The following is a 288358-nucleotide window of genomic DNA, read 5'->3' as shown; positions in this document are numbered from 1 at the left end:
ACCGCCTGGCTGCGAGTTGAGGGGTAGTGACTGGCAAGGGACATCAGAGAACACTTCAGGATATAAGAAATCCTCTATTTTCATCATAGTGGTGATTATGGGAGTGTATATATTTATCAAAAGTAATTGAAGTTTAGGGGCACCTGGTTTCAGTTCAGGACATGATCTCATGGTTCGTGGGTTCAAGCCCCACATCCAGCTCTGTGCTGACAGCTCAGAGACTGAAACCTGCTTCAGATTCTGTGTCTTCCTCCCTCTTTCTCCCTCTCTCTCTCTGCCCCTCCCCTGCTCATGCTCTGTCTCTCTCTCTCAAAAATAAATAAACATTAAAAAAATATTTTTAAATAACTGAAGTTTATACTTGCAGTGAGTGTGTTGTATTGTATGAAAATTCTTCCCCACTAAATCTGATCTTAAAAAATGTAACAAGTGCATTCAACATCCACTGAAGATGCTGTGTTACTTATTAAGGATGGAAATATAGGGGCACCTGGGTGGCTCAGTCGGTTAGCTGTTTGACTCTTGATTTCAGCTCAGGTCATGATCTCATGGTTCATGAGATCAAGCCCCTATGTCAGGCTCTGTGCTGACAGTGTGGAGCCTGCTTGGAGTTCTCTCTCTCTCTCTCTCTCTCTCTCTCTCTCCATCTCTCTGCCCCTCCCCCCTACGTGCGCACACACCCTCTCTTTTTCTCTCTCAAAATAAATGAACTTTAAAAAATTATGGAAATATAAATTAATGATGGTGATTCTGATTATGGCAGCTACTGTGATGCAGTTAAACACCTACTACGTTCCAAACACTGACCTAAGCCAGTTTGCATTTAATGCAGGACACAATAATCACAAAAAAACCTAATCATCCCCATTTTTACAAAGTAAGACCTAAAAGTTTAATTAAGTGACCCACGGTCATACAGATACTAAGGGAAGGAGCAGAAAAAGATAGATCCATGTGCACTGACTGCCAAGAAGCAGTGTGGTGGGGACACAGGTATGTCCCTGTCAGCCATCATTTGTGGATGAACACAAACAAGATTTTCTCCCTAAAAATGTGTGTTTCCGTTTGATTAACTTAGCAGTCTTCCCTCCTCCTGTTCTGATTTACTGTCTTTCATTTGACTCCTTCCCAGTGAATGTGCAAATCCGGTCCGCTTCCTTTGTAATGCTTTGTGCATTTAGTGCTTCCTGCAATATGTCCCCCTCTTCCATTTTCACCACTCACCATCGACGCTAATTTGTTGGAGCATTTTGTGTTCTCTGCCTGGCGTGAATCTCTCAGAGCATGCACGTGGGACAGTATTCTGTACAATGGAGCTTCCCTTTCTTCCCCTTTTAGACTCTGCCTTTCCCGTTGCGGCAGGTAGAATGCCACGGGCAACGGGCCAGGCTGCGCACACAATCTGTTTAAGGGATGGAAACAGAGGCGCAACTCAGAGACACGCTCTCAGCTTCTAAGCATTTTACAACATATGTGCTGGCAAAGTGTCCCACTGGCTGCATTATTCCAGAGCCTAGATGTCTAGGGCAAAACGAGACAATGCCGCAGCGAGGGCACGAGCATCATGTGTGTCGGGCTGGTAAGCAGCAGCAATAATGCTTTCCTGTCTGCAGTAAAGGTTCTCTTTAAGTTGACTAATGAGTCATAGGAGACGTGTCTATGCTTGCTGGGTTTTATCCCTCTCTTCCTTCAGAAAGAATGGATTTCACACCTGCAAGACCATTTTTCCCGAATGCAGTGGTTTAAAACCTGCACACCCACTTTAAAATTAAAGGCCATAATATGCATTTGAGACCTAGCTCTGCCACTCAGAGGCTGAGAGATTGTGGGTAATTCACTTATCGTTTTCTTCAGTGGCAAATGGAGGAAAAAAAAAAAAACCAGCATTGCAGACTGGGAATGAAAATTCAATGAGATAATGCATTCAAAAACCTTTTATATAAGCTGTAAAGAACTGGAACATAATATATAATTATTGCTCTTGGTAAACATCTCATTGTGCAGACCCTTCCCCTTAATAAATATCCCTGCTTTCTATTCAAGAGAAAATCTCTTGCAGATCACATCATAAAATCATAGAAGAATGTGCTAGAAAGGAATTTAGAATCCAAAACTTGCAATTTTCACAGGGGAAACTGAAGTCCCAGGAAGGGAAATGTTTTGCCTGTAATTCTGAACTTGGTTACTCTTACCTGCTCTGAAGTTTTGACATCTGTTTGGATTTGAGAACCTTATGTGATCAATTAATATTATTATTGCCAAGACATGTCTATATATTTCGCAATTCTTTGTGTTTCCTATGCCATTATCTGGAAGTTCCACCAAGACATGCTTCTTTCCAGACAAAACATCTTGTACATGGATATCAATACATTGTACCCAATATCAATATTTTACAGGTTTCAGATCATCCAATTCCAGTACTGAAACCTAAGCCTGCAATGTTAGAGTTGGAAGTGACTTTGAAAATAACGGAATCATTATATCTGTACTATATGTTTCTTTGTTTGCTGGACCCCCAGAACTCTGCAATTTCTGGAACATACTTCCTGAGACCCATGCCAAGTGACGTTCAAGGGACGGCTGTTCGTGGCCAGGGCCCACATCTTTTGTGCAAAGCTGCTTACTGTTTGTGGGGATGAAACAAGAAACAGGGTGGTTCTCAGGAGCTAATTCTCCCCAGGCTACCACCTTCCAGAGCAAAAATCCAAGATGCTAAGTGTTCCAAATCCAAACCTGGCCTTCCAGATTGTTATGACATTGTATTTGTCAAGGTAGGAAGATAGATTTAAAAGTTCATTAACTTGGTTTGTAACATTTAAATATTTAGACACCTGGTATGTGGGCCTCTATTTGTACTCTTGTCCTGGGCCCTGTAAATGTTACGGGCAGGCATGCTGAAAGCCATACTTGAGGACTGTTTGCTTGAAATGAATACCAATGTTTTCCAAAGCATAGCCTACATAAAACTAGTCTAAGAGCTGTTAATAGGTTCTCCTATTAACAGCTGACAAGACTTGTGATAAGTGAATGAAGAATGAACTGCTGCTTATTCTATAGTTATCTCTCTCTTGTTGGCTATAATTATCACTATTAACATTTTAGCAGTAGCAGTAATAGCATTCTTTTCCAGCCTTTATAGCATATATTACTATTTTAGATTATTGTGTTTATTTTTTTAATTATCTGTCACTCCAGTAAAATAGAAGTTCTGTGAGAGGACAGGCCTTGTCTGGCTTACTCACTGGTTTCCGCAGAGCCTAGAACAATATTTACCATGTAAGAGGCATTTAATAACTCTTTTTAAAAATTCATCAGATGGCTGGTTTTAGTATACACTCACAGCTCACAGACCCTCAACACTGACAAACATCCAATCGCCTTTACCCACGACTGGGCAGGATACAGCTACAGGCCCGCTACGTCAATCACTGCCGACTTCCCTTCCTCAGGCACAGCTAGCAGGAAAATGTAAGCCAATTTTTAAAAAATCCCAAAAAACAAGGTCATTTCCCACGGCGGTGTCTTGCAGGCTATCTGTAGGATGTTATCGGTATTCTCAGAAAAAAGGATGCAGGGCACCCGGGTGGCTCAGTCGGTTAAGCGTCCGACTTCAGCTCAGGTCATGATCTCACGGCTGCTGAGTTCAAGCCCCGCGTCGGGCTCTGTGCTGACAGCTCAGAGCCTGGAGCCTGCTTCGGATTCTGTGTCTCCCCTCTCTCTGCCCCTCCCCTGCTCATGCTCGGTCTCTCTCTGTCTCAGAAACAAATAAAAACATTAAAAAGGAAAAAAGGACACAATGCTCAAGTAAGATTGGGACGTGCTTTATCATCTCACTTAACCCGCAGCGGGAGGGCTGACTGATATTTATTCCAAGACTTGAACAAGTTTGAGAATGCTTGGCTTAGTAACATCTAGGAAAGCTTACTAGTAATTGAAAATTTCCCCCAAACTCACTTATAGGTTTCCCCGAGCAATGCCTTAATATCAGGTGTTTTGCAGTAATCATTAGCCTCTGAGGTCCTTCAGGAAACATCTGTGTCAAATTTCATCTCCGGGTTCCTAACAGAGTGGCTGGCACATTCACAATGAATGAAGGAATAAATAAATGGAAGGATGAGAGACTGAAGAAAAGCATGGAAACCGGGTTTGGGCCCTAGCTCTGTATCTTATTAACTGGAATAATCTTGAATAAACTTCTTAACCACTTTGAGCTTCTGTTTTTTCCAACGGAGATAACGTCTACTTTCTTTTCAGGCCACGTGTAAAGAACAAATAAAACAGTAATGGCAAACACTTAAGTAGCATTTATTATGTAGCAGGCATGCTCTAAACACGCCTTATATGCATTATCTTATTTAATCCTTACAAAAGTCCTAACAGGAAGGTAGTAGCAGCATTTATCATTCCCAGGAAAATTACCCAACAGGGAAGTGACTTGCTCAATTTCACTCGGCTTATAATTGGGGAAGAGCTGCATTTGAACCCAGTGGTTTGGCCGTAGACTCCCTGCTCATTCCCCTCTCTCCACGTGTGTGGAAAACATTTTGTTAACTGTAAAGTACTATTCAAATAAAGAACTTACTGTTATGCCCTCTCTCAGAACAGACACGCTTCCCCTGCTCTGGATATCTAATTCCTGCCCCAATTCTCTTCTCTTGAAGTCACTAAGTAGAATTTTGGTTTGGGGACGTAGCAGACATTCCCCACTTTACTAGGCTTGCTTGTCAGCCCCTTAGCCGACTGAGCAAGGCTTTGTTTTCCTTTTTTTCCTCCCTCCAGCCCAGGCTTGGTAGCATAAATCTAAGTTTTCATGAACAAAAGAACTCTGGGCTTATTACTTATATTGCTTATTACTGGATCGGATCTGCATCCTAATCCGGCTCTCCCGCCACTACCACCGTAGCCCCAGGAGCGGCGTGTTAGAGCTCATTGATTGAAACCAGCCAGATGTTTGGAAATTGAGATGCTTGCCCATGCTGCCGCAAAGGAGCCTCCACGATGTGAATTCCTGATGGCAGGCAGGGAGGGGGAGGGGAGGGGAGGGCCCCATAAAATGAGCAAACAATAAAGAGATGATTATAGGTGTCTCACTTCAGCGCCTGGTTCGTAGCTGAGCATACCTGAATTGGGTTTTAAGCGTTAGTAATGAATTTAATTCTCCCATTTGGAAAGTGGTGGTATCAGCTTTCAGCAGAGTGGAGATGGTATTACTTTCAAACGAAAATTTGGGAATTGGAGAAACGGAGGTGTTTGACCCCGAGAATGGGGCTTTTTGTGATCACGACTTTCGGGGGAAGCTGAACGCTGTGGTGGAAAGAGGCTTGGAATCGGGGCTCAGATCCTGGGTCAGTCACTGGCCACCCATGTGACCTTGAGAAGATCCTATTTTAAGTGCCATTTTCTCCTCTGTAACACAGAAATTATGACTCTACCTTAAATGGCCATATATAACATTCTTATTCCTGTGGTTATATTTGAAAGCCAATATGAAGAATATGAAGGGATAAAGGATAATAATATACAAGGTGGAATTTACTCAAGTTAGCAGTTACTAATCAGTCATTTTACAAATATCTGGCTGTTTGGCTGGATGTGTCTCAATGGCATTAGGCCTCTCCCTGTATGTTCATAGACATTTTCTGTATATTTTTCAGAACGTCCAGGTTCCAAATCTTGTTGTTTCCTTAGCATGTCCAACCCAAGCACTCAAATTAACCCACATTCAAATTTCAACTGTATTATTTGTGAATTTGTGACTGTAGGCAGTTTTCTTAACCATCCTAAGGCTCAATTATCTCATCTGTAAAGTGGGAATAACAGTTAAGACTTATCTCATAGAGTTGTTGTAAAGATTAAAGTGTTCATTTCAACAGCACATAGCAAATATTCAAAAGATGCTCGCTATTATGGAATGTGTATCATTACTATCATTTCAAATACATACATCTGCTTTATGAGTAATATAACATATTAGTATACCATTTGGTCGTTGGCTTAACATGTAGTTCTGGGGGCAATAACCCCATAAGCAGCAGAACATTGTGGCCCTTGGGTAGCCTGTGCCTCAGAGTTTAAGTGACCCATGCAACACTGATCAGCAAGTCAGGGGCAGCCTAAGAACGTGAATACTGGAAACACTTCCTACATGAGCAAATAAGCAGAAGGGACTCATGTGACTTGAAAAATTTGGCAACCAGGGCACCTGGGTGGTTCAGTTGGTTGAGCGAGTGACTCTTGGTTTTGGCTCAGGTAATGATCTCATGGTGCGTGGGTTCAAGCTCCACATCGGGCTCTGCACTGACCGTGAAGAGCCTGCTTGGGATTCTCTATCCTTCTCTCTGCACCTCTCGTGCTCATTCATGCATGCTTTCTCTCTCTCTCTCTCCCTCTCAAAATAAATAAATAAACATCTTTTTAAATGTTGGCAACCAAAGGCTGATCCTGGCCCCCATTCTCTGTCTCTTCTTCTCTTATGCCCTCAGCACACATCCTGAGCTCTAGCGTATAAAATAGAGATCCCTCAACACACTATGCTAACCCATCCCTCCAAACTGTGCATACACTGTGACCTCTGCCCGGACGCCTCTTCACAGGCATTTGGGCCCCAGCCCACCTACCCTCTTCCTACTTATGCCTCTACTGTAGGTTAATCATCCCTCTTCACTCATAACTATGATCTTACATGGGTAATGACAATAAAAAAAAGCATATATTTTGACTACTTACTATGAGCCACATGCATTATATTACTTAAGCTCCTATAAGGCAGGTAATTATTATCATCTGCATTCCACATATGAGGAAATAGAAGCTTACAGAGGTGAGAACATCTGCTCAAGGTCACTGAGTTGGTCTATAGCCCATTTGTTTACACAAGCTGGCCTCCAAAAAGAGGAAAAACCCGGTGAGTGTCATCTCCAAGGCTTTTGATGATGAACACAATGGAAGCATGACATTCAGTATAGGCTGAATGCAAACACTCAGGCTGTTGGTGATGTTTTCCCATCTGTCTGCCTAGACCTCCCCCCACCAGATTGCTCTGCCCCCAGCATCCTCTATTCCACACACTCAACAAAGTGTTTTCTAAGGAGTAGTTACATCTACCCTTCACCAACACAACCAGGTAAAAAGAAAAATCTTTCCTAATATACAGTGTCCACTGAGATATGGATGAGCATCATGTTTGAAAGGTAAATCTAGGTTATTGTCCAAGCCCTGACCTTGACCACCAAACTCTGAATTCTTTTTTTTTTCTGTTTATTTATTTTTGAGAGAGAGCATGGGGGAGGGGCAGAGAGAGGGAGACAGAGGATCCGAAGCGGGCTCTGCGCTGTCAGCAGCAAGGCTGATGTGGGGCTCGAACTCATGAACCAAGAGATCGTGACCTGAGCTGAAGTCAGAAGCTCAACTAACTGAGCCACCCAGGCACCCCCCAAATTCTGAATTTGAATCTGAATTTGAAACTTAATATACACCATCATCTCTCATCTTCAGGTTTTATTCCTGAGGATCAAAGAGATTCAGTGACCTGCTAAAGACCAGCTGGTAGATAGGCAGAGCTGGAATTCAAACCCAGGTCTGTGAGTCTAAAGCCTGCATTTTAACCACCATGCTATACTGCCTCTGGGCAACATGAAAGCTCCAAGTACAAATCACCCTTCTTAAGTTTTGCAAAAGAATGAATTCCAGGAAATCAGTCGTTATCTGTAATGGACGCTAGACCAATTTGGCAGGAAAATTAGAGCTCAAAATACCGGTCAACTTCACTCAGCAGATGTGGGAATCAAGGTTCAGAAAGAAGATGTGATTTGCCCAACATCAAGCAGGGTTTTAGCTGTACATGTAACAGGAGAACCCAGATGCACTTGACTTCTTAAAATCTGTTTGCTTTTAAGTCTCGTACTGTCAAATAAATATTGTAAAGTCGTTGGATGAGGCAGCCAAAGAATATCCAAGGAGTGGCCAAGTTTATCCAACAATGCAAATTTATTATGTTCCATTGGTAGTTCCAACATGTTAGACATTGGAAACTAAGTAAATGCAAAGCATAGTCCTTACCCTCAAGGGGCTTCTTCTTTGTTGGGAAAGAGAAGATCTCGACATGACATATCATAAACACCACAATTCTAACAGGACATGTTATGGTAGACGGAAATGGCTGTCTCAGATACTGTTCTACAAAGTCCTGTCTGTATGCAGACAAAATTCAGCAGACATGAAAATGGGACTATGGTAATCAACGAAGGCCTCATGGAGGAAAGAAAGCATCCCACACTGGAAGAATGGGAGATGATTTTAGTTAAGATGTTGCTAGGTGTGTTACCTCAAGAAAAGGATTTATTGTTGGGGTAAATACATATGTAATGAATAAAACAATAATAATAGCTCTGAGATCAAGCTATTATTATGTTCCACGAATTACGCTAAGCACTTTATCCACAATCCCACAGGAATGGGGCTACTTTCCTTTCCAGTTCCACTTTACCTGTGGGAAAAGCAAGGCCCAGAGAGGTTAAATAACTACCCAACGTTACACAGCTAGAATTTCAATTCAGGTAGCACAATACTTCAGAGCCTTTACTCCTAAACTCTGAGCACTAAGCAGACTCGAATTGGGTCCTAAAATAATTCTGTGTGTGTGTGTGCGTGTGTGTGTATGCAAACATGTATGTGTCCCAAAGTTCACATAAAAGCCCAGTCATAGCATCTCTCCTGGCTTCTACCTACCTGTTCTGTTAGATCTTCACTACCAGCCAGCTCTGCCATGACTACAGCTTATCTGGGAATCACACTGTCTATACAATCCTGAATTGACCTCACAGTCTTTGGGTTCAGCTTCCAAGCGAGTCAGTCCTGCTCTCATTTTCCTAATCCTGGACTTCCAACTAGCACCACGTCATGCAGGATCTAGGTCACCGGCCTCCCAATCTATGGACCACTTTTCAGTCAGCTACTCACCCTGTTGTCCAATTGGCTGTGACTTGAATATAATATAGGAAAGAAGTCACACAGGCCACTGCCCATCTAGCTGAGGCTGCGGACACAGCAGTGGCCTGCTAAAGTATGAGGTCAACAGTGTAGGCAGTGACCTCAAGCAAAGCATGTGTTTTCAAAACCCAAAAGAGGGTCTTTCTTTTCTTTCCCCCAAAAAGATTTTGAGATAGAAGGGAACTCCGATCCATTCCCATTTTACATACGAGCATATCAGGGCTCAGGAAAGCTGAAATGTAGCCCTAAGATCACAGCATAATCTGAAGGAAAGCTGAGGGGAGCCTGGGTGGCTCGGTCGGTTAAGCGTCCGACTACCGCTCAGGTCATGATCTAGTGATTCTTGCGTTCGAGCTCCGTGTCGGGCTCTGTGCTGGCAGCTCAGAGCCTGCAGCCTGCTTCAGGTTCTGTGTCTCCTCCTCTCTCTCTGCCCCCCCCCTACTCATTTTCTGTCTCTCACTGTCTCTCAAAAATAAATAAGTGTTTAAAAAAGTTTTTTTAAGAAGAACAAAAGGAAAAGCTGAGACCAGAATCCTAGCTGCTCGGCCCTGCAAACCCAGTTCCCTTTCCCCATGGCACGTTGGAATCTGAAATGAACATTCATGTGCAAACACACTTGCTAGTCATGGCTCCGCTTTCTCTTGTAGCATCACGTGAGTTTCAAAGTGCTGGGGTCAAAAGAACTGTTTGCTTCTAATTGTCTCAATAAATTTTAAAGATGTTATTGCATTGTAGTGATTAAGAACTGGTAAGAGTAGATGCAATGTGATAAGAGCAAGGCCATGAAGCTAATAGTCCTTAGCTGATTGTCACCCTCTTACTTTTTTCTTTTTCTTTTTTTAAGAAGGAACAATTCTACCCAGGGCTCTAAAGCACCCGGATCCAACAGCACTTTATACTTCCTGCCATAAAATTTCTGGACTGGAGCGGCTGCCAGTTGAAGTGAGGAGCGCATAAATAAACACCAGAGTTCGGATCCCCATGGCAGGCCAGCCTGGCCCGGGAGCCCCAGAGACAGGCAGAAGGGATTCCTGTGCAAAGAAACGTGACCTTTCACACACTTTCAAATACCCTCTGTTCTTTTTGTCGTCCAATTCTTTCCTCCCCTTTCTTCTTTCCTTCCCGGCTTCCTTCCTCCATCTTCCTTCCTTGTCTTGTTTGGAGCAGAGTTAGGAGAAAATAAGTACGTTAGACAGCAGAATCACCTTCTGTAGTGGGCAATGGAATGTTGTGGGCCTAGCACTCCACTAGATGAGCAAAGCATATTTCTAACAGGGCCACACATTTAATGCTTTCTACATACAAGAACCCGACTTAGTGCTTTACAGAGGTCATCTCATTTTATTCCACCTTGCAAGGCAGTTATTACTATTCTTCGGATATAGAGGAGGAAAACAGAGTCTTGGAAGATTTCTTAGATTATTTCCATTGTATCATGTTGGTTACAGAATGGTAAGATCCACTTAATGGTTCACCGATTGATTTTCAAAGCCCTAAGTACCTACAAAAGTAAAGCTCAACGTTGGCAAGAAACTACTCAAGTTCAAAGAAGTTCCAGGAAGATCCATGATCTACTCAGATTTCCTCAAGGGCCACGTGTAATGTGAAATGACAAATCTCTCTTCATTAATGTTAAGCGGAATAAAATGTTTAGTATGTTCCCCAGAAATCCTATTTTCCTCTCTGAAACCCACCAGGAGTCAACATTTGCCAATTTGCCATTCTTGTAAATTCAGTGCATTTTGCTGAAAGCGCTATTGCTGTATCTGTCAGCGCCATGGCAATGCAAGCGGTAGCGGAAGGGGGAAGAAGTTTCTGACATCATCATCTCTGGCCCAGGTCTCCTTTCCTATTCCAAAGATTGTCCACACAAGGACACTATGCTTGATGAAGCAACCCATCTAAACGGTACACATCAGCGGAACTGTTTTGCGTCAAGAGAATACGGGAAATGCCAGTTGTATTCTGAAACGTTATCAAGCAGTAAGCAGTGACAACAAGTAATAACCAAAGGGATCATCTATTATGCAAATGCATGGCCGCTGGATGTCATTCTAAGTTATCATTGCTTAGAGGAGAGAAATCAGAGATAGATGTGGAGGCTGTCCGAGTCCTCTGCTCTCACTGATATCAGACCATGTGTCTGGCAGCACCAAGTGTCTGTAAGTTTAAGAATCTTATTCGGATGAAGTATAAAAAGACAAAGCTGAATACTGAGAGTGAAAGAAAGACTGAAGCCACATGCAGAGCCAAGTGATAGACCCCAACATGAGCAAAGGGGAGACCGCTTACGAGAGCCTGAGGCATAAATCCAAGACTCCAACTTGCTGGGGTGGGTTGGATACAGTCAAGAGAGAAAAGAAGCTTACCTGTGCGGCCCTGAACACATTCTAGGCCAGCAAGTCTCCATTTGAAACCTCTGGGCTTCCCTTTACCAACATGCATGATTTTCTGCTTTGTTTTCTGCCTCCCCTTAAAATGTGTACTCCTGTAAGACAAGGTTCTGAGTATTCGGCCAACACCCATAGAGTTCATGGAGCTTTGTAGCTGCTGGAAAATACTGGTAAAGGAATACAGGACTTTGGGCTCCCTTCCACATACCTGCCCTCTGCTCTACCATACTCTAGAATGCCTGGGATCCAGAAAGACGCACTCCCTGCGTCTCTCAAGTAGTTAATCTAAATGGGACTATTTAATGCAATGTCTATCCCAGACAGGATCATATCCTTGAGCAACTTTTCCCCCCGAATATGATACCTTCCCATTCCAACAATTTGGCTCTCCTCAAATATAAGGTCCCATGTCTTGTGCAAGACATTGTCTTTGAGAAAAAGAGGCAATATTGGCAGATTGTGTTGTGTTCCCAAATTAGCAGTCTAGTACCCCCACCAGGGCCTTGGGAGGCCTCTTCAGATAGAAGGTCTCGGGGAAAAAACATGTGGCTGAAATAAAAGTGTCTAGAAAACTTGCTGCGGTTGCACCAAGGAAATATATTTCATATTCTTCTCTTGATTAGCATTCTAATGGCTTCTGACTCAGGTCTAACAGCTTGGAGAGAATATTACAGGCAATTGTGTAAATAATACAGGTTTTTTTTCCAGTGTGTCCAAATGTATAATTAAATGGATAATGTTACAGCTCCCCAAACCCGCTAAGGCCTGCTGCCTAAATGGAGAGCTTTTGAAATTTCATCCCAATACATGGTTACATGATACATTGCTTTTATGGCCCGCTGGGCAAATGACTAGTGGTTTGGAAAAGGTCTGAATGCATATTTATAGTAGAGAGCACAATGATGTTCGGAGGGCCAGTAAAATCGTTCTAGTAAATAACATGAATTATACAAAAGCATCTCTTTATGTATCTGAACTTTTCTGATGCAGGATGCGTGTCCACACAAACACACTCATCTCCTTAATGTCTGCAGGTAACTCTTGTTCCAATTCTATGCAATCGGATGTCAGGGTTAACCAAATTTGAAGGAGAAATTCTACTGTGAAATCCCTCTGCAGTGCTCAGTGTCTTCTTGGATTCTCAGAGGATATAGTATCTGTTATCGGTAAAAGAGACCCAGTCTTAACCCCAAGCTTTTGTGTCCATGTCCACACTTCACCTCACACATCGAACAGACACCTTCGATAATGAGGACAAATCAGGGAGGCTTTTGTTGGAGACTTTGAAGGTCGTGAATGAGAATGGGGCTGGTGGGGAGGCCGTGTGTGCGTGAGCCGTGCTGTGGTTAGAATCCAAGCCTCAAGGTCTTCCCTCCACCGGCTAGGTTTGCAACCTCAGAAAAGCCTCCTCGCCTCTCTGAACCTCGTTTTTCTCAGTCTGTAAGCAGCAAATAATCACACCATCCCTCTCTGCCTCACAGTTTTGTAATAATGATTGAAGGAGGTAGTTTAGTTGGAAGCAGAAGGCTCACAGTGAGCAGTTATAAAGTAACGAAGTACTGTTCATGACTTCACTCCCTCAACAAATACTATGGACAGGATACAAGGTGAAGGCGTTTTGTAGTAGTAGAAGTAGAGATAAACTAATACAAGAGATAGGTCCCTGGACTCTTGGAGGAGTCTATAGTCTAGTGGAAAAGAAAAACAATTAAATGCAGAGCAGTGCCTGTTACAATGGGGGAAAGCAAACGCTGTCATGGGTAGAGATAAAGCATCTATTGAGGCCCCGCATATGGGTGGGTACGGGGGTTGAGTTTGGCGTTGGGAGGCTGGTATGGAAAGTTTTAGGGGAAGATAAGCAGATCGGTATGAATCAGGCTTTTGACGTGAGAAGGAAAGGAACAGAGAAAGGAGGGTTCTTGAGCTGAGACAGAACACTTGAGTAAAGGGGGCCTGCGGGCTGGTTGCAGGAGAGGAGCTGGTGGGACGAGGCTGGAAGGCAGGGATGGCAGACTGCTGAAGTCTCGTGAGTCTCGCGGAAGGGGACATCGCCGGAAGTTGCTCTTGGCCCCTCCAGCCCCTCCCCCTACCGCCCATGGACCTTTCTCGGAGGGAGCTGTGGGTCCCCTTATCTCCTCCCTCCTTTTAGCCTGGGAGCCTGCAGGCTGCCTCTCGTCAGGCCCGGGCAACATGACCCTTCCTAGGTAATGCCCCCTCCATAGGTTTTCTGGAGGTTAGAGAAGGTTCCATTTCAAATTCACTTGAAGTGTAATATAAGAAGTACGCCACCTGGGAAAAGGAGAGCCGCAAACACCACGCATTTCCTAGCTTAATCCCTGGGCCTTTTTCAAACTGAGAGCCACTGCCCATTAGTGGGTCTGGAAATCAAAGTAGTGGGCTTTGATCAGCAGTACTTTAGAGAATAGAATAGAATAGAATAGAATAGAATAGAATAGAATAGAATAGAATAGAATAGAATAGAATAGAATAGAATAGAACAGAACAGAATAGTGCCTGGCTTTACAAGAGAGTATTCTAACACCAAATATTTTATTTCAATTACATACATTTGTAGGTGTGTGTTGCACCAGCTGCAAGGCAAAATGAATTTCTTGCTGTGAGTCTCTGTAAAAAAAGTTTGAAAAACACTGCTCGAGCTGTAACAGGATATGAGGTTTGGCCAATTAGTTTCTGTGGAACGCCCCGTGAATAGATGTTTTGCAAAAATAAAATTGATGCTAGAAAATTGTTCTTACAATATAACTTAATTACATTGTTGAGAACACAAACATATAAATGCATGTACACAATTGAAAGTGACATTATACCATAAGAAATGAGGTATTTTTGCAGAGAATGTATAGAAATTGCCCGAGATCGCTGGCTGTGTGACACGAGGATTGCCGGAGGCACTAACCAGTACATTAATATGCACCGTACAGACGACGACCACAGGTTAGGTGATGTATCTTTTCAACCGTTTGGACATGTCTCAGTGTTTATCACTCATCAAACATTTATACCCTCAAGAATGACTGTTGGTTCCATCAGTACCTTATCATTTTTAAAATCTTCTGTGAGCAGGTGAGTTTGGGAAATTCTCTCATCCTTGTTTTAGACCAGGAAGTACTGAAGTGCCTCGTTTTTAGGGGAGACGATTGGGAATCTGCGCAGTGATGTGTCTTGCTGAAAACTGACGAGAACAGCGGGCCTGTGTTGAGAACCCACCACACGTCTGTTACTTAACTGAGCGCTTTATGCACATGACCCAATTTAATTCTCACAAGAACCCCACAAGACAGGTAATATTTTCTGTAGGTCACAGAGGTGGAAAAATTAGACCTGGGGAGGTAAGTGATCAAATAAAATATTGTTCCACGTTGCACAATTAATAAATGGTGGACCAGGGACTCAAGCCAATGACGGGGGGGGGGGGGGGGGACAGGGCTCTCACCCCCTCCTTTTCCCATCGTCACAAAAGAGAACACTTCTTGTCTGCCTCACCCTAGTCTTTCCCTCTGGCTAACACTCTTTATTCGCTACAGGAAAAGGAGCAGCGGATTTACATAAGGAATGTCTAAAATCCACGGAACTATATGTCTTTTTTAAACAGAAGGTAGGGCCACTTGACCATGTGGTCCTTCCTCTGTACACTTCATTCTACCAGACTGTGAGTAGGAGCCACACAACGGGTCCCTCATGAGGCTGGCTGGGTAACAGACAAACTCTACTTTGCAGATACAAGTGTCTTCAAGCCAGATTCTCAAAGGAAAAAATAGGAAACTCCGTTCTGGGCTTGGTTGTCATTCCTGAGCTTTACTGAGAGGACTTGAACATTCAGAGTGATAAAGCCACTTTCATCAAGCAGATTGTTTCTTTCCATTTTGGCTTTGTGGAACCGTGTGTGTCCTAGCAATTAGAAGCCAGAAATAGAGAAGTGAAGTAAGGGCACCCTAAATATCCAACAAACACAACCTGGTGATTCACGACCTGTTGGTGTTCAGAACACTCCACGGTCACACCCTCCTCTTGGTGAATTAGAGTAAAACTAATACTCTGAGTCACTGTCTTTGGAGACCTACAGCATCCTATAGGTAATAGACCGATCCCTTAAAAGAGAACAAAACTAAATCTATCTTAAATCGCATTGCTTTTCTTAATATATCTTTAAAAAAAAATAAAACTGCAGATTAGTTAACATATAGTGTAATAAAGGTTTTCACTAAATTCAGCCCTATAACACCCAGTGCTCATCTCAACAAGTGCCCTCCTTAAAAAAAAAAAAAAAATCTGAAGGTAAGAACTGGGTAGAAACTGACAGAGCACAACACAATTTGCTTATGTTATAGATGAAGAGCTGGGACCCCAAATGAGGTGTGACTGCATAAGGTGTCTCCGGGTTTTAACATTTCAGTTCCTAGGTCTCCCTGATTCCATCACTATGGTGTGTGGCTTTGCTGTGGACGAATTTGAATTCAATTTATTTCTTGCAAAGTCCAGCTCCTGCCTCACAGAAACAGGGTAGGTGATTGGGTTAAAGCGAGATGCCAACCTTCAGCACAGCAAGTTACAGCCTTCAGAGACTTCCTGAAGACAGAGAAAACCTGTAAAATGAGTTAATGTATTCCCTAGGAGGAGGGAGGAGAGGAATTTTCTTAAAGAGTTTTTACATCCTTAGTGTGCTTTGAAGGGAGCTCCAAACAAGAATAAAACAGAGACCACGAGGAGGCTGAGGACAGGATGAAGGTAGAAAATACTATTTGAATGAACAGGCTTTTAGCCTTGATTCTAATTAAATCCCCACAGGATGGCCCAAGCCAACTTCTTCAGGAGTAAAATACAGCTTCTGTTTAGCAGATTCCTCCAGGGAGGCTGGGGGCGTTATTTATGGCCCCTTTATGCTTTGATAGTACTGAGAAGGAGGGAGGAAAAGGAGATGGAGAGGAGAAAATCAGCACTGGTATCTCTCCTAAACTTCTTGAGAGCCCAAATCACCATCTTACTCTGCAAGAGAAGGGAAGAAGTAGGAGACAAACTCTCTAAATATAACAGACATGTTAAAATCCACAATTCTGTCTGTAATACCATGTAATTTTCCAACAAATAGCACTTAAAATAAAACACATGTGCAGTGTCTTAGGGAGAGTCCTCCCAATATTGTATTAAGGATCTGCTGCCCAGCATGGCTTTTCTCAGGCTATATTCCAGAACCTGTGTATACACCCCATGACGGCCTCTTCCTGAAATACCAAAAAGCCCTGGGAACCCATCTGCTCCAGCCTCTCCATTTTACTGATTAGCAAACTGAGCCACAGAAAGGGGAAGGGCCTGGCCCAGAGACACACAGCCAGAACTGGGCTGGAAAAAGACAAAAGATCCTGCAATGCTGTGTCCTCTGGAACTTACTATTCAACTAGTTGCTCAACTCATCTTCTGACATGGAGTTAAGACTTGGGCTCTATGGGCACCTGGGTGACTCAGCTGGTTTTAAGCGGCAACTTCGACTCAGGTCATGATTCTTGTGGTTGTGGGTTTGAGCCCCCAAGTCGGGCTCTGTGTGACAGCTCAGAGCCTGGAGCCTGCTTTGGATCTGTGTCTCCGTCTCTCTCTGCCCCTCCCCCCACCATGTTCTGTCTCTCTCTCTCTCCCTCTCTTCTCTTCTCTCTCTCTCTAAAAAAAAAAAAAAAAAAAAACAAGGCTCTAAACGTATCCTTTATTCTCGTGCTTCCTGGTGTTTAAACAGCCAACAGCACTGGGAAAGAAATAGGAATACAAATTCTAAATGTGGTTGCTATGGTTCTTACGGAGAACAAACAGATTTAGAGGAGGAATGTTCAACTAGAAGAGGCCTCTGAATGATGGAAATAACTGGCCATCCATTTACATTGAGGAAAATGATTTATCTGGTGTGTGCTTGACTAAGAGAGACATGTTTTTGTTGGATAAAAGTTGAAGTGACAGGACAAACTGATCACGGGAAGAAAGTTACCGGGAGAAATGACAACAGTTACTTGTGTCCCCAAAAAAGAGCACATTCTCTTACTTCTCATTCATCTTCTTTTTCCTCTTCTCCTCCCCTTCCTCTTCTCCCCCTCCCCTTTTCCTCTTCTTCTTTTCAAGAATTCACTTAAATTCAAGTTAGGTTGGGCCTTAGCTACAAGATGGTCCTGATTCTGAAGACAGACAACATCTGAAAAGTGAGTGAATATTTTTACAACGTTGGTAGGTGATTCATTTTATCTTTCTGATTGGAATTGCTGGATGGACTGGTTCAGTCTGCCTGAGTATGTTTTTTCTCTGCAGGCCTTGATGCAACTAAAGAAAACAACAATAACAGTGAGAATTCTATGCTCCCAGAATTAAGTACCGTGGCTTCACCATCCATCTTCCATTAAAAGTCTCACAACTACTTTTATGCAATTGTGCAGGTGTCTTGTAGGCCAAAATACCCTAATATTTCAAAAGTATTCAAGAATGGGACACAGAGCTAGAATAAACACAAGAAAGGCCCCACCCACCCCGTCCTTCTCTGTGGCTAAAGAAGTCTGTTAACAGGAGGCTCCGTCTGGCTGTGGGAGATGGTTGCTTCCCAACAGGTGCAAGATCACGTGCACACGCGCACACACATAGTCACAGAAGCTCTGAATATTCATCTGGCTTGGGTCCCCCCACCCCTCTCGTTTCTGTTAATGATCAGATATCCCCTTTGACTACACAGTGAGAAGTTACTTGAGGGAAGCCAACAAACCCATCAGTCTCAGCTTTTTTGTCGCAAGTGCTTTCCATTCTACACATGCAAGAGGCCTCACTGAACTTACCATCAAAGGACATTGTCTTATTACCATCAGAAGGTGCACTAAGACTTGGTTGTTGAACTAGATAATATCAAGTCAATTTTTTAGGTTATCTGGTTTTGGGGGTGAATATCTTATTAGTAGAGTTTTAATTTTTTCAAAAGAATCATAAATTCTGGAGGTAAGATACAGGTGCTCATCACGAGCTGCCACAAAATAATGAAGGGAAAACATTAAGTAAGAATTGGTGACCAACTGCAAATAAACACATTCGCAACCTCCAACCATGAGACAAATATGACTTTCAACATAAATAATTAGAGCACCTTAGTCAAATGACAGAAGTCACTGAACTGGAAATAGAGCAGTCAGTTATAGTTACCTTGTTAAAGATGCTATTTCTCTTCCATATTCTTTAAATCTATGATCCCCCGTTCCTCCTACTCCAAACAAACAAATATAATCTTGCTATTTTGACCTTTGCAAAATAAGCCAGTTTAGATAGTCAGGTCTTACACTAATTTTTTACAATATAGCTTTCAATTTCAAACTGTTTTGTCCTTTAATGGACATAGTATTTCAAAAATAAAATAATTTTTTAGAAGTCCCTTCTTGATACACAAAAGCAATTAAGGCAATTTAATTTGTCTGCATGATAACTCGTTTTGGCTGGTGAACAAACTGGTTCTCAAATATTGGCTTACTTTTGAAATGAAGGAAGACTGTATGTGATATGCAGATAGTCCAGGCATAGTATCTATAATCTTTGCATTAATGCTCGTAGACACCTAATCATTATTCTCATTTTCTGCTGAATAAAAGCTCCGAGAGAGAGATCGTGCAAGATTGCAAAGTTCATGGGTGATAGAGCCAGAATCTGGCTGTTAAGGTTGGTGCTTCTGACCACAGTATGAGGAAAGGGAAGAGGGTGAGAGGAAGCAGGATCAGAGGCTTTGGGGGGGCTGCCCACTGGGCCACCATTGCCAAGGCCCACGGCTGGGGTAGCTTCAAGATCAGAACGTAGCGGTGCCTCTGAAATGCTTGTCCTCGGACACACGATATGAGTTCTTTTTCTTTCACCCTCCCTTTTTTCTGGAATGTGGCAAAAAGCCTATTTAGCTTCCTGGTCTCCTAGGTACTTGTACATTTGCTCAAAATTAAGTCAAAAGCAGACTTGTCTCCTACATCTGCTCCGTGCGAAACTTAAACTACAATTTCTTCACTGCAGCACCATAGGCCTCGAGCAGCTGGATACCACTCAGAACCCACCAACCTGATCATTTCACTTGTCAAATGCGCTCACAGAAAGTAGAGAATGAGCACCAGTCACTTTAGAAATAGTTTACCTGGGTGATATGAAAAAGGACTGTTCAAAAACTATGATTTTATGACTTAAGTAAATCTACTGCGAAGAGCCAGTCAATATTGTTATGTAATGTTGATTTGAAGTGTCATCCAACAAAACATACTGTGCAATAATTATCATATAGAATTATGCCTAAAAGTCTTCACCCCTTCTCCCAACTCCAGATAGAAAACTAGAATAAAGACGACATAAACGTTTAAAATCAGATTGTGGTTCTGGCTGGCACAATCCCTGTGAATATCCTAAAATAACACTGAATCATACTTTCAACAAGAGACCTGTTGTTATCAAATAAAGGTGTTATCCAATAAAGGTGTTATCAGAAAACTTGATCTGAAAACTCCCTTTCCTACTGTAAATTCACAACACAGAATTCATTGAACTTTGGGAAAAGGGACACCAAGGCTGAGCCATGCTAGAGAAAACACGAGGATTCTTTTTTTTTTTCTCCCAAAGAAAAGAGAAGAAGAAAGAACATGGGAGGGAAAAATGACAGAGGAGAGCTAAGGGTAAGCAGAGCAACTTGGCGAGTGGTAACAAGAATTTAAAGATTTGCCCACTCCCCCACATCCCAACATTGACCATCCCTTTGCCATTATCTATGGAAGGACCACAGAGCTCCCCATTTCACTGACGAGTTCCCCTCTCAACTACATCCCACACTGCTTGTAGAATTTATGAAATTAATTGAATTTTTTAAATCTAAGAAACTATCTTAAGAAATTAATTTCATGTAATGCTACCCATAGCATCAGCACTCTTTACCCACCACTTCTAAGAGATCCTCAAGATTAACTCCTCTCTCTTTATATCTCATTGTTCTCTGCTCCCACAAGACATCCAAAATCCCAGGCTTCCCTCATCACCTGCTACTTATCCCCAAATTAAACATTTCATTTCATTTGAGGCTATCTATGTTGCTGATGTGAACATCCCAGGCTCTTCCAACCTCCAGTAAAGGAAATGCTTTGGATGAGTTCTGCTATTTTTTTCTTCTTAGTTTTATTTCTGAAAATCACAGACAGAGGTTAATTTTCTACAGCTATTGGTCAAGGGGAAAAGAGACAGCACCTTCATAAAAGCAGAATTCATAAAATAAACAACAAGGATTCCAAGTCAGGAATGACTTCCCGGAGAACTTATGTTCCTGAGGAATCCACGCAGTGCTGTAAAGTGGCATTATGTAATCGTATCTGCAATGAGAGACTCAGGGTGGCTCCGCTGATTTCTGAGTTACAAGGCCTCATCACGATTATTTCAAAAGCCTTATAAACAGGCACCACTCGAGCTATGGACTCCACACTGGAGTCTTCAGTTAAGTTGCTATGTTTTAAGACCTGCTTCCCAGCGAGCCTCAGAAGCAAAGCTGTGAGCCGTGCCTCCCAGACAACACGTAAATCATGTCAGGCGCGCTCCCTCTGATATTTGCTCTCTCTCCAGGTCAGAATGGCCATGTCAAATACTGAAATGGGCAAAGTTTCAGGAAGAAAACTGAAGGGAGTAGAGGAGGAAGGCAGGGGAGAAATAAGAAATATTAATTCTGAGAAGATGAAATTATTAGATATTAGAAATGCTCTAACCTACAAGTAAGACACCTTAGGAAGAGTGACTTTAATTAGAGGGTGTTTTTTCCTCACTTAACAAGCTCTTGGGAAGCTGCCATTTGCAAGGTGGTTTCTGCTGGTCCGAGTATCAGATCTTCCATCCGGACAGACAGAAGCAGGGTGAGATGACGACAGAGCCAGTGTGCTATTTATTAGGAGACCAGAAGCTTGCCCGGGCACCGTCCAGCCGACTCATGCCAGACGACTTCACGTGGCATCTCCAAGTGTGAGGGGCACTAGGAAGACGGGAACAAGATTCTCCAGACCGGCTCACCCCAAGACCAACTATGAGCCATTGCACGAACTGGGACCATCGCAGCTTCCCCTCAAACCACAGTTCTGTTAGCAAGAAAGGAGACCACAGGACTGAGTAGGCCACTAGCAGTGTCAGCCACAGGGGGCGTGGTGGCATCGCAGAGAATATTTTGAGGCCAGACAAAGGATAAATACTTCTAATCTCAGGCTACTGCTGGGAAAGGATTTCAAAGCAATCTCTCCTTGGGTCTTCTCCTTTGGGACCTGGGGACATACATAATCCCATAGACAGCCATCACTCAGTACTTGGTACTCTTCCTTCCTCTTTCTTCCCTTTGGTTCCACATCTAGGTCCTTTTCTGTCATTCTGTTACTTCCTTCAAAATGCCTTTTAGCCTCATGAGCAAATGTTGGGAGGACTATCTCTCCCTCAAATTCTCCACGAACCCTCCCTGGCCTGCCCAGTGGAAAGCAGCTCGCTCCCAGCATGTGCCCCCCTTAGCCCTGAGAATGTTGTCCAAAAGCCTCATGTTGCATTAGGACGCACACTAGTTCTTGTGCACAGTCTCATGCACTATCCAGAGGTTCTGTGCAAGGCAGAGAGTTCCATGTCATCGAATATTTCCAAGAAGAGGTCAGGCAGCCATTTAATGGGAATGATGCAAAGGAGATTCAAGCACGAGGCAGAGATCGAGAAGAGATGAACTTTGAGGTCATTTCCAGCAGTGACTGAGCAAGCACTTTCTGACAGGTCATAGGCCACACGTTTCCCTACACACCTGTAGGTAACCCTCACACAATCCACAATCGTGAGAACGACATCATTGCCCAAGGTCACAGATAAATACATGGTGGAGCTGGAAGTCCAACCTAGATGTCTGATTCCAGGCTTGTTTCCATATTAAGTAAGAGAAGCACAAAAGAAAAGAAATAGGATGAATGGTTTCCACTCCAGCACTCCTGTCCTTACAGCAAGAAAAAGGTAACAAACTAAAGATCACTGACTTTCCTTAGACCCATTGGAGAACTGATGTCACAGGACAAACTGCCACCCCCCAAATCTGGAGAGACAGGTGAATCTAGAGTCACAGACAAGCTTATAGGCAGCAGAAGCCCCTACAACTATCATCTGGTAGGACCATTCAAATTGTAGTTCTCATGAACTGCAGGAGGCAGACTGTGGACTATTTACACAGTGAGAAACTCCTAGGGACCAGTCTTGGAGGGGCCCACATTTTATATACTTTAATCTCTATCAACAGCACCAGAATCTCAGGGTGAAGAGTCAAGGAAGATTTCCCGGTGGCTCTGGCAGAGTGAAGAGTAAACCTTGTGGAGTAGGCTTGGAACCTTCTCTCTAACACAAGCCTGCTCTCTGTGGGAAAGGACTGTACCAGAGCCTTTACCCTCCTGGGGATTTCTCTGTCCCCAGCCTCTTCTGGACTTCCTGTGCCACCTAAGCGACACAGAGAGGGAAGCGAAGGCATAGCCTGGGATCCAGGCCCACCACAAGACTGATATTTAATCATGACCCTACACGCTCTCCTGACCCGCACCCTACTACCACACCACAAGGTGCCGGTATAATGCTGAAAGAGCAGCAGGACACAGATTCTATCAGAGGAGCAGTTCTTAGGGAAGAGCAAAGGCAATAGAGGGGACAAGGCAAGGGCGCCAGAGGAACTGGAAATGTCCGGCCCCTACGGCTACAACAAACACGAAGCGCAGCTCAGCTCCTGGCCACATTACCACACAACCTCACATTAAAGGCCTGTTGCCCAACATATCATGTCCAACTTACAAGAAAAAAATTACAAGGTGTACTAAAAGACAAGCAAAGAAACAGCTGACAGTCTGTGACGCCTTTAATAGAGATACACCTGGCTTGAACTGTTCATTTCGAAACTCAAAAACAATTTCATAAGGTGCTTATCAGACCATCTATTCAAGTCAGCAGCCTCCCCAATTTTTCATTGTTCTCCCCAACCAAAAAGAAAAAGAAAAAAGAAAAAAAATTAAAAAGCACACCTCTCGAAAGATGCAGTTATAAATTATACATGTGTACTGCTTTTCTAATAGGTTGTATTACCATAAATCACATAAAAATTAAAATTAAAATTGATGACATAACAATTGTAACGGAGGACCTAACATTTGTCCCCACACCTGAAGGTTCATACACAACTTGAACATACACCTTGTTTTGGAATCCACAGGTATGGCAGGCAGAGCTCTAAGATCCTCATCCCCTGGTACCAACACTTGTATCCAATTTCCCCCTTTGAATGATGGCAGAATCTATGGTTTGCTTCTAACCAATAGGATGTAGTAAAAGAAATGGAATTTTGCAGCTGAAACTGAGTCTCTCATCAGCTGACTGGGTCAATCAGAAGGAGATTATCTTGGGTGGGCCTACCACGGTATCAGGTGAGCTCTTTAAAAGAGGAATCAGGTCTTTCTGGAAGAACAAACTCAAACAGGAGAGATTTCCTGCTGGCTTTGAGAAAACAAACAGCCATGCTGTGAACTGCCTATTAGGAGGGCTTGTGTCTGGGAGTTGAGGATCTCACTCCCATAACCACAAGGAACTGGATTCCATTAATAATGTGAATAGCTTGGAAGAGGACCCCCAAATCCAGATGTGAATGGAGCCCAGGCAACACCTAGATTGCACCCTTGTGAAATGCCACACAGAGGTCTCGTGCCTGGACCACTGACCCACACCAACTGTGGAAAATAAATGGGTGTTGTTTTAAGCCTACAGATTTGCAATGATTTGTTACACAGCATAGAAAAGTCATACGACTGGTCTTAGTAAATTGGTTGACTCTGAGAGTTCACAATTTTCAGTGAAGAGAGGCCTCTTGGGATGGGAGGGGCCATCCCTGCATCCTTTTGAGTGCATATCAAATGAGACCCAGCCTGTGGAATGTTCCCCTTTTTTCAGAATTTCTATGGCCAGCTTTCCCAAGTCTTACATCTCAGTCGTGGGGATCAAAACATGACATCATGTTTACCTCATTTTACCTCCTAGAAGCCCTAGAAGTTCACTAAAATTCCTCAGACTTAAAGGTTCTCAGTTACAGCTCCTGAGATGAGTGGTCCTTAAGGTTTTTAGAACAGGTGGTGGTGTGGGGGTGGGCAAGGCACAGGGTCTTGGAGTTCCTACAACAGGAACAAGAGTCCTGTCACTTATGGGAACACACATCTCTCTCCTCCTGCCCCTGGTCTTCCCATCTCAACCTCATGCCTGCAAAATATACACACATACACACACACGCACCACAAACGCACACACACACACAATCACATCCCCCCTCCAACATCACCCTCAACACACACACATACACATGAATGAACACACACACACCTCCAACATCATGCTCAACACACACATGCATACATGCATGAATACACACACATCCCTCCAACAACACCCTCAACACACGAGTGTGCATGCAAGCACACACACACACACACCCCTCCAACATCATCCTCAGTACACAAGTGTGCATGCATGAACACACACAACCTCCAACATCATCCTGACCACACACGTTTGTTTATGAACACACACACACACACACACACAACCCTCCAACATCGTCCTCAACACACATGAGGATGCATGCATGAATACACACACACACACCACTTTCCTCTTCCCCCCCTACAACACACACTCTGCTGCTGCAGAAGTTCAGATGAGAATCGAGTGAGGAGAATAGTTTTAAATGGGGTTTTGTATTCCAAACTTGAGTATTCATCATAAGACGAATCGTCAGGAAATGTTTGGATGTGATAGTACTGTGTTAGCAATATTTGTCTCTGGGATGCTCTGTGTTCTCAGGTTTACCTGGACAGGTGTGAGCTCGGGACTTCTGCTGGAGCCCACGTTCTCCGTCATTGGGGGGATCTTGATGTAAGTCCTCTAAAAGTCAGAAGGACGGAGGTCGCATCTTCATTTGTCTCTTACTACCCACATGAATTTTAAAAAGCAATTCATTTCCCTAACACTCTAAAAAACAAAGCTACTCACACCCACCTCATGGGACTGCTATGAAGACCAAGTGAAGTAAGGTGAAGTACCTGCCATAACACGGGACAGAGTCTAAAACTGTGGGCGTGCTTGTTCCATCAGCTGACCTGTTTCTACACGTACATTTGAGGATTAGGACTTTGCATTTCGTATGCTACCCTATCCTCTGTTTTCATCAGAATGGTTATCTGCTTCAGTCTGGCTCCTTATCAGTGTATTTATTTACCCTAACTAATGAGGCCCATTTTAAAGCACCAAATCACTCCTAACTAAATTCCTAACATTTTAAGGAAATATTTTGCAGTTTTAGCCCACTAAAAAGAAAAGAGACGTGTGAAGAAAATAAGAATGAAAATAACGAATCAAGGCATGGGTAGATCTCAGTACCAGGATCATTAAAAAAATTTTTTTTAATATTTATTTATTTTTGAGAGACAGCACGAGCAGGGGATAGGCAAGAGAGGGGGACCACACAATCGGAAGCAGGCTCCAGGCTCTGAGCTGTCAGCACAGAGCCCGATTGCAGGGCTCGAACTCACGAACTGTGAGATCATGACCTGAACCAAAGTCACTTAACCGACTGAGCCACCGGTGTCCCAACAAGGATATTTTTAAAAAGAAGAAGTGGAGGGTGAGGAGGGTGAAGAGGGTAGGATAAGAAACAAGAAGGAGAGGAGACTAGGCAGGATGAGGAGGAGGACTGGAGGCGGTATGATTCTGAGATGAGTATGAACGGAGTACGGCGGAGCAGGCGCCCTCGCGCCGCAGCATCCGCCGCATCCTCCTCCTCCTCCTCCGCACGCCTCCTCCTAAATAATATATAATAATTAGGGGCCAAGGATGCAGACTAGAAAGAACAGTAGTCAAAAATGTGGGCTCCACTAACACCTCTGCTGAGCACTTTCTGTGTGACCTTGAACGAATTAATTTCCTGTACTCAAGTTTCCTCATACATAAAAAAGTGTCAACAATAGCAACTGATGTGATTTGCCAACTGCAAATGTTTGTGGAAATACAAGGTAAAAGAGACAGGAAGGTCACTGGGTCGTATTATGAAGGAGTCAAGCTGCTCCCTCAAGCCTGCTTCAACAGAAGGGAAGTGCCCTGCCCAAAGTTATGGGCCCTTTGGGAAAGCTTGGGTCCAATGGCTGATCTAACTCCAGCGTATGAAAGCCTGACCCGTTGCCCCAAGCGAGGACAACTCTAAGTGGCCACTCCATTTTCAGAGCTCCCCACAAGGTCACCTTGAGCCTCCGCTACACAGCGTCACATCTCTTCTGCCGTCTACCCAGTCTATGATTCTCTACCCAAGAGAACACCTAATAAACCTCTGCCCACTAATCTACACCAGACAGTTTGCTTCCGGGGGAACTCAACCTGTGGCAGGCCCTATCCCAAGGTATCCACACATACATCTCTCATATAATGTCCCAACCTCCAGATTTACGTTTTTGTCCCTTTCAAACAGCAAATGTCACCTGTCTGTCCCATGCCAAATTCCATGGTGCTCACTCTAAGATAATTATCCATCTCAGAGTTTCTCAATCTCAACACTACTGACATTTTGGATTGGATAATTCTTTGTTATACAGGACTGTCCTCTGCATCGCAGGATGTATAATGGCCTTTACCCACTAACCGCCAGTAGTAACCCCTCCCCAAGCTATAATATTAAAAAACTGTCTCCAGACATTGCCAATGTACCCTGAGTGTCAAAATCATCCCTATTAAGAAATATTGATCTACTTTATTTAACATAAACTTGTGTTAGGTGTCACTGGCTGATGTTGACTTATGTCCGATCTCCAGAGATACTTGCTTGGCAGTGAGGATTCGTTGGAGACACAATGCCTTAGCATGAAGGGACACATTTCTAATGGGCAGGATTCTTTGGAACTCTTCCAAAGATATCACAGTCATGTTCCTGATTCCCTGAAAATAAAACTCAGTACCTATATATGAAAACCAGGCTTTGAGAAACATGGGCTTATGGGGTTACAATACATTATAAAGAAAGGGAGTTATTCAGATTAGCTATTAAAGCTATAATACAAGTCCTACATTCACATATATCAAAGAATCATCGTAAGAGATCTGTTCTGCATATCTACCCAGAGAACTTGGAGACATGAGGTCAAGTTATCAAATTTAAGATGAATGATACAAAGTCTCCAGCATTGGACCATTTTTAACCATTACAAAAATAGTAATTTCACAGGATTCAACCTATTCTTTGGCCAGGAAGCCATTCTAATTAAGGCTATACAGAACACAGAGTGAATAGTTTCATGCAACCTCTGACTGATTACGGTTGCCAGGAAAGACCTCTTTGACCAATTAGTACTGTCTACACAATGCCAACAGAAAGGGCACATCTCACGTCTCATATTTCCATCCTTTTTGAAGCTAGGAATGTTGGAAAATGTCCTACTGAATCTCTGGGGTAGAAGGAAAACGCAGAGGAGAATGGATTTGTGAGACGGACAGAGACAGAGTATCAAGGTACAGCCTCCTCTCTTGGCCCTCTGGAGTCACTGCTTCCTACATGGCATGCAGAAACAGGTCAGAAGTGACACAGGATGATCCAGCCAAAAGTCCTCTGGACTGAATAAAACCCATGCTGGGATTCCTCTAACGCCACAAAATCTCCTGGATTGTAGCTGCTTTTCAAAAGGGTGCTCTTGATCCAAAAGAAGCCTTTACGATGGCACATAGAAAACAAGCTAATAATTTAGATTCAAGCAAAAGGAAGAGATGCCCGCTTCTGAATCTACTCAGTTTATCATAAATTTATCTAAGTCAGACTGCAGCTACCCCCTGCTTTCCAGGTCCAGCATTAGCAGCCAGAGAGCCTTTCACAGGCGACTCCCATGAAAACGTCCCATTCACCGATGTGTTGGTTCTCTCTTTACAACTGAACAAAAAAAAAAAAAACCTTTTTTTAACTCATTTCTCAGTACCGAACACTGTACTTATACTGAGATTGGTTACAAATTTGGATATGACATAGCACCTGGCTTCTAAGGCTTGTTGCAAAAATGAATAATCCAGAACAATGAACAATAGCTTTGAGCTGATGCCAGGGAAGAAAGCTGTATTGGGTACCATGAGAACTCAAGGAAATCCTCCGTGTTGGGGTTAGGAAAGGAGGCAACAGTTCATAATGCCTTACTAGGGGACAGGTGATCTGAGCTGACTTAAGAGGAATGGTAAGAAGTTGGCCATGTTGATGATAAGGGTAGGACATTTCATTTGAGAATGGGACTGAATTTCAGCGAGGGGGAACTAAACAAGTAGAGAATGGAGACATGAGCCAGCTAGACATGCCGTAGAATTCAGAGGAAGCTGAGACAAAAGCCAAGAGTGTGACGGGGTAGTTGGTGCTGGAAGCTACATCTCTGTCACTGCCAGCTGTGCATTCTATTGTCTTATCTCAGAAGTGGCAAGCTGATGAGTCCTTGAACCTATGTCCTAATTGCTCACTGCTTCTAGTTTTACTAACCCACCAATCACTTTCAAATACTCCCTGTTAGCTGCAAGATAAAATATAAAACAAGTTCTTTAAAATGGCAAATGGGGCCCTTCATGACCTGGTGCCTGAACTTGCCTGGCTACATCTCCTGCCATCTCATCACTCATTCAATCATCCAATCAACAAAGATTTAATCAGTAGCATCTATATTCAGGCATAGTATAAAGGGGCTATGCCACAAAAGAGGCATGGTTCCTGCCTTCATAACAATTACTTGCTAACACACACACACACACACACACACACACACACACACACACACACTCTACATGTGATATAGCCACAATACACCCCATGCAGTTCACCAAGGTGCCATGAGACCCTACATACAGCCCTTGTACATCCTGTGGTCATTTCTCAGAATGTCCTCCCCTCACTGACAGGCTGATGAATCCCTTTCCATCCTCCGTATCCCACTCTGCTTCATTTTCTCTGGAAATCGTCTCAGATTTGGGCATCCTGCTCTCAGAACACACCGTCCTTACCTCTTTGGTAGTTCTTGCTATTTAGCCGGCCTATCTGCAGGAGGAAAATTGAAAAGACTTAATAGCTCGAGTGGTAGGAACTCTAACTAGTCCTTACTGATATTGGTTGTAAGCAACCAACATAGTCATACCAATGTGCCAAATGAATTTCAACTCTCCTCCCCACCAGACTGTGGCCACTGGGCTTTTGCCTGGTTCATATGTGCATCCCCAGGGCCTAGCACATGGTAAGCCCTCAACAACCTTCCTGAATAAATGGAGAACTGTTTTTTCTGGACACAAATTCTTCACTCCGCCTCCTTCACCAGGCTGTTATTGGGTTAGTTATCTGTGAAAAGTGATTGAAAGTATCTAGTGGGGCTGTTGAGGTGATTTCTGAATTAGTCCTCAGTGCTGCGTGTCAAAGGAAGCCAGATCAGGCATCTTGGCTGGTGGTAAAAACATCCACAAGCAGTGTGCCTCTCCCCGGTCACTGTGGTCTGGGGCCTGAACCACCATGGAAGTCATCATCCTGGCAAAGCTGAGGTGAAGAGAATCAGGGCCATTTCCCCATGATAAGCACCTCCTTATTTTTCTTGCAATTCACAGGGAGCCAGAGCTATAAGAAATCTTGGATAGGATCATCTCAGGAGCTATCTCTGATCCATTGGTAGTAGCTTCCTGGGAGGATTCCCAGTGAAACAGGACCAATGTCAATGAAAGATGTCTGCCAAGGACAGGAAGAGGAGAGTGAAGGCATGTGTGCTACAGATTTGTCCGTCCTCATCCAGTCCTGCTCCTCAAACTAATGGATGACTGATCTGAGGTACGGAGAGAAGTGCTCAGTTCAGGATCATGTGGACAGTCACCAGCATTCACTCTCTTGACTTCTGGGCCAGGTGTCTTCCCGTAATACCCATTTTCAGCATGCAAAGTGGATAAGCCTGGTATCCAGTGTGCAATCTCTGATAATGTTTCCATTCTCCCCCGATGACAATTTTTGACAAAGGTTGGGAATAACGTCGAAGATGCTTATTTTTGTTCTTCCTCCTGCCTATCTCTGAAACCCAAGTCACATGGTAAAAACCACTGCAGGTACCCACTCATGGGTGCACATCTTGAGCCTGTAGTCCCCATTGGAACCCTCCTTCCACATCATTGCTAACTCCTCAGCTCTATGTCCCACCAGCTCCATCCACAGCTCTGCCTCTCCCTCAAATCTCTTTTAATTAAAGGTTTTTCTCACCAAGATGTTGCCACATGAACAGTAGCTTCACTTAGCAAACAAGTGCCTGGTCATGAGAACAGAGTGATGAGAAAGATCGCTTTTCCTGAACTCAAAGACCTGCCACTATACCAGGGAAGACTGGACAATGAACAGAGGACGACAATATGACGAGATGCATGTTCACAAGAAGCAAAAGCACAAGAATCTAGAGACACAGGGAGGAGAGGGACCAAATCCAGCCTGAGCATGGGACATCAGTGTGCACTGGTATAGGGACAGGAAGGGGGCATGAGGGAAGGCTTCTTCCAAGGTATGACTGCAGGTCAAAAAAAAAAAAAAAGGGGGGGGGGGAAGGAAAAGGGAGGAATAACCATGCAAGAGCAAATAACACCATCGCATATACGGAAAACTAAATCATTTAATGGGGCTAGAGTGGAATGCACGTTTGTGTGCATGTGACCACACACAGGCACAAGTGCTTGGAAGAAACAAGGTTTGATAAAGGAGGAGAAGAAGGCCTGGGAACATGAGCAGAGCCTAACACCCTAACCTGACACAGAAGATTTACCCCAACCAGGACCTCAGCAGCGTAAACCACTGCTTGAGAGCCTATTAGCGGCCAGCCATGTACCAAATGGCTCCTGTGCATCAGATCAGTTAATCTTCCAAACAAACTTATGAAGTAGGTAGGTTTAACTCCATTTTACAGAGGAAAGACTCAAGGTCAAAAGGAGTAAGTCATCTGCTCCAAGTCACACAGCTGGGACTAGCAGCCCAAACTGGAAATTGAGCCTTCACCTTGCCACTCCTTTTGCGACGCATTTTCCACGAGCCCTTGCAGAAATCATGCCTTTGGTTTAGGCCCTCACAGAAATCATGCACAATGAGTCTTTGGACTCTTCCTTCAATAGGCAATGGGGAAAGATTAAGCTTGGCACATTTCCTCCACAAAGAACAAACTGTCCAGGAAATGACAGTGACTGTCAGTTCTTCATGCATTCATTCATTTAAAAAAGCATTTTTGCAACAGACGTTGGTGAGGATGTGGAGAAAGGGGAACACTTTTGCACCATTTATGGGAATGCAAACTGGTGCAGCCACTCTAGAAAACAGTATGGAGGTTCTCAAAAAAATTTAAAATAGAACTTTCCTACAATCCAGAAATTGCACTACTAGGTATTTATCCAAAGGATACAAAAATACAGATTCAAAGGGGCATGTGCATCCCAATGTTTACAGCAGCACTATCAACATTAACCAAATTATGGAAAGAGCCCCAATGTCCATCGACTAAGGAATGAATAAAGATGTGGTACATATATACAATGGAATATGACTCAGCCATCAAGAAGAATGAAATCTTGCCATTGCAACAACAGGGATGGAACTAGAGTGTATTATGCTAAGCAAAATCAGTCAGTCAGAGAAAGGACAAATATCATATGATTTCACTCCTATGTGGAATTTAAGAAACACAACAGATGAACACAGGGGAAGCGAAGGAAGCATAAGATAAAAACGGAGATGGAGGCAAACCATAAGAGACTCTTAATTACAGAGAACAAACTAAGGGTTTCTGGAGGGAAGGCGGGGCGGGGGGGTCTGAATGGGTGAAGGCATTAAGGAGGGCACTTGTTGGGACAGCACTGAGCGTTGTATGTGACAGATGAACCACCTGGCTCTACTCCCGAAACAATTGCTCCACTGTATGCTAACTTAAATTTAAACAAATAAATTAATAAAAAGCATGTTTTGTAGATCCACTGGATGCCAACCATTTTCCTAGGTGTTCAGGTTGCAAGCATGCCTGTGAGACAGTCCCTGATCTGATCCAAAGTCCCTTAGAACGGGAGTGTGGAGGCGCAGGAAAGCATGGTCCCTTTCAGGTGCCACAAACCTCCCAAGAGTTTTAAGAAGTGATGAGGTGAGTCTACAGAGCCAAGAAGGATATGATCAAAGCTGCGTTCTCTGTCTTACATGTTTGAGCTTCAGCTGGAGATAATGGGCTTCCGAAGGGTGTAAGAAACAGCCCTCTGGCAGCAGTGTGGACCCAGGGAGAGACTGGAGCCAGCCAGACAGCTGCCCATTGTACTAGTCTAGGTGAGGCGGACCGACCCCCTGTCTTCAGCAGTGGTGGGGGTGAGAGGCAGGTACAAAATGAAAGAGATATTTATTAGTAGGGAAAATTGTTTGTCTAATCCTTTCATTTTGTGGGTGAGCAAAAATGTCCAAAGAACTCAACATTCCTACAGCTTGGTCCCAGTTTTCTGGGTCCATTCCATTCCATGTTTAGATCATTTCTTACACCACATGGAGATTCGGACAGAACTAAGTGCCTATTGGATCTCAAGCCCAGCAGGAATTAGACCATAAGAAACTTCAAACAAAGACCTCATCATTTGTTTATCCTTCTTGCGTGCTCCTTTCCCCTGCCTCGGTCCCAGCCCATGGCTCAGGGTGAGGCCCCCACAGTAAGTGCTCAATTCTCAGCAGTACAAATGCAACTGGACTTGGGGTGGTGAAGTGGGGGGGGGGGGGGGGTCCTGTCAGTCTTTGTTCCTGGAGTTGAGGACCTAGAAGGAAATGGCCCCCAACCACAATGTTCGCTTATAACACCTGGGAAAGTATGTGGGGGACCAAGTTGCCACAGAGCAGAACACCTGTCACTAGATGCTGTTTGAAGTGGAATGCCATTCAGCATTCTCTTGACAAAGTCCCTTGGAGAGGCCTTCTGTCTGTGTCATTTCTATTGAGGCTGCCAAGAGTCTTCCTTGATGTTCTTGCAAGTAACCTCTTTAAAGCTGAAACCATCTCATTTTACTAGCCCTTTACACTCTTGAAAGGGTTTTTGCTTCCCATGTCTTGTCTGTTACATGAAGGTGATAGAACACTAACAGCCATTAGGGCAGGGGTAGTCTTTTCCGTTTTCTGGGACAATAGGAGAGCTGAAGCTCGCATGGAGTAAGAATTTATTGCAAAATGGGGCTAAGTGTTGAAATATCTACAACTACTGCCAAGGACAGTTTGGTTCCATCCAACTCTTAAGAATGCACACTCCCTATAAGCCAAGGGCTATATCCCTTGAAAGACTCTCATGTATATAAGGTACAAGAATGTGTCTTGCATTTTTTGATAGTAAAAAGGTGGAAACAATGCAACTGCCCATCCAGCAGGGGAATAAATTAAAAAGTGTGCTATATTAACATAATGGAACACTACGTAGTCATTAAAAGGACTAAAGCAGATACATATGTCAACGAGCAAAGAATTCAAGAAATACAGGGCTGAAAATTAAGGCAAGTTTAAGAATGATTATAGGATATGATACCCAATATTCTGTATCAGGGGCTGGCAAACTTTTCCTGTAAAAGACATACCGTAAATATTTTGGACTTTGTGGGTCACATATGATATGTTACACGTTGTTCTTTTTTGTTGCTATTTTTTTACAGCTCTTTAAAATGTATTTAAAATGTAAAATGTACAGCTCTTTAAAACTATCTTAGCTTGTAGTCTTTAGAGAAACTGGAGATGGGCTGGACTTCCCCCATGGGCTCTAGTTTGTTAACTCCTGCTAATATCAGTTGATGCATATGTTTGTGCATGAAAGAATAAGATAAAATGCATTCACAGAAGAGTCATAATAGTACCTACTTCTGACAAGAGACGGAGCAGGACAGGAATGGAATATAAGACAAAGGGTCATATTTGTCTGAAACGTTTGATTTCTTTCATTAAAAAATCTGAAGCAAGCATGAAAAAAATGCCACCAATCATTCTGTTTGGGCTAATGGGTGCATCATACTTTGTTCTCTTATTCTTCATAATTTTCTACGTTTAAAAAATATTCTCCAAATAGAAGAATATGCTAGAACAAAGCAGTCATCCAAAAGCCATTCATTCCACACCAGATCTGCTACTTTGCTCAGACTGAAAATGTTACTCATGAAACTCATTTATTCTTTGCTGCGTGAAGCACATTTTTGCTGAGCACCTGCTCTGGGTCAAGTGCTCTGGCTAGTTCTGTGGAAAGTACCAGATTCCATCCAACATGCAGATGTGGACCTACTCCTCAAGAGGCCTAAAGCTGGGCAAGAGTTCACACAGACGTAGCACCGCACATAACAAGGAATAATATTCGCCAAAGGAGATACTCAGGCCATGTGCCATAGGAGCTCACTGCTGGTTCGTGAGAAGTCTGGCATGCCATACCCAGGATGCTCAGCCTGGCACCCAGACACAAGAGAAAGCCACTGAAGGTGTTTGAGCAAGGACGTGGTATGACCAAGAAGACTGCTTACAAAATTGTTTTCAAGCAGTATGTCTGTGCATAAGAGAAAAGGGAAAGGAGAAGCCAGCCACGAAGGGGTTTAGAAAAGGTGGCGCACTGGCTGTCTTCGGGAGGCCATAGGATTCTCTGACCACCCATCTGCCAAAGTCAATGACAACTGCTATAGCTGAGCTGGAGGCCCAAACTAGCGTCAATACCACCAGGAAAGGAAGAAACAGTGAAGTGAGGCTAGCAGTCGCTAGTGGGGGCCCTGGCTTGGTACATGACAGGTACGTACAGCAGGTATCTGTGCACAGCCCCGGGAGCCAAGGCCCACCCCACCAGAGTCACCATCAAGGCCAGTCTTGAGCTGCTGAATAACAATTTATCTTTCTTTTGAGGAACAGGTCTGAGCGAGCATTTCCAGGGGCCTAGAAAACACAACAACATGCCAGTGGCTTATGAGGCAATCCCGTTTCTGTATCCAAAGCCACGCCTGAGTGACCCCTTGGTGAAAGTTCTGGCTCCACATGCTCTGGCCAAGAAGCCTTCTCTCTGAGGCTGATGCAGTATGCAGGGCCCTGCCACGGGCCTCAGCTTTCGTCCTTCTGTAAATTAGACTTTTGTTGTTGTCAATGATCTTGCTTCTATGTTTCTGTTGCTTTTCCTCAATCTCCTCATCTAGAGACACTAGGTGGCCGCTGTCATTGCTGATTTTCCCAGCCAAGTCATGAAAGCACAGGTGTAAGAGGAAATCTAGAGAGATTGCCCAAATGAGGTATTGCCTCCACTGTAACCTCCACCTCATGGGTCTGTTAGGAGAGGATGAGAAAATGAGCATGAAAACACATTATTACCGGCAAAGGAATACCCCCGGAGGTACCATTCTAATTATTAAACGGCGTAAGGTAAAAAGTAAGCCACCCCTCAACTCTGAGATATAGCTAAATTCAATCAACAAGTCACAAATGAGATCAGAGATCTTTAGAGGCGTCCATTCAATGGATTCATTTCTCATGGCAAAGACAGTAGGGAGAAGATCTTGGTAATCTAATCAGATGTCCTCTTCACTGTAAGGAATGTAGAGAAGTCAAGATCCGGATGTATACGAGGCCAGACTGCTTACATAAAATAATAAGTCTGGTCTGAAAGGAAGTTTGGGAGAGGAACGGCAGTGAATATCTGCCTCTTCTGTGCACATCTAACCAGAAGGAATCAAGGGCTGCACTACTTATTTGGGCCATTTGGGGGCTGAGGTCAAGGCCAGAAAGATTGGCTGACATTGTATGTCAGAGACATAGTCCTAGAGAGAACGAAGAGAAGAGTGGAGAAAATTCAAGCAGAGACCAATAGCAATACAGTATTAATGAACCAAACTGGAAGTGAAAAGCCAGGGTCTGAAGACAAGTAGGATTGATACGGAGTGAGATTATGACAGAAATTCAAGAAATTCAGGACTGCCTAACCCTGACTTGCTTGCCACTGTCTACCCAGTGTAAATACAGAGTCACAAAGGACCAACATCAATAACTGAGACTTTCCAGTACTGTCCAAAGGAAGGGCCTTTGATCAAAAGGTTAAACACAACACCCCTTAACAGGTTTCTCTCTATTTTAAAGAGGGGTATATCCATTGATACCCAGAACCATAAGATACCCTAGTTGTAGTAAGGAAACTCCAAAATGTATTTGTCTTGCTGTTTCAGCAAGAAACATGTTCACCAGAAGACTCAGGATCACTTGCTGTCATGCCAAATTCTTTTTCATTTTAACTAATAATGGGTACCCAGGATTTGCATTAGTGTCTTCTAACTTGTTCAGCCTGGGTGCACATCATGAATAAACCAAATTTCCAGAAGTGAAAACTCAAGGACCAGCTAGCTCCCAGGACCAGGAGACAAGCCACACAGTGGTGCGGCCACCCTAGAAGCCAGGATCCTCAGACAACAATTCAATCAACATGTCACAGTACATCTACAAGGACAACATTTGCCTTTGTGGGGGATGTTGAGCCAGTGATTACTGAGCTTCATGGAAAATATACAAACGAAAAAACAAAGCATCACTGGGCTTTAACCTACTCAAGGTATCAATGTTTCATTCCAGAATCAGAAGCACTACCAGAGAGGGAACAAACCAAGACATTGCGAGTTCAGATGGAAGCATAACCAAGTCCCTCTCAGAAGTTGAAGAAGAACCAATGTGGAAACCACTAACTTCTGTTGAGACGTTCTCTGATATTGTTTGGGTAGCCACAGAAACTTTGGATTACAAGCAAATAAATGCAGGAACACCCACATCTATCATAACACAGTGAGAGTGAAAAGAACAGCAGAACTACTATCCATTCTTGGACTTTTCAGGAGTTGAGGAGAAGTGGAGGTCTAGAAATGAAGGACTTAAAAAGCCAAGCATAACTTCCACCAACCGCACGGTCCATGGGAACGATAGTGGGCTACTTTCTTGGCCTCTTGTGCTTAACTCTCTTCAAATGCAAGACAAACTAAAAATGCTTACATTTCTTTACTGAGTGGTCAGTAAAGTCTTGAAATTGTAGGTGTTAAAAAAAAGCTCTAGTTTTCTCTGACTAAATTAAAAAGATCACCTATTAATTGATGCCCAATCTGCCATAGATTGGTCAGGTCTCAGAAATTCACTGACTGCTGGCCGGCCATGGCTCATAACTGGCATGTCCATTAAATATTTAATGAAATATTTATGCAAATTTTGACATAATATAATGTGGCAAAACTCTTCTTTCCATTCCATGACATTAACCATATATCTTAGGGTGATTACAATACCCAATCTGCTAACTAATTAGGGACTAATTAGTCAACTTGCCGTATTTATGAATGCTTCCAGTTTCTTAATTGCAGGCTTGTAGAGTACAGGGAAATATTTGTGCCTGTCAACAGGCTGAAAAATACCAGAACACTGGATTACAAAGCAGTAATATTAAGACTGGATAATAATAATCCTTCATGTCCTTAATAGCATGTCAAAACATACATATAGCCTTTCTATCTATATTAACTTATTTGATTTTCATAACATCTCCTGGGATTAAGCATACTGGGACGTTTTTTAGCCTGGCAATAGTGCTTGGCATGTGGTATGCCCTCAATAAGTGCTGACTGAATGAATCGAATGAATGAATATTAAGTGCTCAATAAATGTTGGAATGATGGATGGATAGATGGATGGATGGATGGATGGATGGATGGATATAATTTATTCAATAGAAAAAGGCTATACAGCTTGATCTTCTAGGACCATTCCAGCTACCCAACCTTGATGGCTACCCTCTTTGCAAGGAAGGATACATTGAATTTTATAGCCAGTATACATGCCACAATGCTGTTGGTCTCAATAAATTGGGTAGAACTAATGTTAGCACATTTCTATACTCATTTCCCAAAGTAATAATATTCACAGAAAATTTTAAGTTGGAATGCTTTGCTCACCTCGTTCCCAATATTCTAGAAATATGGAACATGCACAGCATGAGCTTTATCCAAAATCACATAATTTTTAACACAAAAATTTTTAACCCAAAAAAATGGTGGCTGATGTATGAAACTGGAAAACCTACTTTTCTCCTCTGTGCTACCAATTTCCTGTGAGGATATCCTAGTTGTACTATAATGATTGAACATATAGAAAATCTCTTCTTTTGATCTTTCTTGATGCCATAGGGCTCCTTAATGCTCAGATTGAGATGGAGTTCTGAGGGACCTGCTTCCCACTTACCTGAAATCCATCACCTTCTTGACTATATTCCAGCTGCCTCAGCTGAATGCAGGCTATCTTTTTATGGCAAAACTCCTTAGGAACAGGGATTTTCTTCGCCTTTCTTCAGTGGTGGTGGCAGCCTTCTATTTTTTCCTTTTCCCTGGAAATTTCCTGTTCTACTCCTTTTCTGTTGAGTAGATGGTCTCTCTCAGTGACCACTTTTATTCCTGGATGGTCCAGACTCCTCTACCTCGAAAGCAATGGTCTTCACTCCTGGCTGCACTTTACCAACAGGTGCTGAAGAACACCTTAATATGCCAGTGCGTGGAACCTACACCCAGGGGCTCTAATTCAATTGATCCCGAATGGATCACCAAACACACAGACTTTCCTCTGGTGATTCTAATGGGTAGCCACGGTTAAGCACCATTACTATAAAAGAGAGCACCCCACAGTGCACAGTCCCAAGTATTCTAAGAACTGTATAACAACAAATGAGTGTTCTTGCTTAACTGAGCAAAAGAAAAGTCATAGGTACAACCTACTGCATCAGTCAGCAGCGTATAAGCCATGCAACAGGAACAAATAAGTCCCAAAAGGGTCTCAGTGGCTTACAACAATAAAGGTTTATTTATCACCCAGATTGCATGCCCTTCACAGGTGAACTATGGTCTGATCCTTGTCTTCTTCATTCCAGGACAAAAGGCTGAGGCATTCCTCCACCAAGGACTTGACGTCTAGGGGCAGAGAGAATAGGATGTAGCAGAATCTCAGGCTGGTCTATGTGCCCTATCACGTTTCATTGACCAAAGTAAGGCTAAAGTCTAGCCTTGGAGTAAGGAGGGGCAGTACTCTCAACAGAAAACTTCCGACACCAAAGCCATAATAGCAACTTGGCAAAGTGAAAGGGCTGAATGAAGCTTTGGTTTTTCGAGAGAAAAGGAATCTCTGCACTTCTGAAGGCAAAATCAGAGGGGGAGGGGGAGGGAGTAACCTCTCTGCATCCATCATAGGCTTATGAAGATTAGTCACGCAAGTCATATTTCATGATGGATCTTGAAGATGTCAGCACTGTGGCTCTGGCAAGAGGTGAGTAAGTTGAAGCCCAGACAAAAGTGGAAATTTATTCTCTCCCTTCCTCTCAGCCTTTGAAGAGCTTGAAGGCCCGCACGGTTACAGGCAGATTCTAATGTGTTCATTCTTCATGGAGACTGCTTAAATGGGGGAGGGGTGGCTCCAGAGTTCTTGTAGCAGGTGACATATACAACAGAACTAAAGACCATGAACAAGAAGATGAAAAACTTGGGAAAGTTGATCCTACAAAAGGAGAGGAGCAAACGTTTGCTGCTAATCCACCGTATCCCCTCTGAAGGGGGACTCCCACAGGGTTCACACAACACAGTGCAGCGAACAGGGTACGGGCACCCAGCTGACCACCTGCTCTCATGCAGCCCGGGGCAGGCCATATCATAGCTTTAAGCCTCAGTTTCCCCATTTGGAAAACAAGACTTTGCCCACTTTGCTGGATTGAGAAAACAATCATAATAAGCGACAAAATATGCGTAAGTCTTCTCAGTGACAGCAATTTATTATTGCTATTTTTGTTGCCCCTCCTAGCCTGTAAGGCAGGCAGCGTGGACATTATGTGCATTTTACAAAGAAAGACACTGACGCTTTAAGGGGGAGAGCAATTCACCCAAGGTCACAGGTCTTGGCACTCTGCAAAAGGAGTAAGATGACCCTTATTCATCGTCTGTTGACGAAGTAACTATGTTTCTTTTAAATTTTTTATTTCTGCAAGGACAAATGCTCATGATAGAATATTAAGTGGAACAAAGCAAAAAAAAAGCAAAAATTGTAATTTTAACATGTATGCGTGTCATATATCCATATCTTTAATTATATCTATCTACTGAGTACAATAATCCATTTAAAACACTTAGTATAGTTCCTAGTCCATTACAAGCACTAAATAAACCAGCCAGTATCCTTATCATTTTTATTATAACCATATATGCATAGAAAAAGACAGAAAAAAATACTCATGGCAACAAGCTAATAATGATTATTTCTCAATAGAGATTGGTGGTGATTATGTTTCCTGCTTTTCAGCATCTTCCAAATTTTAATAATGTGTATTTCTTTTATAATAAAAATACATGCATATCTGTTTTATCACTATATAAATTACCAAATCATTCTAAAACACATGGAAGGAGCACAGATAAGATGAAGGATACATATTTCATTTCAGGGTAAGAAATGACTTTCTGTTGGAGAAGTCCGGATGAGAAAAGGAACTGCTGAGAAGGCAGGAGTACCCGGCCTTGGTAATGAGCCAACATCAGCTGCCTGGCTACTGGCAGGGAATTTATAAAAGCAGCTTGAGGGGCACCTGTGTGGCTCAGTCGGTTGAGCATCTGGCTCTTGCTCTCAGGTCATGATCTCACGGTTCGTGGGATCGAGCCCCGTGTCAAGCTTGACACTGACAGCACGGAGCCTGCTGGGGATTTTCTCTCTCTCTCTCTCTCTCTCTCTCTCTCTCTGCCCCGCCCATGCTTGTGCTTGCTCTCTCTCTCTCTCAAAATAAATATATAAACTTTAAAATGAATGAATGAATGAATGAATGGATAAAAATAAATAAATAAATAAAAAAAGTTTGAGCTGATAACTCTGAGACTGTATGGCATTACGAAGCATATTTAGACATCAGGGTATTTATACTTCAGGGAAGGTAGCAGTTTCATAATTTGCAGGGTCTAGGGTAAATTAAAAATGTGGTCCCTTCTCCAAAAAACATTAGGAATTTCAAGACAGGGAGAGCAGAGCGTTAAACCATGTGCAGGACCCTTCTGGGAACAGAGCAGTGAATGACTACACAGGCCACATGTCCATGAAGCTGGCCAGGCTGCAGAGTCCGCAGTGTGAAAGTCTTGTTTACTCAAGATGATTTGGACACGCCAGTTGTCTCCTCAAAGCTGATTAAGGGGAAAAACTCAGCATTTCAGGAGGACTTAAAGAATCTAAAGCATATCCTAACCATCAGAAATCCTTTTTTATGATCTCCTTTACACTACAAAGTAAATCAAAGAAGTTACTTTCCTGAGGGAGGTTTCTGGTGAAAAATGGTGAACAGACCGCAGACATTTATCACTTATATTCTACAAAAACCCAGCCAGGATGAAAGCAAAGGAATGACAAGCAAACAAGACAAATCGATCAAAAGAGGCAACAACAGCATATCAGCAATTTCGGCTCCATTCTGGAAAAGTGGAAGTAGGTACAGAGCTAGTATCTGACTCAGCAGATTAGAGAAAGTTACAACCTAAATGTCTATAGATGAAAACACCACCAGGAAGTGACCTGGTTTGGCCTGCAGAATTCCTGAGTCTCAGCATTTAGAAGTACCAGGAATGACGGAAGGCTGGAGTAGCTGGATGCTGGCAGGAAGACAGAAAAGAGAGAGGCAGGACCTATGGAACCCCTTTCTCATGCCCAGGAAGACCAGAGGTTTATAACTGAACCACAAATGATCACTCTGGATTCAGGGTCATCAGAGGTAGCCAGGGTTGGTTAAGATGATTTTAAGTCAAAAATGAAAGTCTAAATACTGACCTGTGAGACTTTAATAGAATATCTAGAGAGAAAGCACAGAATATACACTGGCTCCTCAAAACAAGAACAGCCTGCCACTGAAAAGGAACACTCAGAAAATAGTGAAGGACTCTTAGAAATTAAAAACATCACTGTCAAATAAATAATTCAGCAGAAGAGCTGTAAAATAAAACCAAATGAATTCACAGGACAAAAGGACAAAGAATAGGGAATGGAAAGATTTTTTTTTTTTAAATAGAGGCTCTGTGAGAAAGCTCAACGCTCCATGCAAATGAGTTCTAGAGAGAAAGAAGAGAAAACTGCACAGGAAATTCTTGGAAACACAAGAAAACTCCCTGAAACTGAAAAATACGAGAATCCCATGGAAAAAGGCAACTCACAGAAGATCAGGAGTCAGAACACCACTGAATTTCCCTATAGCTATACTATAAAACAGAACATAGTAGATGAAGGATAAATAGTCTGTTTAACATCTAGAATGCAGACATTCAAACTCTAGTCAACTATGAGAGAAGAGTAAAGACATTGTCACATATGCAAGGTCTCAAGAAATGTACTCTCCATACATCTATTTCCAGACAGTTATTTGAGGATGCACTCTAGTTAAACTACACATGACTGCAAGAGAAGAAAGAAACAGGAGATCCCACATGGGAGAAGAATAAAGAAAAACCTAAGGAAGGTGGCTGTGTAGCCTAAAAAGAAATCATAATTCTACTGCAAAGGCAGAAGGCTCTGGGGGAGAAGTCTTGAGAAAATTTTTAAGAAACTGATTGTTTGAGGGGTGCCTGGGTGGCTCAGTCAGTTGAGCATCTGATTCTCGATTTCAGCTCAGGTCATGATCCTGGGGTTGTGAGACCCAGTCCAATGTTGGGTTCCATGCTGAGCATAGAGCCTGTTTAGGATTCTCTCTCTCTCTCTCTCTCTCTCTCTCTCTCTCTCTCTCCTCTCTCTCTCTGTCTCTCTCCCTCTCCTGCCCCTCCCCTGCTCACTCTCTTTCAAAAAAAAATTTTTTTTATTTAAATTAAAAAAAAATCTGATGAGCTCAATAGTAGGCCTGTAGCAGAGATGTTCTGGCCTTCTGAAAAAAATATACACCTCAAGATATACATATCTTAGTAAGACCATAGGAAAACCAAGGCAACGTGGGGAAACACCACAGATCCAAAGAGTTATGGACTAGGGAAATAGTACAAAGTCATATAAAGAAGGAGACAAGGTTATTCTGCAGTACCTGGCTTAGCAGTGAACAATATTTGCATAGTGATCACTGGAGAAAACATATGTTACGTAGGAAAAGGGAGGTTGTGGAAAAGAGTAGCAGTGTTCATTCCTCAACCACCAGAAAGTATTATGGAGCAGAAGGTAATTGCTCAAATTATTAATATTTGATCTCTAGTATGTATATGCATTACTAGGATGAAAATTAAAATTGAGACATTAAAATATAAACAATTAAAAACAAATGTCATTCTAATACTCAAGGTATGCTAATTTCCATAACATACAACCCCCAGGTTTTGGTGACTTTATCACAAATGAAGGTCTCTGTCTCATCCAAGCCACAACCCCATGGTATGTGGCCAGTGCTCTGTACCTTCCAGAGACCCAGGAACCCAAGACTCTCCCTTCTCTTGGCTCGTCAGTCTTTAAATATGTCTGCTGCTGAAGGGAAAGAGACCGAAATGGAATCACTCAGGGGGCTAGTGACCAGGCCGGAAGCAGTGGACACCACTTATTCTCAGGATTGGTTACACGATCCTAATCCACTTCAGTGAGGCTGGGATGTGAAATCTTCCTCTGTGCTCAGGTTTGGCGAGCACTCAGTACTTTGCTTGGGCATTTCAACACAAATAAACTAAACTGCTGTTTAGGAATGCTCAGAGGCACTGGTTCTCAACCGAGAGGAGACTTCACTCTCCAGGGGACATTTGGCCCTGTCTGGAGACATTCTGGTTGTCACGAAGTGGGGGGTTAGTACCGGCACCTACTGGGTAAAGGACAGGACTTCTGCTGAACCTACCCCCCACACACTGCAACAAAGAACTACTTGGGCCAAAATGTCCAAAGCGCTGAGGTTGAAAATTCTTGCTGTAGACCCCATGGTTTCTGGGATTTTTGATAAGTAGAGATTAACACCAGGGAGCAAAGAGTCCTTGTCTAAGAGTCAGAAGCTCCCGCTTCGCCCTTCCGTAACTCTGTGTGGCCTTGCCCAAGTCATCAACACTCTCCTCACTCACTTTCCTCTCTGGTCACATAGAGATAGTAAAATTTGTCCAGTCGTTGTCATGCTTCTTTGAAGGGTCAGTTGTAGATGTATGGAGGCTATAAAAAAGGCAAGAATTCATTCATGCTGTAGTTTCAGGGGCCATAACTAGAAAGAAACATATGTCATTAAGGAAAAGTTTATCAATACTGATTATTCCATGGTGTTACTAAATGACAGAGTCACTGAAATCAAATGCTCACCAGTAAGTAAACAGGAGAGGAAATCGGATCCAGCTAATCGATAGGATTACCACAACCACAGTTCCCAGACTTCCTGGGGCAGTGTCATGACAAATGGCAATGCTTCATGTCATTCACATGTTCTGAAAAGCACATTAATTCCGTTTACAAGCTAAAATCCCAAATGGCCTCTTGTACTCGACACAGCCTAGAAGTCTTTTGTCAAACCTGGGTCTCTATTTTTAGTTCAAGGCAGCATCAGTCATAGATAGGGGAGAAATATGCTCACCTTGTTTTTTATTCTACTCCTGGTTTCAGAGTTGATGTTTAATAATTATTTGTTGATTGCACAGCTGAATGAATATAAAAAGAAACACACACATACGCTACAACTTAATTCAGCCATGCTGTGAGGTCTCCGGGAAGAACCCTACTTCTGTTTCTTTGCATATTTGCAATGACTCACACATAAATGACACTCAAAAATGCTGAATTAACTAATTATAATTACTAAAATTAATTTCTTGAGCGAAATTTCTGCTAGACATAATTTATGATAAATGTAGGGAGGTATTTATGAGATCATTTTATGAGAAGCATAGGAGAAAGAAAGTACAGACTTCTCCAGGCTAGAAAACGCATCAGGCAATATTTAAACACTGGAAGCACGAAAGAGGACAACGCACAGGCAAACATACAATTTATCATAGTCATATCATTGGTCAAGTAGGCGCAATGCGGCTTTCGTAAAGGGATGTGATAAAAGCAGTCTGTGGTCATCCAGAAAGTTGCCTGGAAGTGGCAGGGCGTAGGCTAGGGCTCCTAAGATTTGAAGAGACTATGGACAGGTGGGGGACTTCAGGGAGCCAAGCCCGAAGTTAGGGGTATGAAGGGAGCAAGCACATTAAAGGATCAGTGCGTTATTAGAAGTCCACAATTCTCAAACAGACCGAGGAAGCTGCATTCTATTTTTTAATACAATATTTCAGACAGAAAAAGCATAATGAAAACACTTGCAGTCTTATAGCCCAGACATAGTATATATGGACATTTTCCTGTATTTGCTTCAGAATTATCATATAAAGAACAAAAACATGGCACACACAGTTGAAATCCATGTGTCTCCCAACTCCAAGCTGATGAGCCTTCCTCTTTCCAGGTTAATACCTTGTAAGGTTAGTGTCTATCTTCAAGTCTGTATTTGTATACCGTTACGACATTTGTACATATTCGGAAAAAAATATGTACAACTTTTTCCAGTTAAAAGTAATTAATGGCATCATACTGATCACCCTCTTCTGCAACTTGTTTCTTTGATCAACATTTTACTCCCAGGTTTTCCATGTTGACATATGTCATTCTGGTTCATCTATTTTTAGAGCTCTCTGGGATTCATTCCATAAATGTGCTACAAATGCTTTATTCATTCTCCTGACAATGAATATTAAGGTTGTTTCCAAGTTTGGTCAGTGTGTTTGCTTTTGCTCTAACAAATGATGTCACCAGGAACATTCTTGTATATGTGTGACATTTATGAGTAGTGAGTCCTTAAAAGTATAATTGCTGAATTATAAAATACATGTATCTTCAAGCTTACAAGAGACTGAGAAATTGCAATCCAAAATGGCAATGCTCATAAACATTCTCACCAGCAAGTCTGAGTTTATGTTTGTTTCACATGTTTGTCAGTACTAATACTATTACATATTTAACTTTACCTACGGAATGGGTTTGAAATCTCATTTTTCCCTAATGAGATTAATTTTTTCATGTCTGTATTGGCTACTCCAGTTTCCTCTTCTGCAAATCAATGGACCATATTCTCCACTGCTCTTTTATTGGTCTTCTCTTTCATATAGTTCTTTATTATTGGACATAAATCTTTTCTTATTTGTAGGGTAAACAACTTGACAGAATTTGTTGCCTGCCTTTTTACTTTTTTAAAGTACATTTTATTTACTTAAGAATTTTTGGGGGGCACCAGGGTGGCTCAGTTGGTCAAGCATCTGACTTTGGCTCAGGTCATGATCTCACAGTTTGTGACTTCAAGCCCCACGTTGGGTTCTGTGCTGACAGCTCAGAGCCTGGATCCTGCTTCAGATTCTGTGTCTCCCTCTCTCTCTGCCCCTCCCCCATTTGTGCACACACACTCTCTCTCTCTCTCTCAAAAATAAGTAAACCTTTAAAAAAAAGTAAAAATAAGTAAACAAATAAAATAATAAAAAATAACAATAAATGAAAACAAAAAGAATTTTTTTTTTTTACTTTCTATTATTTCACAGTAATTTTCCCAGGCAAAACAAATCTAGTTGTCAGAAACAGTTGCTGGGAGAAAGGGACAGAACAAAGGAGGAACTAATGACCTTTGCGGCAGAGACTTATAAGCTATCTCAGTCAGTTTCCCTAGGAAAGGGTGAGATGAATATCTTTAAGGTGCTAACGAATTGGGGGAGTTCTCTGAGGACATACAGAGGGAAAAGTCAGGCAAAGATGTGAGCTACGGCCTCTGCCTGATCCCACGGTGTAGTCTGAAGTATGAATGACGTCACAGACTTCTCCCATCTTGAAGCAAGAAGTGTTTTGGACACGCAAATCAGTTCATCTCCAAACCCAGCAAGACAGAATAGCACCCCAGACATTTCCAGACAAGGCAGTTCCCGTCAGCAGAGCAGAAAGGGACGCAGGTAGGAAGCACCGGCAGCCCCAAGTCACAAGCGGCCCACCCCATACAGCGGAGCTCTGCGGGACACCAGATGGGATCCACCGCCCGTGAGTTAGATCCTTGCGTCTCACTACCACCATGCAGCACAGGAAACGTCTTCTGCAATTTGGGTCACAGTGAAAGGAGCCTGAGATGTGCCGGCAGGCTTGCTCAAGGACCACACTAATACTCAAAGAAACCCCAAATTCAGACTTTCTTGTTGCTGACTCCAGAATTTGTGCCCTATAGAATTTTCCACGGCAGCCCCTCTCTGAAAGTCGTACATACTTTATTTTAACCTTCATCGGTTAGTAACAGACTGCACCAGGGAAGCTTTCCTTCTGCCTGACGGTGGTTGCGGTTGCCTTCCTTTGGCACCAGGAGAGGAACTGCAGGGTGAACAGATTGCCCGAGTCAGGTGGGGGGAGGAGGACATGCCCCCAGGCTCACCTTCTCTGAGCACCCTATTCGCACCACATCCTGATGCCCTTCCCTGGAAAAAATGGCAAAAGGTCTCACCTCCCTGAAAACAGTTAGGTACCTGAAGGAATCCAGGCTCACTTTAAGGAAACCCATTGCGAAGAAATTTAGTTTCATGACTCGATGTTGAGGAAATCCTCTGATTTCATACGTGACTCTCTTTGTAGTGTCATAAAGACACGGCTAGGGGAAAATGGCACCTGGACCCCTTATAAATTAAAGGTCAATAGAGCTGAGGTTTTAACCCTGTCACCTCGCTACAAATCGAAATTGCCACGGAACTTTGAACACGTATTGTTACAGGGAAGGTCTGCACGGTTCAGCGAGACACTGTTCATCTTTGTGCTTAATATTTATTGAGATTCAAAGACGCCTCACCGTGCACGCCGCGACAAACGCCACTCCCCGCTGCACACCAGCCACACACGTGTTGTCTCACTTAACGCAGCAGACGATCTGGGAGCGTGCAGTGTTTGTTGTCGGCTGCTTTCCCTCGTGACAATTTACTCCTGAGCCACCCTGCCATTTGTAAAAGCAACAGACAAAAGATTTGCCAGATGGTTTGGGGATCCGAGGGTAGGCAATGTTTCTACACAATATGTTCTGCTGGGTTACAGACGACACAGGCACTGAGGCAAGGTGACTGTGATGGGAGTTCCCGCAGCATGGCAAAGAATTCCATTTGTTCACTGCAAACAGTGTCCCCCACACCACCATGAGGACCGCGAGAATCTGAATTACCCTTCCTTCTCTAAACGACACTGTTCCCCGTACACCAGAAGAGATGCCACTGAGGCCGTGTGCTGTTTATAAAGGGGGACGTTCCACTGTACCCACATGCTGCAGTGATCAGTATTCAGCACTCCAATTAAATACCGCAACGTTAAGTGGTAGTAAAATTAAAATGGAGTCGCAGAATGGAAGGGAATCTCAAACCAGGTGCAATTACACTCATTTTTATACCAGGCTCTTAAATTTTAATGTTTTTTATGGGCCCCTGAATACATGAATTATACAAGATTCATATCTTTTCAAATGAATTTCAGCTTCCCCCAAAATTCCCTAGTGTCACAGAGATAGTACAGTGGACAACATAATTAAAGAATGGAGTTGATGGGGCGCCTGGGTGGCTCAGTCAGTTTACTGTCTGACTTCGGCTCACGTCATGATCTCAAGGTTCATGGGTTCGAGCCCCGCACTGGGCTCTGTGCTGAACTCTTGCTCAGAGCCGGGAGCCTGCTTCAGATTCTGTGTCTCCTTCTCTCTCTGTCCCTCCTCCACTTGCACTCTGTCTCACTCTGTCTTTCAAAATAAATAAATGTAAAAAAAATCAAAAATAAAGAATGAGTTAAAAAACCGACCGGTAGGTATTACACTGAAGAAACCTCTACGTAAAAATCGTTGCATGGGGCGCCTGGGTGGCTCGGTCGGTTAAGCATCCGACTTCGACTCAGGTCACGATCTCACGGTCTGTGAGTTCGAGCTCCGCGTCGGGCTCTGTGCTGACAGCTCAGAGCCCGGAGCCTGCTTCAGATTCTGTGTCTCCCTCTCTCTCTGACCCTCCGCTGCTCATGCTCTGTCTCTCTGTCTCTCAAAAATAAATAACCGTTAAAAAAAAAATTTAAAAAAAATGTTGCATGTAGAGCAAATCCATAAAAACCCAGGCTGATGAGAAAGATGTTGAATGAAATTTGACACGTCAGTTTTGTTTGTTTTCTTCTGATACCTTCAGGACCACCTCTGCCTACAGGACTTCCTATCACTGGGTCCCCTTGCTATCCTCTGAGGACCGTTTTATATTAAGTATTTATAACTCTGTTGCTCCGGCTGATCAAGGTCCCTTCAGATTCTCAATCAATTTATACCTGGCCTCATAGGGGAAATAAATTCTTTATGTCTTCATTCATTTATTCCTTTGTTCCTTCATTCTACCCTGGGCTGAGGGTGTGGACACTGCCACATACTAGCATCAAGTACTTAACCTCTCTGTGCCTCAGTTTCTTCATCTGTAAAAGGCAGTAATGAATAAATTAATTAGTATGCATCCTTTACTTACAAGATGATTGTGAAGGTTAAATATGAATTGTTATAAATCTATGAGGACAATGTCTGCTATATAATGACTATACAAGGTAGACATCATTATTATTCATTCAACAAATATTTTCTGAGCATCTACGTGTGTCAGGCACTGACACATCTGTGATCAGAAGCCCCATCTCTGACCTCAGAGGGCTCCCCTGATCCCAGCTCTCTTTCTTGCCCCTACCCTCAGAGATCCTAGATAACAGAAAAGGGGCTAATATTTTATGAACAAGTTTCACCTAGAGTAAGTTAACAGGGCAGAGTATATGCATATGTTACTATGCTTAACAGTAGCCACGATAATTATAATACTCTCCCCTTAACAAGCACTTACAGAAAAGTCTGTGACATTATTTACTTTTTATTTTAATTATATCAGTGCTTCTTTCATGATAGTTATTGTTTTCTATCTTCATATTTTTACCCTTTCTCTCCTCAAATTAAGTATCCCAGTCTGTCTATTCCATATTTATTTCTATACATCTGGCAAAGAGTTGTTTGAGGCAGCTTACCATAAAGGCACTCAGGCTGAAAATTTTCAAATAAGGCCACACACACACACAGAGACAGAGAGAGAGAGAGAGAGAGAGATGCAGAGGGAGAGGGAGAGGGAGAGGGAGAGGGAGAGACAGAGAGCAAAGAAACAACTGTATCCAGAGAGTTCGTTAAGGAACATACAATAGCTATGTGCAATACTTAGTTCTGATATCCCTAGCAGCCAGGGAAAACAAAGAAAAAAATGATGAATCAAAGGACTCAAATGATTCATTGGGGGAAACAGTCTCTCTTCTGTGGTTACTTTATGGCCCTCAACTCTGAGATTAACCTACCAGAGGAAGGTGGTCTTCATAGAAGAGGTTTGGGTAACAAAGCAAATGATGTCCTCTACAGCACCCCACCCACTCCCCAAGTGTCCACATGGTATCTCCCCCACTGCTCTGTCAAATCAACCCCCAGGAATCTGAAGGACATGAAGCAGGTGACCTGGATTTTATTTTTTAAAGGTGGCTTGGGTTTTTAAAAAGACAATTGCCTAGAAAACCTTGAGAAAAGAAGTGTGAATCAATCCCTCAAATTAGCTCCTCCAATGTCAACATCTTAGCTGTACTTAGCTGTATTTATAACAGGAGCAGGTGGTGGCCAAATCAAGACTGTAATGCAAGGGAGAATTTAAAGTGCTTCTCTTCAATGCAGTCCTTGTAAGAACAATCATCTAATCTCCATAGGCCAAGTGCACAGAGGGCAAGGTGAAAGTGCAAATGAGTGATAGTTATTTCCAACCCTGGGCTAAGAATGCTGTATATATCATCTTTCATTCAATCATCCCTACAGGGTTTGTTTTTTTTTTCTTTTTTTTTTTTTTTTTTTGGTCTTTCCTGTTGATATAATTATTATCAATCCACTGCAAGTGAGGAATACAGAGCAAAGGAAACTTAAGCAACATTCCCAATGCCATAGAGCTCTTACATGGCACAGGTGGGGTTTAAATCCTGCACTTGGATTCCAAAACTGATACTTCTTCCTATTCTTAAGCTTTCCCCAGGATTTTATGGTGAACATTAAAGAAATAAACAAGTTTGTAATTACAGCCTTAGTGCGACTGCATCAGTACAGAGATGAGTAGGGGCTCAGAGGACCTGACTTCAAGCTACGAGATCTTGAGTTTCTTGGTTATCCTCTCCGAACATCATTTTATTCATCCATAAGGTGGAAAATATAATGACTCATCTTCAATGATGTTATGAAGGTCAGAATAATGTGTAAAGAGCCTGGAATACAGTAGATATCCAACAAATGGGAGCAACTACAGTTATGATTTAAGATCACTCCTGGTCCACATTGTAGAAGGAGACATTACTGTTCTCAGAAAGTAGCAATGGATCTACTTAACGACGCAAAGACATGTGAAAAGGTGTGTAAAACATCCTGGATGAAGGGAAAAGAAAGAGTAGGATGGGAAGGAAGTAGACGTTTACTTAACATCAAATATGAGCTAAAAGATTTACTTATACATCCCATTTAGCCATTCCAACAACTCAATACACAAGATATCATGCTTTTTTTTTTCCTGCCAGAAAAGTAAATTAAAGCTTAGAGAAGTTAATCAATTTGTTCAAACTCACCATATGGTAAATGGCAGAACTGAGATTTAAGTTCAGGTCCCTCGATCCCACACCCATTGCCCCGAACTATCCTATGTGGCATCTCAATTAATCAGGAAAAAAGCTCCCGTGCGCATCAATGTGTTTTTCCATCTCTCTTTAATATCACTGGAGATCCTGGAGAACTAGATTTTCCTCTCATCTCTGCCACTAACTAGAGATGCAGCCACAGCCTTCGCTCAGTCTCCATTCCCCCATTTCTAAAATGAAGCAGTGAGTCTACAGCATTTCTGAGGCCCTTTTCAGCCTTAACATTTTATGATGATTCTTTCCCCCATCCAAAGAACTCTGCTGGCAATACAGAGTGAAGACACAGCACATATGTACAAAAGTTACTCCGTTTATATTAAATTCCACATTCCTGCAGGGATATGTAATGTCTGTTGCCCTTCGGTCGACTCTATACTTCAGTGTTTGTTTACAATCATTGGAGCATGAACAGCTATTTTTAAACCTGGCTTTTCATGTAAGAGGGTTAAAACTCAAACTGAATTTGATTTGTTGGAGAATTCAAATCCTCAGGATTATGGCAGAGAAAAAGAGAAATGTAAGTCACTTTAATTACCCTTTGACTGTCCTCCCTGCACACCCACCCCCATAATTCCACTAACAAAGATGCCATTGGTTGAGCTGACTGTATCCAGGGCAGAGAAGTCTTCACATTGGTGACTGATGACCAAAGGTCTTGGGGTTGTTTACTTTATATTTTTGTTCAAAACAACAGGAAGTAATGTTTAGGAGGCAGCTGGCTTGGGAGTCAGCAGCAAATCCGGAGATTTGCACAGCTGGGCAAAGAGAAACATATAGCTTTCAGTTTTTCAGCTGAATTTTTATCTATCATGCTCTCCTTTACAGAATACAGGCTTTGAAGTCACACGGATGCCTGTTCAGCACTTACTGGGAGAACGACCCGGTGGAGAGCATGGCACGTAGTAGGAATGTAACACACATGCCTTCCTTCTCCCTTCTGTTACTAACATGGGTTTTGTTCTGCTTTGTTTTTGTTTTTGTTTTTACTGTTTATTTATTTTTTTGAGAGAGAGAGAGTGAATGGAGGAGGGGCAGAGAGAGAGGAGGAGACACAGAATTCGAAGCAGGTTCCAGGCTCTAAGCTGTCAGCACAGAGCCTAATGCGGGGTTCGAACTCACGAGCAATGAGATCATGACCTGAGCTGAAGTCGGACACTCAACCGACTGAGCCACCCAGGCGCCCCAGTTCTGCTTTGTTTTTAATTTGGGCCCATCTGCAGACCTCAGTACAGAACATAAGGTCCCTGAGAGCTGGGATTGCTTGCTTGTCTCTCTTGACTGTCTCCCTATCACTACAGCCTGGAAGAGCATCTCACTCATAGTGGTTTCAATAAATATTGAATAACTTACTGATGGTTTACATTCCTGAAGCACTTCATAGAAGAATTAGATAAGTATGTTACCAAGCTGTTGCACAGGATAGGGAGTGACTGCTAATAGCGTGGGGGTTCTTTTGGGGGTGGAAAACATCCTAAAAATTGATTGTGTTGATGGCTGTGCAACTCTGTGAATGTACTAAAAATCACTGAGTTATATACTTTAAATATGTGAATTATATGGTATGTGAATTATATCTCTATCAAGCTATTCTTTAAGAGACTTTTTAAACCCCTCCAAACTGCACACGTTCATGAACATCCATATTTAGACTGGAAGTTGACACCAGTGATCTGAATAAGCTGTGGAGCAGCCGGTAGCCAAACGAACTGGGAGAAATGGATTAAGAAAGAGGAGAAGAAATATAGCATCCCATTCAGGAAAGAGATGCCCCTACAGTTCTGTCCTAATGAAAACATGCTCTTTCCCTCCCTATACTTAGACTCTTCTTAAGATGAGCCTGATAAAGATAATGGACACAGGTGGAAGGGCCAGGCGTCAGAATTTCAAGCCTTTTTCTTATACACTAACTCATTCCAAACAGTAACATGACAAGCTGTCAGATGAAAATCTCTTGGCTTCCAACATGGCTTCCGAACTCATGAGTTTTCAGCATTGCCAGGAAATCTTGAGTCCCGATTATCTGATCAACTCTTTCTTATCAGAAATCACATACTTTACATACGGCACACACTCTAGAGGCATATTTTTAAACGCTTCATTCATATTCATCTACCGTTTAGTATTCACCAGACATTGGGCTAAGTGCTGGAGACTGAACGATAAAACTCAGGACTGAGAGTTAATACTTACGGAGCATGCCACATACTTCATAAGGATTGACCCAGTCCATTATCCTAGTAAGTGTTTAAGGCAAAGACTAATATCATCATGAACCCCACTGAAGAGATGAGAAACCCGAGAAAGTTGAGAAACTTGCTTAAGGTCACACCACAAGGAAGTGAAGGATCTGACATTATGTCAAAGCAGGCTGTCTCCAAAGCCTGAGCTGCAAACCTCTACTCCAACTGCCTCCCATGTTGAAGCTGGGACACGGCCAATCTGGGAGCAAACACCTAGGTGTGATACAACATGCTGAGTGCCATGTCTTACTGATGAACAGGTGCAGTCAGAGGGAACACGGTGCTCACATATTAATTAAATCTCAGAATTTTAGAGCTGAATGCAACACAGAGATCATTTTCTCTAATTCTTTTGTCTTTCAGATGGAAAATGAGGTCTGGACAGAAGCAATGACTCGCTCAGTGTCTCAGAGCTTATATTAGTCATTGAACTTGATCTCATGTCTCTTAAGTTCCAATACTTGTTCACTAATTTATTCAAAAATATTTGTGCCAGGTACTGTGCTCTTTTCCCTACACCCTACTGCATATACCAATTATAAAGATGAGAAATTATTTTAAGCAACATTAAAAACAGACATAATTTCGTATTTAATCATGCAAAGATCATACTGTCCAATGACAACTTTGCAAATTCATCAAATCACTGTTATGAGGCATAAGAGCAGGGAAAAGAGTGACAAAGAGAGAGAAGGGGGCGGATTATTGCCTCGTTGACTACATGTTGGGCTGATCTATCCCCACTATTTCAAGTAGCCTTCTAGATAATCCTATTGTATATTAGTAATTTGCCATTTTTTTAATGATGAAACAGGTTCCAAAAAAAAAATCTAAACATTTTGCACAAAGTTACAAGACTAATAAGCAGGCAGGGAAATATACATTTGAGCCCTGCTTTTACTAACTGCAAAGCCCAAATTCTTTTCTTTCCCATGCTGATTTCCCAGCTCAATAACTAGGTAAGTCTGCTATCTCTGAATAGTATGGATTCTTTGCATTAATCATTACATAAATTATAGTTAAGTTCAGAGTCCCATAAAGGCGGCAAGGTGGATAAAATGACCTTTTTTCCTTCCAGCCCTACTTGTCCACAAACATAAAATGTCATCTTCAAACTCTCTATTTTACTCCCCGCCTCACCCGCTCTTTTTCTTAGACATGCAACTTTAAAATGTCTTCTTTAGCACAGCCAGCTGCCATGGAGACTTGAAAGCAGGTGACCTGGCCAAGAGATCTTATCAACTGATTTTTAATGAAGGTTTCTTTCCTGAATGCCAAGTATAGGAGATGAGTTGAAAATGGGCATTTCCAAATGTTAAAGAAAGCCAAAGACATCCTAAGGCACTTAGATTTCTCAATCAGCCCTTTCTTTATCCATGCCAAAGGTCACCCTGAGAAGGTGCCTGATGGCAGACATTATTCTGCAGTGGCTCAAGGACTTCTAAGGTCACATATGTTTCTTTTCACCTTTCCAAAGAGTTTCGTTAACTCAAGGGTCAATATACCTCCTTAATCATATACAAAGGTGGTGAACTTATACTCTGTCCATAATTTTTGAACAATAATGTTCCAATTAAAATCTGCAGTGGGTTATCTTTGGTTTACTATTGTTATCATTTAGCTCAGTGGTTCTCTGGCTTGTCTACACATTGGAATCACTGAAGAGCGTCCGGAAGTATCACCACCTGGGTCTCACTCCCATAGATTGTGATTGAAATGATCCAGGAGTGACCTGGGCTTTAGAACTTTTTAAAGACTGCCAGATGATTCTAATGTGCAGACAAGTCTGGGAACCCCATTAAACACTGGAGTCATCACTAATTAACCAAGTCTAGGGGGGAGGATAATCTAGCCTTCTCTTCCCAAACCAGACTTGCTCCTTTCCTAGCTCCCTAAAGCTTTAAGGCAGGAAAGGAGGGTGAGCCGATAAACCATTACTGAGCTGACCACCAATGGGTGTGAAGCCCAAACCATGGATCTTCTGGGACTGTGCTAAGAGAGGCTATATGAACAAGTACATCCCAGCACAGTGAGTGGCTGGAGAAAGAACTTATCCTCCAGAGCTCTGTGTTCCATAGAATCTCAGGTTCAAAAAGGAACCCAGAGGCAGGAGGCAAGAGGAATGCAGGTTGGACACAAGGTGAGGCCCTGTTGGGTTGTGTCCTGTGATGCCAGTAGGTACCCGCACAGAACTGGTGGCCACAAGTGTGGCTTGGTTACATTAGTGACCAAATATCCTGAAACCGGAAAAGCTGAGAAGATCTCAAGTGGTCCAGTTAGAGGGATCTAGCACTAGCAAGAGAGTGTGGCTAACCTAACCAGTGAACATCAGAGCCACTAACTGGTGAGCAGTTGTAGTTATGTGGTATGACCACTGACATGACAAGGACTCAGGGGCCACGTTTCTTTCAGGCTTCCCATCTCAGATCTCAGACACAGCCAGCCACTCGTGGTTGGTTAGTTTTTCTTTTGTCTCTCTCCCATTCATTCCATCTGTTCAGATAGGTATTTGAACTCAGGGATCTTCTTGGGGCCTAGACTCTTCCCTTTGGACACAAAGGAATGTTCTAGGTTCCATATGTGAACTTAGTGTGTGAGGGGAGGTAGGCAGGGAAGAGCAGGACCAAGAGGTGCCACACCGGCCTCAATTCTAGGCCTCCTACTTCATTCCAGCTTTGGCCAGAGGACCTCTACTGAGGGCAACAGAGCACTTATCCAGCTACCTGCAGTAAGACTTCAATTTCTGTTTGTTCCTTAGGGAGAATTCTGTGGGTGAAATGGTGATTGGTTGGCATGATTTGGAAACAGTTGGGTCACTGACCATAATAGGATTGGCATCTCGCCCTTAAATTGTACTGCAAACATGTGATTGCATCTACTATGTTTCCAGGTTCTGTGCTGGATGCCAGTGGTTTAATAAGAACCAGGCAGAGCTCTTGCCTTTAATGAAATTAGAAGGTGATGGAGAAGACAGACATGTAGATGGATAATCAAAATATGAAGCCCACTTGTTCTGTCTGAAGAGAACCTGAGGTTTTGTGAAAGTACACAAAGGATCTTTATATTCCTGGGAGAGTCACAGATAGTATGAGAGATCCAACATTTGAACTGAATCATGAGAGATATGTTCTAATAAGAGCTATATTTGTAGAACATTCTAAAAAATAAAGAATATAGGATATAAAAGCAAGGATCTGTCTGTCTTATTCACCACTGTATTCCCAAAGTATCCTGGAAACACTGAATCGATTATCAGTTTTGATTCTCATATCCTCCCATTATGGGAGAAGGAAGAAGGAACATATTCCAGAGAGAGAAAATGAATGTACAGAGACAGCAAATTCATAGTCCATGACCTCATGGAATCCTGACCTATAGACGTTCCAAGGAAAGAATCTCAGTAAACTTTGCCAATGGCTATGTTGGACACACTGAGGGAAAAGGCAACAGTCTACCCTACATAATACCTCACAGTGTTGCACTCAGGATCTTAGCAAATTCACCATGGCTCAGAGTCTGGTCCACATCTTTGTAGGTTTATTTATTTTTTTTAAAGGCTCCATCACTCAGAGCTGTGCGTTAACCTTGCTTGTGAGAATTCTAGAATGACAACTGATTAATTTGGAATGAGAAATTGCCATTGTGGAAACCATAATAATCACCTTTTCATGACCAGCCTGTCCTACCTTTGCCAATTTAGTAAATTACAGTTACAAATAATTGTCATGGTGACCAGAACACTCGTGTCATAAGACTATTTTCTCCCTGTATAAGAACAGAAATTATAGTCAGCAGACAGCTTGCCATGGAATCACATGTAGAAGAGTTAGGGTATTGAAAGCTTAATCGAACTCAGTTAAAATACCCTGATACATTGCCCTTTCCATTGGGACAGTTGTACCAGTGGAAACAAACTACCCAACATCATATGCCACTTTCCCAATGGCCCCATAATAAGGAACCAGAACAATCAGAGACCATTAGCAAAAGCATCCTCTTAGGCTATGTTTCCCTTTGTCTTCAACTGTTATTCAAACATGTTGCAATCAACTCCTGCAAGGCTGAAGGTCACTCTATTTTTTCTGGGGTGACAGTAACAACATTCTTTGAGAGCCTAACTGGGCTAAACGCCTGCATTATTATCTCATTTAATCTTCACAGTTAAGTGAGATCTTTTTTTGCAGAGGTGTAGACTAGGTCTTAGGTTAAATGACCTGCTCTGGCGAATTCAGCATTTGATGGCAAAGCGAGGATTCTGAGTCATTTTAAGTCCATTTAATACGATGACCACTGGAAGTCCACTTCCAACACCATCCATTTGGGGAGAAAACATGCATGCCTGACCAGATCACTAAAAAACCTTAGAAAGCTGTGATTGAATGAATGGGTCAGACAGTACAGGACTTCCGAGCAGAATGACATCACGGTGGGCCAAGGCGGCCAAAAGATTGGGAGGGGGTGATTTTGAGTTGGGAAACATTTCCTGTTCTCAAGTGTTAGACGATAAAAGGCAAACCATCAGAGTATATAAGCCACACTTCCCTCTTCCACAACCACAGCAGAACTGTTTTGCATTGATCCCAGATACGACCTCAGTATCTTTCAAAACAGCAATCCACAGCATAACACAGCCATTAGCATTCGGTTGCATTTGGCATACAAGATAGAAGGTGGATTAGCCATCTCTGGTTTGGGGGGCTGAATCTACAAGGCACTGAAGAGGCTCAATGATTTCGTCTCTCTGGTGGAAAAATACATGACAAATTATGTTTGTAAGTGTGTGTGCATAAACTGTCCAGAGATAGTCAAATAATCAATTAGCCAAAATCATTATGTAATGATCTTCGAATAGAAGGAGAAGGAATTTCTTCGGACTCATCAACCCATGGTTAATGCTCCATTCTCGAATAAAGTTGTTAGAGGATCAACAGTTTTAGACAGTATTGTTAGTAAATAGATCTGCAAAAACCCACTTATGGTCCTTTAAAAAAAAAATCAGTGCTTGATTCAGTCTCCAGAAGAACAAGCAGATCCTGAACAAAATGTAAAGGAGACATTCTTGCTAAATCATGTCTCTACTGTACCATCAATCCCGAAAGGAGAAAGGAAGTCTAACAGAGGAACTAAGCCAGCTCATTTGAACCAGTGGATGCCTCAACTCTGAACCCAGGGAAGGAGAAGTAAGATCTTAGCCTCATCTGGTCCTTCCGTTTTGGGGTTTGAGAAACCCTGTGGAGTCATGAATCTTACTTGTTCATTCATTCAATATCCCAACAAATATACATGATTTTATCTGTGCATATATTCACTTACACATTTAGAAATTTAGTTACTTATTAGCAAGCATTTGCCAAGAGCCTACACTTTTCCAAGCATTCTGTTAGCAACCAGGGAGTTGGAGAGAAAGGAAACAGAATTCCCACCCCCAGGGAGCTCACTGTACTGTTGAGCAGATGATGACTGAACAAATGATTTCAATATGGTGTGCGACCCAGTATGCACAATGGGTAGCAGGTGGCACAAATGAAAGAGCCCTCGGTTCTATGACTGGCCAAAGCGCTTTGAGTTTCCCAACTCAAAATCAGCCCCCTCCCAATCTTTTGGCCCCCTTGGCCCACAGTGATGTCATTCTGCTCAGAAGTCCTGTACTGTTTGACCCATTCAATCACAGCTTTCTTTTTTAGTGATCTGGTCAGGCATGCATGTTTTGTCTCCCCAAATGGATGGTGCTGGAAGTGGCAGAAATCCCATGTCCTCCAGTTTTACAAGGATCCTCACTCTTACATTACATCTGTCTCTGTAGTTAAGTCCCTTTGGTGCTACCTGACCCCACTGCTGCTAGGTCTGCTCTGCCCCGATACCACTCAACAGGACTGACTTGGGAAAGGAGGAAATTAAAAGCTGAAACTAGGGGTGTCTGGGTGGCTCGGTCACTCAAGTGTCTGACTCAGATCATGATCTCGCAGTTCATGAGATTGCCCCACATCGGGCTCTACAGACAGCATGGAGCCTGCTTGGGATCTCTCTCTCCCTCTCTCTCATTGCCCCTTCCCTATTCACATCCTCTCTCTGTCTCTATCAAATAAATAAGCCTTAAAATTTTTTAAATAAAGGCTCAAATTAAAAGGGGCAAGATAAGCATTATTTATATGTATTATGACTATGTATCCGGAAAACTGAACTAGTATTAGAGTCAGTAGGAAAATACAGTATGCTCACCAAAAGCTTTCTATGCACAAACAACTGCCAGTGAAAAAATATAGCGTGAGAGAATCTCACTTAGAATATGGTAAAAATGTCGGCAAGGAGAATATGGTAAAAATGTCGGCAAGGATGTGGAGAAAGAGGATCTCTTTTGCACTGCTGACGGGAATGCAAGTTGGTGCAGCCACTCTGGAAAACAGTATGGAGGTTCCTCAAAAAATTAAAACCAGGACTACCCTATGACCCAGCAATTGCACTACTGGGTATTTATCCAAGGGATACAGGTATGCTGTTTTGAAGGGACACATGCACCCCAATGTTTATAGCAGCACTATCAACAATAGCCAAAGTATGGAAAGAGCCCAAATGTCCACTGATGGATGAATGGATAAAGAAGATGTGGTGTATATATACAATGGAGTATTACTCGGCAATCAAAAGAATGAAATCTTGCCATTTGCAACTACATGGATGGAACTGCAGGGTATTATGCTAAGTGAAATTAGTCAGTCAGAGAAAGACAAAAATCATATGACTTCACTTATATGAGGACTTTAAGAGACAAAACAGATGAACATAAGGGAAGGGAAGCAAAACTAATATAAAAACAGGGAGGGGGCAAAACATAAGAGACTCTTAAATATGGAGAACAAACAGAGGGTTACTGGAGGGGTTGTGGGAGGAGGGATGGGCTAAATGGGTAAGGGGCAGTAAGGAATCTATCCTGAAATCATTGTTGCACTATATGCTAACTAATTTGGATATAAATTCAAAAAATAAAATTTTAAAAATTAAAAAATTAATTAACAAAATTATCAAGATTTATATGACAAAACTTTTGATGGGCCAAAGTTTAAAGTGGTGCCTCACAGACACTCTTAGTGAGAGGAAGGGGTTTCTAAGAATCTTAAGAACACTGACCCATAAACAAAATAGGAGGGGCCTATCTCAAACATATATGGGTATGATTCCTAAACAATAAAATAAAATACCTTTATAAAGAGTTGCCCCTCCTGGGACTGAATGGGACAGAAATCATTCAAGAAGAAAACAGGCTTGGGGCACCTGGGTGGCTCAGTCGGTTAGGCATCCGACTTCAGCTCAGGTCATGATCTCATGGTTCATGGGTTCAAGCCCTGCATCAGGCTCTGTGCTGGCAGCTCAGAGCCTGGAGACTGTTTCAGATTCTGTATCTCCCTCTCTCTCTGCCTGTCCCCTGTTCACGGTCTGTCTCTGTCTCAAAAATAAATAAACATTAAAAAAATTATTTAAAAAAAAAAGAAGAAGAAAACAGGCTTCCAGAACTATGCCACAGCATACACAGGACATTTCTTATGGAAAAGGAGGGATTTTGTTATGCAATAATAAATGTCCAAAACAGTGCTATTAAATATCATTTGAGGATGCTGACTGCATTATTGTTAGTAGTAAGAAAAGACTAAAAACAATCTATTTTTTTTCTTTTTCTTTAAATGTTTATTATTTTGAGACAGAAAAAGCTCTAGAGCATGAGGGGGGAAGGGCAGAGAGAGGAAAAGAGAATCCCAAGCAGGCTCCGTGCTGATAGCATGGGGCTCAATCCCACAAACTGTGAGATCATGACCTTAGCTGAAATCAAGTCAGATGCTTAAGTGACTGAGCCACCCAGGCACCCCATGACCCATTTTTTTCATTAGTCATTAAATAAATTACAATACATAGATAGAGTGGAATCCTATGTGGTTTTACATAGCATGGTTTTTATAGACATGTCCTAATATAGAAAGATCTCTGTGGTCACAGAAGTATTATTTTATATTTTATTTTCAACTTTGTACCTGGTGCAGGCTGTATGCTCTCAGAGGTAGGCTCTATGATGATAGGGTACTGTCTTGTCTTTTTTTTCACTGCTCTGTTCCCAGCACTCAGAACAATGCCTGGGACATAGCAGATGCATGGTAAGTATATCTTCAATGAATGAATTCATTTAAAATGTACAATAATCACCTGGCCTGTAGTAAGTTTTTAACAAATATTAGCCAAGATTGTCATTTCTCGGAGAAATTCAGTCTTATAAAACTGACAAAAGAGATACGACCCTACGAGCTGTCACAACCAGCCAGAGAAAGTTATTTTCACAACCTGCTGCTGACATGTTTTCGGGCATAGGCTCGGTGAACTTCCTTACTCTAAAAGCTCTTTCCTGGAATATAGTTCTATTAAAAGACTACCAAGTCAGCACCACAGCGGACACCCCATTTCCTCCCTCTGTCCCATTCTTGATGCCTTTTTTAGATGTCAGGCCTCACTGACTTCTTGTTTCCCATTGATTTGTCACCATCCCGATGTTCTTCCCCCATTACAAGGAGTGACCAGGACAGTTACACCACTGGCCTCCTGCCCTTCCTGCCAGTTCTGCAACAGAGAGAGATTACGGTGTCTTCCTATCTGGGACCCTGTTAGGAACTGGCTGGGCCCAAAGAAATTGCCCAGGCATTTCTTTGGGGTGGGTGGGGTGAGTGAGTGCTTACTAAATTGTAGTCTTACCATGAACCTGACGCTGTGAACATCACACGTTACTGCATTTATTCCACACTACAATTCATCAAGTAGACACTGGGTTACTAGTTTCTCTTTCCAGATGCAAAACTGGAGGCCCAGAGAGTTCCAGGTCAGGGCGGGCAGGGCTTGAATCCCAGCCCCCACCACTCCAAGGTTCATGCTTTAAACCAGCACAGGATTTATTCTATCATCTCAACTTCACTCCAAACCCTTCCCCAAAACTGATTATAATACCTAGCATTTCCTTCCTGGAGAGGGCTGGAAATGTGGGACAGCAAAAGTGGCAGTTTCCTACATCGCTGGTAGAAATTCAAGCCAGTACAAACTCTGGAATGCGATTGTGTGAATATGTTAAGACCCTATATTGTCCACACCTATCAACACAACGATTCTAATCACCATAGAAAACACTTCAAAAAATGAAAAAAAGCTTCCATTATCCATTCACTCAACAAATGTCAGTTCAGAATCTTTTATTGAGGCAGATGGATTCTAGAGCACTAGGGAAGCAAAGTACACAAGGAAGCCCAGAACCCTGTGCGCATGGAAGTTCATTTCTAGCAAGAAAAGACAAGAAATGCATAGTTAATTTTTTGTTAACATTTATTTATTTTGAGACAGACACAGAGCGTGAAAATGGGAGGGGCAGAGGAGACACAGAATCTGAAACAGGCTCCAGGCTCTGAGCTCTCAGCACAGAGCATGACGTGGGGCTTGATCTCACGGACAGTGAGATCATGAACTGGACCGAAGTCGGATGCTTAAGCGACTGAGCCACCCAGGCGCCCCAAGAAATGCATAGTTAAATATATAATACCACCAACTATTGATAAGTGCTGGAAAGAAAATGAGCCAGAGCAAAAAGGTAAACAATGAAGGGGGAGCCCAGGGCAGGCCTTTCAATGGAGGTGGTACAAACAGCATACCCACATAACGGGGGAGACAGGTTTAGTGTAAAGAACATGAAGTGCAAAGCCCCTGAGGCAGGAGCCAAGCTTGATGCGTTTCAGGGGCAACAGGAAGACACTGTGGAATTGGAGGGGTGATCAAGGCGGAGATGAGCCCACCTCACAAAAATATTGAGTCACGCGTCAGTGTATAACTGCAAAGTAATAACTGTCTAATCATCAAGGCCTAGATTACTACACTGCTATCTATCTACTTTGCAAACAGACAAAAAGGAGCCCTAGAGTTAGCTCGACAAAGGTCTGACTCCTGATTCTGCCATGTGTTACCTGGGTGACCTTGGAAATTTACGTAGCTTTTCCATTCCAGTTGATAAATAAAGACAATCATGGGCCCTCACCAGATAGATAAAAGTAAATGAGACAATGCAAGGAAAGCATTCCTCCCAGTTCCTAGCAAACTCTGACAGGATAAAAATGTGGTAGTGGTGATGATGATCATATTTCAATACCCAGAGGAAAATTCTAACCTGTGACTTTATGAAGCCAGAAAGGTTGTATCATGCATGAACACATTCTCTCTGAAATGAGAAATATGTGCCATTTACTAGCTTTTCATCTAAACATACCTGTAAATGACATACTCCAGGCCATATGTGAGACAAACTGATATTGTGAGACAAACTGATATTATTTGACTAACAGAGAACTGGCATGAACATTAATTAGGTCAGAAAAAAGATCTATCTTCATCCAAAGTTGAGCCAAATTTTTCTTCTCTTATTTTCTGCTGATCAATCTCTGGGTATTAGATTGGATGTATTCCAATGGAGTTTAGGGTGGCTTATCACTATTTTGCATCAAGATCCTTATCTTCAATTTCTACCAGATATCAACCAAATTAAAGTCCTCGCCAACTGATTCTTATGGAAGTTTGTATTTCTCCAATGTGCTTGGGAAATTTTACAAATAAATTGCCTACCAATTAGCACCATTTTTGGTGCAGAAAATGCGATGTCTCTTTTTTAACTCTTCGGTGCTCATGATAAAGTAGATTATACAAGTTAAATCCCTCCCTTGTGCACAGGTTATTTCATGTAATACAGTAAAACAATGTCATATTTAGAATCAGATTTTAGCTCTAGTTTTGATTGTGCCCCTTACTAACCAACCTCCTTCAATTGAGCACTAGGTATCTTAGAGAGAAGGGAGACATACCTATGTTGAGCACAGAAATGTGCTCTAATAGAAAAAGCACCGGGGCCCCTGGGTGGCTCAGTTGGTTAAGCATCTGACTTCGGCTCAGGTCATGACCTCACGGCTCGTGGGTTCGAACCCCACCTCAGACTCTGTACTGACAGCTCAGAGCCTGCTTTGGATTCTGTGTCTTCCTCTCTCTCTCTCTCCCCATCCTTTGCTCATGCTCTATCTCTGTCTCTCAGAAATAGATAAATGTTAACACAAAATTTAAAAAAAAGTAAAAGCACAAACTTGAGAATCAAGAATGATCTCTTCCCTAATCTGGCCCCTTACGCAAACTGCGCCTTGGGCGATTCCCTTTGGCCTCCGTTTTGCCACCTACAGCATGAAAAGAATGGTATCCTACCACAGTGTTACTGAAAGGGTTTAAGGTAGGGCATGAAAGGTGTCTGAAACAAAGTATTAGTAGAGAGCGTAACTTTCTTAGCAGATAATTAAATCTTCTCAGTATTCCTTTCAATGAGTTACCACTACTTCAGCATTATTTACGTAAAATGAAAATGAAGAATAATACACGATGGCACCAGGTAGCATTAAGATATATCATGCATATTCAAAATTTATTAAAGTAATTTCTTGCTGTGTAATATAGTCCATTTTCAGTGATAACTCTTCATTTTGTTCAAAGCACACATCATGCCCACTGACATGGATTTGTCCCACCTCAGATTCAGGGCCTCACACGAAAACCCACAAAGTCACAGTATATTTGCCAGCTATTCATACAATAATGCTGAATAACAAACAGCTCCAAAACACAGAAGAAAGCACAACATCCAGGCTTATTGAGAGACAATTCAATATGGGTCTTTTGTCTTTCTGCTTTTCCTGCAAGCAAAGGTAGTGACTGCCTTTTTTCCAGAATTTCTTTTCAAGTTAGAATACACTTGGATATAGAGACAGTGTCTCCCTCAGGAGTAAAGGGTGGACATGCTTACTGTCTAGCAAAACATAGATAATATCTGCCTTCAGAGCACATAGTTAGAATTGGGTTCTAATATAAAAAATTTGAGTCCCTTGCCCTCAAGGTTCCCGTCCTATAGCACAATCCACTATATATGTAGGCATTACCTGGCCCTCCGTGCATCACTCTGTGGGAAACGGGGTATATGGAACTGACACAGAAAAATGCTGATACTCTGATTATTGCTATTGCTATGAGTAATTAAATCTTCTGTCTCTGACCCAGGAGCCTCAGGTTTTCTGTCAGAATCCCTGAAACTGCAGGAGGTTAACTTGTTAGTTCGCAATTATGTTAACATCTCCGCTTTCTCACATTTCTTGACGGGCTTGATTTCTCACTCATGGATCTGTATGTGGACTCATCCAGGTAGATGTAGATGGGATTGGTTGGGCCAATCCAGGCTCTGGGTTTGGTTCATGTGAGTCTTCCATGTGTTTCCTCATTCTCCTTGAACTGGAAGCATGTTGTCTCACAGCTCAGGTAGAAGAGTTCAGGACAAACCACACCAATGTATCTGAAGCCTCGCACTCACCCACGTTCCACTGACCGAAGCAAATTCATGGCTGAGACTAGTCGATTGCCTGGGAATGCATATTCCACCTGCTCTACCAGGAAACCCTGTACACACATGGGGCAGAAAGGTGTGGACAACTGGAAAATGAAGGGCTGTCAGATGCCAAAAATTCTACCAGGCTTATGGAACGGTTCAGTGGCAACACATACCACCTTCGTGGAAATGGCAGGAGGGCGCCACAGGGACAATGGGGAGCCCAGAGGGCAAAGCCACAAGCCACGGAGGAGTATCCCTAGGCCTTGAACCCACGGGGTTTGCCGGGCTGAAGTGTGCAATTGCTTGGGAGTGGTGCTTTCCTTGTTTCTCCCTTTCAGAAGGGGGATGTCTGCAACCATTATCCTATCCTGTCCCATCATTGTCTTTCAAGAGCAAATAGCTTGGTTTTGTTTCCTACGTACAAAGAGGAATTCTGCCCCAGGATGGAGCAAAAGAGACTTTGCCAATGTGATGAAGTGAAGGAATTTGGGAGGGGGAGAGCCTCCTGAATTAGCCGGGTGAACCTTAGAAGAGTAATCACAGGGGTGGAAGAGGGAGGCGGTCGCATCAGAGAAGGGAAGACATGCGACAGAAGCACAGGTCATTTGGAGACGCTCTACTGCTGCCTTTGGATCACACATCAAAGGGCCACGAAGCACAGCACGCAGGCGGCCTCTGGAGGCTGGAAAGACAAGGAAACAGGTTCTCCCCCAGAGCCTCCAGGGGGAACACAATTTTGTCAACACCTCGCTTTTTGCCCAGTGAAATCTGTTTCAGACCTCTGACCTCCAGAAGCGTAAGATAATAAATCCGTGTGGTTCCAAGCTACTAATTTTGTGTGACTGTCACAGCAGCAATCGTGTACAAGTGCAGTTCCAGAGCCACACGTCCATCTCTAGGCACCTTCACACTAGGGTCTCAGTACTCATCTCACCTCACACCAGAGCCTCATGAATGACATCAGCAGTGTGTACACTGACCGGCAGGTACTCACCCCTACCGGCCCTCAGAGCAAACGTACTGACCCTAGAACAAGTGTCCTGGGTATCAGCCACATTTGTAGGATGAGACACATCCTTCTGGGATAGGGGGAGGTGCAGAAACAGTAACTGAGAAGGAACGCAGAGGAAGCCCTTAGGTTTTCAAATGTAATGAGGGGCACCTGGGTGGCTCGGTAGGTTGAGCGTCCAGCTTTGGCCCAGGTCACGATCTCACAGTTCGTGAGTTCGAGCCCCACATTGGGCTTGCTGCTATCAGCATGGAGCCCGCTTCGGATCTTCTGTCCCTCTCTTCTCTGCACCTCCCTGCTCATGCTCTCCTCCTCAAAAATAAATAAACATTAAAAAAAATGAACTGTAATGTAATAAGAAAGGGTCTTCTCTTATTTTTCAGAGATATGACAACATGGTCCATTAATGAAAGACCAATTAATGACACAAGATCACAGAAGGGAGAAACTTACTAAGAGACACGCAGATGGGAAGAAAGGAGTCCATCAAGGGCCTAAAAACACTGACCTACCCTTTGGAAATTAGAATGTAACTGCCCTTGAAAACTAAAATTTGTTTATAATTCTATTTCCTGTAAGTTATTCCTGAGGAAAAACATTCCACACTCTATGGGGGAGATTCATATTAATATGACCAACAAAGTATTAATAGCCTCACTATATAAAAAACAGGTAGAAATCAATAAGAAAATACTAGAGCCTCAATAGTGAAATAGACACAAATAAAAGGTCGTAATATTTTATATAAAGTAACTGCAGCTGGCCAATATAATAAAAGTTTTTTTTAATTCTTTTGTAATCAGAGAAATACAAGTTAAAATAGGAGTGAAACAAATCTTTTTTGCCTATTAAAGTAGCTAGAAGGAGGTATCACAGACCTATATTGCTATTCAGAGTAAGGTATTAATAAAATAGCTAGCACTTTTTGAGTACTAACTAGATCTTAGGAGGTGCCCAAGTGCTTTGCATATACCATCTCATTTTAGTCTCACATCAGTGCCATGATATAGCTACTATTTTAAACCTCACTCTAAGATAAAGAAAAAAATACCTAAGGGAAAAATATTTAATAATCGACTTAGGGTCACACAGATATAAGATGTTCACAACTATAATGGGCAATTTGAAAATATGTAGCCGAAGCTTGAAAATGTGCCATTTGACCAATTAATTCTAATTCTAGTAATTATTTTGTACAGACATAATATAAACTGTAAGAAAGACTACTTGTGCAAACATGTTTATTAAGGAGTAATTGATAGTGGTAAATGTCTGAAAATAAAGTGCTTAAGACAGTTAAGTAAATTGTGTAATATTTATTCAATAAGTTTGATTCCATATTTAAAATGCTACTAATGAAGAGTTTTTAATAACATGAGAAAATACCTCTACTATAGATGTAGGGGGAAATTTTGATACAAATTATATTTACATTATACTGAACATGTACACCAGCCACTGTGTGATTTATATAAAATTTAAAATATTTAATTATGTGTTTGTATTATAGATATATAATTTTCAATTCATTTTGTGAGAAAGAGATAAAGGAATGAAAACTCTGAGAACATGAAGAAGTTTTCAATGCAAAACTATTAGTGTGAGCTTGACCCTAAGTCTGTCTGATTCCACAGCCAAACTCTTCACTACGGAAATGTTTTAAATCTATGACTAAAACAAACAGAGTGGATAACCATTGACCCAAACTTAGTAATGGTGTCATTCAGTCCTGAATTATGGGCAGGATGGCTTTACCTTGTGTACTCATTAAGGTGGGAAATGTTATAAATGGCACCATGGATCCATCTCTTGATTTTTATCATTTAATATTATGCTATATTTGTTCTTTATATTTGGAAGTAAATTTAAATTTTAGGTGGATCTTGATAACTTTTTCCCACTCAATATTAGATTTCTGATACTTATCCATGTTGATGGACAGACCTCTATTTCATGTAACTGCTGCACAGTGATCCATTTTTATCACAATTTACGTACTCATTTTTCCATTCATGCACATTAAGTTTTCTTCTCTTTTATCTCATTCAAATTCCTTTTGCAAATATCTAAGGTTTGCCCTTGGATGTACATACAGAAATGGAATTGTTGGGTTGTAAGGTATAAATTTACTTGATGGTACATTTTTCTTCTATCTGTACTAGTGAGAAAACACCGCAGCAACGAACAACCTCAGAATGACAGTGACTTAACACAATATGCTTCTCCTTCTCCTGCTTACTGTCTTTTTCTCAAAGAAGAAGATAACCTTATGTAAAGCAGCCAGCAGGAACTGACTGGCATCTTGACTCCCAAGAGAGTGCCAGCTTCCAAGGGAGAACGGCAGGCCATCCCAAGTCAAGCATCTACACCAATCCAGTCATCTTGGGCTGCAAGAGCAGGTTTGCAGTACATAACGAGTTACCATAGACCACCCTTTTACAGTGGGATGGGGAACGGGCAGTTCTCAGAGCAAGGAAGTCAACTCTCAAAGAGCATATATAGACATCCTCTCTGTCCGCATCTCTACTGAAGATTACTCTGGCTTTCCCTTTTGTGTGTTTTCCAGAGCTATAAATATAGAAGTTCTCCATTTAGAGATTCTGCTTCTTGGTTATTATATAGTAAGTATTTTTCAGACTTTCTTGGGATCACGAATTGTGACAAAGATCATTGAGTTTCAGATCGCAAGAAGAGAAAAAATAAAATAAAGTTCAAGTGGAATAAGAGTAATACATCTGACCTAAAAACCTCTTTCCCAAGCCTAAGCAATTTTAGACAGATGGCCTTTCCAGGGTGATATATAACTTGAAAGACTTTATCTTGGAATGGAGAGAAAAATAGGAAGCCGTTGACATGTGGCCTTTTCTAAGCCTAGTGCCCTATGTTCTAGTTTCAACAGGGGCATGTAACCATTATGGTACTTGTCATTTGCACTGCCAACCAGTCATGAACAGAAACCTCATTTGCTGAGTATACCTCAAATCTAACTTTCCCACTGAATTTTCATACATACGTATAGTTGAAAATAATATAGTAATTCAAAAACCTCAGTGTCTAGCCACATACCAGGTGTGTGACCTGAGGCAAGCTAATTTTTAGTTTCTCTCTCTGTAAAATGAGAGAAATTATTACATTATTTCTAAAGTCTCATGAAGCTTAAACATAATATGGATATATATGCTTGTGAATATACACTGCAATCCAATAATGACAGTGACCGTATCTAATGAGACAGAGGAGGAGGAAGAGGCAGAGGAGGAGGAAGAGGGTCAAGACAATGGGCCACATATGTCGAGGGCTCACTTCATGCCAGGTGTTATTATAATCTCTTCATGTTCTTTATCTCATTTGCTCAACCAACCACCATACGAGGAGTGTGCAGTATTGCGTCATTGAGCGAATCAAGAATTTGAGGCACAGGGAGTTGATAGTGATGGATGAAAGATCTGAAGTCTGTGGTAAGCCAGTTCGTCATTCTACGGGGGTGTAGGAGTACACAACTATTCCTCACACACGTCACTCTCTCACAGAAGCCAAATAAAGGACTTCTGATACAGATACGACTAAACTGCCTTTCATAAGCTGAGTAAAATGAGGTTTTTAGTGGTTTAAATAACTTTCCCACAGGTAGAAGTAATGAAGTCAGACTCAGAATCAGGTAGACTGTCTATCTATCATCGGGGAAAGATATTGGGGAAAAAAAAGAGTAGAGCAGGAGAGAAGAATGTCTTCCTCGTTATAATATTATGTGTAGCAGGTATCGTGGAGAGAGAAAACAGCCCAGGACTGTCCAGATGGAAGAATTCTGGGGATAAAACCCTAGTTCTGTGACCTTAAAAATACAAAATTAAAATAATAAAAATTAAAAAAATAAAAAGTTGTTTGCACATGGGTAGGTTATTTCATTTTGCTGAGCAGACTCAAAGAGGTGCTCAATAAGTGGTAATTATCTTGTCCTTTATGAATAATCTCACAGCTTTACTTTATTACAAACATTTTGGCTATTGATGATCATTAATAATATGGACTCCATCAAACAACCAAACAAAGCAAAAAACAGACCCGAAATTACTGAGAAACAAACTGGTGGCTGTCAGAGGGAGGAATGTGGGGGATGGGTAAAATGGGTTAAGGGGAGAAGGGGGTCAGGCTTCCATTTATGGAATGAGTAAATCAAAGGGATGCAAACGTATAGGGTAGAGAGTATAGTCAACGGTATTATGATAGTGCTGCATGGGGACAGGTGCCGGCTACACTTGTGAGCACAGCGTAACTTAATAGAGTTGTCCAATTACTATGTTGTACACCTGAAACTAATGTAACACTGTGTGGTCAACTATACCTCAATTAAAAAATAATAATATGGACTCCAAGGTCTTGTCTTGCTAGTTCATTTTAAAGTGTTTTAGTTTATTCTATCTAAGTAGCTTAATTTTTTTTTTATGAAAACCAAACAAAAAGAAAAACATGTTCCAGACTGGCAGACTTATTTTTCTCTGGGGTTTGTCTGTTTTTGATTTGATAACCTCACTGACATACCTAACACATAGCTTACTACTGGCAGAGGCTGTAGTCACAATGTTTCCCGACAACAGCCATATAGGGAAGGCCACAAGGTTTAAGCACCTCACGTATCTCACACTTGATGGTACCACTGGCCAAAGCAAATCATGGCTTTGTACTTGATGAGAGGTTTGATGAGAAGATCTCTGTTTCTTTTTTGGTTAATTTTTTTTTTTTTTACTTACCAATTTACTGTCCTTTTCAATTCATACAATTGTTTCCAGTGTGCAGAGATAACCATAATAATGGACAGAGGAGATACTGGAGTGGAAAGGAAACTAAGAGATGTTCTTCTCAAACCTCTCACCCAATGCAGAAGTCACCTTGACAGATCCATCATATAATCAAGCAAAGGCTTTACTGCCTAGATAAGGTAAGTTAGTACCTCATTGTACTCCAATTGTTCATTAATTCAGCACTCAAACAAACATTATTGAGCACTTACTGCACATTAGGACTATCAAAGGCATTATGGGTAAGAAATACATAAAAACAAAGTTCCTACCCTCATAGAGCTTATATTCATGGGTGGAAAGACAAAAAACCAAGCCAACAGTTATATAATAAAAAGAAAAAAAAGTATTTTAAGAGAAGGGAGTACAACAAGGGAGCTTCAACAGCAGTCAAGGAAAGTCTCTCTGAGGAGGTGACACTGAGCAAAATATCATTTAAAGTAAAGGAGTGAGTCAGTCACAGCTTTGGAGGGAAGAACATTCATACAGATTGGAAGGAAGAGAGAAAGAACATAAATGCGAAGAACCCAGAAAGTGCAAACTTGCACAGTCCAGTAACAGAAAGAAAACCAACATGGCTAGAACAGAGTGGGAGAAATTTACTAAGTAATACTGTTCAGTTGAATCAAAGGCAAACTTCCCATACTTCTATCTAATGAATTTATGACCTGCTGATTCTCACTTGGTTTAAGAAGTAATTGAACAAACAAACAGATGCATGGATTCATTATCCCAAGGCAGGTAAGCTGAAAGGATTTTAACACCAGAAGGTGAAATACCACCAACCGGAAGAAAGACAACATGACCCCCACATTCACACAGCCCTAGATATTGAGACTAAGGGAGTTTCTCAAGCCTGGTAAGCATAACGTCCATCCATTATGCCTAATGGCCCACCCTCCACAAATAAGCCATCAGAAATAACTCTGTCTTGCCTTTCATACTAGGTTTCATAATGTAAAAGTTCCAAGTCAAATAATACCTTAGAATCCAATCCTGGCCACTATTTCCAGGCCCAGCCTCTTATAATGTACACTCCTTCTCACATCATCCACTCCAATTTCTTTCCTGAACACAACCTGACTCTCCCCAAAGGACAAACTTCCTTTACAGTTCTTACAACAGCCGTTGGCTTCAACACAGTCATGAAGCAGTATACTACTGGTCTATCCCCCTTAGGGCTACCTGTCACTTTTCTAAAAACCCTGTTCTTTGAAGGCCCAAGATATCTGTTTGACCACTATTCTCTACTAGCTTTTGTCTTCTACTGTACCCCCAGTTATTCCATCTTATTTACTAAAAACTTGGCAATCTGACCCACAGTGTTTCCCTAAAAAACTCAATTCCTGCCTTGTCATTTCTGACGTCAGTGACCATCCGATGAGTTATCCAATAACCCTGGCTTCTCAACAACTTGAACTTCATCTCAGGGTACCTTGTGCCATACTGACCTCTGCTACTAACTCCCAGGTTCTCACCACTTGACAATGTTCTATGTCTGAGGTTACTGACTCCACCACTCTTAACTCATTTTCCTCCAGCTGCCTCATCACCTCTTCAAATTACTCTTATTTTCCAACATTGAAACTGACTATAAACTGACCTCACTGCCCAAAAGCAGGAGCAGTTAGTTCCCTTCCTTCCCTAAGTAGTTCATATGACCTATCATATTTCAATAACTTCTGGACAAAAGTATTTCAAATTCCCTCTCTCTTCATCTGTCCCTTTTTCATACTTCACTACAAAAACCCGATGCTTGAACTTTTTTGTGTCTACGCACGGGCAGCACTGGTGGAGAGAAAGAGATATCAGGATATTTCAGTCAAAGTGCCAGCAAGAAACATAGAGCAAACTCAAACTGGATAATTCAGGAAAATTTTAATAAGAGCACTGCAGGATCTTGCAGGACCAGGACGAGCAACGGGCAGGGTGAAGTGATCACTCCAAGACCTGACAGGGGATAAAGAAGGAGCAACTGACCAAACCCAGAGACAAGCCTACTCAGCAGCATCTATGGCCTTCGGTGGAGAGACACATCTAGACTCTGGCAACCTCTATAAAAAAGGAGCGGAATAAGCATCACAACCTTCCTCTCCTCCTTTCCTCTAGTCTCCTGCTAGTCCTTTCCCCGGACAAAACATCCTGAAGGACACAAGAGGTGGTGGATATGGCCATACAGGTCATCCTCCAGGGGGGTAGGGGTGGTTTTGAGGGGCAGGTGTAAATTGCCAAACGTAGAGAATATATTGAAATAATCCACAATTATAAATTCATGATCATCACCCCAACTGGACCTTGGAAGTATTGACAGGTTTCTCTTGTTCACACTTGTTTTGACTTTTCACAATTATTTCAAAACTTCCATTTTCTTTAGAACTCCACACTCTACCCTTTGTCCCATTTCACTATCAGCAAATGACCCGGTATCCAGTTTTTCAGAAAACAAAAGCTACCGGAACACTCTCAACTTCCCTGCTACAAATCTATAAAACCCATCTTCGCCATCTCTCTTGCTGCTATCACAGATGAGTAATTTCACTTATGCAAGCCACTACCCCCTCTTATACTTTGGAGCCCCATCCCCTCCCTCCTTCTCAGAAGAAATTTTCTATGTAAAATTTCATTCTGCCGGAGCCTTTCCCATCAGCATTTGAATACACTTGATCCAGCCCATGTTTAAGAAACCTATCCCAGCCCTACATGCCCTTCTAGTAAGGAGCCATCATCGCTCTTCCCTTTCACAGCCAAGCTCCCCCCCCTCCGCCACCGCCAAAGTTGTATATATTTGTATATACACTGGTGATAGGTACCTAGTCATGGCCCTTGAGATGGACTATTCTGGGCAGGAGCAGAGGGTGAGCTAGATAACCCAATCCATTCATTTTATGGATGAAGACCAAAAATGAGCAATGACTTGCTCAAAGTCCTACAGCAAGTTCTAGGACTGAGATTCAATCTGATGACTCTAGGCTCACCAGCCAGTGCTTCTTCCCTGCACCAAGCAACCTCCTCCATTTGACTTACCCCAATAGTTGTAAAAGTGTTCACATTTAGAATGCATTTCTCACTCTCATAAATTACATTTAATAGCTTGTATAAAATGGAAAAAAAGTAGTCAGGAAAATGACCCAGGTACCATAAATCTGGCCACATCTCAACAGCTGAGGGCGGAGGAGGCAGGAGGGACCAGGAGGGACCAGAGAGCATAGACATCATTAAAGTTCAATTTTTAAAGGGCAGTGCTTGACTTCAAAAGCTTTAGGTTCCTCTCTTAATGCCTTGAGATCTGCCATCATTTAAAACATTCGTGTCTAAGAATCTTCAATCTTATTAAAATATTTGGCTATATTAAAGTCACATGACATCAGCTCATGATAAATATTTCTACTCCCCAACCCTGATTTATGAGAACCAGCTAGTAAATAGTCTCTGATTCAAACAGTGATTAACCATTATTCACGAAGCAAAATGAGCTTGCCCCGGCATGTCATAAATTTAATGTAATCTCATCTTGCTTCACATTTTATCCATGGGTTTATTCTAATTTCAATCTTCTCCCATCTTGCCACAGACTCCAAGAAATGTGCACAAAGGAACTTAAGAAGAGCCATCTTCGGCCAAACCATACCCTTGGGAGACAGTGAGGATGACTCAGGGAAACATAGCACCTGACTGTTGTTAATAGAACACGATCGGAAGTGGTCCTCAGGGGAAGGCATGAGATTTGCCATGAATCCCCTGTCTTGAATCAATTCAAGACTAGCCATTAAAAGGCAAACCCCAGCAATCCTGGAAAAGAAGGAATCTGACTATTGAGGATGTAATATGGGCAGTATGTGTTTGGTAGATCAATGGTAATTTGTCAGGCTTTCTAACCGTAGTGATGGATAATCCAGGAAGTGAAACATTCCTCAGAGTGATGGCTGTTAATAGAGCCATACAGTGAATTCCTCTCTCTCCCATGGATTTCCAGTCACTAAAGTCATCAAGTTGCCCTAAAGACCCCTCAAAATAATGTCTTGCTATTGTAAAGGGCCTCCTGTGACTCACTACATACCACATCTGGTCCATGTATTCAGACTCCTTTTCCACCATTCCCTGTTCACCTTACGTTCAAAGTTGCTGCCACGCCAGTTTGTTTCAGCACAGCTCTGTATGTCTGGGTCCTAAGCATCTTTCAAAATTCATCTCAAATGTCATCTTTATGGGAAAATGTCCCTAAGTATATCCCTCCCCATGTCCTTTATAGCAACTCTTCTCAAACTTGAATGTGCAAAAACATTACCTGGGGATCTTGTTAATATGCACATTCTCATTCAGGGGGTCTAAGGTAGGGGTTCTGCATTTCCAGCAAAGTCCTAGATGATGCTGATGCTGCTGATCTATGGACAATACTTTGGGCAACCAGACTGTAGCTGTAAGAGCACCTCTGCTGAGCTCTGATGACACCCTGTGCACTAAACTCTTTCCTAGAACTCTTTTGCGATGGTTCAATTACAGTGTTTATCAGTCAACAGAAACTATGAATCTTTAAGTTGCAAGTGACAAGAATCAAACCAAATATAGAATGAGGGGAAAGGCAAGGGTTGTTTTGGCTCAGGTTGAAAAAAATTCTAGAAATACCCAGGTTCAGACACAGTTCGATCCACATGTTCAAATGATACTGTCGGTACACACTTCTTTCCCTCTCTTGGCTCTGTTATATTCTCCTTGGCTCTTTTTTACTAGGAAGCAAAAGTGGTGAGCTTAGCAACCCCCTTCCCAGGTGACCACAGACCAACGAAAAAGACAGGCTAAACAATTACTAATCAAAGATACACGCTACTAACAGAGATGTTCAGGGTACAATGAGACCTGAGGTGATAAGGGACCTACTCAACCTGGAGAACTGATGGTTAGGGCTGGGAGAGGCCTTCCAGAAGAGGTGATGTCAAATCTAGGTCTTGCAGTATGACAACTAGGTTCCTAGGGAAGAGCATCCAGGCATGAGTCACCCTAAATGCTCCCCTTAGCAACTTCATTAACAATGTATACAAAATCAGGAAAGCCAGTCTGATATCCAGATAGCTATGATATTCAATGCCATGTATCAGGGTTTTTGGAAATGCCCAAAAGATCTGAGTAGGATCATGAAATCTAAATGCTGGTAAGTTAACCGCCATGCAATCTTCCTTATTTTACAGTAGAGAAAATAATTTGAGACCCTGAAATTTGAAATGACCAGATGTTTATTGACTCTTTCGAAGACATTAACAATTCCACTTCTATATTCCCAAATACCCAGGTGCATGGAGTAATACTAATACAACCATAATTTCAGAGATCAGTAAAAAATGACTGTTCGAAGGGAGAGAAATATCCTTCTAATCAAGCTTTTTACAAGCAAAGATAGTTTCTAAGAAATATATCCATGTACATGTTGAAAAGACTGCAAAAATGATAGCAGAAAAACGTGTCATAAATTCATCTAGCAAGTATTTCGTGTATACATAGTATGGGCAGGCACAGAGAGAGGAAACCTGAAAGGGTTACAAACACCAATGGTCACCTCTGCCCTACGATGGAAACCGTTATTGAGAAATTAGCTTCAGGGATATTAAAAATCCCAGGGCTAGGGTTTGGGATTACAAAGATTAATAGGATTGAGGTAAAGTTACATTATCAGTACATTAAATTTGTTCAATTCAAACATACCAGAGAACACTCAAACACACATGTGTACATGTGCAGGTACATCATATGAAGCAGCCGAGCTCATATGGTTACACAATATAATCCTGAATCCAGATTTTCTGGATGCAAATCCCACCTCCATTGAGTGTTCATTGTATGACATGTGACAAATCATCTTCCGCCTTAATTCTCGCATCTAAAACATTAAGATGATTAAGTACATCTATTTTTACAACTGGTATAAAGATTAAAAGAGATCATGCACGCAATGTGTTTGTAACAGACCCTCGAACACAGTAAGTGCCTCTAAATATTTGCTGTCATAATGGTAGATGGCTCTCCCTCCATTTCTAAGAATATATTCCCACCAGTAAGGATGAGGTGGGCTATGGAAATCTGCATAAGCCTTTCTCAGCTCCAGCTCACCTCATTGTGTGAGGAGATCAAACCTTTCAGAGTCTGTTCCTGTGGTCCAGGAATACATCACACCCTTAAAGGCAAACCACAGGGACAGGGACCCAAGTCTTTTTGAGTATACACAATTTCTCCAATGAGGGCTCACTTTAAAACCTTACTAGCGACAAGGTATATTCTAATGTCCAGAGTTACACCTTAAAAGTAGCGGGATTACTGGCAAAGTCAAGGACCAGGAGTCAGAGACTTATATTCTTGTTCCAACTCAGCCACGGCCACCTTCTGTGATCTGGGTGCATCACTCAACTCTGTCTCATTTTTTATCCAATGAAATGAAGATAATATCAACCACTATTGTTCTCTCCTGGGGCTGTTGCCAAGATCAAATTAGTGGGAATGTGCTTTGAAAATAAAAGAAGGAAATCAGAAAAGAAGAAAGGAAAGAAGAAAGAGAAGAGGAAGGGAGGGAAGGAACGAAAGCAATTGTTGTCCAGGGCAGGGTGACAAATGTTGATGGGTTGCTGGTGGCCTGAGTTCTCACTGCCTTTGAAATAAACTCCAAACACGACTATTGTGATGTAAAGAAAAGAGCAATAATGTTGAAAGAACATTGTTAAGGGAAACTGCAAACCCTCTCTTCTGGGGTTTCCTGCCCTTGGAAGGAGCATCCACTGGTGGGATACTCCCGGCCTCCCTCCACTCTCTCACTAACTCTCCCCTCTTCCCACCATCCCCCACCCAAGAAGAATGGTAGGTTTGGAAGGAGAAATAGGGCCTACATAGCCTAGCCTCTCCCACTCCTCATCATGAAAACCTTGCTTTTCTCTGCTTCAAACACCTGTGGGGAGACACCTCTCCTGGTCCACAGTTCAAGGACCATGTGAGTACGTAGGCCTCAGTGTAAGGAAGCCCAATGGGCCGCACAGAGGCCACATCCTTAGCTACTCACTTTTTCTTTTGGGGTAAAATGCCCCAGCTTTTCTGCTGTGCTCCCCCTGGAGCCAGAAACACCATCCTATAGAGGCTGCACACTTGGGAATGGGTAAGCCAGCCTCTGCTTCCTCTCTTGCCTCGTTAATAATTAATATTAGTCAACACTATTGATTATATTATTATTCCTGGTCTTGGACAATAGGTAACGGTAAGAATTGCCATTATATTATATAGCTTCTATACCATTAATAATAGCAAAAATATCACTTTACAGTTATAAAATGTTTCCCATCTATTAACATACTCAGATCTCAAGTAGCCCTATTAGGTGGTCAGACAAGTTATTATGATGCTCATTTTAGATGAGGAAACTGAAGTTCAGAGAAATGATCTTGAGAGCTAGAAGCAGTGCTAGAAGCTGGACCTTCAGATTCTTTTGTTAAATGTTCTTTTTCAAATGACAAATCACTCCATTATCCCCCCCTGGACTGAACACACCCCACCTCACCGTATGAGGTACAGGAATACCCACAAAAGCACTCTTAGACTATACAGTCCTAATTCACTGGACTTTTATAAGGATTACGGGGTATTTTTTCCATGTATAAATATACAGGATGTTTATAAACTGAAAAGTGCTGGACAAATGTCAGACATTATTGTCCCATTGTTCTCATTTCAGATGGCTCATGTTCCTAAGACACATCGCAAGTCTTTACTATGCTGGTGGAGTTTGGGTTAACTGATCCGTTGTTTGTCTGTGGATTTCACATTTGTCAAGTATGAGAGAAACCAGATTTCATGAAGCAATTAAGCGATCGTAAGCCAGGTCAGAGAAGATGTTTTGCTAGAAGCGATGGGAGCCAGACACATCCCGCTCTGTGTAAATTATACATGTATCTGCTTCAGAGATTGTATCACCGCTCTTTGTTCCGCTTGTCCCTAACCCCATGGATTCCACTCCGCCTTCGGCCAACAGCCCTCACTTGTATCTTCCACAGTTTTGGCCAATATGGCAATTCCTCCTGCCTGTTAAAGGAGTCTGGTCAACTTGACCTGGGCCAAGCAATTTATTGAATTTTATTTAAAGGTAGATCATTTGTTTTCCTCAATATGCAAGTCTAATTCATGGAAAACCTTCAACAAGAAAAGGATTATACTCTACTAACTTTGGAAAACTAAGACAACAAGCACTACCTTTAAGTTTACTGTGGAAAGGGCATGGTTTTTGAATCAGGGAGACCAAGGTTCCATTCTCGATTCTGCATTATAAATTTTGAGATCCAAGTATGTTGTGTAAGAGCTACTTTTTACGGAAGGTTTACTGTGTTCTAGGATCTACCCAGATTGCTCTTTTCCCTAATTTCACAATGTCCTCACTTAACTGTGCATTCATTCAGTAAGTATTTACTGAACAACTACTATGTGGTAGGCGCTGGACCAATAGCACTGAGCCTAGGACTTACAATCCATTTGGGGAGACACACACTGAACAAGAAATTCTAAGTGTCAGGAGGACCAAGAGGGAGTAGTTCAGAGTCCTGAGTGATCATATAATAGAGGTACCCGAACCAGCTGGACAGTCAGGAAAGATTCAGGGATGAGTAGAAAGTTAGCCAGGTGACAGAGCATTCCAGGTGAAGAGAAAAGAAAGTGTGAAAAATTATGTGATAGGAAAGAGTATGTGACCCATGTGAGGTACTGAAACGAAGCCTAGGACTGCTGAAGCACAGAAAAGAGGAAACATGGTAGGAGATGGGGCGAGAGAGTAAGATACAAAGCTTTGTTGAGCATATAAAATTTTTTTATTTTATCTTTAGAGCCATAGAAGCCACAAAAAGATAAACAGGGGAGTTATAGGATTAGATTCGAGGTGTAAAAACTCCCTCTGGCTGCAAGCAGAGAATGGTTCTGAAGTAGGATGATTCAGGGAGAAGATTCAGGGAGACCAGAAGTGCAAAGATGGACCATGGATTGATATGATAGGGATGGAGAGAGGTGGACAGATTTGAAAAGTATTTGGTGCAGCAGGAATTGCTTGAGGTGCGGAGAATGAGGGAGCTCTAGAGAAGAGACAAAAATAATACTCAGGGATCAGACTTGATCAATCTTGTGACTGGTGGTTCCATTTACTGAGATAAGACACACTAGACAAGCAGCAGGTTGTTTATGGAGGCAGCAGGGGTGGGGTGGAGGGGACTATGGACATGAGGAAAGAAATCTGAAGCTAAGTTGAGAGTAAACTACCTCGGGTCAGGTAGCTGGGGAGTGGCAGAACTGACATTTAATCAGATAGTAGAATTGCAAAGCCCTATGGAGCACCTGAGTGGCTCAGTTGGTTAACTGTCCAACTTCCACTCACGTCATGATCTCGCGGTTCGTGGGTTTGAGCCCTGCATCGGGCTCTGTGCTGACAGCTCAGAGCCTGAAGCCTGCTTCAGATTCTGTGTCTCCCTCTCTCTCTGTCCCTTCCCACCCCACCCCGCTCATGCTCTGCCTCTTTCTGTATCAAAAATAAATAAACATTAAAACAAAGTTTTAAAAAAGAAGAAGAAAAAGAAGTTCAAAGCCCTAGAGTTTTGCCATGATGCCCTGTTTCTGCTAAGCTCTCTGGGCTTCAGTTTCCTCATCTATAACACAGATGTAATAATACCAGCCTCCTGGGTGACTATTAATGTTATGTACTTAAATTATATTGTTTTTCTAGGATCGGCTTTCTAACTACCTGGGGCTGCTTTAATAACTTCCCAACTTAGTGACTCTCAACCACTAAACAGAGAAACATATCCAAGAACATTTTAAAAATGCAATTTTTGGGGCGCCTGGGTGGCTCAGTCGGTTGGGCGTCCGACTTCAGCTCAGGTCACGATCTTGCGGTCCGTGAGTTCGAGCCCCGCGTCGGGCTCTGGGCTGATGGCTCAGAGTCTGGAGCCTGCTTCCGATTCTGTCTCCCTCTCTCTCTGCCCCTCCCCCGTTCATGCTCTGTCTCTGTCTCAAAAATAAATAAAATGTTAAAAAAAATTTTTTTAATGCAATTTTTGTGGAAACAGGGCAACCACATTTATTGTATACTTTCTGCCCCTCCGTACAGTAACCTTTTAATATTTGTAACATTTTCTCTGTATATTTTCTGTAACTTGCCTCTGCAGTGAGACATGGGGAGGGACCACAGTTTGCTTTGCATCTGTAAATGTACATGATCACTGGAGAAAAAGCCAAGCCACCATCAGCCCAGGAGACCAACTTCCATAATGACATGGGTTGTTTGTGGACACTTAGGGGTAAAAACGTTTGAGTAAAACTGACCTTGGATATTATACCCCATGAATAGTTTATGCCATGTGAACATTAGAAGTTCAATTGATTTAACCAACTGAGATCATCCTAGGTGACACAGCCTAGAATCATCCATCAGAACGTTAGATAACTTGTCAATAGGAAGTTTCCTCTAATTCCTGTCCACTCCTGTCCTATGCCAGCCAAACATTCCCCCCAGGCTCCTGTGATCTTAGCCAGGGAATTCGCTCCTGTCCTATCCTCTGGGGAAAGGCATGAGAAGGGGATGCTTCCTCAGAATCCAATCCTAGAGATGCTGACGTTGGAGTTGGGTAATTTTTAGATGGCTGCCTGGAGTTCTGTTCTCCACACCTTCTATGTGGTCTCTAGCCCCTGACCTCGTGGCCCTTGACTTGGCCCTCACGTCCTTTTCTTCTCTTCTGTTCCTCAGCTGTAGACTGAGAGCACCTTACTCCACGGTCCCACCGGCTCCCTCTTCACCCAGGTGCCTGTTTCCTTTCCTCTGCCTGTGTCTACTCATTTGCTTCCACAGCCTTGCCTTGCCCTGGCCCAGCAACCTGCCCTGCGTCCATAGCGTGTCACCGTCCACAAGCCCAACCTTATCTTAAAGTACTCCATAGGTTGTACTTTTCCCCCCATGGCTTCAAATGATGACAACTGCTCTTTCCACGATACAGAGTTATCTTTTTCAGAGGTCTTCCCTGATCCTTCAGGTACTCCCATGAGCCCTTAGGTGTCCCTAACAACACTTAACTCTATGCTGCTGAAAAGTCCCCTTCACAGATCTGTCATCTCTACTGGGCTACTCGAGAGGAGTCTCAGTGCCCTCTTTATCCCCAAGGTCTACTACAGAAGCTGGCAAGTGGGAGACACCTAATACAACTTGTTAACTGAACCCCTCACCTCTATAGAGTTCCAGAATCTCTTCAAACAGCACAGCCTTGTATTGTGTCATATCCTAATACATTGTGCAGTGTCATATCATGCTGCATTTTGTGCAAGGCAGAGGAGTAAGTGGATGTCAACTAACACAATGAATTATTTGTCCTTCACATATTATTCAGATTTTTAGACATTCATCTATCCCATTTTGGTGTCAAGGAGTCAATAAAAAGCTGCTGGAGGTAGCAAAGTCTCTTCAAGCAGAAGAGTAGATTGTTTTCAGAGCCTAATCCCTAACTCCTCACTCCCACCCAAGGACAACCACGTCCCGGATTAGAGCAAACAGAAAGAAGCGATTACATTTTTAAATACACCAATCATCCTTCCACTTATCAAGTTCCAGGACCAGAGCTTATAGATCTCACTTCTGGTGAGAGGGGAGGGCAGAGAGAGAAGGAAGGCCACATGTCACTTGGAACACGGTAGGTTCTTGGTAATTGCGTATTCAACGAACGAATCATTAGATAATCCTAAAGTTTCTTTCACTTCCAATGTCACTGTAAGCAGGGAGATTCCATGAGACATCTGGACTGACGCCCACTCTGGATAAGCCCTGGGCTAGTGTCTGGTCCTTCCATGGCCTGTACCTTTCTAGGTATAGGGAGTTTGAGAGTAGCTAAGACTTGACATCCCAGCTTAGCTCTGTTTCTTGACCATTTCTCTCTGTAGTTCTGTTTCTCTAATTTCCTCAAACAAAAGCTGTTGGCTTTTTCCTTTTCACCATACACACTTGGTTAGTTAAGTTTTTACTTTTTTTTTTTACTTTTTTAAATCATGGTAAGAACCTTAACATGAGATCTGCTCACTTAACAAAATTTTAAGTGTACAACACAATACTGCTAATTCCAAACATGATGCCAGTCTCTAGAGCTTGCTCTCTTCTTACAGAACCGACAGCTTATACCCATTGAACAATTCTGAAGAAAGTTATGTAATATAATGCGGACCGTGTTAGGCTGGAGGATATCAGTCTGTTTTCCATCATGTGTGTCCTAGGACAGGTTTGCTAATTCCCTTTACGCTGGTTTCTCCAAGGACAATAGGAATATAAAGATCATTTTCCTGTCTGCCTCACTTGGTTACGAGGAAAGTCATACGAGACTACATTTGGCTTCACAAATATTATTACTACGTATTTAAACACTCTGAAGTCCTCCAATGATAATGTGTTAGAAATATTTACATATTGGGAGGAATAATAGGATAGATAAAAAAATCAAAAACTGGTGACTCCTGGGAACCACCTAGCCACCAGAGGTGTTTTGTTTGGCCTGCATGGTATTTTTACGTGTTGGGGCCAGCTCTTAAAAAAAAATATTTGATATTTAAAAGAAAAAAAAACAGAATCCTAATTTCTCTTTAAAAGTGGAGCTGTAGGAACACAGGGTCTGTGTTCCCCAAGGAGAATGTTTGGCTGAAGCTGAGTTACACCCGTCCTTTTGGATAAATCATGATGTCTACAATTCACTGAAGTCCCCACCTCACACACGTATATGTACATGAACACATCCTGTTTCAATCATTTCAGTTAATGGTCTGGATCCAGCAGTCATTTTTCTGGTGGCCCACTGGTGTAGCTGAAACTGTCAGAGCCAGAAAATCCTAGATTCAAATCCTGATGTTTCCATTTAGTACACATGTAACGCTAGACAAGTAATTAACCCATCTGAAATTCTCTACCCTCTCACTTTTCATATGGACATGAAACTATCTAATAGACAGGGTTTTGTGAGATTTCGATACAGTGTTTATACAGTGCCAGGCACATAGTCATTAAAAGATGTCCTATTATTTGAAATGACAGTCATACTGAAAGAAAACCGTAGCAAAAGGAAGACATCTCTGATGGTAGAAATTTAGACATTGGGGAAAAGACATTTCAGATAGAGCAATTTCAATACAGAGGACTTGAACTTTATGGGAGGCCACATAGCTGCTCCTAGAACTTCAATGATTAAAATAAATAAATAAATAAATAAAAAATAAATAAATAAATAAATAAATGTCTGTCAGAATAGCCAGGCTGTCTTTAACAACTGTCAATTTTCAATCTGGGAATACAGTGGCCTGTGCATGTACATTTCTCCCTTCCAGATCTTACGTTTTCTTGTATGTTGTGCTCTTCTCAATCTTGCCAAGCCTTTATGCATCTCGATCTTCAGGACCCAGCTTGCATGTCCACTTTCTGAGAAGTTCTTTCTTACCACCCTCAGGTTAGATTAGCTGCCCCCTCCTACATGCCTCCAAAGCACCTGAAATTTCTTTCTATCATTATAATAATTACACAGAGAAGTAAATTTTCTTACTTGTATACCTCATTCAATATTGTAAGGCCCTCAAGGGGCAAGAATGATGCCTGTGGTGATTAATTTTATGTGTCAAATTAGCTGGGCCACAGTACTCATACATGATCAAACATTATTCTAGGTGTTTCTGTGAAGGTATGTTTTAGAAGACATAACAACATTTAAATGAGTAGACTTTGAGGAAAACAAATTACCCTCCATAATGTGGGTAGGCTTCATGCAATCACAGCTGAAGACCTTAAGAGAAAGAGACTGATGTCCCAAGCAAGAAAGAATTCTGCCTTGGACGTGGACTGCAAACCTTCGCCTGGGTCTCTAGCCTGCCAGCTCACTCTGTTGATTTGGGACTTGCCAGCCTCCACAATCTCAAGAGCCAAGTGCTTGAAATAAATCTCTCTATATGTATACTGATATGTCCTTTTGGTTCTATTTCTCTGGAGAACCCTAACTAACACATGTCCTGTGAACCTTTGTCTCTCCTCCATCTGTGGTGAACAGCAGGCACTCAGGAATTGTGGGAGGAGTAAGCAAATATACTGACATATGAACAAATTATGCTATGGACAGATTTTTAATTGCATGAAAGGTTAGGTGAGTTCACCTACAAGTTCTCTTCCAACTTTTAAAAAAAAACTATGATTGGGGGCACCAGGGTAGCTCAGTTGGTGAAGCGCTGACTTTGGCCAGGTCATGATCTCTCCCAGTTCACCAGCTGGAGCCCCACATTGGGCTCTGTGCTGACAGCTCAGAGCCTGGAGCCTGCTTTGGATTCTGTGTGTGTGCGTGTGTGTGTGTGTGTGTGTGTGTGTGTGCACGTGTGTGTGTCTGTCCCTCCCCTTCTCATGCTCTGTCTCTGTGCCTCTCAAAAAAAAAATGTGAAAAAAATTTTAATAAAAAAATGGAAAAAAACTACAATTCCGTTCCCATTCACTTCAGGGAAGATCTTTGCTTCTCTGAAATCACAGAACATTTAGGCCACTTTATATTCTGCCTTGTACCAAAGTGACACATTTCCCTCCTTAACTGAGAATTCCTTGAGGACAGAAAACTTCAGCGTTAACCCCTCCTGTTCTGGTGCAGTACCTGATAGTTGGTAGATACTCTGTGAGGAATTCAAATGAATTAGATTGGGTTGCATTAAATTATTCCTGAAGTCTGTCTCTAAGTGTTCCAAACAGGCCTTTCATACCTCTCAGGTCTACAATAAATGATGAGCTATTTCGCTTGTCATATTTCCTAATTGTTTTAATGCATTGTATTGATTTTTGCATAACATCTTGTATAAAAATCCTTCTGAAGTCTCTCAATGCCAACCACTGGTAATAAATGTTAAAATAGATCAGGATCTATTTGGAGGTTATTTTTCTTTTAATTAATTGAATAGTGATTAAGGTAGTGGAAAAAACACCAGACTGCCTAAATAGAAAAGTTCAAACTTAAAAAAATTACACGGGCTCAATTAGTTCCATTTGCTTAGTACATTACCATTTACAAAACACTGCTCTATTTCAGGTCATTAAAACAACCTGAGCTGCATAAGGTATCGCTGTTAACCTCACTCCATGAATCAGAAAACTGAGATCCAGAGTTAGTAATTACTAGCACTTAGATCATGTTTCCTATGTGCTAGACACTGTTACATGTTTTAAATATGTGAATTCATTATTTTGTTTAACAATCAGAAGAGATAGGTGCTGTGGCTTTCCTCGTTAAAGCTGGGGAAACTGAAGACAAAGAAAGTAAGGCAAACTATAATGGTTGATTTCACATGTCAACCTGACTGGATCCCAGGACACCTGAATATCTGGCTAAGTATTGTATCTGGTGTGTCTGTAAAGGTGTTTCTGGATGAGATGAGCATTTGAATCAATACAGCAAAGCAGATTGCCCTGCCAAGTATGGGTAGCTATCACTGAATCCTGTGAAGGCCTGAATAGGACAAAAAGGCAGGGTAAAGGAGAATTTGACCATTTCTGCTTTACTACTTGAAATGGGACCCTGGTCTTCTCCTGCCCTTGGGGTGAGACTTGTACCACCGGCTCCCATGGTTCTCAGGCCTCCAGACTTGGGCTGAATGACATCAGCAGATTTCCTGGACCTCCACCTTGCAGATGGCAGACCATGGGACTTCTTTTAATAGGAAATATAACTTATTGGTTCTGTTCCTCTGGAGAACCCCAACTAGTACGCCATCTGAAGTCACACACTAACCAGCTTGGGGCCAGAACTAAAACCAGATCGACTGAGTCCAAAATCTCTATTTCCCTTGCACCAAACTATCCCTAGATCACTCCATCAAACATAAAACCATTACACAATGGTTTGCAGCTGTCAATGGTTTTGACTCGTGTTTTCCCTCAGACTAAATGGTTCGGAAGTGTCAGGTCTGAGTTCCCCTTCGCTACTCAGTCACATCAGAAAGATAAAATACAAAACCTATCTTCTTTCCCTCCCCAGGTTTGGGTAAGGATTGTTGTTTTCACAGCCACAGGTTGACTCCTGAGCACCAGTGAGCACATCAACATTGAAAAAGGAGAAAAGCAGAGGGAAATCAGTCCAAGGTTCTGAGCAAGAGACACCAACCAACGTGTGGGCCTCGGTGTTCTGTGCACTCAGGGCCTCGGTGACACTGGGGTCTGAATAGCTTAACTTCAAATGATTTGGCAATTTTAATTGAAAGGCATGTTGGTCTTTTTGTTAAAAAATCCAAAAGGGGGGAACAAAAGGTATTAGGTTCAAGGAATATTCCATCTCAGTGAGACCATTGAAAGTCCAAAATATTTCCCAGCAAGATGCATTTGTTCAGCTATTAATAACTTTATTATTTTTCCACTATGGCAAGAACCTAGCTGTTCCTCTAGTGGATATCTTAGATGGAAAAAGAAATCATTATCATTTCAAGCATCGAAAATTCTATTTTCCCTCAAATGAACAGAAAATGGAAGCAAAAAAGCAGGCTTTGCTATGTGAAACATCCAAACTCAGTATACAAGCTTAGTCATGTCTCGTCTCCCACCTATAAAACTGAATTAAAAATCAGAAAAGATGAATTTTATAAAACTGCCTTTTCAACGAACCCTGGATAAGAATGACAATATTTAGAGTAAGTGACCTTTGTTAATTTTACTGTTTCATTTTGACACTCAAATGAAGATTTAAAATCTTTCATAATTAGAATCTTAAAAAAAAAAAATCTCCTTGGCATTCAATGCCTACGATGTGGTTTTTATTGCCATTCTCCCCCTGCTAGGATGCAAGCTTCATGAGCCCAGTGAGGTCACTGCTAACTCCACAGAATCTAGAAGTTGGAGGAATGACCACCCAGAGTGAAGCGCAGCCCTCTGCAGCCTGCTAGCATTCCCACCCCTGGAAAAAAGCCCGTGGAGTAAGGGAACCCGGAGTCTTATCAGTCAGGCGCAGGGAGCCTGCAAAATTCTACTTCAAGTGTCACTTTCTGAATCATCTGCCCTTTCCCTAGCCCCTATGTCTCCATTTGCCCTTTGGTCCTCAGGCCTTTGGCTGGGGCTTCAGCTGGCTCATGTGTCAGGGCATCCTGACACAGAGGTCACCGTGGCACCCCAGAAACTCTGCCTGACCCATGTGCGAGCTTCCTGAAGCAGCAGGCTCCTAACTCTCTCTCTGTGAGCTGAGAGAAATCTCAGCCGCAAAATTTCAAGACAATGGGACAGTGTTGACCCCACTCCTCCGGGGCCCCTGACTAACCCAGCCCAAGCCACTCGGCTTCGGGACACACCAGTGGCCTGCTCCAGGGGGAAAGCACAGTCTCTACAGGGTTAGATACCCAGGGTTATAACCCAATCATGGGGGATGTTGCGGCCGCAAGGGTGGAGGGGTCCCGAAGCTAGAGAGGAGTCAGAAATGAAACAGACCGAAGAAGAAGCACAGAAATGTCTTTAAAAGAAAAGGGAGACAGAAAAAGAGGATCCCCCACCCGGTGAGTTCCACCAGCTGATTCTATTTCCAGTTCTCCGCTCCATGTCCCCATCTTCCTACCGTGCCCGCCCTGAGCACAGGACCCACCCCACACATCCCCTCCCCCCACAAGCTTCTCCCCCTTCCACTGCCAAGCTGCTTCTCTCTGCCAGCAAACCTGGCATAAGGCGTGGCCTCTTTACATGACAGCTTCCATGCAGATGCCAGGTCTGGGCCTCGGGAGTACTTCCCCTAATAAGAGCTGTTAGCAGCAAAGGCACTTACTCCATTAAGGGATAACTTTTGTTCCAAGAAGGCCACCCTGGCAAAGCCCAAGGGCTCCAAATCTCTCCCCACCCCCCAGCTTTGATGCTCTGATTATCCTATTGTCAGATCATAGCCCATCTGCTCCTTCGAGTAGTCTAAGCCATCCTGCGCTAAATTAAAACAGATAGGATCAATCCGCGGTTAATTTCTCCCAACCAAACAATTTATCTCTCTTTGGGTTCTCTTGGAAGGTGAATTATATAATCCTGACACACCATTAGGGCTCTCTGACCAAAGAAAGCCCTGCTACACTGCCTGCCTGCTCTCTTTATTAGCAGCTCCGCAGTGTGACAAAGCCAGAGATTTCTCGGGAGAGTATTCTGCAGACCTGGCTGAACCTTGCAAAGCCTCTGCCAGGGCACCCTGGAAGGGAAAAAGGATCTCAATACCAGTGCGTGTTAATAATCTTGAGGGAGGAATTAAACCCAAATCTGATAAGCTGAGCATAAGCTTCTATTTCTGAGCAATCCACTGCCATCACTGGTGAGTAATATTTTCCCTGCTTAAGGTAAAAATCAGGATACCTTGAAGCACAATGTCAATGGAAACACAGGATTTACACTCAAGCTGAAACAAACTGGTGGTCAAGGGACAGAAGAACATATATTAATAGCAACAGGTATCATTAGTATAATATTATCACTGGGCACTTACATATGCTAACCCATGTAATGCCAAATACTATGTAAATTGAGGCTTGGAAAGGGTAAGTGACCTCTAAGATCACAGAATGAGAAGGTGGCACGGTCAGGACTTACCACCAGCAGGTATCCACAGAGAAAGCCTTCCTGGTTATTAGAATATTGGGTACTTCCATACTGGTGGTTAGAATAGCAGGGTACCTCCGTGCTGGTGTTAGAATACTGGGGTGCCTCCGAGCTAGTGGTTAGAATACTGGGGTACCTCTGTGCTGGTGGTTAGAATACAAACAGCAACTGCTCCAAGCCCCTGAGCGTTTCGTCCATGTTAAGCACAAAAGACTCACACACATGTAGCTTGCTAAGTCAGAATGCGGATGCCTGGCCCTCCAGGCCAGGTACGCCATGGAAATTCAAGGGTTAACCTGGCACATCAGTGGTGTCTCCAGGATGCTGCCCACGGTTAGGGCCAGCATCCATAACAGTTATTCAGATTTTGATTATTTCTCATAACACCAGGATTTATTCCTGGGGATGCCAGACTTCCAAACTCATACTCTTAACCAGAATGCTCTTCTCAGTGCCCATCACCCACTTTCCCCTCCCTCACTGAGGAGGGCACCTGTTGGGATGAGCACTGGGTGTTGTATGGAAACCAATTTGGCAACAAATTTCATATTAAAAAAAAAAAAAAAAGAATTCTCTTGTTCCCAAGAGGAAACAAGACCAATAGGAGAAAGTCTAGAGGATGCCAAGGAGGAGAGAGGGATGGATCTGGTAAAGCATCCATAAAGTCAGTCTGGCCCACCTGGGGTTCTGTTTCTGTCCTCCAGGCCAGGTTTCTGCAGTAGGGTGAGAATAGCAAGAACTGATACTATTAATCACTTAGCGTGTGGCACTGTTTGGACACTTACAAATGTTACTTTATCCTCTTGGGAAAGATCTTATTGTAGGATCTGATGAAGAAGGGTAGATGAAGAGAGAAAGGCAGATGAAGAAAGGTACTATTATCCAGATCTATAAAGAGACTGAGTTGCCCAGTGTCGCAGGCTATAGCCCGTCACCATACTGTTTTCCAGGAGGAGGAAAGAAAGGAAAAGAAAGTCAGACAAGTGACTCACCTCAGGGGCTTGTTTCCTGTGTCCAGCACTAGGGCTGCTTGCCCTAGACACAAGGACGTGTGCAGAGCAGTGGCCATCATGGGGAACTACACACCCAAGGAACTGGTACTTTATCTATCTCTGACCAAGCTGACAGTCTGATCCGCATCAAGAAATACCCTTCACAACCATCTGAAGGGGTTAAAATAGGCTTATATCATCAACTTTGAAAAAGGCTCAGCAGCGGGAAAAATAAAAAAGGAAGAAGGAAGGAAGGACAGCAGAGCCTGAGCTCGTGGACCAGGACGAGAAAACAGCAGGACACCATAGCCTGTGACATGGGAGAATTCAAAGGCACTTTTGGGTGTACAAAGCTAACCAGAATCAGTCAGGTCCAGTTGGGAAAACAGAACCACACTGTCATGTTCACAGGGAAAATGAATATGGAGACTTGATTGAAAAGTCACAGGAGGACCGACAATCAAAAAATGGGAATGATCATACGATGAACATATGGCACAGGCAGCTGCATTAGGGCTGACTGCAGAAAGAAGGTGGGGCTCTCAGGAGCCAGAAGCTCACAGAAGTGGGTGCAAGGAGTGGGGACCCAGACCCTCTGGGGCGGCGGCACTGCCTGGCTGCTTCTCTGGCCCTTTGGGAGCTTGTAGGAATGGCCCTACAGAACTGAATTTCAGTCCTAAAAGGAAGGAGGCTTCCAGGCTTCCTCTGAGGAGCACAGTGAAACTGCAAAAATATAGGAAGAAGGGGGTGAGAGGCTATGGTCTAACTGCACTGACAGGAACAGCAACAACAGAAAGAACAAGTCCCTAGTCCCTTCTCCCGCCTTCTGGTTTCTCAAGGGCCTCTGGAGAAACTAACAGGCAGCTGGCAACGTAGGAGAAATGCAGTTTGCCAACTATAAGCCCTAGCATCACAAAGCAGAATATGGAATTGTGGATTTGGAGCTGAGAGACGTAGCTTAAAATTCAGCACATACTTACCAACCCGAAAGTAGTCTGTCATGTGAGGCTGCCATTCTGAAAGCCACTGTGCCAGACAAAATGACAGAATTGATGAGGGCTAACAGTTATTGAGTACTTGGTCTACATAAAGCGCTGTGCTATGCACATAACACAGAATAGTTAATTAAGCATCACTGTCCTAAGCATAGATACCACCATGATTCCCACTTTATGGACAAGAAAACTGAGGTCAGTAATGTTTTCAAGGTCATTCAGAATCCAAGCCTTAACTCCTAGCCTATATACTTAACCATTACTAGAAGCTAGTCTGTTGTGCACTGTTGATACGACTGTAAACTGGTGAAGCTACTATGGAAAACAGTATAGAAGTCCCTCAGAAAATTAAAAATAGAACTACAATATGATCCAACAATTCCACTTCTGGGAATATATGCGAGGGAAGCAAAATTACTATGTCAAAGAGATATCTGCACCTCCGTGTTCATAACAGCATTATTTACAATAGCCGGTACATGGAAATGACCTAAGTGTCCAATAATGAATGAACAGATAAAGAAGTTGTATACACACACACACACACACACACACACACACACACACACCCCAGAGTATCATTCAGCCAGAAAACAGAAGGAAATCCTGCCATTTGCTAAAACACACATGGAACCTGAGGCCATTGTATCAAGTGAAATAAATCAGACAGAGTAAGGCAAATACTGTATGATCTCACTTATAAGCAGAATCTTGAAAACAAAACAAAACAAAACAAAAAAACCTCAAACTCATACAAAAAAGATCACATAGGTGGTTACCAGAGGTAGGGGAGGGGAATCAGATGAAGGTGGTCAAAGGTACAAACTCTGAGTTAGAAAATAAATAAGTACTAGGAATGTAATGTACAACATGGTGAGTACTGAACACTGTTCTGTGCTATCTGTGAAAGTTAATGAATTGAGGAAATCCTAAGAGTTTCCATCACAAAGGAAAGAAACATTATTTGCTCTTACTTTTCTGCTTAATCTATGGATGATGGATATTAACTAAACTCACTACGGTAATCGTTTCACAATATATGTAAGTCACGTCATTATGCGGTACACAATAAATTTATAGAGTGCTGTGTGTCGATTAAATCTCAATAAAACAGGAGGAGGAAAAGCTTAGTTTAATTTACCTCTTCCAAGAAGTTTTTCCAAAGTGCCATTGGTCATTAGATTAATTTCTCACTCCATATTCCTCCTTATCCCCACTGTATGTTAATTGAGTCCCTCGCTTGTTGAATTAAGTGGAATAAAGTCAAGCCCAATCTTTGATTGAAAACCCAGGTCCTCTGGCTCTCTCTCAACTGATGTATATGTAGACACACTGAATAATATTTTTGAAGATCTTTATCTCATAAAACCACTTCCTTGTTCCCATCTATACTCACTATATTAAGTGATCTAAACTCTATATGGTTCACAGGCAACACACAAACATAATCGGTTTTGAAAATGTTCAAGAACCACCCATATCCCACAATAGGCATCAACAAAACCAAAGATGACCTTGAGTGAGTTCTCTAAACCCTTCTAAGTGGGATGCTCTCAGATAGACCTCAAGATGTGCTCAGTTATCTCAATCATAAGACAAGCAAACTATCTCAGGTCAACTATATCTAAACCCCAGGAGGAAAATATTATTTGACTTACTTTGCTATTTCTTTCTTTTACACATTCTATGTCACAGATTTTCCTAAGGTCACCATTAGGGGATTTGGGGGTACGAGTGGCCAGCATCAGATCTGGCAATGGTATACACATTGGCTACCACACACATGCTGCTGGCGACCCAGTTCAGTCTGTGGTTTGCTTATTTCCTGTCCTCTGGACACCATAGGCACATGTCCAACATGCAAGGTGAGCTGATCTCAGAACGAGCAGTAAATTACTATGGGAAAAACCAAGCCAATAGACCTCCACAACCCACAACCAATTTATTCAAGGTCACAGAGACCAATACATCATTTAGACAAGCCATTGACCTCCATGTACCTCAGTCTGACCTTCCCCAACACAACGCCACTATTATTGATTATTGTTATGGTGAAAACCTAAGATAATCTTGGAATGAGGATCAGAAACCCTGAGTTCTAGGCCTGCATCCAAAACTACTCCATGACTCTGGGCAAGTCAAGTCCCATGTCTGAACTTTCCTCTGCATAAAAATGAAATCCTCAGACTAGATCTAATTATTTGTGTTTCTTTGCTTCTAACACCATGGAGGATTCATAAATGTGAATGCCTCCATCCCTTAAGAACAAAAAATTTCATTGCCTTTGACACTGATGATGATGGAATCATGGAATCTCAGAGCCTAAAGGAATTCCTATGCAGACAGAGATAATCTAGGTTCCTCACGCAGAAGTGTTCAACCCAAAGTCATACATGGGAGATTTTGGACTTCAAGTCAACTCTTTAGGTACCAATCTTGTGCTGTTTTCTCCACAGTCACTGATCCTTGGCACACACATCAGAGTCCAGTGATAATACACTGTCATTCACCATTCCATTCTCATTTTTAAAAACACCTGAAACTGTAGGGCAACAGATTAGCAATATTCATTTATTCAACAAATATTTATTAAGGGTTGAATTGAATTCTGCTTTTAATATCAACAGCCAAAAATATAGCCAGTGCTCAATCAAAATCTGTATTTGGGGCCCTGACCATCAGCTTAGCTCTCTATCTTTGGTTGTATAATCATTTGCTTGCAAGAGTTTGAATTATAATAACCACAAGGAATGTGGGCTTTTTTGCTGCTGCCAGGTTAATGTCCTTGGTGACACTGGAAAGGTAGTTAGTTAACTCATCCTATTTCCTTGAATCCTTGTCAAAATTCAATTCCAAAAAGCTAAGTAATGAGATCAAGTATTTGAAAACTGATTGAGAACAGCAGAGTTGGCCTCATCCTTGGATAGAACCCCACCCCTTGAAGTAAGGATAGACCTGCCCAAGGAAGCAATTGCTCTGGGGAGGAAGAGCCCCCCACTTAGAAGGTACTAGAAAAGTCTGAGGCACTACACAGAAATGCCTGTCCTAATTTACTCCCCTCACCCCAAGTTAGTTATCTCTGTATTCTTTTTCCAATTCCCAATTCAAAATAAGTCATTCAACAAAAATTTTTTGAGTGCCTACTATGTGTCAAGCACTATTTCCAGTGCAAGAAACACTGTGGTGGGCCAAAGAGACCATGTCCCACTCCACGGATCTTGTGTTCTGGTATCGCCTCTGGGAAGCCTTAGGATGTACTGCCTCTCATTAGAGCAAAGTCCATTTCTCTGCCCTCGGATCTCCTGGGCACTGTTACTCACTTTGGACAGTCCTTTTCATATTGTATTTTCATTAAGTGTGCTGTGTCAGTCTCCCCTTCTAAACGTGGATCACCTCAAGGACAGGTACTAAGATCAGTTTTTCCTCCATATCCTAACATAAAATCTGTTCTATAATAATAACTCCATCCTTGCCTTAAGTATCTAATTTATTTATCTTGATTTCAACTCTCCCTGCTGCCATTAGACCAGCCTAAACCTTTGCTATCGCCCCACGCTTCTTCACCTGTCAAGAAGGGCACCATGAGCAGACAACAAGTGAATAATAATTTTATAGTCTTAGAAGCATCCAGTGCTTCACAGTTAATGGGGCCAACTCACATTCATGATTTCATGCCATCTTCTTGGATCACAGAAAAGGCAACTGTACAGAGAGAAACATATAAGACCCAATGGAGATAGGAAGCTACCCTTCCACTAGCTAGGTAGGGTCATTTCTCACCCCTCTCGTTGGTTCTTATAGTAGCTTGTTTGCTCAGGGGACAACAGCGTCACATGGTCTGTGCCTTCTCAGAAGGTAGAAAGTGAAAATTTCACTGCTCTAGACACAGAAGCCAGCTGGGATTGGAGAGAACCATTGGTGGAGACAAAGGTGAAAAACACTGGTGTCAAAAGTTTAGCAGAGGAGAACGGTGGAAAGCTCAACCAGCATTCACTACCCATTTCAGCCTCATATTTCCACTTGGAAAAAGGAAAAGGTCAAGGGTTGACGCCGAGCACACTAAATGGACAGATAGGTTATCCAAGAGATTTCAAAGTCAGAAGCACATCTCATAATATTGAAGTTATGGCTCATGAAAAACTCCTGATAAACTCTTGGTTATGTCATTAAGGTATATGTTTTGGCCTTTATTTCAGATCGTTCTAGCAGGGCTGCTGAAGAGGTATTCTGGCCCCAAGGAACAGTTCATGAGTTGTGTAACCTGGAAATGACAATAAAAGAAGGCAGAGATAGAGGCGCTAAATGCGAAACAGCCCTATAAGCTCAGTATGAATTGTCCCCATTTAAAAAGGGGAAGAGTGAAACTTGCCAGTGTTCGTGTCCTGCCCAAGGGCACCTAGCTTGTGAGAGACAAAGCCAACAGACAGACCCAGGCCAACAACTAAGTCAGATCTCACCCCCTTCTCTACCACATTCACCAACTTCAACACACATTTATTAAATAGTGAGGTGTTTTTGGAGCTTGCAGCTGAAAAGAAAAAGAAAACCGTGGATATCCCTTCCTTTCTGATGGGTTAATGCATCCAGGACATTAACTTACACCTCCCTAATAGATTAAACTCCCCAGGCACGGTCCTTCACAGACAGAAAAAGATTGATACGATACATCCAAAAAATAAAAAAGGCTTCAATTGGCTGTCAGAACTTTAATTAAAACACTTATAGATAAACTTCACTGCAGCAAATTGTCTGTGCCACTATTACTATAGCAAGATGGATGTTCCCCGGGAAAACAGACAGAGAACTCTCCCTCGGACTAATGTGTAATTTCATAGCCATTGATTTTTTACTTTGAAAATTCGTCCCTGGCTCTTGGGAATTGGAACTTGTTCTGGGTGACCTGGCAGCGGTGTTACTTTTTTCTTTTTTCCTTTTATGAAAGTGGAAGACTTATTTCCTAAGCCCATTCATATTTTCTCTTCATTGCTCTCAGTCAAACTGAAGTTGTGCAGGATTGTTGAGGGCCACGGATAGAGCTACTGAGGGCCAAGGGTGGAGAGAAAGGGTATGAGGGTAGGGAAAAGGAAAATGTACAGGAAAAAAAAAAAAAAAACAGAAAGACTGGGAAAATGAAATGAATAATGAGGGAGAAAACTGGGAAAGATAGGTCAAATGTTTTTGATAATATTGTTATGAACATCTGAAAATAGACTCATTTAAATTACAATTTCAAGTAAAAAATGATTACAAATTAATTGGAAATAAATCATGTATCTAATTCACCAGACAACACTACCTCAAGGTGATGGCTTGTTGAGAAAACCTGTTCTAGTCCAAGCAACCATCACCTCTCAGCTGGGTTAGTCCTATCTCATTGTGTCGCCTCCATATTTCTTCCCTCATGTCTGTTCTTCACACAGCAGCCAGAAGAGATCAGATCATGTCTCCACTTTGTGCAGATCTCTCCCGTGGTTTCCCACCTACTCAGAACAGAAGCAAAACCATTCAGCAATCTGCTTCTGTGACCACATCACCCATCACCAATCACTGGTGCCTTGCGCAAGCTGCCCCAGCCACCCTGGCCGTGCTGATGTCCCCTGGACATGCCATGCACACACACCACTTGGAGGTTTGTGCTTGCTACCCTGTCCCCTGCGTCTTCACAGGGCTTATTCTTATTTCCTCCAGACCTCTGCTCAAATGCCCCTCCATCTGAAAGTCCTCTCCTAGTCCTCCCTATCTAAAGTATCACTCACTCTCCATCTCCTTCTTCTGCTTTGTCTTCATATCATTTAGTAACACATATCCACACACATGTGTGTATATATGTATGTGTGTCGTGTGTTTGTATCTATATATATGGGCTCTTGAGTTCTCTAGAGAAGTACAACCAATAGCATATATATGCTAGATAGTTGATGGATTAGATAAATAGTTAGGAGATGATAGATAGATAGATAGATAGATAGATAGATGACAGAGAGTGACTTTTAATGAATTGGCTCACGTGATTATGGGGGCTTAACAAATCCAAAATCCATAGAGGAGAAGCCATGTACTGTGCAAATCATGTAATGTTGACAATACAACCAAGAGCAAACATAAAGAGGAATTTAAAAGCCACCCATAACCCTTCATACACACACACACACACACACACACACACACACAGGAGCACCCCAGCCACACATAAGGTCAGCACACACCACTCAGGAACTGCAGCATTAAACCAGGGCTCTGAATGTGCACTGCTGAGCAGAAACTCTAGATCTTGTCTCCCTACTTCCACCCTCTGCATCTAGAACTATAAACATTTCTTCCACTCTCTGGCTCTCAGTGAATTCTTAACCTTAGATCATGTAGTGGATTTTTCTGAGCCACGATATCCTTGTCTGTAAATTAACAGCTATTCATGCCTCCCTTTCAATGTTGTCCTAAGGTTGAAATCAAGTACTTCATGTGCTTTACACAGGGTCTTACACATAGTAGGGGCTCTAAATTAATGGAGCCCCAATTGTACCAGGCCTCTCCTGTCCCCGGGCACAGATGTGAGTGTAAGAGCAGCAAGAAGTCTTCTCTCTCTCTACTGCCTTCCTCACTTATACCACACTTTAGTTCCATTCAGAACGTCACCAGTTAGGACTAAGAGACTCCAGCAGGTACCCCCAACTGCTCTTGAATAAGCCTGTCTGTGTCCCCTGTGTTCAACATCTCTGTGTTCTTTTACCCTCTGCAGATACCCTCATCCAGGCTGCTGAGCATGGAAATGACTAAGGAGACCTCCCCATCGCACCCGCTGCCAGTGCCTGGGACAAAGGGGTGACATCCTCGACAAGGGTGCTGCTTCCAAATGCTCCTGGAACTGCTAGGAGTCAAGGCACCAGAGCAAAGGTGCACTGTACACATGAGTTGATCACAAGGCTAAAAAAAATAAAGACTCTACCCCACTCTGTTCACATTTCCTACCTCTACCAGCTGAGAGCTTCAGATAGGTTATTTCATGTCTCATTTTCCTAACTGCAAAGTAGAGATGAAAACTACCCAGCCCAGAGAGTAGGAATAAGTAAAAATGGGTAAACACATGTCCTCAGCACACAGATGGTGCCCAATCTCTCTTGATAATGCTTGCCTTTTACCTTCTTTTCCAGGAATGAGAAAACTGGACATTGAGCAAAGATGCTTGTATCTTATTGTCTCACAGGGTGCCTTAGGAGAGGAGTCCCTTCTGCGTCTCCTGGGAGCTTGCCACAGACTGGATGTTTGCGCCCTCTCAAAATTCATACAGTGAAGCTCTAATCCCCAGTGGGATCATATCTGGGAGGTAGAGTCCTCAGGAGAGGGATTAATGCCCTTGTAAAAAGACACAAAGATGATCTGTCTCTCAGCCACATTAGGGTACAACAAAGGCAAGAAGCAGCCATCTGTAAATCAAAAGGAGCTCTTGCCAGAACCCAACCCTGCTGGCAGCCTGATCTCAGTCTTCCCAGACTCGAGACTGTAAGAAACAAATGTCTGTGTAATCTACTAGTCTATGGTACTGTCATAGCATCCCGAGCTGACCAACACACACTATCTTCTCCTTTAGTTAGAAGAAGGAGAAGAGAAGGAGAAGGGAAAGAAGAGGAAGAGGAAGAGGAGAGGCGGAGGAGGAGGAGGAGGTGGATGTCGGCTTGCTTCCTGCTCCTCCTCCTTCTCCTCCGCCTCCTCCTCCCTTCCCTCCTCCTACCCCCTCCCCTCCCCTCCCCTCCCCTCCCCTCCCCTCCCCTCCCCTCCCCTCCCCGCCCTCCCCCCCCCCCCCCCCCCCTTCTCCTTGAACAAAACAAAGCAAACATCATGCTAATTGTTTTCTACCATCTGCACAAACAGCATGCCCAGCAGTTCTGAGTCTGAGTTCAGGCTCAAGGATGCCTCTTACAAAATGAGCCCTTCTTCCGACTCACTAGGACTAAAACTATCAAGCTTGGAGAGCTATGCTGCCCCAAGCAGTTATGCATTAAAGTAAAGCTGGATCCCTACCACACGCTCAGCCAGATGATTCAGCCCCTTGTCCAAATGTGAGTTCCATGGGTTGTCAACCCTCTATACGTCGTCAACCCAGAGCAAAGTCATACTGAAACAGATGCAGAGGAGCCGGCAAAAGGCACATGGAGGGACAGACACCAGCCCAGATGCCACTGAGACTTGGTGTCATCAAGGAGCAACTGTATCATAACGACAGCATCAATAATGGTATTGTTCCCGGTCAGGCGTGAGAAAAACCAAAGCACAGTTAGTCACATGGCTAACATGAGTAGAGACAGAAGATATTGGCACAAACACTGACCCTAAAGTCCATGTCTTACCTCTTAGAAAGAAGGGAGGAGCCAAAGCATAAGAGACTCTTAAAAACTGAGAACAAACTGAGGGTTGATGGGGGGTGGGAGGAAGGGGAGGGTGGGTGATGGGCATTGAGGAGGGCACCTTTTGGGACGAGCACCGGGTGTTGTATGGAAACCAATTTGACAATAAATTTCATATATTGAAAAAATAAAATTAAAATAAAATAAAATAAAATAAAATAAAATAAAGGATCTCAAATCAATAAAAAAAAAAAGAAAGAAAGAAAGAAGGGAGGAGACTAGACATAAAATTTAGGGGGTCTGGGAAAATAATGACATCCTCATTTGCATTCATCCAAACTGAAATTTAGCATTTCTCTCAAGTTTGAATGTAAGCAACAAGCCACAGAACTATTAACAGTAACTGCAATTGTCATCGATGGAAATCACAGGTATTTTCGTATCACAGTGCAATTGTTGCAAATATCGCGAAATGCCATTTATATTCATTACCACTTCAAAATTATGGTAGTTATTAAATTTCTTCTAGGTCTTATAATTTTATGTGCTCATAAAGAAGCCCACATATTACTATACCACGAATGCTTTGTTTTAATTGTGATGATTGTATTTAAATATAATTGGTATATTCTGAATTTTATACTGCATGTTGAATACAATACATATATACTATATCATATTTTTTCACCTTTATTATTATAACAGATATTATTTGAAACATTTATTAAAAGTATTATTGCCAAAAGAGGTTCATAGGCTTTACCTGACTAGCAAAAAGATCCATGGGACAAAATAGTTTAGAACATCTGGAGTATAGAGCATTTTTAGAGGAAAAAGAGCTGGGAAAAGACACAGAAAAGCTGAGTAATAGGAGGTCAGAGGTATGTCTGTCTGTAGGTAGCAATAAATAAAAGGCTTCTGGGGGTTAGTATTATTAACGCTGTCCTCAAATTTTCTTTAGTTTTTTTAACGTTTATTTATTTTTGAGAGGGAGACAGAGTGTGAGTGGAAGAGGGGCAGAGAGAAAGGGAGACACAGAATCCGAAGCAGGTTCCAGGCTCTGAGCTGTCAGCACAGAGCCCGACGCGGGGCTTGAACCCACGGACTGCAAGATCATGAGCTGAGCCAAAGTCAGACACTTAACTGACTGAGCCACCCAGGTGCCCCATCCTCAAATTTTTAATAAGATTCTGGTATAAAGATAATACAGAATGTTTTCTTGTCGAGCCCAAGCCTAGATAATGTGAGCTTATTCGCTGCCCACTCAGCAATTGGCAGCTGATGCTTAGAATTTGAAATTTGCAAAAATTCTCCACCTTCAGCCCATTTTATCCCCCAGGTGGTATCGAGGCTTTCCATTACCTCTTGTGTCTGTGACCAGTCTAACTAAATTACTAGGGTCTTTTTATTCCATAGATTTCAATTAGGATATTTGTGTTCCATAATTGTTTAATGTTTTAACTTCCTCCACAATCATTAGAATATTAACTGAGTTCCAGGGGCGCCTGGGTGGCTCAGTCGGTTAAGTGTCCAACTTCGGCTCAGGTCATGATCTCGCGGTCCGTGAGTTCAAGCCCCGCGTCGGGCTCTGTGCTGACAGCTCAGAGCCTGGAGTCTGTTTCAGATTCTGTGTCTCTCTCACTCTGACCCTCCCTCATTCATTCTCTGTCTCAAAAATAAATAAACGTTAAAAAAGAAATTTAAAAAAAAAAGGATCTTAACTGAGGTCTTCAAGTGCTTTTAAAGCAAGGGACAAAATCTCAAACGCTGGGACGCCTGGGTGGCTCAGTCAGTTAAGCGTCCGACTTCAGCTCAGGTCGTGATCTCATGGCTTGTGGGTTTGAGCCCCGTGTCGGGCTCTGTGCTGACAGCTCGGAGCCTGGAGCCTGCTTTGGATTCTGTGTCTCCCTCTCTTTCTGCCCCCCCCCCAAATATAAATATTAAAAAATAATTAAAAATTCTCAAATGCTCTCATGGGCTAAGCAGATGATGTGAGTGGGTGAGGATGAAACCAACTGGCTTGGGATCCTTCGGACACATTGCAATGTACTCTGGGGTTCACCAAAGTCCTTGCTCCATTCTCCCCATTTTCTTCTGGACATTGAGTTTGTGTGTTGCTATACTGGAACGATGGCCAGCGTTTCTAGAGCTTCCAATATTCCAGGAAGCCAGAATCCTAGAATTTCATATAATATATCCCGATTCTTAAATGCTGTGAATCAGCCAGTACCTGAGCTGCCAACCTCTGGCTTAATACTGCATGTTTAATGAGGACATTTCTTTTTTTTTCTTAATGTTGGTTTATTTTTGAGAGACAGAGTGCAAGTGGAGGAAGGGCAGAGAGAGAGAGAAGGAGACGCAGAATCCAAAGCAGGCTGCAGGCTCTGAGCTGTCAGCACAGAGCCCAACGCGGGGCTCGAACTCACAGACTGTGAGATCGTGACCTGAGCCGAAGTGGGTTGCTTAACTGATGGAGCCACCCAGGCGCCCCTGTTGAGGACATTTTTAACATGAGGGCAGATTATTGTGATGGTGGCTTCCCCAGATCCCTGTTGGGTACAACATCTGAATGTCATCTGACAAAGGTCTTTCATATGAACGATCCTATCTGCCCTTAAAGAACTGGAGTAGGGGTTAGAGGCCCCATGGTACAGATTAAACACGGAGGCTCAGAGAGGTTACCTGGTGAATCCAACATCACAGAGCTGGAGGGGAGCTGAGCTGGTCCACACATTAGGTTTCGGATGGCCTTGCCACCCTGGGTTGAGCTGGCCATTCCCAGCCACCAACCCTTTCATTGGGATACATTTAACTAGCTTTAAACAGGAGCTTGGCAACATACAATTTTGGCAAATCGTCCAACAGCTTCAAACCGCCTCTAGTATTTATGTTCTAATCAATCGGTTTCATGCTTTTTAAATGTTCATATCCATCCTGGTGTGCAGTGATCTGAAAGGCATCATGAAACAACTTTGATTTTTCCATTTGTTCAAAGATTTTAACAGGTTGATCACATCAGCAGTGAGCTAGGGGTCCCTCCCCCCTCTCCTCCTTTGCAGAAACATTACCGCAACTAGCTGGTCTCTCTGGAAATAGCCACTTGCTGCAGCGATAAATCTTAGGTTCGCTATGTAACCCCTGATGCGTTTCCCATTTTCCCACCAAATTCCACTGTCCAAATTTGGAGTCCCAACTTGACCACAAGCAGATACAATTTCACTTTGTGGGATTTTCCCAGCTTTTCCTTGCATTATGGTTGCAAAGCTTGTAACACCAGCTGTGGCTGAGCCAGCCCTCCAAAAAAGGCAATTGTGTTCCTTGATGGAATCACGAACCCGGCACGGCTGCCAGCACGGCTCCTTGAACGGCCTTTTCAGGATTCTGGGGAGGCTTCCAGCCCTTCCTCCCACTCTACCGGTTAATGATGTGGGCCCCTCAGACAGCTCAGAATCCTTTAAAAGGCCTAAGAAAAGAAGGGGAAAAAAAACAATGCACACTCTTCCCCCTGTTTTCTGGGACTCCGTTTTTATTTTCTTCATCACCAAGACCTTAAATTCTTTCATTTATTCATTTAATCAATATGCCTTTACCATTCCCCAACCATGCCTCAAGCATTTATGTGGGGGTCGAAGGGAACACACTACAGGAGCCAGGCTGCTGTTTCTGCAGAGATTCCTCAAACAACAAGGGAAGCACATGTGGGTTCCTACTAATGCCAGTCCACCGTCCTTTATCCAAAATACTTGAGGCCAAAGAGTTTCAGAATTCAGAAATTCTCAGGCCTTAGAGGCATGATGCGATGTGTGCATGTGTTTGTGTGTATATTACATATATATATGCATGTGTGTGTGTGTGTATGTGTATATATTGAGTTTGTGTGTCGCTATACTGGAACGATACACACACACACACTCACACACACCACACACACACACACATACACACACCACACACACACACACACACACACACACACACATATTTCACAGGTCCCCTTACCAACTCTAACTGGTATAAAACTCAAAAATTGCCTCATATCAGAATTGCCCCCAAATTCACTTGGCACCAAACTTTAAATTTCAGAGCCATTTCGGGTTAGGAACTGCAGATACAGGCTCATGGAACTTGAAAAGTTGTCATTTACTGAGTGTCGACTATGTCCCACAAAACAGATATGTCTGATTCCATCTTAACCCCCAAACAGTCCTGCTTGGGTTGTTACTGAACACCCTATCTGATAAACTTTTACACAGACCACTTAAATGAACATGGTAACGCTGTGGCAGGATGTTGTTCCCTCTATTTTAAGGAAAGAAATCTGTGGTTCATGGAGATCAAGTGACTCTCAGGAGGTTGTGCAACAAGGAAATGGCCTGGGACCCTTGTCCCATGTACCAGAAGCTGTGCTGTTTCCATGATGCAAAACTGCTGCCTTACTTGGGAGTCACTCTGATCCCACCGAATGCCTTTCCTGCCGTCTCCAAAGCCCACCCCCCAAGTTTCCCTGAGAGGCCTCCACAACATGAAGATGGTAAGCCCTACTCATAGGCCTGTTCCTAGTAACACACCCATCTTGATGGTCCTTGGTTTTCCCTCTGTGCCTCATTGCAAAAAGTTTTGGAATCTGACCTCTCCGGGGTTGAATTTCATTCCTGACCTGACTTGAGCTTGGGAAAATCACTAACACTCTGTGAGAGTGCTTTCTCATCCTTAAAATGGAAAACAAAAAAGTTCATAATTATTGGAGTTATTATGGGGATAAAATGAGTTAATTTGTATAAAGTATCTGGAACGCAGTAAGTGCTTGACAAAGGGTAGCTATTACTATTGTAATTATTATTGCTTTTGTTATCATCCTTATTGTAAAGCTATCACTTGAACCCATTCTATGTCCTAGGTAGTATATAAAGTGATTTAGATGTGCTCATGGAGAGAATTTATTCTACCCTAAGTACCTGGCAAGCTAACAGTCTTTTATGCTGATCATATGACCCACAATACTGTGAACACAGCTGATTGACCCAAGAATAGGCATTTGACCCATGAACTATAACGCATGAACATACAGTCGTCTATAGAGGCTTCTGGCTTCTACGTTCTCTTGGTACAAAGCACTTGCCCAAAAGGGATAATGACGATTTATTGAACCCATCAGAAAGTCTTTCTAAAGGAAGCCTGGATGTGAAATACATCAAAGAAAGAACAACTGGTCATGAGATCCGAAGCCAAAGTACAGACTAGACAGGAAGCAAAAGGTATTGGGCCACAAAGCTGGAATCTATAAGGGAGGAGAAGATAAATATAAGAGGCTCAGGAGAAGCGAGAAGTACATCTGTAATACCAGGAGCATACACAGAGAGAAAGCATTGCAGTTGAGCCGCCAAAATGCCAGAGTAGGGGCTTGAACCAGGAGCCTCTGAACCCCAGATTTCGTGCTCCTGTCTTCCACACCAGGAGCCACAGATCATTGTGTTTCCTGGGCCAGTCAAGTCACAGAAATGAGGGGTAGGGGCCTGCGGAGGCCAGGGTCAAAGTAGAGAGTACGTAGCCCTTCCAAAAGGGGCAGCTGCTAATACACTTTAGACAAATGGTATTATGTGGAAACATGAGCCAAAGATGTCAGGTCTTCTGACTTTTCAAGAGAAGACAGAAATCCAGATATCCTTGGGAATATTCCAGTGCTTTAGTGTTGAAAACTAATTCATATTGTTAAGGACTGTTCAGACAAACACACACACACACACACACACACACACACACGACACACACATACACACACACCCTGTTAGGTTAGATTTAGTCTATAGGCCTCCAGTTTGAGAATACTGCCTTATACTGACAATTGTAAAGGATGGGAGATTTTTAGTGCAATATCCAGACCCTCTTCTCTAAGCAATGGGGACAGGAAAGGAGAAAGAAGCACTATCATATCATCCCAATGAGAAAGTATCCCAGAAATTGCCATTTAAAGGCAATTTATAAAAACAGAATTCAGATGGAATCCCTCATTAAATAATCCAAACCATTTTATAAATCCAAAGGAAAAGTAGATGTATGTTTCTGGCCAAGGTAGAGTAATAGGAACCAGATTTACCCTCCCACCTGAAACACCTAAAAAAACCAACATACATATGAAACAGCATTTTTTGAGCCACTGAGCATAAGGTGATGAAAGACAGTGGAGAGAATGCAAGTTAATGAGGCAGCCCTACAAGTGCCCTAAGCTCAATGCCTGGCGTTTCCAGCCATGGCACAGGGAGTGGAAGCCCCGTGGAGCCTGGTGGTCTCACTGAATCAAGACAGTGGAAATGTGGGAAAACCAAAAGGGCAGGAGTTTGGCAAACAGAGGACAGGAGGAGAGAGAGACTCATGGACAGAGAGTCCCAGTGATCTGCAGGCTCCCCGAATCTTCAGCTGGGTACTTACTAATCAGCACATGGGTGTGAGGAGAGGAATCATTCCCCAGAGCCGACATGGAGCCAGGAACAATTCTTTGTCCCAAAAGCCGGAGTGGAAAATCTCATATTTCATGGAGTACTGGGTAAAATATTTGGAATAGCTTTGCCTCAGTAATGGGGAAAAACTGCCCTAGATAAAATGGTCTTGTATGTTGCACAACGAAACTCAAAAGCAAAACCCAAAAAGATCACATAATTTGTTACATTCTGACAAATGTGTACACCTGTGAAAGCATCGCCACAATCAAGATCAGAGCCAGGACCATCACCCCCGGAAAGTTCCCACATGCTGTTTCACAGAACCTCTGTCCCCACCCACCTCTGCACTCTCTAAGCCCCCTGCCCCAACCCCCAGGCACACACGGATGTGATTCCTCCTCATTATAGTTTGGTCCACACTTCTCCGAACTTTGTAGACACAGACTCAACACTATGTAACCTGCTTCTTTGGCTCAGCATAGTGATTTTGGGATCTACTTATGTTACTGCATATGCCAACTGTTCATTGGTATTCCACTAGAAAGCGAAGGTCAGAGAGAGGCAGAGAGGCTATGTGAGCACGCAGGGGTGTAAGAGCAGTGACTCATTCAAAGCGAATGAACATCTTACTTCCTCAAAGCTGGAAGTGAGAGTGGGTGATGTTCAGAAAGTCAGGAAGCCGTGAGGTCAAAGGGCACAAGACCAGAGCTGCTCTCCAAGGAGCTAGGAGGGAAGAGTGCGGATCAAAAAGCATTTATACATAATTCCAATTCCGTGGTGGGGCTGATCCAGAGACAGGGTGCTTTGTTACTCAGTCTGGGACCCAGCTGCAAGAAAATTCCACCTCCCATCTCTGACTGTTACTTAATAACAACTAGAGAGATGAGATAAAAAACGATTCTGAGGTTGCACAGAGCTGGAGAGCGAAGTGTTTTAGCAGTGAGTATTAGAGGCGTGAGACACATGACAGCTTGCCATGATGCACACTGGCCATTCCTGCTTTAAAGCATCCTCCAGTTAGAGGCCTGAAAAAGCCTCCGTACAGTTCCTTGCCATTCCAAATCCATTATTTCCCCTTTTCAAGACAGGATCTTTCTTTGACAGTCTTCTCAATGTCTACCATTTTAGGAGACACATCTCGCTCTACCTAGGAGTAAGGCAATGAGGTGCTCAGGTTTGTCTCTAACAGATGCTTCCTTTGTGCCCTTTCACCTAGTTGTCCTCAGTTCCCTCACCTATTCCATGAAATGATGCACTGAATGTTTCTGCCCTTCCAAAATTCATTCCTTGAAGCCATACCCCCCAACTGTGATGGTATTTGGAGGTGGGATCCTTGGGAGGGAATTGGGCTTAGATGAGGTCATGAGGGTGGGGCCCTCATAATGGGATGAGTGTCCTCAAAAGAAAAGGAAGACACATCCGAGTGCTCTCTCCTGCTCACTCTCATCTCCCACGTGGCACTGGTTTCTCTCTCTCTCTCTCTCTCTCTCTCTCTCTCTGAACCATGTGAGGGAACAGGAAGAATGCAACAATTAGCAACCCAGAAAAGGGAATCATAGGTACCATTTCTGATAGCACCTTGATCATGGACTTCCCAGGCTTCTGAACTGTGAGAACTAAGTATTCATTGTGGAGGCCCCACCCCACCCCGTGTGTGGTGTTTTGTTACAGCAGTCTGAGCTAAGACACATGGGTATGTTAACCCAGAAGGTCTGAACATGGTAACAAATAAATACAACTATTATTGTCCCAGCACGTTTCCCTATAGCAGACTTCCTATAAATCTGAGAACATAATAAAATTTTTTTAATTCAGGAATTCAATGAATTCACATTTCTAAATGACGAGTTATTTTCCATATTCACTTACTCCTCATATGTATGGATTCTGTTCGGTACAAAGTCATTAAGCACTTTGCAAGGAGAAGAAAAAATTGCTTTTGACCTTTGGGGAATGCAATTTAGGGTTTATTGTTTGGAAAGCCCCAGGTAAATAATGATTATATAGCAATAAATTGTGTAATTGCATTTAATCTGTGCCTGGAGGCTAGCAAGCACTACAAATCAGTACCTTCCGAATAGAAGACTCTGGTTCTGGGAGGCAGCAGGAACCAGCTAGTGTAAGGACACCTGTCAGTGCAGCAAGCATGGTCTCCAGAATTCGAGATAGTGCGGAGACACTATGGAGGTTTGCTCCAATTTCAATCACTGCCATTCAAGTGATAAGGAAGATCAGGACGAATTATTAGAAGTAGGGAAAACGGGTCTTAGGATAGACGATCTTAGGATTCTGAATGCTGCTGTTTGGCTAAGAGAAGGCTAAGAGCGGGCTTCTCAAATGTGTCCCCATATCCAGCCATCAGAATGGGTTAGAAAAAGCCACAGAGTAAGAGGAATGCAGTTATCATTAGTGGAGGATCTATTCTGACCCAGGGGCAGGTATGACCCTGAATGAGGGATTGCCCTTTTCTGGGTTGGGGGACAGGAATACACAGTGACAAAGATGTGAGCACCAGAGTCAGACTACCTGCCTTTTCATCCCAGCCCTGGCACATCCTTCCTCCCAGACCTTGAGATCACCAACTCTGAGTCTGTTTGTAATACGGGGCCAGGCACATTACCCTCCTATAGGGTTCTGTGAAATTCATGAAACAGTCCAAGAAGGCCCTATGTGGACAATAATAATAATACAACCCCATTTATATCAGAAATGACGTTTTCAACATAAATGTGGTCAGAAAATGGCAACATAATCTCTCCCCTTAACAATAATTTTTATGAAAACCTCCATGAAAATCTTTTCTAACCGACCATATGCTTCCCTGCATACTGAAACAGGGTAAGAAAAAAAAACATACTTGAAATAACATGAGGCTTTGACCTGGCTCTACTACTCAGTAGCTGGGAAACCCGTCAGCAAGTCACAGGATGTGTGAGCATAGCAATTTGCTGTAATTTTAAAATGCACATGTCACCAAGCTGGTGGACAAAATACATGTGATAAGAGCTGTACAAACTCACTCACCAAAAATGAATTTTTGTTTGGTTTTCTTGAGGTTTCAAGACCATTATCGTGGACACAGATTATTCCGCCATAACATGATGAAAGTTGAGCCCATGGGGGCAAATGGAAAAAAGCACCAGTCACAGAACTGCCATCCCTTGGGAACCAGATGTCCGTTGCAACTAACACAGGGTTCTCCCTAAGCTCATTGCCCAGGAAATGTTTGTTAATATTTGAAATATTAGATAAATTAATCATGCATTCTAATAATAGTGACTGTAGCCTCTTATAAAGAAAATGATGTGCTAGTAATGAAAAATATAAGTCACACCAAATATGCATAGAGAAATGCCTTAGATCGGGCTACTATAAAAATACCACAAACTGGGTGGGTTAAACAACAGAACCTTATTCGTTACAGCTCTGGAGGCTCAAAGTCTGAGCTCAGGGTGCCGGCATGGTCAGGCTGTAAAGATCGTTCGTTCTCCTCTGGTTCACAGAGTGCTGTCTTCTTTTTTGTGTCCTCACATGGTAGAGAGAGAGAGAAAGGGCTGACTCTCTTCCTTTCTTATATGAACCCTAATCCCATTATAGGGACGCCACGCATGACCTAATCACCTCACACAAAGGCCCCACCTCCAAAGACATTGGGAGTTAGGATCTCAACATATGAATGGGGGGAGGGGTGGAGACATACTCAGTGATAGGAAGAAATGAGTAAGAAAAAAATTACCCAACATCGCACCACCTAGAAATAAGCATTGCCAACACCTGATGGAAATCAATCCAGTCCTCAACCTACTACACATTATTAGAAAGGGATTAAAAAAAAAAGATGATAGCCCATGGACACACAGATATATTGATAGAATGCTTAAAAAAACAGGCTCATAAGTGCTATTTTGAATAAAAGTGTTGTTTAATTTCATCTGAATTTAATTAAAAAAAAAAACCTAAGGAACTACAGAAGTAAATTCCTGAACTAAATATTTCTTACCTGAAAGGTTTGTTAATTCATGAGATTCCTCTAAAGCTAAAGAAATAAAAGATTACAAAATATACTTTAAGAAGCCCTCTGAAATCCAACATTCAACATTATGCTGTACCACGGTTTCACTGAGGATTAGCACAATTACTTTGTTTCATACCTCCTACCCCCCTTCCTTCCCACATTTTAGTAACTACCTTACTATTTTTAACTCGTCAGAGTTTGGAGAATTTGCATTTTATCCTAAAACCATTATCTGATTTTACTTGTATGTTATAATGCATATACAACCAGCATCTATTGAGCACCTACTATGTTCCAGGTGCTGTTCAAGGTGCTATGTACATAGTGGTAAACAAAACTGAGTCCCTCTCATGGAGCTCAGCGCAAGAGACAGACAATAAACAACATTGTGTGTCTATCCACATACACACATAGAGGAAATATGTGGGTTGTGACAAATGTTATGAATGAAAAGAAAGTGGGTGAAGGAGGCGGAGAGGAGAGTGTCAGAGTGGAGCATGATATTTTACACAGAGTGGTCTAGTGATTTTAAGAACTTTCTAGAAAGCAGGAACAGTAAGTGCATAACCAGCTTTTTATAGGGGTTTCTTGGTTCCTGGAATCTTTGGTTTGGTTTGATTTTCAAGAAGAAACTAACCCCTGATGGAGTCTTTTCCAGAAGTACTCAAATGCCTGAGGAAGTCGGCCTCTTGCCTCATTACTTAGAAGACAGACCAGCTGATGATGATTCTTTTCCTCAGAACTTGATCGACCCTGCCCCGCTCACCATCTTCTGGCATTGCCTGCTGCTGTGGTAACACCACCTCAGAGGACAAAAATCCCCTGAACATAGAAGGATTAGTAAAAAACTCTCATGCCATCCCAGGTAAAAGGGAGTGTAGGTGGGAACAGGCGATGGCAGTGGGAAGGGGACTACATCTCTATGGCTTTGTCAACCTGCTGGCATTGGACCAGGAGCATGTGGAGTCGGATCCCAACTTTGGAATCTCAGAAACTTAGGTTCCAACCCCATATCTGCCCCCTGCTACCTTGAGATAGTCACTTTCCCTTTCTGAGTCTCACTTTGCCGATCTGTGCAACGGAAATAATAATAGTTACCTTGGCAAGGTCTCTGTAAGGACGAGGGGCGATGTACGTGAAGTCCCTGGGTAAGTGCCAAGTTACAGTCCCTCAGTACATAATAAATAACGAAAGCGACTGTTTCTATTGTGCAAACTTGGCTACCCCACCAAGTTGTGAGAGCCAAATAATGTATAGAAACACAATAAGGAGATACACTCATAACATGCACAACCTATATCTATTATCTACCTCTAGGTGCATGTATATATTAGAAAAATATACATACAAGGTAACATACGCGTACGAAAAGAAAGCCATCAGCATACTTAGATTCCTGACCAAAGCTGCATGAATGCTATATACTGCCTATGGAAGACATATATATTACAGAGACTGTCTCTGCAAATGTCAGTTTAACCCAAATTAAAGTTCTATCAAGGAACTTAAATATTAATTGACTTTTATTTATGAAAAACTGCTTGCAAAGCAGTAACTCCAAAAAAGGTGAGCTCCTTCCTGAAATCTAATGTGCAATAGATGAATTCACACAGCTGGCTGAAGGGAAGGGCCCAACTCAACGGATGAAAATAGCACTTAGCCAACCTGGTGATCCATCAAAATCTGGTCCTACCAGCAACACGGCCATTGCTCTCCTATCAAGGTCATTATGGTTGTTTCGTCCTGGGCTATTTTTTATCTTACCTTCTCTGTATTAATAAACCAAGTATTACTTAGTTTAATACTAAGTATTAATACTAAGTAATATTTAGTTTAGTATTATTAAACTAAATAATACTTGGTTTATTAATACTGGGACCAAGCAGGGCAAATGGACAGAATCTGATACGTTTACATCAAACTGACAAGTCCTTGGTCCCCAATATCTATCTCATCTATTTTCATTTCCTTTGCCTTCTAGATTTTTGGGCTCCTTTGGTTTTTTTTTTTTTTTTTTAATTGGTGAGAAGATTCTAGGCTCCTCAGAGCACACTTGAGTCTTCAATGATGTCAGAATGGCAAGCTGAGGAAAAAGTACCCTCAATGGAATTAAAATGTTGGTTGAGTGGTTTGTAACCACGTGGGTTGCTTGGAAAACTTCAGCTCTACAACATTTACCAGTTTGGTTCACCCGTTAACACACTGATAAAACTGTTCCATCAGGAAAATTCCAGGCTTTCGGAGGACCTGGATCTTCAAGTCCAGGGTGACAAGAGCATACAACTAGAAATCTGATAGGCTGAGTGCGTTATGTGAGATGGGGGAGGGGGAGAGAGACTGCTGTCTCCCCAGAGCAGAAGACGTAGGCTCACACACACTTTTGAGCTGGAAGAACCACGGAGACCATCTAGACCAAGCTGAGCAGTGGCCCTCGAACTTGAGAATACCCCAGGATCCCTTGAAGGGCTTGTTGAACACAGGCTGCTGGGTCCCACCTCAGAGGTTCTGATTCAGGAAATCTGGGGGAGGGGTATGAGATGCTGCACTTCTAACAAGTCCTCAAGGTAACGTCCATACAGCCCGCAGGGGGACCGCCACGTGAGAACCTCTGCAAGAGGGCAGTGGCTGTCGATCTTTGCTACATAGTAAAATCACCTACAGAGATTTTCAAAGTTCCAATACCCAAGTTACACCTCATGCCAATTAAATCAGAATCCCTGTGGGTAGGACACAGTCAGCGTTCAGTCGTTTTTCAAGGTTTCCCAGATGATTGCAACATGCTGCCAATTTTAACAAACCAATTAATTTATGTTTCAGGCGGAAAACCAAGACTCCCTTGTTGGTTGGCAAGACGAACTCTAGAGCCCGAGTCTGTCACCCACTGAGGGCTCTTCCTCCCTCCCGACTCACAGAAACAGTGGAAGTACAGAGCGGACTGCGTAAGGCAACGGGTTTTAACGAGAATCCCCTGTGTTACTACACCCGTTAACATGCATCACAATATACACGTATTAGTTCTCAACTGCTGCATAAAAAGTACTCCAAATCTTAGTGGCTAAAAACAACAGTTATTACTTCACACAGTTTTTGTGGGTCAGAAATCATGACCAGGCTGCAGGCATGAATTCTCCTCTGGATGTGCATGTGAGGGGACAGAGGGGATCCGGGGAGAAAGAAGGGGGTCAACAATACAAAATGGAAAACCAGGAATAATGTTTATCATCCAAATTTCCTTGGGTATAAAGGAAAAGGTCTGAAAAGCATAAGGAAAGTGCGGGAAGGAGGCACATGAGCTTTACTGAAAACAGAAGAAGCTAACAGATTATCTGATGAACAAGAGCGTAGGGCGCCTGGGTGGCTCAGTCGGCTGAGTGTCCGACTTCGGCTCAGGTCGTGACCTCATGGTCCATGGGTTCGAGCCCCGCGTTGGGCTCTGTGCTCTCAGTTCAGAGCCTGGAGCCTGCTTCAGATTCTGTGTCTCCCTCTCTCTCTGCCCCTCCCCCATTTACGCTCTGTCTCTATCAAAAAGTGAATAAGCGTTAAAAAAAAATTTAGATAAACAAGAGGGTAACTGTGCTCCCCTTATTAAAGAGATCAGGAAAAACATGCAAATATATAATTTCATCCAGATGTCTAGACTGGACATTGAATAAATTGAATAAATATAAATCAAACCTTAAATCTTGAAGAAATCTATATTCCACCTGAAGATTTCATTTTTTATTTATTTTTAGTTTTTTTAATGTTTATTCATTCTTGGGATGGAGAGAGAGAGAGAGAGAGCGCGCGCTAGTGGGGGAGGGGCAGAGAGAGAGGGAGACACAGAATCTGAAGCAGGCTCCAGGCCCTGAGCTGTCAGCACAGAGCCCGATGCGAGGCTTGAACTCGTGAACCACAAGATCATGACCTGAGCCAAAGTCGGACGCTTAACGGACTGAGCCACCCAGGCACCCCAACCTGAAGATTCTAAATAATACTCTAAACAGGAACAAAGAGACTATTTTCACACTAGGTCTGTATCAGATTCACAGCTAGAACTCTGGTCTCCTGGTCCTCAGCACAATACGTTCCTTCCATAACCCCACCCACATCCCAACAAGACACACTCAGCCCTAGAGTAGGTCACCAGCATCCCAGCCCATGGGCTGCATCTGTTTCAACAGTCTCGAGGGAGGACGACCACTTGCAAAGGCGAGACACAAGTTGGTAGGTGAGGGTGTGCTGCGGTGGCCTCTTCCACTCCTATTTCCCCACCCGGGGAAAAGGGAAGTTTGTAACTGACATAAAGAACAGCATGAGAAGGTGCCCAGCTCAATTTCACTTTATTTCTCATCTCAACAAGCACTAACTAAGGGTCAGGTATGTGCCAAGCACAGCACGAGGCACAGAGGATGCAAGTCCAGGTAAGACACACACCGCCTGCTCTCGAGAAGCTCCCGGACCAACAGGCAAGAGAGCTAAGTCAGTCACTACGATACAGCACAGATAATGCCTTATTGGGAACAGGGATGGGGGTTATTTAAACCATACTGGGGATACAGAAGGCTTCCTAGCAAAAGACGTTCTTGAGATGAATTTAAAAGAATAAAATATATTTGGATAAAAGTATAGCCTTCAATAGAAGTAACTTTATGTGCAAAGGAGTGAAGACTTAACAGAGCATATGTGCTCAAGAATAGAAAAGAAATTCAGTGTGGTTAAACTGATGAATTTTTGGAGGGAAGGGGCAAAGACTAATGGCAAAAAAAACAAACAAACAAACAAAAAAAAAACTATACTAGTTTCGTATTGTTTCTGTAACAAATTACCACAAATGCAGTGGCTTCAAATGACACAAATTTGTTCTATGACAGTTCTGGAGGTCAGAAGTCCAAAATGAGTCCTACAGGACTGAAATCAAGGTGTGGGCAGAGCCGGTTCCTTCTCGAGTCTCCAGGGGGAAATCTGTTTCTTATCTCTTCCGGCTTCTCAGGCTGCCAGCATGCCTTGGCCACATGATTCCCCTCTGCTCTATCATCACGCTGCCTTCTCTTATGCATGCAAATCTCCCTCTGCCTGTCTTGTTTTTTGTGGGTTTTTAACATTTTTTTTTATCTTAGATTGAGAGAGAGTGCAAGTGGGGGAGAGGAGCGAGGGAGAAAGAGAGAATCTTAAGCAGGCTCCCTGCTCAGCACGGAGCCCAACATGGGGCTAGATCCCACGACCCTGGGATTATGATCTGAGCCAAAATCAAGAGTCAGATGCTCAGCCAACGGAGCCATCCAGACACTCCTCTAGGGTAGAGGTACCTGTGATGACACTTAGGTCCCACTAGGATAAACCAAGATAATTTCCATCTCAAGATCCTTAACTTTATCACATTCACAAAGTTCATTTTGCCATTTAAGGTAACATCCACAGTCTCCAGGGATTGGAATACAGATACCCGGGGGACATTATTTCACCTAGCACAAGAACACTGTGAACTGAAATGAGGTTTGCTCACCTTAAAATCCACAGAAAGCCACGGTAAGGTTTTAAGCAAGACAGTGATGAAGCAGATTTGGAGAAGCTCACCCTAGCAGCCGCCTTGTGGAAGATGAATTAGAGGGGTGAGAAGAGAGAGAAGCAGCCAAGTTTTCAATAATCTTAGTAAAAAGTGACGAGGACTTAAACTAAGGAGGGTTTTGGAAACAGACAGAAGGGATTACTGTGACAGATTTTACATCTAAATTAGGAAAACCTGAAGACTGTCAGAATCTGGAGAGTAAAAGGGAAGGAGACAGTGAGAAGACGAGCTGATTTCTGGCTGGGGTGACTGGTTAGTTTCAATGACATCAATCTCTTGTGCATAGGTCAGCAGGTTTGTGGCTAGGAACTGGAACACTGGAGGAGGAAAGGGAGAGGCTGGGAATGAGTTCTCGTATGGACCAGTTGGCTTTGAGATGCCTAGAGGATATCTCATGAAGATAACCAGCTTTCCTATAGGGAGCTGATGATGTCATTCTTAATCTTAGCAAGGAGGTCCGTCCAGAGAACTCCATCAGAATGACATCTGTATATGACTGAGCACCAAACCACATAATAGATTAATATGATCATTCCAAAGGATATACAGGGGAGAATAGGAGCAGGCTGCAAAGAAGCCCTTGGAAACCCCAAGATGGAAAGTCAAAGGATCCCAGAGGATGCTGGGGAGAACAGGCCAATAAGGGCGTGGGAAAACCAAAAGAAAACAGGCTTCAGAAGATGCATGGTGCGAGGAGTTAGTAAATTGCTGATCGGCTGCACTGTGACTTGGACAACATCCTGGAAGGGTTTTTTGGGTATGTGTCAAAATGATTCATGTATAGTGCTAAGTTAGCACACGTTTAGGCCTGTTAAAAACAAAAAGCAGGAGAATACATGTGAGTGTGTGTGTGCACATGCGTGTACTATGTGTAAGCATGCATGTTTGTCTATGGTGCCAAAACCACTCACAAAACTGGTAACAAAACTAGCTGCCTCCAGGAATGGGAAGTAAATGACCAGAGGAAAGGGGGTGAGAAGGAGAATTTGTATTGTCCTCCCTTGTAGCACTTTTAAATTTCTAAGTGAACTTATTACCTATTTGTAAATAAATTAATTCAATTTAATTAAAAATAACATACCTACAGGGCACCTGGGTGGTTCAGTCAGTTAAGTGTCTGACTTCGGCTCAGGTCATGATCTCACGGTCCATGAGTTCGAGCCCCACATCAGGCTCTGTGCTGACAGCTTGGAGTCTGGAGCCTGCTTCAGATTCTGTGTCTCCCTCTCTCTCTGGCCCTCCCCCCATTCTGTCTGTCTGTCTGTCTCTCTCTCTCTCTCTCAAGAATAAACATAAACATTTTTTTAAAAAAGAAATAACATAGCTATCAGTCTTTCCACATGCTACAGAAATAGAAGGCAGGATAAGAACTGAAAAGAATCAATTGTTTAAAGGGGGCAATACTCAGGTCACTGGTGTCCCTAGAAGATTTCAGTGATATTGTAGGGACAGAAGCCAAATTATTGGTAAGTCCGTAGAAGGACGTTTTTAAAAAATCAAGACCTAGGGGAGCCTGGGTGGTTCAGTCAGTTAAGTGACTGACTCTTGACTTTAGCTCAGGTCATAATCTCATGGTCATGGGATCAAGCCCCGCAGAAGATCAAGGGGCTGGGTTAAGCTCCTGCTTGAGATTCTCTCTCTCTCTCTCTCTCTCTCTCTCTCTCTCTCTCTCTCTCTCTCTCTTTCTGCTCCTCCCTCACATGTGCTCTCTAAATAAACAAACAAACATTTGAAAAAATGAATACCTAAATATGGACTGGCTTCTCAAGAAAACTGGCTAACAAGGAAAAGTGAGAACATAATAATTTTTGTTTGATTGCTTGTTTGTTAATATGTTCATGTTTCTATTCTGAAAGGAAAGACAGGGCATCATAAAATACAAACGAAAAAAGGGATATAAGGCTGGAGTGTAAGATTCCTAAGGAAGCAGAACAGCATGAGATCCTAAACACATTTTAACGGGAATACACGGATCAGAGGGGATTTCATCACACCTTCTGAGGTAGGGAAGTGAAGGGAGTACGGATGTACACAAAGATAAGGGTCTTTGGCCTTAATTTGCATCTCAGCAAAAGCGAGCACACAGCCACCTGCTATAAGTGGGAAGGGTGGGGGAAGCTGGAGGTTGGAGCAAAGAAGTAAACCTTTCAAATAGCTCTGGAAGGAATGAAAGAGCATATGAAGCATGGAGAAATGCAGAAAATTGCCGACAGCCCCAAAAGCCAACTGAGACACTGAATTTGTAATGATCGCAAATACCCACGGGAGCCCAACTGCTCTATCAGAACTCGGCCCTCTAGAGACCGAAATGAGAAACAGAGAGGTCTCACCGGGACAAGGTTGGGTTTTACAAAACAGACAAGGAGCAATTAATGGCTACATATGAAAACGTGAGTGAAACGCTAGGCCACAGCAACACAACTGAGCCAAGCGGATACCAAGGGATGTGAAGCAAGAAGCAGGGTGAGGACTGGAAGAAGGCAGAAGAGCCAGGGTGAGGAGGTCTAGATGACAGAGAGAGGGCAAGGGAGAGTAAAAGAACTACAGTAGAGGATGCAGAATGGGATCTGGAGCATAAGATTTACAGAAAGAGCCTTTGATCAGATCGACGACCAAGGGAGAAGGTGGATAAGGGGGAAATAAGGTAAGGATCACTGGAGATGAAGTCAAAACATTGCTTGGTGCTTCCTTGATGCTGGGCTCCATGCCTGTTACTGCTGGGTCTCTCCTAGGAGGAAGAGTGGGCCACTACCTGGAAGACTTGATGGGAATTGCTAACTTTAAATGTTTGCCAAAAGTACAGGTAAAGTAAAGTGAAAAATACCATCTAATGGAGCTTCCAATGTCTAGTCTTTTGGTACCCTGATATCTCAGCCCTTCCAACTTGTAAACTTTAGAATAGAGAAACTGTATGCCCTGGGAATGGGTCTAAAGATACACTCTACCCTGAGCTGACCCTCCGCAATTATCTATATTTGGTTACTGCTGAAATGAACTGGTGTCACATCAGCACTAAATTAGGAATGTTTTTCATGTTTCTTAATGTCAATGACCTTATAAAATAAGTGTAAACATCTACAGAAGAGGAGAGAACACTAGTAAATAATTTTCCATTAGACCATTGTGCTTGTCAAGGTCTCCCAAGGGTTGTTTATGAAAAGTGGGAGAAGTCCTATGATTTTGGCAGAAAAGAAATGCCTCCACTTTCTCCAACTAGAACTATGAAATCTGTCAGACCTCGGGTAGTCAAGAAATGAGAAAAGTAGTGCTGACTCATTCAACCACTCAAAAATTTTATGACCTGCTTTCTTTGTGCTGTTAAAAAATTGGGTGAGCTTAGGGGTGTCTGGTGGGTCAGTCAGTTAAGCATCCAACTCTTGATTTTGGCTCATGTCATGATCTCATGGTTGGTAAGATCGAGCCCTACACTGGGCTCTGCACTGACAGATAATAAACAAATAAGCACTTGAAAAAACAATTGGGTGATCTTAGACAAGTTATTTGAATTCACTGAACCCAGGAACCCTCACCTATTAGGTGGGTCTATGAAACCTGACTTACTTTCACAGAAAATAAAAGGGTAATAAAACTCCAAAATATCATTTCCCCTCGACAAAAGTCTACACCTGTAGTCTAGAAGTCCAAGCTGTCAGACAAAGGTAGACTGTGATAAGATATATATATATATATATATATATATATATAATATTATATTCTTTATATTTTATTTTATATAATTTATATAATTATTTAATTATATAATTATATTTATATTTATAATTATATAACAATTTATATAATTAATTTCATATAATTATAATATATATATTATATTTATATAAATATATAGTATAGACATGTAATATCTATCTAGATAATACAGTCTATTGGTATTGTCATTTTACTACTTTGGATGAAGTGTGAAAATATTTCTTCCCTTTTGTTCCTTGGATATTCTATACCTTAGATATTTACACATGCATTTTATCATTTTATATATATATATATATATATATATACACACATATTTTATATATGAATATATAACTGTTTATGTATGTCTTTTAATATTACAAAAATATACCTGTCTATATATATATATATACATATGATAAGATACATAGGAATTTTTGAGGGAAATCAAAATATTCATTGACCCAAATAAAAATTAAAATACTACATATCAAAATCTGTGCTATATAGCTAAAGTAGTGCTGGGAGAGAAATGTATAGCACTAAATGCATATATGTATGCAAAGTCTCACATCAGTGATCTCAGCTCCTCCCTCAAGAACCTAGAAAATGAAGAACGTAAACCCGAAGTGAGAGGGAAGGAAATAAAAAACAGAAACCAATTAAACTAAAAACAACAGAGAAAAATTAATCAACAAACAGCTTGTTCTTTGAAAGATTAATAATGTTGCCAAACCTCTAGCAAAAAAGACACAGGTTAAGAGAGAAGACACAAATGACTGATATCAGGAATAAAACAGGGATACTACTACAGACCCTGCAGGCACGAAAACTATAAAAAAGTATTAAGAACATCCCTACACACATAAATCTGAAAACTTAGATGAAATAGACCATTTCCTTGAAAAACACAACCACAACAATGTACTCAATGTGAAAATACTTGAATAGCCTTGTATTCCTTGTATTAAAGGAAATTAAGTTTGTAATTTAAAAATTCCATAAAAGTAATCTCTAGGCCCAGATGGTGTCACTGGAGAATTCTACCACATATTTAAAAAATTAATAATAATTCTACACAATCTCTTCCAGAAAATAGAAGAGGAGGGAATACTTCCCTTTCATTTTATTAAGCCCTGATATCATAAATAGATTAAAAAAAAAAAAAAGATACAGTTCCAAACCTTAAATAAGACCACTGGGGTGCCTGAGTGGTTCAGTCAGTTAAGTGTCTGATTCTTGATCTCAGCTCATGTCTTGATTTCAGGGTCATGAGTTCAAGGCCTTCACTGGGCTCTGTGTTAGGCTCCACACTGGGCATTAAGCCTACTTAAAAAAAAACCAAACAAACTACAGACCACTAACCTTCGTGAAAGTAAATGCAAAATCCTTAACAAAATACTAACAAATGGAAATCAGCAACATACAGAAAGCATTATACATATTAAGGAGCGGTTTTTTCCAGGGATGCAAGACTAGTTCAATATTTGAAAATCAATATATATAATACCTTTTACTAACAGACTAAAGAAGAAAAATCACATTATCATGTCAATTCACGCAAGCAAAGTATTTGACAGAATTCAACGCTCACTCACAATTTCAAAAAAAAAAAAAACACAAACTTACAGCTAACATTATACTTAATAATGAAAGACTGAGTCTTTTCCCTTAAAATTCGAGGGGAAATTGGGACAAGGATGTCCACTCTTACATTCTTATTCAACATGAAACTGGAAGTTTTAGCCAGTGCAACAGGGCAAGAAAAGGGAAAAACAGGCATACGTATCAGAAAGCGAAAAAAGAGAGTGATTCCTATTTGAAAGTGACATGAGGGGCCCCTGGGTGGCTCAGTCGGTTAAGCATCCAACTTTGGCTCAGGTCATGATCTCACGGCTCATGGATTCAAGCCTCCCGTCAGGCTCTGTGCTGACAGCTTAGAACCTGGAGCCTGCTTTGGATTCTGTGTCTCTCTGCCTCTCTCTCTTTCTCTCTCTCAAAAATAAATAAATGTTAAAAATTTAAAAAAAAAAAGAAAGAAAAGAAAGTGACATGATAGTCTACATATCTGTGCTGACAGCTCAGAGCTTGCTTGGGATTCTCTACCTCTCTCCCTCTCTGCTCCTCCCCGACTCACACTCTCCCTCTCAAAATAAATAATCTTTTCTTAATGTTTATTTATTTTTGAGAGAGAGAGACAGACTTAGCATGAGCAGGGGAGGGGGAGACAGACAGGGAGACACAGAAGCCGAAGCAGGCTCCAGCCTCCGAGCTGTCAGCACAGGGCTCCACACAGGGTAGCCCAAAACTATCCAAAATGATCTTGACAAGAAGAATGAAATGGGAGATCTCACTCTTTCTGATGTTAAGGTTTACTATATAGCCACAGTAATCGCAACAGTATAGTACTTACAGAAGGTCAGACACACAGATCAACGTAAAGAACAGAGAACCCTAAAACAGACCCACAAAAATATACCAATGTTGACATCTAGACGCTTGTCTTCAAGTGAGCTAGAGGCCACTGGATTCTGTGCTACACCTGTGAGTTGACTGACTGAGCTTCTGAGGCTTCAGAAGAAGAAGAAAGTTGAAGTGGAAAGTCTCAGGGTGCTTCCTGATGGTCCGCCAGAGCCTCAGCTGAAGTCACAGCAGGCTGAAGGCCTGGAGGCGAGGGCACCAACAGCATCTGCCACGTAAGCCTAATTCTGGAGTAGAGGGTTGGCAAGAACACTTGGCCACGGGAACAAGACAACACACAAGCTTTCGTTATTATTTAAAGAATATCCTTTTCTCTACTTATTTTTAGCTTTTTTTTTTTTTGATATTTATTTATTTTTGAGAGACAGAGTGAGACAAAGTGAGAGTGGGGGAGGGGCAGAGACAGAGGGAGCCACAGCATTGGAACCAGGCTCCAGGCTCTGAGCTGTCAGCACAGAGCCCGATGCGGGGCTTGAACCCACAGACCGTGAGATCATGACCTGAGCCGAAGTCGGATGCCCAACCGACTGAGACACCCAGGCGCCCCCCCTTATTTTTAGCTTTTGCCAATTGTTTCAGGACTTGAGAACCAAAGGCATGTTGCTGTAGCTCCTCTTCAATACACCTGAAACTAATTCAAGTGCAACCTACAATCCTAACCCGCAACCTCACCTTAAACCTCACACACGCTGTCTCCCTCACTCACTGTAACCTTCTCCTAACCCAAACACAAACCGAAGCTCTAACCCTAACCCCAACCCTTGCATTGACTCTACTGCCTGCTTTTTCTCTCACTACCCTTGCTTCATCGAATGTCGCATTAGATACTGGATATGGTAAATGGCACGTTCTAGACACTCAGCTTTCTGTGATTTTTGTTCTGGCAAGCAGTAAGTAGGCTGAATTCAAATTCCAAACTGTCTTCTCTTACAGGTTACAGAAGCTGGAATCTCTGCTCAGGGCTTTCAACTTCCAGTTCAGCCTTTTCACCAAGCTTGCCTCCCCTCAAACACATGTAGTTCAGCAATCTGCCAAGGATTGGGGAACATTTTATGCACTGACTTTGGGGCTCACTCTCTCTGGGGCTCCCTCCCTTTCCAGGACTTCTTTCTCACCTTTCTGACTCTTCTGCCATCCCTGAACTCTTTCCCCTTTCCTCTGAAGTTTTTGCCTCTGATTACTCTCCAGTGCCATCAAATAATAGTTTGGCATATGCATATTTTTGCCCATAGTCTATCATTGCTATCTGCGGGGCATTTAGTCCAACCAAGTGACTTCATCATCACCAGCAGCTGGAAGTCCCCAGAATCAAGTTTACCTGATCACAGGGAACTCTCATTGAGCCAAAGTTTTGGGGGAGGGTGCAAAAATACATGGTGATAGGTGTCAGAGGAGTCTAAGCAATTGACTGCATCTTCCTGACCCCTGCAGCCCAGGATCATAGCTACCTTTTTCTCTTCATGGTGGACTGCTACTCCACACATTCAACCTTATGTCTTAGTGCAACAGGTAACAGCCAGTTCATGATAAGCAGCTCCTATCTGGTGCATTGGTCAAATGTTTAGTCTCTATCAGGATTCAGTATCAACTGAAGGAGTTTTCTCAAAAGGAGAATAGTTATTAGTAAATATGAGCACAGTGTTGTGTTACTCCAAAGCCCTTGGCAGATGTGTCTCTGTGATTCTTCTTTGGGGGGCTTCCAGAGGCTCCACATAGCATCCTATTTGTCAAAAACACCGTGGGTACAATTGGACCTTACTGAGGTACCAATCAGATTAAGCTACTCCTTTCCCGGGGAGAGGTGAGTAAAGGATGGAGAGAATCCAGGGGTGGTATGTTAGTGACACTCCCTATATATGATAGGAAATCATTACAAATGGGAATAGTTATCTCCCTGAGCCCCAACATAAAGCCTGACATAGAGCCGACACCCAATCCGTGCTAGAACACGAGTATATAAATGAATAAACCACTATTATCACTATATCAAATTTGTATTGATCCTTTACAAATATTACATAATAAGTCACATACTCAATTCTCATGCATTTTAGGCAATATAGAATTCTGGCCAACAAAGACCTGTAAAAGTGTCAGCATTCACTGTTACTGGGCATTTGTAAAATGCCAAAGGTGTACTTACTTATTATTCATTCAATATAGGTTGTGTGTCAGGCACCATGCTAAGTGCTAAGAAGGTATATATGAATAAATGAATGAATAACATTGTTCTTGACCTCATGAACCTGACAGTCTAGTAGACAATATGTCATGGGCCCATTTGGCCAAAAGTCAAAAGAACTAAGCTCCAAGCCCAGCCTGCCTCTCCACAGGTCTCTCCTTGACCCAGGAGGGCATTTCTTCATCCTGAATATCTCGACTTCTTGACCTTGTCGCCATCCCACAATGTAGTCTGGAATCCAGAAGAAAGCAGACAGGTGATGAACACTGCATGATCAAAAAAAATGTATTTTCATATAACTCTCAGAGCCATAAATAATGTGAATTAGCCACATTATCCACTGGTTCTGAGACACTTTTCATTCTGGGACCCCTGATAATAAATGAACAAAAGAAAAGGTTGGTTAGACAATGTCCAGTTTCGAGTTAAATGCAGATAAATCCTGGTACCCTAAGTATGTTGTGCCCCTGTTTATGCTTGGAAAAGAGACAAAGGACAGAAGGAAGCAGAGCAGAGAGAGTGAAATGGATCATGATTCCATTGATGCAGCAGATTTTATCACTTCTTTTTCTCCCCGACTGATTTGTTTTTCCTTAGGTTGCAAGCTTGGCAATTGCTCTTGGGAGGCACAATGAGATCTCCCGGCCAATTCAGCATCCTGGATTTGGCCTCATCTGTGTGTAACAAAGTCTCTGTCTAATGAAGATCATCATGGATCAGTGGATTCACATTATTCATCCGTCCATTCCAAAACATGCCCACTCCCACCTCACACTTAGATGGCTTTGTTGATTTATAGTAACTGGGACATTTCAAAACAAAAGCCGACTGGCATTGTAGTCCCATTTAAAAAATTCTGAATGCTAATTACATATTGAAATACCTTAAAAAAAAAAGCAAATACACACACACATACACACACACACACACACACACACACACACACACACTCAAAAGAAAAAAAAAAGCAAAAGCAAACAGTCTCACACCTGGAAATAATTCAATTTCCCTGTGTAAAACCTTCCAACTTTTCCTTTGTATATTCTTATTTTGTTTTGATTCTTATTTTGCACAGTTATAACATTCTATACATACTTTTGTGCCCTTTCCTTTAACCTGTTTTTACAATGGAGAATTTTCCAAATTATTTATAAGTCCTTCCTCATTTTTAAGGACTGCAGAGGTCCACATCAACCGAGTGTTCTGCTGTTTATAGCCATTCATTAAATTCATTAGATATCATTTAAGCTGTGATTTCATCTTTGTTCATAAACTATCCCTCTGCATGTGTTTATGGAAGGATATTACCTATTCCCAGGGTAGTTATATGTCGACTACTTGTCTACTGACTCTGCATTATGAGCCTTGAGGGCAGGCACTGTGTCTGTCCACCTCTGTTCCTCCAGAGCCTGACTTATAGTAAGTAAGGAATAAATGCTTGTGGAAAGAATAACCAGCCAGTCAATCATTCAGGTACCCATACAGTACCCTAAAAGACTGAGTATGATTATAAAAAGGAGTACTCATGTTAAGGTCGTAGAACATAACATGTCAATGCTTACCAAGGACACAAAATTTCTCACGGGGCCTCCTCAGCAGTGAATGAGCTGACCCATAAAAACATCTTATCTCCTTCAGCAATGTGATAATGTCTGTTTCTAAGTAGGTGGCCTATTATAGGAATTGCTTTTCTGAGTACAGCTCAGTCAGATACAGTTGAGGTTCCTATTCTTAGCTCTGACTCAAGTTCCTTTCCAGCAAAGGGGACTCACTAAAATGCTCTCCCAGAGTTTACATGCGGGTTCCGAGAGATCTGTTTCTATACCTGTCTCCCTGCCTCCCTACTTGAATGCCCCACCCTCACTGTGAGCTTTTGGAAGGCAGCTCCCTGCCCAACTTAGTTTCCCCGATATGTAGCACCGTGCCTGGAACAGAACACATGGAGTTCAAATTTGAACTCAACCTATACGATTCCAAACCCTCAGATCTTTCATTCATTCAACAAATATATTTATTGAGATTCTGCTATTACGTGGCTACCCGCTAGGGACACAGGGGTGAACAAGACGGAAGAAGCCATCAGGTGGCAGCCATCACAATGCCTAGGGTATTAACAAAATCTTGGCTTAAGCGAAGATATGGCATCAAGTGGCCGAAAGATAATGCTGGAACAACAATGGAACTTAGACTCCATTTGGCTGGAAAATAATAGAGCCTGACTCCTCAACAAACTGTCTAGAATAAACAGCTTCTTTAAAGGACTTGCCGCTTTGGTGGCAGTGAGAACAAAGGTGCCATCCCTTGCCCTTACCTGGAGCTTTTGGAGCTGCAGCATCGACGGACCAGGAATCAATAGTTGTGACTGTGACACACTCTGTGAGACCCTGGCAAGGTGAGGCCTGGCTCTCTGATTAATTGGAGGCCGTCCCCTCAGGTTTGCAGTGTCATCCTTCAGTCTGACGCCCCACGCAAACCAGACACATTTGAATAAATGGCTCGAATTCCCTTTGACACAGAGAATCCCCCAGAAACGTGGAAAAGGGTCAATCTGTGTGACCCAGGAAGGGAAAATTCTCTGAGTGAAAGGCCATACTGGCGATGAGGCTGGGTTTAATCAGTCGTGTGGGAAGAAATAGAAATGATTAACGCTGGGCGGGCTCCCGGGCACCAGTTCCTCCTGGGACTACCCCTCCCTCCCCATCTGCTCAGGCCTCCACGTTTGGTGCTTATCCTGTGTTCTCAGTGTCCTTTACAGCTAAGAGCCAATAGTATCGGGGGGAAGGGGGGGTGCTCTGAAAGTCTCTGTTCCAACCCAGACGTTAGTCCACATGTGTCATATTACTTGACCAAAAACTGATTAAAATGCCAATGTCTTCATTTTCTAGGGCCATAACAAAACACTAGAAACTAGGAGTCTTAAACAGAAATTCACTGTGTCACAAATGAGGCTAGAAGTCTGATATCAAGGTATTAGAGGAGAATTGATTCCTTCTGAGGGCCACGGGGAAGAATCTCTTCCATTCTTCTCTCCCAGCTTCAGGGGCGCCTCAGGCATCCCTTAGCCTGTAGACGGCATTAGCCCTGTGTCTCCACATCCTCTTCCCTTTCCGCGTGTCTATCTCCTAATTTTCCCTTTTTATAAGGATGTGGATCATACTGGATTAGAGCCTAACCTCATGATATCATTTTAAGTTGGTCACCCCTGAAAAGACCCTATTTCAAATGAGGTGAGGTCACATTCTGAGGTATCAACGGTTAGGGCTTCGCCTGTCTTTCTGAGGAGACACAATCAACCCGCCACAGCCAACTTCATAGCATTGTTACAAGAATCAAATGTTCTCAAGTGTGTAAAATAGCATGTGCCTAGGAGGTGCTCAAAGAAAGCTACTGCCTTCCCTTGCTTTTTCGTTTCAGCTTTAATTTTCAGCCTTACCACAAAACTTTTTTTTTTTCCTCTCACTATCAGTAAGCTTTCCCCATAATATATTGTTTGTTCAACACTTTCTTCAACCCAGCCTTTGCAAGAATATCAGGGTCTGACTTCCCTGGGAACTTACCAGATGCTCAATAACCACAGTCTGGGGAAAGAGTTTCACTTTTTTATTTAAGTATGCTCTGAGTTATATTTTTTAAGAATATGATTGTCAATGGAATGAATGAGAATATTAAAACATATTGTTAAATAAGAATGAATTTGAAATGTATTTAAAATTGAATCTTTGGATTTTGAAATCTAGAACACTCTGGTGTTTATGTGTCCATGTTAAAAGGTAGACACATTCCTCTCATGATTTTGAGGGAATGAAATAATTCATGGAGGAGGTTTGCCACCTAGTAGACACTCAGTAAGAAGGACTTACGTTCATTATGCCTGCTGTTAAATCCCAGGCCTCGCCCTCTACATCTCTGTCAGATGGTTCGGCCTGCACTACAGTGTGAAAGGTCTAAGGCTGAGAGAGCAAAGGCACCACGGGAACCCTGAGGAGGGAGAGACCCCTGTGTCTGGGATCATTTCCGGGGGCTGAATGAAGACCTCATCATCCCAACATGAGGAGGGAGGGAGCCGCAGGTCAGCCTTTGTAATAGCACGGACCAGGTCGGAGACACTGGGGCAGGCCTGCGCGTTCGGAGACTGCCGGCCAGCTCACCTCTGCTGGAACACAAAGTCCCTGTCCCCAAGTGCGGAAGATCGGTGGGGGAGCAGGTGGGGCCGGTCACGGAAGGCCCGTTGTTGGGTACGAGAAGACACGCATAAGTAGGATTCTAAAGATCTTCAAAGAATCAAAAGTAGGAAGTAGCTTCACTCGTGATTCACTCAAACAAGTGATGTGTGTCTCTACTTGAACTAAGGGTTGCATTAGCTTCTGGGTGATAAAAGATGAAAAATTCAGAGCCCCTATTCTGGACAGGTTAAGAACTACGCTTCTGGGATGGGCTCCCCACTTATTTCAAGTGAAATCTTCCTAATGCTCTAAGCTTCAGGTTTTTCCTTCGTAAAGGAGTGTGTTAGCCAATTGCTTAAGTTCTTTCTTGGGAGAGTTTCACAAATTCTGGAGAATAAATGCAAAGCCTGCTTTACACTGGAGGTTTGATTAAACGGTGCTTAAAAGTAAGGGCTGCAAAGTCAGACTTTCATTCAAAGTCAAACTTTCCCACTAATCATTTACCGGTGATTATCTTTCATCAAATTACTTAGTATCCTCATCTATAAAGCAAGACTATCAATACCTATCTCGAGGGGATGGTGTATAAGTATTCAATATGAAAATAATGTGAATTGCCTCGAGCAAAGCCTAGCATATTTAAGCACTCAATACATAAATGGCATAAAATACCAAAATCACCTTCAGAGAGTATTAACTTGTTTTCCTCAAAGGGTACCTTTGGCATATCTGGCTATACATAAAGAAATAGCTTGTAATTATTTATAAATGTCTAATTACTCAACAAACACACTGCAAATATCCCACGGTTGGGAGTTGGGTTTGCTCAATGTATGCTTAAATTAATATTTTAATATAATTTAATGTAAATGGTAATCTAATAAATATTAATCCAAGCCAAACATTAACTAATATATGCAACCTGACTTGCCAGGAAGAAGCGAGGACTTGTGATTGCTTAGTACATATGAAATATTTATGTATCATGTGCTACCTGGAGAATTTAAGCATTCTGTGCTTCTGGGCTGTCCTTTCAACTAAAGATGTGCTAATAACATCATATGCTGAAGGGACTAGGGAGGAGACAGGCAGAATATTCTATCTAGAACCCCTGCCACCTGGTGGTCTCAGATTCCCCTTCAGCCAGTGTGAGACCTGACTTCACATCACATCTGCAACTGCTCCTCGATATCTGTTCCAGTCCCTAGGTTGTCTTGTTGCACAAAAGAAAATAGCCAGGCCTTTTTAATAATCTTAACATACCAAGGAAAAGACAAAGACTCTTGTACCTACTGTTAATAAAGTTACTTTACAAGATGATTCCATGCATATCTACTTCTAGAATAGGTTTGCCTACAGCAAAAACTCATTAGCCGATATTTACACCTTTAGGCAAGGCACGACACCAAAAGTATGAAATAGAAATCATCCAATCATTTAGTCAAACTGGTACCGTGCCAGTAACGTGCAAGGCAGTGGAAATGCAGGGCAGGGAAAGTCTTTGCTGATATGCAGAGTGTAAGTATAAATGATACAACTGAAAAACTATAAAGTTCATTACAAGGCAGAAGTGTACTGTGAACATGCTGGGTATTAAAACCTAGTCCAGTGATGGCTGTGGGACCCCAGAGCACCCCCTGGCCAGTGCCCCCATATTAGTGTGAGATCCTTCAATGGCTGGACTCTTCCAGTTGGAGGAACACGGGGCTCATGTTGCCTCACCACTGGGCTTTTTATTCAGCTGAATGAAGTGAGAGTTGAATTGCAAGAAAAAGAAAAGGGATTTGTTTGTAGGTTGTAAGGGGAAGGAAAGAGTACTTGCCAGGGAAGACACTGGAAAAGAGAAGAGCGACTTCTCAGGTAGGTATTTTTGACAAGATTTTGCTACATGTGGTGATGAAACCCAAAGATTCTGCAGTACAATTTAATGATGTTTCTTTTTGTAGCCATTAGTGCTACTGAGATAGAGTCCTTTCCTTTTTCCGGCACACACAGAGGACTGAACTTCATCCTGACCTCCTCGTGCTTGGCTAAGACTATATATGTTCATTTCCTAGAGGTGCTATAACAAAGTATCACATACTGGGTGCTAAAAACAGCGGAAATGTATTGTCTCACAGTTCTGAAAAACAGAAATCAAAAAAAAAAAAAAAAAAAAAAAAAAATCAAGCTGTCAGCAGGACCATGCTAAAGAAACCTGGAGGGGAGAATCCTTTCTTGCCCTTCCAAGCTTCTGGAAATCTGAATGACACTGGAATGTCTTTGGAATGCAAGGAATCCTTGGCACTCCTTGGCTTGCAGCTGCAGCACCAGGCTGCCACCACCACATGGCATTCTTCCCTCCTGGGTCTGCCTGCTTTCTCCTCTTGTTATAAGAACACCATTCATAGTGGATTAGGACCCACCTTAAGTGATTATGACCTCATCCTACTTGATTACATCTACAAAGACCCTATTTCCCAATAAGATCATATTCACAGGCTTCAGGGATTAGGACTTCCGTACATCTTTTGGGGGAAGGCAGCTCAACCCTTAACAGCTCCCAAGAATGTTTTGTTACTTCTACTCCAATACATGGGAGTAGAAGTAACATTTGTCTTTTCTAGGCTGCAGTACTTAATCAATGGGTGCGAGACCTGGTACAGGACTCTTGATCTCACGGTTTCCTTCCAATTTGCTAGGGGATGTTTACTTCATTAGCCTAGGTTCCTGAGTGAGAACAAGCAAGGAGCTGATCCCTAATAGACATGTCATGTAAGAAATACACACTTTTATTGTCTTAGCTACTGCAATCTGGAGGTTGCTTGTTACTATGGCATAATTTTGTCTGCCCTGACTGATACACTTCTAGGTGTAGGAGACGTGGCTGCAGGAGGAAGTGAAGTGAAACAAAACCTGCCCAAAGGAGCTCGGAGACATCCAGGCTAATAAAAGGCACTAAAATCTGAACCGGGGAAATCTAAGCAGCAAAGTCCCTGGAGAAATTTCAAGTCAGACACCTGAGCAGAACGCATAAAAGAGTCCCTTCAGAATAAGGTTTTGCTTCTGTTTTGTTTTATTGTTAATGAAAAGAGCATTCTGTATTGGGTTTATGCAGTAAGCTGGGCTCATCTAATCCTGCCCACAGCACCACAAAGCAAGTGCATTCTTTCAGGCACAACTCTCCCCACTCGTTCCTGATAGACAGCGTCTGTATCCGAGGAATTTATCCAGAGCCGGCCACGTAATTCAAGTGAGGAAGACACTGAAAGACCTGAGAACAGGACAAGAAGGGACACAGTAGAGTACAGAAAAAGGAGAGCAGCCCCAGCAGAGATGGCACAGGTGAGTCTGGGACATCGTCCAGAAGGAACCAGATCCGTGCAGAAGCTTTCCTGTAAAAAAGGTTTTCACACATGGTGGCTAGAGAAGTTTCAAAGGCATTCAGGGAGGAAGTGACAGCAGAGGCAAAAACAAGGTAGTGAGAAAACACAGGGACAACTATTCCATGGTCAAAGAATACCTGGATGCTGTTAGCTATTGCTTTAAAGCTTTTATCAGACACTGGGACACGGAAAGCTCGATCGGCAATGGAGAGACAACTTAGGTTTTGTGACAGTTAAAACACTGGTGGATAGACATGTGGGAGACAGACCAGGATGGGTAGCGGAGTCAGAGCTAATCATGAACACATAAAGGAATTCTGAGAGAGGAGTGACCCTGGAAGGGCAGGACATCAGAAAGTCCATGAAGTACAAGAACTGACCAGTATAGTGTGCTCTCAGACTACCCTGTGGTAGGCACTGACTGTGGTAGGCAGCCTCTAAGATGGCCTTCAATGAGCCCCACCTGCTGGAACTTGCGTCTTTGTTCTCCCCCCTGGAGAGGCACTGGATTTAAGGACTCACTTCCAACAAACAGAATGCAGCAAAGATGATGTCACTTCTGAGATTAGGTTACAAAAAACAACCGTAACTTCCAATCTGTCTGTCTGTCTTGCTCTTCCCTTCTCCCTCTGCCTCTCCCTCTCAAGCAGGCACCAATGCACCCTTGACATTGTTCTTGGTCTCACTCACTCTCGGATCTCACAGCCCTGGGGGAAACCACCTCCTGTCAGGAGGCCACCCTGGGAAGAGGCCCACATGACAAGAGATGGGGGCCTGCTAACACCCACATGAGTTAGTTTAGAGTGAATTCCCCACTGCCCCAGTCAAGCCTTCAGATGAGACTGTAGCCTGGTCAACAGCAAGGCTGCAACCCACCAGAGATCTTAAACCAGAGACCCCAGCTAAGCTGTACCCAGATTCCTCACCCACAGAAAGGGTGATATAGTTAATGCTTGTTGTTTTAAGCTGCTAAATCTGGGGGTAATTTGTCATGCAGCCGTATATAAGTAATATACCTGCTATTCCATATTAGCCAGGCAGCCTTGATCAAATTACTTAACCCTTCTGGGCCTCAGGTTAATCATCCATAAAATGGCCTTAGTGATAATATCTAACTCATAAGGTTATTGCGAGCCATAAATGAGATAATACATTTAAACTACTAGAACAACATGAGAACATACTAAGTTCTCAATAAACACCAGCTATTTTTTTTATTATAATTCTTTTGGCAGTCATTAGCATGTCGTAGATAAAGTCACAACTGAGAGGGGAGCCCACTCAGGTGCTGAAGCTCCATGTGGAAAAAGAAATCTAATTCAGAACACCTCATGCGATACAGGAAATTGGCTGGTTAACAGAACTGAGCTGAGGTCCAGAGGTGGGGGCTTGAGCAAAGTTATCAAGATCTGTGAGTCCTCTTCTCTGCAACTTCCCAGGCTTCCCTGTCTCATCTCTCAGCTTATTCCTTAGGCTGGCCCCCAACATTAGGGCCAAACAGCCACAGCAATATTAGGCCTCATGCACTTATAACAAATCCAAGAGAAGAGAGAATTTTTCTTCACCCCATCAGTGAATCCAGGATTTCACATGGAGTGGACCAACTTGAGTTATATGACCATGCATGGCCTATTAATTTGACCATAGGAAAGCCCATCACTTCCTAAGTTACACACCCTTCCTTCACCCAATCACAGTGTGGAGATGTCAAGGGTATAGCATTAGCCCAAAAGGGATCATTGTTGGAGGTGTAAATGTGGCCAATCTCTACACCACACAGTTGCTGCTAATGGAGGAAAGACAGAACAGGGTACTGGGGAGGCAAGGCTAACGTAGACTATAAGAGGCTATTGCTGTAGTGCAGATGAGAGCTCAGAAGACTAACACTTGAGCAGTCAGCAGCAATGGGGACAAAAGAATCAATATGGGTACGTGTGAGAATGGCAAAGTTTATAGAAACACCACAGGATTTGATACCTGATGGGTGGGGTGGATGATGAAGAAGGGGGAATTAAAGAGTTTCAAGACTAGGCCAACAAGAATGACACTTACAGAACTAACCCTCAGAAGGACACACAGACTAATAACAGATTAAGTGTCTATTAATCTAAGTGCCAGGTCGTCATCACTTCCCATCCCCCTGCTACCCTGATTTCTGTAAATTATTAGATCCTGACAAGCTTTTCCCAATCTCAGAATTTTATGATTCATGTTCCCTCTGTCTTACATGTTTTTTCATGGTTCTGTGAAATGCTGATTCTTTCCCTGATCGTTCTATCTAGAAGAGTATCGCCCCCAAATCATCCATAACAACACCCTATGTGTGAGGAAACAATATCATAAAAGATTGATCTTTATCTGCTCCCCATGTTAAGGGAGAATATTTTTATGTCTTTTCCTTACATGTAGGACACTCCTATAAAATAGCAGGAGTACAAAACTTTTTGAATTAATAAATGAATGAGTAAACTTTATAAATAGGGATCAACAATCAACAAGATAAACCCTGGCCCCTACCTTTATGGAACTTACATTATAGAAGGAAGCAAAATGAACCATAAGGACCAGAAGATGTAAATTTCAAAGCCAGCTCCATAGTGAATTCAGTACCATTCAAAATACTTCCGTGCAGCAAATTCCCACCAACCCTTCCCATGTCAAATAAATAAAAAGGCAAAGTGTAAAAATAGATCTTCTAGTACCTGAAACCACAATCCTGAACAATCCACAGCCTCCTATACTTTCACTTCCTTTGACAGCACTTTCTCTTCAACTTCTGTTTTGTTTCCTTCTGAATTTTGATGCTATTTCGATACCAAGTACTGTCTCCATTTGACAGAGAAGGACAATCCAAGCTGTAGAGGGGAAATAGGACTTTGCAAAAGATGTGTAATAGCAATGTTCTCATGCTCAATTCTGGATGGAGAACAGATTCCTGTGCATATTGGCAGAAAATATCTTTTATTGTATCTAGTGCTCAGCTTTATCTAAGGCAGGATTTACAAATAGTGGTCTGTGAATGGCTTCCATACGATAATGACATACAGCAAAAAGTGAGGACAAGTCTAGGTGGGAATCAAGGGACCTGCACAGTCCCACGAAAAGTCATCTTCTGAAAGAGGCACGAAGTGTTCACATGTGACAGAAATGGAAACAGATGTTCAGAGAGGTTAAACCATTGCTCACTTTTATGCAGGTAGTAAGTGCTAGAATCAGATTCCTAATACTAGTCTTTCTGACTCTGAAGTCCACGTTTCTCCGTGAAACCTTGCAGTCGGGGAAGAACATACATGATCATTCACTTCTCCGTTCACAGTCAATCTGAAACTGACATGACAAATTCTACCAACCTCGGGTAATGGAATTATGGGTGCTCGATCCCTCACCAGACAGATCAGTAGGAAGTCACTTCCCTTGGGACTCTCTTCTTCCATGAAATTCTACCAAAATACAAGGCATACATTGTCCAAAAGGGTAGTTCCTTCAAAATTAGTTCTAGAAATGTGCTATACAGCGTAGTGCCCTGTATCTTGCCCTGAAAAATTTGTTAAGAGAGTAGATCTAATGTTGAGTGTTCTTACCACAGTGAAAAAGGGACACAGGAAACTTCTGGAGGTAACAGATAGGATGATGGTTACACATGGGTGCATACACATAAAGTATGCACTAAACTCCTCAAATTTTACACTTTAAAATATGTGCAGTGCATACCGATTACACTTCAATAAAGCTGTTAAATATAAATTACATCAGAGTAGGCCAGGTACCAAATTCCAACCTGCAGCTACTCGCAAGACCTCTTATCATCCTAAGTTGTTAGAATGGAATACTGGTCTCCACAGCAATACTCCCTCACTAGCCGAGCTCCTTACGCAGAGCACTACTATTCTTCAAAGGAAAATGATCTCACTCCCTCAGGGGCAACACTAGCCAAAGGGATTCCAGGCTGAGACCAGGGTCCAGTTCCATCACCACGTCAGCTGCTCCTCGGGGCACCGCACAGTCTCGAGGTGGCTGAATCTGGAAGAGATTCTGACATCACTCACAGTGTGAGGCATCCAGCCCACCTCCAACGTGATTCAGATCCAGGCCATCCGCTGACCTCCTCCCATCCTTAAGGAGATTTTTAATTTGGTGAGTATCATTGACTTGCCCTGCAACTAGATATTCCAGATCCGCCGGCTTCAGTCCAATAATTCTCTCTTAACTAGAATCTCAGGGAGAAGGGATAGTTTGTTGTCCCTTCACTTTTAAAAAGCCATAGGATCCTCACGCAAGTCTATCCCCCTCCTTCTCCTCCACAGAGATCAACTTTGCACACCATTGATCTAGTCAATGGCACTCTAAATAAAGTTATACATCTCTGCTACACATGATCTCAACACAGTGGTCTTCTCTCACTATATATTTGCATAATTAAGTGGCCCACTCAAATGGGCCTTCACAAGAGAGCTTCCTTCGATTAAGGTTTTAAGATAAACAGATACACACCTTCGACTTTGGTACAGATCAATAAACATTTAAATAATATTTATGGAGCATTTGGTCAGTATCAGACTTCAAATACCATGCCCTGGTCTCTGCCTTTCAGAGCTCAGAAAGTAGGTAAATAACCGTAGACCCTCATTATAAGAAAACGTAGTAAATGCTACAAAAGAAGAGCACACACAGTGCCACAGGCACCCCAGAAAGAAATGATTTTTCTATGGAGAAGGTGGGGCAGAGGCAATAGACGGGAGAAGCAACACTTAAACCAAAAGTTGAAGATATTTGATCACACAGAGAAAACAGGACAAGTTATTTGCAAAGGCAGGTCAAGTTCATGTCCAATTTTGATGGTCTCCTGGATGTATCAACGTAGCTAGCCTACAACCCTCAGTTATTCGGTAAAACATTAATCTAGGTGTTGCTGTGGAAGTATTTTGTAGATGTGACTAAGTCCATAAGCAGCTAACTTTCAGGGAGGGAAATCTTCCTAGATAATGTGGGTGGGCTTGACTTAATTGGCTGAATGAAAAGCAGTGCTGAGGCTTCCCTGAGAGGAGGAAAACTGCCACTTATGGACAGAAGCTTCAGTTTGTGTCCAGCATTTCCAGTCTGCCCTTCCTGATGGCCTGCCCTATGGATTTTGTACTAGCCTAGCCAGCGCCTACACTCACATAAGCCAATTCATGGCATTACAGCTCTAAGTATTTATTTCCTACTAGTTCTGGCTGAACTTAAACTAATTTAAATTTTGGTACCGGGAAGGGGAGTGTTTCTGGAACAAATACTTACAAGCATGAAAATGGCTTTGGAATTGGGCAATGGGCAGAAGCTGGAACAATTTGGGGGAGCATTACAGAAAAAGCCTCCATTGCCTTGAGCGGAGTGTTACTAGAAATATGGATGTTCGGGGTGTCTGGGTGGCTCAGTCGGTTAAGCGTCCGACTTCAGCTCAGGTCATGATCTCACAGTTCATGGGTTCAAGCCCCGTGTTGAGCTCTGTGTCGAGCCTGGAACCTGCTTTGGATTCTGTGTCTCCCTTTCTCCCTGCCCCACCCCAACTCACACTCTGTCTCTGTCTTTCTCAAGAATAAACATTTAAAAAAAAAAAAAAGAAATATGGATGTTAAACCCTGCTACTGAGAACTCAAAAGGAAATGAACAGCATGGTAGAAAAACATAAATTGCTAAAGTACTCAGGAAGCTACCAAGTATATAAGTAAATAAGGCTTTGCAAAGCAGGGCAGAGTTTTGCCCATATCAAATGTCTTAGTCAGTTTGGGCTGCTGTTTTTAAAATACCATAGACTGGGAGGGGGGCCGCGGGGGAGGGAGGGCTTGCAACAGAAATTTATTCTTCACAGTTCTGAAGACTACAAGTCCACGGTGCCAGCCCATTTGGTTCGTGGTGATGGACCTCTTCCTGATTTGCAGGCAGATGCCTTTTTGCTACCTCCTCACTCTGTGAAAAATGAGGTCATCTCCCTTTTGTTTCTTATAAGGGCACTAATCCCATTCATTAGGGCTCTACTCTCATGACCTAATTATCTCCCAAAGCCCCCATCTCCATATACCATCACGTTCGGGGATTAGACTTCAACATATGTATCTTGAAGGAACACAAACATTCAGTCCATAACACCAAGATACTGAGGTGTCCAAAACTGGAGCTCAGTAACTACTTTGAAGGACAGCCCTCGTGAATATCCCAGCTTTCAGTCTGTAATCCCCAGGGGGCTATACCCAGAAGTGGGGGCAAATACAATTTCAGATATAGCCGTATGAATATGGCAACCAAGAATGAAATGAGACCCATTCATGAATGATGATCACTCACTGCTACCCTGGATGCCTATTAGAGAACAGGATAAACCATTCTCAGAGGAAGAGAGCATTTTCAAGAGCCTCTACAACTTTTCACAGACAATGCCAGAACTTCAATATAAAAATAACAAACACAACAAAAACAAGATGAATATAAAAAAATACAGAAATAGGTCCATCAGTGACCATTTTTGAATGCCGTATAACAAACCATCACACGTCCTGAGCGTCCAAACAACACTCATTTATTATCAAACAGTTTCTAAAAGTCTAGTCCATGAACAGCATCGCTGGGTTCTCCGCTCAGGGGCTCGTAAGGTCAAAGACAGTGAGGCCGCATCCTTATCTGGTGCTAAGGATCCTCTTCCAAGCTCAGTCAGATTGCTGGAAGAATTGAAGACTCCATTGTCCTGGCTGCTCACCTTTTAGAAGCCACCCTCAGGTCCTTGCCACGTGACCATCTCACGAATTGGCAGCTTATGTCTTCAAAGCCAGCGAAAGAGTCTCTTTTCAGTGTGCTGTGAAGAAGTCTTATTACAGAAATGACTCTCTTACCCCGTGTGTTATAGAGTATAACCTACCTAATCAGGGAGTGATATCCCACCAAATTTATAGGCGCCACCCACCCTCGAGATGGAGGGGATTAGAGGGCACCTGGTGACTTGATTAAGCATCCAACTTTGGCTCAGGTCATGATCTCACAGTTCATGGGTTCGAGCCCTGCATCAGGCTCTGTGCTGACAGCGCGGAGCCTGAAGCCTGCTTCAGATTCTGTGTCTCCCTCTCTCTCTGTCTCTCTCAAAAACGAACATTTAAAAAAAATTTTTTTTAACTTCTAAAAAGTTCAAATGGAAATATTGAAACTGAAAAATACAATAACTGAACTTACAAACTCAGTAAGTAGGCTTAGGAGCAAGTGAGGTGTAGGATTAGAAGACAGGATTAGCCAAATGGAAGATACATCAACAGAAAATACACTGGCTGAAGCAAGGAGAGTAAAAACTATGGAAAATACATACAGAGTTAAGATAAGATAGATCTATCGATCAATCAACAGGCCATATATCTACATATATTTTATGTATTTCTATGTAAGTGATATATATGGACAAGGTATAAAGTTCTAAAATACACGTAACTGAAGTCCCAGAAGATGAAAGACACAGAAAAATTATTTAAATAGAAAAAAAAAAATAGGTGACAATTTTCCAGAACAAACAAGGATTAAGCAACACAAGGAGGATACATACAAAGGAAATCACACCTACGAATATCACAAACAACTGAAAACAACACAAACAATAAAAAATTAGAACAGAGGGAAAAAACATGTTAACTTCAACTAAAAAACAATAACACTTAAGGGTGACTTCTCAACACAAACAAGAGACGCCAGAAAACAATGGAAAAATGTCTGTAAAGAAATGGAAAACAAGTAATTGACAGAAATGTAGGACTCTAGACTCAGAGAAAATAATCCTCAAAGTAAAGGTAACATAAAGACATTTCCAAACAAGCAAAAATAGATAATTCATATCCAGCAGATCTGTTTAAAAAGAAAACTTAAGAGAAATGTTCAGGCAGAAAGAAAAAGATCTGAGATGCAAACACAGAAGTGGAGGCAGAACAGGATGAGTAACAAATGGTAAATATGTTGGTAAGACTAAATGAATACAGACTACACAAAAAAAATTAAAATGTTATAGACTTAAAATATATGTAACATTACAATGAATATAAGCCACCAAAAAAATAAAAAATAAAAAGGCAACAGAGAACAAAATAACTTACAGTGTTCAAAGCACCAGAGTCACTGGGAGATGGTAAAAATATTAATTTATTATCTTGCAATCTTTAGGATAACTACTTGAAATATAACTAAAATTCTAATAAAGAGGGGGAAGCAGAATTGAGAGGAGAAATGGGATTTAGAAATATTGGCATAATCCTGGGGCGCCCAGATGGCTCAGTCAGTTAAGCGCATCTGACTCTTGGTTTCGGCTCAGGTCATGATCTCAGGGTTCAGTGGGTGGGTTCGAGCCCTGCATCCAGCCTGTGCTGACAGTGCAGACAGAGCCTGCTTGACACGCTCTTGCTCTCTCTCTCTCTCTGCCCCTCCCCTGCTCATGCTCTCTCTCAAAATAAATAAACTCTAAAAAGAAAAATTAAACATAAAATGAGTGGATCGAATGGAAAATAAGATTTAAAAGCACAAACACATCAGTAATTGCATTTAATGCTAATGGACTAAATTCTTTAATTGAAAGATCCACACTGTCTGACTAGGGAAAAAAAAAACACCTATATGTTGTTTACGTGTGATATACCTTAAATACAAGGACACAGAAATACTAAAGCTCAAAGGATTTAAAAAGATGAACCATGCAAAAACTCACCAAAGAACCTGGTGTAGCTATACTAATATCAACCGATATAGAATCTAAGTAAGCTAAGGAACGCTATTAGAGGTAAAGAGACATATTTTATGATACAAAGCCAATTTGCCAGACGTGTAATAATTCCAAATTTACATGCCTAATAACATAACATCAACTGTATAAACTTCACAGGAAAAGGACAAACAGAAACATAATCGTAACGGGAGATGAATGTGCCATGTAACACCTCTCCAAGCTCCTCCCTGACTGTAACTTCCCCTGTTTCTCTAGGCAGACGTAACTGCAGGACTCACTGTTTCCCAACTATACGTACTGGTTTTTAACCTTTCTCGGCTTTTAAATGCCATGACTTCTTCTCCTTGTAAGCCTATCCCTATCCTACAGTTCAAGTATCACCTCCTCCATGAAGCCTTTCCAGAGTCCCCTAAATAAGAATATGTAATTCCTCCCGAACTCAGATATATGTTCAAGGCCCGTGGCATTTTCTACCTTAAATTGTAGTTATTTTTGCACATTTCTTAATGTCTTTTATTAGGGTAGGGTTTCCACAGGCTTCAACTTTGCGTGGACTACGCCTGACAGAACAGGCATATGGTCCAAATCTTAACGGGGCTCAATCGGTATCTGTTAAATAAGTGAATGCTACATTTTCCCACTCACCTCTCTCCTAAAAGTGTCAGCCAACTCCAAAATATGGGGGAGAGAGAAAAATTTTAATCTGTTTTTGGAGACAATGAAGCTCATTTCAGACGAGAGTTCCTCCAGCCAGAAGCATTCAGAACTTGTGCAGTTGACTGTACCCTTTAAAGGGGGCTCCCTGGAGGCTGTGACAGAATCGCAGACACACAAAACCCTGCCTTGCCAAGCTCATCTTCTCTGGCTAAAGCAGACATTACTGCCCGGAGCTGATGACTTTTACCATCTTACTGTACATCCAAATGTTTAATAATTAGTTATTGGGTTTCTGTTTCTCACACCCTTGATTTTCCACCTTTTCTCTAATAAGATGGCGAGGCCAGGTGAATAGCAACCTGGCACTTCCAAAAGAGCTGCTTGCCTTTGATGAGATGCGCTAATGTCTCAAATTCTCCGCTTCATCATTTGTAACAGGGAAATAATAACACTATTTCTTGCGGGAGGTCATTATAAGAATCAGATGAGAAAATACAGGCAAGGCCACCCAGCAACACCTGTAAAGAAAGTTTAGCCCCTTCCCCACCTCTGAGGAGGCCGTTTCCCTTGTTCAGAAAACATGCTGGAGGGAGAGGGGAGATCACAAACTCACACCCACTTCTCCCTGGCAAAGAAGAGAGATGCACCCTGGCTGGCTGGCATTCCCAGAAGCCTGGCAGCCAGTCTGAGGATTCCTTGTGCACTGGATGAAACTGGATTTCCAGTAAACCACTCCACGCCAGGGTATCGCCCAGCCAGAGGGGCTGCCTCCCATCCAAAACTGGGCGGAGTCTGCCATCTAGAGGACACTCACGGACAGGCAGGCCCCAAAGCTCACTTCAGCGCCTAGGAGAGCTGAAGCTTGGTTCCTTCACTGACAAACATTGACTGAGGCTCTGCTGTAAACCACAGGTTGCAACACAGGGTACGACACAGCCCCTGCCCTCAGAGAGCCCACGATCTAGTGGGGAGTTCACATTCTAGAAGGATCTCAGCGTCAAAGTGAGACCTGGTTCCTGGCAGGAGGAAGGGTCCCTTCTAACAACACAGGATGGATTTACTCCCTGGTAAGTCTCACAGCCAGTAAGTATACGGGCTGAGTTGAGTCCTGCACAGATGATTTGGGTTCCAAATTCTGGGCCCTCAACCACAACTGCATTGGGCATCAGAAGGCCCCATCCCTCATTTTACAGCCAAGGAAACCCAGGCCACACAGCTGGAAAGTAGCAGAGCTGAACTGCGAAGCCACTCTTGCAATGTCTGTGCTCCTTCTAGGACACCAAGAGATTGACCTATGCCTAAAGCAGCCAGACACTAGGGCGGTGTAGACAGAGGGCTGTGTATGGAGTTTTCCAGACTGAACGTTCTTCAAGGGCAGGTATGCAGAAGCCAGTTGTTTTTACATCTTGTTGAGGCCCTCACTTCCAAGGATGGAATAAATGAGGAACCTTGGCCTCTGGCCTAGATTCACATATCTCTTCTCACCCTATAAATCTGGTCCATTTGGAGAAAGCCTCCTTGACTTTCAAGGGCGTTCCTTCAGTTGCCGGGAATGTCTCTACATTTGGAATTGTGCTTATAGTCCAGGAATCCCTTCGCTTATGAAAGGTGGCAATGAGGCTCCATACAAGTCAGGACATTTAAACTGGAAAGGAAATCTCTTTTCCAGAAGCTAGAATGTGCTCCAGGATACTAAATATTTCACCAACATTATATCCTTTTCAGACCCATATTATAGCTCTTCATTGCGTTTGCAGCCAGTTTGGGCTCATCCTCATGGCCATTAAATAAACATGCGTTCTGCACCTACTACGAGCCAAGTACTAGGCTAAGCAAAGCACGGAGGGTTCAGTGATGAACACAGCGGCCACCGAAACTGCCCTTACAGAGCTTGCGTGTCATTAGCCAGATCATCAGGTCATGTTTAGGATGGATACATGAAAAGGAAAACGATGGCTTCTCTGAATAAATGCCAAGGACTCATTGACTACAGAATGAAATCGGATTTGTGATAAGCTTTTCTGCTCACTCCTTACATACCCACGGCTCTCTAAGCACACCTTTCTCGGGCCTCTGCTCAACATCCTGGCTGTCATTATTTTTCATTTGTGCTTTGGCTTTTGTTACAGTTTATACTTGTCTGCATCTCCCACAAGACTCTTGGCTTCTTGAGGTCAGCGGAAATTTCTACCAAAAGTAGATGCTGGCTGACATTTTTGAACGAATAAAGAATCAAAATGACTCAATCAGTCCGTCAATTTTCATATTACTGATAAAACCACACCCTTAAAGTTTTTAATTTGAAATGCATGTGACTATAGACACAGTTACTGATGATCGGCAAAAACGTTAGACTTACACATTTTTCTATCCAAATAGATCACTGCAAGCCACTCACTATCTATTACCCAAGCAATCTGTCAGACATAATGCTGGATACGGACGAGCATTTATATAATGAGCCATAAGATGCTTGAGGATTCTCAGAGAGGATCATGCCTAACACTAGCAGGAATAGAGTAATGAAAATAGGAATAAATGAGGTTCATCTTTGCTGAAGCCAGATTAACCTGAAATCCCACCATAATTACTGGAAAGAGCTACCTCAGTGGGGCCCTCTGTCCCAGGAATGGAGACAGGTGAGAGGAATGTCACAAGACTGTGTCACAAATGAATAGACACTTGCCAGAATACACTCAGTTTCTGTAAACATAAACATAAAATACTGAGAAATAGTTTTTAGTAATCCCCAACTTGGTGTTCGCTGAAGACATGGCATGTCCTAGTGGCATCATACGCTTCCAACCCTTCACTCACTCTTTAAGACCTGGGTCAGATCACACTTTGACCTGACAGCGCTCCCCGATCTTTAGACAGTCAGCCCCCGAAGTGCATTACATACACCTCTAGTCATAAGTTTTTAATAAGAAATGCCAGTTAGTGCAAGAGAAGCTACAATTTCATGAGCATCGATCCATGCACCCAAAATTGAGCTAGGCCCTCTCTCATAGAATGATCTCATAAGCATAAAAATAGGACACAGCAAGCATTATTGACTCCATCTTATACATAAGAAAAATTTTGAGGGAGGCTAGGTCACTTGCCTGGGAGTGCCCAGATAATGCAAAATAGAACTGGGACCTTAATCCAGGTCCCATCCTGCAAAAGCCCACCTTCCTGCCCTTGTGCCAATGTTTCTCAAAATGCTGTATATGAACTACACATATCATTTGTTTTATCTCCCATTAATGGCAAGTAATACTGGTTTTCAAATTATGGTAAGTATGTAAAGTTTCCTATTTAAGGAGATTATTTTTTTGGATGAGAGATTTAAAGAAATCTGTATGTGACAGTACAGCTGGTGTGAGGACAGACACAACACCATAAGCATGGCACACAACTGACTAACATCCGGGGAACTGTTTACTCTCTACATGATTCCCGGCTTCCCCCATTGGTCATTACTTCTTGGTCTCTTTAACTCTGGACTAGAGTCTCTCAACTCTGAGTGCACAATAGAACCACCTAATATTGATGCCTAAGTCCCTTTCTAACCCAATGAAATAAGAGTCTCTGGGAGTGAAGCCTAAACATTTTTTTTTCAAAGTTTCCCAGACACTTCTAGTGGCAATCGGGGTTAAAAAGCCTAGGCCACACCCAGGGCACAACACACTGCCTGAAATGCAGCAGGAGATCCACAATGATTGTTCAGTGAAGGAATTATGTTGTCCTGGACTCCGCCAAGCCTAGGGCCCCTGAAATGTACTGCTGGGACCATATTTCAGATCATACACTCCAGCACGTTCATTGAGCACATAGTGTGATGCTGGAAAAAAAAAAAAGGGGGGGGGGGCCTCTGTATGGACAATCAATCCGTTCTGGAGTGAGACTCTGTTACGACCAAACCAACATTAGATAATTCCCAAAATCTCATGCCCATCAGTGTGCTGACTTTGTGTTTCTTTTTACTGAAGGATATGAGGCAATTTAACCCACTATGAGCAGAAGGCAGCCGTGTTATGAATGAACAAGCTGGAGACATGAAAGCTGGTCCCAGAGGAACTACTCCCTCATCATGTACCTTGTGCTCTCGTACCCCCTCAGTGCTTCTACTCATCATCACAGGTGGCGCTGATAATTAACGTCCAACTCTCACATAAGGATCAGTCTGGTGGAATGAAAAGGGATGGATTTTAGGAAGAGACCAACCCCCAATTAAATCACCTATCCATCACCTACTTTCCAAGAACACTTGCTTCTTCATATGAAGATGAAAATGGTAATATTTATCTTGTAGGATCAGAGTCACTATATGGAAACCCCCTCAAGAGTGCCTGGCAGAGAGTAGGTACTCCAGAAAGATGGAAATATAACTTTTCCATGGCTGGAGGAAGGAAGGAATGAGGAGCTACAGAAGGCTATACAAGATTATTATGATTATCAGAGGTATATGTTCCCCCCTGTATAAGCAAACACAGCATTTTCCCCACCCTTGAAGAGAAAAATTAGCTTTTGTGCCTTTCCAAAATAAAGATGGACTCAACAAGAAGATTCTTCACGGCTTAGAAATGCATGTCCCTTTACTGGGTCAACATATAGCTTTAGATAACAAATGACCTTTTACAATAATTCTATCATTATTTTAACATTAGTTGGAAAGGTTATAGATGCTGAAAATTAAAGCAATGTGGTTTTGTTTGCATTTGAAAAACAAAGGCTGAGAAAGAACTATTTTGTAGGGTGAAATCTTGGCTTTAAAATATGCCCTGAAGGACTAACTAAAAATGGCTCCATGGACCCTCATTACACTAAATACTCAAAGTGTCTCTAACAGGGAAGCATCCTTTCCAAATCCTTCAAATAGCCAGAGTTAAACCTCAGGACTATTTTCTCATTATCCACACAAAAAGGAAATTCTCTCTTCTATTTATTGAGCAAAAACTTACTGAGCTCCTGCTGGGTGCAATGTACCATCTCCGTCAACAATGTTTTAATACTCACCATATGGAAGTAACTATCCCAAGAATCTCCACGTGCCAATCTATTTATATCAAGATACAACATCATTGTCACCACGACCACCACAAGCATTTACTATCCAAAGTCAGCTAAGTGCTTTATAGGCACTATCTCAAATCCTGATGCTCTCATCAACCATAACAATTACATACTCTTGATACCCAATTTATAGAGGAAGAAGCCAAAGCTTAGAAAGAAGAACCCTGATCAAGGTCACATAGCAAGTAAGTGACAGAGGTAGCACTAGAAATCCTGTCTAGTTTTGCCTGAAACCAAAGCCTGCACTCAGGGACCACAGCAATCAGTTCTGGGGTTAAGCCAAACATAGCACACATAGTGGCAGAGCAATGGCCAACCAAGGGTTTATTGACTGATTTTATTTGGACATTTGGCTCATTAATTTGGCCTATTTAGCAGAGACAGATCTTTCCACGAAGGTCCTTCCCTTTTCCCATCTCAAATACCACAATTTATAGGGACTGTCAATGGAAGGTTCCCTAAAGATCATCTAATCTGAGTCCTCATCTCAGCATGAGATCCAGACAGGGGAATTGATTTGCTTAAGGTCACATAGGAAGTCATCAATACAACTGTGACCAGGAGTCTGGACTCCTGATTCCCACTTTAGTACTTTTTCTAAGGCATTTCATTCTATACCAACAATGCTGTTTCTATCCTACACCGGATGTGTAGAGTCAGCTTAGCTGCTCTGGTTATAATAAATAATGTAAAATAAAAATATTAAAAATTTACATGATTGGCCCTGGATGAACTCACATGGAAAAAAAGAGTGAAAAAGACATTTCTAGGAAACATCTAGAACAAAGGCAGAATCATGAAAGAAATACAGCTTAATGTGTTCAAAAAAAGGAAATCCATCTGGTATACATAGCAAGCGAAGTAAAAAGATACAATAAATTATTCCTTCCCTCAAACTTCTTGTAGGACTTTGGAAATACAATGGTGAGCATGATATGGTCCAATCTTGAGGAAATTTATAACCTAGTTGCTTCAACAAGAAAACAGGGAATTATAATGGTGTATGATAAGTGCCATGATAGAAGTAAGGCCAAGGTACTGCAGAGGCATAGAGGAGGAGCTCATAATCCATACTTAGGAAGGTTTCTTGGAAGAAGTGGAAGCTAAGCAGGGTCCTGAAGATGAATAAGGCCAGTGGAAGACAGCTCAATAGAACCATTCAAGACAGAAGAATCAAATTAAAGGCATAGCAATTAAAGAGAACACAACTTGTCTTGAGTACAGTCCAGAGTTCAATACAGTAAATCCCAAAGAATGAAGAGGTGACTGTAAACAGTAATGCTGAGTGAAAGACATGGACCAGGTTGTTCTGGATGTTATAGATTGCGCCGATTACTTGAGGCATTATCTTCAGGGAGAAACGACTACTGATAATGTTTAAGTAACTGAATAGCATGATAAAACACATGCTTTGCACAGATCCACAGGACTGCTGGCTGGAGGCTGGAATGGAAAAGGACTAGACGATCAGCAGGGAAGCCAGTCAGCTAGCTATGACAATGTTCTAAAAAGTAAATGACAAGGGCATGAACTAGGAGTTTGGAAGAAGCGGACGAAGTCAAGCTATATGAGTAAAGTGCAATCAGCACATCTTGGGAATTGTTAGATACTGAGAGGGAAAAGTCAGGAAGAACTCTCCACTTTCCCACTAGCACCATCGGTGGCATAATGCAGTGCTCGCCAAGATAGTACCTTCTCAGTACACAGTATATGTTCCTGGGAGTGTAAGGGCCTGAAGCTTATAAGAGGTGTCTTTGTTGCATGGCTTGAATGATCTCTAAAGGAAAATAATGTCTTTGACAATTTCACTGCACATGATATCTGAGCCTAACTGAAGGACTCAACTGAATAGCTAAAAATAGGTAGTTACACTAGTAATTTTAGAGGGGGTGGGGGGGTGGGAACAGATCTAGCCAAGTTTGTATTTTGTCACATGATTTGACCTCCAGACCCAAATACAAATCAAGACAGATTCAAATGCTGTTTGATCTTAATCGAGAATGGGAAGAGCAGAGAAAGTGGAAAAGCAAAGCATTAGCAGTATTTCAGCAGGAATCATTAGATACTTGGACACCTTACACAAAACACAATCCTGATGAGTGAATCATGAATTAATAAATCCTGAGAGCAAGGACTTCCCCTGCCACAATGTCAAATCAGTTTAAACTTCATGCAGAACGTGTCTGGCTACAAGAGCTCTGGCTTTTGCCAAACCTCATAGAATGTGTTGGAGCCATTTAACAGACCTCTGCATTCCTATAGGTCTTCCTACCCTAAGCTCTGTCCCCTCTAATGTTGTGTTTCTCTAGGGATGATAGGTCTTGGGGTCTTGGGTTCGATTCAATGTATGCCAGGACTTGGAGACATTTTAAACAAATTAGAATCTATGTGTTGTTTTCAATTAAAGGCTGTGTGAGGCGAACGAATACCAGCTCAGCCACCAAAACTCTGGGTCTGGGGCAGCTTCTTCAGCCTCCTTGACAGGCCGAGTGTATTGCGGTGAGCCTGGCTCCTGTCAAAAGCAATGGGAGAGACAGCAAGGGACACTGGGAAAACTGGGCTTGGCACCAACCTGGGCCACTGAATATTTAAACGCATGGCGTGTGACGTGTGGTTTGAACATCACGGTCTGGGAGGCGATGAGAATTCTGGGTAGGATTTGGGTAATTGTAAGAAATGACTGAAAAGATCAACCTCAAGGCAAAAATGAGTAATGGGAGAAATACTGAGGATCAGATAGAAGGTAGGAATGAGTAAAAAATACACAAGTCCTGTGTACACTTTCACTCTATTTTTGAAAAATCCCCCGGGGCGCCTGGGTGGCTCAGTCGGTTAAGCGGCCGACTTCGGCTCAGGTCGTGATCTCACACAGTTTGTGGGTTCGAGCCCTGCGTCGGGCTCTATGCTGACAGCTCAGCACCTGCAGCCTGTTTCAGATTCTGTGTCTCCCTCTCTCTGACCCTCCCCTGTTCATGCTCTGTCTCTCCCTGTCTCAACAATAAATAAAACGTTAAAACAATTAAAAAAAGAAAAAAGAAAAAAGAAAAATCCCCTCACTAGTGGCTTGCTCACCAAATTCATTCATTCATTCAATGAATATTTACCGAGACTGAACTCTGTGCATGTTTGGAAGTACTATACGGTCTATAAAAGACTTTGATATGAAGAGAAGATTGGGTGAAGACAGTGCACCAAAAACTCTAATACTGATGAAAAGTCATAAATTTCCTAAAAACATTTATTTTGAAGGTCATTACTGAGTAAAGATCATGGGGTTGGGAAGGTCTAGTAGATCTGACTTGGGTCTTAGCTCTGCTATTTACATATGTGACCTTAGATGTTATTACAAAGGCTGGCATTCACTTCCTGGCACACTATGGATAACCAGTAAATAGTTGATGAACAAATGGAGTATGAGTCTCCTGTGGGCCACACAATGTGCTGGTGGTACAAGCATTCCCTCATGAGTTGCAAATACCCTGTGAAGTAGGTACTACTACTGTCTCTATCTTATAAATTAAAAAAAAAAAAAAAACTGGGGTTAAAAGAGTTTGTAGAACTTGCATAGGGTCACACAGTTAGTGAGTAGGGAAGCTAGAACTAAAACCCAATCTGTCTAATACTAAAAACAGGATGTCAAATCTCTGCCTTAGAAAAAATTATTCCTATGTGGGATATGGGTAGACAAAATAATCCTAGGGGGAATTAATTTTGATGAAATGGAGGAAAATCAAGATGATACTGGTGGGAGAAAGGGAGGCTTTCCATGTTGGAGTGAAGGAGAAGAGGGGACTTTGGCCAGGGTGTGAGGTGGGACCTGCTCAGGAAGCAGTAAGTATGCCTTGAACCAAACAAAGAATGATGTACAGGCCTTAGCAAGTTGGGTCAGAAGGCCCCAGTTACCAGCTGCTGTTGTGTTTGATACCTGCCTACCAAGAGAGAACACAGATAACCATATGAAGGCTAACTGAAGCTACTGGATGAACATGCTGTCTTTCTGGGATGTATAGCTATAATATGGAAGAAAGTTGGCCAAGGACATTCTAGTAACACGGGGATCAGCAAACTATGACCAGTGGACCAAATCTGGCTTGCTACCTCTTTTCATAAATGAAATTTTATCAAAACATAAGTATGTTCCTTCATTTACATATTGTCTATGGCTGCTCTCATACAACAAAGGAAGAATTAAGTAGAAGTGATAGAGACCCCATGGCCTGAAAAGCCTAAACTACTACCCAACCCTTCACAGAAGAGCTCTGCTAACCCCGGCACTAAGGTTATGTGACACGACAAACATGACTGAGCAAGTATCTGGTAATATGGTAAAGTTGGTAGGTAATTAAGTTTTGCCTGATTCACCATCCAGCCTGCCAGCCTCTACCCAACTGGGCTGATTCACACAAAGTGGCCAGTTGTGAGGACCCTCAAAGGTGGCTTTATGAAGAAGAGAAAGGAAGTCATTACCATTTAGCAGGACTATACGTCAGGACTGAACAAGGAGCTCTCATGCCTGTTCTCACACTGAATCCTCCCCATAGCTTAGGAAACATAGTGTTCCTATTTTATAGAAGTTTCACAGCAAGGAAGCAATATAGGCAGAATGTCTAGATCCTATCATCATATAAGTCCAATTAAGCTCAGGTAAAAGTATTAAAGAATTTCCAGACCCAGATGATACTCTCCCCTCTTCTTCTAATTGAAGGCCAGGACCTTGCAGGGAAAGGAGTATTTGGAAGTGTGGACCTGCCATCAAAATGATATTGACAATCGGGCTTTGACGTGTCAGCATGTCAGAATAGTGGGTTCCCTGGAAGGCGAAGTCACCATCTCACCAGTACCAGGGACCACAGCTTCATGGGCAACAAGAAAGACTGATGAAGACTTCCAATCAAAATTCCAAAGGAAGAGAGAAAAATGACACAATACAACTGAAACCTGGATATCATGGAGGGCCTAGGGAAAAAAAAACAAAACAAAGGAGGGCGGGGAGTTCAGCAGTGTTGCCCAGAGGAAACAAGAAGGGCAACACTACAAACAATCCTAAAGACTCCAACTGTCCCCACACTAACCAAAATACTGGATGGAAGTGTAAAACTGGATTAAATCCAACAGTTTGGTTCAGGTGTGCTACTCTGTGAGCTGTGGGCAAAGAAAAAAAACCCGTGACACAGATGTTTCCGTAGGTAAGAGCCGTGACTCAGAGCCAGTCTTGCACTCGTATCCATCTACTATTCCTAGCTGGGTAATTTGGGCAAGTGACTTAACTTCTCTGAGCTTCAGTTGCCTCAAATGTCAAAAAAAGGTGTCTCATTGAGCCTCTGTGGTGATTAATTTTTCAGAGTCCAAAGTTCTCCGTACCTAATAAAATGCTCAATAAATGTTAGACATATTATACAATTGAGAACATTACAAAGTGTAATGGAAACAGGTCAGGGACAGCTCCTGGGAAGAGGCAGATGTTTTAGCTCTGTCTCCAAGGAGTAGAGAAGTGTATGAGATGAACGTTCCCCTGGATGGGTAGAGTATGAAAGTGGTGGAAGGGACTAGAGGCGAGGGTGGGAAGGCTGGCTGGTGTCTTTTCCTCCAGTGCTGCCCGGCACCATTCATTCTCCATTCTATCCTAACCACAACCCCAATCCTGCAGCTATCTGCTTCAACCCTTGACGACTGGATTTGGATCCAGGGTGACATTCCAAACTCCTTAGCACACAACACACAATTAATGTGCTCATTCAATGTGCATTTATTTAGCACCTACTGTATGTCACAAACTGTTCTTTTGAGGCATAATACATGGGCCTTAATTATGAGAAATTCACAGACCAGTGGGGAGAAAGATGCATGTCAACACGCTGAGTACAATGTAATCAGAGTATGATGAGTGTGTGCCCACAACACTGTGGTGGGGGAAAGGACTCACCTCCTTTAGCTTCGCGATGTCAGGGAAAGCAGTCGAGATAGGATTGAGGGGACTTTGGGCAACTAAGTAGGAAACCAGGAAAAAAAAAATCTAGAGGGCAGGGAACAGCATGCAGAAAAGCACGGAGGCAAAACAAACTGGCATTTCTATGGTATCCTTAAGAATGCAACACTGCTGGGGCACCTGGGTGGCTCAGCTGGTTGAGTGTCCAACTCTTGATTTCAGCTCAGGTCATGATCTCACAGTTTGTGAGTTCGAGCCCCATGTTGGGCTCTGTGCTGACAGTGGGGAGCCTGCTTGGGATTCTCCGTCTCCCTCTCTCTCTGCCCCTCCCCCACTTGTGCTGTCTCTGTGTCTCCCAAAATAAATACATAAACTTCTGGGGGGAAAAAGAGTGCAATATTGCTGGAGTTCAGAGAGGAGCAAGTGTAGAACTGCAGGAGATGAGGGGAATGAGTAGGCAGATGAGATCAGTGATCATGGGCGTCATGCTAAGGAGCCCGCACCTGACCCCAGGAGCAACAGTGGAAGCGTGGTCAGTACCACACAAGACAGACTGCACGGGGGCCAGAGGAGAGGATAAGAAGCCGCTGAGGGGCTCCTGCAATAACCTAGGCTCTACAGGACGAACGCATGAACAAACTGATAGAGGAATGGCCATAGAGATGAGTGGCTCCAGTAACTTCCGCTGGTGTTTCCACTCACATGAGAAAGGGAAGTGGCTTTCATTCCTTTTCAACTGCTGTGCCCTCCCCCACCCCCACATTCATGAATGGTTTCTCTTTTGCACGCATGTGTATCTCTTCCTCAAATACTGGGATCTCAGCTACAGCCTGCACCTCTTGTATTGTGCTGGTTATATTTAAACACTTCACACTTGTGAGCCAAGTACCCAGACCAATTAAATCAGAATCCCCAGGAGCCCCAGGCAGAGACTAGAAATAAACAGTCAAGGTACAGTCTGAACCAAAATAGCCATCAATTAGAGCTACTCTGAGATTGTTCTGACTGCAGAAGAGGAAAATTAAGGATGCTGAGCCCAGGCAAAGACCTGGAAGGCGGGCACCAAACGGCCAGCCTCTTCAGAGGCTAACACTGCTCCAGATATGTCACAGGAATTCAGAGGCCAATGCTAGTCTCTTTTGACTCCCTGATTACTAGTGTGGATACACCAATTATGTGCATGCCATGGGGACAGTAGATACAAAGAGGGATAAGACACAATCCAAACCCTCGAGAAGCCCCCAGCTCAGAGGAGCGAGGTGGCAGACTGCCTGAACACCCTGAATCGTAAAAACTGCTAAGACGTGATGAATGTCTTACCTGCTTCAGTCCTACCAGCAAGGACAGGAAGCCTTGACGTAGGAAGGAATAGTCAAGCAGGATCTAGAAGGCTAAGACTTTCTAAAAATGGAAGAAACAGTTTACATAAAGGCAGAGATGTGAGAGAGTGAGGAAGGCTCACAAAACATGAAAAAGAACTTGGCCAAATCTGAGCACTTGAAGCTGAAAGCCGGTTCCAGGTCCCTTTGTCTCTGCCTCTTGCACTGAGGGCAAAGGCCTCCGGAGGCAGCTTTCTAACCTTGACATCAGAAAGACAAGGAGACAAACACTGTCTTCAGGCAGAAGAGAGCTACAAGTGGGGTCACAGTTAATCAGCATAGCAGAAAACCTATGATCCAGCCATTGTTAAAAAAATGAAAGAAATTCGACATGGTCCATCTATAGGGAACTTCCTCAAATGCATGTCTGAGGTTATGAATTTCGTCCATGGCATATAAACTCCAGGGAAAGCTGAATTCCTTTCCCAAGCCTGCCAGTTACCTAGCCACGTGACCCCAGGCAAGAAACTCCCTGAGCCTCAGTTTCCCGATCCATAAAAGGGGACGAGTATGTGTGTGATAACTCCCACTCTACAGTGTCATCGCAAGAAGTGGCTGGGACTACGTGAGGTGTCCTGGCACAGAGCCTGACACCCTGCAGACAACGAGCAAATGTCAGCTCCCTTACACCCCGCCCCAACCCCTTGAGTCCTGGATTGAGTTCAATGCACACAGCTCACATACGCAATACGGTCCTGGTTAAAACACCTATCCACTTCACTTAGCCCACTAGGTCTACCAAAAGATGGCAAGAGGAAGGCAATGACAGCATTTACTCTGAGCCAAATACTTTGCTTCTATTTCCTCATTTAATTTTCACAACAACCCAGTGGGGTAGCTGGAGGCTATGCACCCCCATCTTACAGTTGAGAAATTCTGAGGCTCGGAGAGCTGAGGTGAGATCCCAGGCCACCCGGCCACTTAACTGGCAGAGCCAACGACGGACTCCAGATCTAACCCAGGGTTGTGTCTACTCAGACGCTCCAAAGACGGCCATCCGGAAACAACCCCGCGGCAACCTCAGGTGTCTTTGCTCGGCAAACCATGCCCGGATGGAGTAGGACAGCTTTCACACGCCCAAGAGCAGACTTGCCGCTGACCCTGCCATCAGATGATCGGTCCATACAGCTCGCTCTGCTCAAGGCGGTACTTCTGGCAAGTTGTGGTCAACGATAAATTACAAGAATAATTCTCATAATGTGGAAACAATGTAGGAGAAAGTTCCCGGGACACTAACTGGTAGGCTTTCTTAATTCTTTAATAGGAAAAAAGGAAAATGGATTCAATGAGTGGGATTTGGGACGATTAAAAGTGAGCAAAATGTCCTCTGTTTCTCAGTTTCGGCCTTTTTTTTTTTTTTTTTTTTTTTTTTTTCCACTCTGGGGAGGTTTTGTGCCTTTTTTTAAACTTCCAGATTTCATACTTTCTGTTCAGTTTTTGCAACTTCCCAAGAGCATGGTTTAAAAAAAAAATAGAAAAAAATAGAACCTCAGCCCTTCTGTATCACTTTCAAGAAGGTACCTCTTGCAGAAAAAATTCAGGACATAAAAAGCCCTCACAGGCTTGCTTCAGCTCTTCAAGATCATTCTTTTTTTTTTTCTTTTTTCTTTTTTTTTTTTTTTCTGGTAGTGAGTAGTCAGTCTTCGGATGATCGGTGTTGCATATCTTTGGGAAAAATTCATGCCAGGCTAGTCACATCGTAACGGCTGCTATCGTCAGCTTGCAATGGTTTCCAATTACTCCCCAGCAAAGAAACCACACAGACACAAGCACACAGGTCTTCTCTAATTTTGACATTGGAAATATCTATTTGAAAAATTTTTAGAATTAAAAAAGAACACAAATAATCCCAAAACAGCACCGTATCACCAAAAATCTAAAATAGAATCCAGACCATGCAGCATGCACTGCTCATGACCGCCCTTCTCTCCACCTCTCAGCACACACAGAAATAAACTCCGGGCGTCTGCATGCACACTGTTCACAGTGGTCTATCTGCTGGAAACATCTGGCAGCTTTGGCCACTCAATGTAAACCTCCCAAGCAGGACTAGAGTGTAACCATTTAACTGAAAAAAAAAAAAAAAAAAGAAGGAGGAGGAGGAGGGGGGGGGGGAGGAAATGTGCACTCTCCCAGCTTTGTCACTGACTAGTTGAGAAACCTTATAAATCCACCAGACTATTTCTTTAGTTTTCATTTCAAACCCTAACATGCATTATTACATATTGTCCTATCTTCTGGAGCAAAGGAAGCTAAATATTATCTTTTCTGGAAAATGCAAAGTCCCCGTCCCATTCAATTCAACAAACATTTCTGAGGGCTGACTGAGCACGAGGCACTAGGTTACAGAAGCAAAGACATCACCCTTTATTGCACAGTTCTGTGGCACTAAGGTGGTACTTCCTAACCAATGTGCTGAGGCACACCAGACAGCTGTGCCGAGAGTTTAATCCCCTTGATACGTGGCGAGGCTGGACAGGGTTGAGCTGGCTACAAGCCAAGGATGGTCAGCCCTGCAGTGAGCAATCTTCTCTCTTTATCCCAGTGTGAACAGACGTCATCTTTTCTGTGAAAAAGGTAAGGCAGAATGTGACTAAGACTACTGATATCCCTGGGGTTATTCGCCCCAACCCTTCTGAAATCATAAATCTACTTTTCATAGATTTCTTCTTCTGTTTCCTTCCAGCTAATGGCTACATCTTGTGGTCTTAAGTGTGCCTCCCTTCTTGGTGCCTGTTTCTAGTCTTCTTTTAGCCAAAAAAGCAAAACAAAACAAACAAAAACAAAAAAACAAAGCAATTATGCAAAAAAAAGTCACATTATATTAAACAGACACTTCCCAAGTACCTACGATGTGTTAGGGACTTCGGGCTCTTACAGAGGAAACGCAGCACAGACACATTTCACCTTTCAATGGGGTCACAACCTAAAATTTTAAATAAAATTAGTGTCACTGGGCCATAGGTGAATAACTAGCCCCGATCTGAGAGCTAATTGTTTCAGACTGCTACAAAATACCTCATGGGTTTTATAACAAAGCCCAATGAGGAGACTCAAAATTTGAGCTGAGGGGGTAAGCTTCATTTATGCACACATTAGCAGGCCATGGGAGTAGAGAGCAGGTAAACTCTGAAACAACTGAATATTCATTCAGTCTTGGCTCCATCTATTACTGGCTGAAGATCTGATATTTCAAGTTGCTTAATCTCTCTGTCTCAAGTTTCTGTCTTAGACAATGTGAAAATAACACCTATATTCAAGGTTATTATAACACGTAGAGCTGATACATACAGCTTGGTCCTAACTCCAAGTTAGTATTTGATAGATGGTAGTTTCTCTTTTTAAGTTCTACACCCTGTATTTGGAAACTGACCTGGTGACAAGTGCATTTCTACCAAGAACGATTCCTTATATCTGAAACACTCTCAAAACTGCACTACTCAAAACTGTACTACATTGCTTACTGCCTCAGTATAGTGAACACACATGTATCATCTTTTGTTACACAAGCTTAATTTTTTTAAAGTTTATTTATTTACTTTGAGAGAGGGAAAGAGAGCATGCAAGCTTGGGGAGGGGCAGAGAAAGGGAGAGAGAATCCCAACCAGGCTCCACACTGCCAGCGCGGAGCCCGATGCGGGGCTCAAACGCACAAACTGTGAGATCATGACCTGAGCCGAGATATAGACTCCAACATTTAACTGACTAAGCCACCCAGGCACCCCTGTTACAGAAGCTTTAAAATCATTGTTTTGCATGCTTTGTGCATAAGAGGTCTTCAAATTTGCTAAGGGCATAAAGGCATGATTGAACACAGTTTCTTTTTTTTTTTAATGTTTATTTATTTATTTTTAAGAGACAGAGAGAGAATGAGTGGGGGAGAGACAGAGAGAGAATCAAGCACTGTCAGCACAGAGCTTGATGCAGGGCTCCAACTCACAAACCGTGAGATCATGACCTGAGCAGAAGTCGGATGCTTAACCGACTGAGCTACCCAGGTGCCCCTTGAACACAGTTTTTGACAGAGGTAGGAGAGCTTATGCTAAGTCAGCCCTGGCCAGCTTCCCTTCTGATCACTTCCTTCAGATAACCCTGTTGGCTTATGAATGGCCTCTGGTTCCCAAAAATGGAACCAATCATGTGACAGTGTGATACAGGGAAAGAAATTTAAAAAAAAAAAAAAAAAAACATGCTTCCAATCCTGCATGTGACATTAAACAATGTCTCATGGAACTCTCGTTTCTTTTTTCTCATCTATAGGGATAATAATAAAGTTACCATGAGAAGCCAGTGAGGAAAGATCTATAACATACATGAAACTGATTAATTCAATTAGTGTCAGTTTCCTGATCCATGCTTTTTATTTGTGATCATCTTAAGCCAATAATTTCACCTCTCTGAACCTAAGTGTCCCCACCAATATAGTAGGGATAATAACATCTGTCTACCTAGAGGATTTGGTAAGGAGGGAACAAGAGAGTGTTTGGGGAGTATCTAGCATAGGGTCTGTAGCATGGGATACACTTAAATATCGCTACTTTCCCTTCACCCTACAGAATTATTTTCATAAATTCTGCTTCACTGGAAATTCTGATCACTGAGAGGTGTGTGTGTGTGTGTGTGTGTGTGTGTGTGTGTGTGTGTGAGAGAGAGAGAGAGAGAGAGAGTGAGAGAGAGAGAGAGAGAGAGAGAGAGAATTTCATTTGCCAAAAAGCCACTATATATTTAAAAACCATAAGAAAAGCCCATTGTAATCTAAATGCCCACTGGAACTACTTCCCATGTCAGAAGGTTTGTAGCCCACATGGCCATGCTCATTTTGAGGGGCTGGATATCCAGGCTGGAGCTCGGACTCTGCAGAATGCTAAGCTCTCGGAGTCACCCAGTGGGAAAGAGACTACGCGACCCTGAGTCATGCGGAAGATGTGCACATTCTGACCAGCAGAAATAGCAGCATCAGATAATGCCCAAAGGCTTGCTGTACAATGGAGTTCATTATCATTCATGTGAATGAAGTGGGAAAGGTACTGTCATCTCTTCCTGCGGTTTACTTAGTTTCCATTGACAAAAACATAAGAACACTTTTGTTCGCTAACACACTGCCCTTTGCCAGCCAGCAAGGGCCCAGCCGTGTGAAGTTGCACTTCATGTTTCAATGGAGCAAATCTCCCCCAATGAGAGAAAAGGTTACTTCCCCCATCATGCTCCCCTGACCACTACCTCTGCCAGATCCTGTCATGTGCTAGAGGGAGAAGACAAAGCAAAAACAGGGCAGCCAGCAGAAAAACCACTTCTCACTCTTGCCCAGCTTCTAAATCCAGAATGTGAAACCAGAGGCCAGTGGTGCTATCTGGCTCCGTGGTCAAGCTCCTACCCCTGGGTATGATTCGTGGACAGAGTTGGTGTGGGTGTCTTGCACATGGTTATAAAGCATCACGTTGGAGGTGGCAGTGATGTCTCAGGAGCATGATCTCAAAGCCTATTCTGCAAGCACTCTTTCTTCAGACAAAAGGAACAATAAAATTATAGTTTTCCTTACAATGCCATTCTGAGTTTACTCTCTGACACCTCCATTGAATGTGAACCTCCATTTTAAACAACCTCCTCCACAAAAGCAAACTGAGGTCCACTGAGGTCAGTGATCTGCCTGAAGTCATCCAGTCAATAAGGGCCGGAGCCAGAATTACAAGCAAGAGGAGGAAGCCACGTATCTAGAAACATAGGCGTAAAGATGGCTGCGGCATGTTGGAGCATGAAGGGCCTGGTTGCTCTAATAACCAGAGGAGCCTCTGGTCTAGGTCTGGCCACAGTGGAGAGACTGACAGGACAAGGGACCACTGCTGTGCTTCTGGACCTGCCCAACGCTGATGGGGATGCCCAAGCCAAGAACTTAGGGAAGAGCTGCGCCTTTGCCCCAGCTGACGTGACCTCGGAGAAGGACGTGAGAGCATCTCTGACTGTAGCAAAAGAAAAGTTTGGCCATGTGGATGCGGCAGTCAAATGTGCAGGCATTGCGGTGGCCATCAAGACATACAACCTAAAGAACAATCAGGTCCACACCCTGGAGGACTCCCAGTGAGTTCTCAGTGTGAATCTCATGGGCACCTTCAATGTGATGCACCTGAGGTCTGGTGAGATGGGCCTGGATGAACCAGACCAGGGAGGCCAACACGGTGTCATCATCAACACTGCCGGCATGGTTGCCTTTGAGGGCCAGGCTGAACGAACTGCTTCCTCTGCTTCCACAGGGGGCACAGTGGGCATGATGCTGCTCACTGCTCAGTGTCCGGCTCCCATGGGCATCCGAGTGGTGACCACTGCTCCCGGCCTACTTGGCACTCTGCTGCCGACCAGCCTCCCAGAAAAACTATGCAACTTCTTGGCCAGCCAAGCGCCCCTCCCCAGCAGACTGGGTGGTCTCGCCGAGTATGCTCATCTGGTATAAGCTGTCGTGGAGAACCCATTCATCAGTGGAGAGGTCATCCCGCTGGGTGGGGCCATCTGCAATCTGCATGCAGCCTCGAGGGGAGAGGGCAGAGAAAACACGTGCTCTTCTGCCCCTCCTTCCCCTGTTCTGCAGGTTGGGAGGAAGCACAGTAGCCATTTGGTAACTCTGCCCAGCAGTCACCCCCTGTGCCTAATAAAGTCTCTATTTCTCACCAAAAAAAAAATTAAAACGAAAACAACAACAACAACAAGAAACACTGATGAACTGAAACGCATAAGGAGTATCGAGCCCAAAGGCTGGCTTAGAGTAGCCATCCAAAAATTATTTCCTTTGCTCCTACAGAAAAGGTAAACATTCTGGGTGATTGGTGGCTCTCCCATACGCGGACCCCCCCATCAGCAGGAATCATTATCCCCACAGAAGATTATGACGACCACCACAATAGTGCTTGCCACTATTTAATGGCCACTGTCTGAACAGATATCATTCTCAAAGCTTTAAATACAATCCCAACTGACCAAAGAAGGGAACTATCACAAAAAGGAACATCTCTCCAGAAAACACAATGAATGCGTTCTCCCAGGCCGGGGCCAAATCCCATGTGTTAATAAGTAAGGGTCGTAAGGGTTGTAAGAGTCAGATGACCACACAATTAATCACCCAAAGCACGACACACTTCAGAAAGAAAGGACACGCTGTGGATAATTACTCGGGGATAATGTGCAGACACCAGGGCTTACTGTCCTGAACAAACTAGAACATTCAATCACCCCAGTTTAGCAACTCAAGTTCCAAGGCCTAAGAAGCCAATTCACTATTTTTCAGGGAGTGAGCATGGGTGAAGAGAAAGACGGATATCTTTGGTAGGATACTTTGTGATTTGGGGCCTTTGAATAGAGGCTTATGGCACACGTGCTAAAGGGGATAATGGAATTGAAACTTCCAAGCCTACAGAGACACCTTTCCCCTGGATCACTTCCACTGTGGCCGGTAAGTCTCCTCCACTTTGGGATCTTTGAACAGGCCATCTCCCATTCCTAAAACGCTCTCTGCACTCACAAAACTTTTCATCTGGTTAATTTCTAATACCACTCAATCATCAGCTTAATGCCTTACTATTTTTCAGAGAATGGTTTACCTGACCACCTCCACACAAAATCTAAACGGAATCTGTCAATGTACCTGTTACTTTCTCTTTCCTAGCCCTTAAAAAATTCCCTGTTAATATGTTTCTTTGAATGACTTTTTAAATGTTATCTTCCTGTAGAATATGTCTCATGAAAGAAGTAAAGCAGAGACTATATATCTCTTCTGCTCATTGTTGTAGTCCTAGGTGCATGATGCAGTGTCTGTTAGACAGAATTGTTAATTGAACAAATTAATCCATTGATAAAGAAAGAAGGTGAATTAGATAAACACCCATGTTCCACTTAATCCTCACAGAAGCTTTGGGAAATACATATAATTTCCAAATTACAGATAGGAAAACTGAGACTCTTCAAATTATTCAGCCCGTTTAAGGCAATCCAGCGACCAGATTATCTGAGTCAACTCTCCAGACACTCATTTTTACCCATGTGAAAATTCCTAGAATACTGAATTAGTAATAAGAAAGTAGCTTGTGACAGAGTTAGCCATAACAATGAATGGTATCTGTAGTTCCGAATATTTTGTCCCAACTAAAGAATTCATTCTGCCCCTACCACGATGAAACCCATGTCCCTGGAGCCTGTGGAATGTCTCTGCCAACTCTCTTCTGGGTTCCTCTCTCCTAGATGGGATTACATGAACCTTGCTAATTTCTGAGGACTTTGTTCCTTTTCCCTGGGGTACGTGCAGACTCTGTCCTTCTATTATCATGCCAGCAGAAAAGATAAATTAATTAAATTGCCTAAGATCATGCAACCACTAAGCAGCAAAGCTGGTTTAAGCTTAGGTCTGCCTGACTCCCAGGCTCTTAACCCCATGTTAGAATACTAAAGTCACAGCTTTTCATAATTATGTTCCAGTCCTGACCACAAGGTCTGGTCATTTTCAATTACACTTCAGTGATTCCCAAGTTACCTCAATGCTGAAGTCTCCCCTTTACCTAAAAAGTTTTCCTTCTACATACAAAGAAAGATCATCCAGAAAAAAATGTCCCTTGAATTATTCCCCACATCATGTTCATCAATAGAAATTTGGACCCAGAGACCTCACTGTGAGGCTATCAGTCCCTTTTTCGTTGGTTGCTCTCATTCATTATAACATGAGGGTAGTGTCCAAAAAGGAGGCCTTTCTCTGACCCCATGTCCCAATCTTAGGGGCATGTAACCCCACAGACATAAATAGCAATCTTTAAGAAGAGACCTTTATTTCATTGAAAGCCCAGGAAAAGAATGCCTATTTCCTGCTTCCTATCATACAGGCCTCTGGGCACTTTGACTGAATTTCCTCTTGCTTCCTTTGTACAAGCTTACTTTCCACTGGTTAGTTCCCAGATGTACTCCTTGGTGGGAGGTGGGCGTAGAAGGTTACCATCTGCTCCTGGGGCTGCCAGGCCAGAAGAGCCTTCCCAGTGGTGTGTCTCAGAGGAAGGAAGGGCAGATGTGTGACCTGAAATGAACTGTGTTTGGGGCAAAAGCCTCAGGTGTCTCTGGCACCTGCCACTTGCATGTTAGTACCTATTAGCTGCTGTTCCCCAATGAACAGATGCCACGGGAAAACTTTGTAAATTGCTCAATATTAGTAGATCAGTTACCTTAGAAGATGTCTTGTAACTTATCTTTGCTGGTTCAAGGGGGCCAAGACCCTGAGATACTACAGAAGTTTAAAATATTACATGAGCTAAATATAAACATATGTGTGTGTGTGTGTGTGTGTGTATACACGTTTCCAAAAGCTAAATGTGTTTTTATTTCTCCCTGATGCACTTTTTTATTTTGCAAATGTTTTTCCAATGGTTATGTGTTACTTTCATGATTACACTGGTTTAGAATTAATCAAAATAATATTATTTTTTTATTCATGGTAAGACTTGATAAGCTAATTAAAATGTCAAGTTCAATAATAATTTGAGGAGGTAAATGAGAATGGAATGCTGGTAGAAGAAGACACATAAATTCATTCCCTAACACAAATCACATGATGACACTTCACATCATTTTACACAACTACTGTGCAAAACCACAATAGTTTCTCATGGAGCTTAGAATTCTAAATCCTCATAACACCCCAACGTGATCTGGCCCTCCCAGCATCTTTGATCATACCTTCTGCCACTCACCTCCTTACTCACTGCAATTGGATTCTTGAACATGACAGCCTGTCCCTGTCTAAGGACATTTACACAAGCTGTTCCTTTTGCCTGGAACTCTGCCCTCCTGCCTGCACATGACATCTCCTTGAATGGATACACAAGTCTCAGTTCAAATGCCACTTCTTCAGCAAGACCTTTCCTGATTACCCACTCCAAATTAGCAGCCTCGCATGCTCCCCACAGTCACCAACTGGAACAACGCCTATCTCGTTCTCTTGATGATATTTATTACCATCTGAAATTACCATGCTCACTTATGTGTTCCAAACTGCTATACATTTTAATATCAGAGATGATCATGGGTCTCCTATACATATAAAATGAACATGTATCAGAGATCCTCTTTAACTCAAAAACTCATGAGGTAACCAGTGAAATGTTACAACCAGTGCAACAGAGAAGTCCGAGTGCCACACATGGATATTCATCTAAAGAATGTTAAAATCAATTTATAAAGTGACGTCAAACTGGCAAAAATGCTCCACATTGACAGGTGATAATCGAATGCATTCCATCAGACACAGTTTGCATATTTATGGACGAAAATTCACTGCCTTACTAACAGTTTTCTACAACTTCTCTCTCTACACAGCTGTAAAATGGCCTTTCGTTGAAGAGACACAAAGACTCCTCCCCCACCTACAGTATCAAATAATCGCCAGAGACTCCACATTCACTGACAGGATATTCAGTGACCTCTTTTACTCGTTTCGAAGTCATCCACAGTTTTTCCCGATGTTATCTATTACTACCTGAAATTATTTTGTTCCTTTGTTTGTTCCTTTTTCTAATCTCCTTGTCCTGGAATCTAAGTTTCGTGAGCACAGAAACTGCCTGCCTTATTCATCAAGTCTTTCCCAGAGTCCAGAACTATAGCTGATTTATACTGTGTGTTCAGAAATATTTGTTTAATAAATAGGTGACCAATAACTACTTGAAAAACAAGAGTCACACTCACAAGTTTGAAAAATGCAAATTAAAATAAGATAATCACTTCTTCCCTTTCGTATTTGCAAGGGACAGTAAAAGGCCCCATCAAGTTCTGCCGAGCCTATGAAAAGAAGGCATCATGGACCGTCAGAGGCCAGCACCAGCACCAATCCTTCTATGACATGAACTGCATTTCCTAGAATCTCCTTACTAGGCAGTTCGAAGTTAAGAGTTTGCCGAAGGGAAGAAGAACTCATGGGGAATGTGGAAGGCAGAAGTGAAGCAGAAGCCAGGGACCCTAGTGGCCAGAGGTGGTGACGTTTTAGACCCGCCCATAAGTTCCCGCTCTGCAATCATGGTGGCAATCATGGTGACCTGTGGTGTAGACTCTCCGACATCTCCATGGGCTCTGACTTCTCTACCCAGCCTGGGATGATGTGGTTAGTGATGGATTTTCCCAACTTCCAGCACAACCCTCCAGACCCTCAACTTCTACACCCTTCCCACACTCATGCAGGCCTAATTCCTATATTAAACTCTATTCCCTAAAAAACTTGTAGGGAGTGGTTTCATTTTCCTGGCCAAACCCAGACTAATACAGGAGGGATTTCACGCACAGCTTTTCTCTTTCATTCAGCAAAGCACGTATGCCTTACGTGGTTAGCGGTCTTGGAGAACAATTCAGTAATAGGCAAAAAGTCCACAACCTTTGACCCAGTTACTTGACTCCTAAGAATTAATCTATTCTGAGGAAGTAATCATTAAACGAGATAAAGATCTAGGCGTATATAATAGGTTGTTAGTGGGAGCAAATTAATACCTTTTTCCCAAATAAGTGAAAACCAAAAAGTCCAACAGGGAAGTAGTTTAAAACTTAAGGTGTATTCATAAAGTATTTTGTACCTTATACGAGTCATGGTTTTTTTTAATTGCTTTACGATACAGTAAAACTACCACAACTAAAGTTAAATGAAAATACAATCTATCAAATAATGTATGAAGTATCTCAATTTGCTAAAATAAAAATAAAGTGAATACCACACTCTGGGGCACGTTATCTTTGTGACTTGGGGCAGATAGTTTAACTTTTTGAATTCCAGTTTCCATATCTGTCAAGTGGAGATCGTAACACTTGCCGCGGCTTTCCTAAAGAGTCAGATAATACAGGTTTTTTATCTGAAGCACCAGACCAACGTAAGGGGCCATACATACTTGCACCCTCACTGCATAGCAGGAGGAGCACAGCATAGTGGTTAGCACCAAGCCAGCTGGGAGCTGGGAGACAGCTGTCAGGGTTCAAATCCTGGCTTTGCCACTTACTAACAGTGTCATATTAAGAAAGTCACTTTGGGGGCACCTGGGTGGCTCCGTTGGTTAAGCATTCAACTCTTGGTTTCGGCTCAGGTCATGATCTCACGGTTCGTGGGCTCAAGCCCCGCATCAGACTCTGTGCTGACGGCACGGAGCCTACTTGGGATTCTTTCTCCCTCTCTCTCTGTCCCTCCCTTGCTTGCTCACTCTCTCTCTCTCTCTCTCAAAAATTAACATTAAAAAATTTTTAAAAAGAAAAGAAAGTCACTTTATCTCTTCACCTCAGTATTTCCATCTGAAAAATAGACTTAAAACTAGTATTTTTTCATATTGTTATTATGAAAACTAAATTAGATAGTTTAGGCAAAATTTAGGACAACACTTAGGACATGGCAGAAGTTAAACAGATGGTATATCTTCCTCTAGGATTGATTAACTTTTCCAGCATCACCTAGTTAACACTGATACTGTAGAAATGAGCATATAAATCGCAGTATTAACACCTGCACTTTACATACTCTGTCTCCCCAGATATTCACAACAACACTATGAAGTAGGCATTGTCACCCCAATCCTACAATCAGGGCATCTGGAGCTCACTGAAGCTGTGACTTGTCCAAGGGCACACAGCTGGAGGATGTAAAAGTAAGAGCTTCATCCCACGACAGGCTAACTCCAGCCTCCTAGGACTCTTCCCTTTGGGCCATAAATCATAGCAACTTTTAATTTCAGGTTTCTGGTAACATTGTGATTCACTGCATTATTCTTAATGTCCCATATTGTGGGACCTTTTTTCCCTTAGACATCAAGAATTAGTTCTTGGGGCACCTGGGTGGCTTAGTTAGATAAGCGCCAACTCTTGATTTCAGCTCACGTCATGATTTCGCGGTTCGTGAGTTCGAGCTCCACGTCGGGCTCTGCACTGCCAGTGCAGGGCCTGCTTGGTATTTTCTCTCTCTCCCTCTCTCTCTCTCTCACCTTCCCTTGCCCATGCTCTCTCTCTCAAAGTAAATAAATAAACTTAAAAAAAAGAATCAGTTCTTAAGCATTATCACTGTCCCACAGTACCTAATACGGTGCCTGGCTAGCACTAGGCTCTGATACATCAGTGTCAAATGAATGAAGAAATGCATGTATGCCAAGTCAGTGGGGGAAAGACAATAATTTTCTCCTACCTATTAAGGCTTTTTTTTTTAAATAGCAAGAATAAATGCTGAGATAACTAGCCATGCAAATAGTAACCACTCAGCTCCCAGCAAACTACTGTAATCTCCCTGACTAGTCCCCCATCAACTTCAGTCAATAGTGCAACCCTATGGCACATTAAGCTCAGAATTTGATCCAAAAGAAACATAATCAGTAGGCACATAGGCAATGGTTCTGATTAAATACAGCCTGCTGGAATTAAAACACCATAGGCTGTTTGCAAAACTCCGTGGCTTTAATTAGATGAACCCCATTTTAATAGCAAAGATACAACAATGTGTTCTTCAGGCCCGGTGGAGTGACAAACGTAATTAGTCTAGGATACAGTGCAGCTGATCTGCATCCAGTTGTGGAAATTACAAGATGATCAATTAAAGCTGCCCAACCTAATTCCTCAAAGTCTCATTGGGTGGACTGAGGTAGGCACTTCCTGTGTCAGCCTTCAGGGAGCAATTGATCTCTCCAACATTCCCACAGGAAGGGAACTAACATTTGTTAGCCACTGATTATGCGCTGGGCTCTGAGCTTTGGCATTTGCATAGACCATCTCTGTCAATCCTCCCAGTGACCACGATTTTACAAATGTGCAAACTGAGGCTCAGAGAGGTCACGTAAATTATTCTGACATGTATCTGGTATGTGGCAGAGCTTGGATTCAAACCTGGAGTTGCTTGGTTTCAAAGATGTTGGTGTTGGCTGGGCCAGGTAAGAGGTAGGCCTGCCTGAGTTTAAATCCTGGCTCCTGTACATAGCAAGGGAGAGCCCTGGCAAGCTTCCTAAATTTCTCCATCTTCAGGAGTCTCATCTGTCAAGTGGATATCACAGCAGTACTGTTTCATAAAACAGACATGGAAAGTAAATCAGACTGCATGAAGAGCAAAGAGTTGTTATTAGCTGTTGACTATAATTTCATGGAGTGTTGCTAGCATGCACCTCTGAGGGGTCACAGAAATGAGCAAGTAGAGTCCAGAGAGTTCCACATGTTTGGATGAGGTCATAGATAGTAAGTGGCAGAGCTAGGACTCAACTTGGCACAGGACCCCTTAAACACTCAGTCAAGTGCTACAGATTTTCACTATACCTCTGTTGATCCTCAGAACAAACCAGCCAGATGGGGAGCACAGAAGCCCGACATAAGGAGACTGACTGAGCTCAGACCAACGAGGTGACCAGACCATGGCAGTCATATGTTGGAATGAAGAGGAAGGCTTCACCTCCTCCCACCCCACAATGTCTGTAGCACTGGTGCTGTGAAGGCTGAGTGCATGCTTAGGATGATCGAGGTCCAAATGCCAACCCTGCAGCTTATCAACGGTGGGACCCAGTTCTCCCACCTACAGGACAGACATGGTAGGGGTCCCCAGCACATATATCGTTGTTGTAAGTGTTAAATAAGCTATTGTTGGGGAGATGCTTAGGACTGCACTTGGTACTATTTTGCCTTGCTGTGGCCAAGTTCCATGATCTCTGCATGGGAATACAACAGTTCTTACCTTCTGTAATGCTTGTGAATATGAAATGAGTTGATCCATGTAACATGCTTAGCATGGTGTCAAGATATGATGGAAACACTAGGTAAACACTGCTTGCTTTCGTCATGTAGTAGCAGCGATGATGGTGGTGGTGATAATAAGCCATCAAGGTACACATCTCCCATAGAGATAATCCTCCCTACATTGCTACCAGACCTTCACACCATAACCTGAGTGGTAATTTTGTTGGTCTTGGCTTCTTTCCCAAAAAGTTGACTTGCTCACTCCTGGGGAGAATAAAGTGATCATTCTACCCATTCGCACCAATATGGGGAGAGTCCATCTTGCTAAGGGGACAGAAAGACAAGTTCACCCATTTAGTTTTCACCTCCTTGAGCTGTTGTAAGGATGAAATTGGACAAGACATGGAAAGATCATACTTGGAGGCACCAGAACTTCCCGTACTTCACAAACAGAACTAGTGTTTTAGACTATCACAGCAGGTGATCCTAGGTCTTCCAGCTCTAACACGCTTCAAATGGAAGACTGTCTGCATATTTGTTTATATGCTGTCTTAGGATGGTGTTAAAGACAATTCTTAGGGGCGCCTGGGTGGTGCAGTCGGTTGAGCGTCCGACTTCAGCCAGGTCACGATCTCGCGGTCCGTGAGTTCGAGCCCCGCGTCAGGCTCTGGGCTGATGGCTCGGAGCCTGGAGCCTGTTTCCGATTCTGTGTCTCCCTCTCTCTCTGCCCCTCCCCCATTCATGCTCTGTCTCTCTCTGTCCCAAAAATAAATAAACGTTGAAAAAAAAAATTAAAAAAAAAAAGACAATTCTTAGACAGCATCACCCCCTAATGATCCCGTACCAATTTAAGACATTACGAGTCCAAAATCTTAACCCAAAAAACTGGTGCTCAAATGACCTACCCCAGTTAACTCAAAAATAATGTAGTTATTTTCAACTCTATCCAGCTGTGTTCTAGGAATCATGGAGAAAAGCAAAAGATTCAGAAAATGTGGTGCCTCCTGGTGCCGCCTCAAGAACTAACCCCTGCATATCTCTTCGGCAGGAACACACACCTCTCATCCTGCTCCTCTGTGCTCCAGCCACATTGACCTTCTTTTTGTTACCTGCAACAACCACTCTCCTGACCTCAGAATCCACAAACTTTACTTCCTCTTTCTGAATAGTTCTCTTGCCCCGTCCCTCTGCCCACTCAGGACTTCTCCATCTTAACATCAGCCATCTTTCAGGTCTCCCACAAATGTCACAGAAAAGTGTTCCCCCAAACCATGACAAGGACACGTCCTCCTGTTAGATGCCTCTATCTCAGCCTTCATTTCTTCTCATAGGGCTTATCAAAACCACAATGACACCACTGACCAGGTCACTGGGTGTAGTGTGGACCGTAACCTTCTTGAGGGCAAACTCAACCTAAGAAGGCACTGCAACACTCATTAAAAGTGTGTTCATTTATTTCAATGATCACAACAGAGTGTGAGGTATTTTGGTGCTTGAGTTTAGTTTTGTTTCTATTTTCTTTTTCAGAAAAGGAATAGTGGCAGATTAAATTCCTTAAAACAATCTGGTATTAAAAAGCACGGATCGATACTACCCAAAGAAATCTACATATTCAATGAAATCCCTATCAAAATAACATTAGCATTCTTCACAGAGCTAAAACAACCCTAAAATTTGTATGGAACCAGAAGAGACCCTGAATAGCCAAAGCAATCCTGAAAAAGAAAACCAAAGCTGGAGGCATCACCATTCCAGACTTCAAGCTGTATTACAGAGCTATAATCATCAAGACAGTATGATACTGGCACAAAAAGAGACACATAGATCAATGGAAAGAATAGAAAACACAGAAATGGACCCACAAACATATGGCCAACTAAGCTTTGACAAAGCAGGAAAGAATAACCAATGGAAAAAAGACAGTCTCTTCAGCAAATGATGTTGGGAAAACAGGACGGTGACATGCAGGAGAATGAACCTAGACCACTTTCTGACACCAGACACAAAAATAAACTCAAAATCGATGAAAGGCCTAAATGTAAGACAGGAAGCCATCAAAACTCTAGAGGAGAAAACAGGCAACAACCTCCTTGACCTCGACCTCAGCAACTTCTTACTTGCCATGTCTCCAGAGGCAAGGGAAACAAAAGCAAAAATGAACTATTGGGACCTCAGCAAGATAAAAAGATTCTGCACAGCAAAGGAAACAATCAGCAAAACTAAAAGGCAACCGACGGTATGGGAAAAGATACTTGCAAATGACATATCAAATAAAGGGTTAGTATCCAAAATCTATAAAGAACTTACCAAACTCAACACCCCAATAAAACAAACAATCCAGTGAAGAAATAGGCAAAAGACATGAATAGGCACTCTTCCAAAGAAGACACCCAGATGGGGGGCGCCTGGGTGGTTCAGTCGGTTAAGCGTCCGACTTCAGCTCAGGTCATGATCTCACAGTCTATGAGTTCGAGCCCTGCGTCAGGCTCTGTGCTGACAGCTCAGAGCCTGGAGCCCGTTTCGGATTCTGTGTCTCCCTTTCTCTCCGACCCTCCCCCGTTCATGCTCTGTCTCTCTCTGTCTCAAAAATAAATAAATGTTAAAAAAAATTAAAAAAAAAAAAAGAAGACACCCAGATGGCTAACAGACACATGAAAAGATGTTCAACATCACTCATCATCAGAGAAAGACAAATCAAAATCACAACGAAACACCACCTCATACCTGTCAGAATGGCTAAAATTAACAACTCAGGCAACAACAGATGTTGGCGAGGATGTGGGGACAGGGGATCTCTTTTGCACCGCTGGTGGGAGTGCAAACTGGTGCAGCCACTCTGGAAAACAGTATGGAGGTTCCTCGAAAAATTTTAAATAGAACTACCCAAGCAATTGCACTACTGGTTATTTATCCAAAGGATACAGGAGTTCTGATTCGAAGGGGCACATGTACCCCAACGTTTATAGCAGCACTACTGACAATATCCAAAGTATGGAAAGAGCCCAAATGCCCATCAAGTCATGAATGGATAAAGAAGATGTGGTATATGTATGTGTGTGTACACATACACACACATATTTTGTATGCTATTATGTATTATACGCTGAATTCATACAATAACATAAACTAAAGAAAAGAAAATGTTATTAAGAATCATAAGGAAGAGAAAATACATTTGCAGTACTGTGCCCTATTTATTTTTTTAAAAAAATCCATGTATAAGTGGACCCACACACTTCAAATCCATGTTGCTCACGGGTCCACTGTACTATGTGGTCACACACACACACGCACAAAAAATGAGGACACTCTCTACATAGTAATATGGAGAGTTCACCAGGGTATATTGCTGAGTAAAAATTGGAAAGTAAAGAACAGCTATAATATGCTACCTTTTGTCTATGGAAAAAAAAAAGTAAGAATCTCTATGTTTCATACATTTACAAAACAACAATAACAACAAAACAGAGGAATTATAAATCAGAAATTGACAAAAGCAGTCACCTTACAGGAAACACATTAGGGGATGTGTGGAGGGGAAAGAGACAGATGAAAACCTTCTTGTATATACCTTTCTAGGCCGTTATGCCCTTAGAATAATGTCAGTTCATTACCTATTAAAAATAAAGCTAATTCTTAAAAGCACTTCTAAAACTGAAAATAAACCGAGAAAAATAAATCTAACCATATATCAATTTAGTAACATAACCACACAGAAAAACGATTATTTTTCCCCCCAAGATGCTCTGACCACAGTACTTTGACTGAACATCTATGGTGGGATATGCTCCATGGACAAAAAGAACTACAAAGAACATTAACCAAACCTACTTTACGTTATTAACAAAATTCGTATTGTTATTTTTGAAACTATTTTCTTGTACTGCACAATAAAGCAAATGAGGAATTATATTAATGATGGTCTAGGAAAACATAAGATTCAATTACAGGATAAAACATCAACTGTAGAAGTAATGCTGGAATTAAGTGACAATGGTTAAATGAATGAATGGTTTTAATGACTGTAGATTATCTACCTGAGCCCATTGAAATTGCCTACCCACAACATCACCTGTCACCAAACTCACCCCCCATGCTCAGATTATGCTCCGTAAAATCAGAGTTTCTTGGAGAACTGGCTGCTTTCAGGACTGGATCAGGGAAGGTACGAGGTGAGCCTGGAACACGCTGTCATGTTCAAAGGCAAAGAAGCTTCCAAATAGTAATTGGGTATGTCCAAAGGACACAAGCACCAGCAGGAAGGAGTTCATGCTGCCCCGGGTTGTGAACAGCGGAGCACCAAAAGAAGCAGTGATTATAATGGATTGAAACACACTGGACCTACCAGAACCATGTGTCCATAATGATTCCCCAGAGAAAGCCAGGAATACAAATTCATTTGCCACGATTTAAGGTGGTCATTAAAGCACACCTTCCTTTGGAAATTGCTGAAAAGAGCTAATTAAGTATTCATTCTGCCTTGTCAGTAAAAACTGTCTCTCAGGGCAAACAGATCCACTTGTGACAGAAAGATCTGTTTCAAACAATAAGTACAAAAGGAATGTTAGCATTATAAAGTCAACCCTTCACCACTCCTAATAGATTCTCAGGCACAGAAGCTGCTATGTTAGCCCAGAAAGGTAGGTAATTAAGTTCAGTCGAAGGACGAAAAGAGAAAGCTTCCAGGGAGTCTGTGTGGGATGAGGCTTGAATGTGAGCCAATAACGAGAACTCAGAAGGACTTGTCACAGGGAGGGATATGCTGCAAGCCTGGAAAAGCTTACAGACCTGCACTGATACTGGAGGGGACTGTTACCCATTAAAGAGATCCAGAGTCAGCACCAAAAAAAAAAATGAAACCTGCAGACAGTCAAAATTATCCTTAGAAAATCCCTTTGGAAGGAGTTTCGTTGTGGCCTCTCAGGAAAGCCCACTACCGCCAGTTTCCGCACAGAGCTGGGACCACATCACAATTTGAGAAACATGAGGTAGTTAGCAACTGAGAGGGACAGCATGCTCTGAGAGGCACGTGGGACCTGAAGCCTACTGAGGGGAAAACAAGAGTCCTGTCTCCCTTCTTTGGCTTTCGGGGGGACATATGGCACATCTGGCAGACTGGCTCCCCATTACTGACGCGGTTTGTTTATACTATTCGTCATTATTCCCACATCCTCTCATTGTAAGCAAGACACCCACATCCTCGGCCTTAGCCTCTGAGTAATCATGGTGCAAAGGTATAAAAGGTGAGGGGCCAGAGATGAGACTAGAGAAGCAGACAGAAGTCACCTTTGGAAGTGAGTAGGTTGCTAAACCAAGCAGTTTAGACTATTGGGGAAGAAGAAAGCTACTGGAGAGTTTCAAGAGGAGTACGGCCGGAGATGTGAGCTTTGAAAAGATGACTCTGGCTTCCTCGTGAAGAAGGGCATGGAAGCCATCAGGGGATTTGGGTGGGGCTGAGGATATAGACAAGTAAAGAGGTTGTTGTCACCGTTGTGTTGAAATCTGACTTCTTTCTCAGGTCTTCCTTAGTAGAGGCGGGGCATCACATGCACCGGACCTGAGGGCAAAGTTTTCGATCTGAAGGGAAAAACAGATGCCAGCTTTAGAAGCCCAGTGCACAAAGACCAGGCTATTTAGGGATCTAGATTCTTTAGCCACAGAAAGCTAGCGGGTGAGAAGTGGCCGGTTCCCACTGAACTCCCCTGGGCAAATGAAGGGAACCAAGAGGTGTCTCTTCCTAATAACTGACCATAGCAGTAGAAATTGTAGATGGGACCAGGAAGTGGGCCCTTCACTTCAACCCACCTAGAATACATTCAAAATAGCCACCACTTACAAAAACAAACCTCAGAATTCTAAAACAGTCTACTTAGCACATACCTACATGTTAACCAAACTTCACTGAGAATCTACCATGTCAGGGACCGCACCATGGGTCAGATTTACAAAAATTAGAAATCAACCCCCTGGGAAGTAAAGGCCTAATCAATGAAACACACAAGTGAACAAGAAATTCAAAACAGGGTGACGGGTGCAAGCAGAGCCAAGCCACATGTGATGGAGGGAAACAGGCTTCCTCCTTACTCTAGTCAAAATACCACTAGCCTGAAGTATGAAAAAGAAAAGAATTCTGGTGGATTCCATTTCCATCTTGCCTCTGCATCAACCAAATGTATTTTTAGTTTCTGACCTTATTGTGAAAAATATTCTTAAAGTGAACAAGACCACCATGATGGTTAGCAGCCACAGTAAAATGAATGAAATTGAATAACTCAGCGATACAGTAGTCCCCTCCTACCTGTGGGGAATAAGTTCCAAGACCTCCAGCAGATGCCTGAAACCATGGACAGTGCCCAATCCTATATGGGCTACATTTTTTTTCTACACATACATACATGTGATAAAGTTCAATTTACAAATTAGGCACAATAAGAGATTAATGCCAAAAACTAATAATAAAGTAGAAAAATTATAACAATATGCTATAGTAAAAGTTATGTGAATGTGGTGTCTCTCTCAAAGTATCTTACTGAACTGTACTCACCCTTCCTATTGTGATGATATGAGATGATACAATGCTTCCATGATGAGATGGAGTGAGGTCAATGACGTAGGCATTATCACATAGCATTAGGCTACTGTTTACCTTTTGACGATATGTCAGAAGGATGATTTGCCTCCTGAAGGTGGCTGAAGGTGGCTGCTTGTGGGTACCTGAAACCGCAGCTGGGCGGGGGGGGGGGGGGGGGAGGGGGTGGTTAGTGTAGATACCACATAAGTAAAAGAATTTTTTTTAAGGATTTGAGAGCTACAGGTAGACGTGTCTACTTTACTCCTCTGCTCCTGAATGCTAAAATAAACAGTGATGATTGATAGATACGTAGGTGATAAAGACGTGGCTAGATAGAATAGACAATAAATTTCCCTTCTATGTCTCTCATATGGTCTTTGCCACATGGTTATCTGCTTTTTTCAAAACTCTTAATCAAAGGAAGATAAATCTCAGTTAATTTGAAAGTTCTGGTGTTCTAGTAGCACACAATGGTGTACAAAAATACACTTTACATCCAAATGCCCATCAATTCGTGAACGCATTTACAAAATGCAGTATTACCCACATATGTGCCTGAATACCACTTGGCAACTAAAAGTAGCAGGCTATGATATGCACAATAACATGGATGAGTCTCAAAAATATTAAGCAAAGTTTAAGAAGCTAAATGCAAAAAAAACCTATATATATCATTTACATGAAATGTCTAGAATGACTAACATGTTTAATCTGTAAGACATGTCTATAAAAGGCAAATCTATACAGACAGAAATCAGATCATGGATGCTTATGGGTGGGAGTGAGCAGGAATTCACTGTAAACAGGCACAAGAAAACTTCTGGAATGAGGGAAGTGTTTCAAAATGGATTGTGGTGATGATGGTTGCCTAACCTTATAAACTTACTAAAATAAATTGGATACTTATAATGGGTGAATTTTATGTTGTGTAAACTATAGTCTAATAAAACTATTAAAACACACACACACACACACACACACACACACACACACACACCATGTATTTTCAATCCCAGGTAAATACGAAGTACTTGAAGATAATGCCATGTAACTACCTTATACTGAGCATCTCCTCAAGAGCCAGGTACTTCTACCTCTGTTCCAGAAACCCACCTTCAGACAGGTAATGAGATCAGCCCAGGGACTCACACCACACCCAGGCTGTGGGAAATTGGGAATGGAAGCCAACGGAACCCACCTCTAAATCCTGTACACAATTTATTTCATTATTCCCCCAAAATAGAAACAAGTAGCCGCCCCAGATTCACACGGTGTTGTCAGAGTAAGAAATGAGATTCCCCCTGTATCAACTTCCTTCCTCTTCCCCGGCCATGGCCAGGCTCCGCTCCCCTGGTCTCCTGGCCACTGCCTTGGGATCTGCTCTAAGTCCACCGTGGGCATGTCGTTCCTGTGCTCAGAAATGGTGCTCTGATGCTGACACATCGGCGTGAGCCCTTCGCGGCCCAGCTCTGGTACCAGTGATGCTCCCGGGCTTGCTCACTGCTCCCCCGCCAGTCCTGCACTGCTTTGCTCTCAATTTCTCACCACGCTTGGAAGATGATGGCCATCTTCACCGTCTTCTCATCTCTCTGCCTTTTGCCCATGCAGCTCCTCTCGCCTGAAGTACTTGACCCCTCCTTGCCCCTGCCAGGCATTAGCAAACTCCTGCTCTTCTTCTAAAATCACGAACAGGGGCGCCTGGCTCAAGTCATGATCTCACAGTTCATGAGTTCTAGGCCCGCACTGGACTCTGTGCTGACAGCGCGGAGCCTGCTTCAGATCCTCGGCCTCCCTGTCTGCCCCTCCCCCATGCGCACTCTCTCTCTTTCTCAAAAATAAATAAACATTTTTCAAAAATAAAAATAAAATAAAATCATGACCGATTACCATATTCTTAGGAGAGTCCTTCCACTGCTTCTCTGAGCACAGTTAGTTATTTCAGACAGCTTGTGCGTACTTTGATCATTTTCTTCAGTCTCTTAAGCAGCATTTAAAAACATTTACCCATTATCAGCCTAGTGTATTTGTTATATTTTCTTTACAACTGCAGCATGCATCATTGAAGAGCTTACTTGGATTCAACTCCCCATTCCATCATTTAGTAGCTCTGTGACTTTGGACAGATTATGTAAACTCTTGATACATCAGTTTTCCCAACAGTAAAATGAAACCAATGAAAGAATATACTTCACGGGAATTTATAAGAATTAAATATACTCATAATCATTAAGGAGAAAACATATCTTCTGCTCCATAGTAAGTGCTTAATAAATATTAGCTCATAATATTAATTTTTACTATTATAGTAAGGGCTCAATAAATGTGACTTGAATAAATAGGAGAAAGAAGGAGGGAGGGAGGGAGCGAGGGAGAGGTGAAGGGAGGGAGGGAGGGAGGGAAAGAGAAGGCAGAGTTCCCCTTCATAGCATGGAGAATAGCACAAGTTTTACATGCAGCAGCCCTGAATCTTTGCCCTGCTGCTTCTACACTGGGCAACCTTGCACAAGTTATCTGGCCTCCATGTGTTTCAAGGTGAATAAGGATTCTACTGGATAACATGTGTAAAGTACCTAGCACGCAAGACCGAGCCCATAGTAAGTAATGGAAACAAAGTTTTATGGAAAAGAAAAATCTTATGCTTAACTCCTGTAGGCAAAGGCCACCTGCATGTACACACTATAGGATGCTATCTGAAAGCCCAGGACTGAGGGGTTGTTGAGGAGGGTGGATGTGAAACATTATGACTTAGTCTCACCCCCACCTCCATCCTGTCCCAAAGCACATGGGTATTATAGAAAAGTTTCTTCCAACATGGTCATCTTCAATGAATCTTCATTTGTTTTTCGCCCACTTCCTCGTGAGAATAATATTAAGAGCACAAAGAAAATAGTTCAGTGAAAACAAAAAACTAGCCAAAAAGCAATGAAGAAATTCTCAACAAAATATCAGCAAACCATACAGACACACAGAAAAAGAATTAAACACCTGGACCAAGTGGGATTTGTCAAAGGAAAACAAGGCTGTGCTAGCTCTTTTTGCAGAAATCGGAAGAGCCAAACAATACTGAAAACTAAGAACAAAGCTGAAGGACTTACACTTCCCAACTTGAAAATTTACTATAAAGCTACTCTAATCAAGATGGTGAGGTACCGACCTAAGGACAGACATATAAATCAATGAAACTAAGGGCCCCAAAATAAACCTTACATTTATGGTCAACTGTTTTTACAAAGTGGTCAAGAAAATTAAACAGGAAAGAAAATGTTTTCAACAAATGTTGCTGGGACAATTGACTATTCACCTGCAAAAAAGATGAATTTGGACACCTACACGCCATACACCAATACTCACTTAAAGCTGATCAAAGACCAAAATGGAAGAGCTAAAACTCTTCTTCCTCTAAAGCTTACAAGAAAACACAAGAGAAAAATCTTCATGACTGTGGGGTAGGCAATGATTTCTTAGATACGACACAAAAGCACAAGCAACAAAAGAGAAAACTGCAAAATCAGACTTAACATTGAAAACTTCTGTGACCCAAAAGACACCATCAATAAAGTGAGAAGACTTCCACAGAAGGGGAGCAAATATTTGCAAATCATATATCTGATGAGGCACTTGTACCTGGAGACTATAAAGAACTCTTACAACTCAATAATAAATAGACAAACAACCCAATTGAAAAATGGGCCAAGGATTGAATCGGCATTTCTCCAAAGGTGGTACAGGAACAACCAACAAGCACATAAGAGGATGCTCAACATCATTATTCACTAAGAAATGCAAATCAAAACAATAACATAGTACTTCACACCCAGTAGGATGGCTAGAAACTAGAAGTCAGATAAAACAAGAGTTGGCAAGGACGTGGAAAGATGAGAACCCTCATACATTGCTGGTGACATGTAAAATGTTACAGCCACAATGATCAACAGTTAACAGCTTTTTAAAAAGTTAAATATAAACTTACCATATGACCCAGAAATTCCAATCCTAGGTATCTGCCCAAGAGGAATGAAAGCAAGTTGTCTACAAGAAAAATTTTTAAAGAAGGAAAAATGAATGTTCATGAATGTTCATAGCAGCATTACTTGTAATAGCCAAGAAGTGAAAAAAAACCTCCAAATGTCACTGCACACTTTTTATATGGATTCGTTAATCCAGCTAATTTGAATGTCAGTTTCTCTTGCATTTTACATTTGTCTCTGAACTTTCAAAACAATCAACATTTTGTATTCTGAAAATGAGACTTTAATTTTATCAACTTTGCTATTTTTGCAGCCTTACGCCCCAGTCCCTCCCCTCCCCAAGCCCTGCCTCTGCTATAGTCCTTAAGCAAAACTCATCCACTCTTGCTAGGAAACAGAGAAAACCAGCCTAGATCTGGTTTAAAATATTTGCTTCACAGTTTTCAGGGAATGAGGCCAGTTGAGCTTTTCGGCAAAATTATTTTCACTGAACAGGTTTACAGGGAATTGATGTTTTGGTGAATTGCCTTTTGGCAAATGGATTTTCAGCAAATTGACTGAGAGCCAGTGAACAACTCAGTTCTCCTCCTGTACATTCTACCTCCTCCTAGCTATGTTCCTTCTTCACAGAAATGAGTCCACTGATGGTCACAAGCTTTCATTGTTTGACCCTCTCAAGAGCTTCCAGGCTTTGAGACCTAAAGCTTGTCAATTCAGATTTATTGCCAGGAGCATGGATGATAACAAGGGCGAAAGATGCAAACCAGGTAGCATTCACTATTTGTCCCCTTCCCTTTTTATCTTCATTGGCCATGAAATCCTTTCTTCAAAAGTATAACGTGGACTAATATATAAAGGAGATAGAAGGAGATAAGCTCTTTCTGAGGTGGGAGCCATTAAGCTCACCACCACCCCCACAACCTCTCCGATGTGAACATCTGTTCCCCTAGTAGCCTGAGTTCCTTGGAAGGTGACCTGGCACTCTACATATCACAACTTAAAAATCCCTACTTTCCAGCTGCAGCAACATTTTTCTAGACATGTCTTCGGGGGCAAGGGTAATAAAAGCAAAAATAAACTATTGGGACTACATCAAAATAAAAAGCTTCTGCACAGCAAGGAGACAACAAAACTAAAAGGCAACCTACAGAATGGAAGAAAAGATCTGCAAATGGCATATCTATCTGATAAAGGGTTAGTATCCAAAATATATAAAGAACTTATACAACTCAACACCCAAAAAACAAATAATCTAATTAAAAAATGGGCAGCAGACATGAACAGACATTTCTCCAAAGACATACAGGTGACCAACAGACACACGAAAAGATGTTCATTATCACTTGCCATCAGGGAAATGCAAATCGAAACCACAGAGATATCACTTCACATCTCACATCTGTCAAAATCGAAAACACAAGAAATAACTGCTGGCGAGGATGTGGAGAAAAAGGAACCTTCTTGGACCATCGGTAGGAATGCAAACTGGTGCAGCCACTCTGGAAAACAGTATGGAGGTTCCTCAAAAAGTTAAAAATAGGAACTACTGGGTATTTACCTAAAGAATACAAAAACACTGGGGCACCTGGGTGGCTCAGTCGGTTAAGCGGCTGACTTTGGCTCAGGTCATGATCTCGCGGTCCGTGAGTTCGAGCCCCGCGTCGGGCTCTGTGCTGACAGCTCAGAGCCTGGAGCCTGTTTCAGATTCTGTGTCTCCCTCTCTCTCTGCCCCTCCCCTGTTCATGCTCTGTCTCTCTCTGTCTCAAAAATAAATAAATGTTAAAAAAAAAAAAAAGAATACCAAAACACTAATTCAAAGGGATACATGCACCTTTATGTTTCCTGCAGCATTATTTACAACAGCCAAAATATGGAAGCAACCCAGGTATCCATTGAGAGACGAATGGATAAAGAAGATGTGGTCTATATAAGCAATGGGATATTATTCAGCCATAAAAAAGAATGAAATCTTTCCATTTGCAATTACCTGGATGGAGCTAGAGAGTATAACACTAAGTGAAATAAGTCAGTCAGGGAAAGACAAATACCACATGATTTCACTCCAATGTGGAATTTAAGAAACACAACAATCGAACAAAGGAAAAAACAAGAGAGATAGAGACAAACCAAGAAACAGACTCTCAATTATACAAAACAGATGGTTACCAGAGGTGAGGTTGGTGGGGAGGGGGAGGACACGTGATGGGGATTAAGGAGTACACTTGTGGCAATGAGAACTGGGTGATATATGGAATTGCTGAACCTGTATTGTACACCTGAAACTCACATAACACTGTAGTTAAGTATGCTGGAATTTGAAATTTAAAAAAAATTTAGGGGTGTCAGGTGGCTCAGTTGATTAAGGGTTTGACTCCTGATTTTGGCTCAGGTCATGATCTCATGGTTTGTGAGATTAAGCCCCATATCTGGCTCCATGCTGACAGTATGGAGCCTGCTTGGGATTCTCTCCCTCTCTCTCTGCCCCTCCCTAGTTCGTTCATTCATTCTCTCTCTCTCTCTCTCTCTCTCAAAAATAAAAAACTTTAAAAAATATAAAAAAAATTTTTAAGTCACTAATTTCATCCAGTCACATCTTTTCACAGATGAGAAAACTGAAACTCAGAGAGTCCCAGTGACCTTAGTCAAATTCAAAGGGAGGAATACAAAACCAGTGAATATTAACTCCTCCCAAAAGGTGAATAACTACAGCCATTTCTCACTATTTGGTATAGAAATCCATGGTACCCAAATGACTTCCCAAATTGACAATGGAAACAACATGGATATCTACTCCATCAGATCAAATTCCAGCTCTATTTCTTCCTATCTGTGTAAATTTGGGCTGTCTCTTAACCTATCTGAGCCTCAGCTTTTTCATCTGTAACGAATGGACAAAAATGTCTAAGTTAGCAGATTTCTGTGGCAATTAAACGAGCTAATATACATAAGCGCTTAGACACCTGCATGATAGTAGGTACACAAAATGTTGTTTCCTTTCCTTCCTCCTCGCCTTCTACCTTTCTTTCTACTGTACACAGGACCTGAGGATTTGCATATTGTGTCTATCTTTCAAATGTAATCCTCCCCAAAAATTCACTAGCACTCAAAATAATCTGTGACCACAAGTCCAAATAAAGTTCACATTGATCAGTCATTTAAAACCCACAAAGTAAATAAATGCTACAGGGAGTAGCAAATAAAGCTGAAAATAGTTAAAAGCCATATACATTTGCATCAGAAATATCACTTCCCTTTGACACCTCTCAAACATCTATCACCTCATTTTGGTGCTTTTCACAGTCTTTTCTCCAAAATTCTACTGGAAAGCTTCCTGTGTGCGTATAGGAGATAGGAACCAATAGCTTTTCTGGAGGTTCCCAGACTTCACAGCTCTCCATCATGCAGTCTCTCAGGGGAAATAATGCCCAGTCCCACCTGCTGAGCACCTTACGCACCTCCCAAGTTAAGGTATTCCTAGAAAGCTAAATAATATACCAGTGGAAAAATGACTTCCACATGAAATTCTCAGGGCTTACCTGGAACTCCTGTTAGGGCTTCAGCTGGAGGGAAGAGAGAGGAGAAGTAGGAAGAGAAATGTACGGATTAGAACTACTAGGAAACGTGAGAGAAAAGGGCGGGCTCTAATATCTAGTCTGCCCTCTATTTCTGACGGGTGAGAGGCGAGCTGTCCCACATGGGCAAGAGAATGACCTTCATCGTGGTCACCTTCCCAGCTGCCTTTTCTTGAAAGCCTTTTATGGAAGAGGTGCCAGGCTAGCAGCTTTATCTACAGCGTCCGTTTGAAATTTAGACCCCCATCTAATACTTCTTAACTCTTATTTTTTAAGGAAGGAGAAAATTTTAAACTTTGACCAAAAATGACAATTTCCTCTCCATAATAAGATATGAAAGATCTCCACAGGCTCACCGATTCCCCTTCAGTATCCTTGAAATGCCCCTACTTAAAAGTCATCAAAGTTCACTGCTGCTTTTATTTATTTTTTTTTACTGCTTATTTATTTTTGAAGTGGAGACACAGGAGAAGGAGACAAAGGATCTGAAGCAGGCTTGGCACTATCAGCACAGAGCCCAATGTGGAGCTTGAACTCAGGAACTTTGAGACCGTGACCTGAGCCAAAGTTGGACGTTCAACCAACTGAGCCACGCAGGCGCCCCTCACCCCTGCTTTTATACTAATAAACCAAACACCTTACATCAGCCAAGACGTCCAGCATGATTTCATTCCTGCTTACCTGTCCTGCCTCTTATTTTCTGCCAGCCCCTACTGTCATATCATATACTCAACACAAAAACATAATTGTGTGTTATCACCTGTCCCTGTTACCCTTCCTCCTCACCTTTGTGTACTCTTTTCTGTCTCTCTCCCTCTGCTGGTCTCCCTTTCACTCTATCAGAAACGCTCCCCTGGGTCTCCCTCTCCCCTTCCTTCAACTTAGGTAACTCGTTCTCAGATTTTCAGGCCCTTACTTGGAAAGCCTTCCCAACCATCCCAGGACTACATCAGATGACTCCCTAATCAGATGACTGCCTCCTTGTCATGCATCACAGATTCTGTCGGAGACTATCATGGTTGGAAACCTTATTCCAACCTTCTCAGGGTATTGACTGGGAAACAGAGCCCGTCAGAAACCACCACCAAAAAGTCAAACTTAGGACATGAGTTCTACCCCCTTTCTCAATGACTTGGTGAAAACAGGCCCCCCAGGTGATTATAACAATCTGCTGCCCAGTCACCCAGGTCCTCCATGCAGTTCTGTCCTGAAGAACTTTTGGGCCTGACTTTTCTGTCCCTATCTGCGCCTCTCTCTCTCTCTCTCTCTCTCTCTCTCTCTCTCTCCTCTACTCCATCACACCACCTCATTTATTGCACAGGAATGTTGCTGATGAAATATTTTTCACCAAGTCATGCATAATTGGTTTAATGTCTCATCTCCCTAGAGCATTTGCATTTTAATAGGGGACAATATTTTATTAGCATTAATGTTAATTATTAAGTAAAATAGCATTCATTTTTATAGCACGTTAGAGTTTACAAGACACATTTACATAGAGTATCAAATCTATAGTCACAGAGGTGAAGAGAGGAATGTGCTTTCATTAAAAGAAAAAAATTACTTTGAATTACAATTTCTTCCTGTGTGATGACTCTTCTCTGTACCTGGAGAGAGAGGGTATTTAAATTGAGATATTATACACAAGTAACAAGCGATGCTAAACCCTACACTGTTTGTATAATTAAGAAAGACTGTGAAGTATTCCTCCATTTTAATAGAAAATTTTTATTTTGCTATAAATTATGCTCATCGTAACAAATTTAAGGAGTGAATTGTTTCCCCAAAAGGTAACTCCTGATAAGAACATGTTCTTAAGGGAATGATGTTCTGAAAAAACATCAGTTATCACTAAACAAGGCAGAATTCCGTTCACAACTATACTAGAAACACAAAGCTAGGAGGTTAGGACATATGTCCAGCTTCCAATTTTGTTCGTCTCTTTGCCCTCTCTTACATTTGGAAATCCGTTAGGGAAGAAAACATGGTAGGCTTTTCTGGTTGGATCTTAGTTCTCTGGATTCAGTCATTGAAGGAGGGATGTGACAAGAGGGGATTTTGCAAAACTTAATCAAATGGTTATTGCCAGATTGCAATGAGTCAAGAGACTAGAAATGGAAATATTGGCCAAAACTCTAAATAAGATATAATTAAAGTCCAATCCAGGATTGCAGCAGTGGAGAGGGAAAGAAAGTGAATGCATGGACATAACGTGAATGCATCTCCAGTATTGACTGAAGTGCCATCATCCTGCCATGATGCCACAATCTTAAACTCATTAACTTTGACAAGCAACTCAAAAAGAATGAAAAGCCACATTCAACATGGTGATGTAATCAGAGCCTCTATTTTTTTTCATGTAAAATGTCTAACGTTTGTTTAATAATTGGTAAGAATAAGAAACTGGACTCAGAATTACTAAAAAAATTACTTAGTAAATATTACTAAGAATAAGAAACTGACAATTATTACTAAATTGTTATTACACAATATTATTACACAAATGACCCACTTATTAGATTTAAAACTGTGTTACTGTTTTCAAGAACATAGATGACAGGATATAGAACATTGTCAGATAAATGGAATCTTTAAGAAAGAATCAAATGGGAATTCTGAAGTAAAAAATAAAATAACTGAAATTAGAAATGCAATAAATAGACACAACGGATTGCATATAGCTATAAAAGGATGAGTGAACTAAAAGAGGTACCAGCAGAAATGATCCAGATTGAAGCACAGAGGGATCAAAAAAAAAAAAGTCAAAAATACAAAAAAAAAAAAAAAAGAGTATGAGAAACAAATGGACAATAGTGAAAAAGTAAGGCATATATGTAATTGAAATTCCACAAAAGGAGGAAAAAACATGCTGACAAATATGTAACTTTCAAACGCACGTGGGACATTTACCAAACTGACCATATAGACCTACATAAAGCAAGCTTCCAAGCATCCACACAATTCACAAGACGGACATTATTTGAAATGGGTTTTATGATGGCACCAGAAATAAACTAAAAATACCTAATAAAATACCTAATAGGCAACAAGAACATTCACAAATGTTTGAAAATTGGATAATAAACTGCTAAACAATACATTCAACGATAAATCAGAAGGAATATTAGAAAATATGTTAACTGAATGATATTGAAAATTTGACACTTAAAACTTGTGGCATTCACATATATGAAAAACTTACAGCTAACATCAACATTAATGGGGAAAAACCAACCAAGGCTTTTCCCCTAAGGTTGGGAACAAGACAAGGATGTCCACTCTCACCATTTTTATTCAACATAGTGCTGGAAGTCCTAGCCACAGCAATCAGAAAACAAAAAGAAACATAAGGCATCCAAATTAGCAAGGAAGAAGTAAAATTTCACTATTGCAGATGATATGACATTATATGTAGAAAACCCAGAAGACTCCACCAAAAAACTGCTAGAACTGATAAACAAATTCAGTAGAGTCACAGGATACAAGATCAAAGTACAGAAATCTGTTACATTTCTATTACACCAATAATGAAGCAGCAGAAAGAGAAATTAAGAAAACAATCCTATTTACAATTGCATCAAAAGTAATGAGTAAGATACATAAGAATAAACTTAACCAAAGAGGTAAAAGACCTGTACTCTGAAAACTATAAAACACTGGTGAAAGAGAATGAAGACAACACAAAGATATGAAAAGACATTTTATCCTCATGGGTTAGAAAAACAAATAGTGTTAAAATGTCTATACTACCCAAAGCAATCTACAGATTTAATCAGTCCCTACCAAAATACCAACAGCATTTTTCACAGAACTAGAATAAAAGATCTTAAAATTTGTATGGAACCACAAAAGAACCCAAATAGCCAAAATTTTGAAAAAGAAAAGTTGAAGGTATCATAATTCTGGACTTCAAGTTATATTTAATCAAACAGTATGGTACTAGCACGAATCAGACACATAGATCAACAGAACAGAATAGAAAGCCCAGAAATAAACCCACAATTATAGAGTCAATTACTCTTTGACAAAGCAAGAAAGACTATCCAATGAGAAAAAGACAGTCTCTACAACAAATGGTGTTAGGAAAACTGGACCACTTTCTTTTGCCATTCACAAAAATAAATTCAAAACAGATTAAAGACCTAAATATGATATCTGTAACCATAAAAATCCTAGAATAGAACACAGGCAATAATTTCTATGTCTCTGACATACACTATAGCAGTATTTTTCTAGATATGTCTCCTGAGACAAGAGTAATAAAAGCAAAAGTAAGCTATTGGGACTATATTAAAATAAAAACTATATTAAAATAAAAAGGTTCTGCACAGCAAGGGAAACAGTTGATAAAATTAAAAGGCAACCTACAGAATGGGAGAAGATATTTGCAAATCACATTATCACATAAAGGGTTAGTATCCAATATATATAAAGAACTCATATCACTCAACACCCAAAAAACAAATAATCCAATTTAAAAATGGGCAGAATACATGAACAGACATTTCTCCAAAGAAGACATACAGATGGCCAATAGACACATGAAAAGATGTTCAACGATAGTTACCATCAGGGAAATGCAAAACAAAACCACAATGAGATAACACCTCGCATCTGCCAGAATAGCTTAAATCAGAAACACAAGAAACAAAAGGTGTTAGTGAGGCTGTGAGGAAAAAGGAATCCTCGTGCACTGTTGGCAGGAATGAAAACTGGTAAAGCCACTCTGGAAAACACTATGGAAGTTCCTCAAAAAGTTAAAATAAACTACCCTACAAATTCAGCAATTACATTACTGGGTATTTACCCGAAGAATACAAAAACACTCATTCAAAGGGATATGTGCACTCCTATATTTCCTGCAGCATTATTTACAACAGCCAAATTATGGAAGCAGTCCAAGTGTCCATTGAGAGATGAATGGATAAAGATGTGGTCTATATAAACAATGGAATATTATTCAGCCATAAAAAATGAGATCTTGCATTTGCAATGACACAGATGGAGCTACAGAGTATAATGCTGAGCAAAATAAGTCAGTAAGAGAAATACAAATACCATACGATTTCACTCATATGTGGAATTCAACAAACAAAATAAATAAGCAAAGAGGGGGTGGAGAGAGACACAAATCAAGAAACAGACTCTTAATTATAGAGAACAAACAGATGGTTACCAGAGGTGAGGTGGGTGGGAGGATGGGTTAAATAGGTGATGAGGACTAAGGAATACACTTGTTGTGATCAGCACTGGGTGATGTATGGAGTTGCTGAATCACCATATAGTACACCTGAAACTAATATAACACGTTGTATTAACTATACTGGCATTAAAAGAAAAATTTTTTTTAAAAAAAACTTGTGGCATGTAACTAAAACATATATTAGAAAAGAAGAAAAGTTGAAACATCTATTTACCTCAAGAAGTTTAAATATTAAAAAGAACAAATTAATCCAAATAAAGCAGGAGGAAGAAAATAATGAAGATAATAGAAGAAACTAATGAAATAAATATAAACTTGGAATACAGAAATCAATGAATTCAAAAGTTGATTCTTTGAAAAGACTAATAAGGTGAAGAATCCATAGCAAGAGAGAGACAAAGCAAATAACCAGTATAAGGAAAGAAAATATAGACATTACTTTGTGTTTAATGATATTAAAATGCAATACAATATAAATAAAATAGGATACAATAACTTTGTGTTAATAAATTTATCGATTTAACCAAAATGATCTAATTTTAAATAATATAAATTACTAAAACAGACACATGATGAACATGTGAAGAATACTTTATGTATTAAATAAACTGAACTTGGAATTTAAAATCTTTCCACAAAAAAAGAAAAAAAACACAAAAAAACAAAGCAGAAAAATATATAGACCCTAATAGTAATTTCTGAATTCTCTTTTGGATACGTAAGGAAGAAATAACACCAGCATTAGAAAAACTCTTCCAGGAAAAAAAAAAATGAGAAAACAAATCCCAATTGATTTCTATAAGGCCAGCATAATTTGTTAGGTTTTTGGGTTTTTTTACCTTATTTATTTTGAGTGAGAGAACAACCGCATAAGTGGGAGAGGGGTAGAGAGAGAGAGAGAATCCTAAGCAGGCTCTGTGCCAGATGCAGGGCTTGAACTCACAAACCGTGAGATCATGACCTGAGCCGAAATCAAGAATTGGACACTTAACCAACTGAGCTACCTACGGGGAGCACCGAAGGCCAGCATAATTTGATCTTCAAATCTAAAAGAACAATGGAGCACCTGGGTGGGTCAGTCAGTTAAGCATCTGACTCTTGATTTCAGCCCAGGTCATGATCCCAGGGTTGTGGGATTGACACCCACGTTGGGCTCCGTGCTGAGCATGGAGCTTGCTTGAGATTCTCTTTCTCTCTGCCTCTCCCTCTGCCCCTCTTCCCTCCATCCCTCTCCCTCCCTCTCTTCTCTCCCTCTGCCCCTCTCCCTAGCTCGTGCTCTCTCTACATGCAAGCACTCTCTCTCAATAAAATAAAAAAAATAAAATAAAATAAAATAAAATAAAATAAAATAAAATAAAATAAACAGGAAGCGAAAAATGTCAGGAAGAGCCAAGACAATCTTGAGGAAAACAGTCAGAGGACTAACATAAGCAAGTATCAAGATGTACTATGGCTCTCTGGGTCATTAAAGCATTGGAAATACACGCAAACAGACAAATGAAACAAAAACCAGCATGCAGATACAGAGCCATACATGAATGAAGTCATTCATTCCTAACAAAGGTGACACTGCAGTTAAGTGAAGAAAGCATGATCTTTTTAATAAACAGTGTCATGATAATCTCGGCTCCCTATTTTATAATAGACATAAGAATCTCAGATGGGTTATAGATCTAGATTGTAAAGATAAACAAGTAGAGCTTCTACAAAACACCCTAGAAGAAAACAAAAAATACCCTAGAAGAATATCTTGATATCTTGAGTAAACAGAAATTTCTTAAACAGGACAAATATATGAACAACTGACCATATAGAAAAAGTTTGACAAATCAAGATTTCAAATGTTTTCATTAAAAGAAACCACTGAAAGTACAAGGAAGATATCTGAAATTCAGATGCCTGACAAAGGATTCACTCTGGATTATATAAAGAACTCTCTCAATCAGTAAGTAAAAGGCAGGAAATGGGGGGGGGGGGGGCAGAGAGAGAATAAAATATTATGCAGGTACTTCACAAAAAAAGGGTATCTAAGTGGCTAATAAACATATGAAAATAATCCGTCATCAGGACAATGTAAAGGAATGTGAGGTGGCAGTATTACATGCCCACTAGAATGCCTAAAATAAAAATACCACCAATACTACATAGCATCAGTGAGGATGAGGAACCATCAGAACATTCCTGCCCTACTGGCAGGACTACAACACTAGAAAACCATTAAGTGGTATCTCCTAAGGTGAACACACAGGTACCCTCTTATGCGGCATTTTCACCCCTAGGTATATGCCAAACAAGAATAAGCATGTGGGGTGTCTGAGTGGCTCAGTTAAGCGTGTGACTCTGGATTTGGGCTCAGGTCATGATCTCCGGGTTCGTGGGTTCAAGCCCCCTTGGGCTCTCTGCTGACAGAGCAAAGCCTGCTTGGCATCCTGTCTCTCCCTGCCCATCCCCTGTTTGTACTCTCTCTCTCTCTCTCTCTCTCTCTCAAGATAAATAAATAAACTTTTAAAAATTAACAAAAAAAAATGAGTTTGTAAATGCCCTAAAGGAAATGAACAAAAATGTTGTACCATGACTATTCACTGTAAAAATTAGAAACTTCAGGTCTTCAACAGTAGAATAAATAAATCTTTGTATATTCATATAATAAATTAATATACAGTAAGGAGGATGAACTAAGTATTGCTACACGCAACCACATGGTTAATTCTCATAAAGATAATGTTGAGAAAAAGAAGCCAGACTCAAAAGAGCATATGTTGTAGAATTCTACTGTGAAGTTGAAAACAGCGCATTAGAAGTCAAGGTAGTGGTTCCCTTGAGAGACGTAGTGATGAAAAAGAACAGGAGGGGTCCTCTGGAGACTTGGTCACATGCTGTTTCCTGATTTAGGTACTAGGTACTGGGGAGTGTTTATCATCGAAAATTCATCAAGCTGTACTTTAATGACTCATGCACCTTCCTGATGTTGTTTTATAAAACGTTTGTTCAATAAAAGATTTACTTAACAACAAATTGTGTGGCATTCCAAAATCTTGCCTAATCTACGCTCTAGTCTCTAGGGTTATTTACCCCAACTTTTGGGTTCCTGGACAAAATTCCATTATGTGTGTGTTTGGGGGATACAACTCTCAGGACACTGGCTGGATGTCGTACCATTTAGTTCAATTCTGACACTACCCACCGCTGGATAACATCAGATTCCACAGGTTAAGGATTCAGTCCTGTAAGACTGGCCCCCCCACCCTCGCTTCAGATGCCAGTCACAAGCCCAGGTTATCACCTGTACTTGACCAACTGGCTGTAAATCAGAGGTTCCCAGGACCTCTTCCTTGGGCTCGACTGATTTGCTAGAGCAGCTTAGAGAACTGAGAGAAACATTTGACTTACTAGATCACCAGTTTGTTTATAAAAGGATGTAACTCAGAAACAACCAGATGGAAGAGGTGGACAGGGCAAGGTGTAGGAAAAGGGTGTGGAACCTCCATGCCCTCTCCAGGTACTCCACTCTCTCGCGACCTCCACAAGCTCACCAGCCCAGGAGCTCTCCAAAACCCCTCCTTGGGGGTTTCTTACAGAAGCTTCATTACACAGGCATGATTTTTAAGTCATTGGCCTTTGGTGATTTATTCTACCTCTAACCCCTCCCCTTACTGAAATCAGGGGTGGGGCTCAAAGTTCCAACCCTCTTTTCCTGATTGGATCCCGCTGGTTCACCCCCATCGTGAAGCACTTTCCAAAAGTCACCTAATTAACATAAACTAAACCCAGTTGTGATGGAAAGGGGCACGTTACGAATAACACAACACCCATTTCACTTTTATGGTTCTTTTTTCTTTTCATTTTTTAATGTTTATTTATGAGAGACAGACAGAGCACCCGTTGGGGAGGAGCAGAGAGAGAGGGAGACACAGAATCCGAAGCAGGCTCCAGGCTCTGAGCTGTCCGCACAGAGCCCCACTCGGCTGGAACTCACAAACCTGGAGATCATGACCTGAGCCAAAGTTGGACGCTTAATGGACTGAGCCACCCAGGCACCCCTCACATCTACAGTTCTGATGCATTTCAGGAACTGAGGACAAGAGACCAACTATTGTAACAAAAGATGTCCCCATTGCTCTTATTGCTCAGGAAAAGTCCAAGAGTTTGGAGAACTGTGGATGAAGACCAAACATATACAGGAAATATATCTAAATTCATTTTTAAATACTGCTTGTCTGAGATACTGCCTCTGACTAAATGCCTGGCATAGTCCTGTGCTATTGAACAAGAGAAGGTTGCTTTCTTTTTCCTTGTTTTCTTAAAAATTCTTAAGTAATCTCCACACCCGAAGTGGGGCTCAAACTCACAACCCCAAGATCAAGAGCTGCACACTGTACCAACTGAGTCAGCCAGACACCCCGTCTTTTGTTTTTCTTAAAGAATAGAAATGTATTGGGGTGCCCGGGTGGCTCAATCGGTCGGTTAAGTGTCTGACTTCGGCTCAGGTCATGATCTCATGATTTGTGAGTTCGAGCCTCACTTCAGGCTCTCTGCTGTCAGTGCAGAGCCTGCTTCAGATCCTCTGTCCCCCATCTCTGCTCCCTCCCCTGCTCACACTCTCTCGTTCTCTCTCTAAAATAAATATAAACATTTTTATAAAATTTATTTAAAAAGAAGAGAAACGGGTTTGGCGCCTGGGTGGCTCAATTAAGTGCCCAACTTTAGCTCGGGTCATGATCTCACTGTTCGTGGGTTCGAGCACCGTGTGGGGCTCTGTGCTGACAGCTCAGAGCCTGGAGCCTGCTTCAGATTGTGTGTCTCCCTCTCTCTCTCTGCCCTACCCCCACTCGTGCTTGGTCTCTCTCTGTCACTCAAAAATAAATATTTAAAAAAATCAAAAAAAGTCAATCAAAACGAACACCCCAAATGTCACGTATATTTCAAATACTGTAACATGGAGAATAAGACTCTTTAAAAAAAAAAAAACTCTAAGACTTACAAGAATTGCAACTAATAATAAAAATATTAGGAAATTAACAGCAATGCACAGACAATGCCTGAGGTTTTTTTCCTGAATTACATGCCAGGGACATAAAGATCTGGCTCTCCAAATTAAACTCCAGATCTAGCTGAAAATTTCAAAAGAAGAGAACACAGTAACATCACAAAACCATCTCCTCTGCTCGCTAACTGGCGAATCCTCAATTACAAACTGCTCAGTTCCTGTGCACGTTAGCCAACTTGCAAGCATATGACAGCATTCGCTCTTGTCCACACCTAAGCCACAACAAGAGCACCAAGCTTTCCATTCATCTGAAATCCTCCCCAGCCTCCACCCCAGTGGGCAGCCCTAAACACAGCTGTTGGATATCCTAAGCAGATGTGGAACACAGGAACCTCAGTGGGGCAGCATTCCAAGTGTCTGTCTGCCTTCAGATCCTCAGGCCCCAAACTATCTACTTGCAACAGAACCTAGTCTGGAAACAGTTCTCTCTTCTGGTGGGGGTTGCCGAGAATAGAGGAAGAGAACTGGGAAAGAAGGGAGAGTTAGGGGATGGGAAACCAACAAAATGTGGTGTTCGTTTTCAGGAAGCTGCTAGGCTGGATCTTTCAGAGCAGCCCATATTTTTCAAGATGCATTTTCTTTGAGGTACCCCACTCCGGATACCCCAGTGCCCTCCTCTCCACCCAGGCCCTTGCATCACCACCAGTCAGGGGAAGAGGCCGTGGCATAGAAGTGGTCACAGTCCTCTTGGATAAGCTTTACCGTAATCTTCATAAACCTCAATGCTCAAGGTGCAGAGGGAGATTGGAGGAAACTGTTTTTCCGTTGGTTTCTCTCTGACTTCTGTGGCTAATCATTCCTAGAACAGGAAGCTGGAGAAATTTAGGTGGGAGACACTCTTCCGACCAGTCAGGTTTCCTCACCCTCCTAGGGTACAACTGATTAGGAAAAGCTTCGGGGTTACATAACCTCCTTCCCCCAGGGTGGTTTCTCATCAAAAGGTGAATGAGTTGCCCACCCCTGAGAAGGAGGGCGGGAATCTCTCGGTTGTATTTTAGTATTGCTGCTGACTGCACTGCAACACCCCAATGGACCAGTAGGGCAGGAAAATTGAACCCATTCATTTACTCAAGAAGTATTTATTGAGTGCCTACCATTCCAGGTTCTTGGGATATATCAGGAAACAAAAGGAAGACTCCTAGCGGAGGCAGACAGAATGAGCAACAGCAAATAAATAAATTGTATAGTGTGTGAGAAGGTGATAAGTGAAACCAATAAAAGCAGAGCAAGGACAAAGCAACAGGAGAAGGGGAAGGGCGAGGGGGTGCTGCAATTTTAAACAAGGTACAGGGTACAGGCCTTGAAGAGATGACACCTGAGCCAAATCTTGAATAAGATAAGGGTGTCAGTTATGTGACTACCTGGAGGAAAAGCAAGGGTCTAAGGTTAGGTGTGTTCCCAGTGTGTATAGAAGACAACAAAAGTGGTCAAGGTGGGAGGAGTGGAGTGAGCCAGGGGGAGAAGAATGAGAGGTAATGTGGCAGAGATAGAGGACCAGGGCAGGTAGGGCTTTGCAGGTCGCTGTAAGGCTCCGGGCTTTCATAATCAATAAAACGGTAGTCACTGCTGCTCTGACCAGAGAAGTGGCAGAATCAGACCATCCACCATCGTGCTCACTCTGGAGTGAGAATAAACACAGGAAGGTCCTCTGTCTGCATTGGAGATCTCTACAAGCTTCTGAGCGAAGTCAGATTGACCTGCAGACCCGTCCCATCCTCACTGGCATGGTGGAGGGAAGGTGGAGGGAAGGTGGAGGGAAGGTGGAGGGAAGATGGAGGGCGGAGATGCCAATAGCCTATGAGCCAACAACATGGTTCAAATCCTTCAACTGACCCATTGAGATTTGAGAAAACAATTTTGAGTTTATTTTCCTGTAAAAGGCATGGCCTTACTCTGAGTCATTCCTCTCTCCCTTTCTCAAATTTCTTGTGACTAAAGAGACAGATTCCAAGGACCACTAACTGAGCACAGTCTATACCTTCAGAACACAGCAAGATAAATGGTTACTCTGGACCCTGGTGCCATCAAAAACTGCACCACCTCTCTGCACCGGCCACCTATAATGCTTTATAGAATGCAATCTGTTTTAAAGAAATAATGACATAGTGGACACACTATTATTTCAGTGAAATGGTAGGTTGGGGGAGTCTTTTAAGCCTATCAGGTCATGTTCAGCAGGGTCACCAGCCTCTTTTATAGAAGAAAGTATTGCTTGTTGCTCTGAAGGCATGAAACCAGAGGGGAGAAAAGACACTTGGAAATAATGACACTCTCACCCCAAAGTTCCAACAAACAATAGCAAGAAGGTGAAGTCAGAGGTAGTGCAAGCAATCAGCCTAATGAGAATCAGTGACCACTGTTTTACGGATCAAGAAAGTCATTTAGACATTGGCCAGTCCTGATATTACCCTGTGGCCTACAGGTTAAATCCAACTAGCACGTATGTTTTGCTTAAACTATTATGGCTTTCTTTTTCTAATTTCTTACATAGTTGCAAGATTCAGCACAAAGAAATTTGTATTTCTTGCTTCTCTTTATTTTTTTTCAAGGTTAACTCGATTTTTTTTATAGCTGCAGTTTATTTACTTATTTATTTTTTTAATATGAAATTTATTGTCAAATTGGCCTCCATACAACACCCAGTGCTCATCCCAACAGGTGCCCTCCTCAATACCCATCACCCACCCCCCATCAACCCTCAGTTTGTTCTCAGTTTTTAAGAGTCTCTTATGGTTTGGCTCCCTCTCTCTCTAACTTTTTTTTTCTTCCCCTCCCCCACGGTCTTCTGTTAAGTTTCTCGTTTGGGGCACCTGGGTGGCTCAATCGGTTAAGCAACCGACTTTGGCTCAGGTCATGATCTCACAGTTTGTGAGCTCGAGCCCCACATCGGGCGGGTTCTGTGCTGACAGCTCAGAGCCTGGAGCCTACTTCAGATTCTGTGTCTCCCCCTCTCTCTACCCCTCCCCTGCTCCTGCTCTGTGTCTCTCTGTCTCTCAATAATAAATAAATGTTAAAGAAAAAAAAATTTTTTAAACAAACATGAAGGTTTTCATAAACGTTTACTTTTGAGGGACAAAGGGTGCAAGTGAGCAAGAAAGGGGCAGAGAAAGAGGGGGACAGGTATCCGAAGCAGGCTCTGAGCAGACAGCAACAAGCCTGATGCAGGGCTAGAACTCACGAACCATGAGATCATGACCTGAGTTGAAGCCAAATGCTCAACGGACTGAGCCACACAGGTGCCTCAAAACATGAATATGGTGAGAGGTAGTAACTACATTTGTGGTGAGCATATCATAAGGTATAAATTGTCAAATCACTATGTTGCACACATAAAACTAATGTAACACTGTGTCAAATACAGTTTTTTTTAATTCCCCTTTAAGATCAATAAAAATAAATGTTCACAATTCTATAGAATATATATATATATATATATATATATACACACACACATATATACATATACAGACTCGGCATTGCCAGATATTCATATGTATATAACATATATACATATGTATACAATATATTATATACATATGAATATATGTATATGAATATATACATGTGAATACATGAATATATGTATATGAATATATACATATGAATATATGTATATGAATATACATACCATATATTATATAATATATAATATATACATATGAATACATGGCAATGCCGAGTCTGTATCCCAGCATGGCTGGACCCTAATAGTGGCTCTCTGCATGAATCAGGTTAATGGTCCCCAGTTCACCCCAGCCCCTTCCACTTCCTGTTACTTACTTTGACACATTTCACTCATTAAAGCTCCAAGGTTGTCAAGCCCTCAACTGATCTAATTCCTCTAGAAGAAGGGAGACAGTAGAGTCCTCAGTCATAAACAAATGCCATGTGCTAAAAATAAAAACCTCACAGGAATTACGTTTACATGGGCCACTCCTTCCTCCTAATGCAATCTGGTGGCCCAGCTCCCACACTCCTCTGGGGGTCAGGTTCTTGGTTCTAATTCCAGAGTTTTTTAAATTTGGACCTGATTCTATCTCACTTGGTACCCTACACTGAGCTGCATTTGTGGGGAAGGGCCTGAGCAAGGAAACAGGATTAGGGGCCCCAGGTGGAAACCTCTTGTCTTGCCTGGTTAGTGGCCCTTAGGCAACGGATTGGAGTCAAGGTGATGAGTCTGCCTGCTGCTCTCTCTCTCTCCGGGATTGTGGCCTGGCCTGACCTGCAGCCAATGGTGAACTTTATTAGGAAAACCCATCTTGGGGACCCGGCGGCTTGTCTCTCTGTGCTCTTTCCTTTTGATTCATGCCTCCATCCCCCTCCTCTGTGCTTGCAGAGGCCCAGGTTGCTCCATCTCTGGCCCATTTTCATACTCGTCAGCAAAGATCTAGAATTCAGTGCACAGTAACTTGCTGCCTTTGGGCAGGGAACTCTGGCATTAGGCTTTGCAGCAACAGGGGAGGAAAACAGCTCCATGAATCACAAGCAGGTGGAGGAGGGGTTTGAGCAAACAGAATGCTCATTCCTTCATTTATTCACCCAGCCATGTAACAAGTCAGTACTACTGGGCTGGGTGTCTAGAAGATCTAAATACGAGTTACATACCTGCCCTGCCCTCAGGAAGCTCACCAAGCCCTGACCTTACAGTGTAACACATGTATGACTGAAGGACCCCTCTGAAGCCTCTGTTTCCTCATTTATAATAGAAAGACCCTGTTAACTTCTACACTGGCCAACTGTGAAGAACAAATGAGACCAGCGGATGCTAACTTTCCTTACAAACTCCAAAGCCCCACTTCAGCCCCTGATTACCATCTTGTATTACTTGGGCTCAGGATGTGAACCATTGGAGAGCAGTCTTTTGGGCAAATAAATACAGAAGGGAAATCTCTTCCTTACAGTAGAAAGGTAACAAATGTAGAAAGAATGATGGAAATATAAAGCCACCATTTAGCTATCATCATAGTAATAATCAGGCAAGATTCATCAACAAGTGATAAAACTAGCAGCTTACGGTGTGAAGTGTAGCAGAATGTTTACATAATAAAGTGTCTTCTCAAAAGGCAGTTATTAATTACAAAAGAAAAAAATCCAGTAACTTTAAAGTCCAGAAACCTAGTAGACATCACCTTAATCTGAGGCAACATCAACCATAATAGGAGAAACTGACTTCCCATGCCTCCTGATACAATGTATGGAAAAGGACATACCACTTCTATGACATTCCAGCTGAAAATGCAGAACCTGAATCTCATCGTGAGGGGACATTAGAGAAGCCCAGATTGAGGAGGATTCTACAAAACATCTGACCTATATTCTTCTAAACCGTCACTGTCATAAAAGAGTGTGACTGAGGAGTTGTTCCACCTTAAAGGACACTGGACAGACACAAATCAATTCAAAGCAGAACCAGTATTTTCTTTTGCTATTTAGCAGCTCATTGAGATAATCAGTCAATCTGAAGAAGATCATTAGATTAGGTAATAGTTCTGTATTAATGTTAATTTTCTAGTTTTGATGATTTTACTATGGTTATATGGAAGAATGTCTTTGAGGAAATATACACAGAGGTATTTAGGGATAAAAGGCATCATGTCTGTAACTTATTCTCAAATAATTCAGAAAAACAATTATATATATAATTACATATATTATAATTATATATAAACACATATATGACATGTCTATGTGTGTACACACACACACAAACAAACACACACACACACACACACACACACACACAAAGGTGGGGGGGGGCGATTAACCAAAGTTGGTAAATTATTAACACTTGGGATCCCTTGAATTCCTTGTACTCTTCCACAGAAAGGTCTGGCTGCATTTTCTGGAAACCCCAGATGCCAAATATGTTTGGCCCATTTTTCATCCCTATCTTAAGGGCTTCTGATATTCATGACAATATGGGAGATGATGCTAAATGGGCCCAATCCCTTGGTGATGGTTTTCCCATAACTACCCACCCACATGACACAGCGGCATTGTTAGGACTAGCTATCACTGCTGAGCCAGCTGGGGTCTTAAAACTTTATCTCCTGGAACCCATAGTCCAACTACATCTCTTCCATTCCTGATGGAAGGCAGAAGGATATCTCTTCTGCAATGCATCATGCCAGCACCCATAGATCATGCAGAAATCAGGCGACAATTTGGTCCCTGGTGCTGTTTGCACCATCTGATGGCTGTTTGTTGTGCTGGACTCTTCATATACCACTTGGTATACCACTTGGGCCCTGTGGTCAGCTCCTATCCATCCTGGAAAAGCCACTTATAAAATCAGCCCAGGCCTGGACCCTCTGCATTCTGGAGAGTTATGAAATGGCCAGCCCCAAAGAATGGGCACATTATAACCCACCACCCCCACGGTGACTCAAGGATTAAACAGGACTTCTTCCACCTGGTTAAGACAATCCAGAGAAAGTGCAAGAGTGCCCCCTTCTGCCCAGAGCTGGAATCTTTCTCCTTGGCTCTTCACACATTTGCATCTCAAGAGGACGTAAAATCAAGCCTTCCAGATAAAAACGTGATTCCAGAGCACACATTTTTAAACACTGTGCTCCAGCTGTTCCTCACACCATCACTTATTATCTACAATAATATTTCACCTTTATTATTTCATTTCATCCCTGCAACGACCACAAGAGCCAGGCAGAGCAATGACATCACATCCCCTGTCAAATGACTTGAAACAGATAGTGGTCACTTGTCCAGTATTAGGAAGACTCTCCTCCATGTCTCCATCTTTAAACCTCAGCAACTACAAAGAATGCCTTCTAAATTCTCTGCACCCCTGACAATACAGGAGAGATTCTGTGATTGCGCACCATCCTTAATGAAGCAGGCTAGGGAAAAGTGGTGAACCACCATACAGAACTATCCAAACGACTTACATCATTTTAAGTCAAAAATACAAACTGAACTTTCATGTTGGTATGTGACCCACCAAGAGCGATCTTCTTTGTTTTCTAGTGAAGCCACTGCTCTCTCTCCCTTCCCTCAATGACAACTGCCAGAATGGAAATGACTGTCACATCTGAAAATTGAGTAGACATGGGCCACACAGAGCATGGGTCCAGAACATATACATACTGACATGCCCAGACATATAGATAAAGGTCTAGAAGGATGTGCACCAAAACGTCAGTAACAGTTTCTTCTGAGAAAGTTCAGGGGGTGGGAAAGACAGCCCAAACAGGACTTCAGTCTTATCTGTCATGTTTCACATTACCACATAAGAATGTATTTAAGTGTTAGATACGCAAGTGAACATTAATTTTTTCTTAAAATTCAAAACATTTCTATATGGACACCTCAAACATCAACTGGGGCATAGAGACAGCTTTTATTTTTCCCAGACCAACCACGGCAACTGTAAACTGTAAATCCAAATGGGGCCCTTCACAGTTCAATCAGTTGGTAGGATTTTAGGAAGATAGACCCAAATATCAGTCAGTGTTGGAACAGAAAAGGACACTGAAGTCCCTTTCAGTCCAAAGATATAATTAAGTGTGTTAAGTGTGTATTAGTACACTGTTCAGTGTTAAGGCCTGGTTCAAACTGGGTGGGACTTGTCTACCTTTCACTGCCACCCAATATGCTCCATCACGCACAAATTCCCCACTCCCAGTTATGCACAGTAAAATGAGTCAGCTCCCAATTGAGGCATAGTCTCATGTCCTCTAGTCAAGATTTCTAACCTGGGGGAGAGGATGGGGTGAGACTCTATTGTAGAAGCACATTAATAAATGTGTGGTTCCTCCCCGAGAGATGTTTGAGTTGGCAGGAAGAATAGATTTCATGGCTGACTAGGGCAAGCAAACTGGGTCCTCAGTGAGTGTCCGTTGCTTTCTCCATCTTCAGGGTAGACACAGATCTAGGCAGATGCAGTGATCCAGCTGTCTGGGATTACCTACACAGCTGAACAGGGTTAGAAACGTTGTTCTTTTATTAGAAAGTCAAGAAGTTATGGTTTTGTGAGAGGAACTGCAGAGATAAACAGAAAAACTTGAAGGACCAAACTAGGGCATGCTGGGAACTGGCGCTCTGTGGTAGGGAGAAGGTGGCTGCCTACAGACCTTCCCCCTCAAATCTGGACACTGTTTGGTATCAGATTGCACTTGTCACTCATGGAAGGAGGTTTGCATAGACTCAGTGTTGTACAGTGACTGTGCTCATCTTGAAAAATAAACTTAATTTTTTTGAGGTAGTGGTTGTGTTCTTGAAAGTTTAAAATAAATGTTCCCAAGAAGATCTGTTCATAGCTGCTAATGGTACCAGAATAAAGAAATGTTTTCCTGAATACCTCTGAGGGAGTAATTAACTAATTATTTGGGCTAAAAACTGAGAAGAAATGAAAAAAATACTACACTTGGGAAATGAAGGCCAATGTGCCACCCTCAGCTCTGCTAATCACTAGTTGTGTGATCTTGAACAACATAGTAAAACTCTGATCCACAATTGTCCTCTGTAAAATGGATATAACGCTAACATGCAATTGGTCATGAGGTTGTCATACAAAACCAGAAAATAGTGTTCATTAGCCCCAGTTGACAGATGAGCGCCTGGAGCCTGAAAGGGTTAAATGGATTCCCCAAGGACACACTGCTAGGGAGTGGCAGAGTCCAGTTCCAAATTCAGGTACACATGGCCGCAATGTCTCAGTTCCTTCCACGCTGCCTACGCCTACTGCTGCATGGGGTTTAATATTGATTATTTAAACGCCATCCAGGGGCGCCTGGGTGGCGCAGTCGGTTAAGCGTCTGACTTCAACCAGGTCATGATCTCGCGGTCCGTGAGTTCGAGCCCCGCATCAGGCTCTGGGCTGATGGCTCAGAGCCTGGAGCCTGTTTCCGATTCTGTGTCTCCCTCTCTCTCTGCCCCTCCCCCGTTCATGCTCTGTCTCTCTCTGTCCCAAAAATAAATAAACGTTGAAAAAAAATAAATAAATAAATAAACGCCATCCATCACTAGCCCCACCCAGAATAAAGTCTATCACATAAGAGGTGCTCATTACACATATTTGTTGAATGAACCAATCCATAAATCAACAAATGAGGTAATTGTTGATTCACTTGCAACTAATATTAAACAGTTACTTGCATAACACATGGAATATGATTGCTTCATGTTCATAAAGTCAAAAATACAGTTCTCCCCATTCGATGTGGGTGTTTCAAATATGAATGTATGCATGGATGTTTGCATCTATAACAAATGCAAAAGGGAGAGGATAATATGAGAATAAGATTAAGACAAAAGCAATCATCGATATGTTAGCAAACCCCTCAGGACAAGAAGGATGCCAGGCACCTGTCTTTGGAAACCCTGGAAGGTCCCTGGGTATTATCGCCTCTCCACACCTCATCTGACAGCTCGTACTCTGAATTGCAGAGAGAATTGTCTAGCTCCTTTCTCCATCAGCCCCTGGGGCTCAGAAAAAGGTCAGGTATGAAACTGGATCCATTCCCTGCATTTCCAAGGTTCTGGCTTAAAGTGAAACACGGCAGGGCTTTGTGATCAAATAACCAATGTGATCAGATAACCTTTCATTATACAATAAAGGCCACCAGAGCCTGCCTCCACCTTCCACCCTAGAGGAAGGGGATCTGTGGAAGGCTAAACTTCTACGGCCGGCTCAGAAATGCAGCTCTGGCCTCCAAAACAACATCCAACCGCCTTTCTCATTTGCATTTTACGTTTTTGAGATCTTCATCCTCCTATATCCTCTAGGCTATAGTTTCCAGGCTCAACTGGAAAGTTTAGTGAAATCATTGGTAGTTAGGAGCCACAGGTCTGGTTCTTACTCTGGTAAGAACCCAGCTGTGTTTGGGCAAGTTCTTTGACCCCTCTGAGCCTTGACTTCCTCATCTGCAAAATGGGGGTGATACCCAGAAGCTTTAATGAACAGCACCTGAGAAGTGCAGAATGTCCATCAACTGGAAGGGTTCATGGAGCTGAGATATAGTGAAAAGTGTTAGTTTTGATCATGTAAAAGGAAGAGGGGTTTCATAGACAACAGATGGCTTGAAACTATTCTCCTCATTCAAGACCCAAGTTTACTAGCCTCGTCTCCTTGGGAAGCTTCCCGTGAGTCCCTTAAGGCCTAGAGGGACAGGCGTCCCCTTGCTCTCCGGCACTCTCTGCAATTCATCTACCATCTATGATCCCCCAGCCAGACTGTGGGCCACGGAGTCTCATGAATGCTTCTGTGACCACCAGTCAGCACAGATCATTCAATGAAAAATGATTATGGAGGTCGCTGACTTGAAACTGTAATAACCAACATAAGATGGCCATTTAGTCACTAAACATGGCACTAAATTGTAGCGCAAGGGAAGATTCTTATGATGCTTTCTGAAAATGATGACCTTGAGACTCAGACAGAGGGGGGATTCTCTTAAGAACAGACAGCTGGGGTCTTCTGTCCCAAGACTAGTGATGCTTCCAGCCCCAAACATCTTCTCCCAGAAAAGGGTGCCCACTTAAATTTGAGTTTTGAATAAGCAACATACAATTCTTTAGAATAAGTATGTTGCATGCAGTATGCATAGAGTAAAAAAAAACTATTTGTTATTTACCTGAAATTCAAATCTGACTGGCCTATATTTTTTTCCCCTGAATTTGGCAGCTCTGTCCCAAAACCCCAACATGGACCTACCTCATCAGCCTGTAGTCGCCTGGCTGATGTGGGTCAGATGGCACTTTTTACAAAAGTGAGAGGGACAAGAATGGAAGAACAGTTTAGCACTAGGTGGGGAGTCCTGGAGTCCCTGAGTCACAGGAGACTTACTCCAGGCCTCTGGGATCAAGGCATTCTGAAAAGTATAATAAATAGCAGCACAGGGCAGAGGGAAAGAATGAAACTTCGTAGTTAAGCCAGAATCCCATAGAGACACTGCCACAGCCCATCTTGAGACTCCATAAAGTTGCAATAATCATATAACAAATTCATACAGTCATTTGCAATGATTACGTGAGATAATGTGTTGAGTGCTAAGGCCTGGCACTTAGCAAACTCCCCAAAGTAGCTTCAGTGATTATTCTTACTTTGGAGGGAATAAGAAGCAGCATCTATGGAACACACTGCATACTAGAATGAGGCCTGTATATGTATTATCTCCTAAAAACCTCGTAACAATGATCCAGGGTGCTTACTATTATTAACTGCAATGGACTAGGGTTCAGAGAAGTTGACATCTGCCCAAGGCCACACAGATACTAAGTGGTGGAGACAAGATTTGAAGCCAGGTCTGCTTATGTCTCAGTCCGCTTGAAGTCTCTCTTCCTCCACTGCACCAAGCTGCTTAGAAGTATCTTTTGGGGGTCTTGGCTTTTTGATACTCTGTTCAGTGCTGGCACCCACTAGGAGACTTCAAGCCATTTCTGAATGGCTTCAAATCATTCCTTTCTGGAACAGCCTTTCTGATCCCTGCCTGTGGAAGGGTATGTGGGAGCAGAAGGATTATCCCAGGCTGCCTCTCAGGGAGCAAGTGCTGGACAGTCCAACCTGAAATGGGGTGTCCAGACAGGGCCCTTCTTCTCCACCAGAGCCCCCTAAGTGACCAGCCCTGGAAGCAAGGCTCACTTCTGGCTGTAACCTCCCAATGCACGCGCTTGGGCCCACTCTTTGCTCCATCTCTCTTGGAGCCCGGCGGGGGCGTGGAGACACATGAGGGTGGACAAGTCCGGCTGGAGCCCCCCCACAAGGGTCACCCCCCCAGCCCCAATTCAGTTGAAGATTGCAGGAAGTGGTTTGTCCGTTTAGAAGTCATCTCAACTCTGTGGCCCTTCTGAGAAATGAGTTTGCAGTTCTCTAAAGATAGATTGCGCAAAACAGGAGGGGGCAGCCCCCAAGGACCCTCCAACAGCAATTCTCCTGAGGGCTTCCAGAGAGCTCTCCGAGTGCCTCACACCCCCCACCCGCTCGTCTAGCAGCTGCTGCCGCTGGGTGGACCAAATCAACGCTCCACGCTGTGCTGTGTACTCTTGTGCAAGGTTCAGGTTTCGTATCCCCAGTGAACAAATTTCGCTCTGAGGAGGGGAGGGGAGCTGAGGACGGTGGGGGGCGGGATTTTCAGCTGTTCGTGTCATTTATTTTCCATGGGATCTTAACTGTAATTTCAAACTGCATCTGGGTTTTCTGAAACTATGTGATATGACGTGAGGTTCACAGAGAGTTTAGGCCTCGCTCCAGACTTTAGCTTTCATGCCTAGGTGAACAGGTGGCAGGATCTAGGAGCAAAAGTGATGTGAAGAAGGGGGTACCGCAGTCCCCTGACAGAGGTGCAAGTCAATAAGCAAATAAGCAATTGGCTTGGGCACTGGTAGAAGCTAAGGACATTGAGGTGATTCCACTCAAAAACTGCAATTTCCTAGCAATGCAACAGGGCTGGCTTTTGGTGGAACAAATCTGCACCATGTTTTTTTTACTTTAGACAATGAGTTTTTAAGGAACTGGTTTTGGAGAAAGAAAACAACTCACCCAAGAAGGACTAACAACAGGATTGAGGCTTATACATGCCATCAACCCATATCCCCAATTACGACCCTGATCAGAATTACTCCTTCACTTAAGCAGGCCTCAGTGCTTATTTCAGCTTGTTTCTTGATCTTTTCTCCTAAGTGTTGGGACAACAGAGGTGACCAAGACACAATGAACTTAGGGTCTAGTGAGAAATGAAAAAAAAAAAAAAAAAAAAAAGACCGTGTGATTTCATATAACAGAATGAGTATTGCAAAGCATAGGTTGGCAGAGAAGGGAGCAAGCATCTCTCTGGAGGGATAGGGAAGCTGGGCAGCTGAGTGTGGAGAACATCAAGGAAGCCTTCCTGGAGGAGATGGCAGCTGGGCTAAGTCTTAAAAGGTGAATTCACCAGGCAAAGTAGGCAAGGCCAATTCTGGCATCAACACAAAATATGTGCAAAGGCATGCAGACATAAAACTGCCTGGAGCAATGAGGGCTGGTAATTGTCCAGGGAGAAAGGCTATCGGGCACAGTGGGCTCAACAGCCCTTAGGACATCTGACCATGGAAGACAGGGAACAAGCGTCTGTTCTGAGCTCCACCCAGGCGGAGTGGGCTTTGGGCCAACCCGGAACCCTATGAAAGCAGGCACAGTGGGGCTTGGAATCCCATAGTCAGAACTCTCTGGCTAGACAAGACCTAACCATCATCACTCCCCTCCCCTCCCCTCCCCGCCCCCCACCACTGATGCCCAGTTCACCATGACAGACTTGCTTTCACAAGATCTCTGATCTCTGCATGTCTGTCCCCAAGCCTGACCCCGGATTTCCATTTGGAGCCTAGCAACAAGCTGTGAAGCCAAGCTGCTGCTCTTACCTGGGCGCTGCCCACATCCCTAGGACAAGCCCTTCGGGGGCTTCTCCTGTTCTCACACTCCCACCAGCTCTATCAGCTTCTGTCCCCCACCCAGGACTCTGTTCACTCTCACACATTCCCACTGTTTCCCCAGCACCTTATTTCCCGCTAACCTCAATCTTTCCACTGAATGCTCAATCTTCCTCCTCACCTCAACTTAAACCTGACCCAGAAGTACTACAGGGCTCTGCCTCCCCCACTCCCCACTCAGAATCAGGAGTCACCAGGAACCACTGTCTTCCCACCAGCCCATTATTGCAAACTGGCAAAACCCCGAACCTGAGTTCAACTCACACTTGCCTTCTTTGCTCCTCTGCTGGGGCGGCTGAGCATAGCCAGAGAAAATCACCAAGCTGGAAAGCAACGCCACACCCTCATCACTCACCTTCAGAGGTGTCCCCATCCACACCTGAAACCTTGGAGAATCAAGGTCACTAGTCAATTATTTTTCTTCCACTAGTTCAGCTGCCCTGCCATTGACTTCCAACACCTTTCCTTCCAGCTTCCCTATCCAGCCCCCACCATCCTAGCACAGAACCGACTTCTTATGCAACCAAGATGAGGGCATTAGATACGCAGGACTAAATTCCTGCCCAGCCTTCCCCTAAGTTAAGTGTTCCTCCATCTTCTCCCCCTCCAGTATCAGAGGTATTCATTTCCTATTGCTGCTGTGACAGACTATCACAAACTTATTTATTCTCTTACGAACAAATAAAAAAATCTTACTCTCTTCTAATTCTAGAGGCCAGAAGTCCAAAATGAGTGTTATAGGGCTAAAATCAAGATGTCAACAGAGCTATTTCCTTCTGGAAGATCCAGGGGAGAATTGACGGCTTGACTCTTCTGGCTTCTGGTGGCTGCCAGCATTCGTTGGTTTATGACCACAACGCCCAATCCCTGCTAATGTGGTCACATGGCCTTCTCTTCTATAATCAAATCTCCCTCTGCCCCCTTCTTAAAAGGATACTTGTGCTTACATGCAAGGCCCATCCAGAATATCCAGGATGATCTCTTTATTTTAAGATCCCCTTAATTGAGGGGCGCCTGGGTGGCTTGGTCGGTTAAGCATCCGACTTCGGCTCAGGTCATGATCTCGCGGTCCGTGAGTTCGAGCCCCGCATCGAGCTCTGTCTGTGCTGACAGCTCAGAGCCTGGAGCCTGTTTCAGATTCTGTGTCTCCCTCTCTCTCTGCCCCTCCCCTGTTCATGCTCTGCCTCTCTCTGTCTCAAAAATAAATAAACGTTAAGATCCCCTTAATTGAATCACATCTGCAGGGCACCTGGGTGGCTCAATTAAGCTCTTGACTTCAGCTCAGCTCATGATCTCACGGTTCGTGGATTCGAACCCCACATTAGGCTCTGCACTGGTGGTGCGGAGCCTGATTGGGATTCTTTCTCTCTCTCTCTCTCTCCCTCTCTCTCTCTCTCTCTCTCTCTCTCTCTCCATCTCTGCCCTGCCCCCATTCATGTGCTTGTGCGCTCTCTCTCTAAACTTTTTTTAAAAAAACACAAAAATAAATAATAATCACATGTGCAAAGTCCCTTTTGCCACAGAAGTTAACATCAGTAGGTTCTGGGACTAGGACTGAACATCTTTGGGGGCCATTATTCCGCCCAGCACAGGAAATGAGTGTGGCCCCTCTTCTTCGTGGCCACCCCTCCACCTGCCCCCATCAAGGTTGTCCTCTTCTTTCAGGGCCTCTACCTTTGGCCTTCTAGGTCTTCCATTCCCTGTGGGATCTCTCCCAGAAGCCTATAAACAGGATCAAGTGGCTTCCATATAAAAATATAAACACTCTGGATCTATCATTTCCCTCCAACCGCTACCCTATTTCTACTCTACTTTTCTTCTAGAAAGCTCTGGAAAGAGTATTCTTCACGTGCCATCTCTACAGGCTGTGACAATCTCCCTTGCCTCCCATCACTCCGCTGGAAGCGCTCCTCCCCAGGCAGCCAGTGAGCACAATCTTGACAAAACGATGAACACCGTGCAGTCCGGTCCTTACCGGACTCTCTGCTGACTAGTCTGCTCACTTGAAACTCGCCTTCCCTTGCTTTCGTCCTCCTCCTACCTTGCTAGTCATTCCTTTTTATTATGACTCATGGGCTCCTTCTCCTCTTGCCACATCCGAGTCCTGGAATTAAGTCCCTGGAACACTTTCCTTGTCTGGGTTGGTACTGTGCTCCCGCTCTATAACCTATTCTCATCATTTGAGCAGCCACGTCTGTGCTGAAGGCCCCTAAATGTGCCCTGCCAGCAAGAACATCCCGCCTATGTTCGATGCTCCACGGTCCATCTGACACCTCCAGCTCGATACACCACAGGCTTCTAAATTTGTCCATCCTCCTGTGTTTCAGTCTCAGCCAAAGTCAGCACCACCCACCCAAATATCACCTACTTGCTTCCTTTCGGCCACCAAAGCTCAATGATTTCACCTCTCGGTTTGTTCTCCGTGTCTACTGACCTACTGACCTAGTTTAGGGTGTGCCACAAAAGCCCCATCCCTGGTCTTACCCACCCCTGCCAGCCGAGGCCCCATCCTCCCCACCCCACCCCACCCCACCCCACCCCACCCCGCCACCCCCAGCCCTTCAGGAGTCCCTATGTGATCTCTCCACTGAAAACACTTCAGGGCCGGTTCAAGGTGGCCAGTAAGAGGATCCCGGACTCCCTCCTCCCAGGGTCACACTGAATCTGCATGTGGGACAATTCCCCCTGCAAACAACCTAAAAACGGAGCGACTCCCAAACACCCAGCAAAGGACAGAAGACCCACCCCTAAGCCGCGGGGTGGGGGAGAGAATCCCATCCTGGGCGCCACAGCTCGCACTCAGGAAGGAATTCAAACACTGGAGCTTCGCCCTAAGGAGTGAAGGGTTTGGATCCCACATCGAGCACTTCAACTCGTAAGACCTGCACCTGAGACACGAGGCCGCAGTACCTCCAGCTCTGAAAACCAACGGGGCTCCACAAGGGGAGCCCCATAAGACGGCGGCGGTCTGAGAAAGAGCTTCTGAAGGACAGACTCACCCGCCTCGGGGGCTCAGTGCAGAAGCGCCGGTAGGGAGGCTCCGAGATGTGAAGGGATGTGGCTCACTTGCTCATCCTCGGTCTCCGCTGGAGGGGCAGGCATCCCATTTAGCCGGCACGGGGGCCTGCGGCCTGGTGGCCCCTCTTCCCGCTGTCCCAGGGGCGAGGCTCCTGAGCGCCAGTCCCTCTAGGAAGGGGGCTTTCACTCCTTTCACCCGCAGCCACACCGCGGCTTTTGGCAGCTGCCGCCCCAGGGGGGGCGGGAACTGTAACTGCTGAACTCTAAGAGTTCTTCATTTACTGTAGAGACAGGTTCCTTACCAAACCGTTAACCTTAAAAATAAAACTGCCAGTTATTCTCCCAGCAAAACATGGGTTTATTCGAGAATTAGCAGAGAACCGGGGCGCAGAACGAGCTTCTGCTAAACGAAGTCTGCCGAATATAGGCGAGAAACACTCTTTTCAGAGAGTAAAGGAGGAAGGTGGGAGGGACTGTTGTAAACAAGAAGTCTATTGGAAGAAACTGGGAGCTCAAAGTATGATGGCTTCTCATTGGCTGAGTTGTGACTGTCTCTCATTGGCTAGGCTGTTGCCGAGGGTCGTGGAAAGTCTTCCTGCTTGCTGGGATAGTAAAGCAGTTGCAAGGAGCAAGGTCCAGCTCTTCCTATTGGGTGTGCAATTGATGAGGAGTGGTAGGGCGCGAGAGCTGCCCTGCTGGCCTCCACTCTAAAGATTTCCTTTTATTAATTTTCACAAGATGTATTATTTAAAAATTTTGCCCTTTGGGGTGCCTGAATGGCTCAGTCAGTTAAGCGTCCAACCTTAGCTCAGGCCATGATCTGATGGTTTGTGGGTCCCAGCCCTGCTGCGGGCTCTGTGCTGACAGCTCAGAGCCTGGAGCCTGCTTGGGATTCCGTCTCCCTGCCTTTCTTTTCATGTACTTGTTGGCCATTTGTATAGATTCTTCAGAGAAATGTCTATTCAAGTCCTTTGCTTGTTTTTTTTAAGAGTTGTTTATCTTGGTTTTTGAGTGGTGGGTTGTGTTTTTTTGATCACTTATTCAATCTCTGTTGTAAATCTATTAAAACTATTTCTTTTTAGGTCAGTTTCAATAGTTTCTGTATTTTTAAGAATGTATCCATTTCATGCAAGTTTTCTAATTTTCTGGCATGCAATAGTTTTTATTTCTGTAAAGTCAGAAGTAATATCCCCTTTCATTTAGGATTCTAGTAATTTAAGTCTTCACTCTTCTCGTTCAATCTAACTAAAGATTTGTCAGTTGTGTTAATATTTCCAAAAAACTGCTTTTGGTTTCACTGATAATCTCTATTTCTTCTATCCTCTATTTGATTTATACCCTAATCTTTATTATTTTCTTCCTTCTGCATGCTTTAGTTTTCTTTTTTTTCCCCAATGTCTTAACATGGAAAGTTAGATTGATTTAAGTCTTTCTCCTTTTTAGTATAGGCATTTTATAGCTATAAATTTCCCTCTAAGCACTGCTTTAGCTGCATCCCATGAATTTTATATGTTGTGTTCTTGTTTTAGTTCAAAGTACTTTCTAACTTCCCTTTTGACTTCCTCTTTAACTCTTGTTTTTAGAAGTCTGTTGTTTATTTTCATATATTTGTGAGTTTCTCAAATTAATTGATTTCTAATTTCATTCCACTGTAGTTGAAGAACTTAGTTTGTATTATTTCTGTGCTCTTAAATTTATCGAGAATTTCTTCATGGTGGTCTATCCTCTATATTCTGCTGTCGTTGCATACAGTGTTCTATAGATGTCTGTTAAGTCTACTTGCTTTATGGTATTGTTCACTTCTTATATTTCCCTGTTGATCTTCTGTCTACATGTTTCACCCATTATAAAGTGGGGTGTAAAGTCTCCAATCATTATTTTTGAATTATTTCTTTCTTCATTTCTGTTGATTATGTTTCATGTGTTTTGATGTTCTCTTTTAAATATATATATATATATATTTATAATTGTTGTGTCTTTCCATTGAATCAATCTTTATTATAAAAATACCTCTCCACATCTCCACTAACATTTTTCTTTTTAAAGTCTATTTTGTCTGATGGACACTCGACCTTTCTTGCTATCACTGTGTATGAAATACATCTTTTCCATCCTTTACTTTCACTCTATTTGTACCTTTGAATCTCAAGCATGTCTCTTGTAGACAGCATATTAGTTGGAGTCTTTTTATCTAGTCTGACACCCCTGCCCTCTGATTGGATTGTTTAATTTATTCACATTTTATGATATTAATATAATTAGAATTCCATCTGACATTTTACAGTTTCCTCTGTGTCTCATGTCTTTTTCTCTAGTCCTCCTTACTGTTTCCTTTTTCATTAAGTGAATATTTTCTAATGTAGCATTGTCATTTCTTTAATGATGTTTTTCACTGTTTTTGAAAAATAAAATTTAGTGGTTATTCTAGAGATTGCTATATACATCTGAATTTATCAAAAACAAAAGCTTCAGTTTACTTATTTGCATTATAAGCAAAGAAACCCCTGTAATATGGATCTAACACTTTGTTTTGTGGCAGAACGGGTAATCAGTATATAAAGTAAAAATACTATAAAAAGTATAATGAAGATGTCCCTTAGGAATGCTGAGACTTCAGTAAACCTAAGTCAACCCCCCCTCCACCCCCAATATATAAATATATTTGAATACGGTCTTCCTAATGATATCCCCAAATTCTCATCCTCTTGCCCCCCATCAACCTCCCTTCCCTCTTCTACACCTGTCATATCAGTTATGCTCTCTGTCAATTGCCAAGAAAAAAAATCCAATGGAGCCACACATCTGGTAATTTGAGAAACCACACTGAAGACTTTGGGTGTCAGGGCAGAGAAACATCACTTCCCACCTCATGGGACTCTGCCACATTGTCGAGTCTATATCTCACCATGCTCTCTTCTAAAGCCTATAAGCCCACAACATGGCCCTCTCTGCCTTGCACAACCCCCTGGAAAGTACACCCATCACCTCAGTCCTGCTGCTTCTCTCCTGGATTATTGGGATTCAACATTTCCTCCACCACATCACATCCATGATACCGCATTTCCACAACTGACAAAAAAGGAAAAGGAAGACCATAAGATTGTCCTAAGAGTACAGATGTAAAAGCATAAATCCCAACAGACTTCAAAGCATGTTGGAAAAGAAAAGGACACACATGTACACACACAGAGGATCATATATATCTTTTATTCTTTTGCAGTAATGTGGCTGTAAGGAATGGTGTAACATACCCAAAAGTGCCAGGAGACTGTATAAGATCATCTGTGGTACAGGTGCTTGGGATGTAATCAGATCTTCTGTCTTTAGGTAGCATTTAACCACCAATCATTACATTCTCATGTGAGTCATTCGCTACACAATTGTGGGTCTACGTGTTATACTCTTGTGTTATAATAAATCTTCAACAAACTTTCAACCAGTGTTGTATAAAGCACCTTCATTTAAGAGTACCAAAAGATTTGTAAAACATGCAGTTCTTGTTTTCACAATATTTTGTGCTTAACAGGATTTGACTAATTTGCTGCAATAAAAATACAGAAATATTCTTAATAGTGCTGCTGATGTCACTATCCAGTTGGCAATATCATTCTTAATCACTGCTGCTGATAACCTGAATCATCAGCACCTTATACCCAACTAGGAGCCTTTCACATCTCGCTTACACTTCACAGACCCCAAGCACTCTGCCATGAAAACTTACGCACATGATTTCAGTTAATCTCTCTTAACCTCTCTTAATAGTCCAACTTTAAAAAGATTGGCAATAGTGTTTATATTTTATAAACTGGAGAAACAGGGGCTGATGGCAGGCAAGAAGTTGTCCAAAGTCATGCAGATCTGGTTCAAGCCAAGTCCACCTGGCACAAAGATGATGTTCTTGCCACTACATCAAAGAAAAAATAAAAGTAAAAATTTTCAAAATGTGATTAGCAATGTGATAAACATCATCCTGTGGAAACCCAGGACATATTCAATTGTACGCTCAGCCTCCCCTAGTTTTGTAAGGGGACAATCAATCTACTTTAACTTGACCACAAAAATAGAAAAATCAACATTTCCTAATATCTGTGTTAGGGGCTGATGATAAGTGATTGTGCAACTAATAATACATAGATTTCATGTCCAATGTCTCAACTTATAGTTTGATTCAAATGAAAGACGATTCAGAAACATTTTGAAAAATATACATTAATGAGCTCTAATGTTTGCATGAAGAATCAAAAAAGTCTCTTAAGAACCTAGTTTGGGGGTGCCTGGGTGGCTCAGTCGATTAAGCGTCCGACTTCAGCTCAGGTCATGATCTCACGGTTCGTGGATTTGAGCCCCACATCAGGCTGTGTGCTGATAGCCCAGAGCCTGGAGTCTGCTTCAGATTGTCTCTCTCTCTCTCTCTCTCTCTCTCTCTCTCTCTCTCTCTGCCCCTTCCCCACTTGCTCTCTCTCTCTCTTTCTGAAAAATAAACATTAGAAAAAATTTTTTTTGAAATAACCTAGTTTGGAACCAAGTAAGTGCTTTGTGCTTTCCTGCTACATTTCACGTATTTCCTTTTTCGGGAGTATCATTGGCAGTTCCAAAAAACAAGTCATTTGGCTTGAAAAAAGCCAATAAAGAAAAGTCTCCAGAAATCAAAATCCCTGACATGGGTACATGACTCTATAGTTTACAAAGTCCTGTCAGGCCTTATCTTCATCTGTCACCCCCAACTCTCTATAAGGTGAAATGTACAGGAACTAATGATCTCTGATGTATCTTCATTGAGTCAACAACATTAATTGCGAGCCTGTTGTTGTGTACCAGGTTCTTTGTTAAAGAACTAATCACACACAACCCCTACCCACATGGAGCTCGTAGTCTAGTCATTGCACAGATATTTTCACAAGTCAATATACAAATTAGAGCCTGCATGTTGTGAAACAGCTAGCGAGCATTGAAACCAAGACTCAAATCCCCAGGCTTCTGTCTTCAAGATTTCCAATTGTGCCTACAGGGTCATTTAACTTAGAGCCTCTATTTCCTCATCTGTAAAATGGAAGATGATGGTATCTACCATATCTGATTATGGTGAGGATTAAAAGAGAGGACACATATAAACATTTGGCACAGAGTAAGTGCTCAAGAAATGTCTGTTCTCTCCTTCTGCTCCTGCCCCCTTCTTTCAAGATTCAACTTTGGTGAGAAGGCCTGTGTACCCTAGCCCCCACCTATCAGAGAACCTTCTCTCTGAACTGCAATCAATCTTGCTATCTATGCCACTCCTATAAGAATTTTAAAATGTTATTTTGATTGTTTACTTTTTTTCTGATTATAATAGCCGTTCACTCTCATTACAGAAAAACGTGATAATAAGGCAAAAAAAAAAAAGAAAGGAAGGAATGAAGACAAAAATAAAGCAACTGCCTTAAGCCCTGAGATTAACCACTCTAGGTATATGTATTTTATGCATTTACTTCCAGATCCTTCTCTAAGCATATTTTCATTAAAATCTTTATAACCATTTTATAATATGCTTTTCCACTGGATACTATACCATAAATAATTTTGTATTAAAATAAATACACTTTGCATTATTTATTTCATTCCATGCATAGCTGTGGGGCTATTCCATTGCATTCCATTCCATTCCATAGATACATTTTCTTAATCAGTCTTGTACAGGGGCGCCTGGGTGGTGCAGTCGGTTAAGCATCCGACTTCAGCCAGGTCACGATCTCGCGGTCCGTGGGTTCGAGCCCCGCGTTGGGCTCTGGGCTGATGGCTCAGAGCCTGGAGCCTGTTTCCGATTCTGTGTCTCCCTCTCTCTCTGCCCCTCCCCCGTTCATGCTCTGTCTCTCTCTGTCCCAAAAATAAATAAAAAACGTTAAAAAAAATTTAATCAGTCTTGTACATTTGCACATTTATGTTGTTTACAACCAGTGTTGCCATGAATAGCCATCCTTATCACTTTTTTTTTTGCACATCCTTAATATTTCCTTAGTACCCACTCATCCCTCCTAACACAAAGCCTTGTCCTGATCACAATTTCCATTAACTTTGGGTCCATCTGTGTCTTATACTGCTTAAATTCTTCCTCAATGCCTAGAATGGGTCCTTGAAAATAGAAACTTCTCATTAAGCTTAGCCTGAAGAAACTGTCTATTCCACTTCCTTTGAAGTTTGTGGGTCAAGAGCTGTGCTGTTCCATATCATAGCCACCAGCCATGTGCATAACTATTTAATTTTTTTCATTAAAATTAAATAAAATTAAAATTTTAGTCACTCAGTCACACTTGTGACATTTCAAACATGGAATAGCCACATATCGTTGGTGCTGCCATATTGGACAGTTGTATTGGACATTACAACATGTTTCCATTATCATAGAAAGTTCTATTGGGTAGCCCTGGTCTAGAGACATAATGACTATGAATTTGCTTTAAAAAAACAACAACAACAACAACAACATAGATTAAAGCAGTCACTCTCGCTCCCTCATCCAATTCTCTTCAAGACAGGACTCAAATGACTCAAAAGCACAGACCCAAACCTCTGTTATCTCTGTTTATGGCTTTTGGTGGGACTCCCCCCTACCCTCAGGAGAAAGGCCAGCGTCTTCCTCACACTCTCATCAGCTGAATCCTGCTCCCCCCCCCCCTTCTTCTCCTCCACCCACACTAAACAGTAGACATTTTCCTGCACCATCTCACACTTCCGTGCTGAAGCAAGTCATGATCACTGCCTTGGAAGACCCTTCCTTTCTTTCTGTGGTTGGCTAAATTCCATCTGTCCTTCAAGACTTGGTTTAAGCTCAGGCTTCCTCTGCCAAGTGTTTCTGGACACTTCAAGGCTCTACCGGGCTTCCTTCCGTTGGGCTCCATAGCACCCAAGACATATTTACAGGGGCACCTGGGTGGCTCCGTCAGTTGAGCATCAGACATCAGCACAGGTCATGATCTCAGGGACTCGTGAGTTTGAGCCCCACATCAGGCTCACTGCTGTCAGTGCAGAGCCCGCTTTGGATCGTCTGTCCCCCTCTCTCTCTGCTCCTTCCCACTCACACGTGCTCTCTCTCTCAAAAATAAATAAAAATAAAAATAAAACAAGACATATTTACATTAAACAACAAAAGCTTAAGCCAGAGTACAGAGGACAGAGGACAGGACTTCCAGGCTGCAGTCAGAACTGTGTTCACATGGTCATACATTGTTGTAAAATTGGTGAAAATAATAAGACATTTTAACTGGAACCAGTTGGGAAACTCCTCCCATTATACTTTCTTTTATGGAAATAGAATTACTGAGGCTGCTAGAATTTCAGAATAGCTTTGGGAAGGGTAAATTGGAAATGTGTCCTTTAATCTGTGAAATAGAGAGATATTTTCTATCATTAAATAAGTCAGAAATGAAAGACTCTTTATATGAATATATATAAAGTTGCTTCTTTGTCATCTTTATATGTTAAATAATGGAGAGAAAGCTCAGATAAAAAATAAATACGGAATAAAAGCAATATAAAGAGTAATAAAATCAATAGAAATTATCCTGACCTCAAGAAGTAAATTACCAAGAAAAAAAAAAATCAGACCATACCAAAAGTAGTAATTCTCTAAGAGAGAGAAACAATTTTAAATAGAGTAATGAATAGGCTCTCAGATAATTTGATAGCCCAAATAATGAAAGGGAGTGAATCTTATGAACCCGTTGTAAAAATATTTAAGTTTCTTATTAATTTAACTGGCATTGACAAAGACAACAAAAAGTCATAGTATGTAACTAGACAAGACATGGGGGACAAATCTTTTCATAATGCTGTTAAGGAAAAAAGAGTGTGATAAACAGAATAATGGCTCCCCTCCTCCAAACGATATCTAATTTCCTGGAACTTACAAATATGTTACCTTGTAGGGCAAAAGGGTCTTTGCAGATGTGATTAAGGGCACAGACCTTGAGATGAAGAGATTATCCTGAATTATCTGGGTGGCCCCAAAATTCTATAGAATATTTTGGGCTTTAAAGATAATGAAAGGGGGCTAGACCTCACAACTAAGTAATGGGAGTGTCCTCTAGAAGCAGGAAAAGGCAAGGAAATGGATTTTCCCCTAGACCCTCCTGAAATGAACACAGCCCTGCTGATGCCATGATTTTCCTGCAATAATATCTGTATTGGACTTCTGACCTAAAGAATGGCAAGATAATGAATTTGTGTGGTTTTAAGTCACATTGGTGTGGTTTTAAGTTTTAAGTTTATGGTAATTTGTTACAGCAGCACTAGAAAACTAATAAACACAGGCTTGAAGATTAGCCAGTGTATAAGAAGTGTCCTGAAATCTGATTGCTCATGTACAAAGAAAAGAGGAAGATTTTCCAAAATTTGATAAGAACCCCAGAAATTCACAAGACATTATTTATTAATAGTGGACTATGAAGTTGTAACTTTTCTAAGCTACCAGCAGCTTTACGAATTTTTAGTGCAACCATGTTAGAAGACTGAATTATCTTTCCAATTTCATTACAGAAAATATCACAAAATCATTGCCATATAGAAGTAATAAAAAATAAGTAGCCAAAAATTGGGGAAAATATTAAAGATGGATTAGGCATTTAATTAATAAAAATGTAGCTGCTGTCTTCCTTCTCAGATATTTGTGGAATGTCTCTATGTCACAGTTTGGGTTTTCCAGTTGCAAATCCTAAGGCAGGGAAAGTGCAAAGTAGTTCATTTGGGAGAAGACACCACCAAGGACCAGGACCTGCTTTATAAGCCTGTGACCCACGTGATCACACAGGGCTTATGTTCTGAAGGGTCTTGCACTTGGTTTAACTGCTGTCGCCATCTTGAAACTTATAACAATTTTTCAACAAGGGGCCCTGCAATTTCAATTTGTGCTGGACCTCACAAGTTATGTAGCTGGCCCTGACCAGGAGGTACCCACAGCAGAATGGGGGACTGGGAGAGAAGGGAAGCAAGCGGATAACACATGTGTTATTGGATGGGTTGCTGCCCTGGGTAAATGAGGCTCAATCCCTCCAGGCACCTGTGGGAGTTTGTGTGGAAAATATCTTGGAGTTATCCCACCCAACAAAGTGTTTATCCTCCAACAGGGTATTCGTCCTCCCCCATCTAAGGGCAGCTGGCCCCTGGAGGCACTAACTCCCCTATGCTTTGTCCCCACTACCCCAAACATGGGCCTTGGGAGGAGGGTTGCAAGTGCTTACAGTAGGAACCTGAGGCATTTCTGGAATAGCAAGCATGGAGAAAATATGGCCCAGTCCCTGACATTGGACACTACAAGTGTAATGTCCAAACTACAATGTTTGTTGTAATATTGCTTCTCATGCTAAATGAATATTTGGTTTCATAAGTAATTCTGTTTTTCTTTTTTAACAAAAGCCCCAAATACGTATAAGCCTTAGGCCCCTCAAAACCAAATCCACTCCTACATGGCATCATACACTTTCCTTTGTGATAGCAATTATTGGTCCAGTTATAATTATTTACTTTTCAATCTACTTTAATGGACCAGAATTATTCCTCTAGAGGTCCTTAACTCCAAAGAGATCATGTTTGTAGCCGTCATTTCCTCCTTTAATAATTCAATATAAAACAATATTAAGCAAAATCAATAGCTTCTGGTAGGACCTCAGGGTATAGATTTGAAGGTTGCACACTGCACAGTTCTAGGGGCCACCATTTATATTACAGCCTCCTAAAGGCACCTCCTAGAGTTGGGCTGTGCAGCTCTGTGACATCTGATGTGGCCATCAGAGTCTGCTTTTTGTCTGACACGAAATGCTCAACTATTTCATTTCTGTTCCAAATAAACCCATCTCTCCTGTGCTGAGTACCCATAGATTTTCCTTTGATACAAGAGCACTTACTGTACTATAAGATTTAATCAGTGACTTTCCTAGCTAGACAGAGATTCTGGGAGCTATTGGAGTATCGACTCTTTATCTTTAAATCCCTGATGCTGTGTTGTATTGTCTAACTGCCCATGTTATCCTACGCATCACTGCATGATTCCTGGGCCATAGTGAGACTTCAGTAAATATTATTTGCAAAACATATGTGAATGAGTAAATGAATGGATGGACAAATGAATCCTCATGAATGCTGCATGTCTCTACCATTTTACTCTAGTTATTCTCTGTACCCTAGATGAATATTCCTTGGAGGTAGGGAAACTTCTGGTTCTCGATTAATAGAACCTCATTCAGTGCCTGCCACATTAGAAGATGCTTAAGAAAAGCTTGTTGAGAAAGAGGGAAAAAACAACCAACACCACAGAGATACAAAGAATTATAACAGAACATTATGAAAAACTATATGCCAACAAATTAGACAACCTAGAAGAAATGGATAAATTCCTGGAAACATATCACCTACCAAAACTGAAGCAGGAAAAAAAAAAACAAACATAAAATTTGAACAGACCAATTACCAGCAATGAAATTGAATCAGTAATCAAAAAACTCCCAACAAACAAAAGTCCAGGACCAGATGGCTTCACAGGTGAATTCTACAAAACATTAAAAGACTTAATACCTATTCCTCTCAAAGTATTCCAAAGAATAGAAGATGGAAATCTTCCAAATTCATTCTATGAGGCCACCATTATCCTGATACCAAAACTAGATAAAGGCACTACAAGAAAAGAGAACCACAGGTCAATATTCCTGATGAACATAGATGCAAAAATCCTCCACAAGATAATAGCAAACCAAATCCAGCAATAAATTTTAAAAATCAGTCACCACAATCAAGTGGGATTTATTCCTGGGATGCAAAGGTGGTTCGATATTCATAAACCAACGAATTTGACACCTCACTTCAATAGGAGAAAGGTAAAAAGCATACGATCACTTCAATAGATGTAGAAAAGCATTTGATAAAATACAACAACCATTCATGGTAAAACAAAGTAGGACTAAAGAGAACACACCTCAACCTAATAAATACCTTATAAGAACAACCCACAGCGAACATCACACTTGATGGCAAAAAACCATGAGCTTTTCCCCTTAAGTTGGGAACAAAACAAAGATGTCCACTCTTACCACTTTTATTCAACATAATATTGGAAGTCCTAACCACAACAATCAGACAACGAAAAGAAATAAAAGGCATCTAAATCTATAAGGAAGAAGTAAAATGTTCACTATTTGCAGATGACTAGATACACTATATAGACAACCCTAAGGGTTCCACCAAAAAAACTACTAGAACTGATAGATGAGTTCAGTAAGGTCACAAGATACAAAATCACCATATGGAAATCTGTTGCATTTCTATACACTAATAATGAAGTAGCAGAATGAGAAATTTAAAACCAATCCCACTTAAAATTGTACCAAAAATAATAAAATATGTAGGAATTAACTGAACCAAGGAGGTGAAAGACCTGTACTCTGCAAGCTATAAAATTTGATGAAAGAAACTGAAGATGACACAAACAAATGGCAAGACATTCCATGGTAAGAAAAATAAATATTGTTAAAATAACCATATTATTGGGGCTCCTGGGTGGCTCAATCCATTAAGCGTCCAACTTCAGCTCAGGTCATGATCTTGTGATTTGTGGGTTCGAGCCCGCGTTGGGCTCTGTGCCGACAGCTCAGAGCCTGGAGCCTGCTTCAGATTCTGTGTCTCCCTCCCTCTCTGTCCCTCCCTGACTCGTACTCTGTCTCTCTCTCTCAAAATAAATAAACATTTAAAAATTTTTTAATAAAAATAAAAAATATCCATATTATCTAAAGCAATCCACAAATTTAATGCAATCCCTATCACAATACCAATGGCATTTTCACAGAACTAAAACAAATAATCTTAAATCTTCCTGGAACCAAATAAGATGCCAAATAACCACAGCAATCTTAAAGAAGAACAAAACTGGAGGTATCACAATCCCAGATATCAAGATAATACTACAAAGCTGTAGTCTCAAAACAGTATGGTACTAGCACAAAAACAGACACATAAATCAATAGAACAGAATAGACAGCCCAGAAATAAACCCACAATTATATGTGGTCAGTTAATTTTCTACAAAGGAGACAAGAATATGCAATGGGAAAGACAGTCTCTTCAACAAAAAGTGTTGGGGAAACTGGACAGCTACATGCAAAAGAATGAAACTGGACCACTTTTGCACACCATACACAAAAATAAACTCAAAATGGATGAAGGACCTAAATATAAGACCTGAAACCATAAAAATTCTAGAAGAGAGCACAGGCAGTAATCTCTCTGCCATTGGCTGTAGCAACATTTTTCTAGATACGTCTCCTGAGGCAAGGAAAACAAAAGCAAATATAAACTACTGGGACTACATCAAAATAAAAAGCTTCTGCACAGAAAACGACAACAACAACAATAAAACGAAATGGCAACCTACCAAGTGGGAGAAGATATTTGCAGATGATACACCTGATAAAAGATTAGTATCCAAAATATATAAAGAAATTATACAACTCAACACCATAAAGCAAATAATTCGATTAAAAATGGGCAGAAGAAATGAGCAGCCATTTCTCCAAAGAAAACATCCAGATGGCTAACAGACACATGAAAAGATGCTCAACATCACTCATCATCAGGAAAATGCAAATCAAAATTACAATAAGATATCACCTCACACCAATTAGAATGGCTAAATTCAAACACACAGGAAACAAGTGGTGACAAGGACGTGGAGAAAAAGGAACCCTCTTGCACTGTTGGTGAGAATGTAAACTGGTGCAGCTACGTGGCAAACAGTGTGGAGGTTCCTCAAAAATTAAAAATAAACTTATCATATGATCCTGTAATTCCACAAATGAGTATTTACCCAAGAATACGAAAACACTAATTCAAAAAGATATATGCACCCCTATGTTTCTTGCAGCATTATTTACAATAGCAAAGGTATGGAAGTAGCCCAAGTGCCATCGATAGATGAGCAGACAAAGAAGATGTGGTATATATAACTCGGCCATGAAAAAGAATGAAATCTTGCCATTTGTAATGACTTGGGTGGAGCGTGAAAGTATAATACTAAGGGAAAGAAGGCTGTCAGGGAAAGATAAATACCATATGATTTCCCTCACATGCTCAATTTAAGAAACAAAAAAACAAAGGGGAAAAAGAGAGAGACAAACCAAGAAATAGACTCTTAACTACAGAGAACAAACTGGTGGTTACCAGAGGGGAGGAGAGTGGGGAAGTGGATGCAATAGGTTAAAGGGATTAAGAGTGCACTTCTCATGAGGGGCACTAAGTAATACACGGGACTGTTGAATCACTATATCGTACACCTGAAAGTACTAGAACCCTGTACGCTAACTACACTAGAGTTAAAATTAAAAAGAGAAAGAGAAGCTATTTAAAAAAGACTTTCTGAAGGAAATTAGGAAAGCTTCTTAAAAGCAAAAAAAAAAAAAGAAAAGCTTGCTAGAGAAATCAATAAAAGAAAACAAACAACCCAATAAATTGTAGTTATTCCTGTTTTATGGATGGGGAATGAGCTTTTTGGAGAGAAGTAACTGGTCATTGCCAGCACTATTATTCAAACTCAGATTGGTTTGACCTCAAAATGCATGTTCTTTCCATTACTCCAACCTTCCCACCATTACAGTAGGAGTCCTCTTAACTGCGCTTTCCTCTTTTTTTTTTCTTTTATGTTTATTTATTCTTGAGAGCGAGACAGAGCGGGAGCTAGGAGGGGCAGAAAGAGGGGGAGACACAAAATCCAAAGCAAGCTCCAGGCTCTGAGCTGTCAACACAGATCAGCACAGAGCCAGACGTGGTACTCAAATGCACGAACTGTGAGATCGTGACCTGAGCCAAAGTCGGACACTTAACCGACTGAGCCACCCAGGCGTCCCTTGACTGCACTTTCTTAGTTCAGATTAACTGGCTTCCCCTTGGCTTGTGCACACAGAGTGGCTGATGGCCAAACCCACGAGCTACAGCTAGGAGGCTACCTGCTATTATATCACACACTTCTGAACCCATTTGTTGAGGTACAGGCTCATCAGGAGTCATTAGTATATTTTTCTCAAACCAGTTCATGTCATTACCTCCCCTGGGAAATAGGGATAATTATATTACTGGCCTTCCAGGCTGATTGCAATGATTAATTAGTGAATTCAGGTCAAGCACTGAACAGTACCTGGCAAGCATGAGCCCTCCAAGGCAGCTAATAATATGTATGCCATTTAGTGAAACAATCTATAATCTTGTGCAGAGTATTTAAAAAAAATTACTGTTTCTATGAAAACTAAATTGAATTTTTTGGAAAAAAAAAAAGAATAAAGGTGGTTGGTATTAAGAATTCTTTGTTGATGGGGCGCCTGGGTGGCGCAGTCGGTTAAGCGTCCGACTTCAGCCAGGTCACGATCTCGCGGTCCATGAGTTCGAGCCCCGCGTCAGGCTCTGGGCTGATGGCTCAGAGCCTGGAGCCTGCTTCCGATTCTGTCTCCCTCTCTCTCTGCCCCTCCCCCGTTCATGCTCTGTCTCTCTCTGTCCCAAAAATAAAATAAACGTTGAAAAAAAAAAATTAAAAAAAAAAAAAAAAGAATTCTTTGTTGAAATTAAGTATGGACAAAACAACCATAAAATACGGGGTGGGGGGGGGGGACTTCAGAAGTCTGAAATCAAACTGCTTCAAAAATATCTCTAAACTCCTGATCCACTTTAAAGAAACTGGAACTCAAAATATGGTTGACGTATAATGGGCGTGGTTTGGGCTTTTTTTTTTTTTTTGCAGGAAAGATGAAAACCAACACACAAATGCCTTGCAGCAAAAGACAGACAAATGCACATGCAGGCGTAAGTTTTAAGTAAAAACAAACCAAAAAATTAATGATACATGTATTTTTTAAATCATTCCCTTCTTTTAAAATCTTTGATTAACTGATCACATGCAGGTTCTGTTCATGTTAAAGATAGGACTTCCAATATGGATGCTTAGACTTTTGAGTGAATGAATGGTGATGCAGAAACAAGCAAAATGGTTGCTTAATCAGCTGGTTCTCCTAAATAAACAACCTATTTTACAGGCACGCTGCTAAGCAAGGATAAACATGTTTACTCTTCTGTTCCTAGTCTGCGGGCTTGTTAGACCTTATAAGCAAACAATGTGGGGAACAGCTTCTTCTGGTTTTCTCTTCCTTTTCAAGTTCCTAAAGCTCTTCTTTTCTCTGCCATCATTTTCCCATTTTCTTCACCTGCTCGGGTGGATGAAAGAATCTTAGTGAAATAAAAAGCTCAATGAGGTGAAAATACATCCCATAAAAACTCCCATTAAGGAGTTTACTGGCGGGGCTTGTACTTCCCTCACTTAGATGGCCATATTTTATCCCTCCCAAGGAAACCGGACACTCTTAATCCAAAAAGAATGCAATGAGAATCAAAGCGCAAGAGGCAGGGTCAGGTTGCAATCCTTTTATTTGCCAAAGAGGGCTGAGGGGAAAGGGATGGGAAGAAATTTACAACTAGCTATTCCAGAGCCTTCTGAGCACAAAAGTTAAATCACTCTAACTTCTGCCTGACTTACTCGACCTCGACCTGATGAACAAAGCCAGATTCTGTGTGAAGGGGGAAATCTGGGCAACACTGAAAATGAAGGAGCTGAAGTATAAATAATAAATTTAGTATTCAGCTTTACAAATTACACGTAAGTTTGTTGCATTACTGGATTTTGTCTTAAAGAACGAAAAGGAACGTGGGACTTGGAAGTGCACAGAATCGGGTTCGAATCCTGACTAAGCCATTTGGTGTCCCTGTGACCCTGAGGCAGGTTATTCCGCCTCTTGGAGACTCAATTTCCTCATCTGTTAAATGAAGACCGTAATATTTGTTTGGAAAATTTATGCTGAGGATTATATAGAATGCTAAATATAAAAGTGACTAGCACAGTGCCAGGCTCAAAATAAGTTCTGTTTATTGATTTAAAATAAGAGCTTTATTTCAGCCTGGATCCAAAACTCCACCACGCATATCCTGGGAGTATTAGGTCTGAGGGCGTCGGCTCTCCATAAACTGGGAAACGGGACGGAGCCACCCGATCTCCTTGCTTCCTGGGAAGGGAGCCTTCTCACTGCCTCTGAGTGCACAGCCATTTCATTTCTACCAGCCCCTCTTGGCAGCTGAGTCGGCCTCAGTCTGTGAGGGCTGAGGTCCTGTTTGTGGGTCTACCTCCAATGAGGCAGACCTACCTCTGTGAGGGCTGGCTCCACCTCCAATTCTCTCTGCAGAGAGCTAGCAGCTTGCTGCTTCTCACCTGGTTGACGATGGTGCACACACAGCATGCCTTCATCAAATGCTTATTGAAAAGCAATGGGACTGAGCTATTTTAAATACCATCACCTCTGCACAAACTCAATCCAAACCAACACCGACAGCCAGCATGGAAGGAGCAATGGTGGGGACAGGAGTATCATTCCCCAGGAATTTCTTGAGAAGAATCCATTAGTTCCTCCCCCTGTGTGATTCCCATCAGCCCCTCCCCCAATACCTTGATATGGACGGTTGTAGGGTAGCAGGCACATCACATTTAAGATAAACCCCCTGGTTCCTTAGCCCCCTCTTCACTAATCTGGAGTTAAGTAGCTTGTTTCTCCAAAGAAGAAACTCGGGGGATGTCTCTGTTGCACAGCATGAGATTTAAGACGCCAAGATCACAGTCGACTTGAGGTGCCCATGGACCTGCCAGGGGAGGGTAGGACAAGGTTACTCCCTCCAGGCAGGGGCAAAGGGACAATATAAACAAAGGCAAGGAAGATGACAGGGCATAGAGAGAGGTGGGTGGCTACAGGCTCCGGGGACAGGGGCAGAGTCTGGATGAGAGCAGGGACGGCCATCGAAGAGGCTGGCCTCCATTTTGTAACCGCAAAGTCAACAGCAAGGGCAACGGTAGTGCAGCAAAGCCAAGAAGGGAGCCAGCGCTGAAATGGAGGGGGCACTCCGCCCACCTTCTCCACCACCAGGGACAAAGGGCCAGTTTGAATCTGTGCCTCCTGACTTTAACAACCAAAGATTTCATTTGGCAGTCACTGTTCATACAACACAAACTCTACTTTCCTCTGAAATAAATTCTTTCTTTAAGAGGAAAAATAAGAAAGCCTCCATCATCAGAGCCCGTGGTTCCAGACAATGGCAAGAGGGTGGCTGCCAGCGCTCAGTGAAGGGGGCCTGTGTGCCTCGGCGGCCGCCCTCCTTATCTTTTATCTCCTGCCTGCGCCGGAGCTCTTGTTTTTCCTGGGTGTTTTGACGACTTCTCTCCTTCAGCTGCTTTGACAGAATCTGCCGGCTGCCGGCGGATGCAAAACAACCGTCTTCTTGTGCCTGGGCCGCTCTGTCTTCACTCCAGGCCACAGGGGAGAAAACGTGTCTTTGTGGCTTCCCTTCAATAGCTGTCTGAATCCAAACCCCTCGTGGGCTCTGGCAGGAGGAGCCCGCGAGACTGTGAATAGATGGTGTTGTTTGCTCCTCTTTGCAAAGCTGGCCTCTGGACATCCAGAAATGCATCCACAGCCCAGGCCTGGCGGTTTGGGGACAGATTCATGGGCGAGCTGGCAGGTGCCCCAGCCCATGGACAATTATTATCACTGGTGTGTGTGCAGCTCATTCAAGTCCATCCACAAAATGCTTTCAGAGCTGCTGGCTCACTCGCTTACCATTGACAGTGGACCTACTCTGTGCCTGGCACGGCCCTCGCCAATTGTAATCTCCCGGAGCCTGAAGGTTATGCTCCACCGGGGGTATTGTTCTAGTCTCTTTGTTTTACAACTGAGGAAACCAAGTCTCAAAACAGTAAGGTGACGTGCATACGGCCACACGGTTAAAATGTTATAGAGATCTACACCAATAGTTCCAGAAATGCTCAGGACCTCCTAAAAGACATCTTATTCTCTAAGTGACAGAGAAGGAACATGACACCCACCAGCCTAGATGTCGTGTGCTGTACCCCCCTCTCCCCACAGGTAAAGGAAAGGAGGAAATAATCATTCCCTTTCCCTCACTTCATATCCCTCCTTCTCACACTCAACATCCAAAGGCCCTTTCGCATAAAAAAAAAAAAAAAAAAACAAAAACGGAGTTTGTTCCCAGGCTGATCCTGGCCTCTTCACTAGAACAGTCTGAACCCAAGCATCTCCAATGTCTTCATCTTGGCCTTGGTGGGACAATGTAAGGGAGCCTAGGAAAATCCCCAAACTTGGGTAGCAAGGCTGACCTAGAACCATTAGCCAAAGGGACCTTTAGCAAGCCACCTCTCTGTGCCTCATTTTCCCTCTGGTAGAATGGAGATGCTGATAATACCTCACAGGACGTTGGGAGGATAAAATGAGAACAAACAAAACAACTGGCTTTGGAGGGCACACCAGTAACACCAGTTACGTTCGAGCAGCAGCAGCTGCACAAATACTGGTAGAAGGGACAGTGAGGAGGGGAACACGGGTGATCTTACTCCTGCCCTGGTGGCCGGAAGCAGGAATCCTTTACTCGATCGACTGTACAACAGACATTCCGTGTGTGTTACCAGGAACAACGCATTATTCCAGAAACCCTCACAGCTTCCACATCTGCAAAATGACTGGAGGTGTCGGCAGGGAGATAAGACATCTACCAGTTACTGCCAATATGCCAGATTGAGCCCATAGATTTTGTTTTATTTGGCACATAGCTTTAAAAAAAAAAGTGAGGCAGGATTTTAAAATTGGAAGTTCTAACAATAATGAGGCTATATTTATACAAGCAGCAATCAAGTAGGCTTGGATAGAGACTTCCTTCTTATATAGGGCAAGCAGTCTCCAGTTCACCACGGTCTCCACCACCCTCTATCACCTCGTGAACACTGCAGCTCAGTGTCAGTTCCGGTTGTTATTGTCATTAGATTGTCATTGTCCTGATAATGAACATTCCGTCCATGTGTTTAGGGTAACGCTAGCTGCTATAATTAACAAAGCCCAAAATGTGCGTGATTTAATGCAATAAGCATTTATTTCATGGTCTTGTGACAGTCGCTGGTGCTGGTTTTCCTCCAGATGGTGATTTAGGGACCCAAGCTCCTTCCTTCCATCTTATGGTTCTGCCATCGCTTAGGGCTTTGATGTTTGGTCTTCAGTCAGAGAATGGGAAAAAGGAGAGTAGAAAACCCCTATCTGCTTACTAAAAGCCCCAGCCCAGAGGGGACCTTTCTCACATCCTCACATACCTCATTAGTGTGCTCTTATTGGTAGGAACTAGCCACATGACCCCACTAGATGCCAGGTAGTCAGGGAAATGTGCGTTTCAACCGGATAGCCACCTCTGACAATAACTCTAGAGTACAAAAGGGGAGCACTCAGTTGTGTCTCTGCCACAGCAAAGCTCCAGGAAAAACATGGGCAAATAAAATATAGATGGAGAGCTTTGTGATTTTTCTTACACTCACCTATTGCACTCATTTACATTCTGGGTTGTTTTTTTTTTTTTTTTAATTTTAGAGAACTCTCCATAATTTCTCATAATTTTTTAAATTTTATTTAAATCCAAGTTAGTTAACATATAGTGTAATGATGGTTTCAGAAGTAGAATTTAGTGATTCATTCCCGACATATAACACCCCACGTGCATCCCAACAAGTGCCCATCAGCCATTTAGCCCATCACCCCACAGACCTCCCCTCCAGCAACCCTCAGTTTGTTCTCTGTATTTAAGAGTCTTTTATGGTTTGCCTCCCTCTTTGTTTTTATCTTCTTTTTCCTTCCCTTCCCCTATGGTCTCCTGTGGTGTTTCTTAAATTCCACATATGAGTGAAATCATACGCTATTTCTCCTTCTCTGACTTATTTTGCTTAGCATATTACATTCCAGTACCATCCATGTTGCTGCAAATGGCAAGATTTCATTCTTTTTGATGGCTGAGTAATATTCCATTGTATATAATATATGCCACATCTTCTTTATTCATTCCTCGGTTGATGGACGTTTGGGCTCTTTCCATAACTTGGCTATTGTGGATAGAGCTGCTATAAACACTGGGGCGCATGTGTCCCTTCAAATCAGCATTTCTGTATCCTTTGGATAAATACTTAGTGGTGCAATTGCTGGGTCACAGGGTAGCTCTATTTCTAATTTTTTGAAAAGCCTCTGTACTGGTTTCCAGAGCGGCTGCACCAGTACTCATTTACATTCTATCCCACATGGGCACTGTAGTTTCTAATGTCTGGGCTGCAGGTCCTGGAGCAGAGCAGATTCTGATTCCACAGGGTGAGCCTGAGACTCGGCATTTATAATAAGGTCCCAGGTGATGCCATGAGGCTGATCTGTGAAACACGCTTTCAGTAGCAAGACTCTAGAATTCTAGCCTTCCTCGACCACCTGCCTCTCCTCCCAAACTTCAAGCCCCATCCTGTCTATGCTCCTGTAGGCTCGTTCAACTACCTCTGTCCCACTCCAAGGCAATTAGGTTTATTAATCTGAAATGACATTTATTAGTCTGTTTCCCCAGTGGAGAATGAGCTCCTTGGGAGCAAAGACTGTATTATTCAGGCTCAATACATGTTTGCTGAAAAAACACATGAACATTTACCGAGAACCTAGCTATAGTCTATGCATACAGTGCTATATATTCCAAGATACATGGCCAATGCAGTGAACAAACTCTAAGTATTTGTCGTGTGCCCACCGTGGTGACACAAGAGCTGGGAGCCACAAACGTGGCGGAAACATTCTGAGCTGAACAGGTTTTCTGCCTGGTTTGGATAATGAGGCAGAGAATGGGACTCAGACCAAACAAAAAGTCGGGGGGAATAATCAAGTGCCGTCTTACATGCTCCCCAAGCAGAGAATCTGGAGAAGGAAGAATGGGCGAACTAACTGTTCTTTCTATGCAGAATCAGCCACATATTCTCACTGGTGCCAGCCAGACTCCTCTCATGTTACAGGCTGTGTTGTGTCCCCGTAAAATTTGTATGTTGAAGTCATAACCCCCAGGACCTCAGAATGTGGAGGCAGGGTCTTTCAAGAGCTAATTAAGTTATAACGAGGTGATCAGGGCGGGACCCAATCCAATATAACTGGTGTCCTTATAAGACCAGAGCAGGACACAGACACACAGAGAGGGGAAACCAAGTGAGGACGGAAGGAGAAGAAAGCCAACTACAAGCCAAGGAGAGAGGCCTCAGAAGAAAGCAACCCTGCAACACCTTGATCTTGGACTCGCACCTCCAATACCGTGAAGAAATAAATTCCTGCTGTGTCAGCAATATGCTCTGTGGTGCTTTGTTACAGCAGCTGGAGCAGACTAATATACCTTGTCCATTAACTTCCTGGCCAGTCAGGATCCTAACCTTGCAGAGCAGGTGAGAGAGGTGGCAGGCAGATGTTGGTTAAATACCTCTGTTGTGACCATGTTAGGCAACTCACCTCATCTTCTTTAATCCTCAACACAACCATGTAGAATAAACAGCCATATTCTTTCCATTCTGCAGATGGAGGAAAGTGAGGTTTGGAGAGATGAAGAACTTCCCCCGCATCACGGTCAGAGAGAGTAGCCAAGGAAGCCAGGTTTATACCTGCCTCCATTTACCATAAAGCCCTAGACTCCTGAGGGCACACACGGCCTCTCACACAGTCAGCCCACAGACCTGTGGAGAAAAACAAAAGGCAAACTACGCACAGGTGCCAGAGAAAATACTTTCAACCGCTGTCTATCCGAACAGCAGTGCAGTTACTAAAACAAACATGATGCTATTCCAGAACAAAAAGGATGTAAGAAAATAGTGGGGCTCCAGCCTCAATACCCACATTTCTAACCTTTTAACACTAAACAGCCTCCGACAATAGTGAATTTTACTCATGCTCCGACTCTTTCCACTCAAGTTGGCTTTGTGAGTTGTTGGTTTTATCAAAATTGAGTGAGAGTGTGTTCAATACAATGTTGGATTCATTGGGGGAGAAAAAAGCAAAAGAAAAACCTCAGTCCTTCAATGCCAGGAGCTTACAAAGACATATAAACCGTGAGGACTTCCAAGGACTTACTCAGAAGCCGTTCTGCAAATGCATTTCTTGAACAAAGGGCCAATGTTCCTTTCAGGGAAGAACGCGGTACTGGTTTCCGGCATTTTTCTTTAAGTCATTTAGGACCATGCCAACAAACAAACATATACTTCTCCTGGGAGAAAGAATCTCATTCAACGCAGCTTACAAGAGTTCGATTATCGGGGAGGGGGTGCTTCATGGCACGTGCCTCGCCAGCCGGGCCCCAAACGTACAGATCTGCTTACAGGGCTTTATTGATGGTGGCCACAGACAGATAGGAGCCTGTGGAGAGAACTGACACCCCATGGACGCGCATTGATCGGCATCTTCCTAACCAACGCTCGGCTCTGCCAGAAAGAGCTGAAAAGTCCACCTTCTTCCTTGAAAAATTTGTTTCCTAAACATGTAAAAATATAGAAATAATACACCCGTGTCTATCAGGGTTGAGACTCTCTTCACCATGACAATTCAAGGGTTTTGGAGGACCTGAGATAATAGAAAATTGAATGACATTAAGTGATGATTGACCCTTCAGCCAGATACCTATTTCAGCTTTTAATGAACTGGAAATATTACAGGGCGGGCTCTGAAAACACACAAGCGTTGGATTAAGACAGGCCATACGCAGCTCGGCTGCATACTAGCCATATGACCTTCAGTAAGTACCTAACCTCTCTAAGCTTCAGTATCTTTACCTCTAAAGCAAGGATAATAATGCTACCTCCCAGGACCTATGGGCGGATGAAACCAGATTGCACAGGAGTGTTCAGACAATGCCTAGCATAAGGATAAACCCTTGAAATATGTTACCAGTTCTTCATTTATTCCAAGGAACTGGTTTCACAAATACATCATGTTTCGGGGCTCCTGGGTGGCTCAGCTTGGTTGAGCATCCGACCCTAGATTTCAGCTCAGGTCATGATCCCAGGGTGGGGGGATCAAGACCCACATCAGGCTCTGTGCTGACAGCATGGAGCCTGCTTGGATTCTCATTCTCTCTCTCTCTCTCTCTCTCTCTCTCTCTCTCTCTCTCTCTCTTTCCCTCCCTCCCTCTCCCCCACTCACACACTCTCCCTCTCTAAAATAAAAATGATAATAAAAAATTTTTAAGTATAGATACAACATGTTTTAAAGTACAACCAATATTTAAGCACTACCTCTAACAGTACTGCTGAGTAAGGGATAGGTTGTCCCACTCCAGCAGTTAGCAAGGGATGGATTTTCTCCTCACCCACATCTTGGCCTCTAAATTCATCCATTTATTCAAGCGTACTTATTGAGGACCCACTCGGTACCGTACCAGCGTGCTGGAGCAGGGAAGGCCTCAGAGACGACTAAGAGAGTATCTGGGGGCTCCATGCAAAAGTGGGTGACAAATGTGTAGAAAACAACCCATATAACAGGCAGAAGAAAGCAGGGTTGTAATAGAGGAATAAGCACTACACGAAGAGAAGTCTGGCTGATCCCCTCAGTAGCACCCCATCCCCCAAGACACATAGAATATACCATCATGGACCGGAAGTTTCACAGAAATTAGGACTTTGTTTTCTACGTTTTGCATGCTAGCCCTGAGCACACTTGGCTGGTGCTCATGGAGGTATCCAAAAAAAACCAGACTGTGTACTAAGTGAGTTGATAGCTATCTTAATCTGTTGTGACTAGAAGACAGTAGGTGTGGATGCCCCTGTCTTCTGGCACAGAGTGCAAGAGTAGGGCACATCGGTGGCCACACGCAGATGCAGGGGGCCATCGAACACCTTCATGAGCGGGAGGGGTGGTGCTCAAGACACAGGCCTAGGCGGCAGGTCCAGGTGTGGGGTCACCTACGTGGAGACAGGAACTGAAGTCAAGGGAGGCAGACATCCAGAAAGGAAAGGAACTGCTGAGAACCGGCACAGAAGAGAGCACAGGAGGCGCCTGCTCCATCACCGCTGAACCGAGGTGTAGATGAGGAGGGAAAGGCTGATCAACCACCATTCAGGAAACACCAGTGCAAAAGGCAGCCCTGGAGGAGACACAGGTTCCCCGGGCTCCCAGCCCTGGTGGAAAACGTTATCTTCATACGACCACACACTCCGACGGACCTTTCTCACACCCTAGCCCTCCCTCAGCTATTTGTGTGGACGCTGTGGTTTTCCTTTCTGACCCTTCTTATTGACATTTTGGAGGAAAAGGGGAAGAAAGCCAGGATGTCACAGAAGGACTGGGGTTGGCAGAGGGTGAGGGCCTTGACTGTAGGTGGTCTCTGGGGAGGCAACATGAGGCCATAGGAAGACCATAGACTTTTCAGCCTCCTGCTTCCTAGTGATATCAGCTGTTCTGTGACTCTTCAGTGCCCTCTGTTTCTGTATCTATCAAATGAACACACACATACATTTCAGTGTTCTCTAGACAATGCAATAAATCACTAATATGAAAACCTCTCACATCATGTCCGCTATGTAACAGGTACCCAGTAAATGGGAGCTTCCTTTCCTTTGGGCAAGCTTTGGAACTGCTCTGGGCCTTCACTCTTCCAGAAGGCATAGAGAATTAAAGAAAGTGCTACTCACATGGTTATTATTAGGACCCACTGGGTGGTATATAACGAATCTCTTCTGCCTCTCCTGGCTCTCCTGTTGGAACACCCAGATATAAACAAAAGAGTCTAGATTCTACTACTTACACGTCTGTGAGAGATTTCTTAAAAAGAAGTGCATGTGTGATGGAAGGATGGGAAGATGATGGGATGGAGAGAGGGGTCTGACTTAATTTCTATAGATACAGAGTCTTCCAAATTCAAGCTGCTTCAACCTCTGAGTGGTCTCCTGAAAAGCAGAGGTCACAGAAATCATCCTGGGGGTCTGAGGACTATGAAAAGACCTTCTCCTTACTTTGTATACCCAAAAAACTAGCCATTCTTCATCAAGTCTTGTTTAGAAATGGTTGTGCTGTCTGAGAAAATTGGGTTCGACTTGCCATGCAGAATTTTGTTAATGGAGTTACATAAACATAGCTCTTTATTAATCTAAATTACTGGCCTTCAGGGTGAGTTTATTTTATTTGCACACATGATCTTCAGTCCCTGGGAACGCTGAAGGACAAGCGTGTTCCAGTGAGAACAAGCCTTTTGTGAACCACTTAGAAATGGACCCTCGGGAGGTGCTACATAAACAAAATGTAATGAATTGTTCCCCCTGTCAAAAACGAACAATTCATAATGTGCCCCTGAATGGAACCAACTGGTCCTCTTGTCAAACACTCTGTACTTTGATGTCTATTTCATTGGTTAGAAAAAAGAAGAAGAAAATAACAGTCCTTTTTAATGATATTTTTTTTCAGAGTAAAAAAGAGACAGAATAAACTCTCTGCTACCAAGCCACCAGCACCCTTCCTGGCCATCTGCGGAGGGGGCACTTTGGATATCTGAATTAGAGTTCTCTAACTAAAAAAGACTAGGATAATACAGTTAAAATATTCCTCAGCAGTGCTGCAAACAAACTATTTATAACAGCAACAATATTCCTACAGTGGCCAGTGGGTGCAGTGAAAACAACAATAGTAATTACTAACATTTGTATCTCTCTGACTATGTTTCATATAGCATTACACGATATGATCTATACAACAACCACACAGGGTAGGTGCTATTATTCTCCAAATTTTATGAGTGAGAAAACAGAGGCAGAAAGAGATTAGGTGACTTATCCAAAATCACAAAGATAAACATATCATGGAACCAAGTATTCAAACGAAGGAACTCTGGGCTTCAGGATCATTCTTGAGCCACTCTGAGCCAAAGAATACTAGACCAGGAATGACAAAATATCCTTTACATAAAGATTCTGCTATTAACTCCCCAAGCGACCTGAGGCAAGTTACAGAGAGACCTCAATTTTCCTACCTCTACAGCAAAAGGTTTTCGTGGGATGATTTGGGCATCAGTTGGGGTTCTCTGGTTACAGGCAATCGAAACCCACTTTGGCTAAGTGAAGTTAAAGGAGGAGGAAGAAAAACAAGGAAGAATTCATTGGCAAGATATTTAATCAATGCACAGAATGGACAGAAGGCTAGAGGCTGGAGAGCCAGGCTTGGAAATAGAGCATGCATCAGGACAGAAATCAGCCTGGCATTTAGGATCTGCTTGAAAAGACTACTAAACCATCTCATAGAGGTGCCACCTCAGAAGTAAATGAGCCCCCAAATTTTTTTCCATTCTGTCATCCTTTAAGATTTAAAGTTCCACTGGAAAGTACATTGGCCTTGCTTGAGTCAAGTAACTACCCCTTGCCAGGGGAGGGGAGGGCACTTGATATAAAATCCCACCAATACTGCACCCACCAATGGGATTGGATTTCCAAAGAGAATCCGAGTCTTGTTAAGAAGGTACAGATTTCTTTATAAATCCACTGCTATATCAAGGGTCACTCTCAGACGAATGTTAGATTAAATAAGATGTATATAAAATTTGAACTGGGTCCGGGGCACGTGGGTGGCTCAGTCGGTTGAGCATATGACTCTTGATTTCAGCTCACGATCTCACGGTTCTTGGGATTGAGCTCCTGTTGGACTCTGCACTGATAGTGCAGAGACTGCTTGGGATTCTCCCTCTGCCCCTTCTCTTTCTCTCTCTCTCTCTCTCTCTCTCTCTCTCTCTCCCTCCCTCCCTCCCTCCCTCAAAATAAATAAATAAACTTTAAAAAAATGTTTGAATTGGGCCAAATACATAGTCAAAGTGCCATAAATGTTGGAAGTCGTCATAGGAAGATGGTGACAGCTACTTCCCTGTTGCTTTTTCCACTGCTGTTGTCATTCTTAACCTAGAAACTTCTAGGGTTCAGTGAAGCAGCCAGGACTAGGTCAGGGGATTTATGTCACCACATCACTGATAGTCTGTCACTGCCACTTCCAGTTCAGTGGGGTGTTCCTTGCTTCTCAGAGACACTGAGCACAGTAAGTTAAGCCCTTTGATGTGATTTCTCCTGCTAGGAATAGCATGGAGAACTAACTAGAAGGTAAACCATTAGGGTGGTTTTTGCAATATTTCAGATAAGAGATGAAATATGTCTAAACTGAGTTGAAGAAAACAGGAACGAAGAAGACAAAGCACACTCAACAGACACTTTAGAGATTGAATTGCCAGCACTCGAAGACATGGCAAATGACAGAGAAACATCAAGGATGACCCTGAAGTTGCTGGTACAGATGATTGGGTGGATAGAAAAACCATTGATGGTGGAAATACAAGAGCAGTTGGCAGCTTACAAGACAAGACCATTAACACAGTTTTGGACATGTTGAATTTGTTTCTGTGCACATTTCCAGAAGAGACATCTAGAAATCAGCTAAATACAAACATCTAAATCCTGGCACAGAGTTTGAGAATAGTATTTGGAATCAATCTACAGCAGCGTTAGTTTAAGCCATAGGTTTGCTTAACCAAGGAAGAGTTTGTGTTGAGAATGGGATGGATGGGGGGTTGTGAGGGGGGGGACCAGGAACTGGAGGTAGGTCCCTGAGGTACAGGGAAGTAGGCAAGAAGTCCATTGGGAGGTGAAAAGGAAGAATCAGGAAGGAAGGAAGAAAACAAGGGGAGGAGTCATCGATGTCCAAGATTTAGAGACAGTCTTAGCAGTAATATGCAAATCTCAGAACACAATAGTACAAGGAGAAAAATCCAGGTAGAAGTCTGCTTTTGCAGGGGCCCTTGTGAAAGGGCAAAGCACTACACAATCCACTACATAATCAATCACACGGCCAATGGAAAGACTGACCATAACAAGATGAGGCTGGAGAGAAGGTGAGGACAGACCATCAGAGTCTTATGGGCCATGATGAGTCTGGACTTGAAACGTAAGGCAGAAGAAAGGCATCAGGAGTTTCAAGCAAGAAGATGATATGATCAGGGGCACCTGGGTCGCTCAGTGGGTTAAGCATCCAACTTTGGCTCAGGTCATGATCTCGCAGTTTGAGTTCGAGCCCCACATCCATCTCCACATTGATAGTAGGGAGCCTGCTTGGGATTCTCTCTCCCTCCCTCTCTCTCTCTGCCCCACCCCCACTTTTTCTCTCTCTCAAAATAAATAAACTTAAAAAAAAAAAAAGATGATATGATTGGAATGAGCTTAGAACAAGCTGCAGGGTAGAGATTCCTAGAAGGTCAAGAGTGGATGCGGTGAGGGGCACCTGGGTGGCTCAGTCAGTTAAGCGTCTGACTTCAGCTCAGGTCATGATCTTGCAGTTCATGGATTTGAGCCCGGCGTCGGGCTCTGTGCTGCCGACTCAGAGCCTAGAGCCTGCTTCGGATTCTGTCTCCCTCCCTCTCTGCCTCTCCCCCACTTGTGTTCTGTCTCTCTCTCAAAAATAAACATTAAAAAATAATTTTTAAAAAAGAGTGGATGCAATGAAACCAGTTAGGAAACTCCTGCATAAATGTTGGAGTGATAAAAGCAGGTGATGGTCCAAAGCATGAGCTCTAGGGTCCAACTGCCTAGATTTGATTCTTAGCTATGTCACTTCCAAGCGGTGAGGAAAATATTGAACTTCTTGGTACCTCAGTTTCCACATCTGAAGATAGGTTCACAAGTGCCTCCTACTTCCAATGATGTTCTCAGGAGCAATTAAGTGCAATAATTGGCATATAGTACCCAAAACAGTGTTTGGTACCTAGTAAGGACTCCAAACAATCCCTCACCATTGTAGCCATGCAGTGAGAAATACCAGCCATCAGAACTATGGAAGAGAAAATGGGGAAATGTGGATGAATTTAGGAGACTTTTTTGGTAGCAAGAGCCACAGAACCATCAGCTAACTTCACGGGATTTGCCTTATTTGTAGGAAAGTAGTAGAAAATGAAATGGTAACTGGTAAAGCATAGCATTCTGTAAACAGGGTAGTTTTTAAGAAATTGTTACAAATTCAGATTTTGTAAAATGAACATGGAAGTCAAGGTCCAGATAAATAAACACACAATGTAAAAGTCTACATTTCTTGGAAAGGCTGTGAAAAGCCAACTGTAACCTTATCGGCAAATAGGCCCATTATGTGTGAAGCATTACCAATTGTTATGCTTGGCTTTTTGGAGAGATTTCCCACAACAACTGCTAAAGATACCAGTGATGAAGCAGAAAAGCTTGCAATGGTAAGAGCAATATCTCATTCTTCCCTTGACACTGAAGTCCAAGAATCTGGGATATTTTATTAGGGAGGATTAAAAAATATATGTGAAGGCAGAAAGCACATAGCACACTCCCTAGCTCATAGAAGCTGCTGAATAAATACTGTTTTCTTTCAATACATTTGATGATAATAATTACTTCCTTGTTGGTCAACTAACATTACAAACCACTCAGGGACACACTAGGACACTGTGTGAGAGCTTCCTTAGCTACATATGTTCAGAATATGTCACTTTGCTTAAGAAGACAACAGCCCATCATTTGCCATATTCATTTTCATGGCAACATACTTTTTAAAAAAACTTTTTTTAATGTTTATTTATCTTTGAGAGAAAGACAGAGCATGAGCAGGAGAGAGGCAGAGAGAGAAGACACAGAATCCAAAGCAGGCTCCAGGCTCTGAGCTGTCAGCACAGAGCCCGACACGGGGCTCGAACTCACGAACCGCGAGATCATGACCTGAGCCGAAGCTGGACGCTTAAACAACTGAGCCACCCAGGCACTCCTGCAACGTATTTGATTAATGATAAAAATTATATTGGCTGCATATTTGTTAGAACTTAAATATATATAGATATAGATAGATATAGATATAGATATAGATACATAGAGAGAGAGATATATAGGTATATATCTATATATATAGTCATTTACATCACAAGACAAATTAAAACATGGTAAAAGTCCCTTCCTAAAGCTTTCTTACCCCCCCAGGACCTTGTGACCCATTATTAAACAGTCAGTAGGCCGTTTGGGTCAAAAGGAAAAAAGAAATAGCACAGAAGAAATGGAGAGGAAATAAAGTACAACCAAGCTGTCCATACCCCAAATGCTGTGCTACGTGCTCTCTCATACATCTAACGTGAAATTCTCCACTATCTGTGCAGTAGGAATTGTGCTCCTGTTTGACAGGAAAACGATCTATGGTTCATGGAGATTAAGAATCAAGGTAACAGGGGAGCCTGGGTGGCTCAGTCGGTTAAACGTCCGACTTCGGCACAAGTCATGATCTCACAGTTGTGAGTTCAAGCCCCGCATCGGGCTCTGTGCTGATAGCTCAAAGCCTGGAGCCTGCTTCACTCATATTCTGTGCCTCCTTCTCTCTCCGCCCTATCCTGGCTCATGCTCTCTCTCTCTCTCAAAAATAAATAAACATTTAAGAAAAAAAAGAATCAAGGTAACAGAGCCAGTGAATCGCAAATCAGGGGTCCAAATTTAGACCAGTCTGACGCCAAATCACTCTCCCTTCCCAATGCCTGGGTGTGACTCTTACGGCCCATAAAGCATGGGGGAAACATTTTTTTCCTTAAGAGAAAGGAAGCAAAGAGCTTACTTTTAAACATCTAAATTCAATTAAAGAAAGATATAGGTCTCACCTTCCTAGCAACCGTAGAACCCAAAAGTCCTTGTTGTAAGAAGTCTATGCCACAGCGAAAGTGAGACACTATCTAGAAAGCATCAGTGTTCTTCTGGTCATCAACCATATGTTTGTTAAGGCAACCCCAGGTGTACATGACACTGACCGGTTCTGGGGTTAGTTTTGTGGAGTCCTAGGAGTAGAGTACAAGATGACCCCAATAAGTAAAAGAAATACAGGTGTCACAAAAAGGGTGAGGGGGGGGCATCTGGGTGGCTCAGTCAGTTAAGGGTCTGACTTCTGGTTTTGGTGCAGGTCATTATCTCACAGTTTGTGAGATCGAGCCCTGTATTGGGCTCTGTGCTGACAGCATGGAGCCTGCTTGGGATTTTCTCTCTCTCTCTCTCTCTCTCTCTCTCTCTCTCTCTCTCTCTCTCTTTTTCTCTCTCTCCCTCTCTCTTTCCCTCCCCCACTCACACTCACTGTCTCTCTCTCAAAAATAAATAAATAAATATTTTAAAAAAATAGAGTGAAGAATAGTGACAAGTTGAAGACATTTAGACCAGGAAAGTAGGTAGGAAATAGAAATTGACTAGCAACGCGCACACACACACACACACACACACACACAACACAGTGGTTTGGAGTTTAGGGAAGTGGCTATTTTTAAATACTTTTTTATAATTTTACCAAAAAAAAAAACCTTTATGACTGTTAATTGTTTATATGCCTGTCTCTCTTACTTCCTTTTAAACTCTGAGTTTAGCGTGCTATTTGTCCTTGGATCTTAGGATCTTGCAGAGTGATTGGTACGTGGCAGATATTTAATCTATGTTTTCCAATGGGATGGGATAAAAGAATGAAGAACAAAAATATATTAGAATGAATGAATGCAAGTGGTTGCATTTATTAATGCATTTGCATTAATAATATTTCTGAATAGTTCTTTAAAGTTCTTTAAAGTTAAGATGGTTATCAAAATCATACCACCATTCCTGCCCAGTTAAAAAGAATCAGGTCTAGATTAGAGAGCCACAGCCTTGCAGACGGTGGTAGTGAATGGGTTTCACAGGGTCAGAAATTTGGTGGAGGGGGGTCCTCAAATACAAAGGAAGGTAGAGGTCAAGGTATTATTTTAACACTTTGCTGATATTCAAATGTCCAGAAGACCAAGCATAAATCTTATAATGGACTTTGGTTGGCTATCTCTTTGCCACCTACCACCCTCTTTGCTAATGGTCTGACTCCCACCTGCTCCCTTGGTACAGAGGTCATAAGTCAGGCCATGCCACTCAGCCCTGTCCATGCTTAGCCAGAAAGTTGATTCAGGGCATTTCTAAAACTTTAGCCAATTCAGAATGAATCTCAAGACTTTACACCGAGAAATCTCAGGGAAAGAAGTTTTCACATTTGCTGGATAAGGCAAGAAGATATGGAGCTGTTGGTATGCATCTTGGGAACAAAAAAAGAAACAGAGTTAGTGTGAAATCCGGAAGAAAGATGGGAAAAAATCAAGTCTTCAGTGAGAGCATTATCTGAAGTTGAAGCTTTGTCTTTGAACTTTCCAGCTTGTTGTTTTCCTGCTATTTATAATGTAATGCTTCCAAACCAATGGCATCATCATTTATCAAATAAAATCACATCCGAAGCAGTTAAGTGTGAGAGTGGTCCTGAGGGATCTCCTCGACTCCAGCTAATGATCACACTTGCCTTTATGGGTCTGTGGACGTATGCCCCACAACAGTATTCAACAACTTAAACAATCATGAAGGTCAAGTGGAAGTAAAGATGTAGTTATGAGTAACCGTAAGGACTCTCTGTGTTCACTTGTTTCTTCTTGAGCATCTTTGGAGAATCCAGCTGGCTCACACACAGGCACCCCTACAATCAGACTTTAGGGATCACTGGAGACACTAATTAACCTCTCATCAAGCTATATCTCTAGATGACTCCCTTACTCCTCAGCTCTTTCCTAATAATGACCCTATTGCTAAAGAATGCAACTGGGTATCCCTCTCCCTAATTGCAGCCGCACCAAAAGAAAGTATGACAAAATGGACTGAAAATGTGGAATTTAGGAATTGGGGAAATGAGAAGAGCTCTTAAGTGGCTATCATTCAAAAAAAAGGAAAGACAGAAAAAAAAGAAAGAAAATCCCAGAGTGTATCAGGGGCTGGGGGGGGGGGGGAGGAGGAGTTTGAGGAACAGCTGTCCGCTGGACACCTGATACAGGGCAATGTAATCAGGATGGATTTGCAAAAAGCTCAGCTGGTTTACAACAAGGGATGGAACTTTCCAAGCCCACATCACCCAAGTTCAGGAATATGTTGCTTTCTGGATGGGAACTCAGGGCTCCGGCCACAACCACTTCATTCAGTGAGTTTTGACATGGATCTCATTATTCAGGGAGCTTCTCTGGTGAGCCAGAGCAGGCAGCCCATCCCCCAAAGTAGATGCCAAGCTCCTTGCTAGCCCATACCATGTAATCAAGCAAGGAAAGTATAGGGTGATGCAATGAATTCCAACAGGATGGGGCAGGAACCAGAAAGGAAAACACACAAAAACCCCCAAATCTTTTCTAAGTCAGTACAGCAACTGGAGGATTTAAAATGAAATTCCAATCCACGGGACGATGGCCAAGCCAGGAGACACCATAATTACAGGAGATAAGTCTTGGAATAGGATAAATTAGAAACATTGCCCCAAAGTTACAGATTCAAGAGGAAATAAAGATGACACACACAGTGAAATTTTCAGGACCAGAAGAGTACAGCAGGATTAAAGAAGGTATATTTGTAAGGAGCTATATTCACATAAATTTAAATTTATAGAACTACGTAAGTATGAATGCATATTCAGGACTTCTCCTTAAGTCAGCATACATTCAACTGTGTGCCAGGCACTGAGTTAGACCCTGGAAATAGAACAGGGTTTCTCAACCTCAGCACCACTGACACTTAGGACTGGATAATTCTTTCCTGGGGAGAGAGGAGGCGGTGGGGAGACCATCCTGTGCATTGTAGGATTTTCAGCAACATCCCTCTGTCCACTGAGTGCATGCAGCAACCCCCTCACTGCAGTTGAGACAAGCAAAACCGTCTATGGGAATGGTTAAATGTCTCCCCTGAATGAGGGAACACAAAATCCTTGGTGGCTGGAAACCACTGGAATAGAACAGTAATTAACACAGAATCATCACACAGTTCGATGCATGCGCTCCAGGGTTAAACTACAATCCTGACTCTGCAAGCCATTGGCTGTGTAACACCGGGAAAGTCATTTAATATATTTCTGACTTCAGGATCCTCATCCACAAAATGGAAACAACTCTGTGGAATTGCTATGAGGATTAATGAGGAGATCTACATAAAATATTTGACACAGTACCTGGCCCAGATTAGGAACGGCAATCTTTTCCCAAGGAGCTCACAGTGCAATGCAAAGCAATTAGAGGAAGTATACAATTAATTTTCATAGATTTCTCTTGAGTCACAGTCAATATTTCTCCCATATTGCCAAAATCCCATTCCACCTCCAATTCACTTATATGACTCCCTCCACCATCATAAATTAGACTAGAGACTTCACACCAAGCCTTCTCTTCCACCCTTCTCCAAGCACCCTCCATCTTGCTGCCAAAGTTTATTTCCTGAAGATCAAGTCTGAAAACCATGTCATTTTCCTTCCTTCACTGGCTCCACATGGCTCTGCCTGGCATTCCAAGTCTTCCGTGATTTGGATTCACCATGGGTTTTCCAGCCCACCTGTTCCTCAAGAATTTGTGCAGCTCCAACCTCCTTCAGAATGTTTTTCCAGATACTCCCAGGTAGAGTTTCTCTCTTGCTTTGCCACATATTCCCTTGTGCTTTCATGCATCTATAAATTAGCTTCATAACAATCTGCTATTCAAGGGTTCTTTATGCTGCTCTGTCTCCTCCATTAGTGAGAGGGCTACTGAGAATCGAGACCAATCTTTCCATCATTTCTGTATCCTCAATGCCCTCAACTCTGTATTTTCCTCAATAGAGTTATTTCACACTACACATAAAAGAAAATAAACAACACAAGGAAAAATGAAATTCAGACAAGAACTGGCCAGAATTGATACCATTTGGCCAGCCAGTGACTGTGGCCGAGTTGATCAGAATCTCTTGAACAAGACCCCCCAAAAAAAATCAGTATTTTTTTTAATTCTCCAAGTGATTTCAAATGCAGAAAACTAGGACTATATGACTGTAGGGAATATATGAGAATAGTTTCCCCATATGCGATGGCCAGGTTTCATTTTGGGGGCCAAGTCCAATTAATCAATTGTGGCTGCTTGGAGCATTGCCTTGAGAGGAGTTTTGGGGCTCCCCAGACACTCAGCAGAAGAGAGTATGGTGATTGATTAGCAATGTCTGCAAGAGCAAGAAATCAGGGAGCTGCAACAATCACGCTGCTAAATGACCTTTCTGAAATTGATGCATTAGGAGAAGGAGTGGATGAGCCTAATATATACACATATACATATACATACACATACACATACACATATACATATACATATGTAAACATACACATAGACATATTTGTTATATATAATAATAACTACCACTTTTAGCCATATGCTAAAAACTGTATTAAACACTGGAGGTACTATTGTACAACACTGATGTGAGTTCTGCCTCATATTGTGGACATTCTAGGGAAAGGCAGATACATATAAAATAATCACACAAATAGGGGAGGCTGGGTGGCTCAGCTGGTTAAGCATCCAACTCTTGATTTCAGCTCAAGGCATGATCTCAAGGTCTATGAGACTGAGAACGCGTGGGGCTCTGTGCTGACAGCACGGAGCCTGTGTAGAATTCTCTTTCTTTCTCTCTGCCCCTCCCCAACTTGGGTGCTTGCCCGTGCATGCTCTCTCTCTTTCAAAATAAATAAATAAGCATTTTTTTAAAATAATCACACAAATAGATAGCTTAGAAGTAAAAAAGGGGGCACCTGGTTGGCTCAGTCGTTTCAGCATCAGACTCTTATTTCGGCTCAAGTCATGATCCCAGGGTCATTAGCATGGAGCCTGCTTAAGATTCTGTCTCTCCCTCTGCCCCTTTCCCCACTTGTGCTCTTGCTCACTCGCTCGCTCTCTCTCTCTCTCTCTCTCTCAAGTTAAAAACAAATGAGAAAAAAAAAGTGAGAAAGAAAACTAAGGGATGCTCTACAAACCACCAAAGGAGGATATTGAACTAGTTTGAAGGGCCAGAGAAGCCATCCCAAGAAGGTGGCATTTGATGCGAGATCTGAGTGATGAGAAGAATTAGCAAGGAAGAGAGAGGAAGAGTGTTTCAGGCTAGAGCCCAAACATAACAGGAGGACTAGACCCCAGGCTCCCATACATAGAGCTGTGTGGTCTTGGCGAGTTACTTCAACTCCAGCTCCGCTCAGACCACCTGTATGTGGGGGGACTAGTAAATCACGGTACGGAGGACGGCTTCAAGACTGCAGCCAGCTCCTGCATGTGACATATGTTAGTGCTGCATGTGGAACCACAAAGCAGGGAGGAGCTGTTCTCCTATAAAAAGCGTGAACACTCTGGAGCCAGGGAGACTTGCGATCAGGTTTTGGCTCTAGCATTTACTAGCTGTGTGGCTTGGTCAAATAATTTCACCTCTGAGCCTCAGTTTCCACATCTGTAAACTTAAAGTAGTAATTAATCGGGTTGAAAAGACCACAGTGGTTAGGAAGAGCCTGGGCTCTGGAGTCAGACTGCCCACAATCAAATGCTGGCACCATTACTTCCGAGCTGTGTGGACTGAGCAAACTAACCTCCCTGTGCCTCAGTTTCTTTTCTTCATCTGTAAAAACTAGGATAATAATTGGGTCATTTATGATGATTAAATGAGACAAGGTAAGTGAAAGGCTTTAACACAGAGCCTCTCACATCGGGTGTCCTTGGCAAAACTGACTCTCTCAGTAACTTCTGACTGGGTAGAATTTTCTTTTTTCCTTTTGTACATATTTTTAAAATGTTTATTTATTTTTGAGAGAGAGAGAGAAACAGAGAGACAGAGAGCAGGGGAGGGGCAGAGAGACACACACACACACACACACAGAATCCAAAGCAGGTTCCAGACTCTGAGCTGTCAGCACAGAGTCCAACACGGGGCTAGAACCCACAAGCTAGGAGATCATGATGTGAGCCAAAGTTGGATGCTTAACTGACAGGGCCACCCACGCACCCCTGAATTTTCTGTGCATTATGATTCAGTCAGAATATTATCTACTCATAAGGAGTTAATTCTGATTATTGCCACACGAAAGTTACAAAGGGCCTTGAATTTCCAGAATTTTCAAGCCAAGAGACCCGCAGCGCAGCTGGTCAGGTGCTGACAGGGATGATGCTGTGGGGAAACCCGGCTCCCTGGTCCCGGATGCACCACTGCAGGCTTTGACTTTCACATTCCACAGAGGCAGGTGCCCACGCAGTACACACTACATGCTCCCCAGTGGCCAGCGTGAGGTCAGAGAAGCCCTGGAATCATGCCATCATTTATAAGAAACAGCATGAGGAAAAAAACTATAGGAGGTAGAGCTTGAGCTTTCCCAAGTCTATAAGATCTCAGCACAGCTCAGAGCAGCAAGAAAGGCAAGACACCCAGAGTATTTCCACCCAGAAAGAGCTGTGCCCTTTGGCACTCAATAAATATGTACTTACTGAATGCCTGAAGAAATGGAGACGATGAAGGAACAGAAATAGAACCATACCGTGTTGGCCCTTTACATAGATACTCCCACTGGACTCTCACAGCAGTACCCCAGATAAGTGACTATTAGCCCCTTCAGCAGATGAGAAAATGAAGTTTCACCAATTAACTGGCAGAACTATCCGACTTCAAGGCTTTGCTTTTGAAAACCAAGATCAGTCTTTCTCACCACAAGCTTCATGGATATTTGTAGATGTTAGTCAATAAAGGGATAGATACCAAGTCAAATCTCAGTGTTATAAATGAGCACTTAAATAACCTTAGACAAGTTTCTCTCTTGCAGTCCTTCTCAGAGCCTTTAATATCGAAGCAGACACTACAAACAGGGGTGTGGCATACCATATGACCTAAGAGCCCATTCTGCACACACTATCTGTATACACTATGTGTATTCCATGACACATATATTGGGGAATCCCATGCTATGCTCTACTACCTTTCTAGCTGATAAGCAAATAAAAGTATGAAAGAAGGAATCAAGGAAAAAATTGAATGATGTCTGACAATAAACCCCAGGTATCAGATATGGAATAAAAGCAGAACTGATATATTAGTTTGCTCGGGAAAACAATGCTAGGGACTGGAAGGTTTAAACAACAGAAATAACTTTTCTCACAGTTCTGGAAACCTGAAGGCCAATGTCAAGGTGTCAGGAGGGTTGATTCCTTCCAGGGCTCTCCTTTTGGCTTGCAAACGGCCATCTTCTTGTGCGTCCTCACATGGCCTTTTCTGTGTGGGCATCTTTGGTGTCTCTTCACTTTCTTATGAAGACATCAATTATACTGGATTAGGGCTCCCATGCTTATGATCTCACTTAACCTTGGTGACCTCTGTGAAGGCCCTTTCTGCAAACAGAGTCACACTGGGGGGTTAGGGCTTCAACACGTGAGCATGAAGGACTGAGTCCATGAACCCACAAGCCCACGAACTGAGCTTGTTCTCTCAGTCAGAAGGGGTCGGTGGGGAGATACCTGGCATCAGTCCGTAATCAAAGGCCAGGCAGCAAGAGCAACCTTAGCACAGAAGTAACAGTGGAGGCTCCATCTGGCAGGAAGGGACGTGCACCAGAGGGCAGGCCGCACTGTCCATATACACACCAGGAGAAGGCGGTAAGATACATGGAGGGAAAGAGAAGGGACTGCATTCTAATCAGATTTGTGGCAATTCTAGGGAAATGTTTGCTTGAAAGAACAGTAGGGAGGAAACAATAGAGGCAGTGATGTTTTCTGCCCTAGGTCCCTTCTCCAAAAGTAGCATTCTTTAAAAGACATTAAAGCAAGTGTTCTGGGTAAACAGACAAGAGAAAGTAGTAGAAGGCTAGCAATTTTTGTGACCTTTCAGTGTCCCCTGGCCTTACTCCCAGCCCCTCTCCAGGGATGTTGAATAGGGTTATGCTCCTGAGAAGAAAGGGTCTCAGGAAATGGGGAGTTTTGAGGGGTCAAAAGCAAAGTCTTAGGAAGGGATTGGGAAAGTAGACCAATTATTGAGATGTTGTCCTTTATCAGTGATGATGCTTTTGGCTGCAAGTACTAGGGGGGAAAAAATCCAAGTGACTCAAACACTAAGGGAATGCTTGGATGGGGGGTGTTAACAGGGTTGCTTAATTCCACAGGTCCTTCATGAAGGATTCAGCTTACTCCAACCTTCCAGGCTGCCATGCTCAGCGAGTTCTCGGGCTCACACCCTTTCTGGTCCCCCAAACAGTGGCTGCAATTCCAGTCACCATAGGTGAGCACATCCACATCCAGAAGCAACAGCACAGTACCCAAAGTTCCCTTCTGAAACTGAGGAAAACCTTTTCCACAAGGCCCTACCCCATCATCCACTCATGTCTCATTAGCCAAAATGAGCCATAAGCCCATGCCAAAACCAATCACCATGAGGTGGATTGGTCCCACGACAACTGGCTTAGATCTGTGAGGAGTCACTCAGCTGGTGCCGAGGCCAGCCTTCCCTGATGGCCACAGATGATCGATGCCTGAGGAAAATGAGTTCCACCAGTAAGGAAGAGACACGGTCATGGCCATTGGGTAATGGCAGCCAACAATGTCTGCTAAAGACTGGAGCAAAGCTGAACCTCAGTGATAGAAACAGGGGGACAAAGCAGGAACCAAAACTTTAGGAATTGGGAGCAAAGAAAAACCTCCATTATGGTGGCGAAATTAGGGGGTATCAGTTCACGAAGGATTATACGAGGGGAATGTGTAGACCACCATGCACAGACATACCTGCCCTGCATTGAATGACAGAGGAGTGGCAGAAGGGGTCCGGGCTGCTTGCACGAGAGGAAAATCAGTCAGCCGCCAGCTGAGTTACCATCTAAAAGAACAGGTAAACCCTACTGCACTCCCCTCACCCCCAAAGCAGCAAGCATCAGGTTGACTGACTCCATGCTTGAGGATTCTTGAGGTGAGTTCCAAGAATGCCTCACATCTCAGAGTAATGCCCAGTGGCCACCATAGCTCCTTCCGAGGCTAATGACACTTGGCAAGTTACCTTTGAGCCTGAATTTCCTCATCTGAAAAATACAAGTGATAAAAATACGTCTGTCTTCAAAGCTTCACAAGATTCACCGGAGATTATGCAAGGGGTAGGCATTGTCAATTTTATTAATGGCAATATTAAATATATGTTAATTAATGGTTATATTAATAGTCATTCATACTCTAGAAAAGTCTCTCATGACCTCCGACTGAGCAAGGTATCAGATTCATCACACAAAATAGAAGACACCCCCCACTACCACCAAATCCAACGGTCAAGAATTCAATTAAGAAACCATACCAAATTCATTTCTAATCACAATGGAGATCCCTGACTTTGGTGGCCTGGGGCTCCAAGAACGACAGCTCCTTTCCAGCTCTCATTCAAGCTCTCTTCCCGTTCCAATTAATTCCTTCCAGAAGGAGAGCTAGTCTCTATGCCCCTCCATGCTGAAGCAGTAATAACCACCCAGCATGTCAGCTCTTGGGGTAGAAATTATGGTTTTTCATTTCTGCTCCACAGAAAACACCATCCAGAAATATGATCACAATATTCCAAAGGGAACATGCGGTCATTTTTCTCATCTCTCCGGCACGTGTGATACTGTCTCCCAATTTGTGCACACCACAAATCCTGCTTTGAAAATAAAGATGGACTTTGCCCAACAGAGCTCTTCTGGCGGCACTGGTGTTGAGTGGCCAGTGCAAAGTGTTTTCAGTTGAGCCCTGCTCTTAACTTGCTGTGCAACCTTCCCCAAGTTACTTCCCTTCTCTGGGACTCGCTTTCTTCATCCAAGGAATGAGGACTGGGTGACTACTCACACTCCTTCGGTAGCCACCATTTAGTAAAAATCTACCCTTTGCTAGCAAATATTTTAGCTCTCACTCTCACCACAGACTGAGAGACCTGAGCCTCGGCCGGATTAATTCTGTGTTCGAACTCCGGTCTGTGTGACACTAGACTGCTCCCTAAAACATTACTATATTATCTGGAAACACCCAGCCTTTGCCAGTTTCTCAGTTTTTGAATTCTATTTTAAATAAGTCACTTATTTCTGATTCCTGCTAGATCTGGATTGGGACCCCAGGGCCAGGTTTAGGAACCTAGGTGTCGCTCCTATGGCTCCTACAAAGGACCAGGGTGGGGGGTATGTGGGGAGGGCCCAAAGGAGAAGGGAGTAGGGGCAAAACCCAAAACAATGGAAATCCTTTAGCCCCTCTTTGCACCCCATTTTTGTGACAGGCAGCAGCCTTCCAGCCAAGTGTGTCCTCTCCCCACCCAGTCTTTAGAAGCCACTCAAGCCCCTCTGAGTAAGAGGGGCAAGATCCCTCCTGGGGCCCACCTCCTTTCATTGGCCTCACAAAGACTCTCCAACACAGGCCATTACAGAGGATTAGGCCTCAGAGTTCAGGAGACCCTGAGGCTGGGTCACCTCCTGCAAAGCCTTCCTTTCTGGCCTTTCCCAAGCTCCGTGGGCCAGTGCCTTCTCCCCTTCTGGCCCGATCATCTACAACAAAGACTTTGATGAGGGGGAGTGGGATGGGGGGATATTTAAAGAGGCAAGAATGCCCATTCTCAACTCAGACAAAAGATGAGATTAAATGGTTCAGAGGAGGGCCCCTCCAAGTTGCGGGGGCAGTGGAGAAGGGGTGGGGGGCCGTCTGTGAAATTAATACACTTTCCCGGCCTGCGGAGAAAGCTGCTCCCCTTCTAAATCCATATGCATGAGAATGTCAGCCCAGGAACCTGGTTTAAGATACGCTTAATGTCAAAAAGAGAAAGGGCTGCAGGCAAGAACTGATCTAAAACCTTTGTCTTTCTCAAGTCACCCATGGGGCTTCAGTTAGGATGCAGGTACTCAGCAAAGACAAGGATTTCACCACCCCTAACAACCTCGGGAATGAGAGCAAACCTCTGGGAATCTGGACTCTGGACTCTAACTTTGTGACTTGCCACTAGAACAGAGACGCCACTACTTTGTGGCCATGTGGCCTTCAGCAAGTTACTTGACCTCTCAGAGCCTTGGGTTCTTCAGTGGCGTCTCTCCCACTCCATTGCTGGAAGGAATAAGTCTGAGATAAGGTATGGAAAGTAATTAATTGGTAACAAGAATGCTTCTTTCCTTCCTCCCTTCCTCTATTCTCTTTTTCAATAGAACACACATTTCAGTACCTGCTGTGGGCAGGTGATTTTGCCAAGAGCTCAGGTTGCCAAGGTAAGTATTATTTCCCCTCCACTTTCGTGTCCAATGAAGAGGTAATTTCAGTTGTGTGATAAAAACTATGCACAGAATCAAAGCACAGACAGGATACGGATCCATAAGTATTAAGTGTTTTAGATGATTCCTCTGGGGCTGTCCTAAGCAGTGCCTAAGTCTGTAATTCACCATTCATACTCAGATGACCCCTGCATGCCACCAGGGCAGAGGTGGGACCAGGACTCATGTCTGGCAACTCCTGGTCCAGGCTCTTTCCACATGAGCCCAATGACAGAAAATTAGGAGGTCATGAGCCATGATATAAGAATATGCCATTTAATTCATGTTCAGACAGGAACTATCCGCTTTTCTGTTTTTATTTTTCTGTCTCAAAAGAAAAAAGGGAGAGAATGATTATTTTTAAAGTAAGATCATTTGGGTGATAACACAAGTTGATAGAGCTACAAAATTCAGCTTACAAAAATAGCTGCATGGAAACGTACACCCAGAGGAAAAAGGTCACTGGGGGAGGGGAGCATCACCCTTACCCATCCTTTTCGAAACCACACCACACGGCACCCTGAGTGGGCTGCTCAAACTGCAGCTGAGACTGTTGGTTGAGACAAATGTTTAAAAACATAATCTGAAGCCCAGCTGACCTTTGTAGTGGTGTTGATTGTGTCTAGAAGGGCAGTGTGGAAAGAGCCAAGGGCGTGACGTCAAGAAGGGGACTCTGCATCTGCAAGGTGGGACACCTTCGACTCGCCGAGAGGTATGTTTCCTCACACATACGATGCTGTGAAGATCCCACATGGCAGCATGGGAGAACGGGTTTCAAAAGCATAAGGCTGTGTTGTCTAATATGGTAACCACTAGCCACACAAGCCTACTAGACTTTAATTAAAATGAAATAAAAATTTAAAATGAAGTTCTTCAGTCACACTAGCCACATTTCAACTGCTCAACAGTAAATTGTACCTAGCTCCTAATGTGTTAAACAGTGTTGAAACAGAACATGTCACCATTGCAGAAAGTTCTACTGCAGAGCACCAACCCAGAAGAATATATACCTCATGGTTAATGACTGATAGCTCCGGGGAAAAGACCGGTGTTGGGAGACATTTTAAACATTTACTTTGTAAATTTCCACATTGTTTGGTAATTCTGCCACGAGCATATATCTTATTTGTAAGTTTAAAAATAAAGAACAGCAAGGAAGTGATTACCACTAACGACAGGATAACGGCTACTTCCAGGGATAAAAGGTGTAGATCAGAAAGGAACTCTGATAGACTGGGACACTGGCCATGGAATGTTTGGGCACGGATACCCAACAAAAGAAACTGATTTTTCTGGGGCGCCTGGGTGGCTCAGTCAGTTAAGCGTCAGACTTCAGCTCAGGTCATGACCTCATGGTTTGTGGGTGCAAGCCCCACATTGGGCTCTGCGCTGACAGTGTGGAGCCTGCCTGGGATTCTCTCTCTCCCTCTCTCTGCCCCTCCCTGGCTCACATGCAGGGGCTCTCTGTTAAAATAAATAAATAAATAAGATTAAACAAAAGAATGAAAGAAAGAAACTGATTTTCCCATTCCTAATAACTGTAAGTATGGACAAAGATATATGTGTGTCCACTCTAAAAGTATTTATAATAGTTAAATTTGTTCTATATACTTTATCAAATATGTGTTTTACCTTCCAATATGTAGTTTAATAAAACGTTTTTAAATGGAAGAATAGGGGTGCTTGGGTGGCTCGGTTGGTTAAGCATCCGACTTCAGCTCAGGTTATGATCGCACGGTCTGTGGGGTTTGAGCCCCGTGTCGGGCTCTGTGCTGACAGCTCAGAGCCTGGAGCCTGGTTTGGATTCTGAGTCTCCTCTCTCTGCTCCTTCCCTGCTCGCATTCTGTCTGTCTGTCTCACTCTCTCAAAAATAAACAAACATTAAAAAAATTTTTTTTAATGAAAAATAAATTGTGCAGCTGTCCTTCTCAATACGGGGATGCCTTTCCATAACATTAATGAAGGATCTCAGGCTTGGTAAATTGAGGAACAGGGTTCAGCCCTCATCCTCACCTCCTCTTTTTGAAGCTGCCCTGAATAATGGTGGCCCTGCCCACATTTTCTCATCAACTTCTCCCTGCCTAGCTCCCAACAGGGATGCCTGTGAGAAACCAGCAGAAGGTAGCAGGTAATAGAGACAGAACTTACCTCAGGGGCAATCTGACAATATACACCTGCAAATTCTTTAATATGCATATGCTCTGAAACATCTGTTTTAATCAGAATTTTACCTTGAAAAAAATAACTGTACAAAGATTTAGCTAGGAGGATGTTAATCACAGTGATTCTCATAATACCCAGGAAAATAACTGGAAACAATTTAAATGTCCAAACTAATAAATGGGTTAAATTCTGATATATTCAGACAGCTAAATACTGAACAGCTAATAAAAATCATACTATAAAAGAATATGTGATGTGGAAATCCATTCATACTACGTTATTAAGAGGAAAACAGCAGATGATAGAAAAGCACATGTAGTATAATTTTTTTGGTCCAAAAAAATGTATATTAAAAACTACCTTTGCTGGGGCGCCTGGGTGGCGCAGTCGGTTAAGCGTCCGACTTCAGCCAGGTCACGATCTCGCGGTCCGGGAGTTCGAGCCCCGCGTCAGGCTCTGGGCTGATGGCTCAGAGCCTGGAGCCTGCTTCCGATTCTGTGTCTCCCTCTCTCTCTGCCCCTCCCCCATTCATGCTCTGTCTCTCTCTGTCCCCAAAATAAATAAACATTAAAAAAAAAATTTTTAAAAAATAAAAATAAAAAAATAAAAAAAATAAAATAAAAACTACCTTTGCTGATATACATAGGCCATCCCCCACTCTTGGAGGAGGAGCTCAACTGTCCTCTCCTTGAGTGTGAGCTGAGCTTAGTGACTCCCTTCCAAAGAGTAGCGTGTGGAAAGAGAGATTTGGTTAACTTAGAGTGGAGAACCTTTTGATCAAGAATAAATCATGTTGACTGCATGTACCCCTGCAATGATGTGATGAGAAGGGCACTTCAACTCTGTGGTATTCTTTCCCAAAACCTATAACCCCAATCTAATCAGGAGAAAAACAGACAAATCCAAACCAAGGGAAATTCTACAAGATATCTACCCCTTAAATCTGTTGTGGCCATGAAATCCAAGGAAAGGCACCTGGGTGGCTCAGTTGGTTGAGCATCCAACCGGCTCAAGTCATGATCTTGTGGTTTGTGGGTTTGAGCCCCGCATCTGGTAGTACGGAGCCTGCCTGGGATTCTCTCTCTCTCTCCCTCCCAACTTGCACTCTCTCAAAATAAACAAATCAGCTCTAAAAAACACTAAAAAACAAGGAAAGACAGAGAAGATGTCATAGATCAAAGGAGACTAAGGAGGCACGGTGATCGTATATAATGTATCCTAGGTTAGACCCTGGGATAGAGAAAGAACATCAGCAGGGAAACTGTTGAAATCTAAATAAAGTCTTGAGTTAGTTAATAATATGGTACTATTTTAATTTCTTAGTTTGACAAATGCACAATGATTATGCAAGATGCTAACCTTAGAGGAAGTTGGGTGAAGTGTATATGGAAATGTTCCATATTATCTTTGCAACTTTTCTGTAAATCTAAAATTATTCCAAAATCATAAGTTTTTTTTAACTACCTTTGCAGTTGTTTCTGAATAGTGTGCTTCTTTATGCTTCTAAAACTTCGTTCTCTAAATTTTCTAGAGTGAATATGCATTGTTTTTTAAATCAGATAAGCAGTTCATTATGTAATCAGAAGTTAATTGGGAATCTCTTCTCTCCCACATTTCAAAGTGCTATATGAGTGCCAGCAGGAGTCTATGGGATAACTGTAAAGGCAAGTCAGTTCAGGCATCTTGCGAACCGGATGGTTGCTTGCAGATGACCTAAGCTGGGCTGACCAGAGCCTTTCCCTGGTAGCTGACAACCAGAGACACCTAAGAGACAAAGCGTCAGGTGTTCTCCAGTGATGGAAAGTGGGATTCCAGCATTGTGTTCCCTTCCAGGTGGAAGAGGCAGACTAAGGAGAGGATGATGAGGCTGGAATGCAGAAAGGAGAGATAACACATGAGGAGGGCAAATCCTGGTGACATTCCACTTATCCTTGGCCTCAGTTACGTAAGTCATCCCCCAAATCCCCTTTGGGTTCAAATTTGTTGGGAGGCGGTCTTCCTTCCCTTGCAATCCAAGAAGGAAACTCCCCTACCCGATTCAAGTCCCTGGGAAGCCCCCGGAAGCACATTTGCCTGGCCTTTAACTGGACCACTCTCAAAGCAGATCAGGTTAGGTTATCAATATCGATAGCAATTTCAACTAAAATAAGTTAAATTGGACTGAACTGAACTTAAAAATTACCTGTGAGTTCAGCACAGGAGGTATTAAATGAACATCTTTTGCTATCTTTACCCAACAACATAGACTAGACTTCTCTTTGCATTGCCATCAAGGCAAGAGACATAAAATGTCTCAGTTACTACCTGACCCTCAGTGCCTTCCACAGGTCTTGGTATACAGTTGCAATATGATACATTTTCTCTCCTCTATCCATAGCTTTTTAGAAATATATTGTACCCAATCGTATAGGATATAAAAAAAAAATCATGTCTTCCTGGGGCTTAATAAACCATGATTGAAGTTAATGTACTTTACTATTACTCTCTATCAGTTGAATACATAAAGGAAATATAGTATGCTTCCTGAAACTCTTCTTCATCTGAAGAATATTAAAAATTTTCAAATGACTCTGGTCATGGAATCCGAATGACACAATGACCACTCAAGATTTCTGAGTTCCATAGGTGTGTGCCATTAGGCAAAATCAGAAAATAGGCTGGACTCATTAGATTCACGGAGAAATCCAGTGGGAGAGAGAAACAATGAAACAAAAAACAAGGAGAATAAGTGAACAGATGTCACAAAGAGTGGATCTAAGACAGATGAGGCAAACATCATTCGTAGATCTCAAGGGAAAGGTTTAGGGAAGATCCTTTCTGAAAAGGAAAGAGCCCATGTTTGTGTACCCCATCCACTACATTATACTCCAGGCTCCACATGACTTCTACCATCATCAGTAACATCTATTGATCACTTAAAATGTGCCAAGCACAGTCTTCTCACGCAAACCTCTTAACAAGGCTACACATCAGAATTATTACTACCTCCATGTTTTGCAGATGAAGAAATTGAGGTAATGAAGGATTAAATAATTTGCCAATGGTCAAACAGATGGTCAGGGGTGAGCCCAGGGTTTGAACCCAAGAACTACAATATACTTAACCTCAACCATAAAACTTAAATCACAGAACTTTAAAAACTCTGCAGCCATTGACTATTCACCCATGAACATCCCCATAAAACACTAAGTTTCTAGAGGGCAGGAAACATGTTTGATTGTTTTTCCAACACATAGGATCTCATGCAGAGTTTGTACCCAGTGAATGGGTGAGAGATAAGAGATGTTCAGTTGTCTTAATTTTCTTGATTTTTCATTTATAAGAAAGGTATACAACGTTTAGTGAGTTCAGAACTCAAAGTTTTAAAATAGTGACTTGTTCATCTCTGTATCTTCAGATCCTACCACTATACCTAAAGCTATCTGATATGTTCTCAAAAGAAAGGTTCTGGATAAAAAGTCTTCATTATGAGTGTCCAATATCATACCAGCCCTTCAGTTAATACCTAAAACCAGAATGAAAAACACAGATGGAGATGTGCCTGCGCAATTGAGCCACGTGTGACTAACTCAACTCACACCCAAAGTCAATCCCTCAGATTTCTTTCTGTATAAGAAAAAAAGTTGGTGTGTTACTAATAATCGTATTTGTCTACCTGCCCCTCAAGCTACAATAAGATTAGACTTTTGTATTATTATTTTTAATTTACTATATGTTGCTCACCTACTTAGGAATATAACAAGATTTGAGATACTAGAATAATCCATATATAAATAAAACCCATTTAAAAATGAAATAAGAGTTGGGGGGGGGGCACCTCGACGGCCCAGTTGGTTAAGGGTCCAACTGTTGATATCAGCTCAGGTCAAGATCTCACACTCCTGTGATCGAGCCCCACATCAGGCTTCATGCTCAGCATGGGATACTCTGTCTCTCTCCCTCTCTTTCTGTCTCTCTCTCTCTCTCTCTTTTATCTCAAAATAAGTAAATAAACATTTTTAAACAATAATATAAGAGCAAAATAAAACTAAAATCAGAGGGGACTGGAGATTATATTTAAACGAACAACAACAAAAGGCTTACAATACTGTGGGTCTTTCTGTCTGAACCTAAAAATAAACTTGATATGGTATTATCTCCTTCTTTAGATCTTTGGTGCCTGCGTGTCTCTTGTGGTTCTTACAACCTTCCATTGCTAAGGTGTAGCGGGTGAACTTCTCTGAACTCTTGTGTAAGATCGGAAGGCCAGCATGGGTCAGGCTGGGTCTGGTTTGTCTCTGCATCCCCCAGCATGTAGTACTTGACTTTGTCTAGGGACCCAGGAATTTGAGAGCTGTTCAGCTCTTCTTGGATAGTTTCTACATTCCTGGAACATAGCATAGTGCCTGGAAGGCAGTAAGCGCTTAATAAACATCCTATTGGGTCAGCTGGTTGAATTGAACTGAATTGCCAAAATGCTGGTGTCTTACTTTGGACTCCATGCCACTCCATTCTTCAAACTACTTCAAGAAAGCTAAGTACAGTGTGCTAAGCACTCCACCGCCTTGGTTGTGCATCTGAAGTCAGGCAGTGTTATCTCTAAAATGCTCACTAGAACCATTAAAGGTAGTTATCATTTTCTCCTTTTTCATGGAGAGACTGAAGCATAAGAGGTTGAATGTTTTCTCCAACGTCATGCAGACACTAAGTGACAGAACCAGGTTTGGAATGCTGCCCTCGGTGGACACAAAACTGCATGATGTCCATTTTGCCTCATATTTCATATGCACGGGCACATAAATACAGGTGTGGCCCTTACTAGTTCTCTTTTGCCTGAAAGAAATATAGGCTCAAAAGACATACACACATAGGGTCAAAACCACAATGTCCTGTGTTCCCACATTCGTTAAATTCACTGGGCACCATCATGGGCAGGGCACTGCTGGGAAATCGGCAGTGAACAAGACAGTAGGTAGTAGAGAAAGAGAGAGCAGGGGTCTGCAAACCTTCTCTGTGAAGGGCCAGAAAGGAAATATTTTAGGCTTTGCAGGCCAAACTGTCTCTGTCACAACTCTTCAGCTCTGCACTTACAGAGCCAAAGAAGCCACTGGAAAAATGGGTATGGCTGTGTTCCAACAAAACTTTATTTACAAAAACAGGCAGGTTTGATTTGACCCATGGTAGTCTGTCAACCCCCGAAACAGACAATAAACATGGAAATAAGTGGAGATAGACAAAAAGCATAAAGGAGGTCTCTAAAGAAAATAAAGCAATGTAAATAGAGAGAGGGGGAGGGAGAATGAGAGGTAACGTTACATTGGGTGGAGGGAGGAGATGACATTTGCTGATGAACCAGCCATGTTAGGATCCCAAGAAAGAGCCTCTCAAGTAGTGGGAACACCTAGAACAAAGAGCCTCAGACAGTGCGTCCGGGAAACAGAAAGAAGGCCAGCATGTCTGGAGCAAGAATGGTAGGAGATAAAGTCAAAGAGCGGACAGGCCCCGATCCTGTGACAGCTTCTAAGTGCAACAGAAAGCATTTGGAGGGTTTTAGCAGCCTAAATTTGGTGTGCTTTAATTTACAAGTTTGAAAACATCGACTCCAGCCATTGCACTAGAGAAGGCACAGCGAAAGGAGGGAAAGCGGGGAAGTGGCTTCCCTGAGGGGGTAGGAGAACAGAGATCTCCGAGGAGGCAGAGAAGCTGCTGGAGGATTGCAGGTGTGCGCGTAAGGGTAAAGACAATGGAGGATTCCAGCATGTGTTCGCTCGGTTTGACGTATGGACCCAGAACGATTGCTGGGCCCTGAGCAGAATCTGTGTAGGTCACAAGGGAGAGGCACAAACAGAAAGCACCACGGGACTGGGTGCTCTGAAGACTGATCCTAACTGACCTGCAAGGTAGCTGAACTCGGGGCCATCAGCGGAGAGGCCGCCGCAGAGCCGGCCAGGTAATGCCTCGTGTATCACACAGCATTTTGAAACATGCGAAACAGACAAGTAGCAACTTTTCAAAGACTGTTCTAATGTCTTATCACCGCAGTACGAAACTGTGAGGAAGCAAAAATACACGGCACAGCTCAACTGGGGCCCATTTGACCTAGTGACAAAAAACTCAAAGAATCCAGTGTATTCTCCACCAGAAAGCCCTCTTTGGGCTCTAAAGGACCGGGTATTTAGAAGATACTACAAGTGTTTGGGAGGAATGCGAAGACAAGACATTTCCTGGGGGCGGGGGGGACGTTTCCTGGCCGGGAAGGGCACCTGCGGAGACTCAGGACTGGAGAGGCAGCCTGAGGCTGTCTGAGGAAATCATCGCTGCTCTAACGCTCCAAACGGCTGAAGACCAGGCTAATTCCACTGCAAGAAGCTTGAAGTCTTTCATTTGGAGAGCGGCACACTTTCTGTTCTCCCATTATCAGAATTGCTGTCAGGCCCACAGTGAGAGTTATGTAATAGGAAGCAATACTTTCCGGCCATTTCTCCATCCCCCTGTTATATAATAATCATGCCAAGATGAAGTGGCCAACGACTAAGCCACAGAGACGCAACCCTGTCAAGTAAATTTATAGTCTACACTTCCTTTTCTTTTTTTTAGCAAGTACTCTCTACCCCCTCCACCACCCCCCTCCCTCCTGGCTTGCCAACGTGCCAGTTTCCAAGTTGATTTTTTTTTTCATCAGGTGGACCTGTTCCATTCATGAAAAAAAAGGGGGAAAGGTTACCCTCACTCATTCACTCGTTTACTCATTCAGCCAATCAGTTGACTAATAATTATTTAATAGCCTACCACTTAAGAGATTCTGCAACAGGTGGAAAGCACAGAACCTTCAAATCATGGATTTGTGCCTACCAGCTAGGTGACCGGGCACACAGGATTTTTGCTCTCGGAGCCTTACCTGTAAAATGGGCTAGGAAGGCCAACTTTGTGGGGTTCTGGGGAGAAGGAAAAGTAATGGAGGCAAAGCACCCCTTCATAACTATCCTTCATCTTCTCAACTTATCATGTATTTGGCACCAAAATAAAAGGACAACATCTCAGCTCTCGGAAAGTTCAAATCCCACTGGGGGAGACACGCAGGTAAAAAAGGAAATTAACAATCATCATTTGATGTAAAATGTACATTGCTAAAAGGAAGAATACGGTGCCGTGGGGACAATGAGAAGCACCTGACTCAAGCTCGTCTCTTTCATACAAGCGATAGCATTTCATGTCATGTGTACAATTGTAGGTTCTAAAAAAATAAGCAATGTTACAGCCAATTAAAAAGGGGCTGGGACCTCAGCTTTGTGGGAATTTAATACAGGATATACAAACTGTAATCCTAGGAATTCAAAGCCCCTTTAAAATTCACAATTAATCAATTTGATTCACCATATCAACAGAATAAAGGACAAAAAGACATATGACCAAATCAATTGGTGCAGAAAAAAGACATTTGACAAAAGTTGAAACCTACCCGTGATAAAAATCTCAACAAACCAAGAACAGAAGGAAATTCCTCAAACAGACAGGGAGCATCTTTGAAAAACCTATTCTAGGGCGCCTGGATAGCTCAGTCAGTTAAGTGTCTGGCTCTTGATTTCAACTCAGGTCATGGCACGGAGCCTGCTTGGGATTCTCTCTCTCCCTCCCTCCCTCTCTCTCTCTTTCTCTCTCTCTCTCTCTGCCCCTCTCCTGCTCACATACACCCTCTCTCTCAAAACAAATTACCATTAAAAAAAGAAAAATAAAAACCTACTCTAACATCATACATAAAAATGAAAGACTGTTTACCTCCACATTTAGGAATAAGGCAAAGAATTTTGCTTTCACTATTTTGAATCAACATTTTACTAAAGGTCACAGGCATTGTGATAAGTTAAGGAAAGAAACAGAAGGCCAACATGTTAAGAAGGGTGAAGTAAAACTGTCTTTCTTTGCCGATGGCTTGGTCGTACGTGAAGAGAATCTTAAGGAATCTTCCAGATTTTTTTTTTTTTATAAAAATAAAAAGCTATTGGAACTAATGAGGGAGTTGAAAAAGGTTGCAAGGGAGGAGGTCAGCATTTAAAAAAAATAATAATAAATTGTATTTCCATACACCAGCATCAAACAACTCCAGGTGAAGTTTTCTTTTTTTTTTTTTTTCCAGGTGAAGTTTTCTAAATACTGTGTACAACAGTATCATAAACATGAACTACATGGGAAATAACTTTAAACTATATGCGAGACCTGTACACTGAAAACTGTAATTTAAAGAAGACTCTAATAAATAGAAAGATGTCCTAATATTCACAGATTGAAAGGTTCAAGATCATGAAATGACCATCCTCCCAAATTTGTCAATAGATGCACACAACGCCAATCATAATCCTAGCAGACGGTTTTGTAAAACCTGACAAACTGATTCTAAAACTTACATGAAGATTCTCTGGGCACCTGGATGGCTCAGTCAGTTCAGTGTCAGACTTCCACTTAGGTCATGATCTCAACGTTTTGTGAGTTCAAGCCCCGCATCAGGCTCTGTGCTGACAGCTCAGAGACTGGAGCCTGTTTCAGATTCTGTGTCTCCGTCTCTCTCTGCCCCTCCACTTCCTGTGCTCGTGTGTGCTCTCTCTCTCTCTCTCAAAAATAAATAAACTTTGAGACTCTTAAAAACTGAGAACAAACTGAGGGTTGATGGGGGGTGGGTGATGGGTATTGAGGAGGGCACCTGTTGGGATGTGCACTGGGTGTTGTATGGAAACCAATTTGACAATTCATTTCATATTAAAAATAAATAGACAAATAAATAATAAAACTAATATGAAAATTCTAAGCACCTGGAATAGTCAACACAATCTTGAGAAAGAACACAGTTGAAGTTTGAGAAATTTAAAGTTACAGTAATCACCAGTGTGGTGCTGGCATAAGGACAGACACAGAAGTCAAAGAAAAAGAATAGGGAGTCAAAAAATGAATCCTTAAACTGGCATATAGTGTTTGATCAAGAAGCCACAACATTTCAACGGTAAAAGAATATTCTTTTTAACAAATGGTGCTAGAACAATTGAATATTCACATAGCAAAAATTACCCTTGACATTTCCCACACACCATTCACAAAATTAATTTTAAATGGATTATAGACCTAAATGTAACCACTGAAATTATAAAACTTCTGAAAGAACACATAAGAGAAAATTTTTGCAGCACCAGGTTAGGCAAAACTATTTTAGGAAAAAAAATTTATGAAGCATAAAGACAAAAAATTGACCAATTAGATTCCATCAAAGTTTAAAACTGCTTTTCAAAGATACCACTGAAAAGATGAGAAGGCAAGCCTGGAAACATATTTACAACACACATATCTGACGATGGATTTGTATTCATAAATATATAAAGAACTTTGCGGGGCGCCTGAGTAGCTCAGTCAGTTGAGCATTCAACTTGGTTTCGGCACAGGTCATGATCCCAGGGAGATGGGATCGAGCCCCACATTGGATTCGGCACTAAGCGTGGACCCTGCTTGGGATATATTCTCTCTCTCTCTCTCTCTCTCTCTCTCTCTCTCTCTCTCTCTTTCTACCCCTCTCCCCCACTCTCTCTCACTCTAAAATTAAAAAAAAAATTTTTTAAGAACTTTGCAAGTCGATAATAAGCAAAATAGCCAAATTGAAAAAATAAAGGAGGGAGGAGGCAAAACATTTAAGCAGACACATTTCACAAAAGAAAATATACAAATGACCAATAAATACATGGAAAGAATTCTCAGAAGCATTAGTTATCATGGAAATGTAGATTTAGATTTAGATTTAGATTTAGTTATCATGGAAGTGTAATTTTAGAATGTCTAAAATTAACAAGAAGCCCCTGGGTGGCTCAGTCAAGTAAGCGTCTGACTCTTGATTTCAGGTCAGGTCATGATTTCATGGTTCGTGAGTTTGAGCCCTGCGTCGGTTCTGTGCTGACGGCGTGAAGTCTGCTTGGGATTCTCTCTCCCTCTCTCCGTCTCTCCTTCTGCCCCTCTCCCCTGCTTGCATGCTCTCTCTGTCTAAAATTAAATGAACAAACAAATAAATAAGTGCTTCCCATGAATTTGAACTGAGGTATTACCAAAGGTCCTATAACATCTGCATAGACTAGAGTCCTGTCACAAGACAGGAGAAGGCATAAGAGAAATGGAAGGCAGCTTCACGAGGAGGCTGTTTCCAAAGGTGTGGGCAGAGTGAGGAGAACCAGGAAAGAAGGTCAGAAGGCCCAGGGTCTAGCAACAGCGGGGAGTCACTGGCCACCGAGGCCTGAAGAGGGCAGGTTACCAAAATTCAATGAGAGTTAAACAATGGGAGAGGCCGCCCAACGGGGCTGCCGGCCGCAGTGATCGAAAAGAACCCCTGCCAAGCCATGGCAAGATGCCCTGGCTTCTCTCCTTCTCCTGCCCCCTGTTCTCCTGCTAGCTTCCTCCCTTGACAAAACCCAGGCAGAAGCTAGACAGCAAGATAGCTTAAGCTAGAAGATATAGCTCCTTGACCTCAATCTCCTGGGACGGAGCAGGTGGAGGACAGAAAGTGGGTGTGGACGGCAAACCGAGATCATCCAACATAGGATCCAAGCAGCATTTCAGAATTTGATGAGTCGAGTCTGTTTATCACACTGTTTTACGCCCAGCTCAGGACTTGGCTCTGCAAAAGGTATTTTTTATGGGGGGAAAAAAGAGTACTTTGCCTTCTAAGGCACTTTTCCATCCCTTGTTTATTTGATCCTCACCAAAGTCCCGTGAGAAAAGAAGGGCAGGGATTACAGTCCCCATAGTAGAGATCAAAAAAGGAAGGTTCAAGGGGAGAAATGGCTCGTCCCAGGCGACAGCACCAGCAAAGGATGGAGTTCCATGTGACGATGCCTGCGTGAGTGTCCAAGCCCATCCATGGACTGATCAGACCGCAGGTGAAGAAATGGGCCTCTCTCAACTCGCTCTGTCTGGGGACAAAGGAGCCATTCTGGAGAATGGACAGAATGGTCAAATGTCTAATACACTCAGGTCACACTCCGTCCTGTGCTGGTCACCATGATTATTCTTAAACACGTATCTGCCTACTTGACTCCCCTGCTAACACCCTGCACCGAGTCCCTTGCCATCCAAGGCCGTCCGTGACTTGATCTCTGTTGTTATCTCCAAACTGTTGTCCTCCGTGCACCCTGGAGATCTCTACAAAGCCCTAACGCAGGACTTTCTCACGCCCCATGGGCTCCCTACATACAGATGACTTCCACTTTGCCTCTTGACAGTAGCTGCCTTTTGAGACAGTAGCATCTCATTAACTTAATTTTATTAAGAAAGAGGAATTTCAAATAAATGGATTTTCCAAGTTTACCAAAAAAAAACCTTTTAAATATGAATTAAATATCTCAGCTATTCAAAATGAAAGGTAGTCTCAACTCTCTTGGCTTTGTAAACGGAGGACATGAAACATAATTTTAGTCCTGTTTGGTCACCGTGCATTGCACCTTACAGCCACGTGACCTGTACACACTGACCTGTCACTAGACCAGGAGCACACTGCAGTCCTGGCATGAAATGCCAGAAAATGGCCATTTACTGAGTTTTCTCTGTTTTTTTCCTGGTAGTTCTCTGCCAGGGTCTCTGGATTTTATGCAGCTTGCCTGAGCTGAACCCTGCACCCCCTTCCTCTTCACACTTTTGATTTTTTTGTATCTAATCTGCTGTGTCTTGGGAAACCAGATTGCCAAGATAGAACTGTTTCTTAAGTAAGAAAAAAATAAGTTCTGCACCAAAGCCAGAAAGCATTTTTGCTTTATTCTCTGGGCTTTTTGACATTAGCTTTGACATCTCTGAGTCTTTTTGTGCCCATCCTGGTCCTCAGGTGTTTGTCACATCGCCCATGTGGCCAGATAAGTGACCTCTGAATGAGGAAGGTCTTATCAATGTCCTAGTAAATTACTGGGTGTGCTCCCCTAGCTCTGGCTCATTAAACTGTTCAGACGAAGGTTCACATCTGCTCCCACACCTCAGGGGCGCTTTCCAGAAAGTTATTTTCTCCCTTTCTGCCTTCTTAGCAAAACTGAATTATTACAGGACAAGAAAATATGTTGGGGAAGGAGCAATCCTGTCATCCCGCAAGAAGGAGCCATTCTTAATCAGTGTCATCCCGGCCTCTGAGATTTGCACAGGTTCACGCTCGTTGACCAACCTAAAAAAGGCAGCCATTGGTCTACATTTCCCCTCAGGCCAGGGTGTTAAAATGATGAAAAATATAAAAGTGTCCTCCCTGGAAACAGCATGACTGAGCCTTCAGGAAAACTGCTTAGGGGAGGTGGTACTCGGTAATGCAGCAAGAAGCAAGAAAAACAATTTCTTTAGCATTCTGGGTTCGCCGCTCCTCTTTCCAGCCTCAGCTCCACCTTACACTCAGCCTTTCCTGAACCCCCCCTTCTGCCATCTGCAATGAACTTTCCTCCCACTTGCCCTTGCTGTTGTCCGTAAACCCAGCGAAACAACTCTGACGGTTTATCAAATGTATGCATTTACCATTCTGACTCCCCAACTAGTCTCCGAGCCTCCTACGGGAAAGAGTTGGATCTTGTTCATCGTTCCTTTCCCAAAACCAGCACACTGCTGACATACAGAAGGTGTTTAATTAATGTTTCAAAGCTGGGATGAACACGCTTTCATAAAACCTAAGCTGCCGCTCCCTTGTTTCATTATTTCTCTGTGGTACGAGTCCGTCTGGACGGGTTCATTCCCATACCTGCCTCGCATCAGAGTTTGGAACAACACTGAGCCTGTGGCTTTCAGGACTCAAGTAACTTGGGTTCAAAGATAGGGACACTATGCAACAGTTGTGCTTTACTCTTACTTTTATATTTCTTCTTTTATAAAAGACTGAATGTGTTTCTTGAAATTGCTGGTGTGCTTTTTGCAAAGAAGGTTTCGGTGCCTTCAGGCAGCCATCCATGGTGCTCAAGGGTGGCGCTGGGGTGGACCCCAGGCTGCGGGGACTGGGAAAGGGCAGCTCAGACAACCTGTCCTGGACCAGCAGGCTACACAGGTTTGGTCTTTGGGTGGGTGATGCTACTAATGGGATTTATCAAAGGATGCAATCAGATGTGTGTGCATGGACGTTCATCACAGAAGTACACACGTTTTAGCAAAAAATTGGAAACAGTTCAAAGGCCAAGAAAAATCAAAGACTGTGTGGTTCATTTGTAGAGTAGGCATCTAGGCAGCCATTAAAATTTATGTTATCAAGGAATATTCACTGTCATGAGAAAATGCTCATGACATAATATTATGTGGTCTATTACACATTACAGAATATATAAATTATACATACATATATGTATATTTGAGAAAGTAATACATATACATACATATTTGGGACAATATAGTACATGCACACACACACAGTAGTCCTTAAATCCTAGATGGTAGCAATTTTAAAGACTCATCAGACAAATTAACATCAAATTTGGGTGTTGATAAACACTATATTAATAATAATGTAACATTGGTTGTAAAATGTATCCCAGTTTAAGAAACATTAAAAATTAGGGGGGAAATCCACCTTTGTTCGAAAAGAGGAAATAAAGCCACATGATTTCAGATTTAGAAAAACAATGCACTGAAGTATATGTGAGACAATAATACAATGAAAAATTTCAAAATGTTAATGATGCTTGTCTCTGGATCGCTTCTAGTTTCTGAACAGAAATGATCTCTTCCATCAAGATGCTCAGAGCCTGGTAGAGGAAGACAGACACAGGAGCCAACGTGAGGAAGGATGGCAAGTACGTGACAGTTTCTGCAGAGTTCAAAGAGTTTACACGGGTCATTTCTGTGGGAAGTGCTGGGGTATGAAGAAGCTTTCATCCATGGTGACGCTTGAGTGGAACCTTCACAGGGGACCAGAGGTAGAGGGGCGGCCTGTTGAGGGAAGGCCACTGCCCACAAAGGGCACGAGCAAAGACATGGCTTTTTATAGGAGCCACAGAGTGCGCTCACTATCCACAGTGAGTACCCACGTCAGGTGAGCAACTTCTGCAGGATTGGAAATATCTTGCTCCGGGGTGCCTGGGTGGCTCAGCCGGTTAAGCATCCCACTCCAGCTCAGGTCATGATCTCACAGTCCATGGGTTAGAGCCCCGCATTGGGCTCTGTGCTGACAGCTCAGAGCCTGGAGCCTGCTTCGGATTCTGTGTCTCCCTCTCTCTCTGCCCCTCCCCCACTCACGCTCCATCTCTCTGTCTTTCAAAAATAAATAAATAAACAATAAAAAAATTTTGAAATATCTTGTTCCATGCCATACAAAGATATTCCAAGATTCAGGTGCCATGGGATTTAAAATATCTAGAAGAGCTCACAGCACAAAGCAGGTGCTCAAAAACACCTGGGAAATGAATGAATGAATGAACAAATGAATGAAGAAATAAAACTCAGGATTCAGCTCTTTCAGTCAAGCATTGTCTTTATGCTCTTCTTCCATTTTCCTTTTTTAAGAAAATCTTCCCTTCATAGGGTTATCACTGTTATTGAACTTCAATGTCAATGAGTTAGATTTGAATGCCTAAGAGACTCTTGAAATTTTACAGAACTAAGAAACAAAGTGCTGAATTTTTACTTCATCTCCATTTACTAGCTTTGTAACCTTGGACAAATGGCTTGAGTTCTCTGAATCGTGGGGGGTTTTCTTGTGTGTAGAACAGAGATAATTGTATCTCCCCTGACCTAATAGAATTGAGAGGCTTGTATTAGTTAAGTGTTAAAGCCATTTGTGACATCTAAAATTCTATACAGCTATTAAGAGATGATCACTTTCTAAACCCATGGGAGAACTAAAAAGAATCAATAATTTGCCCAAGGGTATGGGAAATGGCAAAACGAGACCCTTGATCCCTCATCTCTGGCCAATAATGCACTCTCACCAGGAGCCCTCTGTTGGGGTGGAAAGGAGGGAAAAGAGCAAAAAGAACTGCACCCAGGAGGGGTTCCAAATCTGTTCTGCCTGATCTTGTAACTTTGTCCTCATCCTCTCTCGTTGACTTCTTAGGGAGCCACGCAGCCAAGGAGGCACAAAGCTGTGCATAAGTGCCATTTCTTCTGTCGGATCCAGTTGCCAGGCCCCTGTACAGGGAGAACAGCCAGGCCAGGCTGGGGAGGCCAAAGCCAACACAATTTGCATGGTGCGTCCACCTTTCATCATGATTTCGCTCTTCCTTCACAGGCCAGGCTATGAGCATTCATCGTTTGGGGGTCTTCAACAATTAGAGCCCAGGACTCTTCTCATGCCATATATCATGGCACTGGAGGCAGGAGGTGCAGACAAAAGTCATCACTTGTGTTGATGTGGTGTGAAGGGGATGATTAATGAAAGTCACACACGGCCGCTCAGCTTCTGACTTACCTAAGCTTCACTAAAGTCGCTGACTTGGCTGTTTCTCATGGGCCATCTTCCCCACCCCTTTCCCCACCACTGCTTCCAATAATGGCTTCGGCTTTGGGAGTCTTATTTTGAAAGAGAGGGAGGGAAAACATTCATTGCCGTCACTGAAATCACACCAGGGTCTCTGACAAGTCTGTATGCTCGACTTTGGATTCTCTGACCACGGCTGCTTTTCTTGAATTTGAAAGCTATTCGCTCATTGAACAAATATTTGTGAGTACCTGTTCTAGGTGCTCAGGGTATGTCAGTATGTAAAACAGACAAAATAGTGCTTGCCCTGGTGAAGTTTACATTCCTGTAACTGAAGACAGGTATTTATGAGTAAACTGTGAAGTACACGAGAGATGCTAAGTGCTATGGGGGAGAGGAGGACAGAGCAGAGGATGGGAGTCGAGTACTGGGGTAAGGTGTCCGTTGCAATTTTCATTAGAGCAGTCAGAGGAAACCTCATCGATAAGCTGATGTTTGAACAAAACTTGAAGGAAATAAGGGGGTTAGCCAAATGGATACCTGAGGGAGGAGTGTGCTGAGGAGGAGAAACACCCACTGTAAAAACCCAAAGGTGGAAGCATGTCTGAAAGTCTTGAAGAACCGCAATGAAGGCTAGTGGGGCTGTGGCTGCTTGCGTGAGGGGTAAAGAGAGTAGGGATGAGATCAGAAAGGAAACAGGGCCCAGGTCACATAGGGTCTTTAGGACATTATGGGACCACCAGCTTTTTCTTCGTCTGAGACAGGAAGTCACTGGAAGGTTTTGATCTAATTTATGCTGGAAATGAGTCATCCTGGCTATCTCTTTGAGAATACACAATGGATACACAAAGGAGAGGAAGAGACACCAACCACACTGGAAGCTTTGACAGTCATCCAGGTGAGACATGATGGCGACCTTGACCTGAGTGTTAACAGTGGAGAGCTGAACTGAACAACAACCAAATCCTCGATATACCGCATCTTGTTAAGCTTAAGATGCCAGTTTGCGGGACACATTCCTAACGTGGAGATACGAAAAGCTGACATGATCTGTACCTTGGTATCCAGGAAATATGGTATTTTTAAGTTGAACTGAAAATTTTCTGGCAGATTTGAAGTAGGGATGAGAGTGTAAGTGGAGTCAAGGATGTCTCCAAGGTTTGTGGCCTGAACAATCCAGAGGCTGCAGCTGGAAGAGGAAGGGGCACAGGAGGGGCAGGTTGGGGGTGTTGGCTGAGGTGCAAATCAGAACAGTTTGGGACATGTTGAGTTCAGTATTTTCTACCAAAAATACAAGTGAGAATATCCGGGAGGCAGCTGATTATAGGAGTTCAACAGAGATTTAGACTAGAGATAGAAATTTGAGAGTCAGAGGATATAAATAATAATTGAAGCCAAGAGACTGAATGAAGTCACCAAAGGAAGGAGTGTAGATAGGGAAAAGAGGTCCCAAATATGGAGCCTGGGGCCTCACAAACGTAAGACGTCTGGGTGGGGAAAAGAAGCCAGCCAAGGACACCAAGAAGAAGTTAACAAGCGAGATAAAATGAAGTAACAGAAATAATTGAAAATGGCCACAAGTTCTGGATTGGCATGGAGATGAGGCAAAAATAAGCTCTAAAAATGCTTCTAAAATAGACACAACAAGAATGGCTCGTTTCTGTGCTCTGTTGACAAGAGGTGAATGCATGGTCAGGAGGGGACCCTGGTGGGAAAGGCCAAAGCAAGTAGATGGTAGCGTGGGAGAACTATCACAGCAGAGGTGAGAAGCACAGGGGACCTCGTCGATTATCACACTGTTCTTTTACTGCCTTTGTTCTGAAGCTGCCTTGCTCTAGGGAAGATTCAGGATAGTTTGTGAGAAATCCTCTTTGTTCGCATTGAGTGTTTTTAACCTTATGAAGCAATTTTGCCTCCCGTCCTGTGTTCTCTCTACCCCTTACTCAGCAGATGCTGCAGTTCCCCAAACATTCATCCATTCAGTCACTTGTTCAGGCCACAATATTTATTGACAACACTGGGAGCCAGTGTTCCAAGTGCCGGGTCTGATGGCTGACTTGAAGACACCTGGTTCCAGCCTCCTTTTCCAGCTTGAAGCCAGTCCAGACACAAGACTAAGCGCTCCACGAACTGATTTCTTCGACACTGACAACACCCTGCATTGCAATCCACAAAATGCAGAGAAGAAACCCAGGACGCAGAAGCCACGAGCAGCCCGGCCAGCAAGCACCAAAAGTTCCCGTGCTAAGTCAGGTCCACACTGACCCCGGGCTCATTTATCCCTCCCGAGGTAGGCAGGGAAAGCAGGAAGTCACCAACAGTAATGACAGCCAACATGTGCCATGCCTCTCATGTTGAAAATCAATGGTCCTATCTTGCATTTAAGTTAAGCCCCGGGGCAGTGTTGGGAGGGGAATACAGTTGGCATCCTGCCTTGGATGAGGAAGCAAAGGCTCCAGGGAGGTGAAGTGGTTTCCCCAGGGGGCACAGCTGGGGGTGTGGGGTGCTCAGCAGGAACCCAAGCCCCAGTCTTCAGATGGTGTGTAGCCAGCAGTGGGTTGGGTGCTGGGGGGAAGCTACAAACAGATAAACGGTAAAGGACCTGCCTCAAAACAAGAGCAAGTAGGCGAGTGAGGGAGCCAGGAAACAGCTGGAAGGAGACAAGGCTCCGAGTAGTGCAAGGGAGCAGGCACTCGGGGACAGACAGGGAGGAGCATGGCCCGTCCCTAAGTGGGTTTCGAGGGGGAGCCCAAACCACGTACTGCTGTCAAGAAAGGAGCCAACAAAACCTCAGCGCTATGTGGCAGGCCCAGCAGAGGGAAACCAACAGTCCTGGATATTAGGCGCGCCAGCTGTCCCAGCCTGCCCAGGACTGAGGCCACTTGCTGGGACATGGGACTTCTGGTCTCAAAAGCAGGAAGATCCCAGGCAACCCGGGACGAGCTGGACACTCAGGGTTAGAATTCCAGCCCTGCTGCCCCCTAGCTAGATGTGTCTTGGGCAAATTACTTCCCCTCTTCTGATCTTCCACTACAGTGCGTGTGTACAAACAGGGCCCTGGCAGGTTTATCAGATTTTAGTGAAACAAGCAAAAAATCCCTAACATACCATCTGGCACTTGGAAGGCATTCCATTAATGGCAGCTGTCATTATTACTGTGAGGTTATGAAAATGAGACCTTCAACTGTACTGTTCTCGCCATTCTTGAAGCTGAAATGCAAACTTCGGGGGGGCCTCCCAGAAACAGCTCTCCTTGGAGCCGGGTTTGGAGCCGGCTGTTACGGATCTTCATAAACACCGTAAACCTCAAAAAGTTGAGGCAGCGTTACACAAAGCGAAACCCAGCTATGGGCTCCTTGGAAGTTTCTGTAACTCCCAAGGTAAAGCATATCTTAGAGGAACTTCCCCGCAGGAAAAGTTTATCCCACCAAGTTGACCCGGGGAGTAACACGGAAGCCAACGGAGTTTCCTGGTGACAGCCCAAATATCCAGGCCTCAGGGCTCCTAACCCACCTCAGTGTACCTCAGACTCTGCCCCACCCTCTTGCCCGCCCAGCACATTCCCATGAGGACTGAAAAGGGTCTTGGGCCAACCTGATAACACCCCAGTAACTGACCCCTGGCCTACTAGGTCTAAGTATCTCCTCTACGGAAGATCATCTTAATTTCCAGGTGTATTTGATGCATTAACCCACAGCTCTGTTACAAACAGAAAACTCAGGCCCTGTAGAGAAAACCGTTTTCTCTCTCTCTAGGTGAAAGTCCTTGCTTTGAGGATCTGCATCACACTATAGGCCTTTCACGCTTTGGGCCTCAACCTCCGTCGTGTCTACTGCATTGTAATGGAATAATCGACCTATGTGCCAGCACGACTCTTGGAAGACAGGACATACCGATGCATGCCTATCCATGGACATGGAATACAGCATAGCGGTTGAGAATGGCACGGCCCAGCTAAGTAACGAAACACTGTTTCCTGTTAGGGTGACAAAAAAAATGTTCTAAAATGGACTGTGGTGATGTTTTCTCATCTCTGCTAAATATACTAAAAACTACTAAACTATATACCTTCAGTAGGCGAATTGCAGAGTATGTGAATTACATCTCAACAAAGGTGTTTATATTTTTTATTATTTTTTTAAAATATGAAATGTATTGTCAAATTGTTTTTCATACAATGCCCAGTGCTCATCCCAACAGGTGCCCTCCTCAATACCCATCACCCACCCCCCCCATCAACCCTCAGTTTGTTCTCAGTTTTTAAGAGTCTCTTATGGTTTCGCTCCCTCCCTCTCGACAGCAAGAACACCACTGCCTGCCTTTGCATCCCAGCCTCACGACTTACCCTGTGATTTGGAGTCATGGCTTCTGGGTTTCAGTTTTTTCACCTCTAAATTGGGTTCAAGCAATCCCTACTTCGCAGGGTTGTTATGAGGAATGAAACTGGCAATTTTTTTTTTTTTTTTTGTATGTATTGCTCGGTACCTGACACACAGCAAGTGAATGATAAAGACTTCTCAAATGTATATCCCCGCAAGTTCCTACAGGAATCCCAGTGTGAGACACGTTAGCCCATGTGCCTCCATCAGCAGAAAGAGAACTGGACTAAGGGATCAAATGACTCGCGTGCAACTTCTGATCACATCTTTAGAGCAGGAGGTCTTTGAACAAATCCCTTTCCTGGTTACCCTGAGACTCAGCTCCCTTACCTGACAAACGAAGCTGAAAATTAATTGGTCCCACCAACTTCAAAGGCTTGCTTCGAAGATGAAGTGAGTTCACATATATGAATGCCCTTTAAAACTATCAAGTAATGTGCACATTTAAGTCCCTGCCAAAAATTGGTTTTGCCTTAAAAATGGCCCAGGTTTCTCTCTTACTACAAAAGTCCTATTATGCTCTCCCACGCTCCTGTACTCGTGCATCACTGTAGGAACGTGAACCAAATATCAGGCCCAGCGGCGGGAGTGGGGCTTGACCTGTGAGAGAGCAAAAATGCAACTGGGCTCTGAGGACCAGCTAGGTCCTACTGTGCCGTGCTCTGGTTGGGCGGGACCTCCAAAGAAATACTATTCCTTTAAATTTTGCCCCTTTATGGCTCACAAATGAATACATCCAGACAGCAGCTGTTGAGCTCAGCCAGGGCCCCACTCCCAGCATTGCCAGGGGAGGAGGCTGAAATCAGGTGAGCCAGCTCTAAAATCCCAATTCAAAAGACTCTACCGCCATCTACTGGCCCTTGGAGTTGGGGATTCCGTTGGCAAAAAGCCAAGAAACGACTTGGTGGGGGAGGATGGTGAAAGGGAGGAAGTCTTGGGTGATCTTACCACACACAATGGAAGGAACCTTATAAACCAATTAGTCCACCCCCTCATTATCCAAATGGAGAAACTGGCACAAAGAGGTAAAAGGGCTTGTCTGAGACCATGTCTCTAGCCCATAGCAGCCCATGTCTCCTAGGTCCAGATCTGAGCTCTGCCTGATGCCACCCCATTTCTATCTGAAAATATGAACGATCAGCGAGGCTGGCTGAGAGGAAGAGTTTCTGCAAGGCACCCCCTTCCTCTCCATCTTCTGTTCCACCTTCTTCCCTTCGCACCAACAGCCCCAGACTCGATCTGCATTGGCATTTTCTTCTCCATCTAGAACCCAGATGACTCATCCCATTCAGCAATCCCTTTTAGGGATAAAACGGTGAGCCACTCACTTGAAGGCATTTGCTTATATTTTTAAGAACACAGAGGCCAGGGCAGATCCTGTATCATAGGGGCTCAACTCACCCATACTGTAGACAAGGAGACTCAGTCTCCGTGACATCAAAGAAAGTTCTGTGGCAGTAGCTCCTAAGGAGCCTGACGTTAGGACCACTGGGGATCACTGACAACATCCAAAGCCCAGGACAGACCCCAGACCTATTAAACTGGAATCTCTGGGGGTGGGAGATGGGCAGCAGCAGTTTGGAAGCCCCGCCCCCTTGCCAGGTGATTCCAGTACACAGGTTTGGAAGCCGCTGACTTACAATCACTCAGTAGGTGAGACAGCAGAACCCCAGGCCCTCCAACCCCAGGCTGGTGAATAACGGTACTGCCCACATTTCAACTGTTTGCATCACACTTGCAATACTTTTGCCAATTCCACACTCTAACTGTATCATTAATAACATTATAAGTGACCCCTTTCTTACTTAAATCAAGATGCTTTTAAGGGAACACCGTTACTTTCCGAAACGGAAAAGCAGTATCACTTGCCACAAAACTCAACCATAAAATTAAATACACTTAAACACAAAAACCAAAATAAAAATGTACAATCGTGTATGAAATAAAGTTACTTCATTTTTCAGTTTGGGAGCTATTGCTTACTGAGAGCAAAGAAAGTCCTCCTCTCTGCTCCTGATGAGACTGAGAGAAATGTGCCAAAAATCCACCTTCGAGCAGAGACTTGTGTGTTCAGCTGATGCCTCTATGTGTCCGCCGTTTTTCCCCTCTGTCATTCCGTCTCTCCCCGGCCCCACTAGGGAGCTTGGGGGGAGACTCCCGTCAGGATCCTCACTGTCGTAAGCCCCAGGCCCAGGGACTGCGGGCTCTCAGCCAAGCTGCACTGGTGTCCTGCCCAGGGTCTTCTCCAACAGCCAGGTCACCCTCAAGCATTACTAAGAGCAAGACATTCTTTTCGCACGGCGCAAGCCCCTTCCCGATCGGCTGGCCCACCTGTCGGAGTGGAACCGTCCGCTCTTTATCCCCCGCGGCCTGCAGACCAACTCCACGGCCCACATTTCCTGCAGGTGAGCATCATCACACTGCTTGCGCAGAACACAGCTGTTTGGCAAAGGCGGGCAGCAGGTGTGAAGCCCGGGCCCCAACTGCACTTGGCTGCCGCATCCTCAATCCCACGGACCCACAGCAGCTGAGAGTGGCTGTCTTAATTGAACAGAAAGAGGGTCAATTAGCAATTACTGCCGATGGCACAATTTGTGTCTGTGTTGAAAATATTTGGGAATCAGTCTTCTTCAACAACCACCTGGAAGTAAACTGGTTGCCCAATTTTTTTCTCCCAGATAAAATCATCACCCGTACACCTTCAAAGGAAGAAACTTTTAAACTGATTACCGCATTAAGATATGGTCAATTTACACACTTATGGAAAAGCAGAAAAGCAAAAAAAAAAAAAAAGTAAAACGCACTGGTGGTTCCACCACCTATACGAAAACCACTATTAACCCACATAAGAATCCTCTCTTCGTTACATACCTGATTTCACATTTCTATACAAAAATGAGCACAGACAAAACACACCACTTTGTTTCATTTGTTTCCCATAGCAATACATTACAACCATTCTATCATTCAGTGTCCCTACATAATTGTAATGAACGCCCAAATTCCATTACAAATGATCAAGATAACATGGAGAGAGCACGAGAATTAATGTACCGAGTATCGTAAATATTAGATATTGCGCCAGCTGTTTTAAAGATGCAAAAGCGAAGGTAAATGAGCAGCCAGTTAATCCGGCAAGCTTGTTTCCAACCTAAACTCCTACGTAACCTGTGCTGACTTTGCATGCCTGACTGTAAGATTCACCTTGAAATCTGCATTTGTAACATGTAGCGCATTTTATCATAAACTGAACTCCAAATGAGTACCCAAGAAGAGCCACCTGAAGTGGCCGATGGCCATCACGCAGAAGGACACGTTGGGTGGGATTTTGCCTCTGATGGAGAGAGCCGGGGTTGGATATGGTTTCTTGCTCCATCAACAATTGCACGTGTCAAGATTGGAGACGAATTCTGGACTAGACACCAGGAGATCTGGGCTTTGTCCTCACCACCTCCGTTCACCCACCAAAAAGCCATGGCCAAGCCAGGAACTCAATTTATCTGGACCTCAGCTTCCTCATCCATGTGCTAGGGTAACCCAATCCGCCCTGCCAAGCTCAGAAGCTTCTGGACAACAAATAAAACAATAAAGCGCTATACAAACATAAGAGATCCTTACAAATTCTTCTACGGATCTATCAACAGAGAATTTATCTAGCGTTCGAAAACACATCAAAGAATTTTAAACAGGGAAGGAAAGTTGGAAGCCGACTAATTTTAGAAATAGGGAAACTGACTTCCTGAGAAGTTAGGAGGTCGGCTCTGAGTTTCACAGGGAGTTAGGAGCCCAGCTGGTGCCAGAAGCCAGCGTTGGGATCCCCAGGCCAATCTTCCTTCTATAAGGCCACCTTGGGGGTGATGAACGTCCCCAGCATACTCACAAAAATGTGTGGAAGGCAATTCCGTTCATTTCTGTTTACTCGGTTGAACAAAAATGGACGTTTGCCACCTACGGTGCCCTCTTCAATCACTGATTCCAGCACTGATTTGTTTTACCTAAACTTAACTTGACTTTCAAAGTTGAAGGTTGTAGATTTCTTACCTAAAAAGAGCTGCCTGAAAAGAACAGAGAAAAACATGAAGAAATTTGGGGCCAGAGTTTTGCATGTGCTGGGAGCTTTTGCTCCCGAAGCCAGACACAGTGTTCTCCTGGACGGACCTGCCGTTTTGTTTGGTCAACTGATCACATCCCAGGCATCTGGAGCGCTGCCAGCGTGGGGAGAATTGGTTACAGAGTCACAGAGCAGTGCGGCCCCATCACATGAAAGTCACTTCCAGCTTGGAACGGATTGCAAATTCCTGCCTTCTGAGTGGTGTTTCAGATGACTGGGAGCTGGTCTGTCTGTGGGCAGTCACCAAAGCAGCAGAAGGACGTCAGGGGGAGCAGAGACATTCCAACATCCTGCCGGAGACCCCCAGTCACAGAAAACAGGACTTTTGGTGCTCCACCAAGCCTTGCCTTAAGGTTTTTGATCAAAAAAATATCAAGTTTCAATCTGCCTTCATTTTGAAACACAGAAAGGATTTGTTATCCAACAGCACAGGGGCTCTCCTGCCCCAACCTGGAGCTTGTCCAAGGAGGACAGGGTTTCACATGTCTATGTCAGAGCCTCTTGACGCTTATTGTGTGCCAAGCACAGTGCTAGGTGTGTCGCCTGCCCTGACTCATCTAATGCTCACACTTAAGCTCTGGGAGGGGGGCGTACCCATACCACAAGGAATCTGGGAAGGTTAAGGAACTCATACAAGGTCAACAACTGGTACATGACAATGGAGGCAATTAACCCAGTCTGTCTGACTCCAAAGTCCAAGCTCTAAACAAGCTGGATCTCTAGGAGGCCTCCCATCCCCCCACCAGACAGAAAGACCTCCAAATCAATGGAAGAGCATTAAGGATCTGGCCTTAGTTTTGCTGATTCTGGGACCGTCTCAATTCCCAACCACCCACCGCAAGGTTTCTCAGCCTTAACTTCTGGAAAGTTCTCCTTATGTCAAAATGTTTCGTCACCCTTAACTCCTGCCTCTGCACACCACAGTCCTCCCAGCTCCCAAATGGCCCCCCTGAGAAGTCGGCCTCAGGCCCCGTTCCCATGAAACAGATCCCCTGACATCACAAAGGGATTTCTGTCTGACCTCCATCCTTCTAATCACAGTTTAAGCGGAGTGCGTCTTGCTCTCATCTAAGTGAAAGAGCATGATTGTCCTCAATTTCATGTTGCCCCCGCAGTTACAATATATGCTTACATCTGGTGGTGTAAAACATGATTAAATTTTTTCCTAAAACCCTAGGGCTGGAAGGGGCTTGGAAATTTTATCTTTTACTTCCTCCTGCCTTCAGACAGAAGCCCCCCGCACGGACTCCCCAGTCAACAAAAACACAGAAACATCCAGTGAGACCTGTAGGAAGAGTATTACTAACCTCACCTGACATATTTGGAAAGCAAGGCAGAGTGACCGATCTGAAGTCCCTTGAGCAGATTGTGGGTAAGGCAGGAATTGGGCCTGTTGGAGTGAGCTCTGGTCCCACACAGCCTTTTCCATAGTGTCTATGCACCACCACTAACCACACGTGGTAGATGCTATAAAGGCACACAGACATATGAGCACAGTCTCTCATCAGAGGCGTTAAATTTCATGTATCCAACATTTTCGGCACTGTGCTAGGGATACAGAGGCAGACACATCAGTTTGCCACCCCGGAGAAGCTCAGGTCAAAGCCTCAAAATCAATAACCATCTCAATAACAGACTGACATTGAACACCCTCTGTACATGAAGCAAGGCCTTCCAAGCTGGATTGTTAGGGACGGTCCTACATCTGCCTGGTCCCTTCCCTGACATCCCACAATGTTCTGTAGCACATAGAGCACAATGCAGCCCTCAGGGTGAGTCCTAGCCTGGCCCTGCCACCCACCAGTTGAGTGGCTATGGGCAAATTACCTCCCTGGATTGAACCCCAGTTTCCTCATATCTAACAGCATGGTTAATAATGCCCCCCCCCAAAATATGTCCACATTATAACCCCCAGAACCTATCGATGTGACTTTAATTGAAAAAGAGTTTTTGCAGATGTTACAAAGTTAAGGCTCTTGAGATCACCCTAGGTTACGCAGGTGGACCTTAAATCCAGTAACAAGTATCTTATGAGAGATACCAGGAAGGAAGACACAGGGAAAAGAGAAGAAGTCTGTATGAGGACAAAGACCAAGATGGGATTATATAGTCACAGGCCAAGAAATATCCAGAGCCACCGGAATCTGTAAGAAACAATGATTCTCCCTCCAGAGCCTTTGGAGAGAGTATGGTCCTGCTGGCACCTTATTTTTCAGATTCTGCCCTCAAGAATGGTGACAAAATAAATTTCTGGAGTTTTCTTGAAGCCACTAAATTTGTGATAACTTGTGAAGGTAGCCCTAGGAAACATACCTATTTCGTGGGCTGCTGGGCATGGAAACCATCCTATCTTAGAGTAAGCCCTTCATTGTGTGATTGGTGTTATTCTTGCCCTGACCATGCTCAGAGTCAACTCAAGTCCCTGCCCATTCTGTCCCTCCCACCTGGACACTGTCACCCTACCAAAGATCCAGAATAAAGGTTTCCGTGTTTTGATTTAGGGATGTTTATTTGTTATTTACTATTTCCTGTGGACACTGTTCAAAATAACAGCACCCAGTTTTTATTCAGATGAATCTGAAAGGGAGAGAAATAATGTATTTTGAAATATATTACATAATATACTACTACTAATATAATACAATAAAATTCATATAATAGCTTCTGTATTTCTAACACACAAAGTCACTATATCCAACCAGTACTCTGACCAGCATCCTTTCTGATCGGTTTGTGATTAGGTCATAACGGGGGACTATTCTGCCGTCACCCTGTCCACAGACCCTGCTTCTTCATCTCCATGGGAAGGGGAGAGTCCCCAGAAGTGGCCTGGAAGACCTCACACAGACAACTGAGACTAACTAGTCCAGCAGTTCAAACTGTGCTTGGGGAAGCCAAGTTTGCACGAATGAGCCTTGCAGGATGCATGTGGGCGCGGGGAATGGCAGGATCCTGGGAGTCCTACCTCCTTCACACGGACCTGCTCTTTTTATCTGCTCTGTAAACCTGGAATATGCATATGATTCTGCTTTAGAAAAAATTTAAAGCACTCTGATGTGTTTTTAAAAAACAAGTGTTTGAACTACTGATATGGCACACTTCCTTTGCAGGCAGAAAACTGAGCTCCAATGTGCAGGATCCCTCAGTGAGGGACTGAGAGCCAGGACCAGAATGTTCAGACTCTGGACTTTATCCAGGGACTGTCTGCTCCAGCGGCCACGGCCACAACCACCCAACCCCACTGTGAGGCCTTGGAGTGCTGCCATTGCTGGCCCCGGGGCTCCTCTCCAGGTAGGACAGCCCCTGCGCCTCTCAAGTCCATGCCTGGGGTGGGAGGGGACGCCCAGGTGGTCCCGGCTGCCCCTCCTCTGGGGGTGGGCTTGGTCTCCACCTGCACCTGGGCAGTCCAGTCTCAGGCTACTGCTGCCTGGGGTGGTGTCACTGCCTGGGAAATCTTCCTCTCCGGTGTACCTTTCTTCTTCCTTAGAGCTGACACCCAGACCTTATCTCAGGTGAGGAAACGTCCAGAGCACAGGCCCATCGACATGTTTCTCGAAACACAATCACAAGGCTGGTGTTTTCATGGATTAGAAAGCGAAGGGGAAAAGGCACCCAACAATTACTGAGCCGGTTTTGAGAATGAGCCCTTATCTGTCTGGACCCAGGGGCCGGCCAGCCAATGGGACCGCCAGGAAAAGTCCAAGCCAGGGACAAAGAGTCGACCACACAAAAGTAAATGCAAAAAAATAAACGTTAACAAGAGAGCCGTGGCCGCAAAGCCCTGGGCCACAACCAGCTGCTGTACCAAAGCGAAAAGCACTGGAAAACGTAAGCCCAGCGTAAGGCTGCCATCACAGAAAGATGTCTCAACGAACTGCAGTCAAATTAGAAACATTCGTGCAGGGGCGCCTGGGTGGCTCCATCGGTTGAGCATCCGACTCTTGATTTCGGCTCAGGTCATGAACCAAAACTCATGGGATCAAGCCCCACATTGGGCTCCACACTCAGCTTAAGATTCTCTCTCCTCTCTCTGTCTCCCTCTGCCTCTCTCCCCTGCTCACACACTCTCTCTCTCTCTCTCTCTCAAAAAAAAAAAAAAAAAAAAAAGGGAGACAAGAAATGTTTGCACAGCGTCTTCCCTCAAGGGACACCCAGTGCAGTGAACAGGGTACTAGGTGTAGTGTGTATTTGAAAGCTGAGCATCAGTAAGATTCCAAAGATTCCGATAATAGTTCCAAGCAGAAGAAGAAAAACATCTAAAAGGTGATACAAAGCACCACACGGTCAATGAGTGACCAGATAAATGGTGGAATTTACAGTTACCAGAAGAGTTCAGAGAGGACACCCAGGCAGGCAGGATTAGTAAGATCTGGCTTGATAACATCTCTCATTTCTTAAGCACCTACTACCTGCCAGAGTTTGAGGATTTCACCTTTGACAACTCCACAAGGTCTGCATAAACATTTCCACTTCAAGAGGGAAAGCTGGAAGCCAGAGAGGCCAGGCGGCCCCGCACAGTAGCTGAGTCGTGGAACCAGAGTGGGTGTGAGGCCTGGGCCTGGCCATTTCCTGAGCGTGCTCAGCTAGAGACGGCAAGGAGAATCTGGATACAAGCAAAAGGGAGGAGACATCATTCCAGGCAGGTGAAAAGAGCACCTGAAATCAAAGGCAGGAAAGTCACAAGCACACTCAAAGCCATTAACAGAGAAATTCAGCTGGGATGGAGAGTCCTGGAATGGTTAGTATCAATTGAGTACTCGCTACACTAGGTGAGATTCTAAGAACTTTACATGTATCATTTCCTTTAACCTTCACAATAACCCTGTGAGGTATGGAATATAATCATTCCCAATGTATGGCTGAGAATACAGAGACACAGAGAAGTAAAGTAACTTGCCCAAGACCACACAGCCGGTAAGAGGCAGAGGTAGGATTTGAACACGTTCTGGATTGAAAGTCCATGTTCTTAATCACCACATTACACTGGTGGTGTATTTGCTGTAGACAAGCTGAAAAGGCTGGATTCGGGGTGGGCATTGCCTTGAACGGTAGGTGCACGTGACCTTTCAGCAGAAAAAATAAAATAAAATTACAATGAAATAACTGTCTTTATACGAACAAAGTGAGAGCAGAGAATAATATCTCCTCAAGAACAAAGTCCAGGCAGGAAAGAAGCAGCAGCCTCCCTGACCCTTGGAATCCTCCACATCTTTTTTTTTCCCCTTTTTTATTTATTTATTTACTTTTTAATTTACATCCAAGCTAGTCAGCATATAGTGCAATAATGATTTCAGGAGTAGATTCCAGTGATTCATCCCCTCTGTATGACACCCAGTGCTCATCCCAACAAGTGCCCCTTCCCCCATTTAGCCCATCCCCCCACCCACAACCCTTCCAGCAACCCTGTTTGTTCTCTGTATTTATGAGTCTATTTTGTTCCCCTCTGTTTTTATGTTATTTTTGCTTTCCTTCCCTTATGTTCATCTGCTTTGTATCTTAATTCCTCATATGAATGAAGTCATATGATATTTGTCTTTCTCTGACTAATTTCGCTTAGCATAATACCTTCCAGTTCCATCCACATAGTTGCAAATGGCAAGATTTCATTCTTTTTGATTGCCGAGTAATATTTCATTGTGCGTATGTATATGTGTATGTATATGTATATGTATATGTATATGTATATGTATATGTATATAGGTGGGTATATATACCTATATACTATAGGATGGTGTACCTAGTGTCACTATATATATATATATATGTGTGTGTGTGTGTGTGTGTGTATATACCCACCTATATACATATACATATATATATATATATATATATATCCACCTATATACATATACATATACATATACATACCACATCTTCTTTATCCATTTATCCATCGATGGACATTCGGGCTCTTTCCATAATTTGGCTATTGTCAACAGTGCTGCTATAAACATTGGGGTGCACGTGCCCCTTTGAAACAGCACACCTGTATCCCTTGGATAAATACCTAGTGGTGCAACTGCTGGGTCGTAGGGTAGTTCTATTTTTAGTTTTTTGAGGAAACTCCATACTGTTTTCCAGAGCTGCTGACCAGTCTGCATTCCCACCAACCATCTCTGCATCTGTTGCACCTGTGTGATCGAAGCAGAAAGGATCCTTCAGCTGTGGGGAGGAAGGTGGACGGGAAGGAGGAATGGGGAGGCCAGAGCCCAGAGCAAAGTGTGAATGGGTGAAGGCATGAACCAAGTGGGAGGTCCAAGGAAACAGGAAAAGTGAAGGTGGACGTGAGAACAATGGAGAAGAAAGGATAAAACAGAATTGAGGAATGAGTTAAGAAAAGTACTTGTTGCTGGATGTGGCAACTTCAACCTATGGTGGACCCGTTTTCCGGCCCACAAAACAGCCTCACAGGTCCTCGTAAGAGGACCGAGGCAGAATGTCTGATGCTGCCCCTGCCCCAGAGAATCCAGGGCAGTCTGTCACTGCATTTGTGCCTGTCACGTTCTGCATGTCTCTGGGAAGGGATCCACTAGTGCAGGGAGAGGTCTGTCCAGCAACTTACTACAAGGAGAAAGACAGGACATGAGGAGACACTGGGCCTCAAGAGCCTGCAGACTTTCCATGTAGAAACCCACATGCAGTTCCCCCGGCATCCACGAGGGGCATCTCCTCTTACAAGTAGCTTTCATATATATTACTTTTCCTGATTCTGCCAGAGCTATAGGGTCTGGGACAAAGAATAAGCGCTTGTTAAAGGTCTGTCCTCTGCAGGTAGTGCACTGGGGGCTCCCCTACAGCTGTCCCAGACAGTCTCACTCTCCAGGCGTCATGGTTTTTCTTCCCTACCCGCCCCCCAACCAACCACTGACGTCACAGAGGAAGAATGCAGCTGCGGTGTGATTCACTGACTTCTCATGGTCACGTGACTAATAGGAAATAGGTTCACAACTGGACACTGTCCTCTCCTATTTACTAGGACAGGATGGTGTACCTAGTGTCACCATTTCCCAGCTGAGGAAGTCAAGGCCCTGAAACACCATGCAGGTAAATGGCAGAGCAAGGCTAGAATCCCAGGCTCAGAAGCTCTAGGTCAATGTTAGCTTTGCCCTTTATTGTTTTGACTACACTTGGTTTTCTTCCCTCATTAGATGGCAAGTTCCTCATGGAAAAGAGGAGACCTTTTGATCCCAACATCCCCACAGTGCCCAACACCAAGGCTGGCTCCCAAAGACCTGAAGCATGGATTGCTGGGTTGTTGGATAAACTGACTGTTAGGTAGGTCATCTCTACGGTGCCAACATTTCACTTCTTCAATCCACCCTTCCTGCTGCCTCTAGAGGTACAGTGCCAAGGCACCTGCCTCCTTCAACAACCGCAACCCTTTCCCTCCTTCAGTCACAGCTAGCTGAAAGGCCATCTTCCCCAAGGAGGCTTCACGTCCTCACCATTTTAATCCCCCTCTTCGCCTCCTGCATGCTGCTCTTCTCTGCCCTTGTGGGCATCTGGTCTGTTATGTTACCTGTTCCTTTGGGAGCTGTCAAGGCCGTCTTTGTATCCTTAATAAATGTTGACGAGCAAACACGTAAAGGAATGCATGGACATAATGGATGGATGGATGGATGGATGGATGGATGACCGGACACATGGATGGATGGGTGGATGGACTCGTCAATAAACAAATGTACACAGAGATAAGAGGAGGGAAACACGAAGTACTGGGACACAGGGGTTAAGAGGTTGTATAGTGGAAAAAAACAGTGGATTCCATGGCAGAGGCTCCAAATTCTATAGAGCTTTATCCCTCACTTGCTGTGTGATCTAGGAAAAGTTACTACTCTCCTGGGCTCTTTGTACTTGTGTTTAAAAAGAAGGGTTGCAAAGGACTAGAGCTGTTGCAACTCCCCATTCTCCGGTTCTGTGAATGGAAAGTTCGCCCTTGAACAAACCCATTAACGGATGTTTTGCCCCTCCACCCTTGAAAGCAGCCAATCTCTTCAACCAGCGGCTTATCTGAGGCCACCCTTCTCTGCCTCATCCCCACCGGGTGCTGCTATCTTGTACGGGGCCTCCCGGGATGTTTGTCAACCAAAGCAATCGCCTTATCTGGTGGCTCTCTCGGGCACCATCCTGCCCTTGGAAAACATGAATGGATTTGCAGAATACCTGGCCTCCGATAGTCCTCCCGTCCCAGGAAGGGCTAGCAAGGCAGCCTCGGCTTTCTCAGAAAGATTGTGCGATTTCATGCTGCTATCGGGACCGACACGGAGGCAGCTCCTAGCTCTGGACCCTCTAGCTAAGTTCAACTTCAGGTCAAGTCAGGGGCCCCCAGCAGCTCAGAGGCACAGGATCCACAAGGAAGGAATTTCAGAACGTTGCCAGAAGCTAACAACAGTCCCCAGCTGTTCCTGGCCGCCTCCTGCCCGTGAAGTACTTGGAGAGGGGTCTTTACACAGACACAGCAGAAGGAGGGGTCGAGTGAACGGCTGTGCCTCTGGGCCAGGGTGGAGGGCTGGCCAAGGGGAATAGAGGTCTCTTTGTTATTGGCAGCTCCTGCACAGGGCCCCAAGACCCTCCTCTTGGCGGAGACCTCCCCACCACCCAGGCCCCCTGGGGGACCCTGACATCAGTTGTATTGACGCGCTGGGCTCCTGTAATGACTTGCAAACCTCTGCTCCCCACTCACTCGCCTGTGGCCAGGAGCTTCCCTCCTGTAATTCCTTTCAGAGCACATGCTGTGAAACTCTTAATAAATGGCTGTTCCAGGACTGATCTCCCAGGAGTGAAATCGAAAACACCTACCTTAAAATTCGCTTGGGACGTCCCCCACCCCCGTCCCTGCTCTTTGCCCGCCCACTCATCCTCAGGTCTCATCGGGCACCAGATGCCCCCACTCAGAGGCGCCTTCCTTGCCCAGCCCCCGCAGACCAACCCATGCCCCTTCTCCCAACACTCACCCATTTTCCCCAGGTACTTTCCTTCTCCGAACTCTCCTGCACTTGCGTGTGTGTATGTCCCCGCGATGACGGTGTCCCCCAGCAGCACTCCAATCTCACAGTGATGGAGGCCGCTCTTCGTTGTTTCCATCACCACCGGCCTGGTACACGGTAAGCGATCGACAAAGAGTTGCTGAGGGGCGCCTGGGAGGCTCAGCTGGTGAAGCATCTGACTTCAGCTCAGGTCATGATCTCATGGTTCATGAGTTCGAGCCCCACATCAGGCTCCATGCTGTCAGTGCAGAGCCTACTTCTTATCCTCTCTCCCCCCTCCCTGCCCCTCCCCAGCTCACACACACTCTCTCAAAAATAAACAAACATTTTAAAAAACAAAACCTAAACATTAAAAAAATATAGTTATTGAAAAAAGTGAATAGAATCATGAACGAATTCATTAACTACCAAATATAGGAGAGTACTATTGTCAGAATCCTAAAAGAGCAAACTCTGTACTTATTAAGAGGTATGCCACCCTTAGCACGTGGTCTCCTAACTGAAAGACGCAGATGAAGAAGACAGTCCTGTGCCCTCAGGAGCTCACGGGCTGCCGGAGAACGAGACATGGTATTTGCAGATGGCAAATAGGCCTTCTCATTGAAGCCTGGTGTGTTGGATAAGCGTTCTGACCCGCACTTGACAGGATGGCCTCT

General features: G+C 42.8%; 1 protein-coding gene across 1 annotated transcript; it reads left to right on the top strand.

Annotated features, from left to right (window-relative positions):
* The first annotated feature begins 160935 nt into the window (after positions 1-160935).
* Positions 160936-273701, top strand: LOC115506538 (3-hydroxyacyl-CoA dehydrogenase type-2-like). The gene is given in 4 exon segments (XM_030304548.1): positions 160936-161707; positions 267744-267864; positions 270037-270128; positions 273388-273701. Coding segments are annotated over 4 exon segments (1299 nt in total).
* Positions 273702-288358: the final 14657 nt, after the last annotated feature.

Source organism: Lynx canadensis, chromosome F2 (assembly GCF_007474595.2).
Source record: "Lynx canadensis isolate LIC74 chromosome F2, mLynCan4.pri.v2, whole genome shotgun sequence".
Lineage (NCBI taxonomy): Eukaryota > Metazoa > Chordata > Mammalia > Carnivora > Felidae > Lynx > Lynx canadensis.
The sequence above is the reverse complement of the archived record's forward strand: the minus strand, read 5'-3'. Positions and strand labels throughout refer to the sequence as shown.